The sequence below is a fragment of the Corella eumyota genome, chromosome 4 (genome assembly GCF_963082875.1).
Source record: "Corella eumyota chromosome 4, kaCorEumy4.1, whole genome shotgun sequence".
Classification (NCBI taxonomy): domain Eukaryota; kingdom Metazoa; phylum Chordata; class Ascidiacea; order Phlebobranchia; family Corellidae; genus Corella; species Corella eumyota.
Window position 1 is genome coordinate 2,546,177 of NC_137493.1, and position 275,199 is coordinate 2,821,375.

The window sequence follows — 275,199 nt, forward strand, 5'->3', positions numbered from 1 at the left end:
ATCTCAAATTTTAAAATTGATGGTCTGATTACAAGCGCATTGGTTAAACTTAAATACGTATAAAAGAAAATTTGCAAAAATATTCAAAAACAAAAAAGTTAGATCGAATTTTTAGTTTCACTAATTCTGACGTCAGTTGAGTCTGTGACGTCATATACGTATATAGTTTTAAAATAAAAATTAAAAAAAAATTTTTCAAATTTTAATTAAACTTTACCAAAATAACTGCAGGGGCCTAATAAACGTATTTTAAAAATATTATTTCAAAATATTAATATCCATAAAAGTTATGAGCATATTTTATAAAAATCGCCAAATCTCAAAATTTAAAATTTATGGTCTAATTACAAGCGCATTGGTTAAACTTAAATACGTATAAAAGAAATTTGCAAAAATATTCAAAAACAAAAAAGTTAGATCGAATTTTTAGTTTCACTAATTCTGACGTCATGTGACCCCGTGTCGTCATATACATATATAGTTTTAAATAAAAATAATTTTTTTTTTTTAATTTTAATTTAAATTTACCAAAATACCTGCAGGGGCCTAATAAACGTATTTTACAAATATTATTTCAAAATATTAATATTCACAAAAGTTATGAGCATATTTCATAAAAATCGCCAAATCTCAAATTTTAAAATTGATGGTCTGATTACAAGCGCATTGGTTAAACTTAAATACGTATAAAAGAAAATTTGCAAAAATATTCAAAAACAAAAAAGTTAGATCGAATTTTTAGTTTCACTAATTCTGACGTCAGTTGAGTCTGTGACGTCATATACGTATATAGTTTTAAAATAAAAATTAAAAAAAAAATTTTCAAATTTTAATTAAACTTTACCAAAATAACTGCAGGGGCCTAATAAACGTATTTTAAAAATATTATTTCAAAATATTAATATCCATAAAAGTTATGAGCATATTTTATAAAAATCGCCAAATCTCAAAATTTAAAATTTATGGTCTAATTACAAGCGCATTGGTTAAACTTAAATACGTATAAAAGAAATTTGCAAAAATATTCAAAAACAAAAAAGTTAGATCGAATTTTTAGTTTCACTAATTCTGACGTCAGGTGAGTCTGTGACGTCATATACGTATATAGTTTTAAAATAAAAATTAAAAAAAAAAATTTCAAATTTTAATTAAACTTTACCAAAATAACTGCAGGGGCCTAATAAACGTATTTTAAAAATATTATTTCAAAATATTAATATCCATAAAAGTTATGAGCATATTTTATAAAAATCGCCAAATCTCAAAATTTAAAATTTATGGTCTAATTACAAGCGCATTGGTTAAACTTAAATATGTATAAAAGAAATTTGCAAAAATATTCAAAAACAAAAAAGTTAGATCGAATTTTTAGTTTCACTAATTCTGACGTCATGTGACCCTGTGTCGTCATATACATATATAGTTTTAAATAAAAATAAAATTTTTTTTTTTTATATTTTAATTTAAATTTACCTAAATACCTGCAGCGGCCTAATAAACGTATTTTAAAAATATTATTTTAAAATATTAATATTCATAAAAGTTATGAGCATATTTCATAAAAATCGCCAAATCTCAAAATTTAAAATTTATGGTCTAATTACAAGCGCATTGGTTAAACTTAAATACGTATAAAAGAACTTTGCAAAAATATTCAAAAACAAAAAAGTTAGATCGAATTTTTAGTTTCACTAATTCTGACGTCATGTGACCCTGTGTCGTCATATATATATATAGTTTTAAATAAAAATAAAATTTTTTTTTTTTAAATTTTAATTTAAATTTACTTTAATACCTGCAGCGGCCTAATAAACGTATTTTAAATATATTATTTTAAAATATTAATATTCATAAAAGTTATGAACATTTTTCATAAAAATCGCCAAATCTCAAAATTTAAAATTTATGGTCTAATTACAAGCGCATTGGTTAAACTTAAATACGTATAAAAGAAATTTGCAAAAATATTCAAAAACAAAAAAGTTAGATCGAATTTTTAGTTTCACTGATTCTGACGTCATGTGACCCCGTGTCGTCATATACATATATAGTTTTAAATAAAAATAATTTTTTTTTTTAAATTTTAATTTAAATATACCAAAATACCTGCAGGGGCCTAATAAACGTATTTTAAATATATTATTTCAAAATATTAATATCCATAAAAGTTATGAACATATTTCATAAAAATCGCCAAATCTTAAAAATCAAAATACATGGTCTGATTAAAAGCTCATTGGTATGAATTTAATACGTATTAAAGAAATTTGCAAAAATATTCAAAAACAAAAAAGTTAGATCGAGTTACTTTTCAATGTTGGGCCTCAACTGCACTTTCACAGTAAAAGTAAGTTGCATTTTAATGTAGGGTTTAAAACCGGCAGCATGGTGTAGTTGTAAGAACACTTACTACACCACACATGAGGTTGTGGGTTCAATCCCCACTGATCTCATGCTGTAGCGCCCTTGAGTAAGGCGCTATAAATGGTATGAACTCCTGCTGAGCCATCACCTAATCATCAGCATAATTTACGGTCAATTATAGTCTCTATAATATCCCAAACTGCACCAGGCAACTCGAGAGATTCGACTTTTCCACATCGAGGATAAAAATATATACAAAAAAAAACTGTACTTATACAGTAAAAGTAAGTAGCTGTTTAATGTGTAGAATTCCCCGTACTTAAACAGTAAAACTAACCGTTTAAAATGAAGCACCAACTGCTTAATTGAAAATGATCAAGCGATTTTGAACCATGTTTTATTTATTACATAAATCTGGTAAAAGGTATTACAATTTTGTAATTCAAAGGGTATTACAATTTTGTATTTAAACAACTGCGCTTCAAATGGTGTATTTAATTCTAAATTTAAAAATACAATTTTTTTGGGTGATTTTGTATCGTGATTTCTATACCACCTTATAGGTTAATAGGTCACGAAATAGGCGAGATATAAAAATTTTATAACTTTTGTTCTATTTCAAAATTTTGCAAAGTGTTTATCTTTAATCTTAGTTCGGACAATACGCTCCTGTTTCCATACAAGATTTTATGTTCAGCGATTTTGCAAAAAAATAATAAATTTGTTTAGGTCGAGAAATTGACCTTCCCACATCAAGGGTTAACAAATATCAAAAGTAGCATTACTGTTTAAAAACAAGTTTAATGCAATGTTGATTTATTAAGAAATTAAAACAAATAAAACAACTCACTAGCTCGAAAAATAAACTAATCAAGAAAAGAAATTGCATAAATACATAACTAATAATAAACGGAATATTATGCTTGTTTATAAAATAATTTAACAAAACTAACAAAACATAAATCCTTTCTTTAAATAGAAAATAAAAGGAAATATAATATATCAGCACCAAAATGCATGTAAAGCACAGTGCTTATCAAGTTAACCTTAAAATTACATAAATAAGTAAAATAGCCAGCTTATTAGGCATTATTTATGCACATGCAAAAGTCCATGTACACATACCCACTAAAAATTAAATCCTATGCTTTAGTTATTAAATAAACATGGCTTTGTTCCCGTTAATTTGCATAAAATTTACAACTTTTGCAAAGATTCAAATAAACATAATATTGATTTGCATAAGTGGATGACGTCACTATAGAATGTGATGTCATTTTTTTTAAATGACGTCATTTCACATTTTTAACTTCACTAACATCAACTACCTAGTAAATTAAACCTGACTTATGACGTCACAATTACACATCGAAATCAAACGCCTTATCTTCGGCTTCTTCTTCGTCTGGGTCGCAATCCAAAGTTTCAGTCTGCTCCGAGGCTAAACTCATCGCGTAGTTGATTTGCTGGCACGCTTTCTCGGCCACATCACGTGAGTGGCACGTGACCCGAGGTTTGGTGTATTTGTAACGAATTGCCGACGTTCCAGAGGTTTCAGGTTGATAAGCGAACTGGCCCGAATTTAAAGGCTGTAAAATATTCACAAATTTTGTGTTTCAGTTTTTAAAAAGTTTTTTTAATTTTAACTAATAATTTTTTAACTAATTTAAGCCCCGAAAAAACGGTTTACGTTAACTGTCCGTAACTCAACAAAAAAAAGTTACGTTCTCAAAACCAGTAAATTTAGGAGTTACGTAATATTTACGAGATAGCTCTCTCGCAATGTAACCTATGCGAATAAATAATAAACATTAGCTATAAATTAACGTCCGCACATCGCAAAGGTACAATGTTTTTCAACAACAAACTTAGATAAGGTTGGGGTAAGGGTATACATATTTGAAAACTCAGATGATAAACACAACAACTTTAGATAGACAACAAACTTAGACACAAAACGAAAAAGGGGTTGCGTAGGAGAGTTACGTACAAGCTACGAGTAAATTTGGGAGGTACGTAGTGTTTATCAGTTTTGTCTGAATACGGACAGTTAACGTGATCCAAAAAAAACTAATACCAAAAAAACTTTTATTTTTTTATAAAACTTTTCCATTTTTCTTCCTATATATTTTACATACCAACTTGATGACCAGTTCTAATTGCGGTTTTTCGTTAATTGCTTGTGACGTCATACCGCTTTCAGTGACGTCACTACGCATAATGACGTTTACACTCATAAGGTGAGCGTAATCGGCAAATAGTTGCACGTGATCGATTTCGGGCGAACTCTCCTTCACGAAATAAACTTTTTTGTTCGTGATTAAAACCTGATAAATTAAAGTCATATATTAGCGATATTTTTATACTCAAAAATTAATAAAGTTGGTGTCACTGAACACAAAAATGGTTTTAACTTTAAATAATTTTACTTACTTTTTAAGTTATACAAGTTTTAAAAAAAAATTAAAATTAATTAAAAAAAAAGAAAAGGGCAGCCCGGTTTGTGATGACGTAGAAAGTACTAGCGTGTATACATTCACTACGCTACTTAGTACTTTCTACGGCACACAAAAAATATGGTAACCTGGTTTTTTATGTTAATCATTTTCCAGTATTTTTGAAAATTAAATTGTAAGTACCACAGATATTTTTTAAAAGTTCTAAAGCCATTTTGTGATTCAGTGTTAACCATACTAACATGTTATATACATAACTTACAAAATTGCAAAACTATGTAACATTTAAGTTAAAAAAAGCTAAGACTTATTAATTGCAAACTTTAAATATCTTATTGCAACAATATGCACCATCATGCTATCTTGTTGGTGGTAACTTAGTTTATGTAAAGCATAAAAATGTTCAGTATAATCATTCCTGTTGAATGTGTAAAGAAATTGTTGGCCATTTGCCTGTGAAGCTGAATAACATTGAAGACAACCCTGTAAGCATTTAAATTTGTTGTTAGTAATAAGTATTTACTTCATATTTAAAATTAAAATTACAGTTATTTAAAAAACAAAAAATCCAGAACTACAAATACAAAATTTTTAAGTTTGCTAATAAAATACGATTTTGTTATAAAAAAAAAATAAAAAAATAATTTTACTTCATAAAAATAAAATTATTAATAAAAATTTCATAACTTTATATTCAAGCAACACTCACCTGAAAGCTATGGCAACATCTTATAGGTCTTACTCTCGAAAGTTGTCGATCTTTGGACAAACTAATTTCTCTTACTGCAGAAGCTGACTGGGAAGCCAAATCCAATATTCCTTTTAATAGAAAAAATCAAGATTTGAATTAAAGCATTTTTACATTAAAATTTAAATGTGCATATCTTTAAAAACAATATTAATTAATACCATTTAAATCATTAGAAATATTTTAAAAAAAATAATTTTAAAATGTTTTTTTTTTTTTTTTTTACCGGACACAGGTTTGGTAACTGTTCCAACGACCCCCTTTCCAATTCCAGTAATAAATCCCTTAGCCCCATCATCTTGGACCCCTTTAACAGTCTGGGTAACAACACTGGTGAAACCCCCTATAACCCCAGTCATTAAACCCTGTAAAATTACAAAAATAAATAAAGTTTTAAATTGATGATGTAACAAAATTTCGCCAATGACAAATCAAAAAATGGCAATGCTTACATTACAACAAATAGCTGAAAATAAATATTACAAAACTCAAAAAAAAAATTTAAAAAAATTTTTTTTTTTATAAAATAAATGAGAAACTAAAACTCACTTTTAATATTGAACATATTCAAACCATGATGAAAAATAAAAGTATCACTACCATATCCATACAATTAAAATAATACAACCTGAACAACAATCTACCTGTAACCCAGCTAACACGTGACTTCCGGCGTCTCTAGAATGAGCTTGGATTGCTTTTCTCTTCTCATCATGTTCTTGATCCATTGCTATTGCTCCTAATCGATCTGAAAGCGTTCCTGCCACCTAGTGGAAGGTTAAAATAATGTTGTTTAAACTTTTAATATAATTAAACAAAATTTTGGCAATAAAAAAAAATTATTTTTCGTTTGAGAAAAAAAATTTCCTTTTGATATTTTTTATTTTACCTTGGCTGTTGAATCAGAGAGACCATGAGTAAGGTGTTTGACCATGTTGTGTACATTCCCACGAGCCAGGCCACTAACCCCAGCTTTCACATCACTCAAGAGGCCAATTGGATTCCCTAAAAAGTCGACAGATCCAAGGATTCTGGCAGCCTGGCTTTTTAATTGATCTTTGATGTGCTAAAATACAGAGAATGGCAATGATATAAAGCTTGGTAGATGTTATTTAAATCCATTTAAATTATCTGGTTTTATTTATAACTTTAATAAAATTAAATTTTTTTTATATATATTTTTATTTTCAATATCGGAAGGCTAACCTTATAACTTAAACATAGCAAAATCTGTTAGCTTGACATAGTCTCTAATTGCTTTTGGCAGTTTGAGATATTATTGATTTTAATTTTTTAATAATTAAGTAACTGATTATTTTTTGGCTCAGCTGGAGTTTATACCATTTATAGTGCCTTACTTAAGGGCGCTACAGCATAAAAAACTATGTAAAAAATTACAAAGAACAAAGCAATATTATTCTGTTACCTTAGTGAAATCGGCAATAATAAATGCGAATGTCTCGAACAAATGTCTTTTCAAGTAGGCTTGCAAGTTAATGGGAGCTCTTTCAAACTGTATCAACATTATACCAAGTGCTCTCTTCACAGCGTTTAGCTCAGGCAATAACCTTGATGCGGTGATAACACTTAGTCTAAGTGGAGCTGCTGCTAGTTTTAAAGTATCGAAATAATATCTCCTTGTACTGGAAAAGTCTTTGGTGGTCATTGCCACTGTTCTGTTCAACTCAACCTAAATGTAAGTAGTGTAAGATATTGTTAATAAATATCAAAATTCTACTCATGTTAATTTATCTTTATTTAAATTGTAGTTTGAATAACTTAATTTATATATACAATAAATATGAATAAATTTCAAAATACGCCGAAGCCTATTTTAACTAGCAGTTTCGTTATAAAAAATGGAATTTTTTGGAAATTTTTTTTAATGTAATAAATCTACCTTAGTTTCATCCAATAATTCGCTATCACCCTGTGAAGAACTTGGCCCAACTCCAGCAAAATGAAGAAGTTTTAGCAACAACCTTTCCTCAATTTCAAGAGATAATTTACCTACATCCACTACCAGGGATTTGTAAATCTGATACCTGGAAATAATAAAATTTAAGTTTTAGTTAAGTTTTGTATTACAAAAAAGCTAATTTAATTTAAACATATCTAAGGGCTTGCAATCAATAAATAGTATAAAACAGTGTTTAGTAAAACATTTAAAGGTATATTGGCTCAAGTGGTTAGTATAAACACAAAAAATATGATATGTAAACATTAGAATGTAGGCACAGGCTTGTTATAAGGCTGTGGAAAATGTCTGTATAGTGTTTTTTAACTCTAAAAGGCAAGTACAATGTTTTTTTAAAGCAGATATAATAGATTATTTGAAATTTAAAGCAATATGAAACTGAAAGATAATTTAAATCTTAAAAAAGTTATATATTATTCACATTTTACTGTTGGTAGGTTGTCGAACAGCATGAACAGACAAAAGTGGATCGGTTGATGAAGAAAGATGATCAATAAGCATCGGATTAGGGGTTTTTGCAGAGTAAATTGGACTTAACATTACTTGTGGATAGCCATCCAACAACTGGTTGTCAATCTTTAAATAAAAAAAAAAAATTTTATGTAAAGACTCCATTTTTTAAAGTTTATTCGATTTAATATATGTTAAATATATTTTTAAAATTTGCCCGATTTAATTCAGAACACTTCCTATATTACACAAGGTCCAATGTTCAATCCCCAATGCTCTTATGCTGTAGCATCCTTGAGTAAGGCGCTGTTAACAGTATTAACTCCTGCTGAGCCAGCTCTTTATCAGCGGCTTAACTATCGAAATTTCATTTTATATAATATCCGAAACTGCTAAAAGCAACTCAAGACTGGGTCGGGGAAACGGTTTGTTATGTTAAAGTCGTGAAGTTGACCTTTTCACATTGGTTTTAAAGATAAATACAAAAAAGTTAGGCTAAAGAAAACAAAACTTAAATTAAAATAAATTGTATTCTTACTTGTATTTTTTGAACTCTCAACAGAAAAGTTTCTTCGCCCGGCATTACACTAATTTCCATATGAACTCCATTCATTGTTAAATAAATCAACTCTTCAGGTGTATTACTAACTAACGATACACCTAACCCTTTCACCATGCTTACTGTTAGGTTAAATCTTAAACTTGAATGCTGATTGCTTGAATTTGTTCCAGAAGAATCTTTTGCGAAGTGTTTTTCTGGCTTGCTTTCAACCATTGACCAATCAGAATGCTTCATGTCTATTCCAGCCCTTTTTTGCCTAAAGTTAAGTAAATAATTTTAGAAAATTTAAGATAAGACTATGTAAAAATGATTAAACACAAAGTAGTACAGTGCAAATGTAAATCTTAACTTATAAAGTAATACTAATGTCAAAAATACTGAGTAAAAGGTTACCTTATATCCACAATTCTTAACACTCTTGTAGGTCCATCCCTCACAACTTTAAGCGATAACATTCCACTACCAGGAATAAGTTTGTGTCGTGAACAACTTTCGTGAGGCAATATTACCCTGTGTTCTTCAAATGAAGCCAACTTTACTATTCCTCCTACTTCTAAGTAGTTGGTCTGTTAAATTAAATGTTGAAATAACAAGTCTTTAATTTAAAATTATTATAAAGAAAAATGAACAACTTAAATAGATCGCTAACCAACTTAGACCAACTTAAGGCAGTAACCACCTTAAACAAATTTACCCCTCCAGGCTAGGCAAACCCTATGTCCAAACTCATAAGACCTCACAAAAAAAAACTACCCCCAATTCTTGCCGAAGTTCTACTTGAGATAACCTAAACTAATTTTGTTTACCTGAACACACAAATTCTTGTGCCTGCACTTCAACCTTCCCTCGCTAAACGACCAAGTTTGCGTCGATCTTCTTCGTTCGTCTTCAGCTCTCAGTGCAAGGGGAATACCCTCTATCGATCCCATGTTGAAAGCCATCTCTGAAATGTCGAGGACCATTCTGGGGGCTCTTCTGCGACGATGTGCTGCTCCATCACTGTCATTTTAAAGTAAAGTTCATTAAATTTCTGTTCTTAAATTTAAAGAACAGTATATTCCAGCCTTTAAGAGTTATTCAAACAATTTTTACAAATAAACCAATTTTGTATTTAAAAAACACAGCCCCACCTTGTGGACATTTCTTTCTCGGGAGGAGATGATCCTTCATGGAATATCTTCCCATCCGCAGTCATCCTCCACAACTGGCTTCTCTTGCTTGATCTTAGAGGTTGAAGAGAGATGATGTTGGAACGATGATCACCCTGGACTTCTAGGACGAGCACAACAGCTGTGTGATTGCTGTGACCTGAAGATTTTAAATAAAATAACAAAATATTACTAAAAAGTATATTTAGTAATAATAAATGCTTTAGAAAATTTTGTTAAAATATCACTTTAAATACTGTTTTTATATTTTAAAGTTATAACCCATAATTCAAAACTAGTTTATTATGTTTCAGTTAAGTTAGAAATTTTTTTATTTTTTGGCTTCATTTGTTTGTGTGACATTTGTACATCAAGTTTATGATTCCTAAACTAGTAATTTAGTAAATAAGGTAACTTACCAAATACTGATTTCTGTAGTACAGGAGTTCCAATGGTGATGTAAATATAATTTTCATAAAATAATTCCTTCTCTGTTCCAATATTACTCATATCTAATCTTGCACTTGATGACCCACCTATCAATTAAATAAAAAATTAATACATCATGTTTTTTTACAAAAATACAATTATACATGAGTTTATACATAAAACAGAATAAGCAAATTTTATTGCTAACACTTCACCTCTAACATTGCATTGAATATGATGTGGTAAACAAGGTTCATCGCAAGCATAAGCAAGCCTGGATTCAGCAGGAACTTCAGTGTTATATCCTTCCTCTGTACCAACCTTTATGTCAAATTTTATTGTTTGTTAGAGTTATCCTATTTTTAAATAAGTTTAAAATGAAAAAAATTATAAACCCCCCAAAATACAACAAGTGTCAAGTATGCATAAGATAAGCTACTTTTACTCTTACTAATAAATAGCCCGCCTGACATTTAGATTTTAATTGTTAAAATATGGTTACAACTACAAAGTTATTCTTGCTTCCCTGGTAATTTACCGCAGACCACAAATGGCAGTTTTATTTTTATTAGTAGGCCAAAGAATGGGACAAATATATGTATATCGAGTTTTATTACATGTGAATTGAATGTTATACATTAATCATTTTATGTTAAAATAGTACTTCTTACTTGTTTAAATATAATAGGAGCGGATGACATGTTATCCACCCTTAAAGGAGGAGGAACAATGTTAGGATCAGCATCACTGACACAAATGCAATATGTAGCATCCACTAATGTTACTTCTATGCTGAGGAATACACAGTGAGGGGAAAGTGGATGAAGTTCACCAACTAAAATATTTAAAAAAAAATTAAACTAATTTCGGATTTTTTTTGCAACAGTTCTAAAAATACATTGTTCATTAATACATTATAAGCACACTTAAATATTTATTTTCAACAATACTTTCAACAATTTTAAACTGTTTCTAATAAAAAATGACAAGACATTATATATAAAATAAGTTAACATTACATTTTTTTACACCTTTACCTTAAAAAAAACAAATTTGAAACTTTTAACCACATTTTTTTACCTGTTAACCTGTGTGATCCAGCAGCAATTCTAAGTTGAACGTGGAAAGCATCTGTTCTATCAATAAAGAAGCCACCAGACCAGTGACAAGTTGATTCATCTGCTAACTTAACACACAATAAAGTGTCAAGATCTACTCTTGGCCAGTGGAATACTGCACTGGATCCTAAATAAAAAGCAAAATTAGTTTAGCTATATATTAATAAAATTAAATTACAAATAGGGGTTAAAGGGGTATAAACCAAAATATTTAATAGTTCAAAATCTATATTTAGTGATAGAAAAATACTATTTGAAATTAATTAAAAAATTAAAAATCTATTGAAAAAATAATAATAAACAAAAAAATATAAATATAAAAAAAAATAAAGGTTTTTAAGTAAAACAATAGAGTTATAAAACCAATTTTAACTCACCTGGCATAGTTGTTAAGTGACAATTAGTCCCATAAGCATCAGAAGTATAAGAAATTGTATGACGCTGAGCAAAACTAAGTTTACGGGCTTTAGTTTTATTAATAAGCAGAAAGCGAGGAGCGATGGTGACGATATGAGTGTGCAAATATCTGCCCCAACCCCTCCTCACACTTATACCGATGTAAAACTCTCGTGCTGGAGTGTTGTCATTTGTAATCTGTAAAATTTATAATAATATGGTAAATATCATCGCTCTATGACTAAAAATAAGAAATATTGGGTTAAAATTGTACCCAATTTTCATATTATGCAACTAAAAGTGCAATATTTTTATGTTTTTAAAAAAAACTAATTCAACAACTTAAATTTTTAAAGGCCTTTAGAAACACAAGTCCAAAGCCACTATTGTCATTTTTCGTAATATTGTTGCACTTTAAAATTAAAAGCTGTTCAAGATAATTCACCCATGCACCACAAACAGCAGTTTCGTTTATTTTACAGCGCTATACAATAGACATACATATACTTTGTCCAGCAAGCCTTATTATACTAAGATACATTTTATATTCCACTTACTACTTTTAAATTCCTTGTACATGATCCTCCATCAGTTGAAAAATTCTCACAAAAAATCGCTTTGCCAGCGGTGTTTCTTTCTTTAAACAAATCATCCATCCTAACTTCTCTGCCTAACCTCATAGTACACAAATAAGGTTCATTGCGATCAGTATAAGAAAACATTAGTGGTTGTAAACTACGTGCTTGCTCATGTGCTCTATGCTGGCCTGCTGCTAACTTTTGGCAACCTTCTTGCTTAACTATTATTGGAAGGCCTAAAATATAACAAAAAATTTAAAGGAAAAAAAAACAAACTTTAAAGTAGAAATTTTATGTTATGATTAAGGAAAATTGGTGACAATAAAATCCTTACTTACAATGTTAAATTTCAGCAAAAGTTAAGTATAAAACACACTGTATTCATTGTAATAATACTAAACCAAATAAAAGAGAACTACCCTTATTATAACTAAAAAAGACATACTTAAAAAACCTAAGTCACCACAAGAAAACATACAATTTACAAATTAAAATAACACAAAATATATAGGAACAATTAAATTATATTTTACTTATATAATAAAAGGTATTTTCTAACCTGTTTTATTTACAATCCAGTATCCAGCCATGATTGAGACTTTAACTGAACAATCTAACCTCCATAATATTCTTACGTTTAAGATTAAAGTTCGATTTTCATAATCACCCAACATCATTCGCATCTAAATCAAATTAAAAATTTATTCATCGACTAATGAAAGCAAAAAATAACCAAATTTTACCACAGCTGGTTTTAATAACAGTAAAATATTAAAAAGGGAAGTTTTTGAGGGTAATGTAAAATAAGTAAATAAATAAAAATTTGGATTTTAACAAAATTGAATCATAACAAAAATAAAAACTTTCCTAATTTTAACAATTAAACAAAAAATCCTAAATCTTACCTGTGAGTTTTGAACAACTGAAGGTATAACCACCTCCTTACAGGAAATAAATCCATCGACCAAACAACCCAAGGTCAAGGGTGAAAGGTCATCTGAAGGGGATACATAGACATGGTGGGGAGTGGCATCAACACCAGGTTTTAAAGTCCCATTAACCAGAGTATCCTGTTCAGAAAATATAATTTATAAATAATTTTCGAAAAAAAAATTTGTTTAAAACCAAATAAATAATCATTACTCTGATGTAATACTGAAGATCAGATGGAAGAAGGTTGGAGATGACAAGAGGAGGAAGAATGATAATTGTGTGTCCAGGAAGTTGCTCCGAGGAGCTTGTATCTGCTTGCTCCTGGATCTCTCCCAAGGTTGGGTAAGGTTTTCGGTGAATGCTTACAGCAAAACTGAAAATAAAATCAATTTAAAACCAAATTAATTTAAAAAAAGGTAAAATTGTCATTTGTGGTGCACAGTAAATTTTCTCAAGCAATTTTTTTAAGCTAGCATATTCAGCTAAATAAATTTAAAATTCAATTCCCAAACTTACTAAAAAGGAGGTCTCTCCAGTTGATTAGTAGAAGGAATACAATCAATCTAAATATAAAATTGATTAATTAAGAATTAAAATATAATAGTAAAATATAAAAATCTAACTTAACATAACCAACATATACAAAATCAATTTTACAAATAAACTTACAATTTCAGATTGCACGGTTTTGTGTTTCGGCATGTCCTTCCAAATAATTGAAGTCGTACTATAATGATACGGTCCAGTGATTTTACATCGAGGACAAATACGAATCGAACATGATGTCATCTCAATGGGAACATATTGAGTCTCACCAGGCAACAATCTGAACAAGAAGTACACGGTAGGTTAAGTCTCAAAGTACATTTATTTTATGTAAAAAGAATTTAGCACATATTATCGCAAGTTGGAAAAGTTTATTTAACGACAAGTCAATCTAATGACATTTAATGAAATGAGAGTTTAACACGAAGACAACCCAACCTCGAAAAGTTTATTTGACCAAAACAATTCAAAGGGTCGACCCTACATTTAATTCAACCTAATGTGGTCGCAACTCTTAACTAATAATTGCCTGAAATATTTTACTCGAGCACCACAAATGTGAGTTTTATTTGTTTTGCAAGTCTTTAAATTGAATACATAAATTGTTTACTAAGCTTCATTATATATTATTTAGCCTCCAACTACGGGCCTAAAGGTTTCTGGTTCGAGCCGCACCAACGTCACACTATTCGCCCTTGAGCCCGGCGTTTACGGATTGCTCATAACACGTTATAACAGCACACCCTTCCCCAATAAAAAATATAAAATCTATCACCTTAAGGTTATATGGGGAAAAAAAAGGACAAGCAGTTATTATATTAAGATGTCAAAAGCTGCATTGCCTCTAAGTTAAATTGACTTTAAACCAAATAAAGCTTGACAAGATGTTGCCACGAAATATAAGTTATTCAAAAAAAAACCTTTTTTAATTTTTAATTAAAGCACTTACATTGGCATGGTTTGTGAGCCTACATTTTCGCCACAATCCAACCTTAACTGAACAGGAATTTTTACTCTACTTCTCACAGCAAGTGCTGATCTGATTGTCACAACCTTTTGTGCACTGCCCTCCAATGTTACACTGAATACAACTCGAACTGGAACAGAAGATCTAAAAATATTTAAGTAATATTTATTTATACCTTAAACATAGAGAAACATCTGTTACCCCAATCCAGTCTTAAGTTGCATTTAGTCAATTTATGGACCATTTTGCCTGGGAAATAAACTGTTAATTTTTTTCATTTGGCAAAATTTAGAACAGTATAATTCAATTCGTCCTACTTTAAGGATGCTACAACATAAAAGTATTGTGAAACCCAAGGCTTCATGTGGTGAAGTGTACAAAATAAAATCACTTGAAAAGTAGTACTTACTCATAAATGTTGGAACTTGTGTTAATTTGCTTGTAAGTATGTCTGAAGTAAACTCCAACTTTACTAATTGTAACTGGTTGCAAGGTTTTCCATTTGCCAAGTTGAACTTTTATCTAAAAATTCAAAAAAAAAAATTTAAAAAAAATTAATATCACAAAGCGAACCAGAAACTAGCGGTAAACCGTAAACCACGATCTGCAGTTAACTCTTTTGGGAATACCGAAACGAGCAACCCATTGTGAAATAAAAGCGCGGGCCACCATTACAGTTTCTAATAGGAATGACTTCTGGCCATCTAGTGATTGTCCGCGCGAATTGCCATCTGCCGCATGTCCATAAACTCTACGTTGCTGAGAGCTACTCGAATATCTTTCGGCATGTGCTGAAGAAATATATGTTTGAATAAAAAGTCGGATTTGTGGCCGCCATTAAAGCCAACAACATATCAACCATCAAACACGACGGTCTACGGTCACCCAAATCAGGCATTTTCAGTATCAACACTGCGCGTTCTTTTGAAGAAAGCGTAAAAGTGGAAATCAAAGGTTTTTAAGGGCGATGTACTTTTCTTCTGCCGGCCGATTTTCCATGAAGTCAAGGACCCGTTGTGCAGTGGTTTGATCCAGAGCAGAAATAACGTGGCAATATTTTTTCATGTCTGTTGTGATGCCCCTAATTGTAAATTGTGCCTCGGCCTTTTGAAACCATAGTAGTGGTTGAGCAGTCCAAAACGTCGGCAATTTTGTTGTCATCGCATTTTGTTGTTGTGGTTCTTTATTTACTGAATTTCACATACTAGTTATTTACTACTCACTTTAAAATTTAGTTTTAAAGCGTCGGGGTCACCAATAAAACGAACCAGAAACTACAGTATGTGTCACTTTTTAGAAAGAGAATTAATGTGATTAAAACAACAGTTAAATAGCGAGAAGAAGATACAAACAGTAATTAACGTGTGTCTGGACCCTAGCAATTTACTTGATTAAAATAGGTACGTAAGTGTTATTATAATCGCTTGTCTACATAGTAGTCACCGCTACAATCATTTAACACTGACCTGGGAAAATATAATGCACTAAAATTTTTTTTTAAATTGATGAAAACTTGACCCAACCTGATGTAGTTTAAGTGAAGCTGTTCTGTCGTGTCTTCTCTTTTCATGGATTGTAGCAAAGTGGAAAGTTTGTTGATCTCCTGGGTAAACTTCAACCCATTTACCTTGCTCTGAGTTATCTGAAGTAGCTTTTTTAGACCCTGAATCAAAAATATATTAAAAAAAAACATTAAATTTGGAGAGGTAATATTTTATAGTCACTAAAACGTTAAAAAGTTACAAAAATTAGGATACATTTACTACTTCATATAATATATTTTAGCAGTCTTTTAATGCTATTTTATTTGCGTTTGTCATAACCATTAAGGCGTAGTATAATTTATATTTAATTTTTGCATCTTTATTATTAAAACCATAAAATTGACAAAACTACACAATTTAGAATTGACAAAACTACACAATAATTTTAATGTGGATTAATTTAGCATAATCCAAAAACATTCACACTTTACCTGTAGAAAATTGATCAACTTGTGCAGAAGTTTGTGTTGCAAATTGTAATAAACAACCGGTCAAGTTCCTTAATATATAAGGTACAAAAGGTTGTCTTTTTTTCTGCTTCACACTGATTGGATCATTTACTTTGGCATAATGATGTCTCCAAGTATTACCAGTCATCTTGACTGTTTCAATCAGTGTGGAGGTAACACTTACATCAAACCTAAATTTAAAAAAAAAACTATTTTAAAAATTTATTTTACTAAAAAAAGTGTAAACAAAATTATTAATAATCAATAAATCGACAGCTTGGTGTAGTGGTCAGAACACATGGATTCACTACACAATATCTTGAGTTCGATCTCTACTGCTCTCTTGTAACACTCAACAGCAACTTATAATTATAGAGAAAATTAAATTTAAACACTTTAAAAACCAAACCTGTCAAAGGCTTTGAGCTGTAGATTCCAATTTCCATTATTACTTGCATCAAAATTGGAACCATTCCTGGTTCTTAACTCATGGTTCCAATTTAAACCACATTTCCATGGTTCTAAAAATGGTTCCCACAGGGACCTCATTCTAGTAAAAAATAATAGAATTTCAAGTTTGAATTATTAAAATTTTTCTTAAGTTTTTCAATTTTTAAAAAATTCAGAGAAAAAATTCTGGTAACATTTTACCTGTTATAATAATCTCCTGTTAATTTAAAGCTGGCATAACCATATTGCCCATGCAGTAGTTCAACCATTGAAGTGATCGTATGTTTGGCTAAATTCTGATTCACATTCAATCTGTGAACAGCTATCTCAGTTAGAGGAACATCGCAGTCTTCTGCACAATCATCAATTAAACAAATACGAGCATGATCCACCATTAAACTTAACTTGGCTATGTTTAAGGGAACAGGTTTTTTGAGCGTTGGTTGATTTTTAATTTCCTACAAGAAAAATAACGCCTTAAATAATAAATTTTTGAATACCTCTGTTTATAAAATGATGAATTTGAAAGCAAAACTGTATTAGCCATTAAAATTTGATTAGTAATTAGATTTATAAATCAATTTATCCTCAATGCCTTTTTATAAAATTTAGACTAAAAAATTTACACATATTTTAAATTGGTTACAAAATTACTCGAAAAGTACAAGCTAGCCAAGATCTAAATAATATCTAAACAATCTTAAAATTAGTAATGAAATGTCACAAAAAAAACAAACAAAAAAGTCACCTTAACAAAAGGCTGTAAAGTTGCATTCGCAACCAACCATGATCCAGAATTTGAAACATTTCCTGAGTTGATGGTGAGTGCATGAACCACGTCACTTCGGGAATATCCTAACTCGACTAATCGCTCTATAGCCTCCTCTGGTGGTTGATGTATAGCACGATGATTAGAAGATGACGATCCATGGAGACTGTTGATCGATGATGTGGAACTGGAGGTTGACACTTTAAACAGATTAATGTTTAGTAAACACTTTATAATAACTTAAATTTTTTTTAAATTTATTAGTTTTAATATAACATTAAGTACATAAAACTAAACAAATTCTTACTAGGCTTCTGTCCTCTGGCTTGTGATGGTAAAGATTTAAGAATAGACAAGAACAACATAACATCGTTGTAAGAAACTCTCATGTTCAACTCTGTCATGTGAACATCCAACAAATTTCTGTAAAGTTAAAAAAATATTTCTAAGTTCTAAATAAAGTTTAATTTAAATTTTAAACTCTAGCAGAATATTAAATAAAAATTGCACAGCAATAAAAAACCATAAATATATAGTTAGTTATAAAAGGCTACATTGTCAATTATAGCTATTGCTTTACATGTCCTTACTATATATATATAAACTTAACATAAAAATTGCTTGCCCTAACTCTTAATAATAAGCAGTAATAGTACAAATTGCTTAATATGTGCAGATTGTCCTATATGGGTTTATACCATTATTTAAATACTGATTAAAGAAAAATAATATCAACCTGTCCAGTAAAGTAAGATCTTGATCGATTTGATCTTGTGTTAAATCTTTTTGTTTTAAAGGTCGAACTTCAAGGTTAATTGTGAGTGGATCTATTATAGAGAGAGCCGTCTCATTTTCCTTGTCCAGTTGACATGAAAACACCTAAACAAACATTTTACTTTTTTTGTCAAATAAAAAGTATTTTACAAATTAATTTTAAAATGCCAAAAGTTTAAAATAATAAAGTTTTTTTTATCCTAAAATCAGATACCAATTGTTAAAAAGTTAACAAAATTCATTTATGCAAACATAAAATAAAAACATGATTTATTTTTGTTAAATGTTTATTAATTAAAAAACTTTAAAAAATCGTTTCACCTCCAAACTCTGTAAACTGCATCTGAGTGGCAAGTCACTCAAGTCATTACCACCTGCTCCGTCGGGTGCAAAGTTGAGCAGGGCTGTTGACCGCAATATGACTCCGTCAGTGTCATAACTTGTACAATCTTCAACCATCACAAACTCTGTGTCCGTGAAACTCATTTTAAAAATATTCTTACGAACTTCGGGCTCCAGTTGACCACTCTGAACAAAAAAAATTATACAAAATCAAATAAAAAATTAAATTGGCACTTTAAAAAAAATCTAAATTGTAAAACTCCAAAAAAGTCTTACAACGCTTTTTTTTAATAGAAAACTTGTTAAAAACAGTATGCCAAGTTTTTAAATTTTTTTAAATACAATTTTTGTGATCAGTGGAAAAAATGGCTAAACCCAAAGTAGATTATATCATAAACTCAAGGGCTAATTTTTTTAATATTGTTAAAGTTTTAACTAACCTTATCCAAACCTCTTTGATTTCCAGAATCTTGTTGCCCATATTTTGCCATAAGTTGAGCTGTTTTAGCCCTCAAAGAATCACATCTTTTCTGGTTTGGGTTCTCAATCAAGTATTTGTTGGTGTCTAACAACCAGTTTACTATAACGTATACTCTCATGTTGTTAAGCAAAGCTGTCATCTCCATTAAACCTGGGCCAGATCTGTTAAAAATATTGATTAAAAGAAATTATAAAAACAATAAAAATAATCGCAAAAATTCTGAAAAAAAAGTTTAGGTCCTCTAGTAGACTTCTTCAAAAATGCCTGTGCCTAATTTCTTTGCATGTCTTAGAGAATCATTGCTAAAAAGCTTTTTGTAATAACATTTTTACAAACAAAATAAATTTTTTAAGATTTTCTGGTACAAATTTAGAATAAAATTCAATTACCTTTGAAATATCTCAAACTGCAGCAACGACTTTTCACCTCCACTAGTGTTCATATTTTTATTTGGATCCCCCTTTTTCTTGACCGGTCCGAGCACTGTGGTAAACACACTAGGTGGCGTATTATAATCATATTCTGACTCCTCGCTCCACCTAGTGTTATGTGCACGAAACGACTCACAACTTAGGTTTGTGGTTTTTATGTTGTTTGAGAAAGCTCGGTAACTTAGAATCGACTTAACGAAATCAATTCTAAAAATAAATAAAATTAGTTAAATGTTTGTACTTGTTAGACATGAAACATTAACCAAAATACATCCAATAGTTTTAACATCATGAAAATATTTTGGTCACTAATTTAAAAAGTTTCATAAATTTTTGTTGCAAGAAAATGTTTAACAAAATTGTAAAGTTTTAACGAAAAAATGTATTATCAGCATACTCAAATAGTAGCATACTTAATTCCACATGATTTAAATAAAGCAACAGTCTTAGATAACATTATATATTAACACATTATAAATGTAACTAAGTTTATTTTTATACCTTCCTAACGATTTAGCAGGTTGGCTAATAGTTTCATGTTGTTCAAGAAGTTCAATACTAACATTAGTGAGATCAAAATCAACACTTAAACCAGTATATACTGACCCTGTTAGTACAGTCTGTACAACAAAAATAACTGGTTAATTAACAAAATACAAATATAAGTTGGTTTTATACTTAAGTGCAAAGCATGTATATGCAAATAAAATGTGTGTGTAATTTCTAAATATTAAACACAATCAAAAGTGATATTTAAAAAAAAATTTATCCTGAATGTTGGAAGGTCGACTTCATGACCTAAACATAGAGTACCGACAGTTCCCCTGACCTAGTCTTAAGTTGCTTTTGGCAGTTTGGGGTATTATAGATTATAACCAAAAATTAAACTGCTGATTAAGACTTGGCTTAGCAGGGGTTTATTTATTTATAAAACCTAACTCAAGGGAGCTACAGCATAAAAGCAGCGGGGCTTAAACCTAAGACTTCATGTAGTGAAAACAAGTGTTCTGACCACTGCAGCATGCTGAGAATAAATATTAAAAAATATATATATATAGACAAAATGCCAAAACTTGTTTAAGACATACAATTCACGAAGTTTAAGTCCTAAAATCATCCATTTAATAATGCTATATCAACCATTTAAGTTTCGTACAAATACCTGTAATTTGGAGGGCTGTAATGATGCTGTAGGTTGGGGAAAATCCGGGATAGCTTCCCCAGTATTATGATCCAACACTCCTCTTATAAGCCAGTATTGGGTGTGGTCTATAGCACAATATACTGTGGACAATCTTGCACTTAATGAGGTATCTGGTACACCTTGATGAGTGATCTCTTTCTCAAGATTTCTTTCCATCTAAGTAAACATATTAATAATATTTTAACATAAAAAAAACATAATTTATTATAATAAAAAAAGGAAAAATTTTTAAGCTGTGTATTATAAAGAAAGGCACTATAGAGTTTGTATATAACAGGTATTTTACAATAACAGTTTGGTTGAAATTATGTCCATACAAATAATTTACCAATTATTAAAGTTACAGTATAAATTTTAAGGTTACTTACTATTAATTTTAATTTAGATAATATCATAACAAATACTTAAAACTTGCCTGTAGTTTTAACATAGCTTTTTCTTTCAACAAAGGCTTAGCATGACATGTGACGGTATATGAAGGAAAAACTAGACTTGTTAAACAAGTGTCACTGAAAACAAAATAAAACTGTTCAAACAATTTGTAATTTAGCAAAAAAATGTAAAAATTGTGCTAAAAATAATAGCATTTTAAAAAAATTACAAGAAACACAAAATTTAGTGTTATGTACACAAGGTATATTATTATTATTAGTCTATAAATCGCCCTTTTAAATAGTCAAAATATGGCAACTAAAATTTAATTTACTTGCGCCAAAAATAAAAGTCTTATTTATTTTGTAGGCCTATAACTTGGACATACATATCATCCACTAAACTCCATTATATAAAGATAAATTATTGCTACTAAATGAACTCAAAAATTTTTAGTTTTTACAAACCTTTCTTTAAGAACATTATTGCTTGCATAAGTAGCAGTAAATAAATCCATATCATCTAATGTTACTTGTATTACATCTAATATGCATCTACTTTCTGGTTGGGGAGAGATCTAAAGTCAAACAATTTAATTTTATTATTTAAATATATGAAACATTTTAATAACAATCTATATATGTATAAACAAATGAAATAAAATAAAAATAGTTAAAAGTATTCTTAAAATAGAATAAATCAGACAAAAAATTTTAAGACAAAAAATAGAATAAATCATTTTTATTAAAAAAGATATTTAAAAAAATTTCTTACATCAATTAATTCTTCAGAGACATAAATACTTTTAATTTCAACACTTCTTTTCGGACTCAACTCTGGTTCAACAATTCTCTTTGTTCCATAAGACAATGTTTCTTTGTCTCCATCACGCTTGAACGAGTTTTTGACTCTGATATGACCTTGATATAAAAATTAAAAAATATTTTGACTTAAAAAATAAAAAAATATTAATTTAAAAGTATTTAGAAATTAAAAGACGTAAATGCGAAATGTACATAAAATATTATTAATTGTAACACAACTCTTTTTTCATATCCCCTTAAGAGGATAGGTTTTTGATATTTTAATCGGCTAAAAGACTTTTTTTTTAACATTCACATATATAATGTAGCTTAGCGGATGATATTTTCGTACATCCCATTTATATGCCTACAAAATAAACTACCTTTTGTGGTGACCCAGTAAATTATCGCTTGCAAATATTAATTGAAAGTTGCAACCCTATTACAACAACCTTATTACAACGAGTTAGCATATAGTACCAATCAATGTATTTAAACCTACCTAAATTAGCCACAATAAGCCTTTCAGCATGAGAACACTCGGGTATAAGAATAATTGGAGCATCGGTCTCAATATCCAACAACACACGAGCTTGTCGACATGATGAAGTTCGAACACTTTGTCCAACTGAAGCAGCTCTCATTCTGCCCAATACCTTAAAGTAGAAGAATGTTTAAAAAATGACATTTTAAATAAAAGTTATTGAAAAAAAGTTAAGGTTTAAAATTAAGAAAAAAATTTAATCAGTTGCCCTCAGAAAAGCAACCCCATGAATAGAACACTCTATCAGTACTTGAAATATGTTAGTCAATTTTAGTTACATTATGTCTAATTTAAGTTTATTTAACATACTTCTTGTAGTTGTTGAAAATGTTGAAAGAAGGCAACAGTTTCATTCTGAAACCTCTGCGTATGAACATATCTGATTGATGACATTCTTAATCTGATGCTTATGTCAAAATCTCTTTGTAGTAAATGGTCATATTCATCATACCTGCATAAACAAATTTATATTTAAAAAAAACATGGACAAAATGTAAATGGTCAATAATGTTTATATCTTGTTAAGCAACCATTTTAAATTGTTTACTTAACAAATCCAAAGTATATATATATACACAAGTGAATTTGCTCATACAAATTTTAAAACATTAAAAAAATTCTGGTTTAACTATTAGTTTTCTATGCAGGAAATTTTTATTTTAAATTAAAATAAACATTTTTTTTTCTATACCAAAAATGCATTTTAAGAAACATTTTGATCTAAAAATATTGATGGGTTAACTTAGTTTAACTACTCAAATGCATTGCATGAACTGTAATTAAAAAAAAACTTTAAAAAACTTACTTTTTAATATCAAAATCCAGAGCCTTATCACCAGTAAAAATAAAGCGTTCTTTATATAAATTTCCATTTGGACTTAAATCTGAAACTGAAACATTTCCTAACTGGCCAGCAACTTGTAATGTTCCATCTATAATTTACAAGTTAGAAAAAAGTTTTAAAAGCAAAAATTTTTAAAAAATATTGCACAAAATGAATTAAACCAATATTAAATATTACTAGTAACAAAAAAATTAATATTAATACCTTTATAACAACAAAAAATATACCAAATAAAATTTATTAACTCTAACCTCTTAATGTAACATGTGATTTTAACCCAGTTACATTAGCTTTAAGTAATTCATATTCCTGCTTGTTGCAAATTATATTAAAACATCGAACTTTAAAATCGATCTCTGAGTTGATATGTTCTTGGGGTTGATTCTCATAAAAAGATCTAAATAAACGTAAAAAAAAGATAAATTTTTAATGATAGAAATTTTGTAAAATTCTGAAAATATATTCATAGTTGTTTTAAATGTTAAATAAATTAGCAAATTTATAAACCAAAAGTTTGTGGCTATTACTTTAAAGCTCTGTCTATAAAGCCTAACTTGCTATAGTCTATCTAAATGACCAATCGTAAGTTAATTGCAAACCTGATGTCCAATCTTTGATCCCAAGAAAAAGTTTCCTCAGTTTCGCGATCCAGTTGAAAAGTTTTCTTTGGGGAAGTCCCTATGCCGAAAAAATCAAGCAACACAACCCAAGTTTGTAGGTTAATCTAAAAAGTTAAATAATTGAATTTTAAGACAATGGTAACATGCACAATTTTAACCCAAATTTATTTCTTTTAACTTATTTCCGCAAAAAATTAATAATTTCATTAACATAAATTTATTTTTTTAATTTTGTTACATCTTAATTTAGGGTAATTTTACTTAAATGTTTAGTAAAAATTTTTTTTGAGACATACCTTACAATCTAAAGAGTTAAAATCAATTGCAATTCTTCTATTAACTCTGTCATAAACTTTTTTGTAAGCCTGACTCTTTCCATCAACCAAAAAGACCTTAATATGAACCAGGGTCCTCTCTTTCTGCTCCTTGGGAGGAGTAGTTGGAGAAAATTGCTCCTCCTGGGAGGAGTTAAGAGCAGATGATGATTGGTTGGGTTTGGTTGGTGGTTGATTTTGTGTAGAAGCTACAAAAAACAAAGTTTTAAAAATTAACTAAAAGTTAAAATATCATAGCAAAAACTACACATTCTTAGCAGTTTTTTAGAAAAACGATCAAGTGACAAATGTATACAATTATCTTAATTGTGTTAAAATAACTTACACATTAAATTTTCCATGCCAGAAGTATAAGGTACATTAGCATAAGGTCTAAACACCCCTCCACCATTATTCCCCAATCTTTGTCCACCATTTATTAAATTATTAACACCAGTACATGACTGTGAGGGTAGAGATGTACTCATGTTAATATTAGAAGGTTGGGAAGTAGGAAAGGCAGGGCAAGATGTGGATAAATAATCAGTTTTTTGAGTTGGTTTTGGGGCTTGGGTTTGACCAGGAAAAGATGAAACTACGATGTGTCTGAAATGACATAAAAATATATCAAAGCTATAAAAACAATGAACATTCTATTTATTACAAAAATCAAATATCTTAAGTATTTAAAAAAATTATTAAATAAATAGAAATAGTAGTTTTTTAATAAAAATAAAACATATCAACACACAAGTGATATTTTTTTTAAAAAGGCACAAAATTATTTTTGCAACTTTTCCACTTCTTGTTACTCTTAATGAACTTGTTAGAAATATGTTTTAACTTTTTATTTTTACCTGTGTGGTGAGTTTATATCTTGCAATAAATCTTCAATATCAATAGAACCCAATGATAAATCAAATGATGTTCCAAACCTATTTTCCTTCTCATAAGCTCCCGAAAACTCTTGTAGAGTCACTTTCACTATTCCCTAGTAAACAATAAAGTACACTTACTTCAAGGGCATGTTGTAGTGGTTTAAACATATGACTTTACAACAGTATGTCTTGGATTTGATACCTTCTTCTTTCATGCCATAGATTTTCTAAGTAAGGCTTTATGAACAGTAAGGAATAATTAATTGAAGCTCAAACTGCCAATTTAAATTCAGGATTGGGTCAATGCAACAAATGTTAAAATGAAAATAAATTTTGACTTTGTTTTAAAATAATTTTACCTGCTCCCCTTCACTGAGATCTTCACTAAGTTGAAATATTAGAGATTGAACATTAAAGTTTGCACTCATTGGGGTGTACTTGCGTAGTTGAGGGGGTAATTGGAGTTTTGTGGGGGTTGGCTAAAAAAGATAAAAAATAAGTAAAAAATTACTTGTAAAAAAAATAAAAAAAATAAGGCTATATGTCTTTGTTATGCTTATAACACTAGTTTAAAAAAATAACGCAAATATCTTGGAATACTGATAATAAATAAAAAGGGATCAAAATATTTACTGAATTAGGAGGAATACAGGTGAGACCAGGTGCCTCAAATATTCCAAATTCTCGATTAGATCTTGGGGTGGAATGATGTGATGAAACTAAAAAAAATATGTAATATATTACATTTTTATCAAGTTAAACTATGAACAAAATAATTCTTATCAAGCAAAAGACTATCTAAATTATAATAGTAAGCAAACAAATAATACATCTAGATTAAATACATAAATTAATTTAATTTTTACAATTTTTTAAAGTAAAAAATTCGATATCATATTAAAAAACTAACCACTTGAGATGTTAGACAATCGATCATTTCTCTTCTTCTTGCTGCTTCCTGCAACATCCAAGAGCACAGGAGCAGATGCAGAATGGGCTGGTCTCAGTTTTACCTCAGTATTAAGAAAGCTTCCAGATCCTCCAAGAATCTCGTCTTCTTCATCTTGATCCTGGATGTCATCAATATCTCCTCCATAAGCTAAGTTGTCCAAAGTCTAAATATTTGAAACAAAAGCAAAAAAACAAATTTTCAAAAATTTTCAAAAAAATGTATAATAAAAGAAATTAAAGATTAATATAAATTTATATATAATGGATCTTTGTGAATGATTATATATGGTCAGTCTTAAGGCCTACAAACTAAATTAAATTGTCTTTTATGGTGCGAGGGTAAAGTATCAGAGACAAATATAATTCGGGACAATATAATCACTAAAATTCTGACAGTAGGGTGAGGTATCGACTAGTTTAAATAAAATTAATCAATAAAAATAAGTTTTCAAAAATCTAAAATTAAAAAAAATCTTGGAAATTATAAAAAATATCAACACAAAATTTACATAACAAGTCCAACACAAACTTTACCTTGAGTACTTGCTCATAAGCATGTTTAGATAGAGTGACAGTGATAGATGATGAAGCATGGATGGTAACACACATCCTCTTATCATTAATAGCACCCAGACATGAGTTAAACTCTTCACAACAACTTGAATCACTTAGACAATAAAACATTAAAGTTTGAACAATTTTTATAACCTAATTCAACTAAACATATGATCGAAAATATGGCAAAAAGTATGAAAATAAAATAAAAAAAGTAAGTTTTAAAAACAATGACAGTTATTTCTTTTTGCTAATTGAACTGTTTTTTGTTTTCTATTATTAGACAAAATTTTTTATTTTTTTTTAGTAGAAAAAAATTTGTTAAATTACTTTAGAAGTTTTGATTTATCGCAGCATTTTCTTCCATCTAATTCCTTAATTTTATTTGGAATATAATCAATTTTGTTAATTGAAAGTTGTAAAGTTGTTTTATGCAATATTTCTATGTCAGTATGTTCTTCCTTATTATTATCTTTTGGCATTGAGTTTGTCATAAAATGTAAACTAAAAAAATTAAAGAATAAAATACACAATTAATAAACTTTACTTTTTTAATGCAAATATATAACAAAATAATATTTAAATAAAAGTTTTACAGACAAAATCTTAGTTAAAAATCCTTAACTAACCTTGTTCTTTTAAGTTCTGTAATACTGGGTCCACAAGATAGTAGAGCATCACTATCAGCTTGTTTTGCTGCTAATTCAACTTGTTTCTGTCGATGACTTCTTAGGTTCATGTTTACTATATCAATACTTAGTTTATCAAATGGTCCTCCACAACTAAAAAAAAATCAATCATAAAAAATAGGAAAAATTGAGTTTTTACAAAGAATAACATTACCATTTTAATTGCATTTTTTTAAAATTATTGTCTTATACATATACTTGGTGATTATTTAACTTAATATTTTTAATAGTAGACTAGGTATGTTAGTGAAAGAGCATTTTTATATAAGATCCTGGGTTCGATCCCCAATGCTGTCTTGCTGTAAAGCCTTTGAAAGGTGCTATAACCAGTATGGCTCCTGCTAAGCCAACACCTAATCAGCAGCTTAATTATTGGCAAATATAATCTATATTATCTCAAGTTGCCAATGGCAACTTTATACTGGGTTGGGGTAACGAATGTTACTCTAAGTTTAGGTCATGAAGTCGACCTTCCCACATCGAGGATAAATAAATACAAAATAAAAAATATGTATAAAAACCTTTTATCAGGATAATTTTTCACAATAATTTGCCCCAGATTGGCCACCAATAACTCAAAACTACCAGGAAACTTAGGGATGGCAACAATTGGTGTTTCCATCTCAAGTTGAAAGTAAAATGGTTGAAAATTGGTTTTGTTATTTTGTTCCAAAGTGGTTTCAAGTTCACCTATAAATTAAGTTTAATAATTAATAAATAAAAATACATGGCAAAAAAACTCTGATCTAACAAAAAAGTTTAATAATTTAAGTTTTGAAAGCAAGGTGTTGTACCTTCTTCAACAGATTCATCAAGGTTAACCATTGATTTTCCTAGCATGACCATACTGTTGGACACTTTGTCTAATATACTTCGTGCCATATCTTTGTAAGCCTGTATAAAAAACAGATTTAAATAACGTTTCGCATTATTTTATGTGTAAATGACAATTCTATGCTTGGTGGTCAGGCAGCATGGTGTGGTGGTCAGAACACTTGCTTCACTACATGAAATCCAGGGTTTGATCCCCACTGCTCTTGTGCTATAGCACCCTTAAGTAAAATCTATAAATAGTATAAACTTCTGCTGCTTACACTGAATCAGCAGCTTAATTATCAAGCAAATATAACCTATAACATCCCAAACTACCAGTAGATACACATCAGGTAACTTTTTAGCCTCTACACAACATATTAGTTATACTTCTAATATTGACCTTTTTTATTAAATAAACTTGTAACCTGTTTAGTTGCTGTTGTCATCTGAGCATTTGTGAAATCACCAACTTCATCGATTAAAGCCAACATCTCAGCAATTAACCTGGGCGAATGAATATAACAAGCTGATGCTAGATTTATTTGTAATTTCATCTCATTTGTGCTAGCTAAAAATGTTGTCATAACAATTTGGTTTTTAATTAAAAGTGCGTTTTAAAAAAAAAGTACTATCACATTAATAATGATTTACAATAATTAAATATTTTATTTAAAATTTTTTAAACCAATCGCTAAAGTTTTTTGACTTTTAAAAAGAACTGTATGAATAAAAATTAATCAAAACTTAAACATTTTAATATAGAGTTTAGGTAATTTAATTTTAACATTTAAAAAAATTAAACAGTTGAAATAGTAAACTAACCTTGTTTTTCTGATGATTTGTCAATATTATCCATGTCAAACACCAAGTCATTTTCATCTTTAAATGATTTGCTTGTTAATAAATCTTGTTTTTTCATCTTTGTGACCAAAGGTTCAGATTCTGATGTGAAAACATATTTGACATCAGGTTTAGCATTTAAACTTGTAGAAAGTCGTTGAAACAAAAAAGAAAAAGCTTTTGTTTGTTTGGTGTTTTCTATAGGACTTGCATGCGCAGAAAAAATTGAATTATCTTCAGAATATGACCCAACGTTGAGTATTTCAAGCCCCATACATTTCCCACTTAAATCTCTTACATCAGAAGTTAAATTCTGCATTCTTAAACTAGCAACCGAACCAACTACATTAACATCAGGAATTAAACCATTCTCAACAACATTTTTAGAGTTAAGATCTGCCACCACATGAGCCCCAAGCATGGTTAAAGTTGCAACCTTTCTACCAACAGTATTTTCGTTATGTTGAATATGACGCAACAATAATATGTTAAGTTTTTTTAAATCAATTTCAATATGAGTCTCTACTTTTTTGTCATCTTCATTTTTAACATTTTTTTGAGATTGGATCGCTTTTAAATGACTGTCATTATTTTTATTAATGCTGTCTTGATCATTCGTATTAGTTGGTTTTAGTTTATGTAGAAAATTAAGTATTGTAATCCAGCTTTGAGCGTTAAAGACGACGTCCAAAACATTAAAGTTCCCGCTGATAATATTACATGGTGACTTGTGTGATTTGTTTTCTGATGATCCACAACTAAAAAATGCAAAAAATATATTTTAACTAAAAATATAATATATCTAAAATGTAGAATTTTAAATTTTTTAAAGTAATTTTTAGAATAAAATTTTTTTTTAAGTATCGGGTTATTAAACACTCTTACTTTTCATCCTGAGTTAAATCTGGAGATCCTTCTTTTAAACTTTTAATTTCCAAACAAATTAAGTGTTTGCTGGCTTCATTTAACACATCCTCAAACTTTGAATTCTTGTTTTCAGTTGGAGACCCAGGGATATTACTCAAGTTGTCAGCTACAGTTTTAAGTACATTTGAAGTTTGTGAGTTGGGTACGGGTAAGGTTGTTTTACTTGTTGTTTGAATTATTTCTGATGCTGATCTAAGTAATTGTGGACTGCTAGCACCTGTAATATGGTTATTAGATATTTAAAATACCCTATTTAAGATTTTCAAACACTAGATCTTAGCATTAGGAAACTTAGAGAGCTTTAATTATTGAATTAGATAAAAATATTTAAAGAAATGTGTTAAAAAAACTGTGTAGAACAAAAAACATCACAGAAATGACAACTTAAATCGTATTTAAAAAAAAGCCTTTTAAAAGTTAATGTTTTTGCAATTTTAAAAATTTTTAATAAACTCTTTAAAATACAATTTAAAAAATTTATGTAAGGGTTATAACATTACACCATTTTTGACGAACAAAGTTAATGAAATCTAACCTTTATTAAAATGTTTGTTAGGATCTGGAGAAGTGGTCCCAGAATCGAGCATGTGTCCACTTCCAACATCCATAAAAACTCCTCTGTGAGATGCAAGGAGGAGCTCGTAATCTTGTCCAAGTTGTTGCATTACATCAATTAATAACAAACTAAAATAAAATAAGTTCAAAGTTAAAGTAAGAATTATTTACAAATATTACAAAAGTTAAATTAAAGTCTGTAAAAAATAAAAAAATATAGAAAGATTTTTTATTAAAAAATATACATAATAAAAATTGAACAAAACTTTATAAACTATTCAAAATAATTTATTTATACCAAAAAAAATAAATACAGTTATCCAAGTGTACCTATAAATAATTGACAAATTATATAAATTAAAATAGATAAACCCTACTACATTTTATTTTAATATTAAATAAATATCATAATATTAGTCAATATCTTACTTGTAAATTGATAACGAAGTTGTTGAATCAAATCTTCTTTGAACAAAAGAGGATTGAATTCCTGATATTTCAAACACCGACAATATTGTTCCCAAATCATCAAACTCCAAAACTATTGATATTTTATTGATAGAAAAATCGCAAGCTAGTTGCTTAGATTGCGCACGTTCTTTATTATAATTAGGGTTGTATTGAGTGGTGGGGGATAGTAAGTTCTTTACGCTAAGTTTTGTTTGACTTGGCTGGTTTGTTTTCTTTTCAGAGTTTGGTTTGGAGCTAAATTGGTGCAAGCATTTCATTGCAGTTTCAATCTTAAAACATATAAAGTAAATACTACAAAAAACTAATATATTTTACAGCATTATGATTACATACAAATTTTTAAATCCATTAGACATAAAGCAAAAATAAACTTAAAAATTTATTACCTTTTATTTTAAAACATTTTAAACTGCATATAATTTTTTTTATTATTTTATTTGGGTTTTTTGAACATTGATAAAAGTAAATAAAATGATAAACAAAAAAATATATTACAATAATGCAACGGAAAAAAATAATAAAATCAATTTCATGATTAAAACATACCATAAGTTATAAATTAAGTATGTTATGGCATGGTCACCAAACCCAGAATATATTCCCTTTAATAAAAAACCTCCAAAAATAATAAATACCTACATTTAAAATAGTAAGTATTCACCTTATTATGACTAATCCGAAGTGTCAGATCGGGTAGATTTCCATTCACAACAAGAGATGGATATTCAGGATCAACAGTCGACACAACTCGTCGCTCAACAGTTAGATCAACACTGAATTGTTTGACTAAATGATATTTTTCCCTGTCCCCTGTTTTGAGTATTTCTGATACACTGTAATCTGGTGCAATAAGAACCTGTATAAAAAAAATTTCAAATTTAAAAAAAATGAATATTTAGACAAAAATAATAAAGATTAATTTGTTAGCTACAGACTAAAGCACAGTAGAAGTTTAAAAATAAAAATGCTTTTAAAATCTTTTCATAAACTTTTTATAAACTAAAATTTTAACAAAGAAAATAAATTTTAATATTAAAAACCTGTAAATCAGCAAAATGAAGATGATATCGATCGTACATCTTTTCCCTTAACATTCTCTTACTTAATTGTTGGTGATCAAACTCCTCCTCTTTGGAGGAATTAGGAGAAGAGTGGGAAGAAAGAGAAGGAGAAGATTTCTCCTTTGTTGTTGCCAATGTTGGGGTAGTCTATAAAAACCAAAATTTATATTTTTACATTTTTTCCACCTCTCTTTTTTTATAAAATTCAATTCCCACCTCTTCCTTAACCAAGATAGGGGTTCCTGGAGGAGTCATAAAATCATCATCATCAGAGTTATAATCCTCTTCTTCTTCTCCCTCCTCAGATGATGATCGATCCGGAAGAAGACTAACTCCACTGCTCTTCAGTTTATTAAAAACTCCTGAGTAGGATTTACAAAATTACGAGGAAAATACTAACAATTATTATAACTGTATAAAGCTAGCCTTAGGCCATAAATTAAATGTTTAAAATTTGTTATCATTCTATATCATTCTACAATTGTTGTTTGTAAAAAATATATTTAAAAAAAATTGTAAAATTTAAGAAACACTTAGGGAGGCTTTTAAAAGGATAAAGAGAATGGGCTAGGACTGGAAAGTATGGAAGTACGTTCAAAGATCGTAAAGTACAAGAGAACTCAAAAATACTTACCCTGAGTATGGTTCTCAAATGTCATGTGACCAAGGTTGACAATAGCAACTGGTGTGTTAGGAGAAGACCAATCCTGTGGAATGGTTATTTCTGGTGCAAATATATCCAATGACACTGCCCATCTATCTTTGTTAACCTGCAGACGGTCAGGTAAAACTCAAATTAATTTTTTATAAACATTGAAAACTTAATTTTAAACTTATAATATACAAAAAGTTTGGCCTTCTCATTTTTACAAAAAACAAAGAATTTAAGTTTTAAAATTTTCATATTAAAATAGAACTTTTCTTAAAATTTTTTGTTACTTTTGTTTTAGCCAACCTTTTACCTTGGTTGTTTGTTTTCCTTCTATCAACCTTCTTACAGTATTTGTAACCTCAGCTCGTGTCTGAATCAACCACGCCTCATATTTTTCTCTGGCTACTGAGATCAACAGTTCACTATCCACTGCTTGGAGGTCGCGACCTTTAGAATATAATTAATCATTTAGGGTAATAAAATGTTGATTTTGTTGATTTTTTGCAACATTAACAAAAATAAATAAGAATATTGCTTAAAATTTTTTTCCAAATGCCTATCAATAATAAGGTTATTTTAAAAAGAGTGCTTTTTAACTACCTACAAAACAATTTAACAATAAAATTATATAAAGAAAAACTTTAGTTTTTCATATAAGTTTTTAAAACAACAAATAATAATTACTTCTTTGGTTATAAGATTTAAAAAATGATTTCAGCCGATCTAGTAATCCAGGTAGAAAAGTAAGAGCCAGGGGAGCGGTTACAATTTGTAGAACATTCGAAAACATAGTGTTATCGTTCTCAGGTAACTTTTCATAAGTTAAACTAAAAACTGGAACTTCGTTATTCTCATTAATCACATTTTCATTGTTCTAAAATATAAAAAAAGTTATTTTAAATATAGACACTTTAGAAAGAATGATTTTTAAAATACAGTTGTTATAGATTTCTCATAATTGTGATTTTTTTTTAGTTTTATTTAATTTTTATTTAATTTTAATAAAAAAAAATAGTTTAAACATTAAAATTGTTTACTAGTTAAAAAAACCATCAACAAAATTTAGTGAAATTTAATCCCAGCTAATTTGATACAGTTTCCTGTAGTTGACAACAAATAATAACAAATAATTAGTTAATAAATAATTCAAATAAATGCTGTATTATGTGACTGGTTTTAAAATTAACTGAAATTGTAATAAAAACATTAAATAAAATATACAAGAATTAAACATTTTAAGCATTATATCAATGAATATCTTTTAGAAACTTTATGTTTTATTATTTATTAAATTTTAAGCAAATTTAGATGCAATAAAACATAAAACTTTTACCTTTCCATATTGAAACAAGGTGTTAAACACATCTGTGAAATTCCTGTTATAAGAACCAGGTAAGTTAATAGTTGGTGATGTCGGTTTTTGTTTTTTCATCGATAAAGGTCGAACCAAATGTGAAAAATGTTTATTATTTGAATCTAAATCCTTCAATATTATTCCACCTAATTTCATTTGAATTTCATGGGTACCATATCTAAATAAAAATGATTTTCCTAGCATTGGTTTTATTTTAAATTTATATATATATTTATATAATTTAATGAAAATTAAATTCAATAAGAAGACAAATACAAATTTAAAAAGTCCTAAATTGAATTTGTAAACAATCTTAAGAATTACTAAAAAAAAAATTAAAAATCCTAAAAAAAATGTATTTACCTTGGTCTCCACTCACTATCAACTTTAACATTATTAAACTCGAGCATCACAATCCCACTCGTACTTGACTCACTACTCATCAGAGTAAAACTCCCAGTATTGAGTGTGAAGTTGAGTTTGAGTAATAACGCATCACGTTTAAGGAAGGTATCGGTTGTATGTTGATCAGCTAAATCTTCACCAAACATTTCATATATTTCATCATCATCTTAAAAAAAAAAAATTTTACATTTATTGTAAAAACTTTTTAAAAAAAAAAATCATCTTTAAATAAAATGATTAGAATTATAAGTAGTTGAAAAGTTGTATTAGAGTTCATAAAAAGGACAAATTTTAGTTTGTTAGAATGGAGGTATATTGGTCATGGCCTCAAACTATGAGTTAAAATGTTTTAGATTTGAACCTTAGCAATGCCACGCAATTTGCCCTTTACATTACAATAGCACACCCTTTTCCAATAAAATACAAAACACTAAATATGAAAAAAAAATTATACTAATAAAAACCAAAAAACAAGAAATAATTTATGAATAATATATTAAAGCAGGAAAAAAATTAACATCATTATCAGGTTTAAAATGATTTCTTATTTTAATTCAAACATTTACCCAGATCTTTGAAAACACTTTCATGTAAAGTTGAATCCTCATTGTTAGGCAACAAGTCCGACATCTCCTTCTCTAAACTCTCTAAATTCTCAACTTCTTCGCGATTTTCCTCAATATTTTGATTATTTTCTATTTCATCCTTGTTTGAACCAGAAGAATTATTACCCCATTTTCTGATACAAAATAAAAGTAATTTAAAAAAAAAATAAAATCTAGCAGATATTTACCAAGAAAATCTTTAAGAAACAAAATCTTTTCAAAATATTTTAGGAATTCTTAAAAAAAAAATGGTTATTGTTAATCATTTTAAATTTAACCAAATTTAAAATTAGTTGAAAATTAATCTTAAAATATAATCTTACCCAATCCATCCCACCCATCTCCAAGCTAAACCAGGATTAGTTTTCTTTCTTGTACTAGTTCCCTTGAGAAACCTTCTCTAAAAATTTGTCGAGTCACAATTTTAAAGCACAATGTAGTATTTTTATATTTTTTTTTATATATATTGATCGCCAAAAGTCTCCAAAAAAACTTACAATTTTTGATTTTGTAGCTTGCTCTGCTTTTCTTTTTATTTCATTTTCCTCGTTAATTTGTGAGTAAACAATTTCTCTTAAAATTCGAAGTTCGGAAAAATTTAAATCCTCTTCTAATTCTTTGACTTGTGAAACTAAATCATTTGCCTTCGAAACAATAAAATAAATAACAAGTTTAAAATTTTAGTTATTTGACTTAGAAAACAGTCGTAGTAATAAAACCTAAATATAATAAATTAAAAAAATTGTTTTAAAAACAGAACTGAAACATTAGGTACCTTAACTTTTTTTTTACAAAATAATTACAAAATTTACAATTACCTGGGACTTCAACACATATTTTTGATGAAGATATTTTCTGTAGGTTTTTACGTATTGAACGACCACTTTAACCCGATTGCATAAAAATTTTAAAGTTTTTCGAAGTCTTTGAGTTTGAATCTTTTTCAGTTCAATGTCCATTGCCCATTTCCACCATAACTTTGGACTAAACAAAATTTATAATCAGACCCCCAAAAAAATTTTAATTTGCAAAAGAAATTGATAAAATAGAATTTTAATTGAAAAGGAAAATACAAAATAAAAACAAAACGTAACCTATTAAAAATGAATAATCCATTTAGATTTTTTAATTATTTTTAAATAACAAAATTACATGTAAAAAAAAATTTGTAAAAATTTTTAGGTTTTTTTGATATTGCAACTATTTTATAAATAAATAATTTACTTTTCTGTTATAGTTTCCACTGGTCTTCCACTTTTATGCTTAGCTCTTGTGCCCCACCTTGCTATCTCATTAAGCAAAACCGAAACCTGTTGATACTGAGTTTTATTTAAACAAAGAGGGATAGTTGGTAATTCCACATCGAGGGATAACCTGGGTTTGTGTTTTGATCGAATTGGAAAAGAAGAACAATTTCGTGTCAGATGGACTTCCCCGCTGACAGGGCAGACAATAAAGTTGTGACCGTTAGAGTTGGCTGATTGCTTTTTTTCAGATGCATTTGATGCATTTTCCATTGCAATCTAAATTTTATTTTTTAAACATTTTTATATTTAACACAAAATTTAGTATTTCTGCAAATATTGTTTCTAATTACAACCTTAGTTAGAAAAACAATATTTACCATTAGATCTGAATGATCCAAGTCACCAAGTATTTTTGACTTTGTGTCCCAATAAAATGACATATCTTGCAACTTCATTTTCTTCCATTTTTTATCAACTCCAGGCAATTGACTTGGCTTGGCCTCCTAAAAGAAATAGTTAAAGTTAATTCTTTAGTTATACAAGTCGATTGCCCACTCAGTGGTCACATATTTACATATTTTTTAGTTATATAAAAAAGACTTTGGTTTTTTAATATTTATACAAAAATATAAATGGCAAAATTACTAAATCCACAATATTGCAACAATTTAACAAATTCTGTGGTCAAAAAAAGTACAAACACCCACATAGAAAGTTGTTTAAAATATTTTTTATTTTTAAAAATAAAAATTTGTTTACCCAGTTTTCATTAGTAGTTTGTGTTGATAAAACATCCACATGAATCCCACAAGAGAAGGTGTCAGGTAGCGTGACATCATCCTCATATCTTATATGTAAGTCATGAAGGTGAACCTTGAATAATAAAACAATTTAAATTAAATTCATCCAAAGTCATGTAACATCATCTGTTTGTGTTTTAAACCAAAAACGTTGTCATTGTCTGTTGTTATTTAATAGCCTTAGTAAAGACAATATAGTTGACGTTAGAGTAGGGTAAAAATGTTAGTTTAATAAGTTGATCGTTTACATCAAGTATGAATAAATACAAAAACATTCTGAAGTTAATTTTACATATGTCAACACTGTTTACTGATTATAGAATATAATAAGGCCTGCATTACATTAAAAGTTATTTCTTTAATTTGCAAAAAAACTTCTTAAGTAACTACCTGCAGATTTTCCACAATATTGGTAATAATACTTGAAGAATAGGAATGCCAAATTGCATACATTGATTTACTTGAACCTTGAGTAGCATTCCATTTTTCCTCTAAGGCTGCAAGCTGTCTTGTTTTACTAAAAATCAAAACCAATATTAGTACACAGAAATATCAATCTATGGTTGTTTATTAAAATGTTTTAATTGGTAATATTATTTAATAAAAATAGAAGTAAGCCTGGCAGGTTTTTATTATAAAAGTTTAATTGTAGGCAAATTAAAACAAAATTGTATCTAAATTATAGCTATCAAAAACATTAAAAAAAATTTAAATTAAGTGGTTTGATAAAAAAATATTTGTATATATGCTACTTTTATTTACTAATTTTTTTTTTTAATAAATTGCAAACCTTTCTTCTTTTCTTTGTTTATCTGTATCATCATCAACCGTTGAGTTGTCATGTTTGATCGGTCGTACAATGAGATACAATTTATTGATTTCTATGATCCAAGGTTCACTACCAAACATGCAATGTCATTAGAAATTATTAAATGTTATGTAAGCACTTTTAAACATTATTTATATATTTCATCTAATACTAAGTCTAGTTGCAATTTTAACTACAATTTTAATTTTTTTCCTAAAAAAACATCATATAACTGATTTTACTGTGTTTAAAAACAGTTAAGTATATTTTTATACTTTTTTAAATTAACTAACCGTACTTAAAATACCATAAAAATTGATTATATAAACAAAATGAAAATAGTGAAAAATTGAAGAAAATATTTTGGCATGTGACCTTGTGACACGCCCCCACCACACCCTTATTTACCCAAAAGTTTATCAACCTAATAAAGAGCATTAACAAATTTTATATTACCAAGTTTATAGGATAAAACTATTTGTATTTAGCAAATGTAAAAATGCAATAGTTCCACATGAATTAATTTTTACATACTTTAAAACTAATAATAACTATCAGTAGTACAATTTGTTAAAAATAAAAATTCTTAAACCCAATAAAAAATTTCGAAATTTACAACTAACTGAATTATAGTTATTACAGTGTATAAAAACATTTAAATTACCTATAACTTCTATAGCTTGGAATTCGAAGTGATATTTTTCCAATCGATCCCCACTTTACTTCAATTCCTGGCAGATCAAATTCCTTTAAGGCATCCTTTCTTAAATGAAGATCCTCTAACTCAACAGCTCCTATTTATATCAAAAAAAAGTTTTAAGACTGAATTCATTATCACAAAAAATATTAAATAGTAAAAAAATTTCAATTTTCTATTTTTTCTTATAATAATTTTAGGCAGTAAATCTAACCGACATTCTTTAATTCTAAGATGTCATTTCCCAAATATCGCAATAATACCGCAAAGAAAAGGGAAGTAAAAGCAAGAAAAAAAATGCATTAACTTTTTTAGGTATATATACATTAGCTTGAAGACTCCATATTTTGCGCCGTTTTTACCTTTTATGGTATATACCCTTTTTCATCTCACACAAAGCTAAAAAAATCTTAAAAACCTTCTATTTTAACATACATCCACATTACCTTGTACAACTCCAATAGACAATTTGCCTGGGTTAAAATTTTCAACATATTGCCCGATGTAGCGATTTAAAACTTGAGCTGCAAATCTTTCAAGCATGGTCAGATCGTTATTAAGTCAAAAAAAATATACAGTAATTTAGGCATTAGATAACATTTTTACACCACATTGTTTCTGTAAAAGGTGCCAGTTTAGCAGTTTTAAAATCACAAAAAATATCCTATTTTTTTAAATACACCATAAGACTGTCTGACTGTGTCGGTCTGTCTGTCTGTCTGTCTGTCAGTCAGCCAGTCTGGAAAGTAGAGCAGTTTAGACGAGATCTCGTGCGTGCAAACGTAAAAAATGGCGTGACTGCCCGTGCACGCTCACCACGATTTTCGGTCTACGCGTGCACGCATGATTTATGTTGGCGTGTTTTACTTTAAATTAATTTGTTTAACAACTATTTTTTCAGTTTGCCTTTTGTAATTATTTAACTTTTTGCAATCATTCAATGTTAAAATGCGGAATAAAAAATAAACGGAATTAAACAGAATAAAACGGAGCTGGAATAAAACAGAACCGGTTGTACTTTAGAGGAATGGCGGAATACGCATCGGAATATTTGAGAATAAATTAAAAATTAAATCAAAAATTTTGCTACGCCTCACCTAACACTTCTTTAAAAAATATCTTTAAATTAAAAAAAATGTTGACCTAAACTTAGGCAAAAGAATATGGGCAAATACCTAATTAAAACACCGCTAATATACACCAATATATATGTTGTATTTACAAGAAAACAATAATACAACTTAAAAGCAAATTAACTTATTTGTTGTTTAATTCTAAAATAGTCATCACTTAACATAAATAAAGCCCACAGAAAATTGTTATAATGGAATTATAACTTCGTCGTCGAAACAGGCATCCCGATCAACGCATATTTCAAATCTGCTGTCAAAATAACGATCAGGAGGACAGAGCAAGTCAAGAGTAAAGTCACATTCACCCTCACAAAAACCAGATCCCGAACCAGATCCGGAATTAGATCCGGAACCAGATCCGGAACCAGATCCGGAACCAGATCCGGAACCAGATCCGGAACCAGATCCGGAACCAGATCCCTCAATGCAATCACAACTTAGAGGGCACATTGCTGGGCAATCCACTGAATAAAAAATATATATTTAACTTTATTTAAAAAAATTACCTAAAACAAATTGAAGTAGGAAGAATTAATTTTTATTATCCCAAAAAATTTCTTTTCTAATAAGATAAACCAAGATACCTGGTCCACAATCACTCTCGGGAACACACTCTCCGTCAAGAAGAAATTGACCTCTCGGGCAGCTGCACCCTGCGAGCGAAAATCTATCACAACGTGGTGGACATTGCCTGCGTTCGCACGTGACGTCACAAGTAGGGGATCGTGTAAAAACTGTTCCATTAACGCAGTCTATAAGAAACAACAACAAATCATAAAATTTTGTGGTAAAATTTTATGACATTTTAAAACAGCTTTAAAAAAGTTGTGATTTTAAAATGAAACTTTTAAAGTTGATTGCCATTTTTACACTTAATTTACGTTTTTGGCAACAAAAAATTGTTTATCAATATCTAAATTTTAAAATTTTGTTATTAATTTTTTGTCGTTTTAACCGGAAGTGACGTAATATTTTACCACTTGTCAAATTACCGAAACACTCCGAGGAATCTTCGTAACATTCATTTGTTTCTGCGTCATAAATCTTATTCTCTTCGCATTGACAAACATCGTTACAATCATCATAACATCTCGTATTGGGTCCTTCCATCATGGGGTTATTATCAGTTGGGTCCGCTAGAGGGGGTATGGGTATAGGATTTCGAAAGCATTCACAAGTCTGTGGGCAAGAGAAAACAGTTGCCGGGACTCTAGGCGATGCGCACTCGTCTAGAATAAAAATTTAAAAAGAATTATGTGTAATTGTATATTAACACATACGTGATATTTAATCGTTATTGATCTAAAAAATGTCGTTTTGCGCTTTTTTAGTATGCTTTTTTATAACTAAAAAACGAGAAAAAAACGTTATCTTTTAACCTTTTTATGACGACGCATATAAAAAAATTATTTTAAAACATTACTAAAGCAAGAAATCACCTGGTGGGGCTCTAGTACAAGCATTGACTTGTTCAACACACTCTCCTGTGTTCTCGTCGTACCAAAAATTTTCTTCACAGCCACAATGTCTTGGTTCCATAGAAGTGTCGCATACTCCGCCACAAGTATCATCCGGGCTGATAAAGCATCGGCAGGATAAAAAACAAGTGTTCCCCCGGATTTCCCGAGGCTCCGGACATTCTAAAGTAAAAGGATTTTTGTACAGCAACATAAATATATAAACATACATCGCAGTTATACTTTATTTAAAAAAAAACAATTCAAATTAAAGTTAGCTTACCATCTACAAGTTGTTGTAATTTGCTTGCTGTAAAATAAAAAAAACTAGTTTATACCATCAGAAATGGCAAATTACGCCGTATTTATTGTCAAATGTATTTTAAATTTAACTTTAAGTTAAAAATTTACAATTTGATTTATAAAATACAAGTGAATCTTTTTATTTTTTGATATTACGTGTTAGTGACTTATATTAATAATCAAATTAAATTCTTACAGTATATAGCCAAAAATGCTACGAACAGGGGTGCCGAAACTAAACCCATTGTATTATCTTAACTTAAATTAGAAAAATCTGAAAACAAACTTTTACAAACTTTAAATACAACTTTATTCTTAAAATTATTAAATCGTTATAAACTGCAATATAGCTTTAAAAAACTTTTAAAAAATGGACAACTTAAAATATTTAAAAAATTTGTTAATTGCTAAAATCTGTAAAAACATTTATTAACGCTCATTTACTAAACGATATGTGGCGTTTTGTTATCCTAATTGATATGTTGTTCTGTGTATTATTCCGTTAAATCTCTATTATTTCCTGATGATTAATATTCGAAGATTTATAAACAATTGTAACCCATTGAATACACTGCAGAAACGGACGTGACGATTATATTTTTTACAATAGATATAAGTGGATGTATATATGTTACACAGACCAAACCTTATGTATTAAATAATATCTGTATATTTTATTGAAAAAGCTTAAGTATATATTATATTCTACCACTTTACCTTAAGTTATAAGGAAGTTTTATAAACGTAAAACTCGATTGCAAAACGTCGCTTTATTACAAAAATAATTCTTGTTTTTAGGTCTTGTGCAAAATTTTTGTTTTAAACTTCTCTGTGTATAAATAATTTGACAAACTTTAGATATAAACTACACAGTCCATTGATGTTTTAATATAATCTTACATGCAAACAGTAGAAGTGTACAATTTTTAAACTAAATTTGTGGCTATTTTTTAATTTTAATTTGATATAATAGAATTAAGCATTTCTTGAAACCTTGTACCATAAACCAACCCAAGATATATTCCAAATTACCAAGAAACTAACTCAGCCGGAGTTAGAAAACATAAAGCAATTTAATTTGTAGGTATATGCCGGTGTTTTGTTACAAATATTTTCGTTTTTTCGCAGTGTTCATAAATGAATGCAACCTCCATTCCACGTCGGCCGAATCCGCCTCGTCCAATGTTCCAAGTTTAATTTCATACACTAAAAATATTTATTTTTATTTACTCATTTTCTAACAAAAAATTTAGGAATTATAAAAAATTGTTTTTGAAGGATTATATTTTGATTTTAACGCTATGACTTTACATTACGTTTTTTTTAAAGGTAATATAATTTTTAATATTTGTATTTAAAAAGCATGTGCTGGTGAAAAGTGTTTAAGCTAAAAGGAAATGCCAAATTTAAGAGCAAACATTGTGGCATTGGTACGGCTCTAACCCGAAACCTTTCGGCTCGTAGTTTGCTGCTACGGCCGGTATACCGGACAACCACTACCAGACTTTATGTTTCGTTAAAATGGCGCCAACAAGCGATTAAATTTTAAATAAAATTAAAAATTTTAGTTAAAAGTACTTTAAATTTTAGAGGAGTCATGTAGTAAAAGTTGGCAATATGTTTTTTTTATTAAGTAAACGTTTGTATTTGAAACGTCATGACTTTTATATATATGTATATGTAGATAAATATATAAAAAAAACTTCACAAGATAAAAACAATAAAAACTTTAAAGGTATTTAAATAGACAAATTATTGACTTACGTCTCATTTGAAACCGTGGGCCTACTTCTTTTAGATCAATTGTTTTATGATCTGGTTTAGAATACATGTGATGCCTGAACGAAATAAAATCATCTTCATTTGCAAAAGTTAAAACTCTTTTTGAATCCTCTTTAGGGACTGGAAATAATGCTTGAAGAATAGTTTTAACCTAAATGTGCAAGTTTTATTAATTTATTTAAATAGTAAAAAAAAGAAAAAATATTTTAAAATGAAGTCCATAAGTTTTATATTTGGAAAGTAATATTAACTACTGGTGTAGTGGTCAGAACACTTTCTACACTACATGAGGTTCTGTGCTCGATTCCCAGTAATCTTAAGTTGTACTCAGTTGAGTAAGTAATTAAAAGACTTACCCTTTACACAAGTAATTATAACAAACACAAGTAATTAAAATACTTACCCTTTCCCCAAGTTTTGAGTTAAAGTTATGAAATATAAGATGGGGATATGCCTCGGACATGGTTCCTACTTTAGGAATATCGTGTCTCATAACACAGCCTGCTAAGTTAAAGTAAGCTGTCGGGCCATAAGGAAGGTGTGATATAATCATTCCATCTGTTAAAATAAATTTGATACTTTTTATTAATTGTTTACAAAAAATTGTTTATCTGAAGCATTTTTTCAAAAATAAACTTGACGCTAACAGACAGTTAATAAATATATATTTTTTTTATTTGTGGGAAAGTGGACTACACGACCCAAACATAGAGTAACATCAGTTACCCTAACCAAGTCTTAAATTGCCTTTGACAGCTTGAAATATTTTTATTATAATTGCCTTATATTTAAACTGCTGTTTAAGAGTTGGCTTTGCAGGAGTTTATATGATTTATAGTGCCTTACTTGGAGGCGCTACAGCATAAGAGCAGTGAGGATCAAACCCAGAACTTTTAATAGTAAGTAAAAAATAACAAAACATATAAAATAAGAAACCTGTTTGCAGTTGTTAAATATCAAGCACAAATAAATTTTATTGTTAAAAGTTTACCTGGATTGCCTCTATGTTCATGTAAAACAACAAAGTCTGTGACATCATTGGCTCGACAAGCTGAGATTAAAGCTTTCATTTCATGGTTTCCTCGATTTAGCCTTTGTGAGTTTGGAAACAATAACTTCACCTCCTATAAACAAAGCAAAGATTTGTGTAAAAACTTGAATAAACATTTAAATAAAAGAAAAAAGATCATAAAAGAAAAACCCAATGTCCAGGTTAAAAATAGGTCGTGAATATTTTTTTCGCAATTTTTTATATTTTTACAGTATTCCTTGACAGAAACCAAACCAAAATTGTTGTTCTTAATTAAAATATTATTAATAACACTTCTTGTAATACAACACCGAAAAAAAATTAACATCTTTTTTTAATAATATATAATTATTTTAGGACTTAAAGTAAAACCTTGGCAAACTGCTTCAACTTTGAGCTTGGGTCTCGAGAGGTAGTGATCATAATTTTAGGGTCCTCCACTCCAACCCATTTATATTCATCATCCATGTGACTTTTAACCCCTTCACCCCCTTTGTCGTCAAATTCAAGATTGGATTGTAGAGAAAGAGCATCCCTGCGAAGCTCAGTGGGAATTGCTTTGTTTTCTGTTAAAATTTGAAAAATAAAAACATTTTTAAATACTTTTCCTAAATATTTTAAATTTATTTTCGACTTCACGACTTACAGACTTAAGCATATGGTAACATTAGTTACCCTAAGTTACCCAGTTTATAAGTGCTTTAGGCAGTTTAGAAAATTGTTAATAGCAAAGTCACAAAAGGCGGTACAGCATAAAAGCAGCGAGGATCAAACCAAGGGCCTTATGTAGTAAAGCCAAGTGTTCTGACCACTACAATGCGCAGTTAGTATATATTTTTATTTTAAAGCAAAGTTATTCAATATTTGGGTATAAAATAGTTATTACCATCTAATGCCACTTTTAATTTATCTTTTCTTTCTTGAACTGTTCTTCTTTTATCCTCAATCGATTTCCGATAAATATACTCTCTTCTTTCCCTTGCTTGTCGCCGCAACTTGAATAAATTTTATATATATTACATATTTAAATATATAAACAAATAGCAAAACATGTTATAGTAAGATTGTACTTAACTTACCATGTTTATACTTCAATCAACTGATCAACAAACTGACAACTGTTACAATTTTTATATTTTGTTTGTTATTAATTGATCTTTCAACCTGTTTTAGTCGCATTAGCTTTTTAAAACAAAATAACCGAAAAATTAGAAGCAAGGTAACCATATAATTTATAAATACATAATTTGTCAATTAAATATAAGGACCAAACTAACCTCTTAATGCAAGAAAAATAGTTGAAAAATATTTTGTTTTTGTGATAAATAAAACGCACGTGTTATTTGTCCCGGAGCTTTTCGGCACGCGTATGGTGACCGGTAGTGACGGTGCCAAGCTAGTAAATATTTTTCAAACCAACAAAATATATTTAAAATACTGTTATATATATAAAAAAATATTAAAAAAATTGTGTATTTTTTATGTAAGTTAAATATAGAGTTTAATTTTTAAACTGTTTAGACCTCTGGCAAAATGCATAAAAAAGGTTTAAAAGTATAGGCCAAACACTTAAAATGCGCTCTACATTTTCTGTCTACGAACTGCCATACCCAAAGTTAATAAGATTAATAGCGTCCACAAGATTGCAAGCAATTTAACTGTAAAAAAATATGAAAAAATATTTTGCAAAAGTACAAAAGAATGATGCGGGAGTAAAAAAATTATGGTCGGAAGCATAAGTTATAATCTACAACAATTTTGTTTAGCAGTTTTTCAACAAAATTATCGATATTTAAGCTTGAGGTTTTCACACTTAATGTAATTTAAACCAAACTTTAAGATAGCAATCTTTCTATCTTAAATTCTCCATAATTTATGCCAAACTTATGCCCCAAGGTTCGCGTTGTAAGTTTTTTCAATACGTAAAAATACCTTTAAACAATTTTTTTAAATTCTCAGAGATTCTCAACCAAAAAAATTTTCATGGTAGATGTTGCGATAAAACTAAACCACCTAACTTAAGAACTAACAGTTGTGGAAAACACACTTAAACCGGTTTTTACATAAAACTAAAATGTTGTTTCCAAACATATTTTCTCAAGTAAATAAAAACATCAAATAATTAATATGTAGTAAATAAAAACATCAAATAATTAATATCCTAGTTTGTGTTTAACTTATATTTTATTTACAACATTAAATTATATCATAAATCACCTAATATTTCTTAACTGCTAACATTTAAATATTTAACCCAATTGTAAAGTATTACTTAATTTAAATAGGTGTTAAAAATTAAATAGTTTACTATTTAATAAATGCAAATAAAAATATTCTGTATTGTTATGAGTAGGCGTATATATCAATGCTTGAAAAAAGTATTTGATCCTACTTTTTTAAACGAAATTCAAAACCAGATAAAATCTTCGTTTGCTGGCAATTTACTTCAATTTGATTGGTTAATAGGCCCTGACATTTAGATATAAAACCGAACGTTAGAACGAACGCACGCAATAGCATAGAGAGATAACTATTGACTTCGTTTAATGAATATTTGTAATGTGATTTTAAGATGTACGTATGATTATTTGAAACTGATTTGTTTATTTTTAGAACTTAAAAATGATGCCAAGATCAATAATTTTAAGTGTTGTAGCTGTTTTCTTTTTTGTAACAATAACAAACGTTCAAGGTATGTTTATGAAAAAAAAATTTTTTTTTTGTTTTAAACGAAATAGTTAAATCTATAATATCAATCTTTGAAAAAAAAGTGTAAAAACAAATGTAGAAGTAATAACTTTGTTTTCATTTTGTAATTTTATTACCTATAGGCTGGTGTTTTGGTTATGATATAGAAAAATTAATAACTTTACACGTTTAAGACATACAAATTTAGTTAGTTGTAAATTTAAAAAGTTAAAATAATTTTATTTTAAGGTTTAACTTGTTGGGAATGTGAAAACGTTTACAGTCAAAATGAATGTCTTGAAAAGGGACAAGCAACTTTATGTGAACCAACCCAGGTTTAACGTCATACCAGTTTTACAAATTTTGTTTTTCATTTAAAACAAAGGTTTAACTTTTCAAATTGCTTTTTGTGAAACGCAACAAGTACGTTAGCACAATAAAAAAGTTTAATCAATCTTTTTTTGAACAAACAAAAATTAAGGCAAATGATATTAAAAAGATCCCTGTCAAAGTTTGGAAATTACCTTTCCGTTTAGTTTTATATAAAATAAATTTTAAAGACGAATTACTTTCACTTTGTGAATTTTTCTAAACCAATATCTTAATTCGATCTGCATAAACCAAACCAGTTATGCAAGTCTTGTTTAAAATGTGGCGGTTTAGTGTATAGCTTAAGATTGGATCTTTTGCGCGGAACAAATTGGTTAACGAGATGAAAAAAGAGAAAATCAACAACCTTTTTATTTCAAACAAAGTAGGCATTATCCAGTAACTTGTGGTAATTTACTTGCGCAGTTTATTCACCAAGCCAAGCCAAGCATTGTTATATACAGATTACACCAAATATTTCTGTATCTACTATCAAAACATTTACCACAACCTCATTTTTTATTTAATTAATATTTTAAGGACACGTGTCAAATTACATTACGTCACGGAGGTTGGGGTGATGACCCCTTGATCGAGAAATCTTGCAAACAACTAGCTGCATGCGGATCAAACCATATTCAGGTTAAAAAAACATAAAAAATATACTATTTCTGTTTATATGTGCTTCTGTTTATATATGTCAACAACAATTCAATGTTAAAAGCAATATTATAATTAGGATTTTTAGCTAATTAAACCCAAATTTAAATAAATGAAGCAAACATGTAAAAATAATTTTATACATTGTAGGACTCCCACCGAGCCTCAGTATTTGAACGAGATTCGCAATGCAATATGAAACCCCCTTCCTCTGTTTGTAGATGCTGCTGTAGCACCGATTTGTGCAACCAAGATGTTTTATTCTGTGAGGGATTCGAGAAAGGAGGTAAACATTTTTATTCAAATTGTTTAATTTAAAAATGGAAACAATATTTAGAATAGTTCTGAAAAAAAAACTTGCGCTTTTACTTAAAAAAACTTACGCTTTTACACCATATGATAGTTTAATTGCAAAACTTGGTTGTTTATAAATTTTGCCCCCTTTGAGGAAATATATTATAATTTGCTGTATATTAAAAATATATAGATATAAATTAAAAAAACAATACCCTAAAAATAAGATAATATTTTAAATATTCTTAAAATAACAAAAAGTCCGATAAACCTAAAGAACATTACCAAGAAATTTTTAATTGTCTTAAAAAGCATATCGAAATTATCGCATGAAACCACAGTTATTTTAAGATTGTATCTTTAAACAGAACTGGTTGTCTGTTCTTTAGCGCAAGACAACATTAATAAACAAAAAAATAACATTTTAGTTGCCCCTAGAAAGGTTAAAAGGTAAATTGTAGATAACCTTTAAGATAAAAATACATGTTTTTAATGACGCACATAACCTATTAAAACGAAACATTTTAAAGTCCTTGACGTAATAATTTTTAGGTCTTAAAATAAATTACATATTATTCTTTCTGTATTTAAAATGAAAACAAACTAACAGAAGCTTAAAGAAACTGTAACTTGGTATAAAGCAGTACCAATCAAGCGTTTCAACCCAACGATTATTCTTTTTAAGATTTAATTTTTATATAAGTAAAACATATATGCTAAATAAAATTTATTTTAAGGTCTGCCATGCCTTGCACTAGAAGCTCCAGCTAACGGTGAAATTTTTGTGGAGTCAAATTTCGAAGTCTTAACAGGAGCGTTATTCTCATGTAATGAAGGATATAGCTTGGTCGGATCTTACAATTTAAAATGCAGTAAGCTATTTTAAGATATATTTAAAATAAACGCTAGTTCAAATAGTTTATAAACACTTACTTAAGATATTTTTTTAGAAAATGCGCAGGGCTATAGCCATCATTTATTTGAAAGTTTTAAATAACAAACTGCTAACCTTTTAAAACACGAGTATTATGCCACCACGAACACAAGTTTGTAATTAAAATTGCTTTAACGCAGTTTTTCAATTACAAAAAACACCACCTATCAAAACCAAATCTTTAAAAGCCTGATTACAATCGCATTTAACAAATATAAAGACATTAAAACAACAAATTAAAACATAATAACAACTTATTTGTTACAAGTTTTTAATTCCTACAAAATATCACGTTTTATGATAACCTTTAATTTACAAACAAGTCAGCTATTTAAAATTTATTAAACCACAATAATAACCATGCAAATTAGGATAATTAAGTTTGACATTCATATATAAAGAAGCTAAATGGGGGATATCTATATGTGTCCACTATAAGGCTTTTTAAAATAATTTTATAATTTCGCTGATAATGTTTGGTTGCGATCACATTACAACAAGCGATTCATAAGTTACTTGCCTACAAGTAAAAAAGAAGTTAAATAGGTTTACGCAATTTTCACTTTTGTATTAAAATATGTATTCACAGGTTTATTTAGCAAATGGGACAAAGAGCCACCGACTTGCGAACCTATCAGATGCCCAATGCTTTTACCCCAACGATTTGGATCAAAAAATTGCACCAACAGAAACAATTTAAGATCATCTTGCTCGTATGTTTACACAATTAGTTACGCAATAATTAACAAGCTAAAAAAAAAACAGTCGTGATCCTTGCCTTTATTTAATAAGGTTAAAAACAAACTAACACAAATTTTGCGCGATGTTCCTAAAATATGCATGAAATTATTTAAACACCCTATGTTCGCTCTTAGAATGTCATGTAATATTAAATTAAAACAATGCACAGGTTTGACTGCGAAGAAGGCTACCGACTCCAGGGCGCCCCTGGTGACAACTACTTTCCCTGGTCTCCAATCGTTTGTCAACATAACATACGAATTCAAGATAGTATTGGTGTATGGAACCACCCTCAACCATTATGCGTTCGTAAGTGCTGTCAATTCTTTAGATAGCTTTGTATGTTTTCGTATTGATAACATCGCAAAATGTAATGTTAAGGCTATTTCGTGATACCTAAACTTACACATATATACTCCACAAGTTAAAATAATATATGTACTATAACTAAATGAAATACGTTTTACACCTACATTTAGCACTTCAATGCGAGGCACAGGTACTTAGAAACGGGAGAATAACTTGCACCGATAGACACTTTGTTGGTTCTAACTGTCGCTTTGCTTGTAACACTGCTGTAGGTTATCAACTTTACCCTGAGTCGTCGACTGACAATGCTTGTCAACGAAACGAAGAATGGACTAGACCAGCACCGTGCTGCACCCGTGAGTTTGTTTACAAAGATTAAATACAACTACAAACCGAACGTGTTTTATATATAAACTTCATTTACAACAACCTGATTTGTGTAATTAAGCACCTTTTACTTATAATCGCACGGGTAACCGTTAAATGTTTATTGTATATATTCTTGGCGCAATTTGAATTTATACAAGGCTGTTGCTACTAGCAAATATTTGTGATGCAAGTCCTTGTAAAACATTAGTACGTGTTTACTTAAATGTAGTTTAAACACATATCTTACCTTGTATTTTCAGTTCCATGTCCACCATTTGCTGTTATGGATTTTGCCGTTATTTTAGATTCATCTTCTTCCGTAGGTCTGGAAAACTGGAATAGAATGACTGCATTCGTTAAAGGATTTTTAGAGTACGCTTTAAACTAATCTTAATACCTCAATTTTAACTTAAGCTTTCCTAGTTTTAACTATTTAAACGCTTAACATAGGCCAAACCTGCCTTTTAATTAATTACTTATGCGTTTGCCCTAAGAACTTTAATGTGCCTTTTTCAATAAAAACACTACGCCTGCTGTGTTTGCCGTAGTGATGTATTAACGTACTAAAGATTATAGAAAAAGTTGTTTTCTCTTTGTAAAATAAAAAGTAAAATGTTTTTGTTTATAATTCTAGTGATTTCGTCGTAAGAAATGATTCGTCCCATTTTGCGGTGATCAGATACAATAGAGTAGTTGATACGGATACCCAGGTAAATGCGTAGATGTTAATTTAAATTACCTTTAAAAAATGGTTTTTACCTTTAAAAAAAATGGTTCAATATTAAATGTGTTGTTTTCAAGATTTTTTTTGATTCGTATCCTAATAGTTTGGAAAATGTTCTTAACGCCTTCGACAGGATTCCCTATGACGGAAGTGGTAAATATATACCTAAAGCTAAAGTATTCCGTGTACATTTATATCTATAAATAACGTTGCCCTATGAAGATTTTTAAAACAAATTATGTACATAAATATGTATACGCCAATTATTTTATAAACTATACAATCCAGCAAGTATATATTCTGATAGTATATGTTACGACATCCGAAAATCTTTTATCTGGTAAAATTTCAATAAATCTATCATTACTTTTATAGGAACGAGAACTGGTAATGCGCTTAGCTATGCCGCTGATGTTCTTTTAAAAAGGGGCAACAGGCCAAATGCCAGAGACATCGTTTTGTTGATTACTGACGGAGCTTCGCAAGATGATGTTATTGAACCTGCCCGACGATTAAGAGCAACTGGGGCACTTGTAAGTAGCTTTTAACCTCACCTCACGATTTAAATTCCAACCTCTCCAACCTCATAACCTACCTACAAGATTCCAACCTCATAACCTCACGATTTAAATTCCAGGTATTAGTTCTTCCTGTTTTGCCACCAGTCGGTGCACTTGACCTTGATGAAATTAGCGCTATTGCTGGTCCAGGTAACGAAGCAAACATTATCGATGATGCTTTAGAAGGTGGCTTTGAAGCCCTTGACGAGGAGCTTACAAGAGATATCAGTCGACTTCTTTGTGGTGAACCGTGTGCTAACATATAGGATTAAAAAGTATTGCCAATGTATAACATGACTTTATTTCACAATATAATCTTGCCCTGTTATAAACATAGAATTGTGGTGACTATAAACTGCTTTAAAAATTGTTTCTTGTAGTTTGTAGATTTTAAATAAATTGGTGTATATCGCATGGAACAAACTCTTTTGATAAAAAAAACATGCAAGATCAGTTGAAGGATTTAAACAAGGTTTATATAGGGCTATTTATTCATTAATAAGAGTTAAATTACGTTTCAATTTTTTTACAAATATCCATGTGATAATTGCATAAATATATGCGTCTACAAAACAAAGTGCAATACGATAATTCTAGTTCAGATATAAATTTAATTATTTATATTTTATAACATTGGAAGTTTGTTGTTATCGTTTATAAGCTACATTAAAGTACAAATTTGTTAAGGCACCCAAAAATTGCTATAGCATTACAACAACTATTTTAATAGTTAGCAAATGAACTCAGAAGCTTTAAATAAATTTATGATTCGTCGTAGCTCATTTTAGCATCATTCCATTAAACTAATTGCAAAACGTTAATTTGTATAAAAAGTTTGCATACAATATAAAAGGCACACTATTTACTTATCATGTATAAAAATGAATGGCATTTGAAGTTAGTATTAAAAAAGGTTAAAAAATGATGTGTATAAAAATTTGGCCAATATAAAAATTTATAATACAAACTTCGCCTCTACAAATGTTTTAAATATTAATCTTGCTAAACAAATATTTTCTTTGTCTCTCTCTTTTTTATACACTAAATGGAAAAAGATTTTATCAAAATCATTTTAAATTAAAATTGACAAGATACCTCAAAAATAGATAAGTTAGTAACCTAAAATTTGTATGGTTTGATATGATTTTGTTTAAGATAAATCCTTAGAAGAAAGTGTCAACTTACCATAATTTGAACCTTTTGGTCTCTATATTTACATTAGTTTAAGGGTCTTTAGCAATAAACATTGTTCCTCTTTTTCTTCTATAACAAATAACTGCAACGACCGAGATCAACACAATCAAAATTACTCCAAGTAAAACTCCCAAAACAATAATAAGAATACGGAACAACGCTGAAATAAATTTTAAATCCTTGGTTAAAATCTTACTTTAAAAACAATATAAAGAATTTTAATACATAAACAGTATTTAACAAATATAACATAAGCGGCACTTAATAGATACATATAGGGTATGTTTATAAAAGATTTACTCCTAAAATTATTCTTGCAGTTTTATTTCCAATATTTAATTAATTAAACTTACAAGTATCTTCACATCGGTCACCCTGATACCCATCAGTACACCTAAAAATAAAACATGTTTTTTAAACATTCTAACTTTATAAATTTCTACAAATATAGCGGGCGGTTTTAATATTATTTATTTTTTTACACATCGTTTAAAATAAATTATTAAAGAATTTTTATTACTTTTTCAAAATAAATAAATTTATATATTAACAAAATTTTAGCATAAGATGTAAAGTATACCTGATAGGTTTACAAAATTTAAATTTATTGGATATATTATATCTGTTAAGATAGTAGTCTTAGTTTATTTTATTTGAAAAGTTATATTGACTAATACGTCTTTTTAATCAAAAAGTAAAACATATATAAACAAATTTACAAGCAAAGGGATCGATTGTCTGTTGTTATTCTACAAGTTCCTCCATTTTGACAAAATCTTTCTGGACATGCTGCAGTAACTATAAGAAAATATATAAAATTAAGCTTAAAAAAACATTTCTTTAATTATATAAAAATTATTTTAATACTACCTTATACAAAAATATATAATTTCAAAGTATTGTAATAAATATCTACTAAAAAAGGAAAATATACATTTTTTTGCTAATCAATAAACACAAAACATTTTAAATAGTAAATGGTTGTTTGGTAAGTGTACGTGCCTTTATTTCTGGTACATTGTGCTTTTATTTTGTATTAAAATTTGTTATTGTTACAAAGTATCACCTATAACCTGGTGACCTAGCTTTTATATTTATAAAATCTACCTGCAGAACAAGTTGTTGCATTGGTGACTTGATCACCTACAAATCCATCATTACAAGTGCAACTAAATGAGGAACCTTCTCTTGAACATAATGAATTGGCAGGACAAGGAGAGGTTGCACATGGTGTTATGTCTACAAAAATGACCATTGATTTTAAATTATAAGAAAATATTTTTACATTTAAATGTAGTTAAATGACATATATATGTTAAATATAGAGATTGATCTTTATTACCTGTTGATGGTGGACCTTCAAAAAAGCGTGGGTCTGTGCCATTTGCATTATTGTCAAATGAATTAGTTACATTATCGATTGGTACTGTAGAGTTATCAACTTGAATATCCATTCTAACAAATACAATAACAATTTGTTAAAGAAATCAGATGAATATAAATCCAATATACAAATATAAAGCAATGTCAAAACTTACATAGCTATTACACTGCCTTCAATAAATGTCACTTCAGTTACTGTAATGTCAACTACAATCGTCAGTTTTGCAATGTACTGATTAATACACTGTTCCCTCAATGATATATATTCCTGGCTTGTTGTTATGGTCAAAGCTTCGGTAAACACAAAACCTTCACCCAAGGTTATTTGAACTGTTGATGTTTGCGTAGCAGCTGTAAAAAATAAACACAGATATAAAAAATAATATTTTAACTTTCTAACTTTGACCACTGAAATCGTATAAATAAACTAAAATAAAATATAATACTGTTTATATAAAATAAACTATATACCAATACAGAAGGTTACTCCATCTCCGTTAAATCCATCATTACATGCACAGGTGAAAGAACCAGGGGTATTAGTACATTGAGCATTACTTGTGCAATTATCTGTGTTATCATCACACTCATTAATATCTGTGCAGTTAAATCCATCACCAAAATATCCAGTATTACAAGCACAAGTAAAAGATCCAATTGTGTTTGTACAAATAGCATTGTCATCGCAATTGTCTGTCATCAATAAGCATTCATTACCATCTGTGCAATTAAACCCGTCTCCGGTGTATCCAGCATTACAAGTACAAGTAAATCCTTCCGTTAAGCTGGTACAAAAAGCATTACCACTACAATTAGCTGTACCTAAGGTACACGGATTTATTGGCATGCATATCATTCCATCACCAGTAAATCCAGTATTACAAGCACAAGTAAATGATCCAATTGTGTTTGTACAAGTAGCATTTCCATTGCAATCATCCGTCATTAAAGTACATTCATTTATATCAGTGCAGTTTACTCCATCGCCAGTGTATCCAGTATTACAAGCACAAGTAAATGATCCAATTGTGTTTGTACAAGTAGCATTTTCATTGCAATCATCCGTCATTAAAGTACATTCATCTATGTCTGTGCAGGTAACTCCATTACCAGAATATCCAGTATTACAAGCACAAGTAAATGATCCAATTGTGTTTGTACAAGTAGCATTACCATCACTACAATTGTCTGTCATTAAAGTACATTCATCTATGTCTGCGCAGGTAACTCCATTACCAGAATATCCAGTATTACAAGCACAAGTAAATGATCCAATTGTGTTTGTACAAGTAGCATTACCATCACTACAATTGTCTGTCATTAAAGTACATTCATCTATGTCTGCGCAGGTAACTCCATTACCAGAATATCCAGTATTACAAGCACAAGTAAATGATCCAATTGTGTTTGTACAAGTAGCATTACCATCACTACAATTGTCTGTCATTAAAGTACATTCATCTATGTCTGCGCAGGTAACTCCATTACCAGAATATCCAGTATTACAAGCACAAGTAAATGATCCAATTGTGTTTGTACAAGTAGCATTACCATCACTACAATTGTCTGTCATTAAAGTACATTCATCTATGTCTGCGCAGGTAACTCCATTACCAGAATATCCAGTATTACAAGCACAAGTAAAAGATCCAATTGTGTTTGTACAAGTAGCATTACCATCACTACAATTGTCTGTCATTAAAGTACATTCATCTATGTCTGCGCAGGTAACTCCATTACCAGAATATCCAGTATTACAAGCACAAGTAAAAGATCCAATTGTGTTTGTACAAGTAGCATTACCATCACTACAATTGTCTGTCATTAAAGTACATTCATCTATGTCTGCGCAGGTAACTCCATTACCAGAATATCCAGTATTACAAGCACAAGTAAAAGATCCAATTGTGTTTGTACAAGTAGCATTACCATCACTACAATTGTCTGTCATTAAAGTACATTCATCTATGTCTGCGCAGGTAACTCCATTACCAGAATATCCAGTATTACAAGCACAAGTAAAAGATCCAATTGTGTTTGTACAAGTAGCATTACCATCACTACAATTGTCTGTCATTAAAGTACATTCATCTATGTCTGCGCAGGTAACTCCATTACCAGAATATCCAGTATTACAAGCACAAGTAAAAGATCCAATTGTGTTTGTACAAGTAGCATTACCATCACTACAATTGTCTGTCATTAAAGTACATTCATCTATGTCTGCGCAGGTAACTCCATTACCAGAATATCCAGTATTACAAGCACAAGTAAAAGATCCAATTGTGTTTGTACAAGTAGCATTACCATCACTACAATTGTCTGTCATTAAAGTACATTCATCTATGTCTGTGCAGTTTACCCCATCACCAGTGTATCCAGCATTGCATTGACATGTTGGTTCGGTTGTATTTATAATACATCTTGCATTTAAGTCACATGGTGGATCAGTGACACAAGCTAAGATTTAAAAAATTAAACAATTCCTTTAATATTAGCTTTGCAAATTTGAACTTTTTATTTAAATTTTTTTAAATTTAATAAATTTATTAAAAATGTTTTTCTAGTACAAAATATTGTTTGCTTACTTATTACTCATATAATGTTGTTGTAATATTTTTAACAATATGGCTACAATTTTATGCCATACTTTTTTGTACCAAAAATTTTTAAACACAAATTAGGTTAATCTGTAACTTACGAACACATGTTGTTCCATTACCAAAGAAATCTCTATTACATTCACATTCAAATGATCCCCCTGTGTTAGTGCAGGTTGCATTAGAATCGCATGGACTACTTAAACATTCGTCAATGTCTGTACAATTTGTTAAACCATCTCCAGTAAAACCGTTATTACATGAACAAGTAAAGTCATTTTGAGTTGCATTTCCATCGGTACAAGTTGCATACATAGCACAAGGAGAAGAAAGACAGCTGTTTAAATCTAAAAAAGTTTCAAACAAATATAAAAATCTTCATAAATAACATAATATTATCTCCTATAAAAAGTAAGTTGTGTTTAAGTGGTAAAAATATTTTGTTTTGTAGTTGTATCATTTAAGATTAATAAAAATCTGATTAAAATACCGAAAGTTGGAAGAGTGCTGAATAAAATCTCATTGGTATTGTTGTATGTTTCTAAAAGAGCACTTGCATTTCCTGGAGCTTCAGTAATTAGTACATACCTTTAAAAAAATTAAAATATTACAACTTAAAAAAGAATTAAAATAACTCAATTTGTAATTAATAAAAAATACATTTTCTAAAATAAATTAGTTATGATAATTTTTAAATAAAAATAAGATAAATAAATACCTAGCCACAACTTGTGTCATATAGTTGAAGAATTCTACTGATCTTAATTCAACTCCACTAAACCTTGACTCAACTTGATTTCTAACCTCTTGGCGAAGTGAAATAAATGCATTCGACGTAACATTTTGAAGTTGAGGACTAAAGGTTGCACGTGATGTCAGAATGGTTTGTTCAAAAGTTACTTCAGTGCCAATAACTGTAAAAAAATAATATTATGTTTTAAAAAAAAGTTTTATTGCTTATATTGTTCATAAAAATGTGCTTATATTTAAAAGATAAAAGTTATAGGTAAGGAATATTAAGAGTTCCTTAATTTAAGTTAAACAAGTTTAAAAAGTGAACAAGAAACTTACAGGCACAATTTATTCCATCACCAGAATACAAGTTTTCACACATACAAGAAAAGTCTCCTGGGTTGTTGATACAGATAGCATTTTCACTGCAATTATCAAGGCTTTCTGTACATTCATTAATATCCATACATATTGTCCCATTTAAAGAATAACCTTCAAAACAAATGCACTCAAAACTTCCTTGTGTATCAGAACAGTTAGACATAGCTGGGCAAGAAAACGTGCTATTTTGACATTCATTTATATTGGTACATTCTATTCCTGTAAAACATAGTTAACAATTACATTATTTAAATTATTTTATACAAATTTATAGTTTGCATTAACCAAACTTATTTAACAAAACAAAAAACTACAACTATATTAAACTACAACTAAAAACATTTTCCAAAAATGTAACTCACACATTATCGATTTAACATGCAATATCTAGAAATACATACCATCGCCTGAATACCCAATATTACAAGCACAAGTAAAAGATCCATTTGTGTTTGTACAAGAAGCATTATCATCACAACTATCTGTCATTAACATACATTCGTTTATGTCCGTGCAGTTTACTCCATTGCCAGTGTATCCAGTATTGCAAGCACAAGTAAAAGATCCATTTGTGTTTGTACAAGAAGCATTATCATCACAACTATCTATCATTAACATACATTCGTTTCTGTCTGTGCAGTTTAGTCCATTGCCAGTGTATCCAGTATTACAAGCACAAGTAAAAGATCCATTTGTGTTTGTACAAGAAGCATTATCATCACAATTATCTGTCCGTAACATACATTCGTTTATGTCTGTGCAGTTTACTCCATTGCCAGTGTATCCAGTATTGCAAGCACAAGTAAAAGATCCATTTGTGTTTGTACAAGAAGCATTATCATCACAACTATCTGTCATTAACATACATTCGTTTATGTCTGTGCAGTTTACTCCATTGCCAGTGTATCCAAGATTACAAGCACAAGTAAAAGATCCATTTGTGTTTGTACAAGAAGCATTATCATCACAACTATCTGTCATTAACATACATTCGTTTATGTCTGTGCAGTTTACTCCATTGCCAGTGTATCCAGTATTGCAGGAACAAGTAAAAGATCCATTTGTGTTTGTACAAGAAGCATTATCATCACAACTATCTGTCATTAACATACATTCGTTTATGTCTGTGCAGTTTACTCCATTGCCAGTGTATCCAGTATTGCAAGCACAAGTAAAAGATCCATTTGTGTTTGTACAAGAAGCATTATCATCACAACTATCTGTCATTAACATACATTCGTTTATGTCTGTGCAGTTTACTTCATTGCCAGTGTAACCAGTATTGCAAGCACAAGTAAAAGATCCATTTGTGTTTGTGCAAGAAGCATTATCATCACAGTTATCTGTCATTAACATACATTCGTTTATGTCCGTGCAGTTTACTCCATTGTCAGTGTATCCAGTATTGCAGGTACAAGTAAAAGATCCATTTGTGTTTGTGCAAGAAGCATTATCATCACAATTATCTGTCATTAACATACATTCGTTTATGTCTGTGCAGTTTACTCCATTGCCAGTGTATCCAGTATTGCAGTTACAAGTAAAGGATCCATTTGTGTTTGTACAAGAAGCATTATCATCACAACTATCTGTCATTAACATACATTCGTTTATGTCTGTGCAGTTTACTCCATTGCCAGTGTATCCAGTATTGCAGGCACAAGTAAAAGATCCATTTGTGTTTGTACAAGAAGCATTATCATCACAACTATCTGTCATTAACATACATTCATTTACGTCTGTGCAGTTTACTCCATTGCCAGTGTATCCAGTATTGCAGGTACAAGTAAAAGATCCATTTGTGTTTGTACAAGAAGCATTATCATCACAACTATCTGTCATTAACATACATTCGTTTACGTCTGTGCAGTTTACTCCATTGCCAGTGTATCCAGTATTGCAGGTACAAGTAAAAGATCCATTTGTGTTTGTACAAGAAGCATTATCATCACAACTATCTGTCATTAACATACATTCGTTTATGTCTGTGCAGTTTACTCCATTGCCAGTGTATCCAGTATTGCAGGTACAAGTAAAAGATCCATTTGTGTTTGTACAAGAAGCATTATCATCACAACTATCTGTCATTAACATACATTCGTTTATGTCTGTGCAGTTTACTCCATTGCCAGTGTATCCAGCATTGCAAGCACAAGTAAAAGATCCATTTGTGTTTGTACAAGAAGCATTATCATCACAACTATCTGTCATTAACATACATTCGTGTACGTCTGTGCAGTTTACTCCATTGCCAGTGTATCCAGTATTGCAGGTACAAGTAAAAGATCCATTTGTGTTTGTACAAGAAGCATTATCATCACAACTATCTGTCATTAACATACATTCGTTTACGTCTGTGCAGTTTACTCCATTGCCAGTGTATCCAGTATTGCAGGTACAAGTAAAAGATCCATTTGTGTTTGTACAAGAAGCATTATCATCACAACTATCTGTCATTAACATACATTCGTTTACGTCTGTGCAGTTTACTCCATTGCCAGTGTATCCAGTATTGCAGTTACAAGTAAAGGATCCATTTGTGTTTGTACAAGAAGCATTATCATCACAACTATCTGTCATTAACATACATTCGTTTACGTCTGTGCAGTTTACTCCATTGCCAGTGTATCCAGTATTGCAGGTACAAGTAAAAGATCCATTTGTGTTTGTACAAGAAGCATTATCATCACAACTATCTGTCATTAACATACATTCGTTTAGGTCTGTGCAGTTTACTCCATCGCCAGTGTATCCAGTATTACAAGCACAAGTAAAAGATCCATTTGTGTTCATACAAGTTGCGTTAATATTGCAATTGTCTGTCATTAAAACACATTCATTTATGTCTGAGCAGTTTACCCCATCCCCAGTGTATCCAAGATTACAACCACACATAAAACTTCCATTATTATCAGAACACATAGCATTAAGGTGACAATTATGGGTTCCAATAGCACATTCGTTTATGTTTGTACAATTTACACCATTGCCTGTGTACCCAGTGTCGCAAGTACAAGTAAAATTTCCAAGAACATTGGTGCAATTAGCATTTGCATCACAATTATTTGTTCCATTAACAGCACATTCGTTTATGTCGATACAGTCTGTGCCTATGGAAAAGAGTTTATACTTTAACTACATGTTCCAAACTTGATTCTATTAATCAAGTTCAACTAATAATTAAGAACCTAATATATAATAAGATAACTAAAACATCTCAATATTTGTACATGCAACATTACAAAAAAATATTTTGTAATAATTTTCTAATTTACAACTAATTTTACCAATAAAATTGATTTACCATTATTTAAATAACCCATTGGACATGTACAAATAAACGAGCCTACTGTATCTTGGCAAGTAGCTAACATTGGACAAGGATTTAGCAAGCAATCATTTAAATCTAAATAAAAAAAAGTTAATTGCATCAAAAAATATTAAGCATAACTTTATTGTATACATGACTTGAGTTTTAATCAGATTGACAGTTTTTTATAAAAAAAATCAAAATCTCAACATGTTTGTTAAGCGTTAACAAATACTACAAATGTATAAAGCAATGGGCCAAAAAATAGGCTGAACTTTCGACTAGGTTTACTTACTATCAGTTAGATTTTGGTAAGTTGCTGGTAAAGCAGTTTGATTAAATGCATTTAGGACATTTGTTATATTGGCATCAGCTCTATTTGAAGTCAAGTTAAACCTATAATGCAGTCATAGAATAAAAATAAAACGTAATTAAAACCTTAAATCAAACAATGTTCAACCCATTTATTAATCAAATAAATATTTATAGAATTATGAGGTTTCTATAACCAACTATGTGCATACATTATAAGTGTTAAAGACCAAATACAACAATTTAAAAATATTACAACAAATAAATTTAGAACCTTACCAAATTATTATGCCAGGATAGAATTCAATAACATTAATTTCTACAAATCCAAATACATTTTCAAAAGCAGTAGATAATTCTGAGACAACCCTGTTGTTTAAGTTTATAAAAGCTTGTGAAGATTGGTTAGCAAAGTCTGCCAGGTATGTCTCATTTAATTCAATCTGAAGTTCAAACATCTTTGGAGGAACTAAATAATAAAATAATTATTTAAAATTAGAAGCCTTAAATGTTAAATTTAAACAAATTTTACTCTTTTTGTTTGTTAAGCTTTTAAAAATTGTTAAGTTTAAAGAAATTTAATAATTTAAAAATTTTCAAGTTAATAAAAATGTTACTCTTTTTGTTTGTTAAGCTTTTACAAAAATTGGTTTAAAGTTAACATATGATGCAGGACACTCATAAAACTCTTTAATAATTTTCTTACCAGTCATAAAACTAACAACGCGAGGCAAACTTCTAAGTCCATTTTGATTAAAAGCAACAAGAGAAACATTGTAAGTGGTTCCCAGTACAACGTTGCTTAAGAGAGTTATGTTAACATCAGATGTGTTAAAAGAAATCTCATCTCCAGTGGCAGGAGTAAGTGTAACTTCAATATCTATTGAGCCAACCGGTCTAACAAGTTCGAAGTTAATTCCAGTGTCTTGGTTACTTAGGAAGTTTTGAATGTTTGGTGGTAACGTTACTATAAAAATAAATAGTGATCAAATTATTAAAGTTAGTTGTTAAAAATATTTAAAATATTGTAGCTTTTGTTACACTATTCAATATTTTGTTAATAACACATAATAAAAAACAGAATCATATTCATAATAATTAAAATTAAAATTCATCTTATTAACTAACATCTTTTTTAAAAGACAACATACAATAAAAAATAAAAACACTTGTCGAAATATTAGCTTACAAGTGTATGTAGATGTAACATTATTTTCCATGCTTCTTCCTGCCTCATAGTTGACCATCATTGTAATGTTATATTGCACACCAGAATCAAGGTTCATTATTGTTGGGTTTGTGGTGGTAAATGTTTCATTTTGAGAACCATTATCTATAAAATAAAAAATTGAATGTTTAATGTTTACACAAAAAACAAGCGCAATTCTACATAATCATTTTATTTAAATATATTAAATAAACCCACACTAATATGTCAATACTAACAACATAATTACCATTTGCATATATTATTGTGTAACTCTGGGCTCCAACAATCGAAGGGTATTGAATCATTATTGTTGTATCAGTCACACTGATAACTGTTATTTCGGGTCCACTAGCAATAACTAAAACAATATTTGCTTTTATTTTGAGCATATAATATTGTAATAATTAAAGTTTAGAAATACTAAAATACAGGTTACAATAAACAAATTAGGAAATAATAATAACAACTAATTACTGCACAAAACATACCTTATTCAATTCTGCTAAAATTAACAAATAATAACCTTTTTAAGGTTTACTGTGACATATTTTACCTGTAGCAGTTGAAAAGGTTGCAGCCGTTCCATTTCCAGCTTGATTGTTTCCAATAATTGTTATTTCGTAACCAACACCAGCATCTAGATTCATGTAAGTGCCATTTGCATATGGTTGAGAAATAAATTCAGAACCAGAAGATATCATTGTGAAGTATGAGGAAGCGCCAACCACATCATCCCAAGCAAAAGCAATTGAAGTTGTTGTTTGGTCAGTTGCTCTAAAGCCCTCTGGGAAAGCAGGTACTAAAAATAAAAAAATGTTTAATCTTTGTTTAAACTCACAGAAATTTTGCAACTACTGTATTAAGTTTTAAAGGCTAATTGCTTAAACTAATAATTTTATAATATTTAACAATTTTTTTGTTTTACAACACTAGTTACAAAATATTAAACATTTGCTTAAATAAAAAAAATTATTTATTGAAAACTAATATCGTTTAGACAAAAAAAAAAAAAACTAAAAACTTGCAAGTTATTTGTGTTGCATTTGCAGGTTCACTTAATTTCATTGATGATAATTCTTCAACTGTAATCACATATTCAGTTCCAGTAGCTAAACTTGATATACGTCCAACTGTTCCATCACGTGGAAAAAATCGTCCATTATTTTCAATTACAGGAGAATCTGGCATACCATCTAATCTAGTTACATCCACTAAGGTAAATAAACTGCCTGTTGAGAATGTCCATGAAATTTGAATAGTCATGTTTGTCACAGCTAGTATACTAATATTAGGAGGCAAAGGATCTGTTAAAATAATAAAATATTAAATTTGTAAAAGTAGAATAATTTTATTCTTTGATTGTTAAATAAAAATACTACAAAATATTCCAAAAAATAAACATTATAATGTACTTTATTAACTTTTAACATATTTTTGCTTAGATCTACTAAATTGTTATTTTTATTTATTAAATAATCTGATAAATATTGTTTTTATACACAAAAGTGTTTATACTTGTCTGTATGTTGCTTCCAGTGATTGTGACACTTTGTCCAAAATTGTTAAAAGCTTGAACAGAAGGAGTATACAAAACACCAGAATCCAGGCCACTAAAATTTGCACTTGCTGTTGTAACGTTTTGAGTGAAAGTAGTTGCTGTGTTATCACTTCTATAAAAAAAAATTATCAAAGAATAGAAAATTTCATTATTTAAACTTAATAATTTTTATAATAAATTATTTTTTTTATATATCTTTTTCCTCGATGTGGAAAGGTCAAATGCGCAACCTAAACATAGAGTAATATTAGTTACTCTACCTAGTAGTTACTCGACCTAGTCTCGAGTTGCCTTTAGCAGATTGGGATATTATATGGATTATAATTGCCCAATAATCATGCTACTGATTAAGTGCTGGCTTAGCAGGATTTCATACCGCTAAGCTTAAAAAAAGTTTGTAGTGTAGCACAACCTTTTGTGCAAGTGTTGTCACAATATTAAATGTTAGAATATTTACTCTGTTAAAGTTGCAAGGTAATAAATAGCTCCAACTGAAGCATTCCAACTTATTCTGGCAGTTGTTGAAGTTGTCATTAATTCCATTATATTACTAGCATTCGAAGGTGCTAAATAATATTTAAATGTAAATAAAAAATCTAAACCTTAAGATTAACAACATATCTTTTTTTATACTACCTAATTGGAATTATTTATTAGTCCTTGTATAGAACTTATTTCTTACAAAAGGTTTTTCTTTAACTGAGTTAATATATGTATCAATTTGGGTTAATTTTATTATTACTTTAAAACTTACCTGTGTATACAGTAAGGCAGGTTTGCATAGTTGTTTGTTGAATTCCTATTAGGATAGTATTATTGCTTGTTCTTCCAATAATACAAACAACATACATTGTTCCAGGAATTATTCCATTATCAGCATTATTGAATGACCGGGTAAGTGCATCTCTAAATAATAAAAAAAAATATTTATAATAATTTGTTTTAAACTTAATATAAATGAAGATATTTTTACCTATTTTTAAATGTCAAATTAATTTTAAAAAATAGGTTAAAAAACCTACATCGGTTCATTGATAACTTCAACTCCACTTTGATTTAATGTAAGAACAAAATCATAAACTCCAGTTGGTCTATCCCAATAAACCATAAAAGTTGTTTGTGTGACGGTAAAGTTGTTGAACACATTTACATTTGCAGGAACTATAAATTAAAAAAGGGTTTACAAAATAGATAAAATTTGTTATATTGCAAATAAGCTCTTATTTAAAATTAAGTTGTTTGTAATTCTGTCTACATTCAACAGATTTTAGTGGATAATATATATATGTATGTCCAATTTATTGCCTATAAAATAAAACAAAAGGCTGTTTGTGGTGAGCTTGTAAAATATTGCGTGCGAATATTAGTTAAAAGTTGCGACCATATTATGACAATTAAAAATTAAATTGTAAAATAAGCAAAATTATATGTACACTAAAAATTAATTAACTTAAGTACAAATAAATGATTTTAAACTGTCTAAGTTCACATTTCCTTTTTTAAAACATTAAAACTTTTAATTTTACCTGTAATTTGATTTATTTGATCTGAAGCTAAACTTTCTAGTAGTCCATTCAACGCTACAATATCAATTTGGTATAAAGTTCCAGACGTTAAATTTTGTAAAGTAGCGTTTTGAATCGTGGTTTCAACTTGCAATAAAGAACCACCAGAAAACATGTAGTTTATTCGATAGAGAGTTGCAGTTGGTACCAAACTCCACATCAGGGAAATTGAATCTTGTTGAACGTCAGTTACAGCCAAGTTCATGGGAGTAGCAGGAGCTATGAACCATAAAAAATTACTGTGTAAATTTAAATAATTCAAAATTTGAAAAGAATTTAATAAAGTTTAATTAATATGATTAAAAAAATGATAATCAATAATTCACAAAACTGTCAAACATTTTCTGCTACAACACCTGTTATTTGAATAATTTGATCACTAAAATCCCCACTTCCACCACTATACACAGCTTGAACAGCCACAGAATAATTGGTTCCAGGCATAAGCATTTCTAATCTAATTTCATTTGTAGGTTGAACTGTATTACTTGTCATATCCAGATTAGGGGTTACTCCGTAATTAATGTTGTACCCAGTTGCACCTGGTATGCTGTCCCATGTAACATTAAAACTTGTGGAGGCCACATTTATTGTATTAAGATTCATTGGCACAGCTCGAACTGTTTAAAATAGTTACAACTCTTGTTAAAAGATATTTGTTGCTTTTCAACCAAAACAAAATTGCCTGAGTTGTTTAAATATTATATAAATTTATGTGAATATTTTTATACTGCCTTAGTCCACAATTCTTGTTTAGTTATCAGGAATATTTTATGTGTTTAATATATATATATTTGTGTATAACTTAACAATTTTATACATATTTTGACATTAAATAAAAATGTTATGATTATTTTTAAACTTACGGGTTGAAGCAGCAATTGTCGTAATCTCACTGTTAAACCCAAATCTTGTAGCAAAAATTAAAATTGTATAGTCAGTGCCTGCCATAAGATTGGTAAATAAAAACATTGGAGATGTAGTATTCGTTTCACTTGAACCATTTATAGAGAAACTGTATGATTGAGCACCTCCCACGGCTGGGAATGAAATATTTATCGCAAAGAAATCTTCAATAATTTGAATGTCAGATGGTGCATTTGGAACTAAAAGTAAACAAAAAAAGCTATAATCCATTTTTTAAAGAATTCAACAAACAATACATAAAATTTTTAGTGCCAAATTCAAAAATAACTAAACTTGATACCATTAAAAACAAGTAACGAAAACATTTCCATACATATATTAAAATTTATTGGTTTTGTATATTACAATTTAATTAGTTAAATAAAAAAATATAAACCTGTGGTAAACATGGAAGTTGGACCATCGTTACTCATGCTGCTTGATTCATAAACTCCCCTAGCAGAAATTGTGTAGTTAAGTCCCGCGTTCAGGTTGAGTAGAGTACAATCTGTTGTTGCGCCATTGCTAGCTGTACTTATTGTACACGTTGTATTTTCTGTATTGAATACATACAAAATTCGATAATTATAACTTACTATTCCAAAAAAAAAATTTGAATACAAAAAAATAATGAAATGAGAATATGCAAACATTTAAAATTATCAATAATTTTAAATTATATAATAGTATTATACCAAAAATCCTACTAAATACAGAAATACATTCAATTTACCCATAGATGTATCTTCGATGCCGGTAACAATGTAGCTTTGTACTCCTGGTGTAGAGTTTGGAATTAATCTAACAGTAATGCTGCTATTTGTGTTTCTTGCAAATTCAACATTTACAGGGAATGGATCATGAACTAAAAACATATTTAAGCAAATTATAGTATTTTATTATCATTAACAGACTAAAGTACAAATACATAACAAATTCGTATCAATTTTATCTATACCATTATAAACTAGTATACAAAATAAGGTTTAACACTAATATGCAAAATTAGGTCTAACATTTTGAACAAATAAAAAGTGAGTACTTGTATAAAATTGATTTGTGCCCGGTGTTTGAGAGGATCCAGTTGGATTTATTGATGTTATTGTAAATGAATATAGGCTTCCTTGAGTTAGGTTAACAGCAGTAAATGTTGCAACATTACCCACAGTAACCTTTAAATTTAATTTTAAGTTATGTTATTATTTTTTTATGTCACGAGTTTCACGTTTTTTTAGTTTAATATTGTTTTAAACTTTTTAATATTTACTGTTGTTGGTGTTGTGTTGTTATAAGTAACTGTGTAGTTTGTAGCACTCTGTACAGCTCCCCAAGTTACAGTTATGCTTGTACTTGTTTGTTCACTTGTTGCAATGTTCAATACTTGACCAGGCACTATACCATATAAACATGTATTACTTTTTTACACATGCCATATTATTTAAATATTAGTTTAGAGTAACCAAACAAGCAACACAAAATTTATAAAAAAATCCTAATTACCAAATGTTTTTATAAAAAAAATTACTTAAAATATGACCAAAACTTAAGGTTGCTTTTACGTCAATATACTGATCAATAGTGTTTATAGAACAGCAAAGTTAAATTCTCTGCAATGACTTACATGTTAAAACCTCAGATGCATTTTGCCTTGCAGCTGTTTGCAAACCATTATCCACATAAGATGATGTAATAAACACATTATACAATGTTCCAGGTAAAAGACCAGTTACAACAATAAATAAATCACTTGTTGGATTCTGTGGTGTAAAAGTTACAGATTCCCCAGTAGTAAGTTCGATGATTGGATTGTAAAATCTATATAAACAAATTAAAATTAGGATTAATTTGTAAGATATTTAATATTTATACTTTACAGATCAGATTTTTAAATATTAAAATCTTTTAAAATTACAAAAAAAGTTAAAAAAATTAGGTTTTAAAAAACTTTTTGTGATATAAAAACTTATTTATCTGTAACTAAATTACAAAATCAGATAAGAAAAAAAAATATTCAAATATATATCTTACTGTGCTCCTAACTCAGCATCCCAAGAAACATTAAAACCTGTTTCAGTAATATCCATAAAATTAAGAATAGAAGGACTAGCAGGAACTAAAAAGGTTAACAAAGTTTAAAATATTTTTTTACTTGAATTTATTATTAAAACATTTGAAGGGTTTTTAATAACTATAGAAAAATGTTTATTACCATCTTTAAAATTTAGGATGTGGAAATTATATTTTTATTAATTTTATGTACTAAAAAAAAGTTTATATTTAAAACACTTACGAGTAGTAAACATCCCTTGGCTTGCGAAACTTTGCCCAAATGCATTAAAAGCTGTAACCTCAACTGTATAAGTTGTACCAGAACTCAATCCCATTAAAGTTGCTCGCGTTTCTGTTACATTATCCATGGTAACCTCAGAGTTGTTAAATATTGCTTGTACAATGTAAAACGTGGCACTCATAGACGAATCAAATGTTATCATTAAGCTTGTAGTGGCGCGAACAGCAGCAATGTTTGTAACATCAGGTGGGACTATAATTCAAGACAAAATCACTTTTATTAAAGATATTTTTTTGTAGAATTAAATTAGTTGACAAAATTAAACTTACAGGTTATGACTGTCAGTGTTTCAGAATTTTCACTTGTTAAATTGTTCATATTTCCAATAGATTGAACAGTAATGTTGTATGTTGTTCCAGGATCTCGCATTTCAAATGATGTTACATTTCCATTAAATCTAGGCATCGGTGCATTATTTATAGTAGCCTGGTACATATCAGCTCCAAAAGATTCCATAAAAGTGATATTAATCATTGTTTGAGAGATTAAAGTAAATGTCACATTTTCAGGTGGACTAGGTACTAAAAAGATAAAATGATCAACTTTTTAATATTTTGTATAAAAATTTATCACATACAAATCAATAATAAAACACACTTTTTTGATATAATTTTATATTTAGGTTAAGCTTACAAAAAAAACATAAACACTTTAGTTTTTTATTAAAAACACAATGCGTGTTAAAAACTATGCTCTCACTTGTTTGTTGTGAAAACATGACCTCCGAACTATTTCCTGCATTGTTTCCAGAATTAAGAGTAATATCATATACTTCACCAGGTGTCAGATTTGTAAAATTTCTTATTAAGTTGGAATTATTTTGAGCATTCAATAAAGTTTGAAAACGAATAAAGTTTTCATTTACAATTCCAAATGAAGTGATATTAATAGAAAATGAGGTTGTTGTTACGTCGAAAAACGAAAACTCTGGAGCACTTGGAACTAAAATACAAATTTTTAAATGTTTTCTAAGGATACATTTATTAGGAGATATTAATGTTGAATACCATTACAAAAATTGCTGACCATCCCTAATTACACAGACAATACAAATACATATATATATATTAATATTGTCAGAAATGTGTAAACCTAATGGCTTTAATTAAAAATTCTTACTTGTAATTTGAGTAATAGATGAAGAGTTCCCAATGCCATTTGGATAAGTTACCCGGTAAAATAAATCATAAGATGTTCCTCCAGTTAAATTGATTATCGTAAAACTAGTATTTGTTGTTGTGTTCTCAGTCTAATAAAAACATTAAAATAACAAACAAGTTATTTTTAAAATAAATAAATTATAGTTATAAATAACAATGTAGAATTCATAATAAAAAATTACAATTTTTAACCAACTTATAGACTGTTTGTTTAGTAAATCTGCAAAATAACACATTTTAAATCGCATTAGTGTTTGTTTAATAAAATAACTGCAAAATATCTTACCATAATTGGTGATGTAACAAATATAGTGTAGCTTAATGCACCAGAGGCACTGGGATAGTTGACTACAAATGAAGTTTCAGCAACATTAGTCACTGTTGGGGTAACAGGCATAGGAATAACTAAAACATGTTAACAATATTTATTACTTTTGTTAGTATTTTAATATAAATATAATAAAAAGTATATTATAAATAGCAACTTTCTGCTTGTAATATTTAACTTAAGCCTATTGAAATGTTGTTAAAGATTAAAATAAGTTAAGCTTGTTATTTAAAATTTTTATAAATCCTATTATGTTTAACTTATACATTTGAAAATATGACATGAAAATATATTTGACATACATCCAGTGATTGAGAAATTTGAAGTGCATTGCCCCATTCCAGCAGAGTTGGCTGAGCATACTTGCAACAAGTAACCAGTGCCAGGAATAAGCCCAATTAGAGAAGTCATTGTTTGATTTGTTTCATCCAAACCCATTACATTCATTGAAAGATTTCCACTTAAACTGTCAAAAAGCATTAATGTATAAGTGTCTGCACCTGTAGCTGCTATCCATGTTATATTTGTTTGCATTTCGTCCTCACCGACCATCATAAGGCCAGTCGGAGCAGGAGGCACTAAAAATATAAAAACAATAAATACAAAACAAATAGAATTAAAAGTGGTTTTGCAATGGGTTTTAAAGAAAAATTTAAGTCTAACTATAAACTGCTGATATAATAGCTTACATTAAAAAGTTTTTTTTTAATAGTTTTTTTAAAAGTTAATTGGTACGTACATGTTATTTGTTCAATTTCAAATAAAAGAGTTGCAACAATTGGGTTGGGGTCAGTATTGGTAGAAATTACTCTTATTCTATATAATGTTCCAGCGACTAAGTTAACAAACTGATTCCTCAGTGGGGTCTACATACATAAATTTATTATTTACAACTATGGTGTGATTATTTAGTTTATTTAAGAAACAAATATATATTTATTTACCGTTAAAGCTGAAATAGAATTCGGGTCCATTGTCACAGTAACATTTGTTGCATCATCAATAACCATAAAGGTATATAAATTGGAATTAGGAAATCTGTCCCATGCAACAGTTATTGTATTTAATAAAACTTCGGTTACTTCCCAAATCACTGCCAAAAACATTGTATTAAGTAGAATTTTAAACTAATGTTTTAAATTTTAATATTTACATTAATAAATGATAAATTTGGTTAACCTATATAAACTGAAATATTTAGTTTTTTATAAAAACCTTTATTCATATTTAATAAAAAAAATCAAATTTTTAAAATTATTACAAAAATAACCTACTCGTAGTATTGGCATCAGAAAATTGACTTGTAACACCATTCATAATAAATGCAACTTGAACGCTATATTCTAAAGTTGTTGGTGTAACACTTGTTGATATTGTTGCTCTAGTTCCATTAACAGTAGTAGATGATATAAGTGTACCATTTTGTGAAACTCTTACTGAATAGCTATCTGCTCCAGCAACAGTATCATAACTTACACTGAAGCTTGTTTCTTGAACTTCAAATATTTGAATATTGGATACCCTTTGATCTCCTGTATAAGTATAAATTATCAATTAAAATATAAGTTTTAATTCTACCAGAATAATATCTATTAATAAAAGTTGCCATGTCAAAATAACAAAACATTTAAGTTAGGTAGTTTTATTATTTAAGTGTTTTTAAAAATATAAAAAGGTTTAATTTTAATTCTAAATTATCGCATTTTAAATACCTAGCGTGGTGCCACTAACTGTAGAAATAGCACTTGTTTGATTTTCACCAACGTGATCAGTTGTTGTAACAGACACCATAAAAGTGTATTCAGTTGAAGCATTTAATCCAGTAAATTCCTGAGTTATAATCTCTCCAACTGTTTGTTGACCAATTTCAATAAATGGCATGGTTGTATTTGAATTTATAGTGTAAACAACAACACGCTCAATGGATGTAAAACTTATTGTTGCCATTCTACCAACTATGTCTAAGTTTAATCCAACAACTTCTGGCACTATAGAAATAAAAAAGATTAATTGAAATTTGTATTTAGAGGTCATTTGAAAAGAAATAAATAGTTTAATTTATGTTTTCAACAGTTTTTTGTATATGTCTTTATCCCGACATGGGAAAGTCGAATGCCACCTAAACATAGAGTAACAACTGTTACCCCGACCCAGTCCCAAAGTTGCCTGTGGCAGTTTGGGATAAAATAAATTATAATTGCCTGATAATTTTTCTTTCAATTAAGTTTTGGCTTAGCAGAAGTACATACTGTTTATTCAAGAGCGCTACAACCTGAAAGCAGTAAGTATTGAATCCACAACCTCTTGTGGTGTAGCAAGTGTTTTTACCACTACACCACACAGGCGGCAGTTATTTATATTTTGTTTAATTACAATATACCTTTTTTTAAATTAAATGATCAGCATTTATTACAAGTTATACATGAAAATTCGTACTTGTGGTAAAAAGTGTCCCATTGCTGCTGTAATTTGTAAATGTGTTTCCTGATGATGCAGGTACAATTGCTCTTACTCTTACAGAGCAGATTGAGTTTGGGGAAAGATTTGTTGCATTTATTGAAGTTGTGTTATCAGCTGTCACAAATGTTGATTCAACTCCATTACAAATCACTAGAATCAAAACAATAAAGTTATGTATTTTCTAGTTTAAGGAGCTCTACAATACAAAAAATCGTTTTATATAAAAAGATTACTTTTAGCTTATTGTGCACAAATTTATAACTTTTTACATAGTGAATTACTATTATAAAAAGTATTCTTATTAATTTATATTAGTGTTTAAAATATAATTTATATTGCATGAATACAATGTCAAATGTTTTTCATTTAATTTAATTCGTGCCTGAGGCTTCATATGTAATTGCATTTTCTGATCCCATGAATGTGAATGTAGCTGATGTTGTTGACACATTTGTAACTTGTACCATACTTGGAGGTGGGGTCATTGATTCTAATAAACATTAATTTTATTAATTCAACAAGTTTTACAAAAACTTAAAATAACATTTAACAAAGAAAAATGAACTATGCCAGTATCTTAATTTAGTTAGCTTTATTTAATGTATTTAAACATATCTGCACAATGCTAAACCTTGAATCACTGTTGCATTAGAGAAATTTCCATTGGCAACATTAGCTCCAGCTAGAGTTGCATTGCTTGATCCATTATTAGCAGCCTCACCACTGGCTAAAGTACTTCCTTGGCTAATTAAAAATGTTAAAATATGTAATTTACCTGCAAGAAACTATTTGTATACAAAATTAAAAAAGCGGGAATATTAGGATTGCCGAGCATTTAGTGTTGGTTAAAGTACAATGTAATCCCAGTACATTTTACAAAAATTTAAAACGATATAATAAGTATTAAGGAAAGAATAAATACCTAAAAGAAAAAATGGATACACCACTAAAACTTCCAGTTCCCAAAACCTGATTAATTTGAGCCAAAAACAAACTTTCAATTTGTGCTTTTAAACTTATAAATGCAGCAGATGTTGGATTCAAAAGTTCAGTATCAAATATAGGTAAACTTGTTACCGTTACAGTAAAAAGTTCAACAAATGGATCTAAAAGGAAAAAAAATGAATTTAAAAAAGTCATAAATTAGAAACACTCCCTCCCTTCACCTACTTTAAAACTACCAATTTTTTAAAATTTTAAACCTGTAGTAGCAGTGGCAGTTTGTCCAAATGTAGAATTGACAGTAAAATTGTTTCCTTCAAAACTTGTAACACGAACAGATAAAGTATATTCAGTGTCTGGACTCAGGTTTTCTACAGTATAAACACTTGTTGTAAATTGCTCAATCCTTGTAGAAGTCGACGACGTTATCATAATCTATAAAAAAACATTTAAAATATTTTTTTAAATATTAAATGCATTTATAAATTGATAGTGTTTTTTTAAAAAAGTTTTGCTCTAACTATATATATTGCATGATATACTTTTAGTATTTAAATATAGTTACCTCATATTCAGCAAATTCCAGTAAAGCATCAACCAGCACTGTCAATGTAGTTGTTGTAAATCCAGTGACACTAAGAGCCTCCAAGATTGGTGTTTCTTAAATAATTACAAAACATTCTGTTTGTTTTACAAAGCACAAACACAAAAACTATATTTACATTTAAATGGCTTTTTGACCAAGTTAAAACTTTATCAATATATAACATTGTTTTAGTTCTCAGGTTAAAAAAAAGTAGTTGTAAGTAGTTTTTAAAATCTTGTGCACAAATAACTATATATTTAATAACTAGTATAAACAAATTTACCTATACATGTTATTCCATCTCCACTAAAGCCAATACTACAATCACATTCAAAGCTTCCAATTGTGTTCGAGCAATCAGCATTCATTCCACAGTTATCAGTCATTAAGATACACTCATCAATGTCTAAATATAAAATTTTTATAATATTTTTTGCGTATAGTTATTTTAACAGTTGTATTAACATAAAGAGGAAATTATTTCAAAAAAAACTTTATAATCAATACATACCATTGCAGGTAACACCATCACCAGTATATCCCATATTACAAGCACAAGTAAATGATCCAATTGTGTTTGTACAAGTAGCATTACCATCACTACAATTGTCTGTCATTAAAGCACATTCATTTATATCAGTGCAGTTTACTCCATCGCCAGTGTATCCAGCATTACAATCACAAGTAAATGATCCAATTGTGTTTGTACAAGTAGCATTATCATCATCACAATTGTCTGTCATTAAAGCACATTCATTTATGTCTGTGCAGTTTACTCCATCGCCAGTGTATCCAGCATTACAAGCACAAGTAAATGATCCAATTGTGTTTGTACAAGCAGCATTTTCATCACTACAATTGTCTATCATTAAAGTACATTCATTTTCATCAGTGCAGTTAACTCCATCGCCAGTATATCCAACATTACAAGCACAAGTAAACAATCCAATTGTGTTTGTACAAGTAGCATTGCCGTTGCAGTTGTCTGTCATTAAAGTACATTCATTTATGTCTGTGCAGTTTACTCCATCGCCAGTGTATCCAGCATTACAAGCACAAGTAAATGATCCAATTGTGTTTGTACAAGCAGCATTTTCATCACTACAATTGTCTGTCATTAAAGTACATTCATTTTCATCAGTGCAGTTAACTCCATCGCCAGTATATCCAACATTACAAGCACAAGTAAACGATCCAATTGTGTTTGTACAAGTAGCATTGCCGTTGCAGTTGTCTGTCATTAAAGTACATTCATTTATGTCTGTGCAGTTTACTCCATCGCCAGTGTACCCAGCATTACAAGCACAAGTAAACGATCCAATTGTGTTTGTACAAGTAGCATTACCATCACTACAATTGTCTGTCATTAAAGTACATTCATTTATATCAGTGCAGTTTACTCCATCGCCAGTGTACCCAGCATTACAAGCACAAGTAAACGATCCAATTGTGTTTGTACAAGTAGCATTGCCGTTGCAGTTGTCTGTCATTAAAGTACATTCATTTATATCAGTGCAGTTTATTCCATCGCCAGTGTACCCAGCATTACAAGCACAAGTAAAAGATCCAATTGTGTTTGTACAAGTAGCATTATTATCACAATTGTCTGTCATTAAAGTACATTCATTTATATCAGTGCAGTTTACTCCATCCCCAGTGTATCCAATATTGCAAGCACAAGTAAACCTTCCAATAATATTTGTACAAAGAGCATTATTATCACAATTATGTGTCCCAGTGGCACATTCGTTTACATCTGTGCAGTTTACTCCATTGCCAGTGTATCCAGTATTACAAGCACATGTAAAAGATCCATTTGTGTTTGAACAAGTAGCATTAAAATTACAATTGTCTGTCATTAAAGTACATTCGTCAAGGTCTGCAATCCAAAAAAATTGAAATTTAAACTTTTAAAATTTTTCCAAAATCTTTTAAAAATGTTTTTAATTATTTTGACATAAACAAAATATAATATTTAAAATAATTAAAAAAACAGAGTATACTTAAATTATTATAGTTAGCTTCATGCAAACAAACCTTCGCATGTAATTCCATTACCAGTATAACCAGCTGAACACTCACAAGTAAAACTTCCTACGGTATCTGTACAGTTTGCGTTTACATCGCAGTTATTCAACGTTGAGTTACTACATTCATCTGATAATTAATTTGTTTATGTTTAATTAATGATAAAGTTGTATAAATTAATTTATATTAACTAATTAAAAATTGTGTTTATTTTTGCGTAAATTAAACTACTTTGCTGCAATGTTCTAAAAGAACACTTGCTACATCGTGGGTTCAATCCCAATTGAGCTCATGCTGTAGGGCCCTTGAGTAAGGCGCTATAAACGGTTTGAACTCCTACTGAGCCAGCACTTAATCAGCAATATAATTTTCAGGCAATTATAATCTATAATATTCCAAACTGCCACAGGCAACTCGAGACTGAGTCGAAGAGGATAAATATATATACAAAAAAAAATTATGAAAAATACTTATGAAAATAAGTGTAAAGTGGCCTAACTGTAAATGGTTTACCTAAGTTTGTACAACTACCAGTATCTTCGAATCCTGCATTGCAAACACATTCAAATCCTCCATTAGTGTTATTACAAACAGAGTTGTTTGAACATTCAGTGGTGTTCAATTCACATTCATTAATATCTTCACATACCTATTATATTCACATATGTTTAAACACTTTAAAACATTTTTAAATAATGTCACATAACTTTGTTTTTTCTGTTGTTTAATAACATTACCCAAATGTTTCACAATTTCATAATAAACTTACAGTTCCATCTCCAGTGTAACCAGCTAGACACACACATTGAAAGGAACCAGAGGTTTCTCTACACTCATGCAAAGAAGTGCACATACTTAGAGAAGCATTTTGGCATTCAAGAATGTCCATACAAGTTCCATTCACAGATTGAAACCCAGTTCTGTTAAATATTAATTAAAAAATTTGTGTAAAATTTGAAGTACCATTCGGTTATATTTAACGGAAATATTATTTTACTATTAATATATATTAAATAGTTAAAAAAAATAGATTTAATTTTTATGCTGTTTAAGTATTATACCTGCAATCACATCTAAAAGAAGGCACCAAGTTGACACACACTTCTGTTGTTGAACTACAACTGGATGTTCCTAAATCACATTCATTATCATCAAAACAGGGTGCAGTTGCAGAAGCATTGGCTGATCTAAATATGTAATAAATCAAAAGAGTTATCAGATTTTAAAATAGTAAAAATGAAAATGACTTTATATTAAACAATATTTATTAAAAAGTTATAATAAGATTGATATGTATTGTTTTTCTATAAATGTAAAGAAGCGTTAAATAAATTTAACAATAACTAAGAAGAAATTTAACATATAAAACACATTTTTACAAAAGACCTACCTGCTAAATCCATCATCACATTCACAAACAAATGTTCCTGCTGTGTCAAGACAAGTTGTATTTGCAGTACATGAATTATTCCCAGTTTCACATTCATTAATATTAAGACAAACACTACCGTTCCTTTCATATCCAACATTACATTCACAACTGAGATTAAAAAAAGGTTTGGGTTAATTACATCTATTTACAAAATAATTTTAACTTTAATTAAAAAATAAAAATAATAATTGAATTATTAAATAACTGGTTTATAGCTGTATTGCAAATAAAAAATGTTACCTGAAGCTTCCTATGTTATTTTGACAAAATGAATTTGTGACGTTAGCACAAGGGTTACTGCCACTACATTCATCAATATCGTCACATAAAGTATTATCAGTGGTATTGACTGAAAATCCAGAAGTGCATGAACAAGTAAAGTTTCCATCATTCAGTGAGCAATTCTGTTGGCAAGGATTAGATGCACAGAAGTCAATAACCGAACAGTTGCGTCCATCACCTTTTACATAAATTTTTTACTTATATTTTTACCAAAATATCATTACAAATGATATTATAATTTTTTAGAGCCTGATAAGTTAAAATGAAATAATTCTGTCTATAAAAAATTTTAAGAATAGGATTGTTACAACAATTTTTTCATGAAGTGGATTTTAATGAGAAAATTTAATAACCTTCATTGCCCGGTGGACATGGCCCACATTCAAATCCAATTGCTGGTGCAACATTATCCATACATGTAACATTTGGAAAGCAACCCATTTCCTCACAATCATCCCTGTCTTGAGAACAGTCCAATCCACTCCAAGCCTCCGTGCAGTTACATGATACAACCTTAAAACAATATTACAATCACTTAAACATTAAAAAAAGTAAATTTTGCAAATAGTTTAAACAATTTAAAAATTTAATAAATGTATTTTAACAAAATTAAGAAATAATTTGTAAAAACACTACATAGATTTAAAAAAAGTATTTTGTTAAGTTGTAAATTAATTTAATTCACCATTAAAGTGTCAGACACCGAAGTCTCCATTGTTTCATCCCAAATACAAACCCCATCATTTTCGCAAACACACAACCTGATAGGAACCAGAAGAGAAGATTCACCAGTCCTACTATCAACCGCTTCAATATATAAAGCGTTATCAACTGTAATGCCCTGAACTGTTTCATTAGTTGGAGTCCAAGAAATAACACCATTTCCTAAAAACATAGTTTTAATAAGTTTTTAAAAGTCAAACTTTAGAATATTACCAAATAAATATTATATTAACATTACAGCTTTGGCCAACTAGATTTTTTAATACAAATACCTTTAGATTTTTAATCAAATTTACAAGGTTTTGCTGCTTATTTAAAAAAAAATTCATTCATTTACCATCAATTGTTATTCCTGCTATCGAATTATTGGTTCGAATAGATAGTGTTACAGTATCATCAGCATCAATGTCTCTTCCTGTTGCATTAATTGTTCTATTTTCATTTACTCGAGCCCGAAAAAAGCCATCAACAAAAAAGCGTCCAGAAATTGTTATATTGGGTGGGTTGTTGTCTAAATAAAAGTCAAAGCAATTAAAATGATATAGCAAAAATGTTTTTTACACCTTACATGATTGTGTATTTACCATTTGTGTAGGCAACATAAAATTACAACTAATTTGTGTCAAAAACAAAAGAAAAACAATTTTTAAACTTGTTCAAAAACAATACAAAAACACAAACCAATATTTGCCATTGCAGAACTTGAAGCCATTGAGTCCATAAGAGATGCCTGACCAATATCACTTCTATTAGTTGTAAGAGTGTCATACAAGCATGTAGTTGACAATGAACCATCCATTGTACAATTTGCTACAATCTGTTCAAACAAAGCTGTCCCATTTTGTGCTGCAACAAGTTCTTCCAAGAAGGGAGGCTCAGATGAATTGGTTGGATTGTAAAAAGCATAACTTTCATTACCATAATCAAATATACTTTCATTTTCTAATACTCTCCCTGTCAATTAAGTTTAAAAAATGTAAAATTAAAATTCTAAAGATATTACAGTGTTTCGAGTTTTATAACTAAGTTGCTAAAGTTATATATTAATATAAATGTACATACAAGATTCTCCAAATGCAAAAAGTGGTCTTTCTAACAGTGTTCCATTAAGAATGTCGAGAAATTCTGTTGGAAGAAGACTGTTATAGTCTAAAATTGTTCCATTTCTAAATTGGAAGTCATCTGTGACGTTACCATTCCAAAATCCTACAATAACATAAAAAAATGATTATTAAGATTAATTAAATGTGTTTATTTATATTTAAAAAAGCAAAAAAACAGGCGTTTTTTTTTAAATAAACTGTAAATCAAACCTAGCAATCCCCTTCCCACATTTCTTAAAGTAGATTCATCGCCAGTAAACTGAGGAGTTAAGATAAAGTTTGAAGAACTTAAACTCATTGAAGTTCCACTAGGAAAGGTTGCAGTGTACGTTCCATTATCAGCAGATAAAGTAATGTTTGCAACAACAGTCTCCAATGCTTAAAACATAAATGTAGTATAATTAGAGAAAAATTATGTTAAACAATCATACATAAAAAGATTTAAATGTATTCTGTTTATTGAAAATAAATGGCCTATAAAAAATAATTAACTTAGCACTTACTTCCTGTTATGTTAGGTGTTTCACCATCTACAGTTACAATAACTCCAGTTCCATCAGCAACACTATCATCAACTAAAACTTGAAGCTAAAAAAGTAGTTGTAAATTTTAAAATAAAAATGCTATAAAATTATAATAAATATTTTTGTTGTTTACCCTTCCAGAAGGATTGCCAATGTCCTGAGCTACAAAACCACTAAATGCAGTAGCATCCGTTAAAGATCCATCTTCGTTTGTTACTCTGCGAGTTCGTGCTTGTAAAGTAAATACACCAGGAGCAAAAATGGTAAAATATTCTCCAAGTCCATTGAATGTGTACAATTGCTGATCTATTGTAGTAATGTGAGGATCTCCCCAACAGAAATCTTAAGAAAATTTTGATGTTGCATTATTTTAGTAATTAAATTTAATAAACTTGTCATAAAACATACTTGGAATTCTTGGTCTATATCCTGAGCATGTTGCTGGCGGTCTTTGTCTTTGATAGAGATTGCAATAACCAGCAAAACCACTTTGAGCACAGCACTGTCTTCTTGGTATCAAATCACCATCTTTAAACACATTTAATTATACAAATATCATATCAAAATTTATTAACATTTAAATTAACATTTTTAAGATTAAAATTACCATTTTTAAGATTAAAATTACCATTTTCAAGATTAAAATTAACATTTTGTTTACATATACTTAAACTAAAAACAAACTTACCTAACGAGCTATTTAATTGATTTTCAAATGTTTGTTGATTAATAAATGCAAAAAAACGTCTGTTATCAACAACCGGTATTTGAAATCGCTCCTGTCTACTGAAAAAGGCACCAGATAATAAAGTACCAAAAAAAGCACCACGTGACCAAGAATTAGAGAAAAATCCTCGCAGACCATAACAGCAACGTGGCCCATTTCCATTAACCAATTGAAAACAGGTTTGTCCTGCAATAACATACCAATGTAATATTATTTCGACACTAAATTTCTTACATAGTTTATTAAAAGTTAATTTATTATACTTACCAAAGTCCAGATCCCATTCAGTTGTTGGAGCAGAGTTGAAACCAAACCCTGAATAAAATCTATTAATAATATCAAACCATCCATCTATAGATAACGTAAACCGGCGATCAAATATAGCTTGAATGGGTGAACAAGGACAAGGTTCTGTGGAAGGCACATAGGTGCTTGCACTATCTTCAACATACCAATTCAAACAACCACAAGCAGCAGATTGGGTTGATGTCTGTGTTGTAGGAGATAGATTGTAATAGTATTGTCCTTGCCGTGGTGATACTACTTGCATGTTCGTCATACCTTATATAAAATAATAATTTTACATCTGCTATTTGCTTATATTGCATTAATATAAACACAAAAAACTAATAAGCTGCATTAAACAACAGTAATCTAATTATATTACTAGTATTCTGTGTTCTTTGATCTGGTCGGTAATTTCCTTGTACTTCTATAAATGTTAAGTCACCGCCATTGGTAAAACCAATCACTCCGTTGTTTGAAGTTCTTAGTTCAGTATTCCACAAAAAGTCACAATCCATGTAAAGAAATATAACATATGTACTACATCCATCACTGGTTAGGATAGCTTGAAAAGTGCTTGGCTGTATAACAATACCACATAAAAATATTATTTCATAAACAAACTTTTTTAAAAATTTCGAAAATGCAACTTGATATTTGTTAAAATTTACTTACAAAATCTGTGTAGCCCGTTAAGAAATATGGATACATTACAACTTCTGACCAAGTTACTTTGTACACAAATATTGGATCAAATGATTGAGCACCATAAGTTGTTCTGATACGGTTTCTAACTTCATTTACTAAAACTTGTTGTGGTTGAGACAGAGTTGGTGTTCTTATTTTATCTATTGCCTGTTTTAAAATTAAGTCATGTAAAAAATTGCCAAGCAATAGTGTTAACCTTTATTTGTATAGCTTAATGAATTAAATTTTATGTTATTTTTTATTTTTGCCTCTAGGTGAACCATTAAAAATACCTGATAATAAACTCGACCATCATTTCGTATATTTGGATTAAAATCATCCCAAAATGGAGCAATGAGTGCTACATTACCAGTTCCTGAAAAACCCTCACTTCGAGGTCTATACAGAAATTGTACTCCTCTTGGTTGACTTCCCAAACTGATCAGTCCATTGGAAGTTGAACGAATTTCGTTAAAAGATCGATCACCAAAAGGAATTTGATATTCCAAACTAAAAAAAATTATTAGTAACACAATAGTTGTATAAATTATCGCATTATTTTTTGTTTCAACAATAACACAATTTCTATTGAAGTAAGCTTTATAAATAACAAGGTTTTACATAGTTGTTGATGAGACTGCATCATCCCGAACTGACATTAAAGTATCTCCTTCATTTACCCCAAATGGAATAAATATAATCTCTGCACATTTAAGTCCATCGCCACTAAAAATAAACATACATAAAAATACTTACAATTTTATATCAGTTTGGCATATAATATTTACACTAAAAAAACAACCACTCATTATTTGAACAATTTTGTAATTTCTTTGAATTTTTATATTCTATTACACAACTCTCAAAAAACAAAATTTTCAACTTACCTAAATCCTTCCATACAAGTACATACAAAAGACCCTTGAGTGTTAGTACAAATTGCATTATCTGCACAAGGATTTCCCGAACATTCATCAACATCAATACTGCAAGTTTCTCCTAAAAACATTAAAACAAAAATAAAAAAAGTAAACAAAAATCGTTTTGGTATAATAATAAGGCTTAAAAAATAGTAAAAAATATACTCTTACCTGTCCAACCCGCTTCACATATACAGGTAAATGAAGTAGATTGTTGATTTGAAAAACAATTTCCTTCGTTTTGACATGGATTTGACAAACAAGGATCCATTTGAAATTCGCAATATTTTCCAGTAAAAGAAGGAGCGCAATTACAAATTGTGTTTAAGCCATCGGGCGATGTACAATTTCCACCATTTATGCATGGACTTTGTGGAACACATGGATTTCTCACTTTTAAATAAAATAAGTTGATTAAAAGTACTTAAAATCTTTTGCATTAAAATAATAAATTATTTTCATATTTGCTAGTTACTTACAAACACATTCTTGGCCATTGCTACTTAAATCATATCCACTATCACATGTACAAATTGGAGAAACACCATTTGATGTGCACTGAGAATTTTCCATGCACGGGTTGGAATCACAGACATCTCCCAATCTACATATAAGTGCAGACACCCTTTCAGCATTTTCAAAACAGAAACAGGATCTTTCAAAGTTTCTTGATGGATCCAAAACACAGTACGAATTGGTGCATGATAAACTGCATTGTTCAACTGCAATAAAAAGAAAAAATTTTAGTCTCAATGCTTAGAGCCTATAAAAGTAGTTATATTTTACTATACAAACCTGTTAGTAGTTGTAATGTTTGAGACAGCATACATGCATCATTAGTTCGAACAGTTACAACATATCCAGTTCTAGCTACTAAATCTCTGATTGCAAATTCACCAGCAGTTCTTGCCATTGTAGAACTTTGATCATTATTTTGATTTGAATATTCAACAACCAAGTTAAGACTTTCACCAGGCAAAGGTGTGTAAGTTATGTTAACTACAATAATGTTAACACCTCTAAATAGTTCAGTAAATCCCAGAGTAGAACATGCTGTTATAAAAAAACATATGTTAACAAAAACTACTACAAAAACACAATTTAGTTTTAAATCAGCTTAAGTAAATCAACTTGAAACAAATCTATTTTTTATCAAAAATATTTACCGAAAAAATAATTTAGAAAACAAACCTAAAGTTGTGCTAGTTGTTTGCATAGTAGTTGTGTTTGCCATAGTAGTTTGCATTGCCATGGTTGTTGGTGCTATTGTTTCTGTAGGTCCCATCGTAATTGTGGTTGCCATTGTACTTGTAGTCACCATTGTTGTGTTTACCATTGTTTGGGTTGTAGCCATTGTACTTGCAGTTGCCATCGTTTGAGTAGTAGCTGATGTACTTGCAGTGGTCATTGTTTCTGTAGGTCCCATTGTACTTGCAGATGCCATTGTTCCTGTAGATTCCATTGTGCTTGTAGTTACCATTGTAGTGTTTGCCATTGTTGGGGTTGCAGCAATAGTACTTGTAGTTGCCATTGTTCTTGTAGTGCCCATTGTACTTGCAGTTGTCATTGTTCCTGTAGTGCCCATTGTACTTGCAGTTGCCATTGTTGCTGTAGTAGCTAGAGTACTTGCATTTGTCATTGTTACATTGTTGGCTAGGGTATTTGCATCTACCGTTGTATTTGCCATTGTTGCAGTTGCCATTGTTGCATTTGGGGCCATAGTGCTTGCAGTTGCCATTGTTCCTGTAGTGCCCATTGTACTTGCAGTTGTCATTGTTCCTGTAGTGCCCATTGTACTTGCAGTTGCCATTGTTGCTGTAGTAGCTAGAGTACTTGCATTTGTCATTGTTACGTTGTTGGCTAGGGTATTTGCATCTACCGTTGTATTTGCCATTGTTGCAGTTGCCATTGTTGCATTTGGGGCCATAGTGCTTGCAGTTGCCATTGTTCCTGTAGTGCCCATTGTACTTGCAGTTGTCATTGTTCCTGTAGTGCCCATTGTACTTGCAGTTGCCATTGTTGCTGTAGTAGCTAGAGTACTTGCATTTGTCATTGTTACGTTGTTGGCTAGGGTATTTGCATCTACCGTTGTATTTGCCATTGTTGCAGTTGCCATTGTTGCATTTGGGGCCATAGTGCTTGCAGTTGCCATTGTTCCTGTAGTGCCCATTGTACTTGCAGTTGTCATTGTTCCTGTAGTGCCCATTGTACTTGCAGTTGCCATTGTTGCTGTAGTAGCTAGAGTACTTGCATTTGTCATTGTTACGTTGTTGGCTAGGGTATTTGCATCTACCGTTGTATTTGCCATTGTTGCAGTTGCCATTGTTGCATTTGGGGCCATAGTGCTTGCAGTTGCCATTGTTCCTGTAGTGCCCATTGTACTAGCAATTGTCATTGTTGTAGTTGCCATTGTTCCTGTAGTAGCTAGGGTACTTGCATTTGTCATTGTTACATTGTTGGCTAGGGTATTTGCATCTACCGTTGTATTTGCCATTGTTGCAGTTGCCATTGTTGCATTTGGGGCTATGGTACTTGTAGCCATTGTTTCAGTTGCCATTGTTGCGTTTGTGACCATGGTACTTGTAATTGCCATTGCTTCAGTTGACATTGTTGCATTTGAGGCCATGGTACTTGTAGCCATTGTTGCATTTAAAGCCATAGTACTTGTAGCCATTGTTGCAGCTGTTGAAGTATTGTTTATGGCTTCAGTTGTATTCATTGTAAATGTAGTAGCCATAGTTGTGTTTTCATCAACTGGTGCTGGAGTAGTTGCTGCTGAATCTACAGGTGAACCAATATTATTTACTTATCTTTTTATTTGACATTTTTATTTCGGCATATATTATAAAAGTATTTAGTTCATTGCTATGTAGAAAAAACAAAAAATTATAATTTTTCTAAAAATGTTATCGTCAATAATTTTTTACCTAAAACTGTGCCATCAATTGTAGAAACAGCACTGGTTTGATTTGCACCCATGTGGTCAACTATAGTAACAGTCACCATAAAAGTATATGTTGTTGAAGTATTTAGTCCGGTAAATTCCTGAGTTATGTTCTCTCCTATTGGTTGTGGACTAATTTCAATTGAAGGCGAAGAAGTATTTGAACTTATAGTGTAAACAAGAGCTCGTCCAATTGATAAAAAACTTAAAGTTGCAGTAGTTCCAGATATTGCTATGTTTAATCCAACAATTCTAGGACCTGTAAAAGTAATTTGATTGATTTATAAATTTTTAGTAAAATTGATTATAAACTTGTATATAAAATATACTCAAAGGTTTTAAAATAAGATGTTTTTTTGACAAGTCAATTTTACATTTACTATATAATAGGTTTTGTTTAAAATAAAAATACAAAAGTTAAACTCTACTTGTTGTAAAAAGTGTTGCGCTGCTGTAATTTGTTAAAGTTTCTCCAAAAGATGCAGGCACCACGGCTCTAATTTTTACAGAGCAGATTGAGTTTGAAGTGAGATTTGATGCATTGATAGAAGTTGTATTATCAGCTGTCACAAATGCAGTTGCTGCTCCATTGCAAATAACTAAATTTGAAACAAAGCAAAACAATATGAAAATCAAAGTTGGTTTTAAATTAAAAAAAATAAAAATGCCAAATTAATATGTTTTGAAATTTAACATCAACTGTTTTGTTATTAAATGATTGGATTAAATATTTAATGAATTTCAAACTTGCCTAATGCCTGATATGTAATTGCATTCTCTGTTCCAGTAAATGTAAATGTAGCTGAGGTTGTTGTTAAACTAGTAACCTGTACCATACTTGGAGGTGGTGATGTAGATACTAAAAAATAAAAAATATAATGAAAATCAGGTACAAATAAAGCCAACTTTAATTTTTTTGAATAAATTATTTATTTATATTTAAATAAAAATTTATTTAAAAAAATGACTTGTCAAAAGAGAAAAAAAAAATTTGGGCCAACCTTCATTTACAGTCGCATTGGAAAAATTTCCATTAGCAAGATTGGCTCCAGCAAGAGTTACCACGATATTTCTATTAATAGCAGCTTCACCACTGGCTAAACTTCCTTGGCTTATAAACAAAATGCATATTTAGAAGTAAGCTACATTGTTATAGCTTTATTGTAACAAAAATTCTAATATATTTCGCTAATTAAAAAGTGGATAAGATAGCAAAATAAACTCTTGCCCAGCTTTTAGTAATTAGTAACTTATTCTGTTAAACCCAAAAATAAATGAATACCTATATAGTTGTAATACAGAAAAAATTTGCAATTTAGAACTAGGTAATCTAAAAAAAATAAAGATGAATACCTAAAAGAAAAAATGGTTACACTGCCAAAACTTCCAGTTCCCAAAACCTGATTAATTTGAATTAAAAATAAACTTTCAATTTGTGCTTTCAAACTGATAAATGCATCAGATGTTGGATTCAAAAGTTCAGTATCAAATACAGGTAAACTTGTTAACTCTACAGTAAAAGATTCCACAACCGGATCTAAAATAAATTAAGAAACAAACAAATTAAATTTATTTTATTTCCTTTAAAACCATTGAATTATTAAATAATATCAAACCTGTAGTAGCAGTGGCATTTGGTCCAAATGTAGAATTAACAGTAAAATTGTTTCCTTCAAAACTTGTAACACGAGCAGATAACGTATATTCAATGTCTGGATCGAGATTTTCTACAGTATAAACTCTTGATGTAAATCTTTCAGTCCTTGTAGATGTAGATGATGTTATCATAATCTAACAACAACCATAACAGTTAAAATTGGATTAAAATAATGTTTGACTGCATCAAAACCAAAGCAATCGGAATTTACATGAATTAAAGATATTATTTATTAGTATATTAAGTTTCAACAGATTTAAACACAAAAATAAAACACACTTCATATTCAGCATATGCCAATAAAGCATCAACCAGCACTGTTATTGTGTTTGCTGTAAAATCCGTAACAATAGGAGCTCTCAACATTGGTGTTTCTAAAAAAATTAAAAAAAAACTTTATGTTAAAATTTACATGTAAAAAAAAACCTTATTTAATTTTTTAAACTAATATATGCCGAATAATATTCATGTTACAAACATATTAGTTTTCTAGCTGAGTTTTATATAGTGTTTCTTTTAAAGAATTTTTGTTTTAAAGTTTTTCATTTCAAATTTTAAAAGAGCTAAAGTTTAACAGAATTTTAAAAATGTAATATAATTTACCTATACATGTTATTCCATCTCCACTGAAACCAATACCACAATCACATTCAAAGCTTCCAATTGTGTTTGTGCAATCAGCATTCATTCCACAGTTAGTAGTATTTAGCATACATTCATTAACGTCTGAATACAGCAAATGGTTATTTTTAATATTATTTAATTTGAGTTTATATTAAAAATTCAATAAAAGTGTAATAAGTATAGCAAGTATTAAAATGCACATTTAAAAAATGTGTTTTTTGTTTGTTTTATTTTACCGCTGCAGTTTAATCCATCTCCAGAGTATCCAACATTGCAAGTACAAGTAAATGATCCATTTGTGTTTGCGCAATTTGCATTAGCATCACAATTATGAGTATCAAGAACGCATTCATTTATATCTTAAAATGTTTAAAAAAAATTATATTAAATTTTGTTAAACCACTTCCAAATTAAAAAGTAGAGAATTGAAACCAACCTTCACACGTTGTTCCATTACCAGTATAACCAGGTAAACACTCACAAGTAAAACTTCCTTCTGTGTCTGTACAGTTTGCATTCACATCGCAGTTATTCAACGTTGAGTTACTACACTCATCTGTTGATTTAAAATTAAATTAAAGAAGTTTTAAAAAATAAAATAAAATTGTGTCTCACATATAGCTTTTTAATAAAACATAAAACAATTACGATTCCAAATGCTTTAGAAAATAACAATGAAGGTACAACTGTCATTAGTCATATTCAAATCAATTTCCTTGAATTGATTTTGTTTTATTTACACTGGCACCAACAACCAATGGCTTACCTATATTGGTGCAGCCGCCAGTGTCTTCATAACCAACATCGCAAATACACTCAAAGCCACCAATTGTGTTATTACAAACTGAGTTAGCAGCACATCCAGTGTTATTTCCTTCACACTCATTCAGATCTTCACATACCTTTGATTAAAACATTTTGTTATTTAGGTTTAAAACACTTGAAGAAATTAATGATAAACTTACAGTTCCATTTCCAGTGTAACCAGCTAGACACACACATTGAAAGGAACCAGAGGCTTCTCTACACTCATGTAAAGAAGTGCACATACTTAAAGAAGCATTTTGGCATTCAAGAATGTCCATACAAGTTCCATTTACAGATTGAAACCCAGGTCTAAAACAAACAAAATATTTTAACTATATTTCTTTATTTTAAAAATATTAATATAAACAACTAGTGTCTTTTCTTCGAATTTTTACCTGCAATCACATCTAAAAAAAGGCACCAAGTTGACACAAACTTCTGTTGTTGAACTACAATTGGCGGTTTCTAAAGCACATTCATTTTCATCAAAACAAGGCGCTGTTGCAGAAGCATTTACTGATCTAAGCAATAATCAATAAACATCAATTATTATCACATTTTTTTAGTTGACTAAAACATATAGTAAAAAATTTGCACTTATAATAAGATATTTGTAACAATATTTACCTGCTAAATCCATCATTACATTCACAAACAAATGTTCCTGCTGTGTTAAGACAGGTTGTATTTGCAGTACATGAATTATTCCCAGTTTCACATTCATTTATATCAAGACAAACACTACCATTTCTTTCGTATCCAGCATTACATTCACAACTAAAATAATTTGTTTTAAATAATTTTTTTTTCAAATCATTGAAGTTATATAATAAAAAATAATTCAATATTTGGTAAAAAGGGCAATTAAAAGGTTACCTGAAACTTCCGATATTGTTTTGACAAAATGAATTTGTAACATTAGCACAAGGGTCACTGCCACTACATTCGTCAATATCGTCACATAAAGTATTATCAGCAGTATTGACTGAAAATCCAGAAGTGCATGAACAAGTAAAGTTTCCATCATTCAGTGAGCAATTCTGTTGGCAAGGATTAGATGCACAGAAATCAATAACCGAACAATTCCGACCGTCACCTAAAAATTTTGTACATGAATATTAATATCGCTGACATTGTTTGGTAGTATTTGAACACTACTACTTTAAGTTATAAGTTTGACCATATCTTAGCATACTTAAATAGAATTAACTTTCGCCAAGCTAAAAACTGATCACCAAGTTAATAAATAGTCAGAATAATTCACAAACCCGAGACCACAATAAAATAGCATATATTTTTATAAAATCTCAAACAAAAAATATATGAATGCTTACCTTCCGTTCCTGGGGGACATGGCCCACATTCAAATCCAGTTGCTGGTGCAACAATATCAGTACAGGTAACATTAGGAAAACAGCCCATTTCCTCACAGTCATTTCTGTCTTGAGAACAGTCTAATCCACTCCAGGCCTCTGTGCAGTCACATGATACAATCTAAATTGTTATAGACATTTAAGTTTTTAAATTAAATTTTACAAAGCATTATCAATAATATTCTGCTTAAGTTCGTTATTGCAAAAGGAAAATAATAAATACAAAAACTGTTAAAAAAGTAATTTAAATATGTCATCTAAAGCAAAAAACTTACCATAACAGTTTCGGACTCTGAATTCTCCATTGTTTCATTCCAAAGACAAGTTCCATTATTTTGACACACACACAGCCTGATGTTAACTAGAACAGAACTTTCACCTGTTCTACTATCAACCGCTTCAATGTACAAAGCCTCATCAATTGTAATGTTATTCGCTTCTTCAGCAGTTGGAGTCCAAGAAATTAAACCAGTACCTTAAGATTTAAATAAAATAAAAACATACATAGTTTTGCACACTATAAAAACACAATTTATTGTTAGTTTTTTTAACTGTTTTCTTTAAGCTATTCATTATTAAACTAATGAATAAACACTTGCCATCTATTGTTATTCCTGCTATGGAGTTATTGGTTCGAATAGAGAGTGTTACAGTATCACCATCATCTATGTCAGTTCCATCTGCCTGAATTGTTCTAGATTCATTTACTCGAGCTTGGAAAAAGCCATCAACAAAAAATTCTCCAGAAATTGTTATATTAGGTGGGTTGTTAGCTACACAGTAATATTTTTTTATTTTTTATTATTTACAAAATAAAATATGTAATATTTTTTGAACATGGAGTTTTAAGAAAAATTACCAATGTTGTCCATTGCAGCAGATGAAGCCATTGAGTCGCCAAGAGATGCCTGGCCAATATCACTTCTATTAGTTGTAAGAGTGTCATACAAGCATGTAGTTGACAATGAACCATCCATTGTACAATTTGCTACAATCTGTTCAAACAAAGCTGTCCCATTTTGCGCGGCAACAAGTTCTTCCAAGAAGGGAGGCTCAGATGAATTGGTTGGATTGTAAAAAGCATAACTTTCATTACCATAATCAAATATACTTTCACTTTCTGATACTCTCCCTGAATTAAAATGTAATAGCTAATTTACAAAAAATTAACATAATACAATGTACACACAAGCCTTTCAATTTTTTTTTTACACAAAAAGAAAACTGATAAATACTTACATGATTCTCCAAATGCAAATAAAGGTCTTTCTAATAATGTTCCGTTCAAAATATCTAAAAACTCTGTCGGAATAAGACTATCATAGTCCAAAGTTGTTCCATTTCTAAATTGGAAATCATCTGTGAAGTTACCATTCCAAAATCCTTTATGAATAATTGAAACCAATTAATACATTACTGTAAGTCTAACAGCGTTAAACAAATTTAAAGTTTTTTATCTATTTTAAAACTATAAAAATCAAACCTAGCAACCCCCTTGCCACATTTCTTAAAGTAGATTCATCGCCAGTAAACTGAGGAGTTAAGATAAAGTTTGAAGAACTTAAACTCATAGAGGTTCCACTAGGAAAAGTTGCAGTGTAAGTTCCATTATCAGCAGATAAAGTAATGTTTGCAACAACAGTCTCCAGTGCTAAAATATATATATTATAAACATAAAAAAAATTATTTAAAACAAACTTACATATGTTTTATTGTATTCTACTTAATAAAAAAAACATGCTTAAAAAAAACTAATCAACATAGCACTTACTTCCTGTTATGTTGGGTGTTTCACCATCTACAGTAACAATTACTCCAGTTCCATCAGCATCATTATCATCCACAACAATTTGAAGCTATAAAAATTTTTTTTTAATTTTTATTGCTATCAATGTGATGTTAGTTTTTGTATTATTCAAACATAAATTTTAAAATTAGACTCCTATAAACTCAATTTTTTCATGTAATTATTTTATTTTTACCCTTCCAGAAGGATTGCCAATGTCTTGAGCTACAAAACCACTAAATGCAGTAGCATCCGTTAAAGATCCATCTTCATTTGTTACTCTGCGAGTTCGTGATTGTAAAGTAAATACACCAGGAGCAAAAATAGTAAAATATTCTCCAAGTCCATTGAATGTGTACAATTGCTGATCTATTGTAGTAATGTGAGGATCTCCCCAACAGAAGTCTTAAAAAAATTATATTTCATAAATAAAAGTTATCTATTTAAATTAAATAATTGTTAAAAATATTAAAAATTTTATTCGAAATCATACTTGGAATTCTTGGTCTATATCCCGAACATGAAGCAGAAGGTCTTCTTCTTTGATAAAGATTGCAGAAACCAGCAAAACCACTCTGAGCACAGCACTGTCTTCGTGGAATTAAATCACCATCTTTAAATATGGAGTACAGTTTAGAAAGTTAAATAATTGTATCTTAATACATTTTTAACTTATAACTCATTGTTACTTTAGTTTATATTTAAATTAAAAAAACTTACTTAGGGCACTATCCAATTGATTTTCAAAAGTTTGTCGATTAATAAATGCAAAAAAACGTCTGTTATCGATAACTGGTATTTGAAATCTTTCCTGTCTACTGAAAAAAGCACCAGATAATAAAGTACCAAAAAAAGCTCGTCGAGACCAAGAACTGGAAAAAGTTCCACTTAAACCATAACAACATCGTGGCCCATTTCCATTAACCAATTGAAAACAGTTTTGTCCTAATACAACATTAAATAACATAAGAAATTAAATCTTTTTAAATACAAATTCTGATCACACAGATTTATTATATTTACCCAAGTCCAGATCCCATTCAGTTGTTGGAGCAGAGTTGAAACCAAAATTTGAATAAAATCTATTAACAATATCAAACCAACCATCAATGGATAATGTAAACCGGCGATCAAATATAGCTTGAATGGGTGAACAAGGACAAGGTTCTGTGGAAGGCACATAGGTGCTTGCACTATCTTCAACATACCAATTCAAACAACCACAAGCAGCAGATTGGGTAGATGTCTGAGTTGTAGGAGATAGATTGTAATAGTATTGTCCTTGCCGTGGTGATACTACTTGCATGTTCGTCATATCTTATATAAAAGAATAATTTTACATCTGTTATTTGCTTATATTGCATTAATATAAACACATAAAACTAATAAGCTGCATTAAACAACAGCAATCTAATTAAATTACTAGTATCCTGTGTTCTTTGATCTGGTCGGTAATTTCCTTGTACTTCTATAAATGTTAAGTCACCGCCATTGGTAAAACCAATCACTCCGTTGTTTGAAGTTCTTAGTTCAGTATTCCACAAAAAGTCACAATCCATGTAAAGAAATATAATATATGTACTACATCCATCACTGGTTAGGATAGCTTGAAAAGTGCTTGGCTGTAAAACAATACCACATAAAAATAATATTTCATAAACAAACTTTGTTTAAAAATTTCGAAAATGCAACTTGATGTTTGTTAAAATTTACTTACAAAATCTGTGTAACCCGTTAAGAAATATGGATACATTACAACTTCTGACCAAGTTACTTTGTACACAAATATTGGATCAAATGATTGAGCGCCATAAGTTGTTCTGATACGGTTTCTAACTTCATCTACTAATACTTGTTGTGGTTGAGACAGAGTTGGTGTTCTTATTTTATCTATTGCCTGTTTTAAAATTAAGTCATGTAAAAAATTGCCAAGCAATAGTGTTAACCTTTATTTGTATAGCTTAATGAATTAAATTTTATGTTATTTTTTATTTTTGCCTCTAGGTGAACCAATAAAAATACCTGATAATAAACTCGACCATCATTTCGTATATTTGGATTAAAATCATCCCAAAATGGAGCAATGAGTGCTACATTACCAGTTCCTAAAAAACCCTCACTTCGAGGTCTATACAGAAATTGTACTCCTCTTGGTTGACTTCCCAAACTGATCAGTCCATTGGAAGTTGAACGAATTTCGTTAAAAGATCGATCTCCAAAGGGAATTTGATATTCCAAACTAAAAAAAATTATTAATAACACAATAGTTGTATAAATTATATCATTATTTTTTAATTCAACATTAATACGATTTCTATTCAAGTAAGCTTTATAAATAACAAGGTTTTACATAGTTGTTGATGAGACTGCATCATCCCGAACTGACATTAAAGTATCTCCTTCATTTTCCCCAAATGGAATAAATATAATCTCCGCACATTTAAATCCATTACCACTGCAAAAAAACACGTAATAATATTTAATATCTTTTATTAACAGTATTATTTGTAGTAATTAAAATAAATTTAAACAGCCAATAATTGGTAAATAAACTTACCTAAATCCTTCCATGCAAGTACATTGAAAAGACCCTTGAGTGTTAGTACAAATTGCATTATCTGCACAAGGATTTCCCAAACATTCATTTAGATCATCACTGCAAGTTAGCCCTGATAGTAATAATGTTTAAATGACAAACATTATATTTTTAAGTTTGTTACAACTGGTATATAAACTAATTATTTGAAACAATAGTTCCAATTTTAACCCAAAGTCTATTGCTTAAAACAAAAAGTATAAACAGTTGTCAATATATTACATTTAAAACAAATATATGTAATCGAACCTGTGTAACCCGCTGCACACAAACAAGTAAATGAAGTAAATTGTTGATTTGAAAAACAATTTCCTTCGTTTTGACAAGGATTTGACAAACAAGGATCCATTTGAAATTCGCAATATTTTCCAGTATAAGAAGGAGCGCAATTACAAATTATGTTCAAGCCATCGGGCGATGTACAATTTCCACCATTTATACAAGGACTTTGTGGAACACATGGATTTCTCACTTTTAAATAAAATAAGTTGATTAAAAGTACTTAAAATCTTTTGCATTAAAATAATAAATTAATTTCATATTTGCTGGTTACTTACAAACACATTCTTGGCCATTGCTACTTAAATCATATCCACTATCACATGTACAAATTGGAGAAACACCATTTGATGTGCACTGAGAATTTTCCATGCATGGATTAGGATCACATAAATCTCCTAAACCACAAAAAGTTGGAGAGATTCTTTCAGCATTCTCAAAACAAAAACATGATCTTTCAAAGTTTCTTGATGGATTGACGACACAGTATGAGTTAGTGCATGATAAACTGCATTGACTTGCTAAAATACAAATAGCGAATTAAAATTACTAAAAATAAATAGTTTTAGCTAAACTTATGAAACAACTTGTTTTTAATGAATATAATTTCATTTACATTTAAAACAATATTTTGACAAAGGATTATCTTATTAAAGATTTTTTTTAAATTATTACAAGAAAAACATGTTATGGTATTTTAAATGTTCCAACATTTAAATCTACCTATAACTGAATTCAACATTTAACGATTTTAAAGTTATTGTAAGGTAAAAATATATTTGTTAGTCATACCAGTTTGCACTTGCTCGACCTGATTCCTTGCGCATTCATCGTCAGTTCGAACAGTAATTACGTACGTTGTTTGAGGTTCAAGATCACCAATCAAAAATTCTCCACTCCTGTCAGTTCTCCTAGAGACTGGCGAACCATTAGCCTCGTATTCAACAAGATAGTTAAAAGAATCACCATCGAAGGGTACGTAATTTAAATCTAGGACCAATATTTCAAGACCGCGAAATTCAACCACAACCTCCAGTTGGTTACAATCTAAATGTAAAACCTATATTAAAAAAAATAAAAATGCAATTGCTAAGTACAAAATGTTATAATTTTTTCTATAGAAATAGCGTAATGGCATTCAAAAAAGTGTCGAAAAACAACTTAACAAAACAGAGATTCGGCGCATAGACGTAGGCGTGTTTCATGTTACAAAAGGTTAGAAAGTGGCAGTTACCTAACTGGTAATATCCGTTTACGTCAATTTTTTTATTGCGTTGACGTTTAACAGAACAGGTAAAATGAAAAACACTTACATTTTTATAAATAGATTTAATTTCCGTACCTTCTCGTGAATTAAATCGCGGGAAAGGTTAAGGTCGACTGACAGTATGTTTAATTATCTCAGGCGCAACTATGTTATTAATTAGGTTTTACAGTATGACGTGTTTTAGTAATACAAATTATTTTAATACTGTTACAAACTAAAATAATGGAGAATTTAAACAAAGGTTTAATTCGGTGCCGTTGCTACGCTTTATACATTTCTATTTGTACAATATTATTTATAACATATTATAACACAGAAACACTGCTTGTAATTAAATCATAACCGTTAGGGCGTAATTATATTTTCGTTTATGATAGTTTTACAAACCTAATTCACAGGAGAATCCATCCCCAGTGTATCTAACATTGCAAGTACAAGTAAATGATCCCGGAGTATTCGCACACATTGCATTATCGTCGCAACCTCCTCTATTTATTGAACATTCGTCTATATCAGCGCAGTTTACTCCATTGCCAGTGTATCCAGTATTACAAGCACAGGTAAAAGATCCATCTGTATTTGTACAAGCAGCATTTTCATTACAATTGTCTGTCATTAAAGTACACTCATCTATGTCTGCGCAGTTTACTCCATTGCCAGTGTATCCAGCATTACAAGCACAAGTAAATGAGCCATCTGTATTTGTACAAGCAGCATTTTCATTACAATTGTCCATCATTAAAGTACACTCATTTATGTCTGCGCAGTTTACTCCATCGCCAGTGTATCCAGCATTACAAGCACAAGTAAATGCGCCATCTGTATTTGTACAAGCAGCATTTTCATTACAATTGTCTGTCATTAAAGTACACTCATCTATGTCTGCGCAGTTTACTCCATTGCCAGTGTATCCAGCATTACAAGCACAAGTAAATGCGCCATCTGTATTTGTACAAGTAGCATTAGCATCGCAATTGTCTGTCATTAAAGTACATTCATTTTCATCAGTGCAGTTTACTCCATTGCCAATGTATCCAGCATTACAAGCACAAGTAAATGATCCATCTGTGTTAATGCAGTTGGCATTAGTGTCACAATTGTCTGTCATCAGTCCGCACTCATCAATATCTGTAAAATTTGTTTACAGTTTTAAACGTTATCATTACCTAGAAATTAATTAAGAAATAAAATTTATTGTTTATTTATGTATTGATTTGATATAAAAAAGCTTTGTTTAATTTATACAGTATTTAGTATTTTGTTGTTTGTATAATTTATATGCATTAAGCCGATTTAAAAATAAATTACAAGCCCTTTAAAAGTAATTTAGTTCAGATTAATCATAACATTTATATATCATGTTGCAAAATATATCAGTACGAATTTCTGCATAAAACCTGGCAAGAATTTCTGCATCGTCGCAACTATGCTATTATTAGACCAGGAGATATTTTGTTTCACTTTAACTTAAAGAAGCACTTGTTAAATTTGAGAGATTTTGCAACGGCAAGCTACTTTACTTTAAAGGTCATTGCAAAAAATACTAACTTAAAAAAAATTTTGAATGGTAATTAAAAAGAGTTTAAAATAAAGGATTCAGGGTTTGTTACGTTTTAGAAGTTTTAGTTGAAAAAATCCAATTCCGTGAGGCTTTTATTTATAACCAATTTTTTTAAACAAATATAATTAAATAAAATGGAATAACTATTTGAACAAATGCTAACATTTTGTATTTTTTTAATTAAATTGAAAATGCGTTTACAAGTCGCATTTTGATCACAACTGTTGTTTACGCGACAATCAGAAGCTCCTATTATAATTAGAAAATAAAAAAAAATATTTGTAAAATAAATGTTGTCTATACGTTAGAATTTTAATTATTTTTTTATTATAAAATGTATAAAAATCAAAAGTAATTGCCATTTTGTTAAACTTTTAGTTTAAATTTCTTACAATATAAAATTAAAGTCAAAAATAATCACATTTTTGTTATGGGATTAGACGCAATTTTGCAAGTAACAATTTCTATTTTAAAAGCGAAGTCACGCACGCAAGTCTTATACGTCATAAAAATTCTGACGTCATGTCGCTCATGTGAAACGTAATCGAAAATAGGACGGACTATTTTTCAGGGTGACCAGGTTTTAAGCATAGGCAAAAAGCACGTGACGTCGTTTTGTTATCTACCGTTCCGTAACGGTGATTCTATATTACATACCTAGGTATAATTTTGCAATAAAAACTTATTTAAAATTGTAACAAAAATTATTTAAAATTGTAACAAACTTCAAAAAATGTTATACTTTTATAAACCTATAGAAATGCTTTATTATCGGTGTTATAAACGTTGGAATTGCAAGTTTTTTAAAAGTTGTTTTTTTACCCGTATATGTATAAACCCCTTTTTTATCAAAACTGACCTTTATAGCATGGTGATAAACGTAAGGCTTAGTTAAAGTTCATTTGCGCACCATACGCGTTTAACCTTTACAAAAATGCCGCTGTACAAATTGTACGTAAAAAAAGTGTAAAGGTTATTGTTCTTAAATGATCAGACCCCACCCAAACCCTATTTACAGGAGCTTCGAAAAAAAATGATGGCAGTGTTTTAAAATGTCATAGCTAAGCAAGCGTGTAAGAATGACATCGTGAATTTTATATGTTCGCAGTACTTTGGTTCCAGGTAAAGGAAAACCATAACTTTTTTTACGATTTTTTGTGCCACGCTATTTACTTGTTAGATTTTCTAAAAATTAATTTAATTTTTTTAATGATTTTTGCGTTAACAAAACGTAAAAAAATTGCTTTTTGTTAATTAAGTAATTTAAAACAAGCGTGTTTGATTATAAAAAAATAAATTTTAAGATGTATATTTTTACTCCGATGAATCAATGTTTTGTGTTATTTTTAAAAAAAGGGTAAGGGTATTTTCAAAATGGCTAAAAAGCGAAAAAAACAAAACCTATACGTCATAAAATTTTTGTAACATGCCCACTTTTCTTCACCTCTCTCACGCTTTACTACTCTTGAAAAATCTTGCTTTACTGTTTTAAAAAGCCATCTAAGCTGAATTAAAACCTATAGGCCTACTGCTCCACCTAAACTGCTTTAATATTTGCATTTAAACTTTACTTTTTGTTTAGTAGTTGTATTATCTAGTTATACTGGTATATAATAGTTGGTAAATTTTGCACCTTAAAAACACATTTTATTGTTAGAATTGATACTAGATCACCTGTAGTAGGTGGATTTGGTTCAATACTGGTCACTGTGGTTTGGGTATTAATAATGGTTGTCGATTTGATCGTTGTCATCAAATTTGTTGTTGGTGTATCTGGTCCTGGTGGAGTATTTGTGGTCGTAGTAGGCACACTGGTTCCAATGGTTTGGTTGCCACTTGTTGTTGACGATGTAAAAGGTGCTGTGGTTTGGTTAGAAGGCATTGTGGTTGTTGGAACAGGAGGTGTGGTGATTACTGGAGGAGGGAGAGGAGGCAATATCGGAGGGGGGGTCGTAGTAGAAGGTATAAAAGTTGGAGGGGGTAAAGGGGGAAGAATCGGTGGTGGAGTAAAACTGGTAGTTTGGTTCGTTACTGTGGTTGTTGTGGTTAATGGTGGTTGGGTAGTATTAGCAGTAGTTTGATTGGGATCAAAAGTTGTTTGTGGAGTTGTGGAAATACTGGTTCTAGTGGTTTGATTACCACTTGCTGTTGTGGTTGTAAAAGGTAAACTAGTTACTGTCGGCATTGTGGTTGTTAATACTGGAGGTGTACTGATTTGTGGAGGAGGGAAAGGAGGCAATATTGGAGGAGGAGTCGTAGTAAAAGGTGTAAAAGTTGGAGGGGGTAAAGGGGGAAGAATGGGTGGTGGAGTAGGGCTGGTGGTTTGATTCGTAACTGTGGTTGTTGTGGTTAGTGGCGGTTGAGTAGTTTGATTGGGATCGAGAGTTGTTGGTGCACTGGTTTCACCAGTGGTTTGGTTACCACTTGCTGTTGTGGAGGTGAAAGGTGGACTGGTTACTGTGGTTTGGTTAGAAGGCATTGTGGTTGTTGATACGGGAGGTGTAGTAATTTCTGGAGGGGGGAGAGGAGGCAGTATCGGAGGGGGAGTCGTAGTAAAAGGTGTAAAAGTTGGAGGGGGTAGAGGGGGAAGAATTGGGGCTGGGGTAGGTCCGGTGGTTTGGTTCGTAAGTGTGATTGTTGTGGTTAATGGTGATTGAGTAGTAGCAGCAGTAGTGTAGTTGAGATCGACGGTTGTTGGTGAAGTTGAAGAAATACTGGTTTCAGTGGTTTGGTTACCACTTGCTGTTGTGGTGATAAAAGGTGAACTGGTTACTGTCGGCATTGTAGTTGTTAATACGGGAAGTGTAGTGATTTGTGGAGGGGGAAGAGGAGGCAATATCGGCGGAGCGTTAGTAGAAGAAGTTGTAAAAGTTGGTAGAGGTAAAGGGGGCAAAATTGGAGGGGGAGAGATTGTGGAAAGTGTAAAAGTTGGAGGAGGTAAAGAAGGCAAAATTGGTGGAGGGGGAGAGTTACTTGTTTGGTTTGAGTTTGGGCTGGTTGTGATTAGTGGTGGTTCGAAAGTAGTAGAAGTAGTTTGGTTAGGATTGTCAGTTGTTGGTGCACTGGTTCCAGTGGTTTGGTTAGAAGGCATCGTGGCTGTTGTTGGTACGGGTGGTGCGGTTATTTCTGGAAGAGGGAGAGGAGGCAATATTGGAGGGGAAGTCGTAGTGGAAGGTGTAAGAGTTGGAGGGGGTAAAGGGGGAAGGATTGGAGGCGCGGTAGAGTTGGTTGTTTGGTTTGTATTTGGGATGGTTGTAGTTAATGGTGGTTGGAAAGTAGTGGCAGAAGTTTGGTTGAGTATAACAGTTAATGATGGATTAGTAGAAAAACTTGTCGCAGATGTAAATTCTGAAGTTTGTGTAAAACCTGTCGTTTTCTTTTGGCCTGAAGAAGAATGCATATCTCCTGTAGTAGTTGTTGGTGCATCGGTGGGTACTGTACCCGGTATTGTCGTGTAACCAATCGATGTCCCGGGCGTCGTTGTTAACGTGCTATTTCCAATGCTATTTGTTGTTTTAACTGATGCGTTATGGGTTGCTGTAGCTTGGGTAGAAAAAGTTGTTGCCGTGTTTGGTTGTATAGTTTGTGGACTTGTTCCAGCCTTAACATTTTCCTCAGAAAAAGTAGCAGTAGTTAAATTTTCTGATGAAGTATGGGTTGCATATCCTGTTACTTCTAGACAAAAAAATTTCGAAAATTTATCTTTTGATTTTTTCGTCAATAGTTTACATTTTCAAGTAGAAAAAATGTAAACTAAAAACTTTTTTGCTCCGGCTTTTTATTAATCCACCTTATTGTTTAGGCCAACGATTCTTTTTATTGCATTACACAAACCAATACTAAAATAAAATTCCAAAGTACCTGTTGCCCAAAGTAACGTTAACATCCATAGAAGAAATATTTCAGATATTCGGAGATTCATTTTAAACTTCAATAACCTTAAATTGGTTAAAAACTAATTCTATTTTACTTAAACCTACTTCAAAAAGACGTTTAGAATTTATAAGTGCTACTCAAGTTATATAAAACTAAGACTGTCAACTGCACATTTTTGTAAGCTATACATTTTAAACTAAAATAATAAAACTGCTTTTTAAAGTTTTTACTGCTGGTTGGAAAAACCCAAATATTTTTTATCCAATAGACCGTTCTATTCTCGGCAAGTGCGAACACAGAAAGGTAGTGATGCATAAAAACCGAGTAAATTGATTGCAAAACTACCACTTTACCCGTAATGGCGAAAATTTCTTTTGTTAAATGATTGTGTTTTAAATTTAGAATCGCGTTATTATCATCGCTTGAATAATTTATTCTTTATCCTACATTGTAAAAAAACACAGAAATAAAAACACAGAAATAAAAGTAAAATGTTTTAAGTCATACCTGTTGTAGACATTATCGTTGTTGGTTCAGGGGTGGACATTGTTGTTGGATCAGGGGTCGACATTGTTGTTGGCTCAGGGGTCGTCATTGTTGTTGGTTCAAGGGTCGACATTGTTGTTGGTTCCGGGGTGGACATTGTTGTTGGTTCAGGGGTCGTCATTGTTGTTGGTTCAGGGGTCGTCATTGTTGTTGGTTCAGGGGTGGACATTGTTGTTGGTTCAGGGGTGGACATTGTTGTTGGATCAGGGGTCGTCATTGTTGTTGGTTCAGGGGTCGACATTGTTGTTGGTTCAGGGGTCGACATTGTTGTTGGTTCAGGGGTGGACATTGTTGTTGGTTCAGGGGTGGACATTGTTGTCGGATCAGGGGTCGTCATTGTTGTTGGTTCAGGGGTCGTCATTGTTGTTGGTTCAGGGGTCGTCATTGTTGTTGGTTCAGGGGTCGACATTGTTGTTGGTTCAGGGGTCGTCATTGTTGTTGGTTCAGGGGTCGACATTGTTGTTGGTTCAGGGGTCGTCATTGTTGTTGGTTCATCGGTCGACATTGAGGTTGCCATGGTGGCTGTTGTGCTACCTTCCACTTGGTTTGCGTTGGTCATAGTGGTACCAGTTGTTTCAGGATCAACAACCATCGTTACCACTCCTTGAGTGGTTTGTGTTGTTTCCTCTGTGGTTGCCATAGTAGTTAGCTCCGCACTGGTTGCCATGGTAGTTGGTTCCGCGCTGGTTGCTATAGTCGTTGAGCCAGAGGTTGCCATGGTGGCTGTTGTGCTACCTTCCACTTGGTTTGCGTTGGTCATAGTAGTACCAGTCGTTTCAGGATCAACAACCATCGTTACCACTCCTTGAGTGGTTTGTGTTGTTTCCTCTGTGGTTGCCATAGTAGTTGATTCTAAACTGGTTGCCATGGTAGTTGGTTCTGAACTGGTTGCCATGGTGGCTGTTGTGCTACCTTCCACTTGATTAGCGTTGGTCATAGTGGTACCAGTTGTTTCAGGATCAACAACCATTGTAACTACTCCTTGGGTGGTTTGTGTTGTTTCCTCTGTGGTTGCCATAGTAGTTGATTCTAAACTGTTTGCCATGGTAGTTGGTTCTGAACTGGTTGCCATGGTGGCTGTTGTGCTACCTTCCACTTGATTAGCGTTGGTCATAGTGGTACCAGTTGTTTCAGGATCAACAACCATTGTAACTACTTCTTGGGTGGTTTGTGTTGTTTCCTCTGTGGTTGCCATAGTAGTTGATTCTAAACTGGTTGCCATGGTAGTTGGTTCTGAACTGGTTGCCATGGTAGTTGGTTCTGCACTGGTTGCCATGGTAGTTGGTTCCACACTGGTTGCAATGGTAGGTGTAGTGTTACCTTCTACTTGATTAGCGTTGGTCGTAGTACCAGTCGTTTCAGGATCAACAACCATTGTAACCACTCCTTGGGTGGTTTGTGTTGTTTCCTCCGTGGTTGGCATGGTAGTTCCATCTTTTAAATATATAAACTTATTAAGGCTTACATTAATTGTTAATAAAAGACATTTTTAAAGTAGCTTACTAAAAATGGTAAAGCTTTTATGTTTTTTTTTACAAATCGTCAATTTAATTTTTGTAATAAACATTTAATTTAGTTAACTTACCTGTTTGGGTTGCAGGGTCCACAGTAGAAGACGCTTCTGCAAAAATACAAAATGTAATTTATTAATAAAAGTTAAAAATGTAGTAAAAATGAAGCACAAAGTAAGCAAACCAAGAAATAAATAAAAATAACGCAAATAAATATATATTTGGAATTATTCTTATATATCAATTGTAAAATAAAACCAAAATATTTTTGCTAACATGCATAACCAATTTTTTACACAATAAAAAAGCATTAAAGCAAAATTAACAATCAAATTCTCAAGCTACACCAAAAGTTTCGTATATGTAAGATTTTCTGGTTTAATAAATACTGTGGGACTACAAGTACTAACAAACAGGAAACTGGCTTAAATTACCCATTGGAGAGTAACACAAACTTGCGGTAAATCATAAACCGTGAACTAGAAACGAAATTATAATTTGTTTACGAAAACCTTGAATACAAAAACAAGACACTTACATTAATTTAAGCATAAAAATTAATATCGTAAAATTTATAAAAAATATTATTAAATTATATCAAAATAAATTTTCAGTCAATCTACGATTATCACTCTTTGATTGTTTTTAATATTAAAATTCCGCGCTACTAATTGAAACAAATAATACCAACAAAATCTGCAATATTTTATATAATTCTTATATCAATTTGAAAATCGAAATTCACATTTAAAAGTTAAACAATAAAGTGAACTAAGTAAGCCACAAGTTCTTGGGTTTTTATTGTATTTTGTAATGCCTTTGTAATACTCACGTAAAATGCAAATTTAAGCGTGTATTTTACTTTTGGGTATTAGTTATAAAATCTTTATTCTAAAAAGATTTATAAATAAATATTTTTTTGGCATTGATCTTTTCAATATTCTTGACACGTAGCTTTACGCTTCATAAGAAAATAAAAGAGAAATTTTTGGCACTTATTTAAACGATCAAAATACAAAAAGTTCAAAAATTTCGCCTTTTCATTATGGTGCAATTGGATATTCCAGTTACTAAATTTCAAGCCAATTCAAATGCCAAGATTTTTAAATAGTATTTCTATAGGGTCTGGTAATCTATACATTCCATCAAGATTTATAAAAAGCGTACTGAAAGGTTTTGCTTGTTTACATTAGAGTTATACGCCAATCCTATACATCTATAAACAACGAACTACTTTGAACAAAAAGGTATCTGTGAAAAGTAGTCTCACATTTAATTAACGAATATTTTAGCAGTTAATGTACGATATAAAAAGGATATAAAAAATTAATGCGATTTTTATGACTAATATTTGACTAAAACAGCATAGTAAAAATATCGTAACATCCCAGCAGAATGTTTTAACAATAAAATTAAAAAAAAACAAAGACGATATTTGAGGTAAAGTGCTCTTTTTAAGCTTGTTTATCCACCGAATAAGGAGCGCCAAAATAAAAATCAAACCCAGGTATTTTAAATCCCCTAAAAATTTTAAAAGTCATACTAAGCCCCAATGCCGATGGAATCCTATAGGAATATGACGTCATAATTACAAACTATGTGGTCCATTGTGCATAGATCGACGACAGGGCGAATAGGGTTAAAAAGATATACCCAGAACTAAATACAACAATACACCAGCAGACTAAATTTACTTGAATGCAAAAACAAATCCTCCATTTTAAAACTTAGAAATATAGTATTAAACATTTTTATAGGATTTCCAATAATATTGAGGTTGTTTTTTACGCAAGAAATGCGCTTTACCTAGAATAAAACCGAATACGCTTTAAAAAGATATTTATAGTTATAAAATCACACAACAACCTATAAACAAGCATTCAACCAGAAAAAACTTTTTCAGACGTTTATCGAATTATTTAATGACGTCATAAATAATGAAGCTGTGCTCACGTGTTCATCTGGAAAGCGATATTATATATCTGGCGTCGCTAAAATTACAGCGTGATTTCGATTTTTAAAGGATACAAAGAAATCGTTTAAGTTTGACATTTAACCTAATATTAGGCGAACCTTGCCTGAAAAACAGCATTCTAAAAAAAGTTACCCACCTAATATTACCTCAAGTTCGAAGTATGAGTCAAAATGCAATACGCATTTAATTTTAAGTATTACTTACATCACAAGCGAACCATTATATTTCCAAGAATAAAAAAACAAAACCTTTTAATACCTTGAATTATATTTTCAACATCGCTGTCTGTTTAAAATAATTACTTTGTTTACAGTTATTGGCTATAGGAAACCGTTTCAACTACATCAAGTCAACCGTTGTTAAATACCAAAAAAGCTTTGTTAGTACTTTTAAAACATTTTCAAGAAATGTTATTTTTTTTATAGCGAGAAATATTCAATAATATGGTCCTTAATACACAACATTTTATGTGATATTTCGACAATAAAATGTTAAATCCATAACATACCCTAAAAATTTTACCTAAACTACGTTCCGTTTTAAACATTAAAAACATACGCTAGTATAAAAAATAATGTACGCCCATTAGTATAAAAAATTAAAAAAAACGTATATTAGTATAAAAATATATAAAATAAATGTTAATTTAAAATACTAAAAAATAAAATAAAAAACATTGTGATTTCATTTTATGTGAAAATTTTCCAAAATAAATACTTTATTCCATTAATATTATTTCAATAATATTAATGCTTTTATGTGGTTAAAAGCGTTAGTAAGTTATAGCATAAATAATAATCAATATTATTATTAGTGATTAGAACTAAAGCGTGACGTCATTAGTATGAAATTTAAAAATGAATTGTGATTGTAACTATACAGAAAATCATTAAAGCGTTAACTTGTTTTTTCTATTCTAAGAGATATCTGACGGCGAAGAGTTTATTTATTATATATGCAACCCCCTTAAAAACGAACTTAACAAAAATTGGACCACTTTTGTGTTCATAAAAACTATTTAAGTGTTTTAAGTGTTTAAGTGTTTTAAGTGTTAATACACATGTGCTAAAGCTGGTGAATGCATTTTGCAGCATAAGCTTGAACTCAAAATGAAAAGTAAGCGGCAGCAGAAAAGCAAAGCAGTTGCAATGAAGCAATAATAAAATTTTTCTACCTGTCGTGGTTGCGACCGTTGTTGCCGTAGTTTGAACTAATGTAGTTGCTGTTGCTACCGTAGTTTCAACAATATTGTTGTCAATTTCTTCAGTTGTGCCAGTTGTTTGTTCAGGTGTGGCTGTTGTAGTAATTGCATTTTCAGTGGTTGTTGCTACTGTAGTTTCAACAATATTGTTGTCAACATCTTCAGTTGTGCCAGTTGTTTGTTCAGTTGTGGCTGTTGTAGTAATTACATTTTCAGTGGTTGTTGTTACTGTAGTTTCAACAATATTGTTGTCAACATCTTCAGTTGTGCCAGTTGTTTGTTCAGTTGTGGCTGTTGTAGTAATTGCATTTTCAGTGGTTGTTGTTACTGTAGTTTCAACAATATTGTTGTCAATTTCTTCAGTTGTGCCAGTTGTTTGTTCAGTTGTGGCTGTTGTAGTAATTGCATTTCCAGTGGTTGTTGCTACTGTAGTTTCAACAATATTGTTGTCAACATCTTCAGTTGTGCCAGTTGTTTGTTCAGTTGTGGCTGTTGTAGTAATTGCATTTTCAGTGGTTGTTGTTACTGTAGTTTCAACAATATTGTTGTCAACATCTTCAGTTGTGCCAGTTGTTTGTTCAGTTGTGGCTGTTGTAGCAATTACATTTTCAGTGGTTGTTGCTACTGTAGTTTCAACAATATTGTTGTCAACATCTTCAGTTGTGCCAGTTGTTTGTTCAGTTGTGGCTGTTGTAGCAATTGCATTTCCAGTGGTTGTTGCTACTGTAGTTTCAACAATATTGTTGTCAACATCTTCAGTTGTGCCAGTTGTTTGATCAGTTGTGGCTGTTGTAGCAATTGCATTTCCAGTGGTTGTTGCTACTGTAGTTTCAACAATATTGTTATCAATTTCTTCAGTTGTGCCAGTTGTTTGTTCAGTTGTGGCTGTTGTAGTAATTGCATTTCCAGTGGTTGTTGTTACCGTAGTTTCAACAATATTGTTGTCAACATTTTCTGTTGTGCCTGTGGTTTCGTCTGTTGTTGCAGTTGTAACAATTACATTTCCATTGGTTGTTGTTACCGTAGTTTCAACAATATTGTTGTCAATTTCTTCAGTTGTGCCAGTTGTTTGTTCAGTTGTGGCTGTTGTAGCAATTGCATTTCCAGTGGTTGTTGTTACCGTAGTTTCAACAATATTGTTGTCAACATTTTCTGTTGTGCCTGTGGTTTCGTCTGTTGTTGCAGTTGTAACAATTACATTTCGATTGGTTGTTGTTACCGTAGTTTCAACAATATTGTTATCAATTTCTTCAGTTGTGCCAGTTGTTTGTTCAGTTGTGGCTGTTGTAGTAATTGCATTTCCAGTGGTTGTTGTTACCGTAGTTTCAACAATATTGTTGTCAACATTTTCTGTTGTGCCTGTGGTTTCGTCTGTTGTTGCAGTTGTAACAATTACATTTCCATTGGTTGTTGTTACCGTAGTTTCAACAATATTGTTGTCAATTTCTTCAGTTGTAGCTGTTGTTTGATCTGTTGTTGTAGAGTTGGTTGGAGGCATTGTTGCCGGTGAATTTGTTGTTTCTGTATTAATTATAGCCATGGTTGTTTCTTGTCCTGAAATAAGTTAAGTTCGAACTACAATGAGGAATTAAGATTTAAAAAAAACAAGATTTTAATAAATTTCTGGGCCCAACAGATCAATAAAATTACAATAACATATCCTTTTGCTAATTATAAACACCAAGTTGTGTATACACAAATAAACAAAAAACAATGTTCATTAAAAAAATGTTATTCCTTATGTTTTTACAACTTAACACCAGTTAAAATTAGATTACACATAGTTATTTAGTTTACTGATTTTTTGCTTAAACGTCTTCCTGGTTGCATGCAAATGTTGTAGAGTTATGATTAAAAAAATGCAAAATGCGTACATAATTATTAAAAAGTTACTTTTAAATATTTAACAATAACTGACATAACTATTTTTTAAATCTCTATTTTAAAATATATACCTGATGTAACCATATTCCACTCCGCAAGGAAAATAACCCATATTAGGAATATATGAAACTTCATGTCGAAAAATTCGACAGAAGAAAACTCAAAGAATATTTTAAGAAAACTCAAAAATATTTAAACTTTATCTAAACAGCAGAACAAAAATAAATTTTATTAACTTTTTCGCCCAACTTAATTGTAACAGAAATACTTGTTTTCTTAAAAATATTTCGTAAAAGATTGTTAAAAATTTTGTAAGGGTCGTTTCGCATTATTTCGCAATAGTTTACTTCTAGCTATTAGTTATCGCAGTAACTAACTCCGTAACGTAGCTAGTAATCAGTTACCAACAAAACTAAGGCCCAATTGTTAAAATCGTTACCCCGTTCTTACCTTAAATGATAATTTAATTTATTTTTCACTGTGATTAAATATTCGCCGGAGCGTGTAACAACGCTAGGATTATTTCAGGCCATTTTCTTTATATATAAATATACCGCTGTATATAAATAAAAATATTTTTACACACTTAAATTAAGTTAGACGCGTATTTACAACACCTGGGCAATAATTAAAATTTTCCGAACTTCTACAAATGGCGACTTAAAATCTTTCACAAATTAATAGTTTAAAATCAAATCTTTAACAAATTACGAAAACCATATTTAAAAGTCGTTTAATTTGCTTCAAACACAACTACCTACTACCACCAAATCGTGGATAACAGTTTGCTTTTAAATTTTAGCAAAGTAGCGATGCATGCAAGCATAAACCTATCAAGTTTACGAAACACTACGTAGTTAAGGTTAAATAGGTATCTCGTTGGTTAACAAACAGAAGGTTAACAAACAGAAAATAATATTTTGACAAATTCCCTTTTTTGTTATAAAAATTATGTTAATACTCAATGCGCTTCAAATAAACAAAAATCGTATTTTTCGTACTAAACGCAAATATTTTCTTTATAAATTAAGTAAACAATAACAAGTGATAATATTTAAAATCTTCAAATAATTCATTAAAAAGTTATTCTAAGACTTGCAAATTATTAACATAACAAAACTAAAACTCATAAATTCGAAACCCAATATAATTTCATAATAACTTGCAGACGTTTACATAGAAAACAACTCTCAAACAAGAACGGATTTATTTCAGTCGTGCTTTTATATATACTGGGGCTTCTCGTCAGCCGCATACAACGGTCTTTTAGTTATATTTAAATTTCGGGTTCTCTGACGCGCGATGGTAAGGAGCGAGAAAATTACAAAAGATATATCACGGTCTATAACCACGTGGGTGACGTCACTTGTTCGGATACAAAAGTTTATATAAAAACATGAAAAGTAAGAGGTAAGATTACCACAAAACACTCAATTAACAAAAAGTTCCGTTTGATGTAATTTAAATACAAAAAACTTTGAAAACGAAATTCAAATGTAATCACAAACTTAGCCTATAACTTAATCTATATAGAAATCAACCAAATAACCAATAATGAGGTCACTTACCCTGAAATGACGTAGATGTACAGAGACTCGGCAAAGTCTCGGATGATCCAGTGACGCATACCTCAACCGTGATGTTGTTGTTGCGTCTGTACGAGATCGTAAGTTCGCTTCCCGTGAACGTCAACCTTTTTTCGCATTCGATGAGGTCAGTTATTTCCTTAGTGGCATCTGTGCACTGCGTTCTCTGCGCATCTCGACAATAAGTTGTGTTAAACAAGACATTGCTTTCGTAATTTAACAGGACTTGAAAATCGTCAAAGTTAAGCTCAAAGTTTTGGAATGAGCTCCGAATTGAAATGTCGATCGTAGCGTTGCAACAGACAGTTTCCACGCCAGATGACGCGCCAGAGTTGCTTTCAGTCGTCTGCGACAAAACACCTACGAAAAAATATTTTGTACGTTAATAATGCTAGAACAATTTAACGCAATACATTTTTAATTTAATTAATCTAAATCTGTACGTATTAAATTACTTATAGCTAGTTTTTTTTTATAAATATAGGTGTGTGTACAACAAACACCACAAGCTTTGTTTAAATTTAAATAGGAACAGGGTTATATTACACTTGAACATAACCGACGCTATTTATAACATACTTCAGGAAATATCTTATTCGCAAAGTGCTTGTACAAAAATTGAAAAAATGGAACTTATTTTACGCAAGTATTATTTGCGGTTTACGTTAAAATTGTTTAACTAAAACATCGTTCAAGTTAAAATATTTAACAAGCAAAATTTAAATGCTTCTTTTACAACTAAAACGAATAAAACGAAAAATAAATATTCAAAATTGTTTTAGTATTTTCTTATACGACAAATATTAGTTAATCTAAATTAAAATGTTTTCATATAACACAAATTTAATATAAATTTGCGGTAAAATATGTTTATCAATTTTATGTAAATTGCGTTTTAAAAGGGCTAAAAGCTATGTTATATATACCACACTTTAAAACTTTGAATACAAAAAAGCTTTTAAATGTAATACCATGCTCTAACGGTAAAGATTTTGTAAGAACATTTTTCTATTAATGTCAATTACCTATATCCGTACAAATAAAACAAAAAATTCCCAAGCACGAAATAAGTTTTTTGAAAAACATTTTATACCGTGTTTACATATATTTATTACGTCATTATCCTGTTTAAATAAAGCTTTTATTATATTTTTTTAAAGCATTTTTTTAGTTCCTTATTTGCTTTAACTTTTTTGGTATTTGCTTTAAAAATTTTTTTGACTTTATAAAAAAAAATTTACATAAATTTTTTTTACGTAAAATGTTAATATTTATTTAAGAAAAAAAAAACATTATTTTAATCTACATATTTTAAAACATCAAAATCTAATTACACTACAATACTTTGCCGAAAACATATAATTTAAACATTATGTTTTATTTACAGAACAAAATATATATTTTTTTCATAATAGTAAACAATACAAAAAGTTATTTTGTAACAATTTTTTTTAAATAATTGTAAAATACTAAAATTTAAAGTACCTTGGGTTGCCATCATAACAAGCAAAACAATAATCTTCATTTTAAAACGCATTTTTGCGTTCAAACACAAATTCCAAAATAAAAATTCGTATTTTTAAAATTCTATTTTTTTTTTAATTGAAATTTCTTTTTTTTTAAACAAAGTAAAAGCTAAATATTAAAGTCCGCATTCTGTTAAGTTTTTTTTAATATCAGAAAAATATATAAAATTTTCAATATAAACAACCAAAATATTATTAAAAATGTTCGCCGAAAATAAATAATCGTTCGCAATAAAATCTAATTTTAAAAATCGTCCGGTTTTTAATGTTGTTTTCCTGACCACTTTTAAAAACTAAACCCAATTTTTTAAATACGAAATTTTTTATCAATATTTGGTACAAAAATTTGGACCCCCTTTTTTGCATACTTTAGTTAAATCCTTCCATTTCTTTTTATAGATAAGCAGTGAAGCCGTAAGCTTGCTAAATCACCCGTACATATGTATATACTACAACGTTGAAATTTTACATAAAAAGTACGCAGTTAACCTGTTAAATTGGGGATTATTTCAGCCAAGCTAAATACAGAGTTTATATTAAACATAGCAATTGTAAATTTTTTTAAAACTTGACATTGCTTTCACCGTTAAAATACTTTTTAAACGCATAATTTTTAAACAATGACAGCACAAAATTTGTTATTTTGAAATAAATTCTTTCCAAACCGTAAACCTATAACATTGATAATAGTTGTAATGGGCATCTTAAGCAACTGAAATACGATTAATAATTTAGTCCTAAATATAACAATTTTTGAGTTAGATTAGTATATATAGGGGTTAAATATATCATAGAATTCCCCGCTATCAATTACAAAGGGTCTGTTAAACACATGGTATTGGTCATCATTTAACACGTATAAAAAAATTAAAAAACAAAAATAAATTAGGTCATTAACTTTTAATTTTTTGGAATTTTAATGAAAAACATTTTGAATTTTTCACTGACCTTTTAAACGTAAGTTACAAAACCGCTAATAGAAAGTAAACGCATTGTTTATGAAGCGTAGTATACGTGAGGTTTCGCAATTTGAAGCAAAAAAATTGGGTCCGGATACCACTAAGAACCATGCAAAAAATGCAACAAAAAAACGCTAAAAAATTTTAAAAATTAGGCATGGAAAATACCTCTTGTATTGGTTAATATTAAGTGGTTGATATTTTAATAGAACTGTTTATTATATAAGGCTTTGACTCGGAATTACCCTTACATAACATTACGAAATGTTGAAACCGCTTATCTGTAACTTCTGTTACGAATCAAACAGGTAATTTCCATTTTTTTAAATGTTTAAACAATAAGTAATAACATAACATAAGGGTTTTGTCTTACAATTTAAAAAAAAAATTATTTTTTCTTACAAAACAAATTAGTGTATACAAAAAAGAGTTTTTTTGTCAGTACTTGAACAGTTTTCCATAAATATCTAATATACAACACAACATTAAATATGTTGTTTAACATATGTGTTATTATAAGTTCCCCCAAAAGAGTTAAATTTTTGCCAATTAACCACATTCCAATCGATTCATGTTTATTAATGTAGGTTATGACTCTTACTAGTTTAGAGAAAGAATAAACAGAAAAAAATTCTATAAACATTTAAATCCTTAAATTATAATGTTGTTTTTAATGCTCCGTTTAACAAACTGATTATTAATTTTAAATATTTACTTTAAGAGATTTAAGCACCATTTAAAAAAATGTTTTTTAATTATAAAAGGCCTAACGGGATTGGACGATATATGTAACTATTTAAATAATAAGTTTTGTTAAACATTCGACAAAATATCAAAATATATTTTGAAAGTTATGTTTTTTTTACTAGTTTTGGTCGTTAGAAAATATATTTTGATTTAATTCAAGTAATTTAAATAAAGCAACGGTTTATAATTTATACTAAAAAATTGACAACAAAAGAACGTTTTAAAATCTAATATTTAAATATCAATTCAAGTGACATTAACTAGAAAATAAAAAAGTTTCTGCTTCGCTGCAAAGTCAAATATTTATAAACTCAATTGAATTGTTTGATTTGTTCGATAAATGTAAGGAGTGGGGGTTAAAATTAAATCAATATCCGCAACGTTTTTTTATAAAAAATAATATATTTCGAATAAAAGTTGTCTTTTGATAAAAATTAAACTTTTTTGGATCTATGTTAATAAATTTATAATAACTAATTAAAAATGACATATCTTATATAAAAATTATAAATTGTTATTAACAACCAAAATTGAATTTTAATAATATTGGTTGGGTAAATGAAATAAAATATTGCAAACAATTATTTTTTAAATGTTAAAATCGCACAAACATTTAACAACATTTAGTTGAATTAGGCCAAAAAAATTTAGTTTTAAACTTAACCGTAAATTTTGAAACAGTTCACCTTGTTTAATTTAACCAATCCCCTAATAATGTAATTTAAGAACCAAATAATCCTTTAAAATCATGATACAAAAATTTTAAATGACGTCACGACGTGATATGACGTAGTACGTATTGCGTGCGTCCGTTGTTGCGTAACAAATAGCAAAGTTGTAAAAGGGCATGCAAAAAAACTAAATTTAAAATATTTTAGAGTTTACTAAACTGTTTAAGAAGAAACTTGATACATTTAAAAATAATTATTTTTGTATCAAACTTCCATATTTGCAATCTAGCAAAAGGCAACTGAAATCCATGGTTTTATTTAAAAATACCACATTTAAAAACTTTAAACATAATTTAACAGATAATTTATATTTTTTGATGTTTTTTGTAGGCCATAGCAACGTTAAGTAGGCCATAGTAACGTTTGCAACAAAACACAAAAAATTATAAAAATAAATAAAAACAGTTCTTCCTTTATTTTTTTATTTTTTTACCAAAAAATTAACCCCATATTAAAATATTTATCGCAATTTACTTGATACTAATAGCTTCAATTTGTTTTGGCATAAGCAAAGTTTTGAGCAAATTTCTATGAAGCGTTGCCTTGTTTTGTTTTGTTTGAATAAGTTTTAAAAACAACAGTTGCTATATACAGTTATAACTTGGATGTATGTATACCACACACAAAAATGACATTCAAAAAGTGTCATATTTTTTTCTAAATTTATATTTTTTTAAAAATTGAAAAAAAAAATTTCTAATTTTTGAAAAGATATTAAAAATTAAAAAAAATTTAAGGAACTAAAATTTAAAAACTTTGTTAAAAACAAATTTATAATATGCCCTAATATAATACAACAATTATAAAGATAAAAATATATAAAAATAATTTTATTAACCCACTAGTTGTATTTATTTTTTTAATTTAAATAATATTAAATTAAATTTGAATGTTACTACCGGTCACGTGATTAAAAGCAAAGTTGTATAAATTATTTCAAGCGTAGAAAATTAAACGAACGATCAAGAGCCATTTTTAGATTCTAAACTTGATTTTAAACGCTTCACCGAACTCTTTAACACATTTACTTCGTTCACGTGGAAATAGTTTAATTAAATGCCAAAGTCACAACCGTTAATTTGTTGATTTAAATTTAATTGTTTTTACTATAACTTTTTCACACAATTTTTTTGTTGTCAATTCTTTGCTGTTAGATTTTGTACATATAATATAGTTAAACGAATAATAGGTAACAATACCAAAATTTAAAATATTTATTAGTTATCTTATAAAATCGTTTTAAAATCTCGAAAAATTACACAAAAAACAGCGAAAATGGTTAAACTTTAAAAGAAAAAAATGCTTTTGCGTAAGTGGGTAGTGCTATCAAGACGTTTATGTAAGTACCTATGTTTAAAAAACATGCCAAAATGCTGACATTTACCAAGCACACCCTAATCTAAAGGGTAAATTCTTATTCAAACATAAGAAGTGAGTAAGTACACACCGGTCAAGTTAACAGTGCACTACATCGAGCACGTTGGCTATAGCTAACTATAGAGTCATATTTTTAACTTAAATGCGTAAGGAACTTGCGCAACCCTGTTGTCTGACTTTATCATCCCCATGATAAATCATGCGGTTTATTTACTTTCTCCCCTTTTAAGAATGTGGAAAATACCAACCTAGGTAAAAATGGAGATAAAAGTAGAAAATAAGAATTTAAGATTACCATAATTATAGGCAAAGTTTAAATCTCCTAACTATATAAATTGTGGTGTCTATATTATTTATACTTATTATCTTATTTTGGTTGGTGCTAAAAAAGGGTTAAATTTCTAACAATTTATATATTGTTTTTTTTTAACTAAAATAAATTGGATTGTACATTTTTATAAGTTTTACATAAAGCTAAAATAACACAAGTTATAAGGTACCCCATATTTTTTCCCTTTAGTTAAAGAGACAAAAATGAAATATATAAATAACAATATATTAATGCGGAGAAAAAATGCCAATTTAGGATTTAAAACATGCCAAAATTAATAAATATTTATATAATACACGATTTTACAGTATAACATGACATGGTCACTAAACCTAGGCACTATATTTTGAAACACTATATGTATAGTTCCGAATACCATGTTTAGCTTTTTACCGTTTTTTTATAGGATTACAACAGGTTAAGTAAGTGGTTAACTGTAAACTTGGAAGTTAAATAGACCATATAAATACAACTGTTGTTTATTACTGTATTAACTAAACCAAGCAAAGTGTATTTAGCCAATATGTAAAGTAAAGTGCTAAATGTTTAAAATAAAACCGAATGTGTAAAGTTTATTTTGACTCCGCGTTTAAGGCAAATAGTCATAACTAAATTTTACTCAAATATTTTATCTACGTTGTTCTCTAGCGGCACAGTGATAGTTATTATTTTACTTGGTTGGTGAGGGATGTTATTTTTATCGTGTAGCTCAATAGCGACACCTGGGCGAAGGATTAAAAATATTTTTTGTCCACTTAAAATGTATAACTATGCGTGATAATTTAATCAACCCTAGATTTTTAACATAATATATTTAACTCTTTTAGTAACACTACAACTAAATATTTATAATTAGTTAGTTACAATTTTTAAAGCACGTCTTCTTACTTTTTCTTTTTTTTGCATTTTCCCGTTAATCCACTTGTTATATAAAGATTTGAAAATAATTTTTTCTCAGTAACTTTTTTATATTTAGTAACAGTCAGATCATCTAAGAAATAAAAAAAAATTGGTAAGCACATTTTTTTAATTACTTAATGTAGTTTACGGTATTTTATAATCAAAGCATATTTATTAAAAAGATTAATTTTTTTAAATAAAACAAAATAAATGTTTTCTTTTTTTTATTTTAAAACATGATATCTTCATGTTTTTGTGTCGCTAAATAATTTGATTTTTTTAGTTTGTGACGTAAACAATCACCCACAAACCCCATTATTAGATTACAACCTGGGTTAAAAACTCACTGACCGTGGCGACACGAAACCCCACCGCACACCTGCCTTATGACGTCACAATTTAACGCTCCCTTTTTCTTTTTTTCGCGCGTGAAAATTGAAAAAGATTTGACTTCTCTTTTTGTTGTTTTTTAAGCGCTTTAATCTTTAGGGTTCTACTTTTTATTTCTTTTATCTTTATCTTAACCGAAATGGTGAAAAGATTAAAAAAAATTTGGGTATTGAAATAAGATTTGAGATCAAAGCCAATTAGGTTGCCTTTGTTGATTAAAGATTTTAAGAATCAAAACATTTGTTAAAAAAACTCGTTCTTAACAAAAAGTGATTAGCCTTTAAAATCCTAACACCTTTGAAAAGTGTAAATTTATTAAAAAAATGTTTACAAAAAAGTCATACAATCATTAAACTAGCAAATCTACCAACCCATCTATTAAAATACGGCCAAATGCGTAAAGCCTTTCCTAAATTTAAAAGACTTCGAATAAAAACTTAAAGCCCAAAAGTAATTTAAGTTTCCCGGTTTAAAATAAGCTTTAAGCTGTTACGGATATACCAGAAGGAAATTAATTTGATTTTCACGTTTATTTTATTTCCCGTTTAACTTAAAAAACTTTTAACATCTGTTTGAAAAGCGCCAACATTTTGGTAGACTATTAAAGTAAAATTATTTTTTCGCTGTAAAATAAACGAACGACGTTTAGGGATTTTACATACATATACATATACGTTTAAATTGCTATAAAAAAATTCTAAATACATCACTTAAATACGATCCCTTAAAAAACGCAAAATCCAATATCGCTTGCACCATTATCGGTAAAGTAATCGTAATAGGAAATCCGCAAGTCCAGCTAGTTTATGAACATATTAAACTTTATTTAATCTATATTCCAAGTTAATATGCGCACATTCAAATATGTATACCAATACAACTTATTTCTAAAACCAATAACCATTATAATTAGTATACCTTATACTGTCTTATATCTCAAGTAATATAACATATTCTAGTGACTAGGGCAATATTTAAAACTTTTTTTATACAAATATGGTAGATTCTCCATTATAAGATTAGGGTGTGTATGTTTTGTTATTTATTCAATGCCTTTGACTTTTATATAATATGCTTCTGTATAACATATTCAATAAACACATTATTTTTGATCACTGCCCATCCTTAAAAAAGTTAAATAAATTCTAAAAGTTGTCTTTATAAAAAGGATATTAAACTTAACTTGCTTTTATTTATACATCAAGCGTTTCTACTTCTTTTATAACTTGAATAACGATATATAATATCCACATTTTTTAATCTAAAATTAATCCAAATCTTCGGTTTAAATAAAATGTTCTATTAAGCTTAAAATGTGAATTGTTTTTTTTTATTATTCTAGGTAGAACTTAAACAAGCACAAAACAAGAAACGCGTTTCTCAAAAAAGCAAATTTTGCTTTTTAATTAAGGCACGAATCATCTTTTTTTGGAATTCTTGCCTCGCTTAACGACGTGCCTAAAACGAAGTTTAATATTCCTTAAATTTTTATATGTAAATAGTATGCCTGTGCATTTTGCTATACAGCCATGAATATTAGTTAACTAATACAATTTAAACAATGTAGGTTCACGACACAAAATTAATATATTCTTGGTAAAAGACTAAATTTACGGTCAGTAACTTTTGTGGTTTTGAAATATTTTGTAACTTAATATATTTTTAATTAATCTTAACAAGTTGACATGTACAGAAAATGTCTTTAATTAAGTATTACGAATAAAATGCAAATATTCAATTTTAATTAACAAACCATTTAACCGTCCTGCAAAATCGCATTATCTAAAAAATTCACATGAACGTTTTTAAATTTAATTCTTTTGTTTAGTTTTAATCCAGGTATTCTGGTATGGAAAACATAGATAATTATTCTCACGACCAAACCACGTTTGTCACAATAAGATTATTTTTGTAAATTTAAAGAAAATTAATGCATTTAAAAACGTTGCGTTAAAATTCAATATAAAAAATTATTTTATTGAAGCCAAAGAAGTATGATAATTAAAATCCAACTTTTTTTTTTATATCACCTTAAGATGATAGGATTTTTATTTTTTGGGGGGGTAAGGATGTGCTATTATGACGTGTTTTGAGCTATCCGTAAACGCCAGGCTCAAGGGCGAATAGTGTGACGTTGGTGCGGCTCGAACCCCAAACCTTTCGGCTCGTAGTCCGACGCCATGACCGGTTCGCCACACTACCGGACTAAATCCAACTTTTTTTACTTTATGACTATTTTCAATTTTATGATCTTTAAATAGCGTTCTAATAAATAATTATATACAATTAATCGATATTTTATTAGGCAATAAATATGTTATTATGAATTTATTTTTAGTAAACGCTTTTATTATTATTCCGCACAAAAAAAGGCACACGAAAAGTAAAATAAAATTGTTATTAAATTAGAAACCTTAATTATTAAGTTAATTTAATAAGATTTTATTTAATGACCGTTTACAAAATAAAAATTGTTTAGCTAAATTTTAATTTTTTTAATTATAAAGAAATACATATACCACATATGCTTTATTCATAAAAAGGTGAGATTTAATTAGCGAGCTTGAACTTAATCTCAAAGCCGAGTCTTTATTTGCACACCGCTTCGTTTTGTTTGCTTACAAGTCCTAATTCGTTTGCGCTAATCGACGACTTCCATGCGAGTGAATGAAATTTGTACTTGGCATTGTTTTAGCTCAAATAGGTAAAGAATAAATAGGAAATCCTAACACAGTTTGACATATGTTTAATTAAAAGAAGAACACCTTAATGCAAATAATGCCATGCGGGCGAATACATCCTTTTTATAACGTAAATTTACCTTAAGAAAAAAGATTGAAATTTTAGTATATAAGTCACCATTTAATATTTCTATACCATCAAAATCGCATAGACTAAAAATCCTAACTAAGACATCAAATTCTAGAGCCTTGCAACTTTAGTTTATATTATAAATATTATTACATAGAATTGGGATGTTGTAGTGTACATTATAAACAATAAGATGCAGAGATAAAGTTGCGAACATGGAAATAAATTTGTAAAGGGTTGAGTAAAGTTTTAAAGTTAAATAAATTTCGTGCATAACTTAATATGAAGATAACTCGGGGTTACATGTCCTTACAAATTAAACCAGGTTGTTTATAAATATTTAATTTAATTTTAACGAGAATATTTTTAAGTCGCCAGTTTTATTTTAAACATTTAAAAAAAATAGTATCGCAAAATAATTTTGAATTCAAGAGAATTGAAAATAGACAAAAAAAACGTGTTAAATTTATAAAAATGTAAGACCATTCCTTGAAGCAGTATTGTATTTTAAGATTAATAGATTTAACTTTGTTTGTTTGTTTTATGGTTGATTTATTAACCTTAATTAATAACCCTATATTAAGTGCATTGATTTTCTATAAGTTGTTTAGCTTATTTAGTTAATTGTTATTATCGATATAAAATCTACATATCAGATGTAGTAATGTTAATGAGTGATTTAAAAATACAACTTATTAATCAAATATTAAAAACGTATTTATAAGGATTGTATTGTTTTGAAATTGTTTAAAGACTTTAACAAGCAGCCCTAAATAGATATCCTAAATATAAATTAAAAATTATGCAAATGGAAAAAGACACATAAAAAAAAACAGAAATAAAATTTAAATTTTTAGATTTTTTAAATGCAACAAAAAAGTGCTTTTCGTGAAAGAAAGGGAGAAGATAAATGAAGCGTAGCTTAACTTTTGGGCTGTTTGTAAGCTAATCTGTTAACCCAGAAAGTTAGAATTCTGTCGAAGGCATTAGTTAAAAATTTACAAGCCGAAAAAAGTTGATTTATATGGAGTAGGTATTTTAAGGAATGCTTATAAGGAAAACTAAAGTTATATTGTTTATTTAACTTGCAAGGGAGTTCTAGCAGACCTATTAAAATAACTAAAGATTAGATTTTATCAGGTTTTTAAACGCAGGGTTGAAAGCGCAAATTCCACAACGAAACGCAAAAATAGAAACAAGAAAATTTAAAAAAAATTTTTTGGGGCACAAAATTTTTCTTTTCTAAACTTGGTATTTTAAGTTAGATTAATCGCAGATTACTCGAAAAAATTTCTTGCTGTTTCTTTGTAATTCCCTGTTGGTTTAATTAATAAGCATTTAAAACTTAGCTGGACATTTAGTGGTTAATCTGATTTGTATGACTTAGTTATGGGTCGCATTCTAATTAAGAAACAACAGGAATTAATATTGTTTGCATTTTAAATTCTTTCGTAATTTACGCGCTTAGAAATAGGCGGAGCTTAGCATCCGGTCTTGCACCAATCGCATTATCGCAAACATTTGATTGGCATTTGAAGGCCAAAGCGTGCGAGGAAAGTCGGCAAGATTTTAAAAGTTTAGGTTTTAGTCTTGTACGGTTGGTTTAACTTTGCCATTTCAAATCAAAAAGTTTTAAGACGCTAAAATAATAGGACGCACGCGAATGTGTTTGTTTTCTGATTAGGTTGAAGGTTTTGTTTTTGGTAAGTCTGATTGAGTTTGTTAAACATTGTTCGCGTTTTAAGAACACAACGGTTTTTGAAAAAGTAAAATTCAGTTGGTTTTAAATAGTAAAAAGAATTGTAAAGCATGTCAAGTTTGAAACTTATATAGCAAAAAAAAAAATTCTTCGCATCTAGAGTATATATTCAAAACCGAAAATTAAAATATTCTTTTTATTAATTCGGTGTCAAACCGGCGTTATCATATACCGGTAACGTTTTCTTTGTATTTCGGCGAGGGGTGACACTTTTTATGCTTTTATAAAACGAAAAATTTATAAATAACATTGCGTAAAATACTTGTAAAAATTTTGGTCACACGCCAAATAGAAATAGAGGGTGTGACCGTCTGAGATTTAATATAAACAAAAACTTAATTTATTATTATGTTTATAAAACACTCAGTACAGATTATGTAGCGTTTTGGCGTAGACAAATAACAGTTAGTATATTTGTAAACAACTTCATTTAAACAAAAACTGTTTTTCTCAAAACATGAAAACACGGGATGTTTACTACGTTGAAAACGTTTGAATAGTTTAGTAGCAGTCATTACAGTTTAATGAGTTTTTAGAAACATTGTACAGCGAAATGTAAATGCTCCAGACGCATTGGAACGCTACAATAGTTTCGATTTTGATTCAAAAGTCGTAAAAGTTAAGTATTAGAGAGGTAATTAGGGACCAGACTGGCTATTATTTGTTTCTTTTCGTAAAAAAAGTCCCGGATACCGCTATAAGGTGTACTGTCTGGATCGTCGGTTTAATTTCAATGGATATTGGGTAAAAAGAAGACAGATTTAAAACCGACGTTTATAAGATTTAGTTTCACTTTCACATTATTAAAAAAACACGGAAAATTTTAGTTTTATAAAGTACTAGATCAATTGGCTTAGCACAGTACTGCCTGTTAGACTTAATTGGCTTAGAACGTCGATATATTTTACAGGAGGCTAAGCGTTAACTAGTATATTGATTTTTTTTGGCATTTTTGTAAGATTGATTAAAAACGTAAAGTAATTTGCTGATAAACATGTTTAAAAATTTAAATTCAGCATTTTTTGTTCTGCTTGACGAATTAAAAAAATAAAGATTGCGACATTTTAAAATAAAATTTAATCTGGGATTGATTTCTGTTTAATTGCAAAAATATTAAAAAACATTTTTGTAAAGGATCTTTTAATTTAAGAAGTCTAACAGGTGTTTCTATTTATTAATAAAACTTTATTTTGCAGAAAAAAAGTGATAAAAATAAATTTAAAAAGACTAAAAGTTCAACTTGAACTTAAAGAATATCATCAACGTTTAACAACAAGTAAAAAGGGAAATTTTGTAAATTATTAAGGTGAGTAAATTTAGAATTTTTTCTTTAATTTAATCACTACATTACATCATTTTTTAATTATTTAGAACTCTGATTGTAAAGTTAAAAGGGTCGACTTTGTATTATAAGTTAACAACTTGTTTTGCGTCATTTCTCTTCGTAGAAACTAATTTACGAAGCGCGTAAAATATAAATTATTCAGTTTGCAATTAATATCATGTTTTACTCAATTGATGTAAGTTTAGAAACTTGATCATTTTTTGAGTTAAAAATAAATTTGTTCCGAAGACAATTTGTGGTTTTGGATAAAGTTCAAAAATTAATTAAAAATTAAATTTTGTTGAGATCAAATTTCCAATATCATTTTGGGTAAGAGTTTTAAAAAAATTTAAACAAAATTTTAAAACGAGTTTCTGCTAGGAGTTTAAGATAATATGAACTTTATAACCGCGTTTCATAACCCCTAATACAATTGCGTAAATTCATAAATAATATATAACAATGCAGTACAACTACAACAACCTTGTTTATGCAAATTAGTTTAGGAAGTGCCCCAATTTCGAATCGACCGATGCATTTCGCGATAAGATTTCAATTAGGTTTTCGCGTAATTGAAAATTTCGTTTGTTAAATTAGTCATCTTGCAATGAAGCATATTGTCTAAACCGCTGTGCATATTTATATAGAAGTTATAAGAAATTTAGTGATTCTAAACAAGGTAAGGTTACAACGATTGATGTAAGGTAGACGTGTCGCGTTTTAAATCAACCGTATTGCTCTTAATTTGGGTGGTACGAAATAAGATGCCCTTATACGCGTTACTTCATAGATAACCTAGGTATACTGCCTTGCGTGAGTCACTTGGTATGTTTAACAATACTTAGTGTTTTCGTTTTGCCATAACTGGCCTGTGTGGTCTTATACAGCATCCGGATTTCAAGTCAAGACTGATCCTAAACATACAAATACAAACTTTATGCAGGATTTTTGACCACTTAAAATGCGAACTTCAATTAACCCTTTACGTTGTAAGTGCGCGTGTTATATCTTAAGCTAAATCGCGTCTAATTTTTACCGGCTTAGATTGGATTAGGTTATCTCTAGAGTCTACTTTAAATATACTGGACCCATTTTTGTAAGGGTGGTATAGAGGGTATAAAAGAAAAAAACGATAAGTTTTAATTGAGATTCAGTCTACTTGTAATCTTTTTTTATAGATAGGTTCATTTAAATTCAAAATCTTATTTGGCAAAAACCACGTTTCAGTTTGGCTTTTAATAATTTCACCAAGTTAATATCCAGTGTTAACTGACGACGTACGAGAAATGACGTCATCGTCACGGTTCTGACTTCTGGTTCAAAACACCTTTGGATTGCGTGCTAACGGCCAAGCCCAGATGCCTAATGTTACACAAAGATATCGGCTAAGAATGCGCCAACTCATAACACTTTTACATTTGCAAAATTGTTTCATGTTTGAAAGATAACACCGGGTTCGGAAAGGGTTTTAATAGGTTTCTCTACTACTAGTGTGTTATGATGTTCGTTTTGCTACATTTTACCGTCGTTGTCTGGAATTTGAAGCTGTTGTAACAGGGCGTTATTATTGGGCTGGGCTATTGTTAAATTAAATTGAAAAATGGGTTTGAAGGTTTGACCGGGGTCGCGATACTTTAAAGGTAAAAGTGAGAAGGCACCCCCCTTTAATAATAATTATTGCTCACTTTTTAAACCACATCTGCAAGCCTTGCAACAACATACAACCCGGTTATGTTTTGGTGTTCAACAGAACCTAGTCACTCGAATAAAACCAGACAATTATCGGGTTACCCGTTTGCTGAATCTCGTGTGGGAATTGCCACGGCGAAACGCTCGCCAGGTTATTGTAAATAGTCGCAGTTATTTTAAAGTCTCTTTGCACGCAAAGCGTTGTCTTTCTCCGACCTAATCCTCGCTTATCGAGCCTCTATGTTTTGTTCGATTGGTTGCGCATGGTTAGATGGTGAAGTGTTGCATTCAAACTCAGGGTTCCGATTCGCGTTGTCAACTCTAGAACTTGTAGAACAATACCGGGACAATGGCGCGAACCGAACTTAATAGATTAGCTTTCGTAAGCTAATCCCTTAACTTAGCTGCGTTATTTTGAATATGTTTAACTGAACCAAAACCAAGGCAATCTAATTAAGTGTTAACATTTCATCAACAACGTCATTAATACGGCCACAATTACGTCACAATAATCCTATTGTTACGCTTCTTTTGTTTAGAACCGATCCGACCATGTTGCCAAATCGGGCCTTTTACGCCTCGTTGATTTTGATATCATTGACGTCACGGTTTAAGATTACGTCATCGACGAGTACGGCGACAATCAAGCGAACAGTCCAACTCGAAGAGAACGAACCATCAGGTGAGATAGAAGGGTATGACAGATGGCTTTTGTTAGATAAGAATTAACCCCAATGACGTCACAGAGACTCTTTTATGATTTTCGCGCCACTTTTAATTGACTGAGAAGTCGGCGGTTTAAGCTCTTGGCTGCCAAAGAGTTTTTGTTTTTCCCTGATGTATGTCAACTTTCATTTGCTGATTGATGTTCTTTGATTTAGGATCCATCGTCGCCGATCTCTCTGACGTAGTCGACGTCACTTTGATGACGTCAGATGAAAAGATCTTCCAACTTTTAAACCAGAAGTTAGCCTCCTCCCCACAAGTGCGCCGCAAGTGGATGAAGTTGGACGAATTCTCGGGCGTCGTCACATTACGTCATAAACTCGATCGCGAAACTATTTGTGGGGCTTTGAAGAAATGCTCGATTGAATTGGAGGTAAATAAACGGGGTTAAAAATTTTAATCATTTTTCAAGTTTATTTGTAAATATGGGTTTTTAATTTAGACTAAAATTAAAAAAATTGGCCTTTTAAATGATTTGGATACGCTATTCCAACTATTTTAAAATAAATCCTTGTAAAAGGATAGATTAAATGTCACTTAAATGGTAAAATTTATTGTTTTCAATAATAAAACTATTTTTTATTAGATTTTTATTCGCCCCACGTCGCGCATGGTTAACCTCAACGTCATAATCGTTGACGTCAACGAACACCCGCCTAAATTTCCCGCCAAATATATCGTCGTCAATGTCAGCGAAGAAGCACCAGTTGGTGACGTCATTAGTTTGGACCATTTTTTAGCAAGAGATCAAGATATTGGTAAGAAATTTTGCAACAAAACTTGATTTTATCGAAGAAATATTAATGTAAATATTATTTTTAACCAAGTTTCAAACCTGGATTTTTGTTTTTTCTTTTTTGTTTTTAAATATTACATCTTGTTGCTAAAAATAAATTGCGTGCGTAAAGTTATTTTGCAGCTAAGCATAAACTAAACAACTGGTCTTACAAGCGTTAACACAAGTAGCATTTGTTGGCTTATGTTTGGATTAAACGCATTATTCCAAGTCACCTTTTAACCGTCTAAACGTTGTTTAAATGCCTATTGTTTTACTTCAAAGGGACAAAAAACAGTATAGGTTATGGGAAAACGTTGTTTTTAACACTTCATTTTCCGCTTGATTGAATCCGCATCATTTTCCAGTTATTGATTTTAATATTTTAATTTCTCACGCTAACAGGAAACAATTCGGATATCAGCTACACACTTAGTGCGAGTAATCACTTCAGTTTGGGCCAGTACCGAGACGAAACTGGGAGCCCGCATTTAAACATCGAAGTCAGACGAGCATTAGGTAAGAAGGGTAACTTGATTCGAAATTGATACGCCAGGTTGCACTGTGTTTTAATACAGCAGCGTGGGAACATCGCGTGTTTCTTTTAACTTAAACGTGGTTGCATACACTTGACTTCTATTTAGACCCCCAAAACCACAAACAAGTCATGTTTTTGCCTCGTTTTTTTTAGATTACGAACGAAAGTCGTTGTACAGTTTGACCTTAACAGCCAAAGATGCTGGAGTACCGTCTAAATCGAGTCACGTGACCCTCCAAATTCGAGTGCTGGACGAGAATGATAATGCTCCCGTATTTGAACAGCAGGTAAACACCAGGTGTTAGGCATGGGAAATTGTAAACCGTGATTAGTGGAGCGAATTAGGAAACTTAGGTTTTTTGCTATTGTCCCTAAACAGTAGCTGAGAAAAATTTTATTTAATGTGCACTTGGCATTAGGCTTAAATCACTGTAATCTTTTGTATACGCAACTAAATTAATGATTTAAATATTTTTAAGTTAATATTTTTGACGTAAGAAATATTGGTCACGTGACTTATGACTTTGCATTTTTAACCAATAGGAATACTCGGTCATGCTTCAAGAAAACATGCAGCCTGGTCACGTGATTGCGAGGGTACAAGCTTTTGATGCTGATTCCGGTTCGGACGGGATGGTTCGCTACTTTTTGTCGCCACAGAATAAATTGGCAGCAAAAAGTGCAGTGAGGATAAACGAAAATACCGGAGAAGTGACGTTGATGAAAATGTTAGATCGAGAAACATTTGTAAAGTAAGTATTGTTAAATTTCCTTAACATATCGGTCTAAACAGGTTCTATTTGATTTTAAGCATAACGTTTAAACGAATAAACAAGCAAAATATTTTAAGATTTTACCCAAACGTTTTAGGATTTTGCCTTTGATGATCATATTAACCTATTTTCATAACGTGAAGTTAACCCTTAGAGCCAAATTACAAAGCAAAATACTTCTTTTTTAATTTAATTATCGTTAAAACAAACTTTAAAGTTTAGTAGGTCAGGCGAAAACTTAATTTATTTTTAGCGTTTTGTGTAATACCGAAATAACTTGATTAACTTTCATCATTTTTGGCATTTTTCACACTTCAAGTTTAAAAAATCTTAATTTTTATCTAGGTTGATAGTTTTTATCGAAGCGAAGGATTTGGGGCGGGGCGAAACGAGATCAGCTCGAACCCGATTGGTTATTCACGTTGGTGACGTCAACGACAACGCACCAATCATATCTGTTAGTTTTATAGCAACGTCCCTAGATGATACAGGTTTGAAATAAATAAAAAATTAATATTCTTAAATTAAATAAAACTTTCAGGGGTAATTTAATGCAAAAATATTTTTTTTAAATTCGAATTTTTTTTTAGTTTACATCGAAGAAAATTCACCAAAAAATTCGATTATTGCCTACGTCAGCGCAAAAGACAAAGACCTCGGCCCAAACGGCGAAACATTTATTAGCGTAACCTCATACGTTACTGATGACGTCACTGCAAATGAAGAAAAAGTCTCCTTGACCCCCGATCTTTTAGATACTTTTATTATGACGCAAGACGGATTTTTGGGTTTGAACAGGGCTCTTGACCGAGAAGTAAAAGATCGTTACGTCGTAAAAGTTAAAGCTTGTGACCGTGGCGTCATCGAACAGTAAGTCATAACGCCTATTTAATGACGTCATTTAAACAATACTTGCGAATTTAGATTGGCGATAAAAATATTTAAACTTTTTTAACTTTTAGGTGCTCGTACAAAGATATCAACGTTGTGGTTCTCGATCAAAACGACCACACACCAGTTTTTAAGCAACCAGTTTACAATATCACCATTTCTGAGGACACACCAGTCGGCAGTAAACTTACAACGGTTCAGGCTGTAGATGGTGACGTCATCAACTCAGCAGGGTATATGGAAACACAGGTAAAAACCAAACATATTCTTTAAATAGATCAAAGCTGTGTAACGAACCATACATGGAGTTATATTAATCCCATCTTAACATATTTTAAACCTAACTTTTACTCTTAGGATAACGAGATTGTGTCGTCGAAATACGGGGAAATTAAATACAGTATAAATGGAGGTGATGGCTCGTTTTCTGTTAATCCCAAAACCGGGAAAATTACCCTGGTGCGTCCCCTTGACCGAGAACAAGCTGAGACACGAACGGTAAGCACACAAGATTTAAAAAAAGGCTAAAGTAAAAAAGGAATTTAAATTTAATTAAAATTTCTTTGATTTTTAGTTTTTTGTCACCGCCACTGATAGTGGTCGCAAAGTGGGGCGAAAGAGCACATGCGAGGTACACGTCACAATTAGTGACGTCAACGACAATACACCTTTGTTTACCAACCCAATTAAAGACGAGTCCACGATGTATGCAACAATCTTACGGGATGACGTCATAACTCGAATTCAGGCTGTTGATTATGACGTAGGATTAAACGCAAAACTTCGCTACTCGATCTTACTCGAGGATGGCATACGTCATCAACCTGGTCACGTGAACTCGACTATTTTCATGCTTGGGTCAACTTCAGGTGACCTCAGGTTGAACAAGAGTAACCCCAATCTTGCTAATTCACTCGGAGAACACGTCATAGTAGTCCAGGTATGACGTCACGATAAAAATTTACGTTTTACTGCCTTGTTAATTTTTTCTAATTGTATTCGTGACGTCATAATTAAAATTCGATTCTTTTCTTAGGTTAAAGATTCCGGGAATCCCCCAAAGAAAACCAAGCGCACAATCAACATCATAGTGAGTGATGACGTCAACGTACCCTCGCCAAAGTCCCCCGGAACTTTAATGACGTCATCTTTTCCATTAGTGATCGTGATTGTAGCTCTTGGATCAGGAATTTTTTTGTTGATAATCGTCGTTATCCTTGTGATTGTAAAATGCAAGAAAGAAAATAAGGTATTTTCCAAGTTTATGAAGTGTTTGGTAAAAATAAATGTTCAGTTTAAAATTTTCATGCAAAAATGGTGTAGTCCTAGTTGAGTTTCTAATTTTTTGTTTGTTTTCTTTACAGAAAGTTCGAACTTATACTTGTACCAAGAGACCTGACGAACTACGACTTAAAAACTCGTTAAATAACATCCGCGAGATGGAAACACAGAGAAGAGAGTCGAAAGATGGGAGCGTGGTTTGGAGTCAAACCTCATCAAAAAGGTAAATTTTAAGAAAGAGTTTTATTTAAATAAAAAGGGGTTAAAGTATATGGCTTAAATTACTAAATAAATGAACAAAAGTTTTAATTTAATGTGTTTTTAGATTAAATTCAATGACTTATGAATCGACAACTGATATGACAAACTTGTCGCGAAACGACACTGTGATGTCACACCAGTTTCAAGTCGATTCCAACTATGACGTCACTATCGAAGACAGCGAAAAAAGAAACGGAAATTCAAACATCAACAAATCGGTAACTTTTATTTATTATTTTAATTAACGTAATCACATTTTAAAAATATATTAAATTAGAAAATTAAAATTAAATATTTTTTTGTTAATTTAGAACACAACTGCTAATCGAAATGTCCCCTCAATACGAAATTTAAGCCACGATGGAGATAGTGGGCGAGGCGATAGCGATCCTGACGTCATTAGCGGTGACGTCACTTTTGACCAAGGTTAATTTTTCAACTTTCACATTTTTACGTAAAAATATATTTCGTAAATATAACATGTTTTTATGTTTTAGTTTTTCATTAGTAAGAATAGTTTTATATTTCTGTGTTTATTGTTTAGGTTACGCACGAGTTAAGCCCGAGTGGATGGGACGAAACAGATTGGGACCACATTGTAGTGGTCAGTGTTTAAAACTTGGACATAGCGACGATTGCTGGCCTATAAGTGAAACCGGTAAGTTGACGTTTAAAACCTTTTTTAAACTATTTTACTTCGTTATTTTGCATGTAAAATTGTCTACTATTGTCTACTATTTTTTAAAGTCATTGTCCTAAAAAAATTTAGGCTATTTAAAGCATTGTTAATTTTTTACAAGCAAAACGTTAAATTTAAAACACATTATAAGAAATATAAATTAGATAAATGTTAAACTTATGACATTGACACCATTTTGATTCAAAAAAACATCTTTTGAAATAAAATATTTTTCTTTCAGGCACAAACTATACAATAACATCAACTGATTCTAACCAACTAAGAAGTTTTAATGACAACATTTCACCGTTACGCTCTGACTATTCCGAACACTCTGGAACGTTGGAACCAATTCCAGAGCAACACGTCACACAAAATTACTGGCACAATCAAGCGCCACAATTGAGTCACAACCTCACCTCAATATACTCTAACGTGTTACCTGTGCCCTACATGACTTCAGCATGCAACGATTACTTAGAATCGACGCGGGGAGTAAGGGACGTTAACTTATTACCCAAGGACACCACCTCGCGGCGGATAAATTCAACCACCGACAGTACGACGACTGGTTACGTTACCGAACCCGAGTTGATTTAAATTTTTTACATTTTTTATTATATATAAAACAAATTGTTTTAAATTTGTAAAGATATTTTGACATCATAACATTGTTATTTACCTATTTGCCAACATGTTGCCAATGAAGTTTCCAGCATTCCATTTTCAAATTATTTTCCATTCCTTCTTATCAATATATTACAACCTTTTATGACAATTTTAGTAGCATTAAATTAAACTTCACAAAACACTTCTAAAGAAATATATCATGTATTAAATTTTTATTTAATTAAAGAATTTATGTTTTTGCTTTCCACTTCATTGTGAATTTTCCTACTATGGGCTTCTGTATTTTTCTGCAGTTTATGTTGTTTCTAGTGCACTGTGTCTTATCATTGCCGCAATATATTTCACTTTTGTTCAAAGAAGTGGTTGAGTTTATAAAATACTCTACAGTTTGTATTCAAAACTGTCAGTCAAAAAGTAACTGGTTTATGTAAAAGTTTAGAATCATTTAGAAATCATGAGCAAACGGTAAACGTTAACTAAAGTTGAATTATTAAAAAATAACAGGTTGTAATGGGAAATATTTCGTGTATTGCGATCCTAATATAACCAGTAAGTTTTGTTATGCTAGCCTGCCAAATACGTTAGCATACAATACAAAAACAGCATTAGATTTTTGAAGTTAACCTGCCAAGTAGCTGGTTAAATCGCTAACAACAATCAATAAAGACAGGTTATAACGTTTACCTTACTTGGTTACCAATATCACAAGGTAGAAATATCAAGATTGACAAAAATCACCAGTTGTGCTGCGCAATATTTTGAGTATTTCGACCTTACTACAATCAGTCAATCTTTAAATGCAAACATGCCAAATGGTTAAGATCACCAATAGTATTTTTGAATAAATACTTCAATAAATCATATTAATAAAGTCTACATTTGTTTTTAAAAACGCTTTATATTATAACAAAATCACTAGTGTGTTGCAATTCGCAATGTGGGCGGGGTCTAACCTGTCAATCATACAAAATCATCCAATAAAAATAAGTGTTTATTACTAATACTAGAACAAATTTTAACCAATCCTTTACTTGGGATTACACATTTCCAGCCAATTAGAAATTGTTGTTTACCTACTGTTATATGACATCACAAGTGCGCTAACCTGGGCTGTGAAAACAAATTCAAAAATTGCTCATTTTCAGTGGTGAATTCGCATCGTAAAGTTGTGCAATTTCTGCGTTAATATTTCAAGCGATTTATTTTCTCGTTTTTAATTGAAAGCAAAGACAAACGAAATCATGGTAAGTTAGTAACAAGCTAAGGTCAAAGCGAGTATATACGATAGCTACCGTAATGTTTGCGTTAATATTTTAAGCGATTTATTTCCTCGTTTTAATTAAAAGTAAAGACAAACGAAATCATGGTAAGTTAGTAACAAGCTAAGGCCTAAGCAAATATGTAGGATAGCTAACTGTAATTTCTACGTTAATATTTCCAGCGATTTTAATTAAAAGCAAAGACCAACGAAATCATGGTAAGTTAGTAACAAGCTAAGGCCTAAGCGAGTATGTAGGATAGCTAACTGTAATTTCAAGCGATTTATTTCCTCGTTTTTAATTAAAAGCAAAGACCAACGAAATCATGGTAAGTTAGTAACCAGCTAAGTCCTAAGCTAGGGGTCCCTCTAAATAGGCTGCGTGCAATGTGTGTAATTAGTGTAATGGAGGTAAAAATGTAAATTTATTATTAGTTTATTAGTAAACAAGACTAGATGGGTGAATGGCCAGTGTGTACAATTACACACTGTCTGACAGTGTCCGTTGACAAAATACTGAATATACAAAAAGAAAATTACTTTTATTTAAGCTGACTTGATTTAAATTACTGAAAACCATTAAAATAAGCTTATAACCAATGCAAGACTGTGCAATTCGGAAATGTTTAAATATTCAAATTTAAAGTTTGGGGAGACAAAGTTATTTTTGTTCTGGTTTTGTTAAACTGGCAGGGGGTAACAACAGTTACCCCACCTAGGTCTCAAGTTGCCTGTGAAAGTTAAGATATTATAGATTTTTATTTGCCTAGTAATTGCGCTGCTGATTAAGTGTTGGCATTTAAAGAAGTCAGGTTGGACAAAATTAACTTTTTATTTTTTTGTTTGACTTTGTGCACAACTCTGCAAACAGACTATTTGTTGTATGTTTTTGACTCTGTCAGTATGTGCCCAACCAAAAACGTGTGCAGACACATACTGTGTATTTTGTTAGTTTGTCACTCAACTGACAATGTGTGTAATTGTCAGATTGTGCATACAGATTATTTACCCATCAAGTAAAGTTTAAGTGCCTTATAACATTGTTCTGCTAATTATTCAGTAAAAAAATTGATAATATGACGATTAATTTTCTTTATATAATGTTAGAAAGACGACGAGTTTTGTCACAATGCGTCATATTTTAACAACGCATTTGCTTCTGATGCCTAAAACCGCACGCTTTTAAATTAACTTTTTATAAGTTTTAGTTGATAAACAACCTCTTCTTGCACATTAATTATTTAAAAAAATCCATTTATTGTTTATTATTCTTTTAAATACTATCCGGAATACTGATCATAAATAACGGGATAAAATTTAACGCGGTAATTAAAATTCCAATGCCCCGCTGTTTTAGAGGAAAATCTTCGTGTTGAGGTGTCCATTGGCCGAAATGTCTGGTTACCGTTTTAATACATTTATTTTTACCGTTATTACACTGATTGCACACATTGCACACAGCCTATTTAGAGGCACCCCTAAGCGAGTATGTAGGATAGCTAACTGTAATTTCAAGCGATTTATTTCCTCGTTTTTAATTAAAAGCAAAGACAAACGAAATCATGGTAAGTTAGTAACAAGCTAAGGCCTAAGCGAGTATGTAGGATAGCTAACTGTAATTGCAAGCGATTTATTTCCTCGTTTTTAATTAAAAGCAAAGACAAACGAAATCATGGTATGTTAGTAACAAGCTAAGGTCTAAGCGAGTATGTAGGATAGCTAACTGTCACTTCTGCGTTAATATTTCAAACGATTTATTTTTTGTTTTTATTAAAAGCCACAAGCTCAAGCCTAAGCAAGCATGTACTATAGCTGAGCAATGCGTATGTAAGATTGAAAAATGCGGCTAAGTTTTAAAATGCGGCTAAGGACTGTCGGTGTGTAAGTTACCTACTAAAACACATCTGAGTCTAACGATAGCTAACTTAAGCAACACATAGTTTAGTTAAGCAAATTTGGTTAACGTTTTTAAATATTCGCCCGGCCTGTGGACTGGCTTCAACAAAACTTTAAATGTCTAGCGCGTCTGAGTCAAACCTTTATAGTTTTGAAAGTCTGGCCTGGTAAAATACGCCAACTTTGTCTGTTTTAGAAACTGAATGATATTTAATAAGTTTTTCAGCTGAAAACAACCAAGCCAGACCTACTTGACTGAGAATTGTTGATGTCTGTCGAAGTCTACGCCTAAGAAACGCCTTAACTTATATGATTATATACTTAGGGCTGCATATAACAGGCAAACTCTTTTTTTTGAAGTTTTTAAGCGCTCACGCTTCTACTTTTTTTGCGCAACAAGGTGTCTTGCCTTTTTTTAATTGCGCAATTTTTTCGTTATACACAAATTCCAGAGGCCTTTAGACTTAAATAGTTTTATAGTTATGTTTTATAGTAGGTAAACGGAAAAATTAAAAAATAATTTTTGACATTATTTTATTTTAGCGTGAATGTATCTCAATCCATGTCGGCCAAGCTGGTGTCCAGATCGGAAATGCTTGCTGGGAGTTGTACTGTCTCGAGCATGGCATCCAACCTGACGGCCAGATGCCAAGTGACAAGACTATCGGAGGAGGAGACGACTCTTTCAACACCTTCTTTAGCGAAACTGGAGCGGGAAAACACGTCCCAAGAGCCGTTTTCGTCGATCTTGAGCCAACTGTTGTTGGTAAGAATTTATAACTTCGGTTTTTGTAACTTTAAAAACTTGACATTAACCTGAATTTTCGTTTTTAGATGAGGTTCGAACCGGTACCTACCGACAATTGTTCCACCCCGAACAATTGATCACAGGAAAGGAGGATGCAGCCAACAACTACGCTCGTGGTCACTACACCATCGGGAAAGAAATTGTTGACCTTGTCTTGGACAGAATCCGAAAGCTTGCTGACCAGTGCACCGGGCTTCAGGGATTCCTGATCTTCCACTCCTTCGGAGGAGGAACCGGATCTGGGTTTGCATCCCTTCTCATGGAACGTCTGTCTGTCGATTACGGAAAGAAATCGAAGTTGGAATTTGCGATCTACCCATCACCACAAGTATGTTTATATACCTTTTCTTTGCGATATTTTGTGCCTTATTAATTTAAATTAATTGATCTTCAGATTTCCACTGCAGTTGTCGAGCCATACAACTCGATTTTGACCACCCATACTACCCTTGAGCACTCTGACTGTGCTTTCATGGTCGACAACGAGGCTATCTACGATATTTGCCGCCGAAACCTCGACATCGAGCGACCAACCTACACCAATTTGAATCGTCTTATTGGTCAGATCGTTTCGTCCATCACCGCTTCATTGAGATTCGATGGTGCTCTTAACGTTGATTTGACCGAGTTCCAGACTAACTTGGTGCCATACCCGCGTATTCACTTTCCATTGGTCACCTACGCACCAGTTATTTCAGCTGAGAAGGCTTACCACGAGCAACTTTCCGTGGCTGAGATTACCAACGCTTGCTTCGAGCCAGCCAACCAGATGGTTAAGTGCGATCCTCGTCACGGCAAGTACATGGCTTGCTGCATGTTGTACCGTGGTGACGTAGTCCCCAAAGATGTTAACGCTGCCATTGCAACCATCAAGACCAAACGAACCATTCAGGTAAATATACTGAATATTTAAACAAAATTTTGGTACTTTTTTGTTTTTAGCCATGTTATGTTATTTAAATCATATTTTTTCTTGTAGTTCGTCGATTGGTGCCCAACTGGATTCAAGGTCGGAATTAACTACCAGCCACCAACTGTTGTTCCAGGAGGCGATCTTGCCAAGGTCCAACGAGCTGTGTGCATGTTGAGTAACACCACCGCCATTGCTGAGGCTTGGGCTCGTTTAGATCATAAGTTCGATCTCATGTACGCCAAACGTGCCTTCGTCCATTGGTGAGTATTCAAACCTAATCGAGAACATAATTTAATGACGTCATAACTTTTTCAACAACATATTTTATTGACAGGTATGTCGGCGAAGGAATGGAAGAAGGCGAATTTTCCGAAGCTCGTGAGGATCTTGCTGCTCTGGAGAAGGATTACGAGGAAGTTGGAGTCGATTCCATCGAGGGCGAGGCAGAGGAAGCCGAAGATGAATATTAAATATGAAAATAAAAGCGTTCTTTCATAAAACTGTCTAATAAAAAATAATTCGAAACAAAATTGTTATTCTACATTTCTATTGGCGTATTTATTTAATAATATGATACTTTACTGTCTTAACCGAGAAAAATTGTGACGTAATTGTCCAAAATAGGGTTGGTGACGTCATATCACGTTTTGGTTATGACCCAACCTAATTTCCTAAAACTCTTCTTGAGCTTATGAAAAGAAGTACGTCAAATGTATTTTTGTATAGTAATACATATTTAATTGAGAATATTTTAAGTTAAACACGTACGTGCATATTAAGCCAAGTTCATATATAAAAAGGTAAACAATACAAAACCTTTACGAAGTTATGTGTTATCATCCAGTTTTACAACAACAAACATAATAAGACGTTTCAATATTCGTCTTTTTCCGTTTCTTCTACGGTATCGCATCCAACTTCCTCGTAATCTTTCTCCAGAGCAGCAAGATCCTCACGAGCTTCGGAGAATTCGCCTTCTTCCATTCCTTCGCCAACATACCTGTCAATCAAAAAGGTTTATAATTCTGACGTCATTACAGTACATCGAAAATTTGATTTTAATACTTACCAGTGGACAAAAGCACGCTTAGAGTACATAAGATCAAACTTATGATCCAAACGAGCCCAAGCCTCAGCTATGGCGGTGGTGTTGCTCAACATGCACACAGCTCGCTGGACTTTGGCAAGGTCACCTCCTGGAACAACAGTTGGTGGCTGGTAGTTGATTCCGACCTTGAATCCAGTTGGGCACCAATCGACAAACTACATAAAATGATTTAATTAAATCAAAAGTTGTATTTCAATTAAAAGGTATATATACTTGAATGGTACGTTTTGTCTTGATTTTTGCAATAGCATCGTTGACATCCTTGGGAACTACGTCACCACGGTACAGCATGCAACAAGCCATGTACTTGCCGTGACGAGGATCGCACTTGACCATCTGCTTAGTTGGCTCGAAACAAGCGTTGGTGATCTCCGCAACGGAAATTTGCTCATGGTAAGCCTTTTCCGCTGAAATAACTGGTGCATAGGTGACCAATGGGAAATGAATACGCGGGTATGGCACCAAGTTAGTCTGGAACTCGGCCAAATCAACGTTAAGTGACCCATCGAATCTCAACGAAGCGGTAATAGACGAAACAATCTGACCAATCAAACGGTTCAAATTCTTGTAAGTAGGTTGATATACATCCAAACTTTTGTGGCAAATATCGTAGATAGCCTCATTGTCAACCATGAAAGCACAGTCAGAGTGCTCAAGGGTAGTATGGGTGGTCAATATCGCGTTGTATGGCTCGACAACAGCAGTTGAGATCTCAAGAAAAATAATCAGTAAAAAATATTTATTTAATTGTTAAAAATACGATCCTTAATATTTAAAATAAATGATAAGTTTACCTGCGGTGCTGGATAGATAGCAAACTCAAGTTTAGATTTCTTTCCGTATTGAATAGAAAGGCGTTCCATGAGAAGTGAAGCAAACCCGGAACCGGTTCCTCCCCCGAATGAGTGGAAGATCAGGAATCCCTGTAGCCCAGTGCATTGTTCAGTAAGCTTTCGCGTCCGGTCAATTACACGTTCAAGGTGCTCCCTGCCTTTAAAAAGCAGCATAATATGATTATACAGGATAACATTTGTATGTTTAGTATAAAAAACATATTACCTGTGGTTTGTTTTTGTATGCAACTTGCTTACCGATAGTGTAGTGACCACGGGCGTAATTGTTAGCTGAATCTTCTTTACCTGTAATCAATTGTTCGGGGTGGAACAGTTTTCGATAGGGACCGGTTCTTATTTCGTCTAAAAATAAAAAAGATATTAATTGATTGCAATACCGTAACGTAGGCTACATTTTGTAAGATCATACCAACAACGGTTGGCTCGAAATCGATAAAAACGGCTCTCGGGACGTGTTTTCCCGATCCAGTTTCGCTGAAAAAGGTGTTGAAAGAGTCGTCTCCTCCTCCGATAGTCTTGTCACTTGGCATCTGGCCGTCAGGTTGGATGCCATGCTCGAGACAGTACAACTCCCAGCAAGAATTACCCATTTGAACTCCGGCTTGGCCGACATGGATTGAGATACATTCACGCTAAAAATACAACAATTTATTAAGTTTAAATATTTTTATGCTATAGCTATAGGCTGCAAACAAACAGTCTAAAATCACTTCAAACGGAAATGATTTAATGCTCATATGTGTCAGTTTCTGCGTTAACGTTGAATCAAAGTTGCCCGAGCAAATTTAATAAATGCACAAGCCTCGGTTTCTATGGTAAGCGCTCGATTTTTGTTATTACAATTTTTGTTTTGACAGTTTTGAAATAACTGTTTTAGACATTTGAAAATAATGCAAACAACCAATTTATCTAAATTATTTAACTAAGATTATCACAAAAAAGTTTTTTAATTTAGTTGCAATTACCAGTTATTATAACAGAACTCAATGACATTTTATTTAATACCTAAAACAAGTTATCTACAGAAAAATTTTTAAATTTTTTATATTTACCAAATATTATCACGCATACATATATTTTATTAAACACTTTTTACCATAATTTTAATTTAGTTACAGTTTAGTCCTGAAGAACAATCCGCGATAACTGCAAGTCTACAACAACTTTACGAAGAGTTAAACTACTGACTAAAAAAAACTGACTCCAGTAGTTGGCTTATATAGCACCAGGTTAAATTGCAGTACATACCTATTGTGTGATTAGTCACCACCATATTTTTACGTTAAAAATAGAACGACACTGGCGCAGGTTGTCGGTCACATGGCCTGCAGTTAAACAAATTTGCTTTTCGATGTTGTCAGGAATCGAAGAATATGATTTTTGACAAAATTATGGTATTATATGACTTTTTGTTGTTGTTAGGTTTGGGGCTAATAAATACTATGAAAACAAACTCCAATATAGTCAAACAAAAATGTTTTATTTAAAATTTCCACACGTGCTTGGAAAACAAATTTGTGTTATTTTAATTGTGTTAAAATTCTGAGGTGGTTTTAATTATTTTTATTAACAAGTGAAAAACGTTTAAACACCAGCAAAAACAAAATGTTACAATTTACGGTGTTTTATTTGTTTTCTGTTTCAAACAACAAACATGCATATTTACAACAACGAGGTTGATAAGAAGATTTAATATTCTTCTTCCTCTTCCGCATCATCGTCTACGGAATCGACTCCAACTTCTTCGTAATCTTTTTCAAGAGCAGCAAGATCTTCACGAGCTTCGGAAAACTCGCCTTCTTCCATTCCCTCGCCAACATACCTGTCAATCAAATATGTTGTTAAAAGTTATGACGTCACTAAAATATGTTGCAAATTAGGTTTAAATAGTTACCAATGGACGAAAGCACGCTTGGCATACATGAGATCAAACTTATGATCCAAACGAGCCCAAGCCTCAGCAATGGCGGTTGTGTTGCTTAACATGCACACAGCTCGTTGGACTTTGGCAAGATCGCCTCCCGGAACAACAGTTGGTGGCTGGTAGTTGATTCCTACCTTGAATCCAGTTGGGCACCAATCGACAAACTACAAAAAAACATGATTTAAATAACATTGCTGAATATTAATATATACCAAAAAATAAATTAAAATATTCAGTATATTTACCTGAATGGTTCGTTTGGTCTTGATGGTTGCAATGGCAGCGTTGACGTCCTTGGGAACTACGTCACCACGGTACAACATGCAACAAGCCATGTACTTGCCGTGACGAGGATCGCACTTGACCATCTGGTTAGCTGGCTCGAAGCAAGCATTGGTGATCTCAGCCACGGAAAGTTGCTCATGGTAAGCCTTCTCAGCTGAAATAACTGGTGCATAGGTGACCAATGGAAAATGAATACGCGGGTATGGCACCAAATTGGTTTGAAACTCGGTCAAATCAACGTTAAGAGCACCATCGAATCTTAATGAAGCGGTGATGGATGAAACGATTTGACCAATAAGACGATTCAAATTGGTGTACGACGGTCGTTCAACATCCAAATTACGGCGGCAAATATCGTAGATAGCCTCGTTGTCAACCATGAAAGCACAGTCAGAGTGCTCAAGGGTAGTATGAGTAGTCAAGATTGAATTGTAAGGCTCAACAACAGCAGTGGAGATCTGAATATCAGAATATATAAGTAAAAATATGTTTTAACAAACAATGCAAAAATGGGCAAAAATTTTACCTGCGGAGCTGGGTAAATAGCAAACTCAAGCTTAGATTTTTTTCCGTAATCAACGGAGAGTCTCTCCATAAGAAGAGAGGTAAACCCAGATCCGGTTCCTCCTCCGAAAGAGTGGAAGATCAGGAATCCCTGAAGCCCCGTACACTGGTCGGATAACTTTCGGATTCGGTCTAATACAGAGTCAACATGCTCTTTGCCTGTTACATAAAACAACGTAAGAAGTGTTAAAAAAATCGTTAGTAGTTAAATATATGTCATGGCGCTGTGTTGGTGGTTAAGTGTTTGTAACTACTTTGCTTACCAACTGTGTAGTGACCACGGGCGTAGTTGTTAGCTGCATCTTCTTTTCCTGTAATCATTTGTTCGGGATGGAACAGTTGTCGGTAGGTACCGGTTCTTATTTCGTCTGTCCATAAAAATTAAATTATTTTTAAACAAAGTAAACTTATATCGTGAAAAATATTTAACTAAACATTTTAACTTACCAACAACCGATGGCTCTAAATCGACAAAAACGGCTCTTGGGACGTGCTTTCCAGCTCCAGTTTCGCTAAAGAAGGTGTTGAAAGAGTCGTCTCCTCCTCCGATGGTCTTGTCACTTGGCATCTGGCCGTCAGGTTGGATGCCATGCTCGAGGCAGTACAACTCCCAACAAGCATTTCCCATTTGAACTCCGGCTTGGCCGACATGGATCGAGATACATTCACGCTGTATTACAAAAATTTACAAGGTTTATATTTTTAAATGATTAAAGATCTATTTGTATACGTATATTCAACTAACAGTTTAAAACACACTTTAAATAATGATTAAACATTCATATGTCAAATGTTTATCTGGTCTACGTCAAATTTAAGCCACGTTTAAGCGATTGCACAACCCTGTTAGAACCATCAGACTTTCGACTTCCTGAATAATGAATTGAGAATAACGTAATAGTTATACCTAATTCTAATATAATTTGTTTTCGTTATTCGTACAGTACGTATGTCGCACAAATAATTATTACAACTCATGTGACTACCTAAACCAAGTTAAACAACAGTTGTTCACTGTTTAACTCTATCATAACAACTGTTTTGTAGCACATTTTAACTAATAACCAACACACCAAAGATATATTACAACAATTAAAACACTCTAGAAAACATCAAACAGTCAAAGGTAAAATGTATTATTTCTTAACATTTATTATTATCATTATTATGTATTAATTATTATGTTAAACACTGACTTACCATAATTTTGTAGTTAAAATTCAGTATTGAAAATGAATTCGCGAAGACTGCAGGTCTATAACAACTTTACGTGAAGTTAAACCGCTGACTGATATTATAAAACTTCACTACAGCAGTCAGCTTATATAGCACCACGTCAAATGACGTCACAGAACTGTGGCCTGATTGGCTGACAGGGAATTTTTGAGTTGAAAAAGGCGCGCTAGCCTCGGGGAAGGCAGACGCGATGCGGTTGGTCACGTGACCTGCAGTAGGCGCACGTGTTATTTGATGCCTTTCCGAATTGCTGTTCATGAATAATTGAAATATCCGGTATTGGGGAAAATTACAATACTGTGCTTAACGAAAAACAAGTCCAAAATATAGTCAGTCTTGTTTTTAGACATTGAACTTGTGATTTAATTTTTTTTTATTTGGGTATAGCATTTTTTGTTTTCATATTAGTTTGGAAATTTTTATTTATAATAATTCCCAAATGATCCAAATATTTCGGAAACCGATATTTTAAAATTTATTACAAACTCTCCAGGGGAAATTATTAAGCTAATATTTCGTTACGGGATATTTTTCACACACCTATAAAATTAACAGAAATATATTTAGTATCACCAATAGCGCAATAAAAGAGGTTAAAACAAATTTCATAGTTTAAAACATTGTAAATTTTGAATATTTTAAAATTTATATTCTCTTACTAATTTTAAACCAATTTTATTTAGCGTGTTGGTGTTATATTTTCAATTAAGTATAGCTTTTAAATTTGCCTTTCAGCCAAATTCAACTTTATTAAGCTAAAGGTACACCTCATATTCGTGGCTTTTTATTCGACAAACCTAGCAATTATTTAAACAACATATACATGTTTAAAAGGGCCGAATAAGATTAATGTCTTAGATGCATATTGTTTGGATGACTATTAAAAATTGGTGATAACGCTATAACATGAACTACAAATTAAATTTTATATCGATTCTAAAATAAAACCCGCATTAATTATTTAGTCAAATTGTGCCATCTGGGTTTAAATTATTGATCATGTTTAAATTAAAGTGTTCGTTCGTCACACTTTTAAGATAATCTCACGTTCGAAGTACACCGAAAACAAACGGTTTAATATTTAAATAAAGTATTAAAAAAACTGATACAAGGAAAATTCGGTAAAACTTAAATCCGTTTAAAATAAAAAAACTGCTGTTTGTAGTGCGGGGGTAAATTTTCGCAGACATTTTTTAGTTGCATTCATATTACGACAATTTAAAATACAGCCTGTCAGGTGGGAAATCAACTTGTAGTTATAATTAACTTATTTCTCATAATAACAATTAGATATTAGCACCTACATTTAAACTTCTATATTTTGTTCCCTACACGAGAACAGTTACGTGTTAAAAAAAGGAACGCTAGCACAGTCGAATATAAAACAAACAAGAACGTAACAAAATATATTTATATGTAAAGCATTGTGAAAATGTAGAAACCTTGATAAGTTAAACAGCGAATTTTTGTGGACCAGTAATACGACGTTCGACTTCAGCACAATATTTTGCTGGTACACCAGCCTTGCGAAGTTGCTCTAACTTCTTCTTTTTAACCTGGTACACAAAATTTTTATTAAGTTTATTTACTATTTAACTACAATATAGTGCTTAGTCATTTTTTACATTTGTTTATCCTTGATGTCGGAAGGTAGACTTCACAACATAGAGTAACTTCAGTTACCTCGACCCAGTCTCAAGTTGCCTATGGCAGTTTGGGATATTTTTGAATATATGAGCCCGATAATTAAGCTGCTAATTAAGTGTTATCTAAGCAGGGGTTCGTAACATTTATAACGTCTTACTCAGGAGCGCTACACCATAAAAGCAGTGGGGATCGAACCTAGAAACTTACGAAGTGATTCCAAGTGTTCTGGCCATTACACCACGATACCAGGTTTAGGTTAAAAACCAAAAACATTGTGAAAATTGTTAAAAATTTGTTCATTTATTTACCTGATCAAGTCGAAGTCTCCTCTGCCTTGCCTCCTCTTCCATTCTGATCCCCTCTTCGAAGAACGCGTTCCTCTCAGCAATCTTCAAGCTCTCCTTGTCAACAATTTGCTTTCTGACGTCATCAGCATGTAACAATCGTTCTTTTAAAGCTTCGTCTTCCTTTGTTTTGTCCTTTTCTAAAAGACGTTGTTGTTCCCTTAAAAAATAGAAAAAAATAATTAAGAATATGTTTTAATTAACTTTAGTGGTTAAATGCTTATTTTCAGCAAGAATTCAAAAAGAAAGTGATTTATATCGTAGGTTTTTTATACTAAAAGCATAAAGGCAACTTTAAACTTGGTTAATAACAGTTAAAATAATAAAAAATTATAACTGTTTTTACACTCAGACAAAATGAATAAAAACTTACTTGAGAACTCTCTCGAATTCGAGTCTCTCTCTTTGTGCTTGAACAGCCATGAAATGTTCCTTGGATTGAATTTGCTCGGTTCTAGCAACCTTCATTACAGCATCAGCTTGTGATTTTTTCTGTGCCTCCATTTGCTCTTTACGACGCCATTCCCTTTCAGCTTGTTCCTATTTTGATAGATTTTATTTAAAACGTTAAATTGGTTTTGGACCGATAGCCAAAAAAAGTTTTTAAAGAAAAAAAATGTTAAATGGGATAAAGTTATATTGAGCCGTTACCCTAAATTATAATACTTTAAATTGTTTAAATTTTATCACTTTTTGGGCCAATAGCCGATTTATAAAAACTTTTATCTATTTAGCATATATTATCATATTGTCTTTATAACTAATAATAGTTATATTATTGTATCAGGGTAATGTAGCAAACATTATTTTACCTGATTTCTCTTAGCTCTGAGAGCATCTTGTTCAGCTTGGTGATCTCTTGCTCTCTCTTGAAGAGCACGAAGTCTTCCAACCTCTCTCTCCTTCTCCTTTCTCACTCTTTCCTGCTCTTCTTCATACTCTGCCTCTCTCTCCTATAGAAATTAGCAACAAATATAATTTAAAATCCAACAAAAAATATAACATTAAATTAATTAAAAATATATACTTAACACTTTGAAATTTTACAGCCATGACTGGAGTTATTAAATTTAAGCTACAACAATGGGCCAAAAATTTTGTTTTAAAGATATTTACAGTTGACATACCGCTTTTTGTTTCATGTATTCAATAACTTTCTTTTCAGCCAATTTTTCCTGTGCAGTTCTCAGTTCTTTTTGTCTTTGATGTTCCGTGTTAATTAAATCAATTTCTTCCTGCATTTTAATTTGCTCTTGATGCTTCCTACCTAACTCCCTAAGGAACACAAATATTTAAATACATTACAATGTAACCTTTATATAAACTATAAAAATATAATAAGGTATGGTTTAAATCTTGTTAGAATAAATCCATATAACAGTAGCTAAAATTAAACCACAGTACTTTTAATTTCTTTCTGAAGTATGTTAACCACTAGGAGTTTACTATAATTTTATTAAATAAATAGACACTTACTCAAGATCTTCCATTTGAAGTTTCTCGAGATATTTAAGCATTTGATGTGACTCCTGATCCTTCTTTTCTTGCTCCAACATCCGATCTTGTGCATTTTGTTCGATCTGCTTCATTATCTGCACTGCTCCACTGAAATATAAAGTAAAAAATTAAAAAAAAAAGATTAATAAGACAACATCAAAACCAATTTATAAATATATACACAAATATTTTTTGTTGTTGTTTAAAGTAACATCTAATCAATGAAATTTAAATATCGATTTTTATATCAAAATACAAATAGAAGCCTAAATAAATAACCACACACTTTCCAGATGGTTTTAAGATAAAAAAAATATTCTTATCCAAACACATAAACAAATTAAATACCAGTACAAAAACAATGGCTTTCTACTAATTTGACTATCACAATTTTAATTTTTAAGAAATATTTTAAACTAAAGTCTTCTAGTTAATGCCAGATATTTTTCCAAATACTATGAAATAAAAGAAAATACCATTCTACTACAGTATGTTTAAAGCCTACTTATATTTCATGGCATTAATTTCGAAATCTATTCCAACATAGTTTCAAATTCCAGTCTTATTTTTATATATATTTGCTCATGTAAAAATCTATTAAAACAATCAAGTAACTTACGCATATCTTTGATGTTTTCTGAGCTCTTCAATTTGTTCCTGAGTAGAGATTGCGTTGACTCGATCAATCTCCATCATTGTGTCCAATCTCTTCTCCTCCGTTTCAGTTTCAGTTCGAACCTCTTTCTTTTCCAAGATCTGAGCATCCCGGATGGCATGACATTTCGCATTCAAGATCAACTAAAAATTAAATTTAAATTTGTTAATTTATTTTTAAAAACTTGTTGATTGTATATACTGTCTATTTTGATATATTTTTTAAATCTCAATGTGGGAAGGTCAACTTAACTTAACGACCTAATCATAGAGTAACAACACCGAAACCCAGTCTTGAGTTGACTTTGGCAGTTTGAGATATTGTAGAATATATTTGCCTAATAAGTAATCTGCTAATTAAGTATAGGCTCAGCAGGGGTTTATACTGTTTATATTACCCTACGCTACAGCAGGAAAGCAGTGGGGATTAAACGAAGGACATCTTTAACAATAAGATAAATATAATTGACTTTTTGTTAACAAATTTACAAACCTCATTGATATGTTTCACTTCATCTTCCTGCTCCATTCTTTGAGCGTTTGCTTTCTCGAGTAAATATTCCGCCTTTTCTTTCGCTTCTTCTTCCAGCTCACTCAACTTCTCATTCTGTTTTCGCTTCAACTCTCTTTGTTTCATATCATCCTTGCGCTTCTGTGCTGCTTCCTACAATAAAGTCATAAATTGTTATTGTTTTTAAATTTTCAATAATGGCAATTACTTTTAAAGTGGAAAAAACTTATAAAGATTATAATAAACACATACAGTTTAAATTGTATTTAAAGCAGGCATAAGTACTTTATCTAGGCATTGTCTAAAAAACTCTAAATAACTTTACCATTGCTGAATCTTTTTCTAGTTTGGTCATCTCATAATCCCTCTGTATTTCCTCTTTAGTTCTAACATGTGAGGCACGAGCGATTCTGCCAAATTTTTGGGGTTGTAAAACAACAGTGAGGCCAGATGGGTCAGTCCCTGGAACACTTAAAAAAATAAATTTAATTTTTACATTTTCTAAATAAATATTTTTGCATTGTTGACATCTCAAAAATCCAAAAGATGGGCACCAAATCGTTAATATAAAAAGGTAAATTTTGCATTAAAATTTAACTTTTTCAATAACTTCATTATCAGACCTGCAATTTTTTTTAAATTGTGCTTCTGTTAATGTGCGTCTGTTAATTCAATTTTTTTACAAGAAACCATGCTAAGATAGAGACATATATCATGGTTTACTGGGGACAAAGGTATTTTTTAATTAACTGTGCCCACCTATACAAAAAGCTCTAGTAATTCTGACTTCTACCAAAATCATTAAATTATTACCACATAAAAAAAGTTTAAGTATTAACCCTTGAAACTTACACAACATTTCTGATCAGATCTTTTGTGATAACTTGAATAGTTTCAGGTTTTCTTGCTTTTCCTCTTAAACCACTTCTTCTTGGGGCAATCGCGACCCTTTCTTCAGGTTCAGGAGCCACTTGTTTAGTCTATTAAAGTTTTACAGGTTATAATGTGTATAAATATAAAATAAAAGCTATATATAGTTAAGTAACATCTGACCATGATAACTGTCAGACTGCATAAAAAATTTAACTTTAAAATTTGTGGACCAAAAAGTATCTAATAAAGTTATGATAAAAATTTGTTAACTCAGATTTTTTAAAGTTAAAAACCCTAAAATCTGTCTCACCTTAGCAGGACTTGCAAACAAAGATTCATCGACGTTTGATTGTTTTGATTTGGTTCGATATCGTTTTGAATATTTCGAATTTACACTTCCAGAAGAAGATACAGATGCTACACGACTTCCAGGCTGAAGATAAAATCAGATTATGTTAGTTTCTTGAACAAATTAGCCCCAAAACCCAACAGCGTAACTAAGACAAACTGGCAGAAAACGGCCGATTTAAAAATAAATATTTGTTAAACTTACGACTCACCATCTTAGCAATTTAAAGATGTTGGAACTAATGTAAGTATAATTAACTAAAGCCTAAACGCTCTATCCAATAAAAAAAACAATAAAATTTACTAATTTAAGCAACTTAATTTAATCCCAACAACAAACAAAACGTTCGCTGTCGTAAATAAAACATTCGAGTTTTCGTTGCTGGGCAACATAAATAAAGAAAAATCTGCGCCACCCTGCGCTCTATATTAATCATGTCATTTATCCTCAATATCAAATAAACGTTTTCCATTCGAATTCGGCAATTTAAACACTTTGTTTTTTCTAGGAATTTTTTAGATTTTAATATAATTAACATTTTAAAATACGTGAACACGTTTCTAACACCTGCTACAACGTAATATGACCTTTTATAACTTCCCCAGTTTTATTGCTTAAGTAACTTTGAAACAATAACCTTTTTAGCAACAAAACGTAAATCAAAATAACAAAAACACGTTATTTGATGACTTACATTAATCATTTTATTAATGAGGCAAAAATTAAATATTTAATCATATTAAACGAATATAAATTAAACTGCATCTAGGCTACAGTACTAAGAAAAATACAAAAAGTTACGTTAGATTAATAATTGTTAAAATAATAGGCAATATTGGTATAATACGCAAACGATAATGCAATAAAAATCATTTTCACAATGCACAAATTGTTTAAACAAAAGATTTGAAGCTGAATAAATATTCGAATTTAAGAGAAAATTTTAAATATGCGTAAGCTATTAATGTAGCACCCGTTCTTTAACATAAAACTTAATTAAATTCGCATTGGCACGAATTTAACGGCAAGTCAACAACGACCCTTCTACTTGGCTTGTTTTTACTGATATATCTTGCATGCGAATACTCTTAAACCGAAAATATCGTTCTACAGTTTCTTGTATTGCACAATACAACAATACATATGTAGTATTAAAACCAAGTCTTTTTAGATTTTGCATCGATAGAATAGTTACAACGATAAATAGCTGAAATGTCACGGATTGCTTCCAAAGCGTCGTTGATTTGCTCCTCTGTCAGTGCTGCCGACATGCAGTATCGAACTCGGGACTCTACGATCGGCGTAGCTGGAAATCCGACTGCAACGACCGCGAAACCTCTGGCTAACATCTCCCTGCTAAATCCTGACACTTTACTGGGTTGATACATCATCGCTGGTACAACGGGCGAATCATCATTCCCGTATACAATATTTCCTATTTTCTTTAGTCCTTGTCTGAACATTTTACAATTTCTTGCCAACTGCTGGATCCTCTGTTTGCCTTCATCAGTTGTGGCAATAATATTAAGACTTGTGATGATTTGTTCACATACAGGAGGGGACATTGAAGTCGCGTAACACGCAGAATGAGAATTACTTCTTAGGTGTTCAACCAAGTCGCGCTTACCAGCGATATAACCACCAGCAGCGCCAAAACTTTTGGTAAACGTACCCATCATGACGTCAACTTCTCGCGGATGAATACCAAAGTATTCGGTAACCCCGCGACCTCTATGACCCAGCGCGCCAATGCTGTGTGCTTCGTCCAGGAACAAGTAAGCCTTGTATTTCTTTTTAAGTGCTACGACATCTGGCAGGTTAATAATAGAACCTTCCATGCTGTAAACTCCTTCTACAATAATCAGGATTTTCTTGAAAGGTCGTCGAGTTTTAGGCTGTCCATACAAAACAGCATCTTTGAGCTTTTTCTCTAAGTCCACCATGTTGTTGTGCTTAAAAATTCTTACTTTTGCACCGGATAGTCGGCAACCTAATACTAATGAAGCGTGGTTTAGTTCGTCACTCAATATCAAACAACCCTTTTGCACAAGACATGGTATGTTCATTGAGTTAGTGGCAAAACCCATTCCAAACGTTAAACAAGCGTCTACGTCTAGATATTCCGCCATAGTTTTCTCTAATTTTTGGTGTATATCCAGCGTACCAACTTCTTTTCTGGAGCTGCACACACCGACTCCATATTCATGCACTTTATCTATAGCAGCATTCGCACAGGTGCCGTTGTTTTCAGCAAACCCTAAGTAGTTGTAAGAACCCAAGTTAACAACATCTTTCAGTGTTTTGCCAGTGTAATCAAATTCCCAACCGGATTTTCGAAACTTTCGTTCCATAATGTCAATTTTGGGACCGGGTACACTGCATATAGGTCGGTTAAACACATCTTGAACCCTGTTGAACATATTTCTTGTGAAAAAACTTTCGAAACTTGCATAAAGTGGAACAAAATCTTTCATATCGCTCGACTCAGTTGCCGAGTTCGTTTTTTCGATTCCACATTTGCGTAGAAAGTCCCTTAAAAAGCCAAACAAGGTGAGTAATCCATAATTCATGTAAGTTATAACGGCAATGAGAATCGGTGTAGGCTCAAAGCGTTCGATTATTTTCTTCACTTTAGTTTGATACGAATTACCATTGTTGGAATGTCCATTGCTAGTTATGGAATGATTTCCATTTTGCTTAGATGTTCTATTCCTTAAACAATTTCCATTAACATGAGCCATTGTTAAAATATAATTAGATTAATAATAACCTGTTTTAAAACAAAATAATTGCTTATAGTTATTGCTGCAAACATTGGCCTACTTATAAGTACGTCTAAAAATAGTTTAAATTATAAGTCTCGCATACTCTATACTGACCAGGTCTGCCTATATTGCCAGGGGCTTATACACATTCCAATGATTTTATAAATGATGTAACGTATTGACCAAGCAGTATAAACATTTACTATTTTATCGGAACATAGCTTAATGATTACCTAAATGGCAACCTGTTTTCGTCTAGGTATGGATTATATTAACTAGCCAACTGTAAAAGCCTGCCATGCATATATGTCTTGTTTATTAATACTATAAATCAAAACAGTCTAGACCAAAAATATTAACAAATTGGTCTTAAATTACAATACGATTTTAACAGTTCTACTTTCTACAGTTTCCTACCAAATTTTATCATCACAACGTCTGTTTGAAATTTTTAAATTTCTTTTTTACAGCGTTTGGAAAATTGAAACCACCACGCCCTGAGGCTTATAGTAATATAAAAGTGTAAGGAAACATTGCTTACTTAGTTTTATAACTATCACAACAAAAGGTTACCGGTAGCTGCTAGTTAAAACCATTGAACCATTCGCCCTCATTTACTTAATACTGTAACCAAACTATTTATTAGCATCGTATGCTAAGGTTTTAAGGCCTGCATATGCTTCTAGCAAACATCTTTAAGTATGTTTAGTTTCCTGGTTAAGGTAATACGAGTAACAGTATGTTACGGCTATTTTACTGCTACTAAGGAAACAATTACGTAATCACTCATATCAAATAAACGCCCACTAAATGCTGACTTATATTATCAACTAAATATTTCTTGCCCATTTAAATTACCTTAACCTTTAACTGATTAAAATAGTTCTGTTAGAAAGCCTAGCGGCGCGTGACTTCGCTAACTTTAAACTGTGTAAATTCCACACAATTTTAAATCTAAAACTGTAAATGTTAATTAAGCAGTTTACGTATTCTACATATTATATTAATCTGATTTTACTAAAAACTCAGCTGATTTTACTAAAAACTCTATTTAAACGAAAACGCATTTATTAATTTTCTAAGCGTGAAAACTCGACATGTAATATTTTCAAACGAACTGATCACGCCATTGTTGCGTGGTTGCCCTGATACAATAGAATTCAAACAGATTAGGTTTGCTCTACAACGCTAGCTAGCTTAGAAATTAATCTTGTTGTGAAACAACTGTATTCATCGTATAATCTTTCATTATTCTTTAAAAACTAAAGTTTAGCGTAGCAACCCTTTGTACAGTAGCATCATATAAGTAAAAACACTCTACAATCCGAAATACAGTCTAGAAAATAAGTGCCACACTACATAACAGTCTGCCTTACATTTTTGTACACATGACTATTAGATTATAGCCCGGAGACTAGCTAACAGTCGCCAATACATCATACAATATAACGTCATTCTGTACACATTTGCAAACTACGTATTTAAACATGCTCATCGTCTAACAAATTGGTTTACAGTTATTTTGACAAGTCGCATTAAATACCGATTAGAACTGTTTACCTAAACACGATTCAAAAAACAAAACACTATTCGAGCAAGCCATGATTTCCTGCATAATAGGCACACCACATGACTGTGACGTCATAAGCGAAACGGAAACACTTAGCCTGAGCGTATTACGTAGCTTACTGAATTATTTACAACGAAAAATGTTGTGGTGCAATTTCGCAGAAAGGAATTCGATTAAAACTGGGTTTATTACAACGCCAAGTCTAGTATTTTAACACAAAGCGATAATTGGGCAATTATTTAACATAAAACCCCATTCAAAACAAACATTACGCGCTTTGTACAACAACTTATTTTCTCTTTTTTACCATATGACCTTTTTGCTATCTTTACTGATAATTTATGTGTTTACCAACTTATACTGAGCCTAGGTCCACATAACCTAGTTAAGTAAATTAAAAAATCATGTCATAACTTATAAATTCAATCTCATGGTGGTTATTATTACGTTAGAATAACTGTGTGTAACATTATAACGACCTTTAGACCTCACCTTACCTGAAACTTTATTTTCACATTAAAGAAAAACAAACTAGCCCGATATCAACTTGCATTTCTATTTCTGAAATAATTTTTGATATTTAAAAATATAAATTGAGAATCAAACCTTTACTGTCAAATGTTGATTATAAAAAACAATTAAATATTTATATAATTATCCATCTAGACACAAGAAAAAAAGTTGCGCATGTTTTTATGTAAAAAAACAATATTTAAACAATAAGCTCTTTGAACAGTTTGTTAAGAGCTGATATAAAGTCTAAAAATAGCCCAAATTTTTTTATTATCAAAGCTGTATATTTACTGGAATTTCAAACGTTTTAAATCGTTAAATTTATTGCTCAAAATATTTAAGGGCTTTTGTGATTGTTAAATGATGTAATGTTTAATGACACAGCTTTAACAAATAACATTAAATTTAAAGTATTAATACACTAGGTGTCCTACTTTCTAAAATTTGGCGCCAAGTTACAAAGTTTACCCAAATGCGCAAATAAAAAAAACTTGAAAACATTTGTGTTATTTTTAAATATAAATTCAAAAATATAATCATGCCAATAGTTTAATATTTTAAAACTCTATGTACAAAAATATAAACAACACTAAAAGAAGTCTCTATCAAATTATACTACATGAAATGGATCAAATAAAAAACCGTAACCCCACTCATTTAGAATTCACATAATACTTTGACAGCAATTTAATTTAATTTTTACTCAAATACTGGGATTCAACTTTACCAAACAACGTTAAAAAGGGAAAAATGAAAAAAAAAAAAATAATAAATTATTGGCCCAAAACGAGTGAGCAACCCCCTCTAAAAATTCGAGATAATCTTACTGAAAAAAGTTTATAACATTTATATTCAAAAATAATTAAATGAAGTGCTTAAAGGGTTAATTTAAATAAAATTAAAAGGCCAGTCTTTGGACTGAAAATTTTAAGTTTAATTTTTAATTACTTAATTACAAGTAACTCGACCTTTTTTACTTTTTTTAATGCTAATAGCTATCGATATAATTAGTTTATATCCATAAAAAAACATTAATAATAGTACATTTTTAAGAATTTGAAATAAAGAATACCTTAAATAAAATATCACGAGTTGCTTGAACAGTAGAACTTTTTTTCCACTATTGTGTATGGACAAATAATAATGTAGAAATTAATTAGAACAAACAGAAGTAGTTTTGTGATCACAAAGAAACATTTTTTTAAAAACCCAAAATCGGAATATTTAATTTATCCCCACTACTCTACGATACTTATCTACTTTGAAAGCAGTAATGTTACAACCCCATTGTGTCACTAAATAAGTATTTATGTCAATAAAAAACAGCATATGAAATTTTGTAAAACCAAATTTAATGAAAACGATTAATAATAAATATCAAAATGGTGCAAAAAAAATATTGGTAAAAACATAAATAATATCAACAACTGAAAGAAATACGAAAAAAATATTGGTAAAAACATAAATATTATCAACAACAAAAAAGAATGCATTAAAATATAGATAAAAACATAAAAAATATCAACAACTAAAAAAATATTGGTATAAAAGTTAAATGATATCAACAGAAAAGAAAACGAAAAAATAAGGCTAAAAAAATTAAATAATATAAATAACAGAAAAAAATACGAAAAAAATAAGGCTAAAACATAAATAATATCGACAACAGAAAAGAATACGAAAAAAATAAGGCTAAAAAAATTAAATAATGGTGACGACAAAAAAGTATACGAAAAAATATTGGTAAAATCATAAATAGTATTGACAACAGAAAAGAATTTGAAAAAATATTGGTAAAATCACAAATAATATCAACAACAGAAAAGAATATAAAAAAAATAAGGCTAAAAACATTAATGATATCGACAACGGAAAAAAATACGAAAAAAATAAGGCTAAAACATAAATAATATCGACAACAGAAAAAGAATACATAAAAATTAGGCTAAAAAACATAAATAATATCGACAACAGAAAAGAATACAAAAAAATATTGGTAAAAACATAAATAGTATTGACAACAGAAAAGAATTTGAAAAAATATTGGTAAAATCATAAATAATATCAACAACAGAAAAGAATATGAAAAAATAAGGCTAAAAACATTAATGATATTGACAACAGAAAAGTATACAAAAAAATATTGGTAAAAAAATAAATGATATCGACAACAAAAAAGAATATGAAAAAATATTGGTAAAATCATAAATAATATCAACAACAGAAAAGAATATGAAAAAATAAGACTAAAAACATTAATGATATCGACAACAGAAAAGAATACGAAAAAATATTGGTAAAAACATAAATAATATCAACAACAGAAAAAAATATGAAAAAATAAGGCTAAAAAAAATAAATGATATTGACAACAGAAAAGAATACAAAAAATATTGGTAAAAAAATAAATGATATCGACAACAAAAAAGAATATGAAAAAATAAGGGTAAAAACATTAATGATATCGACAACAGAAAAGAAAACGAAAAAATAAGGCTGAAAACATAAATAATATCGACAACAGAAAAGAATACGAAAAAATATTGGTAAAATCATAAATAATATCAACAACAGAAAAAAAAACGAAAAAAATAAGGCTAAAAACATAAATAATAGTGAGGACAAAAAAAAAGTCGTATTATCGTAATGTGTTAGCTGTATCATCGTCAAAAAGTAGAAGTAACATTGTTGAAAAGTGGTAGCAACATCATCAAAAAGTGGTAGTAACATTGTCAAAAAGTGGTAGTGACATTGTCGGAAAGTAGTAGTAACATCGTCGAAAAGTGGAAGTAACATCATTAAAAAGTGGTAGTAACATTGTCGATAAGTAGTAGTAACATCGTTGAAAAGTGGTAGCAACATCATCAAAAAGTGGTAGTAACATTGTCAAAAAGTGGTAGTGACATTGTCGGAAAGTAGTAGTAACATCGTCGAAAAGTGGAAGTAACATCATTAAAAAGTGGTAGTAACATTGTCGATAAGTAGTAGTAACATCGTTGAAAAGTGGTAGTCACATCGTTGAAAGGTGGTGGTAACATCGTTGAAAGGTGGTAGTAACATCGAGGAAACTCGTAGTAACATCGTCAAAAAGTGGGAGTAACAACATCTGGGGGGTAGCAACATCATCAGGTGGCAACAAAATCATCGGTAGGCAACAACATCATCATGGGTAGCAACATCATCGGGTGGCAACAAAATCATCGGGAGGCAACAACATCATCATGGGTAGCAACATCAACGGAAAGTGGTAGCAACATCAACGGAAAGTGGTAGCAACATCATCGTCAAGTGGTAGCAAAATTGTCGTAAAGTGGTAGCAACATCGTCGTAAAGTGATAGCAAAATCGTCGTAAAGTTGTAGCAACATCATTGGATAGTGGTAGCAACATCGTCGTAAAGTGGTAGCAACATCATTGGATAGTCGTAGCAAAATCATCGGATAGTGGTAGCAACATCGTCATAAAGTAGTAGCAACATCGTCGTAGAGTGGTACCAACATCATCGAATAGTGGTAGCAACAACATCGGATAATCGTAGCAACATCGTCGTAAAGTGGTAACAACATCATCGGATAGTGGTAGCAACATCATCGGGGGTAGCAATATTATCGGGAGGTAGTGACATCATAGGGGGTAACATCATATTAGGGGGGGGTAGCAACATCATCGGGGCGGGTTAGCACATCATTGAGGGTAGCAACATCATGTGGGGGTATTAACAACATCTGGGGGTAGCAACATCATCGTAAAGTGGTATCAAAATCGTCATAAAGTGGTAGCAACATCATCGGATAGTGGTAGTGCATTATCGGGTAGTAGTGACATTATCAGAAGGTGGTAGTGGCATCATCAGAAGGTGGTAGCAACATCATCGAAATATAGTAGCAACACCATTAGAGGTACCAACAACAACGTGGGGTAGCAAAAAAAATAATTGCGGGATAGCAACATTATTGGGGGGTAGCGACATCATAAGAGAGGGGTAGGAACATCATCGGGAAGGGGTTCGGGAAGGGGTAGCAACATCATCGAGGGGGTTAGCAACATCATCAGGGACGAGTAGCAACATCTTCGAGGAAGGGTAGCAACATCATCGGGGGGAGAGTAGCACATCATTAAGGGTAGGTAGCAACATCATCTGGGGGGGTAATAACAACATCTGGGGGGTAGCAACATCATCGGGTGGCAACAAAATCATCGGGAGGCAACAATATCATCATGGGTAGCAACATCAACGGAAAGTGGTAGCAACATCATCTTAAAGTGGTAGCAAAATTGTCGTGAAGTGGTAGCAACATCGGCGTAAAGTGATAGCAACATCGTCGTAAAGTGGTAGCAACATCATCGTAAAGTGGTAGCAACATTGTCGTAAAGTAGTAGCAACATCATCGAATAGTGGTAGCAACAACATTAGAGTGGTAGAAAAATTATTGAGGGTTAGCGACATCAATGGTGGTAACAATATCATCAGGGAGGGTCAGCAACATCATCGGGGGTAGCAATATTATCGAGAGGTAGCGACATCATAGGGGGTAACAATATCATTAGGAAGGGGTAGCAATATCATCAGGGAGGGGTAGCGACATCATCGAAATATAGTAGCAACACCATTAGAGGTACCAACAATAACGTGGGGTAGCAACTTCACCATAAAGTGGAAAGTGGAAGAAAAATAATTGCGGGATAGCAACATTATTGGGGGTAGCGACATCATAAGGGAGGGGTAGGAACATCATCGGGAAGGGGTAGCAACATCGAGGGGGTTAGCAACATCATCAGGGACGGGTAGCAACATCTTTGAGGAAGGGTAGCAACATCATCGGGGAGAGAGTAGGACATCATTAAGGGTAGGTAGCAACATCATCTGGGGGGGAAGGGGGGGTAGTAACAAGATATGGGGGGTAGCAACATCATCGGGTGGCAACAAAATCATCGGGAGGCAACAACATCATCATGGGTAGCAACATCATCGTAAAGTGGTAGCAAAATTGTCGTAAAGTGGTAGCAAAATTGTCGTAAAGTGGTAGCAACATCGGCGTAAACTGATAGCAACATCATCGTAAAGTGGTAGCAACATCATCGTAAAGTGGTAGCAACATTGTCGTAAAGTAGTAGCAACATCATCGAATAGTGGTAGTAACATCGTCGAATGTAGTAGCAACATCATTAGAGTGGTAGAAAAATTATTGAGGGTTAGCGACATCAATGGGGGTAACAATATCATCAGGGAGGGTCAGCAACAACATCGGGGGTAGCAATATTATCGGGAGGTAGCGACATCATAAGGGGTAACAATATTATCAGGGAGAGGTGGCAACATTATCAGGGAGGGGTAGCAACATCATAAGGGGTAACAATATTATAAGGGAGAGGTAGCAACATTATCAGGGAGGGGTAGCAACATCATCGAGGAGGGGTAGCAACATCATCAGGAAGGGCTATAACATCATCGGGGGTAGCAACATCATCGAAATGTAGTAGCAACATCATTGGAGGTAGCAACCATATTGTGGGGTAGCAACAATATGGTGGGGTAGCAACATAACCATAAGGTGGTAACAATATTTTCAGGGGGTAGCAACATCATGAGGGGGCAACAACATCATTAGAAAGTGGAAGAAAAACTATCGAGAGGTAGCAACATTATTTGGGAGGGGTAGCACATCATCGGGGTAGCAATATTATTTGGGAGGGGTAGCACATCATCAGGGTAGCAATATTATCAGGAGGTAGCGACATCATAAGCGGGGGAGGGCTAGCGTCATCATCGGGGAGGGCTAGCGACATCATCGGGGAGGGCTAGCGACATCATCGGGGAGGGCTAGCGACATCATCGGGGAGGGCTAGCGACATCATCGGGGAGGGCTAGCGACATCATCGGGGAGGGCTAGCGACATCATCGGGGAGGGCTAGCGACATCATCGGGGAGGGCTAGCGACATCATCGGGGAGGACTAGCGACATCATCGGGAAGGGCTAGCGACATCATCAGGAAGGACTAGCGACATCATCGGGAAGGGCTAGCGACATCATCAGGGAGGGCTAGCAACATCATCAGGGAGGGCTAGCAACATCATCAGGGAGGGCTAGCAACATCATCAGGGAGGGCTAGCGACATCATCAGGGAGGGCTAGCAACATCATCGGGGGTAGCAACATCATCGAAATGTAGTAGCAACATCATTAGAGGTAGCAACAATATCGTGGGGTAGCAACATCACTATAATGTGGTAAAAATATTTTCAGGGGGTAGCGACATCATAAGGGGGCAACAACATTATTAAAAAGTGGAAGAAAAATTATCGGGGGTTAGCAACATTATTTGGGACAGGTAGCACATCATCAGATGTAGCAATATTATCGAGGGGGTAGCGACATCATAGGGGGTAACAATATTATCAGAGAGGGGTAACAACATCATCGAGAAGGGGTAGCGACATCATCGAGGAAGGGTGGCGACATCATCGAGGAGGGGTGGCGACAGCATCAGGAAGGGGTAGCAACATCTTCCAGAGGGGGTAGCAACATCATCGGGGGTAGCAACATCGTCATGAACAGGTGCAATATCATCAGAAAGAAATCACGAAATCAACAGGGATTGTTAAGATGGTAGTAGTTTAAGGTTTACTACCAAATGTAATGTTGTTGTTGTTGTTGATAAAACAACAAACGATATTGGGTTTGCTATATTAAAACATCAAGTCAATAGTAAGCGACATTATCAAATACTAACTTTATCAGAGAGTGACATCATCAAAGTGTAACCTAATCCACAACACTGAATTGCATTAAGCACAATGTAGACAAAATGACCTCGGAAAAAATTGAAACAAATTTAATGTTATTTGGTACAATTGTTTAATTTAAAAATATAAAAAATTAATTATTTAGTTAGTTAGTTAGTTAGTTATACCTATTTATTGCATGAATACCAAACTTACATTAAAAAAGGGATAATATTAGGAAGTAATTAAGAAAAATTATTAAAATAAACAAACTAAATCAATATTAATTAAATATTTAATCAAACAAACAAATTATCAGGTAATAAAAATAAATTAAAACACTAACCAACAAGTTATTAAACAAATACAAAACACAAAATAGTAGCCTACTAATTATTAGTAGGTAACAGATAATTAGTGGTTTAATAGTTATTAGCCAACAAACAAATAGCTAACAAATCAAAAAGTAGGAGTTCCAGCTACTCGCACTCTAGCACGCCAACTAGCGGTCGACTTTGACGTCTACAGAGCCCCATCTAGCGGATGGTAATGTGGCTACTGACGAGTAAAGCGACGCGAACTGACGCAAACTGACGCGTTAAAACTGAAGTGACGCAAACTGACGTTACAGCTGAAGCGAGCCGACGATAGCGACGAACGACGATAGCGACGGACGACGAAAGCGACAGACGAAAGCGACGCAAACCAAAGCGACGAACGGAGCGATGTGTTGCAACACGCGCACTAGCCCAAGGCAACGTATAACTGACGACTCTCCTTACTCAGCTAGGCTGATCCTAGTATTAGGTCAATTGAGTATAATAAATGTAATAAACAATATCCTAAACCTGAGAAGTTTGGCCATTGACTTAAGGGTTGGAGCTTATGCCTTTCATTAGAGGGAAACTTATAAATTTAGTTAGTAGATGTTCTACCACACAAACATTAATGAAAAAGCAGTCACCAAATGAATTGTTAACATTAAAATAAAAAGCAAAATTAAAATATAATTAAAATTATTAAAAAAATATAAAAAAATCACAATAAAAATATTTCACCTTGTCTTTTGGAAGACTATATGTTACCTATCTTTCTCGATTCCTCATCAGATCCTCTATTTTTCGTCAGATCATCATCAGATCCTTCAGATGTTCTTTTATTGATCACCAGATTCTCCAGGCTCACGAGATCGTCATCTGAAACCTTAAAAAAAAGCTGAAAAGCAGTTATCTATGTCAAATTTAAAAAAAAATTAGTTAACTATTTACCTTGTCGTTCAGAAGACTATATGTTACCTATCCTTCTCGATTTCTCATCAGATCCATCATTATTCGTCAGATCATCATTAAATACTCCAGATGTTCTTCTATTGATCACCAGATTCTCCAGGTTCACAAGATCGTCATCTAAAACCTTAAAAAGAAAGCTGAAAAGCAGTTATCTATTTCTAATTAAAAAAAAAATTTTGATAACACATTTACCTTGTCGTTTAGAAGACTATATGTTACCTATCTTTATCGATTCCTCATCAGATTCATCATTATTCGTCAGATCATTATAAGATCCTCCAGATGTTCTTCTATTGATCACCAGATCCTCCAGGTTCATGAGATCGTCATCTAAAACCTTAAAAAAAAAGCTGAAAAGCAGTTATCTATGTCTAATTAAAAAAAAATTTAGTTAACTATTTACCTGGTCGTTCAGAAGACTATATGTTACCTATCTTTATCGATTCCTTATCAGAAGCATCATTATTCATCAGATCCTCCAGATGTTCTTCTATTGATCACCAGATCCTCCAGGTTCACGAGATCATCATCTGAAACCTTAAAAAAAGCTGAAAAGCAGTTATCTAAATCTAAGTAAAAAAAAATTTAGTTAACTATTTACCTTGTCGTTCAGAAGATTATATGTTACCTATCTTCATCGATTCCTCATCAGATCCATCATTATTTGTCAGATCATCATCAAATCCTCCAAATGTTCTTCTATTGATCACCAGATTCTCCAGGTTCACGAGATCGTCATCTGAAACCTTAAAAAAAAGCTGAAAAGCAGTTATCTATGTCAAATTTAAAAAAAAATTAGTTAACTATTTACCTTGTCGTTTAGAAGACTATATGTTACCTATCCTTCTCGATTTCTCATCAGATCCATCATTATTTGTCAGATCATCATCAAATCCTCCAGATGTTTCTCCATTCTTCGTCAGATCATCATCAGATCCTCCAGATGTTCTTCTATTGATCACCAGATCCTCCAGGTTCACGAGAATGTCAACTGAAACCTTAAAAAGAAAGCTGAAAAGCAGTTAACTATTCCTATTTAAAAAAAATTTTAATAACACATTTACCTCGTTGTTCAGAAGACTATATGTTACCTAACTTTATCGATTCCTCATCAGATTCATCATTATTCGTCAGATCATCATCAGATCCTCCAGATGTTCTTCTATTGATCACCAGATCCTCCAGGTTCACGCGAACGTCATCTGAAACCTTAAAAAAAGCTGAAAAGCAGTTATCTAAATCTAATTAAAAAAAAATTTAGTTAACTATTTACCTTGTCGTTCAGAAGATTATATGTTACCTATCTTTATCGATTCCTCATCAGATCCATCGTTATTCGTCAGATCATCATCAGATCCTCCAGATGTTCTTCTATTGATCACCAGATCCTCCAGGTTCACGAGATCGTCATCTGAAACCTTAAAAAGAAAGCTGAAAAGCAGTTATTTATTTTAAATTAAAAAAAAAATTAGTAAACTATTTACCTTGTTGTTCAGAAGACTACATGTTACCTATCCTTCTCGGTTCCTCATCAGATCCATCATTATTCGTCTATTCGTCAGATCATCATCAAATCCTCCAGCTGTTCTTCTATTGATCACCAGATCCTTCAGGTTCACGAGATCGTCATCTGAAACCTTAAAAAAAAGCTGAAAAGCAGTTATCTATGTCAAATTTAAAAAAAAATTAGTTAACTATTTACCTTGTCGTTTAGAAAACTATATGTTACCTATCCTTCTCGATTTCTCATCAGATCCATCATTATTTGTCAGATCATCATCAAATCCTCCAGATGTTTCTCCATTCTTCGTCAGATCATCATCAGATCCTTCAGATGTTCTTCTATTGATCACCAGATCCTCCAGGTTCACGAGAACGTCAACTGAAACCTTAAAAAGAAAGCTGAAAAGCAGTTATTTATGTTAAATTAAAAAAAAAATTAGTTAACTATTTACCTTGTTGTTCAGAAGACTACATGTTACCTATCCTTTTCGGTTCCTCATCAGATCCATCATTATTCGTCAGATCATCATCAAATCCTCCAGCTGTTCTTCTATTGATCACCAGATCCTCCAGGTTCACGAGATCGTCATCTGAAACCTTAAAAAGAAAGCTGAAAAGCAGTTATTTATGTTAAATTTAAAAAAAAATTAGTTAACTATTTACCTTGTAGTTCAGAAGACTACATGTTACCTATCCCTCTCGGTTCCTCATCAGATCCATCATTATTCGTCAGATCATCATCAAATCCTCCAGCTGTTCTTCTATTGATCACCAGATCCTCCAGGTTCACGAGATCGTCATCTGAAACCTTAAAAAAAAGCTGAAAAGCAGTTATCTATGTCAAATTTAAAAAAAAATTAGTTCACTATTTACCTTGTCGTTTAGAAGACTATATGTTACCTATCCTTCTAGATTTCTCATCAGATCCATCATTATTTGTCAGATCATCATCAAATCCTCCAGATGTTTCTCCATTCTTCGTCAGATCATCATCAGATCCTCCAGGTTCATGAGAACGTCAACTGAAACCTTAAAAAGAAAGCTGAAAAGCAGTTATCTATTCCTACTTAAAAAAATATTTTAATAACACATTTACCTTGTTGTTCAGAAGACTATATGTTACCTAACTTTATTGATTCCTTATCAGATTCATCATTATTCTTCATATCATCATCAGATCCTCCAGATGTTCTTCTATTGATCACCAGATCCTCCAGGTTCACGAGATCGTCATCTGAAACCTTAAAAAGAAAGCTGAAAAGCAGTTATCTATGTCAAATTAAAAAAAATTTAGTTAAATATTTACCTTGTCGTTCAGAAGACTATATGTTACCTATCTTTATCGATTCCTCATCAGATCCATCATTAATCATCAGATCCTCCAGATGTTCTTCTATTGATCACCAGATCCTCCAGGTTCACGAGATCGTCATCTGAAACCTTAAAAAAAGCTGAAAAGCAGTTATCTAAATCTAATTAAAAAAAATTTAGTTAACTATTTACCTTGTCGTTCAGAAGATTATATGTTACCTATCTTTATCGATTCCTCATCAGATCCTCCAGATGTTCTTCTATTGATTACCAGATCCTCCAGGTTCACGAGATCGTCATCTAAAACCTTAAAAAAAGCTGAAAAGCAGTTATCTATGTCTAATTAGAAAAAAAATTTAGTTAACTATTTACCTTTTCGTTCAGAAGACTATATGTTACCCTATGTTTATCGATTCCTCATCAGATCCATCATAAATCATCATTAATATGTTATTTGGTACAATTGTTTAATATAATTTAAAATATATAAAATTAATTATTTAGTTTGTTAGTTATACCTATTCATTGCATAAATACCAAACTTACATTAAAAAAGGGATAATATTAGGAAGTAATTAAGAAAAATTATTAAAATAAACAAACTAAATCAATATTAATTAAATATTTAATCAAACAAACAAATTGTAAGGTAATAAAAATAAATTAAAACACTAACCAACAAGTTATTAAACAAATACAAAACACAAAATAGTAGCCTACTAATTATTAGTAGGTAACAGATAATTAGTGGTTTAATAGTTATTAGCCAACAAACAAATAGCTAACAAATCAAAAAGTAGGAGTGTAGATTCCAGCTACTCGCACTCTAGCACGCCAACTAGCGGTCGACTTTGACGTCTACAGAGCCCCATCTAGCGGATGGTAATGTGGCTACGGCAGCTAAAGCGACATAATTGACGTAACAACGAAAGCGACGCAAACTGACGTGTAAAACTGAAGCGACGCAAACTGACGAGTAAAGCGACGCGAACTGACGCGAACTGACGCGTTAAAACTGAAGTGACGCAAACTGACGTTACAGCTGAAGCGAGCTGTCGAAAGCGACGAACGACGATAGCGACGGACGACGATAGCGACGGACGACGATAGCGACGGACGACGAAACCGACAGACGACGAAAGCGATGCAAACCAAAGCGACGAACGGAGCGATGTGTTGCAACACGCGCACGAGCCTAAGGCAACGTAACACTGACGAATCTCCTTACTCAGCTAGGCTGATCCTAGTATTAGGTCAATTGAGTATAATAAATGTAATAAACAATATCCTAAACCTGAGAAGTTTGGCTATTGACTTAAGGGTTGGAGCTTAGGCCTTTCATTAGGGGGAAACTTATAAATTTAGTTAGTAGATGTTCTACCACACAAACATTAATGAAAAAGCAGTCATCAAAATAAATTGTTAACATTAAAATAAAAAGCAAAATTAAAATATAATTAAAATTATTAAAAAAATATAAAAAAATCACAATAAAAATATTTCACCTTGTCTTTTGGAAGACTACATGTTACCTATCTTTATCAATTCCTCATCAAATCCATCATTATTCGTCAGATCATCATCAGATCCTCCAGCTGTTCTTCTATTGATCACCAGATCCTCCAGGTTCACGAGATCGTCTTCTGAAACCTTAAAAAAAAGCTGAAAAGCAGTTATCTATGTCAAATTAAAAAAAATAATTAGTTAACTATTTACCTTGTCGTTCAGAAAACTATATGTTACCTATCCTTCTTAATTTCTCATCAGATCCATCATTTTTCGTCAGATCATCATCAAATCCTCCAGATGTTTCTCGATTCTTCTTCAGATCATCATCAGATTCTCCAGATGTTCTTCTATTGATCACCAGATCCTCCAGGTTCACGAGATCGTCTTCTGAAACCTTAAAAAAAAGCTGAAAAGCAGTTATCTATGTCAAATTAAAAAAAATAATTAGTTAACTATTTACCTTGTTGTTCAGAAGACTATATGTTACCTATCCTTCTCAGTTCCTTATCAGATCCATCATTATTCGTCAGATCATCATCAAATCCTCCAACTGTTCTTCTTTTGATCACCAGATCCTCCAGGTTCGCGAGATCGTCATCTAAAACCTTAAAAAGAAAGCTGAAAAGCAGTTATCTATTCCTATTTAAAAAAAAACTTTGATTACACATTTACCTCGTCGTTCAGAAGACTATATGTTACCTATCTTTATCGACTCCTCATCAGATTCATCATTATTCGTCAGATTATCATCAGATCCTCCAGATGTTCTTCTATTGATCACCAGATCCTCCAGGTTCACGAGATCGTCATTTGAAACCTTAAAAAAAAAGCTGAAAAGCAGTTATCTATGTCAAATTAAAAAAAAAAATATTTAACTATTTACCTTGTTGTTCAGAAGACTGTATGTTACCTATCCTTCTCGGTTCCTCATCAGATCCATCATTATTCGTCAGATCATCATCAGATCCTCCAGATGTTCTTCTATTGATCACCAGATCCTCCAGGTTCACGAGATGGTCATCTGAAACCTTAAAAAAAGCTGAAAAGCAGTTATCTAAATCTACTTAAAAAAAAATTTAGTTAACTATTTACCTTGTCGTTCAGAAGACTATATGTTACGTATCTTTATCGATTCCTTATCAGATCCATCATTAATCATCAGATCCTCCAGATGTTCTTCTATTGATCACCAGATCCTCCAGGTTCACGAGATCATCATCTGAAACCTTAAAAAAAGCTGAAAAGCAGTTATCTAAATCTAATTAAAAAAAAATTATTTTTTTAAAAATTAACTATTTACCTTGTCGTTCAGAAGATTATATGTTACCTATCTTTATCGATTCCTCATCAGATCTATCATTATTCGTCAGATCATCATCAAATCCTCCAGATGTTCTTCTATTGATCACCAGATCCTCCAGGTTAACGAGATCGTCATATGAAACCTTAAAAAAAAGCTGAAAAGCAGTTATCTATGTCAAATTAAAAAAAATTTAGTTAACTATTTACCTTGTCGTTCAGAAGACTATATGTTACCTATCTTTATCGATTCCTCATCAGATCCATCATTAATCATCAGATCCTCCAGATGTTCTTCTATTGATCACCAGATCCTCCAGGTTCACGAGATCATCAACTGAAACCTTAAAAAAAGCTGAAAAGCAGTTATCTAAATCTAATTAAAAAAAAAATTAGTTAACTATTTACCTTGTTGTTCAGAAGACTATATGTTACCTATCCTTCTCGGTTCCTTATCAGATCCATCATTATTCGTCAGATCATCATCAAATCCTCCAACTGTTCTTCTATTGATCACCAGATCCTCCAGGTTCGCGAGATCGTCATCTGAAACCTTAAAAAGAAAGCTGAAAACCAGTTATCTACGTCAAATTAAAAAAAAAAATTAGTTAACTATTTACCTTGTTGTTCAGAAGACTATATGTTACCTATCCTTCTCAGTTCCTTATCAGATCCATCATTATTCGTCAGATCATCATCAAATCCTCCAACTGTTCTTCTTTTGATCACCAGATCCTCCAGGTTCGCGAGATCGTCATCTAAAACCTTAAAAAGAAAGCTGAAAAGCAGTTATCTATTCCTATTTAAAAAAAAACTTTGATTACACATTTACCTCGTCGTTTAGAAGACTATATGTTACCTATCTTTATTGACTCCTCATCAGATTCATCATTATTCATCAGATCCTCCAGATGTTCTTCTATTGATCACCAGATCCTCCAGGTTCACGAGATCGTCATCTGAAACCTTAAAAAGAAAGCTGAAAAGCAGTTATCTATGTCTAACTAGAAAAAAAATTTAGTTAACAACTATTTACCTTGTCGTTCAGAAGACTATATGTTACCTATCTTTATCGATTCCTCATCAGATCCATCATTAATCATCAGATCCTCCAGATGTTCTTCTATTGATCACCAGATCCTCCAGGTTCACGAGATCGTCATCTGAAACCTTAAAAAAAAAGCTGAAAAGCAGTTATCTATGTCAAATTTAAAAAAAATTTAGTTAACTATTTACCTTGTCGTTCAGAAGACTATATGTTACCTATCTTTATCGATTCCTCATCAGATCCATCATTAATCATCAGATCCTCCAGATGTTCTTCTATTGATCACCAGATCCTCCAGGTTCACGAGATCGTCATCTGAAACCTTAAAAAAAAAGCTGAAAAGCAGTTATCTATGTCAAATTTAAAAAAAATTTAGTTAACTATTTACCTTGTCGTTCAGAAGACTATATGTTACCTATCTTTATCGATTCCTCATCAGATCCATCATTAATCATCAGATCATCATCAGATCCTCCAGATGTTCTTCTATTGATCACCAGATCCTCCAGGTTCACGAGATCGTCATCTGAAACCTTAAAAAAAGCTGAAAAGCAGTTATCTAAATCTAATTAAAAAAAAATTTAGTTAACTATTTACCTTGTCGTTCAAAAGACTATATGTTACCTATCTTTATCGATTCCTCATCAGGTCCATCATTAATCATCAGATCCTCCAGATGTTCTTCTATTGATCACCAGATCCTCCAGGTTCACGAGATCATCATCTGAAACCTTAAAAAGAAAGCTGAAAAGCAGTTAACTATGTCTAATTAGAAAAAAAATTTAGTTAACTATTTACCTTGTTGTTAAGAAGACTATTGTTACCTATCTTTCTCGAATCCTCATCAGATTCGTCATTCTTTGTCAGATCATCATCAGATTCTCCAGATGTTCTTCTATTGATCACCAGATCCTCCAGGTTCACGAGATCGTCATCTAAAACCTTAAAAAAAGCTAGAAAGCAGTTATCTATGTCTAATAAGAAAAAAATTTAGCTAACTATTTACCTTGTCGTTCAGAAGACTATATGTTACTTATCTTTATCGATTCCTCATCAGATCCATCATTATTCGTCAGATCCTCCAGATGTTCTTCTAGCAATCACCAGATCCTCCAGGTTCACGAGATCATCATCTGAAACCTTAAAAAAAAGCTGAAAAGGAGTTATCTATGTCAAATTTAAAAAAAATTTAGTTAACACATTTAACTTGCCTGCAAACTGACAATGTTACAATTAAAGCCACCGACAAAATCATACAACTGGCGAAACAACTAAAGCGACCGCCGAAATCGACGCAAATTGACGTAACAACTAGAGCGATCTACGATAGCGACGAACAACAAAAAATGAGGAATAACGAAAGCGACGAATACTGAAATCGACAAACAGCAAAATCATCGAACAACGAAAGCAACAAACAACCAAAGCGATGAACAACGACAGCGACAAACAGCGAAAGCGACGAACAGCGAAAGCGACGAACAGCGAAAGCGACCCAGACTATAGCGACGAACAGAGCGATATGTTGCAACACGCGCACAAATTTAGTTTAAAGCAAGACTTATGACCCAGTTAATCCAACTAGGCTGATCCTAGTATAAAGTCATTTTTAGTTTAATATCTGTGATCAACAATATCTTAAAGTTCACAAGTTGGGTTATTGCCTCCAGAGCTGGGCTGTAGGCCTTTTATTAGAAGGGAAACATGTAAAAGTTGTACAATGATAAATAAACTTATTATCTCTTTAATATATATATATTTTTATGGAAAACAAGTATCTTACCGGTATGCTAAAGAAATCACCTTTTTTGTATATTTCTCATAGCTCATCAAAGCCTTAGTTTACAACTACCTGAGGGCCACATCCAACTTTTCAGTTTCTCCTTAAATCATCGTAGAATCGCCTAATTTGTTTCTATTCTTCATCAGATCATCATCAGACACTCTTTATCTGCGAGAACGTCATCTAAAACTGCAAATAACAACTGGGGGCAGTTAATATGTCTAGTTAGGAATTATCTTTTTATACGCTTTTAAAAAGTGTTGTTTACTAAATACGCAGACTGTTAAACGCAATTCGCCAGACATTAAAACCACGAATGTGTCGACACGCGCACGATCCTACCCCTAACGCATTGCATAATTAGATCAACAACACCATATACACTATAACAATTTTAAATACTAAAAATAAAAAAATAGTTTACTTAACTCGATTTGTTGAAAAAAATGGCTTCGTTCTAAGGACGCTTTCAACCTGGTTTAATCTCTATACTTAAACTTAAAACAAATACCCTGAACACCGGCTGACTTAATGGCGGACAAGTCCATCCAAGAATAAAGTCAAGTTGTGACGTCAGTTGTATTCATCCGCCACGCATTATGCTAAAGGCGTATAAAGAAATAGTTCCTTAACTAATCAAATTTATAAAAAAAAGCAACAGCGTCGTTATCTTACGAAACAATTAAAATTAGAAACCTTTATTTATTTTTAATATTTAATTAAATATTAGCTCTATAAACTTACAACTTAACTATATACCACATGTTTTAACACAAACACAAAAGCGTTTCGTTTCTCTTAAATTCTGCGCTTCGCTTAAATTCGGCGCTGATTGCCCGAAACGAATTACGCTTTTCTTCAGTAACATTTTAAAATCTCTTTACCACAACCTTACTAGTCGGGATTATTTTTGTGGTAATAACTATTTTTCTTATTATTTAATTACTTTAAGTTTACGTGACTTACTTGTTTAAAAATAAATATTGTTAGCACTGACCTAATATATTTTTGCGTTACGTCATTTTATTTCACCGCGCACGTGGTTTGTTCACTTAACAATAATCAAGTGATTTTATTTTTAAAGCAAGTCTTTCAAATTTTTTCATATTTTAATACTTGAATAAAAGCTATTTTATAGTATGTCATAAGGGTCGGCATTGCAATCGTCGTAATACGGTCGCAACTTTAAACTAATATTTGTCCGTGATTATGACCAGCGCGACACATAAAGATTTCTTTTTTTAATATAAAGTTCTAGAAATCGAATATACATAATAAAAAATGACAAGGCTGGATTACGTTTGAATTTAATATACAGTAAATATTATTTTAACCTTGTCGATAGCCCGCCATCTGGTTCTTATTTCAATTGCCATATTATGGTTGCAATTCTTAACTAATATTTGCCAGTGATAATTAACCCGACAACCACAAACAACAGTTTTTTTTTGGGGGGGGGCCTAAAAATTGGACTTACATATATATTTAGACATCGTCCATCAAGCTACATTATATATACATTTAATTGTAGTAGAAAATTAAAGTAAATTTCGTATAAAAACTTAAAACCATAAATTGTAAATCTGACTCCCCATATGAAATAAAAACTGCCGATGTCAGCAAAACTCGAGGTAGAATTGAGGTGAAATACCTAAAATACATTGAGACTGGTTATTTTAATTATCTGTGTTATGGGATTTACTATTTGTTGTTAGGCTAGTCATAAGCACAGCTACTGCTTAGCGTAACACCTACATTCTTAAGATGTCAACACTTGAATTCAAACCCAGATCTTAGGACCTTAAGTCTTCGTTAAATAAACTAAAGTGAGAATAAAACCCAGGACCTTTGCTACAACAAGTCAGCAATGAGAATTAAACACATAATCTTAATAAATAGGAGCACAATGCTCGTTAAACTTCTGCAATGCAAAATGATATAAAACAATTAAACATGTTTTTTACGTTCCTCTTAATTACCACAGGACAACATAGGCAATACAGGACAATGCATTTACTACACAGGAAAAAAATAAAATACGGAAATCGTATAGACTGTTTTTTTTAATTTAGGGCAACTAGGGTCATTTTCTAAAAAAGGGGTTAGGGCTGGGGTTAATAAAAAGTGTCCCTTTTTCGGTATTTGGTTTTTATCAAATGACAGTAAAACAGTCAACGCGTCCTGTGCAGTTCTGTGTGGTAAATAGTAACTTTCTGTGTGGTCCTATGTAGAGTAATGCGGTCATGTGTGGTAATTAGTAGGACCCTGTTTTTTAAAATCTTTAAGTTTGAAACTAAGCAAAGGTTATACTATACGCTTATACTCTTCCACGTGGTTTGTTGTTTTTATAATATGGTAAGCATTATAATTCGTTTCGCTTTAACAAGCAATGGTGTAAATAAAAGCGGCATATAAAAATTTATCCCCACCACTCTATAGTACTTTGTTTTACAACCGAATATTTGCAGGGTATATCTACTTTAAAAGCACTTTAAAAACAGCATTAGAGCTAACCCAGTATGGTTGTAGTATAATATAACCGGTATCTAAGCTTTATTACATAAAGATTTTCATAAAAAATCTTCCCGTAGTATCGTAAATAATCTAAACACTATCCTGTTAATGGTTAGCCTCATAAACAGCCAAAATATAAATTAAAAAACTTTATTTCATTAATCACAACAAAAGTTATCTTCTTTTAAAAAAATTGTTTTAATTTTTACATTTTATTTGAAACTTGTTAAAGTAGCAATAATTTAATTTTGTGTTACATGCTGATGCTGTATTTTAAGTCATTAGATTGACGTCAAATGATGTCATTCCATGTAAATAACCCTTTTTTTAAAGGGGAAACATTTGTTAATAATACAGATTGTAAAGTAAGACCCAAATAGATTTATTAAAATTCTAAAAAAATTTAAATCTCATGTTTTTCAGCTGCAATGTTTACCTATGGGCACATTGCATAATAACTTAAGCAATAACTTTGTTAGTTAGGCGAAGAAAACTTAGAACAGATTAGTAAATTGTGTAATCTCCGCAATATACAGTGGCAAAAGAAACAAGGATCTTAAATTTTTTCGGCATGTTAGTTTGTATATACTGTAAATATGTTAAGAAACATTTAAAAAAACGACAACCATGCTTCTTCAATTATGTTGGATTAAAATAAAAATTACACAAAATCAATAGAAAATTTAAGAAAAACAACACTTTTCATTATATTCAATGTATCATTACTGCCTTGAACGGCCTAAAAAAGTAACTCAAGCCAAGTTATTAGTTAAGCACATTTTAACGTTTAAATGCTGGTTTAAGTGCTAAGCAGAAATAAAATAAAAGAACCATTTGAACAATAGCAAAATAAACAAAATATAAACAAAATACCATCCTGGCATTTCCTTATTTATATGCGTTTAGGAAGTTGGAAATATTTAAAATTTAGTAAATAATTTTTTAATAACAGACTTAATATGAAAATCCCCGTCGTGAAAGCTAACTTCGTGAATTTTTTTTAAATAGTCTTTTTAAAAATTCTACAAGGACCAAAACAAATGCATTAACTATGTCGCCCTCATGAGAAATGGTCTAAAATCGAAAAAAACGCCACCAGCGGTCAAAACAATTATTAACCGCAATAGTCGATGTAAAAGACAAAAGCAATTATGTATCAAAAGTGCTGCAAAGATCAGTATTTAACCGTTGTTAACAAAACAATTAACAAAAAAAAAATGGCCAGTTAAGAAAACAGATCACTCTAAAATCCAACTGCTTGTTAAAATCTAAAAAAGCGGAATTTAAACGACGGATGCATCGGAAACGGAACCAGCAACATTCCGCTTCGGAGTGACAGAGGTTCCGCTTATTTGACTGAACACGTGCTCGGCTTCGAACCCAGTTGAAACACTAATAGTATCTTCATCGTCATGGAGTAACTAAAATATAAAAAGTTAAATTAAACTTTTCCACAATATACAATCAGTACTAAAATACGGTAAGTTGCGGGGTGCAGAAATAGGGGGGCCGTTTGTGTAAATCCGCATTCTTTCCTTCCCGTATCTCGCAGCAAAGTACAAGAATTCCGTCCAGTCCGGAATTACGCGAATTTTCGTTAACGTTTACAAATGGTCCCGTATACTGCATCCTGTACTTTAGTATTGTTCTTATCATGAGCATAAAAAATACTGTATTAATTATAATACTGTAAGTAAAATTGTATTTAAAAATAAATTGTTACGAAAGAATTGTAGTGTTTTAGAAAATAGACGGGAAATTCAACCTTTACTTTAAATAGCTTTCAAAAAAAAATTCGTTGGCCAATATTACGAAAAACTAAAACTTGAATTGTAAGTTCTATTTTTAACGTATTAAGTATTACATAAAGGCTTTAAAACCATTTTTTCTATAAGTTAAATTTAATCTGAATTTAATCAAAAAATGACATGTTTAAAACTTGTGTGTTTGTATAAAATAAAAGCAGATTGTGATTGATGCTTTATCATACGTATAAGTACCCCTGATATAACTGTATGCAAATCAGATAATCTACCAAACCTTAATTTTAAACATACAATACTTTTTATAAAAAAAATTATTTTTTAAATATTTATTTTTTTACCTGCTCGTCTAGTATAACAGATAACTCATCGGTCATAGTAATATAACATTGATGTAATGTTTGATGATAAACTTCTTGGTTGGCTGTAATAAGTTGTGAATTGATTTCCAAAGCTTTTCCGCATAACTCAACAAACCGCCTATAAACAACAGAAATATAAAAAATTAAAGATAAATTTTAAAATGTGTGATTTATACTTTTTTTTAATAAAAAATGTTTATGCTTTATAGCTCATATTATAAAATATTTCTTATCTGCTATTTCTCTGTTAAAAAAAATAAAAATTTCAGCTACAGATATTTTATTTTAATCACAGTATGATTTACAGATCAGTTTCCGATTTGTAATTACCAGGACAAAAATAATTAGGAGAATCAAGAGCGAGTGTACATGCAAAAGCACTTTCCCCTACTAAGGTTTTATAAAAAAAACGCAAAAAATGCAAATTAAGCATAAAATGCAAGTTAACATCACTTTAAAACGTTGAACCAAATATGCCTTAGGCCTCGCAATCAACAAACCTAAAACAAGACCAAATGCGAAATACGATGGCGATAAGAAAACCCTCAGTTTACATGTTTGTAGAATAAAGTGGACTTAGCTTATGCAACGTTAAACGATGACGTCACACTGACGATTTTTAAAATTTTATTTTATCTAGATATTATTTAAATATTTTGGCATAAATTTTGAAAAATTTTGACCGACTCGCCAAACTTTAAATATTGCACATTATTTTTAGATTGAATTAAATGGGCTTTCTGTTTTAAAAATATTCAATTTTACCATAACGGTTCTGTAAGACAAGTTTTTGCAGCCAAAAATTGCTTTTAAGTAATTTAAGTTTTGGAATTTTAAAGTTGAATACATCACATAGTTAAGCCTTGATTCTGGCTCCGCAATTGTAAACTTATACGCTCTTAAAGTTAAATGCTTATCTGGTATCGTGAGAATATTGTCACAATAAACTTTACAGCAACAAACCCAACGATAATAACAGGTTTAAGTGGTTTCATGCCAAAGAATTCGTTGTTCATCAATGCAAGAATCAAAATCAGATTGAAAAATGATATTAAAGCCAAAATATTAAAATACAACGTTTAGGTCATAAGTGTATAAGCCGCAGGGTGTTCGCATAAACACTACAAATATTGTTTTTCATATCTCGGTTCCCGTTCGGCCCGTTCATGGTTCACAAATAAGATTTTTTTTGTATTTTTCCACAACTTTCCAAATAATATCAAAATTTTTAGAAATGCTAAAAAAATTTACTTTTTTCCTTCTTATAAACACAAAAAGTATTTCATTTTTTATAGTTCATTAAAAATTGCATTTTAATAATAAATATTAAATAGCCTACTCTATTTGTTATTAACCAAGTCATCGTAAAATTAATTTTAAAACTGGATAAAAAAAATAAAAAATAGGTGAAAAAACCGTTGAAACAAATTTTTATAAGAAAAAAACAAAAACAATATTATTTTTTCCAACAAAACAAAAATTTATTTTAAAATATCATCGATAGCACATTTTAAAATATCATCGATAGCTTGCAGGCATTTAAAGAAACTTCGCAAACGAAGTAAACTGCCTCCATGTAGATATAAAAGCTCTCACATACCAATACACCAGCGCACTACAAATTTAATTCCGCTAAGTATCAAAAAAGTTTAAAAATGGTGAAGTTCGTATTAATGTTGGTGCTGTGTTTTGTTGTATGTTGTGCACAGGAGCAATGTGAAAACGAGAAAACTAAGTTAAACGCCGTGGTCGGAGCTGTTAATCTTTTATTGGAAGGATCAAAATTAACAACATTTACAGGTAAATAGTTTAAATTTTAACTGTTTTGTTGTAAAAATAGATTTGTATTCATCTATTTAAAAAAACATATAAAAAATAATTTTAAGTGGATAGTGTCTGTAAAACTTGGTAAACATTTTTACTTAAAGATAGCATTACAAAAAAATTTTAATAAATAAATTGCCTTTTTTAGCAAAAACTAAAAATTTCAAGAAAAATTTAATCATATTAAAAAAAAAATGTTTTGTATGTCGAATAATATTAAAAAAAATGGTAAAATTTTTAGTTTAAGTTAATATTAAAACCTTTGTTAAAAAGTTTTCCAAAACAAGTTATAAATAAAAATTATTTCTGCAAAAAATAAAGCCACAAACCAAAAAATGACATATCCCTTCAAACAAAAAAATGACCAAAAAATCTATTCTAGAATGTCCCGGAACATATTTCGCGGGAAAATGTTACTTTCTATTGGACGGACGATATAACGCAAAAGATGCCAGACAACAATGTATTGCCAACCAAGCGACTTTAGCCTATCCTAACAACCTTCAAGAATATGGGACCCTGGTTAATATTGTGAGGACATTAACTCCTGTTTTTTTAAACAATGTGCAGGCTAGAACTCATATTTTTGTCGGAGCAACCTACGTGGTTAGATTCCATTTTGTATTTTCATTTTTTTAACTTTTAATTTTTTTTTTAATCATTAATTTTTATTTTTAATTTTAATGTAGAAAATTTTTATTTTTAATGTAGAAAAAAACTCTCACACTTTAATATTAACTTATTAATTTTATAAAAAAAAAATCATTTAAAAAAATTTGAAATGTTAAACCAACCACCAACCAACAAAAAAATGTTTAAATCATTTACCTTATCATGTTTTTAATTATTAAACAGTTTTGAAAAAAAAATAAACTTTAATTTTTTTTCGGATAAACAACATTTTCAATGAATGTCGCACAATAAACTTTCTAATAACATTAACACTAACATTTTATTTTTTATTTTAATTTAGAACGGGCAAGTTATATTAGAAAACGGCGATCCGGCAGCATTTTGGGATTTTTATCAAACTAGCGCATGGCCCAGTCTAGATCCGGTCAATATCTACATGGCAATCGAAGTTCACAGAGTCTTAACAAATCTTTATAACCAGGGAATGTTCAATGAAAATGGTTTAAGCAATTTCTTTGTTATTTGCCAAAGATCGTAAATTTAAAGTGCAAAATTTCGAAGCTTAAGTATAAGATTCTTATTTTGCTAATTGGTGTCCATTTTGTAAAATTTATTTGTAAATATGCGTCTAAAGTTCATGTATATTTAATTGGTGATGTGTATACAGCTAAAGTATGTCTAATTGCGTAGTTGTTTTTTATTCTTAAAACACATCAATGTTTATTGTAATTTTTACACAACTTAAGCAATTGTATTTTCCAGCTTTCAAATTCTTGCTACGTTTTATAACCAAGTTTTAAAACCAAAATTTTAAATTCTATATTTTGTATATAGCTTCTTAAAAAGTTAAGATTAAAAATGCGTTTATATATATATATATATATATATTAGGGATGGGCCAAAATTAAAATTACTCGGATTCGTCGAATCCGAGTAATTAAAAATAAGATTCGATCGAGTCCGAGTACTCGGCTATGACGTCATCGATGTAAATGCCAATAACGTAAGCCGAAGTAAACTGCGCAATTCAAGTATAAAGAGCTATTTTACTAATCATTTTTATTACAACTCAACACGAAATCAAATTATTTGCAATTAATTTAATTAATAGAAAGGAATTAATTTAATAGCAATAACCAACTTTTTCCAAATTTACGTGTAAAAATGTTAACATTTCCACATGCTTCGACTTCAAACGATTTCGCAATTGCGAAACTACAACACCAGACGAACTAAATAGGCGCTCAGATGACACACTTGTTGGAGGGCAAGAAAAAAACGAAATGGCTAAATTAAACAACGCAGGGCGCTCATTGTGATGCTTCGCCCAAAATTCCAATGGACATTTGGTAGGATTTAATACGCGGAGATGCCATATATTGAGCAACGTGACTTTTTATGCGCTGCTCGTATGATGTATCTATCATTGCTTGTGATTGTGACAACTGTTCATCTTCACACGTACAGTCAAAGACGATGCTATCAATATTTTCATCGCAAGATGATGATGGCTCGCTTGAATCATCGATGCCGTCACTAGTAGTATGATGTTTAATGGCGGCCTGTTCAATCAGGTTTTTTATACGCAGTATTTCTTTATCATCTGCACACCACGATGTTTTTATTCGTGGATCTAATACTGAAGCCATCGCACAAGTGTCGTAAATAATGTCGTTGTAAAAATATGCTTCACGGGGTTGCTTTTGGCCTTGTGAGGCATCTCGTTTGCTAATTGGTATTCTTTGTTATACCGAGGTTGAATCTCAATGTTATACCGAGGTTGAATCTCATTCATTAATCGCTGAAATCCTTTGTTTTCTAAGATAGAAAGTGGTAAAAAATCGATGGCGATCATCTCACAAATACGTTTGGTAATGGCTTGCGTCAGTGGATGGTTGGGCAAAAAACTTTGCTTTTTGGTTAAAACATCATCGATTGTAAGCTGAGATTTTCTTTTTTTTGCAAATATTTCCGTACTGGTCGATGCCTGTTCTTGTTCGCTAGTCCTGTTTTTTACATCAATATTATGGCGCGATAAAAGATGTTTTATTAACTAACTTGTTGTAAAATTAGCATTGCTTTTACCGCGGCTAATATGGGAATTGCACAAACTGCAAATAGCCTTACAATTATCTTTTAAACAAATATCGAAATAATTCCATACGTATGATGTTTTTGATGTCATTTTTAAATGAATATAAAAGCAGCACACTGTTACTCCTGTATTATAAGCTTCGCATTGTTGCGCAATTATTGCACAATTACGATAAACGTTGCTACGGCAACAAAAGCAGACATGTCCAGACAAGTTTAATATCTCAAAAAAAAATGAAATACCGTCTCTCTTATAATTGTTACAATTGATTAAAAACACATGCGTGAGATTCGGCAGCCGAGTCCAAAAAAAATATTCGACCAGCCCGAATCCTAAAAAACTCAATACTCGGGTCGAGTACTCGGACTCGGATTCGACTCGGCCCATCCCTAATATATATTATCTGTACAAATTAGCAAGTCCCTCTTTTTTGTTGATTTTTTGAATAAAAATTAACATATTTCTGCAGCGATAATAAGGGATTGTGTTAACACGAGATGTTACTGCCCTCCATACTGTACAGTTATCAATGTTGGTGTTTTCGTGTTATTGTGTTGTTGTCCAATAAAAAAATCATGATGTAGCAAAGTTATGTTTTTATCAGGCTTGTTAAATCCAGAATTTATGAAAGAATAAAACAGAATAGACTGTTAGTAAAAATAGACTAAATATTATTTAAAATTTAAAATTAGGTTTTATAAAAATTTAGAATCAAATAAACAAATAAAATTAATTTGATTAAATTTAACTTAAAATTATTTTTTAAATAAAACTTGAACATTAAAAACAGCAAAAAGCAGCCATTTTACTTCAGCCTTCATTTAAATTTTTAAAACACGACGAACAAGCGCATTAGATATGTTGTTAAATACATACAAACCACAACTTAAATGACCAACATTCTAACTGTATTTTGTTAAGCAAAATAAAAAAAAATATATTTAAAAAAAATATTCCAAAAAAAATTTACATAAAAAAATGTGATTTAAAAAGTTTTAACTTACCTATATACTTGTCTAAGTAGTTCGGTTGTATTTGCAGCGTGATTGTTGATTTTTGTTTTATCAAGAAAAGTTCTTGCATATGCAAGTGGGCCTGCATTAACCTAAATATATTTAAACCTTGTTACACTACAATTATAATTATGACGTCATAGTAGAAACTGGTATTATATCTTACTGTGTTATGTGAAACTCTAAAAATAAAAAATGTTTAAAAAATTAAATAAAATATATGCGTAAAATAATTTGCAATAATTAAACTTTAATAAAAAAACGCTTTTAATAATTTTCAAAAAATATTTCAATAACTAAAAAAAAAATTAAAACTTGTTTAACATTTAATAAAAAAAAAAAAATTTACACAAATAAAAAATTTCTAGTGTAACTATAAGATTTAGTAATAAATTAAATCTATTTTACCATTTTTACAAGAAAAACAATTTACCGTTAACACAAAATTTAATTACTAATTATTTATGAAATTGCTAATTGTTAAGAAAATTTAAAAGCTTTTTGTTAATTCAGTTTTATACAAAAATTTATTTTACAATAATATAAAAAAAATACAAAATGGTGACGGTACTAAAATAAAGCGCGCTATTTATATATAAGTTATATTTTAAAAGCTTATTTTACAACAACTTTTAAAATAAATAACAGTCAAACAAAAAAAATATCCCTTTTTCTCTTTAAGAAACAATCGCTACGAAATTAAAAATTATTTTAATTTTAAAAATAAAAAAAATAAAAAATTTACCTGAACACTGACAGAGCCTTGGAGGCGGAGTTGTAACTTCTTAAGATCCACCCTTTCTGCCTGAACAAGTTGTTCCAGTTCATTGCACTTTTGTGTCATCTCATCAAGGGCGACTTCGATTGGCTTAAGTTCGAAACTTCGAGTATTTCGAACCAGAATTCGCTTCTTGATGTAAGGAAAACTATGCTCAGCTAAAACAACATTTAATTTTAAATTTTTTTTTTCATTAATATAAATATAATAAATTAAAACCTAAAGTAACTTTTGAAAACTAATATGTATTTAATTTGGTATGTCTTCATAAGTTACAAATTTTTAATATTAAAATATCTACATTACTGTTTAAATATTATGTAATTTTTTTTTTGTAATTTTTTTGTAAATATTATGTAATTTTTTGTTGTAATTTTTCAAGTTATTTATTTAAAGAAAATTAAGTAATTTTTTTTGAAGTCATTTATTTATGTTTGATAATTTTTCATTACTAATTGTTCTTAAAAATATTATATAAATATTTTAAAAATATTTAAAAAAATAAAATATTTTACAAATAATAAAAAAAATTTCGAATATTTTTTTTTAAAAATACTTCAAAAAAATAATTTTACTTGTTAAAATTGTTTTTCTTCTCCATTGTTCCTCGATATCCCCCCTAGCTTTTCCACCTAGGGTAAACGGGGTTTCGAAAACAAAGGTTCGAACATTCTGTTGTTGTTCAAAATAAGTTTTTCGTTGAATTCTTTCTTGTTCATCAAAGTAGGGAAGAACGTAAGTGACTTGAATGTAAGCAAACTTGGAATCTAATTGGCTGCATACAACCTAAGTAAAATATTTTCTTAGAAATAACAAAACATAAATAAAAAAACATTTAAACTATCACCAAACTAACTTGGCAAGCAAAATTTAAGGAGCCATTTTTTTAGATTTTTAAAAATAAACTACTGCTCAGAACATTTGAACTATACTTATAAAACTGTGCTTATAAAGCTAAAAGCCATTTTATTAAACCTTGTTTAAAAAAAATTTAAATTAAAACCATCTGAACTATAACCTATATAAGTTATGGGGGCCATTTTTTATATTATTTTTGAAAAAAAAAAAAAAATAATAATATTTTGCTAAACTATAACTAACATAACTAACTACAATCCATTTTTAATTCTTTTTCAATGAACCTGAATTATTTTCCAAATAAATAATGATGCAAATTATTTTGAAACTATTAAAATAATGTTCCTATTTAAATTATAAATTATCCAAATAAATAATGATGCAATTGTCTTTTACTTCTACTAAAATATTTATACAATATTACAGTTTTTTTCTTAAAATATTTGTAAAACTGAATTATTATTTTAACCTGAATAAAAATGAGAGATTTTTAAATATCATTTCTCAATACTAACATATTTTTTTAAGGGTAAATATGTTAGACCTGACAACTATATAACTATATACTAGTTTCTAAATATTTAATGTTAATAAACAAAATTATACAGAATTTTTATTAACTTTTAACAAGCCTATCTTAAAAGGCTACATTTAAGCCATGGTTGTAACAACTATTATTTCTTGAGTAATTCGCGCGCACACCACAAACGGCAGTTCTGACTATTTTAAACTTTTCATAAACATCTCCTTTTTTATCTAAATACTATCTCTCTAAACTTGATTAATAAACTTGTACTTTTAACCTACTAACAATGTGCTAAAGTTGCAAACCTATACATTTTCTTAAAAACAAGTAACTGTGGTTGGCTTAATAATAATAATAAATAACTTAAACATTGTCAATAGCAAAGTGTTTTAAAATAAAAATTCTGAACCATAAAAACTAACATTAAAAAATCTAATAAAAGCGCAGACCAAGCTAAAAGTCATTCTTGAAACCTAGTTCTAAAACAAACTAGAGTTTAAAACTTCTGAACTGTAACCCACATAATAGTACAAACGTAAAATTCTCATTCAATTGGTTTGAAATAATACTACACGAACTATCACCTACTTAATTGCGTCGCCCAAAGCGTTTCTACAATTGTTTTTTTAAAATAAACGTTGTAAGAAAATTTACTACGAAAAATACGACAAAAAATATTGATCTTTGTTAAGAGCCCTCGTGTGAAAGAAAAATTCAATTATAAATATTTGTAAATACCTACGTGTAAATTGAAAGTATTTCGAAACCTTTCTATAAAAATCTTAATGTTAATTAGTTCAACAACTGTTGTATTAAAATTATTTTTAAAAAATTAGACCGAACAGATAAGCAATTATAAATAATAAAGTAAATTATTTTTATTAGCGAGATTTATTTTATTTATTTTTCTCAATCCGAGTCGTAAAAAAATAAATAATAAAAGTAAATATATGGAGAAATTAAGCTTAATTTATAAATAAAATAAATATGTAATTACCAACTTTTATTTTTTATTAAAACATTTACCTTTCCAGATTCTTGAATAAGTTTCACGTTTTCGTGCCCGAATTTTTTGCCGTACATATGCTGAAGTCTTTGAGATATTTCCGATAATTGGGTTAATTTGGGTTCCTAAAAAATATTTGATTTCTGTAAATTTCAAAACTATTTAAAAATTGTTTATCTTTAATAAAAAATACATAAACACATTTAGTTGTATATATATTCAAGCACGCGCTATGCTAAACGGATTTATCGAAACAAATACGTGGCTCGCGCACCTCAAACGGGAGTTTTTTATTGCGAAGGCTTATAAATAAAGACATATTTAATTGCCACTTAAAATCAATGAATTTAAATGTAAATAAAAACTTTAGTAAATCATATATTCTATAGCTTTAGTTAATTGTGAATTGTTAAGATTTAGTAAATCTCAAACACATATTTAACTTAAACACGTAAAAATTTAAAAAAACACCTTATAAATATATTCTTGTGTATGCTCATCTTCAAAGTAGGTTTGTCCGTACAAAGCAACTCTGAAGTAAGTCCCCAGTAACCTTTTTCCATTCCTGTTTACCTCGTTTACCTTAAGATATCCATCTTTCAATGTACCGTATATAGTGACCAAGGTCTGTTGAGTAAAGAATTTTAGAAAATTTAAAACTTTTAAATAGTTATTCAAGTAAAAAAATAATGCCTTTTAGTTTAAATCAATTAACATCAAAAACCTTTTTTTAAAAAATTTAAAAAAAAATTAGCAAACGAAAATAAAATGATTATGACATATTTATATTTAATGACCTCATAATCCCTTCGTTTTTCGTAGTAAGGAATAATTAAGTTGTAAATTGGAGCCATCAGTTCATATCTCTCTGCTTTTAATAAAGCATCCACACAGGTTAACAACATCTTGGTCAACACATCCTTAATAAATAGAGAAAAAACATTAAAATCTATGCGTTTATACTTTGTAATAATAAAATTAAATATTTAAAGAATAAACTAACATTTAATTTCAATGTAGACAAAGTTAAAAGTTTCAAATTTAATTAAATAAAATTCAAACCTCGTTATATTGGACATCTTGCATTCCTATATCTTCTTTTAAAGCTGATTCCTCCTTCTCAACATTTGGTGAAACGGCCCTGAAAGCTGAACATCCCTTCGATATCACACCTAAAAGAATTAGGGAGTGTTCAGTATATTTAAATAAAGGAGGATGTTTGATATTTATTGTCAAGATTTAAAAAATTAATATAATTTAAGTGATCATGAATTCAGCAAATTTTTAAAAAAGCAAAATGTTTAAAAATTAAATAAATTTGAAAACCAATTTATCACCTAATTAATAATTAATATTAAAGTAATTTTAAAATTATTAATTTAATAATAAAACCAAAGCAATCTTCAAGCCAATCAATGTATCTTAATCGTGTCATATTTTAAAATAACGCATGCTTAATATTGTGATTAACTTTTTGTAATGATTTTTTATTTTTATTTTTTTTTTAATAAAAATCACCTTTTAATAATGAAAAAAAGTGGTTGGTGTCACAATTTCGCAAACTTTTAACAATTAATTAGAACCAAAAATAAATCATTTTAAAAATCATAAAAAAATTCAGAAATTGTGATCAGAATAATGGTGAATTTTTGATTGTGGCCCCCATGCTACATACAGCCCTCAAATAAGCCATGCGTTATAACATGCACTTACTATCCGAGTCAGGTATACTAGAGGTAACTTGTTCGTTCGTACGAACCCCGAAAATTTTTTCCACAAATGCGCTTGACAAACCAGAATATAAAGAAGTTTGTTCTTCAGGTTCGGTTTTTCCTGATATATATATATTTGTTTGTTTTAAAGGTAATGAAATTTATCGTTTTCATTTTTAGCCTTTTATCACTAGAATAAATGAATTTTTGTAATAGGTAATAGTATGTTTTGTATAAATTGATGCTAATGTATGGGTTAAGGGAAAAAGTTTAATATTTTGGTGAAGGTGTGCTGTTGTGACCTGTTATGTCCAGTATATCACATAACTGTAAACGCATTTTTTTAAAGTCTAGTTAGCTCAACAGCAGCATCTTGCGGCAACAAAAATCCCAACAAAATGCGATTTAACAATGCTAAATATTTTTTTTATCGTGTGCAACCATTGAGTTAAGGGCACAAAAAATGTTAAGCTTTACATTTATTTTTAAGGTTTAAATAGGTTTGTAAAACTTTAAATGAACGACTTCCCGCTGACTTCTTATATTATAATGCGCGACGGGTGACGATTTTAATATTATATGACGTCAAATATGGTTCTATGACGTTTAAATGGTACTTGAAAGTAAATGTGCGTTATACGATTTGGTGTGAAGAGGCGGTTTTTATAAAATCTGTTTTGAAGTTATTTAAAACAAGATATAATGATAAAATATTTTGTATTTTATAGCAGCACTACTATGTGTATAGAAAATAGGTTTGTGCATAATCAAATAGCAGAATAGTGTTATTAAGTAAAACAATTTGTTGGTGCATTCTATTATATGCTTGCAGTGCTTTTAAAATGCTAAGTTGCATTTTTAAAAACTATAGTAAACAATTAGTTTTATTATTTGACGCTTTGACGGAAAATTTTTTTTAACTTGATAGTCAGTGGGCTATTTATTATCTACACAGTCTGACAGTCCATACAGTCTGACAGTCCATATAGTCTGACAGTATGTACAGTCTGACAGTATATATATTCCGACAGTCTATACAGTCTGACAGCCTATACAGTCTGACAGTCTGACAGTCTATACAGTCTGACAGTCTATACAGTCTGACAGTCTATACAGTCTGACAGTCTATACAGTCTGACAGTCTATACAGTCTGACAGTCTGACAGTCTATACCTTCTGACAGTCTATACAGTCTGGCAGTCCATACAGTCTGACATTCTATATATTCTGACATTTTAAACAGCCTGACAGTATATACAGTTTGACAGTCTATATAGTTTGACAGTCTATATATACAGTCTGATGTCTATACAGTTTGTTTATTAGCTATTCCAAACTTTCAATTTGTGTTCAAAGTATAAAAAATCAGTTAAACTTGGGATATATTATCCAGTTTAAAGCTTTACAACGTCCATATACAAACGTAGGTACATGGTGTTCATGCATAATAATAATAATTAATTGTTTAACTTACGTTTTCGTTTAAGATATTCGGCCACTAGTGCAGCTATATGTACATAACACATCGCAGCCTAAAAGATAAATAATAGATAGTTATTGTTTAGTTAATATAAACAATTATAAAATATATTAAATTACTGGTATCAATGTATATTAACTAAAATGAAATTAAACTTTATTTTTTTAACTAGTTTTATACTATTTGAATGTTAAGCAATGGGACAAAAAATCAGCAATTCGATAATTAATTTTAAAATAGTATTTAAAAATATATAATATTGTGTTAATTATAGCGGTAAAGAATTATTTAGTGCCCAAAGGAAGTTATCTTTTTTTTAATTGACAATTTTAAACATTTTTATATTTACTTTACAATTGACTGTTTTATTATTTGATTTATTACACCAAATATTTAAGGTTTATCTAAATATAAATAACTTAAATATTGGGGTATTATATAATCCTTATAAATATATATATTTATTTTTGTAATTGTAACAATGACCAAATTATTGACGTATTACTTCTAGTTCTAATTTCTTACAACAGTTATTGACGTTTACTAATTACATTTTAAATTTAATTATACGGTACGAAATATTACAAAAATTTATTTTGCAATTCGTTTAAAATATTGTTTAAGATATCATTAAAAGATTTTTGTGTTTTGGCGAAAGAAATTATTATTGGCAAACTTTTAACTCTGAAAATATGATTTTTCGACACGATCAGGATTTTCCCGCGGTAATTTGTATTTTTAATGATGCGATTACGTCATTTGGAAACAGTATTAATTTAGTAATATATAAGTTCTAAGAAAATATAATTGTCGTAAATTTCGCACTGTCAGGACGTCATAAATTATATTTTAAAATCTCTATAAAAATAAAAGTTTCTTGAAAATATGACCAAGCATTTACCAGAATACTTAAACAATGATAAAAAAAAATTAATTAAAAAATCCATTTAAAATTTCATAAAAGTTGGCGTGCTTTCTATTAACAAACAAACAAAAATCTTAAAACTGATGGGGTGCTTTTTATCCAATAAATAAATACAAACCTCGGAGTAGTTGGCGTGCCTCTCGTGCACGCGGGCCATCGACTCCAACCAAGTCTTGCGTAACTCTGGGGTGGCAGCGTACGATTTAGCAAGGGAACTTTGTAGGTCGACCAGTTTCTCTGGGTCGTCTTTGTGCTCCTTCATCGCTGCTGTTGCCATTAAAACTGTGCGAATTTTCTTGGTTAGATCCTTTACCTCCTCGGGAAAAGTGTAGCGCTGTAAAAAAAACACAAAATTTAATTTACTTTATGTTTAACCTTTTTTTTAATTTCTTATTCTTGATGCGGAAAGGTCGACTTCACGACCTTAACATAAAGCAACACCAGGTACCCCGACCCAATCTTAAGTTGTCTTTGGCAGTTTGGGATTTTATAGGTTATAATTGACCAATAACTAAGGATTGGCTCAGCAAGAGTTTATACCGTTAATAGCGTCTTACTCAAAAGCGCTGAATATTTTATGCCTTACCAAATATATACTGTAGCGCTCTTTAAACATATATTCATAAAAACAAAAATTAATCTAAGTAAAAATGTCATTTAAGCTTTAGGTATTAGAATTTACATCTTAACTTTTTTTAACCAGAAAAATAAGCTTTTCATGGTCGAAACCATATATTTCAAGCTTTGTATAAGTATTTGTATATATAATTATTGAATATGTATAAGTTAGATATACACAATCCACCAAATGTAGATAAAAATAACTTTATACAATAACAAAGCAATTGAAAACTTTAATTTAAAGCTGATTGACGATAAATATTAAAGACGAATCGAAGGTTGAAAGTATAATTCTGACAAATATAAGTGTTAGTTTGAATTTGTTTTTCCGCGAAATAAAATTTGCTGAAGCAAGCACAAATTAAAAGCTTAAGATTTGTAAACACACTCATTAGATATCTTATGGTACTAGTGTACAGAACTTATACTTATGCAAACGATAGATAGAGTTGATTCATGGCAGCTATCAGAATTAGAATAATATGTGTATGAAGCATTATTATTAATTTATAGACTATTATAAAATGCTACATTATAATAATTTTTATGTCAAATTAATGATGACGGTTATATATTATAAGATATACAAAACACATAAATTTTATTTATACCTTTAAAAATTGAGCCTTTAATCTTGATATAAACGTTATTAGTATGTTAGGTGTAAGAAATGTGTTTTAAATAGGGGTGGATATTAACATACGCCATTTAAAATACATGCTAGAACAAGAAAATGTACTTAATTTGATGCCATACTTTGACTTAAACTTAAATATAGCATCACACGTACGGTAGTGAACAACATTATAACGTCAAGTGAAATTATGAGATTATTATCGGGTATGACAATTTAATTACCAGCAAGAAAAATAATATTTAGATAAAGTTACAAAATTTAAAACTAATTCCTTCAGCGTAAGGGGTTTAAATGGAATTAGAATTAAGTGGTTACCTTTTAAAATGCAAAATTTTGACACTAAATTCAGATTTAAATTAGATATAGAATTTTCAGATACTTTAAGTATAGAGATACTAAGACATAAACGCAATTTTTAGTAAACAATTTGTTATATTGAAGGTATTAAATTTTGCTTAATACACAGAAATGGTGGGAAAATTTGCAAATTGTTGTTAAATGTGTGAAATCTGTCAATTTAAAACATAAAATCATGAAAAATTTAAAGAACTCGTTTCCTTAATATCCAACAAATTGTCATGTTTTTAAAACGAATTGAAAATTTTCGCTGAAATTAAAAAACGCATGATGTTCATTTCTCCTTACACGATTAAAGCTAAAAACTTTCTCTTCAAAAAAAATCTGTTTTTTAATCTATTAGTGCAAAGATGTGCTGTAGTCAATCATAATACGAGGTTTAAAGTGTAATTACTCTTAGGTGGTCAAAATATGGGCAAATTAGAAAGAAAGAACGCCGAAAAAACTTGAAATTGACGACATAACTCACTTTAACGTTCTCGTAATTCAAAATACTTGAGTAATATGCGGTTAAACCAGTTCGGGACTCTTTAACCACGAAGGTCATAAACATACGTTTAAGTTAACTGTAAAATATACGGACTGGGTATTGAAAGGGTTAATTGCCATAGGTACAGCAGAAGTAAGTGCTTTGCAAAGGCGAGGCTACGAAATAGTCGAATGATCATAGGAATTAGATTGGGCATTATAAACACAGGTGAAGTACGTAAAAACTTAAAAAAATCAAAAGTTTAAGACCCAGCTTAGATATACTTAAAAGTTTAAAAGTATTAAAATTTTAATCAAAACAGTAAGGCAGTAAATTTAAGTTAATTAGGTAATATATTACGTATTAACCTATTGTTGACGTAACAATGTTTAAAATATTTTAAATTGACATTTCCTAGTTGGGAAAATGCAAATTCACAAATTTAATTAAATTACAAATTCAGATATTTTTAGTTTCAAAATTCTAATAAGATGATTTTAAAAGGCTAAAACTCTAATTAAAAAGGAATTACTTTTACGTAAATAACAAATAGGTAAAAATTTAAAATGTAGAGGTGGTTATAAATTTATTAAATATCATAAAGTTTTATTTTTTTGCAAGTTTTTAACAAAAATCGTTATAGATCGATAACTGTCAGATAATTCTAAATTTTACCATTCTCCCAACCTTACCAACAAATTAAAGTGTTATTGCGCGTTCGTACACCTAATATTCATCCGCCCTCTTAATTTCCCCAATTACTTTAATACACAAGCATCAAATTTCAAGACAAATCACGTGATAATGTCACGTGACCACCTAACAAACGATGTAACTTGACCCCAAATGTAGCGAGGATAAGAGACGACAAAGGCATATGTGTATAACACGTACTTATAACACGTTTTCAGACTTGTATATACCAACAAAACCTTGTAAAATAGACAAAGAAAATATATAGATACGTCACTCAAATTGAGAAGTAACAAATATTCACTTCAAGCTTAAAAAGGAGTTTGTTAAAGTTACAGTTTTGAAGTTTGGTTAAAAGATGAACTAAAAATTAACCAAATTTGGTAAGTCTGGTTTAAAAAGTCTGATAATTAATTAATAACTAAGGAAATTTACTTCAAAAAGTCGACAAAATTTAAGGTTAGACGCAATGTTTTATTTTAAGCGCTTAAACGTGTTATAACGTTGTTTATATTCAGTCTAGCATTTAAAATACATCGACACGAAGCTATGTACGTTATATATCATAAGTATGCAAATGCATTATTCATTTGATTGTATATATTAAAAGCCAACTTAATGAATTGGTTTAGAATATAATAGAAAACCATATGGCAAATGGGACAAATGTATAGAGAGTATGGTATAGGCAAAATGTCTACTATTTTGTTTAAAATTATGTACATTATATTTAGTTATATAACATATGTAAAACAGAATAGTTTAGATTTATTAGTGTTGTGTTATATTTACATTAACACGGGATGTTAATTCGATTAATTATTACAAATTATGTAAAACTGAAAATAATTAAATACATTTTTTTGTGTTTTGTTTAATCTAATAATATTAAAAGGTTTACAATAATCCTATTTAAAAAAAGGGTGTTTTTGTTATCTTAATTAAACGGAATTTAAAATTAATTGTTTTTTAATGTTAAGGTAATTACCTACGTCACATAAGAGTTATAATTAATAATTATGACATCTAAGTAAACAGTTAAGTACCAAAGTCAAACTTGAAAATTGTTTCTCCTTACCTTTATTTACTATTAAGAAATATCCCGAGGTTAGCGATATTACAAAATCAAGTGTGATTATAAGAGGACTTAAGCGTTTAGTTTAACATGTTTTAGGGCTAGTTAGTAGTAGGAATTTATAGAAAGAATTGGGTAGATTAGAATTTCCTAATATTGGATTAAACATATTGGTTACTTATATACATATATATATATTTATTTTTACCTAAAATAGAAAAATGCGTTAAAGCCATTGTCAAACCCACATGGACATATTAAAACACCATTATAATTTATTCTATTGGTTTTATACTCTTTGCAAATCTGCTTCGCGTGCAAAAACCAATAAAATAATTGCGGTTCGATGCGTCATTTACCATTTCGAATTTTTTCTTTGTTTCGTCACAATAAAAACAATAAATTCGTCTTGGAGACAGCGCGATGTGGCATTATATTGGCAGGATATGATTGTTTGATTTATAGGCTTGCAAGTAATACTGTTTCGGAGTAGGAGAAAAAATTTGTAGCTAATTTTTTGTGACATTTTTTTACGAGCATATCGAATCAGTTTAATTGCCGCGGATCTTGACTTTTAAATTTATGGTAAAAGGGGTAAATACTTGGTAAATACAAAGATATATTCTTTTTTACTCATTTTAAAAGCAGGACATTAGCTAGTTTCACATGTTTTAGAACCGTATTTGAAGCAAAATTAGTGTTTTTTTTAATATTAGTTTCATAGTAATTTATAAAATTTAAACCATTGGTTAATTTAGTTAGTCAGATACTTAAAAATACAATGAAGTTTTTGTATGAATATATCGAAAACAAGTAACAATCTATTTCTACATAAAGCATTCATGTTTAAAATATGTAAATTAGAAAAGTTTCATAAGTGACGTAAAATGTGATACAACGTGATATGAATTCAATATTTTGTCCTATATAGGGATGCATATAACGCACATTTAAATTTCGTTACTAAAAGTAATTAGTTGGTAAATTGGACTTTAAATGGTTGTTTATTTCGCTAAGTTATTAGATTACGACAAGATCTTTTCAAAACAGGTTTTTTAAGCGATAAATATTTTGTTTTTGACCGAATTTTACCTCAATTAGAAAACAACAAACCCAAATTTAGACTTGGTATTTTTTAGAATGACTAATACCGCATTAACAAATTTAATTTTCGTGAATAAAACACGTAATTTATACGTAACGAAGAGCAAGTGAAAAAAGTTAAATCCCCAAAATAGAATTTATATTAAACCCGTTTAGATGATTGTGACGTCATAGACCCATTGTTTACTACGCTTTGTTAACAAAAAGAATGCACAAGCACAACGTAGGCGTTTTCTAAATTTAACAACACACAATCGAAAAAAGTCAAAAAAAAAATGCGTAACACTATTACTATAAGTTAACCCGGCATATTCTATAATAGTGAAAAATGAAATAATACAATTATACACTTGGATTGAGTTATATTATGCGGTCGCTTATAGTAAATACTTCAGATTTACTAAGTCAAAAATAATGATCGATGGTAATAAGGTTTTGGTAATGAGTGTTTAGATTAATTAAGTTGTAAATGTTAATTATGATAAACATTATACGTGTATTTTATGTAATAGATTATTAAGTTAATTACAAAGTTAGAAATATTAGTGATTTTATTTTTCAAGGAAAATTATTAAGATAAATTGACATTAACATTTTTAGGGTGGTCAAAATTTTTTTGAATTTTTGAACAAACTAATTTTTGCCATTACTTAAAAAAAAGACAAAAAGTTTATGATAATTTGAATCTATTGTTACGCTGTTTTATTGGCTAAACAATTTGAAAACCGTTAAAAGAAACCGCATGGGAATATATTGTTATGAGAATCGTAAACCTAATTTGTCAGCTTTTTCGTTTGAAATTTTGCACTAATGATTTATATCACGAAAAGTGTAAAATTTAAATGGAAAATTTACAAATTTATTTATAATACTAATTAGTCATTTGAAATCACGAATTAATTAATCAGAATTGTTAAAAAATTAAGCTTAAAAAAAAACAGCAACAAAAATCCGAATTTCGAAAAAATTAGAAAAAATTTATAAAAAAATAAAAATATAATATTCTCAGGACTGTCAACTTATAATTTACGTTTCAAAAACTATCGCCTAAGTGTGTATTAAGGTTCACTTATAATCGGAGAGTTCAAAAAAAAAGAAAAAAGAGAAAAAAGTTCAAAAACCTAGGAAACCATGTTATAAGTCAAACTATAGTACAGACGAAACTTAAGATGAAGTTAAAAGTTTGAGGTTAGATGATCATATATGGAACTGGTTTGCATGTCGAGCTTGCCAAACGAGATGTTAAAGTGTGAGAATGTTTTGATAAGTCGATAAAAAAAAGCTGTGCAAAAATAATTTTTTTTTTTAAAAAAATTGCAAATTTTTAGAAAAATGTTTTTTAGAAAAAATTGCAATTTTAGAAAAAAATTGCAAAAAAATTGAAATATTTAGAAAAACGATTTCATAAATTCACGCAAACGTGTAAATAACTTATTACAATTGCAACTTAAAATAGAATATTTATATATTTAGATGTCTTAAACAGAAAACCTATAATGTCACTAAAACTGTATTAATATTTCAATAATAAGCTGTGTGTGATAATTTCAACAAAAAATAAACTTACAAAAAAACAAACAATTTAGCTTTTAAAAATTTATGGGAATCTTAGGTTTAAAGATCACAAGCAAAAGTTGTTAAATAATTTAACAGTGTTACCTCATGCCAGCACAATATTATCGATGACTTAACTTTAAAAGAAAAAACTAGTTTAAGAACCTTATTACTAATCTAACTGTTAAACCACGACGATTTTGTATATCAAAAGTAATATTATGTGAAAAGGCGCAATGAGTCGTTTAAATTTGTTTAAGGGTTAATTCAATGAAGGTATAATAAACAAACAGGATTTTAACCAGTCATAGTACACGTAACAAAAAATAAATAAATGATTAAGATTTTTACATTTTTAAGGTGTTAAGTCAATTTTTAAGTTAGGTATTTTAAGTTCAAGTTAAGTTTTAAGCTGAGTTTTTATTTTTAAGTTTAAGTTAAGTTGAGGTTTTTAATTTTAAATTTTTTTTTTGATTACATCATCTACAAAGGGGATTTTTATATTTAAAACAATCAGATTTTGTCATGCGACAATTACACCTGTTTTATATCACATCACGTGACCCCAATCATATTTAAAATCAAAAAACCCTAATTCAAAGTCTAGACAACATTTGTAATACTATAAGACGACCAGCAGATCAAAAAACTGATGTCTCAATTTTATTATTATTACAAACAGTGAAAGCGAGTTAAATTAAAGCAGTTGTCAGTAAAGAATAATGTAATTTAAAATGATTAAATGCATAATATGTAAGCTTAACCCTTTACCAGCAAATGACTGTTACAAACAAACTGAATCCGCAGTGAAAGGGTTTTGGATAGTTAATTAACAGCGGAACCTAAGAAAGAAAGCGCTGTAAACCCTTTCAGTACCGTGGGATTTAATTTTTAATGCATTTTGGGCGCATATTTGCACCAGCATAAACCCACACATTTGGTGACAAGTAATTTCCGGAACAAAGCGAAATATTACACGAAAAGCAGTTGTTGTAATGTTGTGTTAAGAAATGCAGTGAAATGTGTATTAAATATGCAAGCAATACTGAATGTAGCTATATAATACGGGTGTTAAAATTTAGAGAATATAGTTGTTTAATCAAAATTAAATTAAATTTGAAATAATTTGATTTATTTTTTAATTAAAATAATAATTAGATTTTAATTTTATTTACAGAATTTTATTTAATTTAAATTTTTGAGTTGATTTTAATTTGTTAAAAAAAACGAGAGAATGGAGGAAAAAAGAAAAAACGAAGAGAAGAGAAAAAGTGGGAGGTTTGGGGGTTGGTTGGAGTTTGGTGACGTAGGTCAAAGTTTGGTTGAACTTGAGATGGAATATGACGACATGATGGTCAACTTCGAGGACCAGGTACGTCATAAATCATGCGGTGACGTCATATAACACGCGACTTTTTAAAATTGATATTTTAGGAGTGTATATCAGTTTGGTAAAGGCAAACCTTTTAAATTTTGCACAAATTTGTTTAATTGCAAAAAAAATGATTTTTTATTTAATTTTTTCTAGAAATCTCGTCTTCATAATTACACGCCTGCTGAAAACACGATTGCCGAGGAAGGGGGAGATCACCTTTCGGTGAAACCCCCAGCACGAGCCGCCAGCCCAACGCCAAGTAATTCGAGTAACAATTCGTCGAGCAAGCGAAATTATGGCCAATTAAAACGTGGCAGTTCCAGCTCTGGACTACACAACCCTTTTGCCTCAATCAAACGGAAATGGTCGTTAAAAGGAAGCGCGTCGTCTAGCGGCCGTAAAAAATCGGGCGATTTAAAGAAATCCCCACATTTGAGAGTGGACTTACGGTCGGAAACGAGTAGTATTGATATGGAAAGTGAAGTATTTGATTCGCAGAGTAGCATCCAAGACACAAACTCTAACAACTCGGTCGGACAAGCTGCTGAATTCGCTGTATTTTGCTCTTCGCGACATGGTAGTAGCACATCAGGGTTTGATGACACTTTACACGGGACCTGCGTGATCGAATCCCCGCGTTCTATGAGAAAAGCCCCAATCCCTATCGAACACAAACTAGCTCTTAATGATAAAGACAATACGCTTCTCAGTCCCCCTGTTTTAGTAGATGGAGAACTACGCAAAGACTTTCAATACCTCTCGCCTGTAAGGCAATGCCCAAAAGACGACGATAAGAAAAAGTTTAATCATATTTTCCACTCGGCAAGTATCGCTAAACTCCTTGGAAAAGGAGAGTGCGTGTCCCCCGCGAGAAAGGGAAGAAAAAAGGAAGAGTCGCCACTTAAGGCGCTATATCGCGCCACTGTTTTAGGACAAGACGGTGGATTCGGGAAAGAAAATAATTTACAGATGACGATTGGAAACTGTTGATGATTTTTAAGTCGAATTTCTTATTTTAAAGTTTCGGGTTCGAATCTTGCTGGCCAAGAGATTAAAAAAGAGAAACACAAAGATACTGAAACATCACGTGACTATACGAACTAACCACGTGACCCAATGAACCGATATTACCTGACTAAAAGGCAGCGTTGCACAATTGTGATTCGGTGACGTCACAAACACAATGTAGCATGGTGACGTCATAAATATTTTCCAAAACAAACTAGCATGATTAAATCATAAGTTTTTGTTAATTTTTAATCAAGTTTTATTTTATTTTACTCAATGACAAATTGCAGTATGACGTAATAAAGTGGTGATTTTTACGCAGGTTGGCCTTATTTTTGTTTGTTATTATTTTATGTTCTTCAATATATTGTTTGTTATTTAGAATGCGTTTTATTTAAAGAATAAAAATTAAAAAAAATATAAATTTTCAATTTTTTTAAAGTTGTATTTGAAATACTATTCTTAGTCCTTGATTTAAACTTTAAAGTTAGTTACGAAATATTTCAATAATTCTAAGAAATTGATATCAAAAAAACAATCTTTAAAATACAATAAAATTCCAGCGTAACCCACCCCAAGAATTCAAAAAAAAATCCAAAGAATTGAACGAATACAGGACATTTAAGTTTACTTAACACAAAGAATTCGAATTCCTGATAATAAATCAAAAATTTGAGAAAAGAATCCATTACCCCGTAAAACCAATTCGTTTTTTTTGTCTTTCAATTTAAAAAAATTTGCCCCAAATAATCTTAAACAATTTCCTTAACGAGTGCAAATTAAAAAACAATAAAAACATCACGTGACTTTTGAATCAAAATATTTGATTTCAATAAATTATTGGAATTCGAACCACAATTTGGCCTTAAGTCAAACCGCAGACAATAATTGATTAAAATAAAGATTTTATATTCATTGATTATCCTTTTTATGACCCCGTTAATATTAAAATTAAAAAATATTCATTTAACAATACAAAAGTTATGGAATAACACTCTTGTTTGTTCAAGTCCACTTTTTGAACAAGATTTTTTTAAATAAGAAAAAAAAAAATTTTTAATATTTTTAAATAGGAAAAAAAAAGAAAGTCAGATTACGAAACTGAGTGACGATAGTATTAGTTCTAATATTGTTCATCAACCGACAAATAGTCTTCGAAATTCAATGTGAAATTAAAAGCTTAACCTTTTAAATCGACCGACAACATTTTTACTAATTTAAAATTTAATTAACATAAACTAACTGCCTTTCAGATTCGACTTACATAATAAAGCCTTTATATTTTAAATATACCAATCTTACACTCTCGATATAGGTTTTGTACATACCAAAGTCCTCTAAACCTTAACTTGAATATGTTTAATATAATAACCAGCCTACCTGCATATCCTTATCGTTGGTTGCATAACTTTTAATAACAGAAAGTGAATGTTGAAATCTTGAACTTCCAATTCCAATCTCTTTACTTATAAGCTGTGATACTGCTTTAATCATCTGTTAGAATAAAAAATAAGTTATTTAACAACAAACAATTTTGTTTTAATTAAAAATTCCCATTTCTGCTAGACTACAAAAGTTAGTTTAACTTAAATGGAGTGTAAGTAACATAACATTTAAATTAAAAACTGTATCAATTATAAATAATAATCATTTATATCAGTTTTTAAATACAATCAACTGTACATAAAAAAAACACACAATTATTATTTTACCTGTAAATTAGATCGGACAAAGTTCCTTCCAGATTCGGTGTAATTTGTTCTCATGAGTAAATACAAGAAAGCACAAGCTTCCAACCTGGTTGATTGCAGCCGCGAGTTGGCGCACTTAAGCGAGTGGTAAATCAACGACGCGCACAGATCAGCTGAACCACGAAACAAAACTTGTGGAAACTAAACAAAAAAAGGTAACATTAAAAAAATCAACATATTAAAAATTAACAAAAATATTTACCATAACGAGGAAAAGTCTTAACGAAGCAAACGCGTGTTTGAGAACGACTTCTGATTGGCTAATTTGTAAGAAAAGAAGATAAGTGTTGAATATTTTGTGCATTAGAGGATTGTCCCCATCTTTATTTAACAACTGTTTCTGTAAAAATAATTTTCTTTTTGTTAGATTTATTAAAAACCAACGTAACGTACCAAAGTAAAAGGTGCTAAGCACTAGGCCTAAATTAGTTTAATAATCATAAGTTGGACATATTAAGAAACCGAGGTTATTTAAAATGGTAAGGGCTGGGCATTGAATATATATAATAGTCATAGGTTCGAGTCCCACTGACGGTATGTAAAACTTATCTTTATTTAGCCACAGTTTACCACAGGTAATACCATGGTTCATTTGCTGGTAATTAAACAAACAATTACACCATTTAATAACACATCAAACTTTTAAATATAGTTTTTTCGATCAGGTAGAAGTAATATGTACATACTGTATTACTTTTATTAGGATTAAGATATTAACAACTTACCTTATGTTGTTTAGTAAACTCGGCTAACATATCTAATACAATCATTCCAACCTCTGTGCTTAAATTAGCTTCCAATAGAGTTAATTTGTTTAATTCCTCTTCATTTACCATGTGGGAGGCTTCTAAAAGAAAAAAGAGTAAGTTCAAGAAACGTTTGTAAGTAAAGTTTAACAGAAAAAAAATTTGGGTTATATTTATATTTTTGCCTCTACACATTTATTAAACTTTCTTTGTACACACATTTAAAAAAGTATAAATCATAAAAAATATGCCACAAAAGGTTTTTCTTAACTAGCATAACCAAGTAATTGTATTTATTTAAAAAAAATTATCTAGAACCTTTATTATAGAATACAAACAAGAAACTTACGAGTAATCATTGGTTCAGCGAGTCCACTTAATTGTTTATTATGGTGGTGAGGAACCGGTGTTCGGATTCGAACCGGCAACGTCTTGGACTTGCTGCTAAATTGAGATAAAGAACCAAATCTAAAAAAAAATCTTTGTTTAAATTAAATTTGATGAAAAATATTATAACAAGCAAGCGAAAACAAAATTAAAAATTAAAGTATGATAGCTAAATACAAGTAAATGTAAAATAAATAACAGCATCTGAAAAATGTAGAAAATAAACCACCAAAAACATAATATACAAAAAATGTTAAAAAATGAACTATAATATACTAAAATATTTATTGTTTTTATTATTAGACAGAAATTAATATTTTAAAAGGCTACAAAAAACTTAATTAAAAAATTAGTCAAATTCTTTTCTATCAATAAATTTAATATTTTAGTAATGATCTCATGCTATCAAATAATAAAATAGCCAAGCAAACATAACTCATGCTTACAAGGCTTACCAATAAATATTAAACTTCTTAAATTTATAATTTCATGTTTCCATTTCCAAAGCTCAGAGCAATCGCAAAAGTATAAAATAAAAAAAGTTGCAAAAATTAACTGACAACACTGGAAATTTGATTGCAAATAATAAATAATTTTAAAATTGATTGCCATAATCAATTTTAGCTGACTTAAATTAAAATACTACACTTATAAATAATAACCAATGCATATTTACACCAACATTATTATAATATATATATTTAATACACATTTTATTAAATTATTTTAGCAATGTGAGTTAATGACAATTAATAGTTAATTAGGTTAAAACAGCCATATTTTATTACCAATATATTACTAATGACAACTACAAAAAGCTGCCTATTAGAATAAATAAAGCTGCATAGACGAATAAAAAAGATATTACCTGATTCCTTGAAATTGTTGTTTTTTTCCTGTATACTTGAAATGATGCATACAAACCCTGACAAGAAAAAAAATTGAATGCATTATAGGTATTAACAAATATCAACAAAAAATAAAAGTAACATTAGTTACCCCAACTCAAATTCAAGTTGTCTTTGGCAGTTTGGGGTACTATTGAATATTGATTATAAATGTATATTTATTTTTTTTGTATATATCTTTATTCTCGATGTGGGAAAGTCTAATGTGCGACTTTAACATAGAGTAACATAAGTTACTCCAACCCAGTCTTGAGTTGCCTGTGGCAAAATGGGATATTATAGAATAAAATTACCCGATAATTATGCTGCTGATTAAGCGCTGGCTCAGCAGTTTATACCGTTTAACTGTCTCACTTAAGGGCACTATAGCATAAATGTAGTTGAAAACTAATTTACCTTATATGGTGAAGCAAAGTGTTCTTACCACTACACCAAGACACCGACAAATTATTTTTTCTAAATTTATACGAACAACTTACTCTAAAACATCAAAAAAATCAATTTGCTCTAATGTTGTTGAATCCTTCCAGAATCCAATAAGCCCATCCGGAGGTAAATTGTTGACAATGTGAAGAAAGCAGAGGAGCAAACTCCGACTTTCGTTAGGATCAAGTTTTTCAGATGGTGAAAATCTAGTGGCACTCGCAATACTTGGTGTTGGACCCTAAAAAATAATAAAAGTCAAAGTTTGGCAGGTTTTGTTTTTATATCAAAAGCATAAAGTGCAACTATTAAATGTTAATTCTAATTAACCGGCAGCTTGGTGTAGTGGTAAGAACACTTGTTTCACCACACATCCCCACTGAGCTCATGCTGTACCGCCCTTGAGTAAGGCGCTATAAACGGTATAAACTCCTGCTGAGTCAGCACTAAATCAGCAGCATAATTATTGGGCAATTATAATCTATAATATCCCAAACTGCCACAGGCAACTCGAGACTGGGTCGGAGTAACTGTTATTATTCTATGTTTAAGTCGCGCATTCGACTTTCCCACATTGAGGATAAAGATATACACAAAAAAAAATTAATGTTTAATTTTCGTCTTTAAATTTAAATCTAACATTATAATATTAGGTTTTATGTTTTAATTTCTAATGCATAAAAAGCATTTTTTGTATATAAAAGCTGTACAATAAACTAAATGTAAGCACTTAATTAAAGTTAAATACTAAAAAATGAACTGTTTATCTGATTTAAATTAAAAGTTTTGTTTTTAATGAGGGATAAAAATATTAAGTTTATATTTACTAAGTTCATTTTTCCATCAGTTTTATCTTGACCGACTGAAAGTGAATTTTGAGCCTCATTAACTGCAATTGAGTTTCTGGATCCTCCTCTATTTAACAAACTACTGCCTGGGTTTGCTACAAATTTAATAAAAAGTTAATATAACAAAGAAAAATAACTAAATGAGCCATTAAAAATTGTATGTAGAAATATTAAAAAGTTGTCTTATTAATTTAAAAAAATAAATACAAAAATAATATTTAAATTAAGTTTTGATTGGTTTAGAAAAACATAAATTAACTTAAAACTATATAAAAAGTCTGTCTAAAATTACCTAAACTAAACCTAAGTTTTTTTTGTCAATGTTTATTTAATAGAGTTTAGTGGACAACTTATATAAATATGTAGTTTTATGTCAAATATAATTATCACAAGCAAATATTAGTTGCTTTTATATAATGACAATTAAAATTAAGCTCACAAAACAGGTAATAAAACAGATAAAAATTATAAACAAGAATTACCAATGGCACTCATAACATTAGCATCTGATGCTCGAGCTCTTAAACTGCCAGCTCTGTCCCCACTAACTTGAACATTAAAAGCATTAGCAAATGCTGGGGCTGTGTCTTGTCGTTGTAGTGGGGTTTGGGGCTCAGTTAGATCATCTCTTGATGACTGAAATATGGGTTAAAATAGATTTTTAAAAAAATTGGTTAAAAAAACTAGTTAAAATAATTAGTTAAAAAATGTATAATATAAATTGGTTAAAAAAATGTTAAAAATACATTGGTTAAAACAATGTTTCAAAAAAATTAGTTAAAAAATTTGCTCCCCAGAATTAAATATTAAAAAAAATAATATTTAAAAGCTTCATAATTGGTTTCATAGAATCTCTTCAAGACTTATTACCCACAATAAAAAAAATTATAAGTAAGCTTATAAAAAACGCTCCCAAAAAATTTTAAAATTAAAAATATATTTACATTTGAATTTTCATTTGCCTCTGATGTTGCCGTCAACCTTCCAACATTATCGAGTAATATTCTAAGAAAAGGAAGATACAAGCCCGCTATACGTGATTGGTGGGCCCTTGACTGATACCTAGTGACAAAAAAAACATAGAAATTAAACTTTAAAATTTATTTAAAAAACAAAAAAATTTTCCTAATAAGATTTAAATTTGCTGGTAAAAATTAGAAAATATTTTAAATTTATGTAAAAAAGTTATTAAATGAATTATATTATGTGGCTGGTTGATTGATGGTGGAATACATAAATTCTAGCTAATTCCGACAGAAAAAAACGAATTTACGTAATGACTAAATCCATGTTTATTGAGTGGCGTTCGTTAAGTACACCAAAATTGCCTTTTCTGTTTTTAAAAACCAACATTTGCACTCAATATAATCAGTGGAAATGAATCGTTAAAAAATATGAATATTAAATCACCGGTCATCAAAGACATGTTTAGCAAGAAGATTCCTAAAAGTGTCAATAGCGATTGATCTGATGTCTGGAGCTTCAAACATTGCTGAACACAAACTCTTGAGGAGCAAGCCTGTGATGAAGTGGATGCGACAATACTCATCATCCAAGCAGTAACTATAATCTAAAAAAATTATTTTGGTATCAGATTTTTTTTCAAAACAAATTTTTTACGAGTTATTTTTTATTATGCATTTGTCTATAATTACAGGAATATATAAGACACTTTTTAAAAAGACGAAAAAAATTGTTTTTTAATTGTTATTTTTTTGATAAAAATATTTAAAAACTTACATAAACATTAGAAAAAAAACTTAAAACTAATGTGTTGCCAAAAAATTTCTAGTGGAAAGTGCAAATATATTAAAACAATAAATTAAATGTTTTAAACATTTAATTTATTTATTAGTTTTAAAAAAAGCAAGTTACATTTAAATCATTAAAATTTTTTATTAAAGCGTGAGTTATTTAAATAAATCCTGTAAAAAAGTTAAGTAATTAATATTTTAATTTAGTATTTCAGCCAAAAAATAGCACAAGTTAATCTGCAAATCAAAAAACCAGCTTACTAAAAATAATTAATTTATTAAGAATTTTTTTTTCAATTCCATAGCATGTGATTGTAATGTAAACGTTAGCTTGCATGTTTATTCTTAATATTTTATAAATTACCAAAACTACAATGCCAATCATATTATTAAAAATAGCTTTCAAATTAATGTATGTATATACACGTGGTACAGTTTTACACAAAAACAAATGGAAATGAAGTGAAAACAAATTGACCTTAAAACTTAACAAATGGCAAAACCTTATGATTTTATGAACAATTTGACACCAAATTAACTCCAAATTAATATTAACTTAAACCCAGAACTCTATTCACAAATAACTTTTTTTTAAAGACAATTTTATCCTAAAAAATCAGACTAAACAATTATTGTAATTAATGAAAAAATTTTATCTTTAATAGCAAAAATTTGTTCAGAAACCAAATAAATTTCAAACAAATATTTCTCAAAACAAACCCAAAATTTAATTCAATTAAAGAGTTCATTTAACAAGTTATTATATTTTTTCACAACTCAATTTAGACAACTGTAGGTTATGAATATGACCAAGCCAAACCAAATATTTTGAGAATTATGATTAACAACATTTAGTGATTTAGTGCAAGACTGAGTACCTCTCGTGGAACGATTTACTTTCATTTTACGTTCGCCCTTGGTAATCCACCATGTGTCATCTATTTATTTCAACCAAATAAAACTTATATAAAAGTTGACCTAATATTACTTCTATATATATACTGGGTTGTACATTGAGTACAGATATTAAAGAATTTAGGTTTTATTATTCTTATTGATACACTAATGAAAAATAAATAATTTAATTTGCTTTTTAAAGCAAAATAAGCAATTTAGTAGCATGGCATGTTATCCATATATAATTTTTAATTAACAAAACTGCCATTGAATAAATAAATTTATTATTTTAAAAAAATTTTAAAACGAATTTTAATGTTAAATACTAATTACTAAATTAAAAAATCAAAATAAAAAGAAACTAAAAACTGATATTAGTCAATTTAAACCTAAATATAAATAATATTAAACAGAAATTAATAAAATTACCATTTTTAGCACTTTTAGAATTACATGGAAAAGGAAGATTGAGGGGAATATAATGTTCATGATAACAAACTATCCTTAAAAACTCAAACTTCATTTCAAACAAAACCTGAAAACAAAAATAATTTTTAAATTATGAAAACTAAAAATTACTGTTTTATAGTACAGTAAACTTATTTAACAATCCAGTAAGAGTGATATTTGCACAAGTGTGGCCATTGCACAAAATTTCTACATTTTTAACTTTTCAGTTTTCACTTTATAGTGTATATTAACCGGCAGCGTGTTGTTGTAGTCAGAAAACTCGTATTTACCACATGATGTCCTGGGTTTAATCCCTATTGCTCCCATGCTATAAAGCCCTTGAGTAAGGCACTATAAACGATATGACCTTCTGATAAGCCAGTCATTAATTACCAGCTTAATAATAGGGCAATTACAATCTTTTATATCCAAAACTGCCAAAAGCAGCTGGGTTGGGGTAACACTTCCAAGACTGGGTTGGGGCAACCATTGTTACTCTATGTTTAGGTTGTAAAGTTGACTCTTTCGCATTGAGGATAAAAATATATAAAAAAGGTAAACCGTAACTTTTGGTGAATTACCATTTACAACCATTATAGAAGACCAACATTTTACCTTATGATCACCAGGATTAAAGTTTTCAAGATAATGGTTAATGAGTTTGAACACAAAACCTCGGTCAACGTAGGTGAAACATTCCTTTACAAATGTTGCAAGACTTACGTTGGCACTATGGACATCTGCATAGTTGACCTGAAAATATAATTGTATATATATTGGTAAGTCAAATTAACTATGTATATTATCAAACTAGTTTAAATTTACCAATTTCATTTTTTTGTGCAAAATTAAAGACTAGGTCTATTGAAATTTACTATTAAATGTTTTTTTTAAATAGACTTCTATCATTTATATATAATAAAGCTAAGTAGACATTCTATATGTATGTATAGCTTAGCAATTTTTTAAAAATGCCATTTGTGGTGCGTGTGTAAATTATCGCAAAAAATATTATAGTTGCCACCATACTATGACAATTAAATGCCTAACTTAGGGTGGGCTATAAACTAGTATGTATAACACTTAATATAAATTATTGGGTTACCTTCCATTTTTTAATAATATGAGGAACAGCAGTTGTCAACAAACTTTGGATGGAATGCTGGAACGAAAGTGGAAATCTTTCATTTCTCTTCAACTTTAACCTTTAAATAGTTTGAATAATGAAATTATTTTTTATGTTATCAACTCAATGAGTTTTATTTAATATTAATTAGTGGCTGATATTGTTACACAGCTTAAAAAGTTTCATATTTAAACTGTTATAAATCAGTAGCCTCCTTAAGTAAGGTGGTATAAATGGTATAAATTCCTGTTGAGCCAAAAACTAATCAGCAGCTTAATTAATATAATCCATATAATTCCAAATTGTTAAAGTCAACTTCAGACTGGGCCAAAGTAAAGTATAGGCTATAAAGTTGACCTTCCCACATCAAGAATAAGTTAATACAAAAATATATAAATTAAAGCAACTTTAACTATATCTCATTATAATGCTTTACAATAATGCTGGCAGCGTGGTGTAGTAGACTTGCTACACCACTCTGAGATCGTGGGTTCAATCCCCACTGGGGTCATGCTGTAGCACCCTTGAGTAAGGCGCTATAAACGATGTGAACTCCTGCTGAGCAAGCAGTTAATCAGAAGCATAATTACTAGGCAATTATAATCTATATAATATCCCAAACTGCTAAAGGCAACTCGAGACTGGGTCGAAGTAACTAATGTTACTCTATGTTTAGGTGGCACATTCAACCTTCCCACATCGAGGATAAAGATATATACCCAAAATATGCTATTTTAAAAAAGGTAGACCTACTTAGTTGATTAAATCATGTAACAATGCTTATTTAAAAACCATTAACTTACTTTTGTGTTGATATAAGATGTTGAGCCATGCTCTTCACAACAATTTGTAGAAAAAATGAAGAATGAAGCAACAAAGTATTTACTGTAAGAAAGTCAGCAGTAGAAGGTCTTAAAAATGCGGTCATTGCAGTCGTTAATTCCTCATGGATTGTTTTACTTTTGTAATCTTGGTATGGAGCTGTCACGAATGAATACTGAAAAACAAAATGGTAAAATTTTTTGATTTTATTAGGTGGTTTTAACAATGATAAATTAAATAATTTTATTCATCATAAAATTTAGACAACTTTTATTATTTTTTTAAATTTTTAGTTATTAATTTTGTTTACATTAGTAACTTAAAACATGTTTACATTAGTAACTTAAAACATGTGTCAAAATTATGATTTAAAAAAATACATACACAATAAAAAAAATATTTTTAATTTCATTAGTCATTCTCAAATGCACAAATTAAAAATTTAGCCAAATAAAAGGTATTGAAAAAAGCTTATTTTAAATGCAGCAACACTTACCTTAATATACTGCTGCAACAGTTTCTCATGACCTTTAGAATGACAGTTAGCAACGATATAAATCAATGTTTTAATACAATTGGATTGTGTGTCAGTGGTAAAACCATCCGCAGTAAATAGATAAAGTAGTTGGGTAAGAATAGTGGGCAGATATCTTACTATAGCACTTATATCTGCAGCCAATAAGCTCTGTAGAACAAAATTTAATCATTTTTTTAATTTGTGCATGGTGTTGAGATTTTAGGTAAAAACTTCAACATTTTTGTGAATTTTTGTTATAAAAAATTTCTGATTAAAATTTAAACAGTATATCCACTAGGTTGTGGTATTGAGTAATTGAACAAATTCTGTTAAAAAAAGCTTTTTGGTAAAGCTAAAGGTAATTTTTTACATTGAATTAAAAGCTCGTATTGTATTTATAACAAAAGCTATTCATTCTGATATTAATATATTAGAATATCAAACACACATAATCTTAATTAAAAGTCATTATAATTTAAAAGTAAATAACAAAAGTTCTAATCACATATATAAAAGTTCCTTTTTAATTTTTCCAACAGAAGTTGTATTTTTTTCAAAACCAATTTTAAATTTATCATACTAAAATATATTTTGCAAAGGGTAAAATTTTGAAATAAAATAAAAAGTAAAATATACAAACCTTTAAATATTTTACAATATCATGATCAGAATCTGAAGTTTTGTGGAAGAATTTCTGACAAGCTTCGAACAGGTTATGAATATGACAATCTTCAGTATATATAGATGACATGGTTGCTAGTTTAACATTGAAAATTGACTTCCCTCCATCTACCCATTTTACTTCAGATCCATGCTGAAAAAAAATTAAAATTTTATTTTTGTTTAAATAAAGTGTAATATTTTTGTGTACTATTTTTTGAGTTTTTAAATTAATTAATATAAAAATGATTATTGAATAAAAATTTTATTGTTTTTTATATTGTTCAAATATTTAAAAAATTGTTTAACAATTTCAATTTTAATTAGTCTATAATTAGCAACAGATTTACTACTTTACAACTTATTAAACTAGACGTAAGGTCTAGATTAAATCAAAATCAAACGGAGAAAATGAATATATTTATTAATAAACTTATGACGTTCACAGTGTTTTAAGTCAAATGCCAAAATTATATTTCAAGGAAACGATAGGAATTGAAGTTGTTTTAAAAATTGACATTTTTGTGAAATTTAGGCGGAATTTTGGCCCTAATAAGGATTTAAATTGCAGCCAAATCCAGGTAATAAATGATTTATTGCTTCCTTATTAAAGCAAAGCCAGCTGACGAATTTTACCAAAACCAAGATTAAACAAATAAGTTTATAATTAACACAACTTAAAAAAACTTCAACAAATTTTTTAAACAAAAAAAAACAACAAAATGGGCAAGCAAAAATTAAGCAAAATCAAATTCACACGCTTTATGACGTCAGAAACGCCGAACGCTCTTTCGTAATTATTGCGTAACAATTAAATCCAAATCGTTAAAATTGAAATTACAATACGGAAACAATACCGAGTTAATTTTTGTTTAATTAAACACATTGCCAAAAAAGGTAAGTGGGTTAAAAGTTAGGAAATTTAAGATTTAAGTTAGTTTAACACGAATATATGAACATTATTCTTTCTAATCTGGAAGTTGTGTAGTTTTAAAAATCGTTTATTTTTCTATAAACCAGAATAATTTTGAACTTAGATTCACTTTCAACACCTGAAAAACAGTTTTTACTTATGTTAAAATGTGGCTAACTGCCAGCCAATGGAACCACGTGATTTAAACACCCGATAAATACGTCATAACCTATTACGTAATCCCGATAGTACAACATAAAAGTTATTAAAACCTTTAAATTTGGGCGGGTTGTGGTTACCCGCAAATGCTACGTGAAAATGTGGTTAAAAGTAACCCTTTCACAACCTTAATCGTAAAAACAAACTAAATCCCATATTCAAAATCCATGTTTATATATTAAAAGGGTTGCACGTAACATTCAGGCTAGATTTTTTAAACGTGTTACAAGGAAACAATAAGATGTCGTCAGAATTGTTTTTTGATTATGACCTCATTTGCTTTATTTAAAATATTGTGAAATATTAATGCGGTTTGTTGAGTTTGTTTGTTATATTTAAACAGCTTATTCTATATTTCTCTTGTAATAAATCATAAACATTTTCTTGGATGTATTTTAATAATTTATAACATAAGCCTTAGTGATAAAACATGTTCAATCAAAGTCGAATATAATTGATTAAATTTATGTTTAAGCCGTGAGGTTGTCTATTTGGAGACGCGGAATTGAGGGAATGGAAAATGAAGAAAGCCAAAAAAGGCGAGGCGGAATCTTGAAAAAATAGAACGCGGAAAATGCGTTGACTGTTTATTTGTATTTGGGTCAAAATTATTTTAGAAATTTAACTAAATTACCCAAAAAAGGGTTAGGGTAAGCTGGGGGTTTATAAACAATGCCTAATTATTAGTATTTGGTTTTTCAATCAAATAAATATTCTTAAATATACCAACGAAATTTCCGCGTTTTCAAATTTAGGATTCCGCCTCTCCGTTTTACGCTTTCCTTTAATTTCCGTTCCTCAATTTACACGACCCGTTTTTTTTACATTAAAAGAAAAAAAATTAAAAAAACTTGAAATATTTTGGGTCACGTGACATTAAAATCAAAGACCTCATTTGGTCGCGTGCCTTTAGTAACAATGCCCATTGTTACGCAGCATTAACACTTTAACCTTACAGTTAACAGCCCCACACACAGACGAAACAGCGACCGATAAACAAACATAGTTGTGACGTCACAAACGATTTTGTGGTATGGAAAGAATTAGATAGAGTTTCAAAGTTAAAATCCCGTCGACTTATCGGAACCAAAAAAGGAATAAAAGCAATTGTAAGACTAACCCTTACACAAACAAAATTCAATTTTATCGTGTTATTCATACAAAGTATGCGCCCCATTTGTGTAAAGGGTTGAATACTAGTATTAGGCATTACAGGCTTATGTTAGTTAAGACGTAAATACAAATAATGGAAGCGTTTAAATTGCAAACATAAAAAAAAAAAAAAACTCTATGACGTCATAGAGAGCAGACAATTTGGAAGCCGGTCACGTGACCGATACTTGTCGTCAGTTCTCTCCAAAGACAACAATTCCGGGAATTTATTTCATTCTGAGACGGCGCGAAAAGTCACGTGACATCACAGTCTGGGGAATGTGACGTCATAATCATTAAAACCAACGAGCATGTGTTACAACAATTAAAGATTGATTAATAACCGAATACCCCCAAAATGTAAGAAAAAACTTGTTTTTTTCCAATTTAAAATCAAAATAACAAACCGAGCGATCAAAAACAAAAAATTAATTCGTTCTGTGCGCAAAATTCCAGCTCCACATGAATCATAAGCAACCCTTTACCATCTCCACACATACAAACAACATACAACTTAGTCGGTTAAAAGTTAAGAGCCCTGATAAGCGTGTGGAAGTGTGTGGGTGACGTCATCACACGGGGTCAGTAAATTAAGTGACCTGTGATGTCTGGGCAGTTGAACCAGACGAGCGTCTAACGAAATTGTAAACAAATATCTGATTCTCCCAACTATTTAAACACTTAAGAAAGTAGATAATCTTCTGAAGATGGATTTGTTGTTTTAGGGTAAGAAAAAGTGATAAAAAAATTTAAAAAAGTTATTTATTAGTTACTTAACACATAATAGGTAAGCCCTACAACAACAACAACATATAACATGAATACTTATAAAAATTTAAATTAATTTAAAAATATGATTTAGGAATTCAAAAAACATATTTTACACTCTGCACGAATTTATTATACAACACTATTTTAAAACAAAAAAGTGAATAAGAAATTAATGTTTTAAAATAATTTCAACTTAATTTAATTTCCAAATTTTGTTATTTCCACAAATATTTAAAGTAATTGCCAAAAAAGATAACAAAAACCAAGCCCCGTTTCGTTCGGTACTTACCCTCTTTTAACCCTTAGTTTGTATTTCGGGGAAGAATATTTGACAGAAACCTTACACAAAAAAGTTAACCATCCTTATCGTTAATGTGTCTATTGAAAACTAAGTTCAAAAAACAATTAAATCAAATTAGCAAACCATAAACGGTAATTGAAAAGAAACTGTAATTTTTTTCTATTTTGATGAAAAAAAAAATAATGAAGTTATTGTAAATTTAAAGTTTGGTGTTTCAGTTTTACTGTAATTATGAACTTTTAGCTTAATTTTGCAATCGAAAATGAGCACGTAATATTGAAGAAATACAACAATAAGCATGTCATCCTTATACCTAGTATATTAAGGTTATAAACTTTTTAAAACAATAACCTGTACGTCAATTATTGCTATAGTCTAGATCTAATAACAGCTGGGAAATTTTTGAAAATACTTGACAGAAATCTTAATTCCACTATAATTCCTTATTTAGTAATGCCATCAATTTGCCAAGTCAAACAAAAAAAACAATTCACTAAAAATGTAAAATCTCAAAAACAAAAAAAGACACTTTATAAATGTCAAACAACAAATTTTATTACTGTTAGTTATATATGTGACGTCACCAGTCTATTGTTATGACGTCACAAGTTTAATTTTGTTGATTTTTTGGGTTTTAGTGTTTTTCGCGGTAGGTGTTTATTGCGTATGATAAAACGCCATTGTTTGCCTAATGTGACGTCACAAATCGATTTCATTTATGCATAAAGTTGATTTTGCGTAAGGTTAAATGGTAGAACAAATATTGAAGTTTTCACTATTCTGCAAATACTTGATAAGGGGGCCCGGAATTCTATGAAAAATCTCATAAAAAATGAGAGAACGAAAAAGCAAGAGCGCAAGAGAAAAAAGCAAATAATTTTAATCCAACATATAAATATGAGTAAGGTGGAAAAATCAAAGGTAATATTTTACAAGATAGATGTAAAAATATGGAATTAAAATAGTTAGAAAGATTGATAGACAGTAGTTAAACAAATATAGCTTTTAAAGATACTATTTTTTTTGAATTAAGTTATTTCTACTAAAAATATGCTTAAAATTTTATTCTTAAAAAAACGTTCTAAATAAATTTAATTTTTTAGTCTTAATATTTTTAAAGAGTTAAAAGTTATTAAATTAGTTTTTTTAACGTAGATACTGGCATAATATTGCCCTAGCAACAAGCAATATATTAAATACAAGTTGCTATGTAAACAAGGTTAGAACATTAGGTGTTTATTTTAATTACATTTTTGCAAAAAACTTTAATATTTTGTCGACCATTCTCACTATTTAGTCAACAATAAAAGTTAAGTTTGCGCGATAGTTGCCTGTTTGTGACGTCATAGACCCAAGCACGCCCAGCGTGTAAATGTCAACGTGAATGCGAAAAACTTGGAAAGTCGTAAAATAAAAAGTAAAAAGTTTATGGAGTTAAATATTTTAGATCAAAAGTTAGCGAAATTCTGGGAGATTAAACAGTGTGATATATGTACAGAGCAATGTGTTAGTGATAAAATTTTACAACTTTTAAGTATTTTACTAAATTCTAGGATTTTTTCTATTAAAAAACATATATTAGATGTCAAAATTGCTGATTTTCACCCTATCTTAAGTATGCTGGTGGTAACTGTAAGTTAGGAATGTGATATAAAGTATAAGTTTATCCAGGGGAAATTTAACGAGTTATTATACCAGGTTTATATACACATTCCACACCCTAGTTTAGTGCTTTTAAATGCAAGAAGGAGAGGCTTAATATGATTACTAAATTATACGAGCGTTTTTTTTTATGTATACGTAAAATTATTGGGTTTTAATTGGATTTGAGAAGTAGAGCTTAATATGTTAAATATATGTATTCAAAAATAATTTTTTAAATTTTTTGATATTTTTGGTTGAAAAATGAATGTTACAACAGCAATAGCTTGCCTTAAAAAAAATGTTTTTTCTTGACTTAGTAGTAAAATTAACCGATTAAAATAAACCTCAAGCTTAAACAAATTTACAAATCAATAAATGTTGACTCTCTTAAATATACGGAAATGTTTATTTTGTAATAAAAGGAAAAGATTAAAGTTCAAGTTGTATAAAACCGGAATCTAATAAAAGGAATTTGTATTCATTTATATTTGTAATATCCTACCACTACCTTAACATGTAAAATACTTGAAGTTTGTTAATTTGGGAAGTTATAGTTTTTGGTGTTTAGCGGTCAAAAAATGTTAAGGATGTATATTAAATCACTCATTGGCAAATGTTAAAAAAATTGGCAACATTTGGATTTTAATTTTTTTGGACGCTTACATAGGTTTCCTAAAAAATCGCATTTGAAATTCGATTTTGTTAATTTTAATTATGTAATCATTACGTTTCTCATTTCTACCTTAAGTGTGTTAAAATTGAGCTATATAGTTAAATATAGGTAAATATTGTAGTGTATTACTCATGAAACGTGCGTATTGCCGGTGTTTAAAAAAACCTTAAGTCATCTGCCAATAATATTCAAATACAGGTGTTGAATTATCCAAAAAATTAATAACTTTATGGTTTTGAGCCTAAAACTTTAGGGTGTGTTATATATAATATAACATGTTTCTTTTCTAACTTAAATAAAGGAATATTTGTAGATTAAATATATACACAAGTTAAGCAAACATAAAAGTTTAACTTTAAGACCATGGTTAATTAACATAGTGTAAGTAAATACAAAAAACATGGAAAATTAAAATAATAAATTGTAAATTAAACTTTATATATAGTTGAATGTTTAAGATATATATTTTTAAATTATTTTTTCTATGGCGGTTTTAATTTAACTTATTGGTAAAAAGAAATTTCAAAGTTTAAAAATAATTCTTTAAAAATTTAAATTTCACCATGAAATACCTGAGAATGTCAAAGCCGGATTTTTGCGGGATAAAAACTAGCAAGCGTGCAAACGTCTTAAACTACCTTACTACGCCACAATACCATATTTGTGACGTCACACAATGAAACAATTGTATTTTCTTGTAAACAATGATTAAACAGTAAGCAAAAATCAGGAACTTTTTGGTAAATAAGAAGTATTTTTGGTTGTGTGAATACACAAGTTAAAGAGGATTGTTGATTTTAAGGAAATGACTTTGGCTTACTTTAAGGACCCTTGGAACACTCAAGTAACATAAAAATAGTTCGGGGAATATTTACTCAAAATACCATTTCGAAAAACTAGTGTAAAAATTTAAATAATTTTGGCAAGTTTTTAATAAATTTAAATTGGTATGTTCACTTTTATTGTTACTTATTGAATCGTTTAAATTGTTATAGTCAATTGGCCGTAAAAAAATTGGAATAAAAAGCTAGAATTGTTTAGAATTATGCTTTTAAGGTTTGGCGACCTACGCAATAAAATCATTGTGAAATATTTTTACTAAATAAATTCCTTTTTGGCGATCTCTTTGTAACGACAAAAGGGGATATTATACAGAAACTTATGTGCGTAAATTAAGCTAAAAAATTAAAAACTTGACCAATTATATTACAACCGCGATTATATAAATACATAAAGTTCAAGAGAGAAATCCAAACTCCCATGGGTATACCTTTAGGTTAGGTCTTCAAATTTCTATTTTAACTTTTAGCATGTAAGCCTAAGCGGTAAGTTGAAAGTGTCACGTGACCTGTTTATGACGTTTTAAATATTGATATTGTGACGTCAGGGACAAGAAAAGTTCATGTTTCGTAAGAGGTTACTTCAAAGTTAATCAATTTGCAAAATGCTTAAAAATATGTCAACTAAAAATAACTTTGGACGTCCTAGCTTTAGAAAAAAAATCGTTTTTTTTTTTTTTAAATTGCGATAAATTATTCCCTCTTAGCCTAAGAAATGTAAAATATTTTAAAAAAATACGATAATCTTAGTAAAGTCTCCAGTAATCACAACGGCCAGTTAATTTGCGCTAATGCGCTAATGGATTTCAACTTCTGGCAATCAATAACCCTGAGTTTAAACTTGAAAATATTTCAACAACTTGGGAATCGAAAGGAGAAAATGAACCCAACAGATCCTCGTTCCCAAGTGAAATAAAACATCAAAAAAATGGCTTTAAATTCGCAACAAACCAACACAAATGTGTACGTGCAGAAAGGTTACCATTATAGTGAAGTAACAAATCCCAGATTAGGTAAATGATGTCATATTTTAACGCGTTTTAAATGTCAATCAAACCGTTGGCGAGAAGTTTAATTAAGTTACATTAAACAAATATTTTTTCTCGTGTAATTTATTTCACACAGCTGCGAATAAACCCAAATGTCCACTTAACTCTTAACCTCTAACACGGCACATCTTACCCACATAAATCTATACATTTGTCCACCTTTTCGGTCAAAGAGTTAGCCATGTAAATATTTATTTAGGCGAGTCTGACCGTCTAGAAATGTATCAAAGCATAAAAGTGTGATCTTATATGTTTAACCCCATGCCAAGTTAAAACTAAGTTGTTAATGGATATTTTGTATAAATCAAATGCTGGTCACTCTATTAAGATCATAATCCAACTTGAAATTAATGTAACAAAATTGAATTTTTATATAGCGTTTTTTTAAGTTTTTTTTCCCAAAGGAGCGTTTTAAAAAGGAAATATTACCGCAAAGGTTCACCTAATTTACACAAGAATACGTATATAGTAACCACATAACGCATAATTAAATATAATAAATTATTTTTGTACGTAGAAGAAACAACCACATGAACAGTTTTACACAAAATTAAATAACAAATTATTTAAACTAAGGTAATTATTTAAACTTAATTTTGAAACGGTCTACTTAGATGACGTCATAGAGATCCTCTAAAATGACGTCATCGATTGGGAAATATTGAAAAACAAATTTAGATTTAACATACTGTGTAACTATTTTTTTATTAAAAGGTGCGACAAACATTTTAATAAAAAAACTATTTCGAAAAAACAGGCGCCAATTTTACAAAAAAAATATGAGGGGCAATATTTATTTTAATATTTTAAGGAATTTTAACGATTATTTATACAAGTTTTTGAAAACAAATAGAATTAAAATTTTCAAATTGATAAATCATCTTTTAATAATTTTAAAGGTGTATTAAAATCACCAAAATTGGACGGATTTTAGTTTGCCAAAAAAATCGACAAACTCTGTAAAAATAATAAATGTTAAAACTAGGACAACCCAAAACCCCTTCCTATGCTTGTACAAAATAAAATCGGGGAAACTATAAATTACCACCGACTGGGCCCAACACAAAAAACGTTAACAAAAACATGAAATTATTGCTCAAGTTAAGCTATAACCCGCTGTTTAACACAATACTCATGTTGCTATACTCCAAGTAATAAGCAGTTTTAACGCCTTGTGAAATGTCTAGACGCGGAAGGAATTTATTTTAGGTGGAAATCGAATTTTAGGGGGGTACAAAAATATGTTTTTCGGATTTTTAATTTTTTTAAAGACGCAGCTGGGTACACTAGAATGTTAATATAGTCTCTGTGACGTCATAAGTGATCGAGATGGACGTTCGAAGATAGCCATCGCGTTTTTATGAGAGCCATTACGTAATGACGTCACAATAAAAGAGATTTAAAGCTCGCTTAAAATAAGATTTTTTGCAGCTGGACGATTTTCGAGGTTTAAAAACCAAATCCAATATTATGTTCGTGATCTCATTTAACTCTTAAACAACGACGAACGTTTAAAAGCGCACAAACCAAAAGATTTAACCAAAATCTCGATTAAAAATCATTAAAGGGTTGGAATAATTTCCTGTTTTATGACGTGAAAATGATTGGTTATAAACACGAATCCAATCAGCAAATGTGGTGAAAATAATTTGTTAAATCACTTCCATCCCGAACCCTTGCTCAACTTCAAATCACGAGCTTTCAAAGTCACGTGACCTTCGCCATTTTAAAAAGTTAAAAAAAAATTAAATTAATTTTTTGACACTATTTTTTTTAATTTTTATATTTGTGGTTACTACAACAACTATGCGGTCTTTGATTCTGTTTTGCTTGAAAACTTTTCGCTTAAATTATTTATTTTTCTGATAAAATCGACCGCAAATACCGAACCGCGGTTACAACCAAACAACCCAACTTAAACAACTTTTCAGTCCGCATTAAACTAAAACACGAGGTCTATGATAACAATCTTTAAAACCCATTAAATTTAAGTGTATTAGGAAACGCAAGCACGTGCCCAAATCTAGTTCTACTCGATCACAATTTGCTCAATTTTGTTAAAGTGAGAACAAATTTAGGGTTAACAAAATGCGTTAAAATATTTTAACCATTTGGTTGATAGTATAACACCACAACTGTAGACCAAACCTTTGCTATTAAGATAGTATTACACTAATATAGGCAAAGCGCATTGGACATATCGTATTGAAATCAGCAAAGTTTCATATAGATATAAACTTCGACTTAAACAGTTTTCTTGAGCTGTCAATCAAACTAAATTTTCGAGCACTTAAGTCCCGCCTATCAAGTTGTTGATTTAATTGAAATTAACAAATTAATTTGTTTGTATAGAATTAGCAGTTTAACGTGAACACGCGACCGGTTGTATAAGAAAGGAAATGACAGAAGTTTCAATCAGAAATGTGCAGATTAGAAGTTTAATGGACGTCAAGAAAGTTCAATTATATCATTTATAAAAATTACAGAAGCTAGAAATTAAAAAGAAATTAGATTTAAAATTAAATTAAAACTTGAAAAATAATTTCTAGATATTTTTAATTAAATCTCATTTGACTTAAACTTGTTTTATTTATTTTTAGATTTTAAATATTTATAAAAATGACAAATATAAAATTCCTGGTCGTGTTAATAATATCAACAATTACTACTTTTGTGACGTCAGAAGAAAATGTTCTGGGTGTCGTTGACGAACGGTCTGCTCCGAGACTAAGGTTTGCAGAAATGGAAATTCCACAGGAACCGGTGTTCAGGCCCGATCTTCGAAGAATGATCGAACCCGATCCTCCTCTGGACGCAGACGACATAGGGTCAACGTTTAGTGATGTCACTGAATCTGGATTCGTCACAACCACTACACAGCCATCCGATGACGTCACGGTGGAGAATGAAAAGAGCGAAGAAACCGAAGCGGAATGCGTTTCAGAAGATTGTGCCTCCACCGACGAGTGCATTGATACAAAAGTGACGTCATCAGCGCAATGTGTGACGTCAACAGCTCAGTGTGTGACGACCTCGTGTGTCCAAACCGCTTGTTGCTGCGGAAACTGTCAAAGTAACTCTGGGTCAACCGACCTTCAATTATTTCTAAGAACTTTAGATAGAATGACACAGGGCCCGCCCGGTCTCCAAGGTCCAAATGGTCTTCAGGGGCCTGCCGGATTTCCAGGCATGTCTGGGCCCCCTGGAAAGGCGGGTCATCCCGGTATCCAAGGTCCTCCTGGTTCTCAAGGTGTCTCTGGAGTAAGCATCAAGGGTGAACGAGGAGATTGTGGTCCAAGGGGTTATAAAGGTGAACCGGGAGCGCCTGGAGTTGGAATTCCAGGACTACAAGGACCACCTGGTTCTTTTAATTGGGAGGAATTCAGGGGAAATCCCACAAAATCGGTGGGGGACAAAGGCGAAAAGGGCGAGAACGGCATGCAAGGCGAACCTGGTGTTCCTGGTATCGAGGGTGAACGGGGTGAAAAGGGGATGAGCATGAAAGGTGAAAAGGGGATGCAGGGTCCTCCCGGACCGCCAGGACCTTCTGGTTTCGGTCCGGAAAGTAAAGTTGAAACTGTAAAAGTTGTGCGAGAGACTGGTGGACCCCGAGGACCAAAAGGAGAGCAAGGGGAGTCGATTCAAGGACTTCCCGGACCTCCTGGCGTTGACGGAATAGATGGCATAAACGGGGAAACAATAACCGGAGAACCGGGGCCTTCTGGGCCGAAAGGAGCTCCCGGAGTCGGCATATTGGGTCCTCCCGGACCTCAAGGAGCCCCAGGACGAGAAATCCAGGGTCCAAAAGGTGAACGAGGTTTCAGTGGTGCTCAAGGAATTCCAGGTGAGCGGGGACCACCTGGTCCTCCTGGAGGTGAAACAGGTTCGGACACAATCTACTCCGATTCAGCTCCATTAGTTGGAGAAAATCAAACAGTTTCAACCGGACCCGCGGGTCCAAAAGGCATGCGTGGTGAGACCGGACTTAACGGTATGAGAGGCATGAAAGGTCCTCCCGGACCGCATGGGCCCCCCGGTAGACCTGGACCTCCGGGAAGACACGGAATGGGGGTTCAAGGTCGTAAAGGTGACAAGGGCGCCTCAATTAAAGGCGAACCGGGACCACCCGGGCCACCTGGCTCCACAACCGGGCGACATTCGGGTGGAATGGGAGGTGGTGGTATGGTACAGACAACTACACGAACAAGTGCATGTTGTACGCAAGAAACTGTTGCATTTATGGCAGCATTATCACGAAACGCTCAAGGTAGCAACCAAGGAATAGCATTTGATAACGTAATAACAAACCAAGGTGAAGCCTACCGTAAATCAACTGGCTGTTTCGTCGTCCCAGCAGCTGGTGTCTACGTATTCCATCTCCACGTATTGAGGTGTAGAGGTAGCGGGTCGTTGTACGTTAACCTTATGAAAAACAGCGGGGTGATAAGCTCCGGTACGAACCAGGATAACAGATTCGAAACTACATCGACAAGTGCGGTGTTACTGCTAACCCGTGGTGACGTAATATGGATTCGGCTTCGGCAAGGGATTATTTTCGGTCAGAGTCCCACGCATTATTCAACGTTCTCTGGGTTCTCTGTTCAGCTTACCGAGAGTATAGACTTAGCTGCTGGGTTATCACAGGTTAAATACCATGGTAGAACAAGTTATGAATTATATAAACCACCCTCTAATAAGTTAACTCCTGAGGCCGCTGCGAGGGCTCGAATGATGGGCGGTAATGACTAAAACATCGGGGGTTTGGTGATTTTTTTAGCGGGAAATAAAAACGATTTTTCCCGTAAAAGGTAACACAAAGATGTACACTCAACTGATATACAAAAAATTAACTTTTTTTTAAAGAAAATTTAATCAAGGTGTTTTGTACACATTGGTATCATAAGGTTGCTGCTAAATAATAACTTTTCAAGGTTTACATAACAATATCATGCAATCATATATCAATTTGTTTGGTTGAAAATAATTTAAAACATCAAATTAGGAACTTTTAAAATATATTTTTTGTTGAAATTTTAACTATATTTAAATCGCGGGGGCCTATTACCTTTCAACAGTTAATAAACCATTAAAATTTTCATTTTGTATTATGCATTTACAATCAAAAATTTAACAAAAAAAACTCCTAATCTCTACATTAAAATAACTTTCAACGTGATTGGTGGGCTGGTACCGCGTCACAATTAGTAAAATTTACGTCATAATTCAACTTTTTCATTAATTATAAATCACAGACATTTAAATATGTGTAAAAATTACCTGTGTTAATATTATACCTAAATTTGTGTTTTTTATATGAAAATGCTGTTGTTTTTATGTTTTGTTACCAACAGCAACCTATCCTGACATATATTCGCGCATTTTCTATCATTTTTTCTTACATTTTCCTTCAAATTTATGTGTTTATGTTAATGTTGAATTTTTTTCTATTTATAATAAAACAAACCTATAATATATATTTAGACTATTGCCCGCGTGACCATAAGAATGTGACGTCATAAAGGTAGATTGAACGTGAATAAATTAAAATCTAAAACCTTTTAAACCCCAAGATTTTAATTTTGAATTTAATACTAAAATAAGGCCATATTAAAAACACAAAAATGTTAGGCTAATAGGCAAATAATTACAGTAAAAATTTAACTTAAAATACTTAAAAAGTTTACAAATATAATTTTCAAAACTCTATAAAAAAAATATATATATTTGTTATTTCGTTTTAAAGGAGATTTTAAAATACGATCTAGCACATTAGACAGCTTAGTTTAATGCCAAGTGTCAAAATAAACCACATTTTAATTTATGACGCGACATGTCTTTTATAAGATTTAATCGAATAAACTTCGTTACAAATTTGCCGCTGGCGACAGCACTGGGAGATTCGAGGAAAATTGGCCGGAAAATTGGTCCGCAAAAACCGCAGAAACGTGATTTACCTCACGATGTTTTTAACAAATTAAATTACGATAATCGATAAAAAAAGTTTAAATTTCTTTTGTCTAAGACTGCAGAATTTGCAAAAAAAACAAGGTCAAATAAACTGTAAAAACCCTATTATGTAAAAATATTAAATTACATTTAAAAACAGGTACCCAAAGCCAGTCATTTGTTCAATACTAAATAAATTAACCCTTTAATGGCCATTTAACCCAGTTTTATATGTTGAAAGAATCCAAAATATACCAATAAACAAGATAAGAGTTAAATAACAACACCAAGTGTAAACCACATACCACTTAAGATAGATAAATGGTTAAAATTTGTTACTTCATTTTAAGATAAGATAAAAATTCAAATTTCTTGTAAAATTTTGTAAAAAGCAATTTAAAGTGCCATTACCCTTTTCACAAGTTATAAATTACCTTTTTTTTCTACAAATTCTTAAAAATTCGCTTTTTAAATTACAATGTTCAAAAAAACGTGATTTTCTAAAATTACTTGCTACAAGAAAATGAAACGATCCCCAACTTAATACTTTACAATCAAATTAATCGACCACAAGACATTTTAGAAAGATTAGAAAACCTATTTTCACATGAAATTACGAAGACCACCTAACTCGATGACGTCACCAAGGGATTAGGGTTCGAAAACAACAAGTTCAAGTAAGAAAAGTCTCAAGTTATTCTCAAGGGATTTTGTTTGTTGTCGTTAAGGTAAACAACTTAAAGTTATTTCTGTTTTTGTTATTTTGTACTTATCAAGCGCAGATTATTAGTGAGACTTTTAAGTAACAATATAGGATTTTACATTACTGAATAAAACAACTTTTTATAAAATTAGCCTACAAAAAATAAAAACAAAATTAACGCCAGAAAATAATGGCATATTCTAAATAAATCGTATAATAATTCTAAGTAAATCGTATAATAATTCTAAGTAAATCGTGTGTGTTTAAAATTAAAATATTAAACTATTTTTACATTAATTAAACCAACCCAAAAAAATATTTACAAACTCCGTGTTACAACATTACTCAAAACCTTCTTATAAAATAAATTAATTAAAATTAAAAATAAATTCTAAAAATGTTTTCTTAAAATATTAACGAAAAACAAACTAAAAATTACCTTTCCAACTGCAAGTTGATCATGAAATGACAAATATCCAGATTGAAGAGAGCTCGCTACTGGCACCTGGTGGTCACCTGATGCCACTCTTCCGTCCTTTGTTAACAAGGGCACCCAAGCAAATCCAACTAAATCACAAAACAAAATATTTCAGATTAAACAAAATATAATTTTCCAATTGTTTTTCTTAACTTAAAAGTGGCATTGGTGCGCCTCGAACCCATAACCTTTTGACTCGTAATTTAATGCAATAACCGCTATACCACATTAATAGACTATTAACTTTTAACTTTAACTTAAAAATAGCTCAATTGCGCCTGATAGTGTTAAATAAACTCGCCTTCAGTTTGATAAGCGTCCTTCTTCTTAGCGTTGACGTCAACAACCACGTGATAGAATGAGAAGAGAATGTGATGACCATGGTGGAGTTGGGTGGGAAGAGATAATTTAAACTAAAAATAAATTGCAAGAAAATTGAATTGTAAAACAATAAAAATTGAGAATAAAAATTATTTTTCTTTGGTATTTTTGCACCTATAAACGTAATACAAAGATTGCATTGTAGCTAGTATTACAATACAACTTAATATAATAAATTTTTTTTTCTCTAATTAACTACCTTAACCCGATATATCTACACTTATAAAATGTTAATGATTTGTTTTTCAAAAGCTCTCTTTTAAAGTCATAACACCATATTACCTTGTTGAATTTTACCATTTTGGCTTCACAAAAATAACACGTTAATTATATACACATAATCAATACATAACCAATATTATCTCTTAATCTTAAATTACCAAACCTATTCAACAAAAAAACTTAATCTTAAATTACCAAACCTATTCAACAAATATGTACATCTAAATGTTATAGAAATGTTTATAGAAAATGTATACACAATCTAAATTCCTACTTTACATTAACTTATAATACTAACCTCTTCATAGAAGTCTGGTCTCTCATGATGATGTAGAATAGCTGCTGACACTCTGCTTGTAAAAGGACCACTTCCTGGTGGACCCGGCTTCCGATAAAAAGACTTTAACGGAGTTGAACCTTGAGCATCAGAATCACGGAATTCAGCAACAACACAAATATTACGCGCCTGTAAAAAAAAAAAATTTTAAAACGATTTTTATAACCCAAATTATTTAACACAATAAATAAAACAAAGTATACATTTTTAGCTATGTTTTTATTACCAAAACCCATTTTTAAAAACACAAAATCCATATACTTTTGCAACATTTATGTTACATAAGCCTATATAAATTCTAAAAAGTTAAAAAAAAAAATTAAAACAACGTCCGCTAGATGCTGCAGTGGAGCTTACCTTAGGAAATGTCTTCTGGTTATCATAGTTCAACAGTTTGGGATAAACGTAACAATGATTAATATACTCGGCATGAGGGTACTGCACTTTGGGGTCATTCGACATAAACTCGTCTACCTCTAAAACGGGGTCTGATGATGTAGCTGGGGACCGGGTAGATGAGGCTTTGGGAGAGTAGGGGATGATGGGTACGAACGATGACGTCAGTGTGTCTGGAAAATGAGAATTTTTAAAATTTTAACTTTTTAAATATAACAAAAAATTAAATAACAAAGTAATCTATCAATTATGATTTAAAATTTATATAAAATTTAAAACGACGAAACCATATAAAGTTAAATAACGTTAATTAAATTTTTAAATTATGTTTACTAAAAAATATGTTGACAGTTATACAAAATTTAACTGACAGCCTTTCAAAACTAATTAATAAAAAAACTAAAGAATCTATAGAATGATTGACAATGTTTAAAATGTTGTTTAAAATAATTAAATTTTTAAATTACGACACACAAAAAAAAACATTTGACGCCCTTAAAAAATAAATTGATTTACTAAACAATTTATAGAGATGTTAATAATGTTTAAAATCAACCCACTTGGTAAGTCGGTGGGAACCGAATCGATTCCAATTTGTAAATCACATTCAACATATTCTAACTTGGCCATTTTATCTGGTCTAAAAAATAATAAAAAGCAACTTTAGACTAGGTCGGGGTAACAAATGTTACTATATGTTTAGGTCCTAAGGTAAACCTTTCCACATTAAGAATAAATAAATAAAAACAAAAAAAGTAAATATATACAAAACCATTACTTAAATAAACTCTAATAAACCTAAAACACACAGAAATTAATGCTTATAGGCCTTATCGTGTACAAAACACCTAAAACTTACTTTTTGAAATCAGACAAATATTTGAGAAGATCTTCTTCAGCGAGTTTTGAGGATTCTTGTTTAAAAACATAATCAAACCCGTTCTGGTTGATTAGACCATACTCATTTTGAAATAAAGGTCTAAAAAAATAACATTTAATTATTACAACGTAAGAAAAAAAAACAATTTTTAAGTTGAATATTCAGTTTATGTTATCGTCATATGCCAGATAATTTTTTTGTTGTACTTTTTCCAATTTTCGAGATTTTACTAATTTCTTTGAATCCTAGAATTATTTTAATTAACTTTTAACCTGGCATAAAATAAATAAACAAATATCTACACGTGACGTCATACCACGAAATCGAATACTTCCGTTAAGATTATGACGTCATTTAGCGAAACGTAAAACGGGGTTCTCTTTTAAATATTTAAAAACTTACATGGTATTTATTTTTTTAAATTAATAAACAAGTATATTTTACACTGCTAATTTTTTGAATTAATGAAAATTATAGTATTACAATTTCCTTTTTCTTTTAGTTACTGATAAGAACTTCGGGCATTTAACCTCTTTTACTGATAACAACATCTCTTTAGTATCTTAGTTGCCAAGTAAGTTAGTAGTTTTACACAAAGTTTAAATAATAAATATAAACAATCAAATAATAATAAACATACTTAGCTGTCCAAGCAAAAGGCATTCTATATTGACCAAGTCGATTACATGCTACTTTGGCATGCTTTAAAACCTGAAATATTAAATTAAAAATAGCAAATTTAAAATAAGATAAATAAGTAAAGAAAAACCCGCTTTAGATAATACAGCTTTTAACTAGTCTGTTATATGCTTTTAAATTAAACATTGTATTAGTAACCAAATTGTAATGTGTTTAACCGGCAGTGTGGTGTAGTGGTCAGAATCAGAACAATTCCTACACTACATGAGGTCCTGGGTTCAATGCCCAGTGATCCCATGCTGTAGCGCCTTTGAGTAAGGCACTATAAATGATATGAACTCTTGCCAAGCCAGCACTTAATCAGCAGCATAATTATCAGGCAACTATAATCTATAATATTCCAAACTATTACAGACAATTTAAAACTGGGTTACTGTGGTTACTCCATGTTTAGGTCACGCTTTCAACCTTCCCACACCGAGGATAAAGATATAGATATACAAAAAAAATTACTTAATTATATAACATGTTTTTATTTATAGATGTATTGTAAATAAGATTTAAATTCTTAGGTTTTAATTTAACATTTTGCAGAAGTTTTACCTTCATTGCAGTCTTATGGTTGTCACTGTCTGATTTCATGTAAGGAGTTATACAAGATTTAATATTTCCTTGCAGGACTTTCTCTATACGAGCTACCATGTAAATATCCATGTGAGGTTTGGTAACTGTAAATATACCCTAAAATATAAAAGTTTTATAATAATTTTTTTAAATCTAAGATAAGGTAGAATTTTTGTTAATTAATTATTGTTATAAAGAGTATTTTAAAATATTTTTTTGGTTAAATTAAATTTATGAATCTTTAAATTGTATTTTTAAATCTAAAAATTAAGTTAAATTGTTAATAATTAGTTACTGTTATAAAAAATCTAAAATCATTTTTTGTTAATTTAAATTTATTAATTTTAAAAATTCTTATAACAGTTTTTAAAAATATGCTAATTAAGTGTACCCTATATTTAACCAAGACAATTGTCAAACTTATTTTAACAAAATCATTTTAACATAAAATAAATAAAGATGTTTTTTTAACATTATAACATTTTACTTGAAATTTACAAAATGGCCAAGAATTTAATTTCAAAAATTTTATTAAATTTGTATTTTAAATATATTTGAAATTTAGAAAAAACTTTACCTTCTTGGGAAATGCAATCCACTGTTGGTCAACCTTTCTTAGTGTCGGTTCCCCTGTCTTAACTTCATCCCTGAGGTTTGAGGATCGCTTCCCGTGGGTGGGAGCTTTTTCTGGAATCATTCTTCGAACCTAGATTTTTAAAAGAAGTCATTCATTTTTCTTGATTCTGATTTTAATCTCTTTAGCGGTAGTGTTTTTTATTTTATTTTTTTATTATTTCTAAACAAAAATAAATAAAACAACTTGTTCATACAATTGTTTTTAAACTTTGTAGTTGTAACATTTTAGCCTGCTTTATTCTGTGTGCATAAATTTATGTTTATTTTAACATTTTTGGACCACTTTATTTTGCAAGCGTAAGTTTAAGTTTTTTTGCAGATTTTTAGCCCTTTTTTGTATATGTAAATTTATGTTTTTATTTCCATTTTTATTCCTTTTATTTTATATGTGTAAATTAAAGTTTTGTGATTGTCTGTTGTCTTTATAGCTTTTATTTAGTTAGTTATCAAACTAGTTACTTACCAAAGGGTGATTTAAATCAACATGTAAATCAGCCGAAATTTTTTTCATTTGAGAAACATCGTACAAGGCAAGTGTTACAAAGAAAGGTTCAACCTAAAAATAATTAATTCTCCTTTTAAAATTAGACTAAAAATAGGATAAATACAAAACCTGTTCTACCTACATGCCTAAGGTAATAACATGTGCTAAAAATAAGGCTACTTTATTTTTTTTTAAATTAGAATAATTTTGTCTAAAAAATAAAGTTTAAAAAAAAATGTTCTTCCCAGATTGGGGATAAACATAATACTTACATTGGTGACTGGCTCTTCAGCGCCATCATCCACCACCCCCCTCAGGTTGAAGTTGATGCTCTTACAACTGACCATGACTCTGTGGTTGGAGGGTTTCAGAATATTTGGAGGTTTAATTTCGTGCTTTACATTATTCTCAGGCTAAATATATTAAAATAACTTTAAAAATACATTCTTAATAATGATGATTAGTTTAATCTAAATTAAGTTACACTTTGTAGGTGTGTCAGTAGCCTAACCTTTTTAAACTTAATAAACAAATGAAATATATAATTTAGGCCTATGTATGTTGTTGATTATCTATTAGCTAACTGTCTCAACTAAGCAAAAAGTCTGGTTAATATTGAGTATAAAAATATTTATATTTTAACAAAAAATTGTGCCAAAAGAATATTTTATTTTTAAACAATTTACGATAAAAATTTTTTACTTCTAAATATCGGTTTTGAAAATCGGGATATATCCTAAAAACATTTTGTCGTCCTTCTCTTCTGGCAAGAGCGTTCTTTTGTTCCATTTCCCTTTTTCTTGCACTTTTAATAAGATCGGGATGAAGTGAATTTTTCACATTTTCTTGACTGTCGTCATGCTGTCCATTCAGTTTAGCGTCTAACAAAATATGGTTATTATATAAAAACAACAATATATATACAGCACTACATATTTTAATAAAGCGTTTTCTTTATTTAAATTTTTACTAAAATCCTATTAGAAAAGTCATAAAGTCAAAATATTTAACTTCAACAAAAACTTCTTTAATTAAATAAAACAATTATTCGAAAAATCAATTAAAACTTGAATTAAACATTAAATAAAATTACTAATCAAATATAAATCTAAACCAAAAATTTATCTTTTTTCGCCATTCCATAACCATCATATACAACATTACAGACAACATTTTACTTACCTTCTTTTTCTTTCAATGATACTTGTTCTTCAATTGTGTTTTGTAGAGCTAGATTAATCGTTGCTATCCATTCATCTGCTTCAGCCTCCGTGTCTGCTGCCAGCAGGTGGCAGGCTTGGTCCTGCATTCGAATCTCAAAAGCATATTTCCGAGCTTTTGTTGTCTAAATATTTAACATTTCTTTGAAGTTTTTTATGCACCATTGATAGTGTCAAGTTATGCGAAACCAAAAACAATAATTGTCACAATAAGAAAATAATATGACCAATCTTTTGGTCCAATACATGCCATTCAATTTTTATGCATTGTTTTATATTGAATATTACAAAATCTTATAAAAGAAATAATATAATCACATATTAGTATCAGCTAGGGTCAGATAGTGTTTTTTACTTAAACCAATGAACTCAAATTAAATATTAATATTTTAAAGCATTTTAAAATCAATTTGATTGATTGGAATTAAATGACTTGGGTTTAAAATTACTAAAGTTAAATTAGGCTTAAACACATTTACTTTAAAAAAAGTAAAATAATTGGCTCTAATGGTTTTACGGAATTAAATATCTTTAAATAATTTATAACAAACTCTACATACCAATGGCTTAAGGGATATAAAAATATAGAGTTAAATGATTCTATAATAATGTTGCTTATGTCAATATTATACAGAGGTATCATAAATATTTAAATCCATTTGAAATTTAAACAGTTAATAAAGTGCTATGTAAATATGTATTATAAGTTGTTAACTTTTGTGTTAAATCAATATAATAATGAAACAGAATAGGCTATAAACTTTTATAGTTGTCAAGTTTTTTTGCAATGATATATTGTTTAGTGTTTATTCCATATATGTATATCATACATACAATTTAGGCCTTAATTATTATTATTAAAATCCAATTAAATGTAAAGTAGTAATTATAAATTATAATAAAACAATTACAAATATCTCCATATAAAATATATAAAGTATTTGATAAACCTCAGTAATAATAATAGGGTCACGTATGTTGTCCGGTTGTAGACAAAACATAATTACACTACGGCCCTCCTAAATTCTTTCCTACGGTATACGGTCCTTCTAAATTCTCTTCTACGGTAAACGGAACATTGTTTTATTAAGAGCCAGACAACATAAATGATCCAAATAATGTAAATACCACAGTCAGAAACTTTAGTAAATACACTTTTGGTTATAATGTAAAGTAATTAAAATTTCACCCGACTAAAATTGTTAGAAAACAAAAAACAAATAAAACACCAAACCACACTTTGTGTACAACAAAAAACCCACTCATAAACTTTACAAAAATCCCACTCAAAAACTTTACAAAAAACCCACTCACAACAACAATTTGTTAGTAAACTATTTTTAAATACAATTATTTATAACTAATGACAATTACCAGTAAGTGCTTAAAAAAATAATGCAAAAAATATTAGTTCATGAATAAAAAATTGAACTAACCATTCACTATAGAAGTAAAAAAAGGGCATAGGTTTATTAGTAAAGAAGTTAGAAAAAAATTGAGTAAATATTAGTAACAAATTAGTCAATACTAGTAACTAGTTAGTAAATGAGAGTTAAACAATTACAAATATTAGTAACAAATTAGTGGATATTAGTAAAAAATTAGTGAGTATTAGTAACAAATTAGTCAATACTAGTAACTGGTTAGTAAATATTAGTAAAAAAATTAGTGAATATTAGTAACAAATTAGTGAACATGCACTCACCAAACTCACCATATGAGCCCCTATACAACAATCCAAATATATTGCTCCTTTCGGATCTTTGCCGATCTTCTCATCTTTGTAATAATTTAAGATGTAAGAGTTGTCTGGAAGTTGTTTAAGGAAGAAATATCTTCTCTTGAATGACTGAAAAATAATTTAAACTTTTCATTTTTTGGGTAAATGTATTGTTAATTTGGTCTGGTAGTTTTACAAGGCATACATTTTAACCTTTTGTTGAGTCAACTGTGAAAAACATCTATAAAATAGAGCTGTTCAATGTATAGGCCTACAAGGTATATAAAACTGCTGTTTATGGTGCATGGGTAATATATTGTAACTAAATATAAGTTGCAAGTTGTGACCATATTACAACAACTAAAATCCCGACCATTGTGCGGGCTATCGACTAGTATTAATAAACGTTTAAATAGATATTAAAATGGTATAAGTCAATGTTTAGTTCTTCAATTATTCACATGCTATATAAAACAAGAACTAAAAAATGACAAACTTACCCTAATTGAGATCCCACTGACCCCATAATCAGGGGCTTTGTGAAGCCATCCCTGTTTTGTAACCCCTTCTTTCTGATTATTTGTTCCATCATCTTCTAAAGCTCCTTCTTCATCTAACTCAAAAGTCTGAAATAAATAATACAAAAGTTTTAAAGTAATCAAAAACATTAATATTTTATGTAAACATTCACTTAAAATCAAAAAGATACAGTGGCTGTGAATATAAAAATATATTCGAATATTTTTTTATATTAATTTAACCTTATAATAACCTAGCCCTGAACAAACCAACCTGACAATTCCTTTTTTGTATTTGTTCATTTTAATAATTTAAATTAATAAAAAGTTGATTTGTCACTGGGTTAAGTTGACTTTAAATAATTTTGACAGGTCAACAAATGTACCCATATTTGTATAGATCAAAAAAAATGAATTGTGTTTTAAATACAACAATGACAAAATTTTAGATATGAAGTTAAACCCAAAACATACTTGTTCGGGTAGTTCAGGTGCAGCTCTGTTATCCGAGGGTAACTTCATGTAATCCCCTGAATATTTGCTGTACTTTTTCAACAACAAATTCCAGTTGTTCTTGTAGGTTTTGATACACTGTAACATATAATAACATGGTTAAAATAATATCAACCAGAAAAAACATAAAAAAAGGTTTTAAAAGCTATACAAAGGTAATAATACAACTTTATAATATATGAAATTAAAATTATAGTTATATTTATACAACATTAATGTTAAGGTAATATAGAATTTCGATTAGTTTTACAAGTATATTAAAGTTTTAAAACAAATGACATAAAACAGAATGATAGTTTATTTTAAATCATGACAAGTTAATCTAAGTAACATATTATAAGTATACGGAACATATCACAGAGAAGTGACACACCTATATTTACACTTCACTTTAAAACTACATAGAACTTAACCAATATTGGTATAAGATCTTGTAATTAGGTCTTAGTGTTTTATGATGTAGATTACATTGCTTAAAATAACTTTTGGATAATCTTAATATGCTTATTTAAACTGATAATGGTATATCTTATAATAATGAAAGTATAAACATAATTTAACTACACAAAAAATTAAATTTTTGTAAATAAAATTATGTATATATATAATATAGTCAGTCTGTGTATATAGTAATTTATAAAAAGCTGTTTCTATTGACCAATATAATGTTTTAATTGGTTTACAAAATCAATAGAGTGTAGTGAGTATATTTCCTTTATTCACTATAATCTATTTTTATATTGTTCATAAATAAAAACATGGTAGAGTTAAGGAATGTTAAGATAAGATAATATAAACTTTGTAAAGATTTTAAATACTTAAACTACAAAGTTTTAGATGGTAGAAATAAGGTAATTAAAGTACAACAAAAAATAGTTTAAAAAAAATAATTTTTTTAAAATTTTATAATTTAAAAAAAATAAAAATAATTTTATTACCTCTTTAACCATGAGACTGGATGCTTCTTTTTCTGCTCCATCGGGCACGGTGTCGTGGATCGTTCGATTCTCTCGTGCTTGAGTGAACTCCTAAAAAAATGATGTTTACAATTTAATTTAACATACTTATGTGGCCACAAACAATCTCTAACAATACAATATTTATAAAATGCTTTCAAATGCAAACAGGCCATCCAAAAGTATAATAGTTACACTGTGGGGTAAAAATAGAGCAATAGTGTAAACCTGGTATATATATACATAAAATATAATAGAGCTTTGTGGATATAAAATAGAGCTTTTAGATCTATAAATGTAAGTTCAATTTATAAACCAACAAAATAAATAAAACTGCCATTCTTGGTGTGGAAGTAAAACATTACAGGCAACTATAAGTTAGGAGTTGCGATCATATTACAACAATTAAAATGTAGAAAACTTTAACAAAATGAACATAAAAAAGGGTTTAAACCCCCATGCATGAACTCTATCGCCTTGTAGAAACATAACATAATTTTGATTGTTATAAAATAATTTAATTCAATAACTTACAGCCACATCATCATCAGGAAAAGTGAGTAAATTCTTGAGTGGGTCATGTTGAATCTCAGAACATCTTTTCAACACATAAGCCTCGTAATCCACTGGTTCTGCTATGTTCGGTTTGATCTGTAATATAATAAATATTCATTATTATTTTTTTACTCTAGTTATAATTGACATATTGTTGCACAATTTGTAATTACTGCTACTAATGCCAAAGCTAAATTTAGAATCATATTTTTAATAGGTATATGTCATTAAACTATATTTAGCATATTGCATAGTTTAAGTAGTATGTTTTAAATTTTACAATCAAACAAAAAAAGTCCAGAATTGTGTGTAGAAGGGCAAATATTTTAAAATTAAAAAAATATCTGTATATATTTGAAACATTTCTATAAATTAAAAAAATCTTAACTAGAACCTTTTTACAAATAAAACAAATAAAAATATTGGGTTTGTTATATTTATTAACAAACTACGAAAAATTCCCCAAATACTCAGTAAAGTTTAAATTTAATTAAGTTTACCTTATCTGGTTCTTCAACTGTTTCTTGAATTGTAATCATTTTTATTTTATTTTAATTAAAACATTTAAACCTAACAAAAAATCTCAAAACATTTTACTGTCTTTAAAATACAAAAATAAATAAATCTAAAACTGAAGCTCTGTTTTTAAAATTAAAATAACTAAATAAAATAAATAAACCTAACACAGTCTGCACACTTACTCAAAAATAATTATTTAAATACAAACAAAATAATATTGTTACAGATAAAAAACAGGATATCAAGTTTCACTAAGTCCCACTTCTAGAAAATTAAAACAATTAATTAAACCAACACCACACACTTTAATCAATACAAAAACACAAGAATGCCACACTTTAAATTACAAGGAAGTAAATACTAGAATATTGATTTAAATTTCAGACTATGACATCATAACAACATAAAAAAGTGGCTTAAAACGTGATTTTAATAAATGAGTAGCTATAGGAAATTAAATATAAAATACCAAATATGAGAAGCTATATTTGTGTACACCCAATTGCCCTTTTTAAATAAGCATCCTGTTTCTATAAAAAATCTAGTTAAAGCTAGCTTACAATAAAAACGAAGGATCAAATATTTTTAAAAAGATTAAACAAAAATATTTAAATCTTAAATATTACAAACGAAATTTAAAAGTTTTGTAATATCTTCTAAGAGGTCAGGAATTCGAGTATGTATATCGCCGTTATTATTACGTCATAATACATCATTGTTACGCGCACCTCAGGCACGACAAGTTCCATTACACACCACTTCAATTACCGCAATTACCCAACTTTTAAGTCACGTGAAAGTTCATTGAACGAACAACGAATCGATTTATTTTATTTAAGTAAAACACATAAAAAGTTAAAAGTTTAAAAGCATGGTTTTAATTCAATTATTTCAACGTTAGTTCGTTATGTATTTAAAACATTGAAAAACGCGAAATTTAGGCAACTAAAAGCCTGTAAAAGTAACGTTAATTTAAACGTAAAACAATTTGATACAAGATGTCAAATATAAATCACCATTAATTAAAGCATATTATTTATTATAAAGCGATTTTATAAGACCACAAAAATGTGAACTAAAATATTTAAAACTTACTTAAACATAAGGAATACGATATTAGGTTACGAAATTTTGCAACATGTTTAGAAATTTGTGGTTTGGAATTTATGCAGAAACCGCTGCATTTTTAAACCTTAACCTAAAATTTCCCGTGCTATTTATATTCCAAAAAAAGGTTGGGTTTTAAGTAAAATATTCGTGTGAAATATGTATATTGTTTTAACACAAAAATCTAAAACTATTTCTGGGAAATTCTGACCATTATTTCGTAATTTTAAAAGTAAATTTACCAAATTTTAAATTATATCTATTCTGTGTAATAAACTTTATCAAATTAAGGCTCAAGTTTACGGAATAGTCTTGGTGCTATAAAAACCAAAATTAAAAATTGATTTTGAAAACAAATATTTCACTTAAACTAACACAACCAACGCAATCGTAAAAGAAGGACGTCAATACACATGGGAGACAACTGCATTAACTTAAACATAAAGGTTCGACCTTTATGCATTTAAATAGGAAATCTCCGGGCGCATATAAGATAATGTCGGCGTTAAAAGACTCGAGGTCTTTAGGTTCGATACCCGCCCCAGACACAAAAAAATTTTACAAATAGTTTTAAAATTACGCAATTTAATTATAATTAAACAATTACATATTTGTTTGAGCTATAAACCAATAAAAGTTCGCGAATTTTTAAAACCAAATTTCACTTCTCTATTCGGTTTAAATGGGAGTTAAATCTAAACTGTTGACTGATATAAACTGATAGCTTATTATTTGAAAGTGTTAATGATTTAAAATTTTGTAAATAAATGCCATTGTCATGTTTTTTTAAATATCTTGCAACACTTGAAAATTTGAATTAGAATTGAACTACTCAAAACAAATAAATTAGCAAAATTACGCAAGATATTTATACGCAGCGTATTACGCAACGTATATATGTAACTTAAATCTAAATTTTCTTATTCTGTTATTTCTAGTAGTTTATTACTTTTTTAAGTATATAGAAAGTATTTAATAAAACATATATTAATAAAACATATACTGCAATACAGTTAAAGAATATTTAAAATCTTAAATTTTAATCTACTTTAAAAAGTTGCAAATCTAGATAACGTTATTTTAAATTTATTGCTAAACTGCTAATTTCTTACAACACCCTACAGTACACACCTTAGCTTAATAGAAGTTAACTTATAGAACAGTTTAGACAAACGCTTCCGTTTAGGTCTCGTCATAGCAAATTTATGCGGGGTGAAATGCCCACTTAGGTTTTGCTTGATTGATTTTCCTGGCAATTGATAACAGCAGAAACGGGGGATTACCCTGTTGCGAAATAACCAACGTCACATCGTGGTATTGTTTATGTTTTTAATGTAAGAGTATCAGATAATTGTTCTTTGAAATGTTAAACAAAGAGATTGTTATGGTAACAAAGGCTATTTATTATTAGATCCATTTATAAACGTATAATACAATAGTAATTGTGTACCATATGTAATAGGGTTAATTAAATAAAATAATATTTTTAAGAACTTAATAATAAACTTATTTGTTAAATTATAAGCAGATATTTTGTGCATGAACTAGATAGGTTTGCACTATTTATTGCACCACTGAAGATGCATACAAGCAAGAAAAAAATTTCTAAAATTTTATTGCAACATAAGATAACCCAACCAAAACTACAACCACAAAAAAATTCCCTAAAAAAGTTTTAAATGTTAAAAATAACAAAAAATACATTTTAACAAATAAAATTTAACTATAAATTAAATAAAATTGGTAAAAATATCGCACTTTAGTTTAGACCTATACAATTTCAATTTTTTTTTTAATTTTTGTTCAGTTTATGCTGATCCGAATAAAAAATTCAAAATTCTATTTTACTTCATGACCATAAACTGGTTACAACATCATAAAACATGTAGTTTAAGTAGTTAACTAAACCAACAAAAAGAACATAAATCAGTTATCTAAAAAAATACTTAAATTAGGTCAGCTAGTCAATAAACTCTATATAAAATTATATTTTTAAATTTTGTATTTTAAATAATATTCTTTAGTTTTTATTTTACAAATTTAATCTGACTATGTTAAAATTGCTTAAACTTCTTAAAATAAATAAATAAATTTCAAAACTTAATAATAAATAACTGTCTTAACACATCAATGGGCTGTTACCATATTAACTTATTGAGTAATAAATATTTACTTAAAACAGCATTAAACTTAATTAAACAATATTTAATTCATAAATGTAATAATAATTTTTACTAATCTTTAACAAATCTTGTTTAATTAAAATTTAATCTGATACCCAATCAGAATATGTTATAATAACTTTATAATAGTTTTTGCTCTAATTAACACACTTAAAACTCTAAAATACTTAAAATAGTTGTATTCATCTCACTGATATTAATAAAATTATAAGTTAAAATAAAAGCTTTAATATTTTCATAGCCTGCCACATATTTTTATACAGGCCTCAGGCTGAATTACCTAATCTTCAGAATGATAGGAATTTCATTCTAACTCTGAATTTTTCAGTATATACATTTTTTACCTAATTAATATAAGATACGACAACTATTTAAACAAAAGATAATTATTAGTTAAACATAAATGTTTTAAAAACAAATTTTATACTAAAGTAAAATTATGTTGTTAAGCAAAACTTACAAAATGTTTTAAAATTGTCGCTATTAAAATTACAAAAAATTAAAAAAATGTTTTTAATAAAGGACTTTTAATATAATACAAAAACTAATCTTTGCCACAGGCAACTAAGAGAAACCAACAAAATACTTCCTGCAGATTAAACAACTTATCAGTCAAACCATAACAAGCATATTGTAATCTGAAAAAGTTCGCAAATCTTAAGACAATAGCTGCAATTTACATCTTAACAATAAAAATAAGGTACTATCTACTTTTTTATTTTTAGATATCTAAAAATTTTTACTAAAACTATTTACTTATATATGTTTGAATGCTCAAAAAAATGGAGGTTGTAAAAAAGGATTTTTATATTTTCAACGGGAAATTTGGTTTACAAGTAAAACCTTCATTATGTTTAAAAAAATATCATTAACTATGCTTGCTAATTTTTATATATAGCTCACTAATTTTATCTATCAACAAAAATTATATATAATCTATCAACAAAAATTATATATAAAAAATTTAGATATAGGCCACTTAATAACATATTCTTAAATTTGACATTAATATATGTATATAAAAGCTAGTATAAATATGGTTCAAATTTTCTCACCAGATCACCACCAGAATAAACGCTGGATCGAAACACATTACAGGCACTCTCTCGTCTTTGCCCGACTGTTCCTTTTCTTTTTAGTCCCTGAGCAAATCTTCTGGTCTCCGGCATATTCCTTGAATTGTTTATATTTTGTTTCCATTAATTCAAGTGCCTCTGTAGTACTCCTTCTTTATTCATTGACATTTATTAAAACTTTCTATATATATCTACTATGCTGAATTAAAAAAATAAACAAGAATCAATCGGTAGTTAAAAAAAAAAATTTCACATGTGTGTAAAACTAATAACAATAAATTTAATTGACTTAACATTATATATAATTTATTTTTGTTTTTTACTTTTTTAAAAAGTAATAAGTTAATTAAATTATATAAAACCCTAGAACAGTAAGTTAAGCTTGAATAGTTTTCAATAAACAGTAAAGTTTAAAGGAAATGGAAAATAATCTTATTGTTTATATTATTTATGAGAATTTTCATCAAAAAATGTGGTTTTATTATTAATAAATATATAGAAAATTTACTAAATAACCCTTCTATACAAAATATTTACACTTACAAACTTACTAGTTATCTGAAAGTTTTTTATAGAATCATTATTTTAAATATAGTTCACATCTTTTTGATTTTTTTTTAAACCTCAGTTTTACTTTAGTATTAAATTACTTTAAAATATAAATGTGAGTCAGTTAGTGTAGCAACTATTAAAGCACATACATTTAACATTTCCATCAAATTTCTAAGTATTTACAAGCTTTTATTTACAAACAAAAATAACATAAAATAACTTTACTGACTAATATACTGACTCATTGAAATGCCTACACAAATTACACGTTTATCTAACTCTAAATCTGCCCAAACTTTCAAAAACAGTTTACGTTAGTGTTTAATAAAGTATAAATACTGGTCACCTAGTAAATACACTTTTATAAATTCTAGTACTCCTTTTATACTTACACCATGACTTTCTATAAACAAAATAATCACATAGCTCAGATGTAAACAAACGTTACGTTTGAAAGCATGCTGCTTCAAATCTCTACCGCTCGCCGCCGGATAAAATATTTTTTATTTTCATCGCTAAAAGTGCGTTCGACACATCAAAAAAATCAAACGCGCTTTTTATTAAATCGTTTTTTGTTTGTTTTTTGCAACAATTTTTTTATTTACATTTAACAATAAAGTATAATACATTATGACTTCGAAATTTTAAAGCATTTTGCAAACAACCAAGCAAAAATGATATAAAAGCAGAATATACAAATTTGCCATATTTGTTTAAAACTACTTTCCTTCATTATTTTCATTCATTAAAAAAGGGGTTTTCTATAACTCAAAAAAATATTTATTCAATTATTTTGTTTACTAAAAAAACGTTGTTTTTTACATTAATATAGTGTTAAAAACTTTATAAAGAAATGGGTTCAAACAGTCTCAATTTTACATCGGCAGTTCGAAATATTATTAATTTAAATTGCCTTATTATTTGACTTAAAATGGGTTTTAGGTCAGCAAAAGTTTAAAACGTTTATAATGCAATACTCAAGAACGCTAAAAAATAAAAGCAGTTGGGATCAATTCTAACACTTTATGTTGTGCAGTGTTCTAAACACTACACCACACAGCCGATCTGTTTTCCGTCTAACGTAGGAAAACATGAAATAAGCATCAGTTAAAAATTTTACAAGACTTGCACGTATTTTAAATTTTATACAACCATGCATATTTATAATTACTTAGGGGCCCGCATGGTGGTACTGGGTCTGGTGGAAGCCATTGTCCTCTAAAACAAACTCTCGTATATTTGAAAGTAAACCAGCAAACTTTACATTCGTAAGTGATAATTTCAAAGTCCCTGAATTCAGGTTTTGGTGGAGTGAAAAATGGATTTGGGATAACCAGAGGTTGGCAGGTTTGCTGTGTAGAAGCTAAAAATATTTCATGGGTTTAAGGGTACTTCAATATCGCAGCTATTTAAATACAAATAAATTGTTTTTTTTTAGGCTTACCTTTCTCTATGAAAAATGTCACGACAATCAGCAAAGCCAGGGTTGAATGTAGCTTTATTTTTATTAGCGCTTTAACAACACTTCTTTAAAAAAAAAACGCATCTCTTTTATACCGTTTCTTTAAGGTCAAAATATTTTGCGTATGGCGCATAAGTTAATGGGCGAAGCCACATTTTTTAAAGATTTTGAAAAAACACAAAAAAGGAATTTGCCCTTGGCATATGAACAAAATTTCCAGCGGTTCAATATTTGCAATATATTTTAATTTTTAAGATCACAAACTTTGATAGTATAGGCACGAACAAAAATTCCTGCTTCGACGAAATTTTTTACCAAGAAATCTGCGAGCTGAACTGAAAACAAACTAACTAATATTTGTTTTTAAAAACACCTGTATGCACATTTTCGAAATCCCCCCAAAATGTTCAAGCCTTCAAGCATAAATAAACAGCAAATTTGTTGTGACATGTATTTAACGAAAAGCAAAACTTGGGAACATAATACAAAAAACACTTTTATTTTATTTGCATTAGAAGTTTATTAAGAATTGCAAAAAAAACAAAAAACAAATAATTATTTCAAATTTTTCTTGAAATGTTGGAGGATCTCAAGCAACTGCTTTCTTTTAAATCGGTTTGCCTCTGCAGTAACATCCTTCAAAATCGAAAGTTTAACCTCCTTAGTACCTAGCAGTTTATTAAGCAACATTTTAAATGCATATCTGCCAGGTTTCCTTATTTTTTTGAACATTTTAGTTTTAACCTCTTCATTGTTAAGGTTAACAGATAACAAAGACTCCCCTTTAAGATTAGTGTCCATCTCCTTAGCACCAGCACCAGATTGCAAGCTTTTTTCCTTAGGTATTTGTCTTGTGTGGTCATTAACTTCAGAAGTGTTAGCTTTAAGTGTGGAAATATCAGATTTTAAATCATTTGGGTTGGTTCTTAGATCTGTGACTTTAATAAAGCTACTATCATCATGATTTTTTTCGGGGCTAGAGATGGTATCAGAAGTTTCAATTTGAATAGGTTTTTCTGGTTGAGAAATAGGTTTGATTTCCGTTAAATCCCCTTCACTCAAGGTCTTTTTACGTTTATAGAAGTTGTATTTACCCTTGGTGAATGACAAGGATCGTTTACGTTTATGAGGGGGTCCTCCTTGTTGATTTTGTTTTCTTTTACCCCCTAACCCAGAATTAACAGAAGGCCCATCATAGTCTTCTGTCTCATCAATCATAATTCCTTTCTCCTTTGCCATTTTAAATGGATTCCCAAATGTGTGCAGTCGTTTAGGGACATCAGGATCCGCTTCCCTTAATGGAATAGGAAGTAACTTCATATATTCCTGGTAGTTACCCATCTGTGACATTGGTTGGTTGTGTGCCTCCATGCGGTCTTGCAATTTTATTCTCAGAGCATGATTTGGTTTGTAATCAGTAAAGCCCTCGTACTGTGAAAGCGATGACTTTACAACTTGCTTAAAATTCAGTCGCATTTGCTTAAGCTGGGTAAGTATTTTAGATCTTGGTATATCAAATGGATTGTGAAAACTACGTGGCAGTAAATGATTTTTATACCCATGTTCCCCTACAAAAAATCCTGGAAAGTCATTAAGTTCAATTTCCTTTAATGACACACCTTCATCATTTGATAATATTGATTGTAGATTAGGAAACTGTGTCACAGAAAGCACTTTGTTATGGGTAACAACTTGTACACCTTTACTGCTGTTGTTAGTTGTTGCAACAATAGAATTAAAACGTTCTGCTACCATCTTAGTTTGCTCTTTTAACTTCTTAAAATAAGTTGTAACTGAGTAGCTTAACCCAGCTCCTAGAACATCAGATATGAGATGGTTTGGAGCACCAATTTGTTTAAGAGATTTCCTTAATGGGTTGATATAATATGGTGGCACCATGTTAACATATTCATCAAAAGAACGTTTCCAATCTACAGTCGGTTTCATTTTAAGTTTTTGTAACTGCTCTATCAAAGGCAACAACACAGGGTAGTTGTATGGCATCACAAATATATTTACACATGATAGGTTAGAACTTGCTTTTAAATATCCACAAGGGTGACAAACATTACTTTGCTTTCCACTGTTCTCTACATAAACTTGCCAGCATATACTCGGATTTTTCTTCTCCAAAAGAACCTGTGTCAAAGGAGAAGGTTCCAATTCATATTTATCATATGGAAATGTTGCCAACAGCATCGGTTCAACATCATCACTTGTAAATAGTAACTTAGGGTGAGCATTTCGAGGTGGTAAACTAGGTGCTTGGGGATCTGGACAATATGACTCCGGTAATGGCCAATGTCCAATTGGCATTCCACTTTTAGGACTGTTTCGAACATATATCATTCGGTGTAGAGAATGCCATGGTTGTGTTGGTACAGTAGGTGGTTTATGTTTGTTAGTTTCACCCATTACAACATCCCACAAATTAGTTTTCATCGAGTTTTTGTTTCCCTTTTGACTTTCGGTCTTTTCGAAATGAAGTACAACACCACTCTGCACCTTTTGAACAAGTGAGTCCAAGCACTGCATTAATGTTTTCTGTGTTTTTATGGAGTAGGACCTACCACCTGTTACTTCACACATTAAACTTATAGGTGATTGGTCACTCGGCACACTTCCCAATTGTTCTGGCTCTAAAGTTGCATTTGCAGGGAGGCGTAAGACCAATGAGAATAATCTTTGATCCCACCTAAAAGGTTCTTTTGTTAGTTCACTTCCAGGAAGAACATTGGACATTGGAAGATGAATTTCTTCCGATACCGATGATCTGCTACTTAATTTACCACCATCTGTGATAGCAATAATCATCGAAGGATCAAGATAAAAGGGACTTCTCCCTTGCCCATAAGTATCAATACACGAAAGATGTCGATTTACACCTAAGATATCAAATGCAAGTTTTAAGGATTGTCCAACAGTAGTAAGACCATCAGCAACAATGCTTTTAAGTCTATTTAAAACCAATCCATGGTTTTGTGAGTCCTTCCAGCCAGCTTTAATGGCCTTTGCAGATTCCTCTAATGTTATAAGCATGTATTTATCAGTCCTGTTGCTTCGTTGTTTAATAAATGTTTCAACAGCCCCCTTTGCAACATCTAACAAAGTGGTTCCCAAATAACATCTTTGGTTCATTGACGCAGAATTATCAATAACAAACACAATAGTTTGCATGCTGTTCTATCGTATTAAACCAGCATACACGAAAAAATCTAAAAATAACAAAAAACAATTTTGTTCCTAACTATGTCTGTATGTGCAGTTTATTAAAAATGTAAATAGATAACAAAATTACTTTTGGATTTTAAATATTGTTTTTAACGTTACAAAACGTTGTAAAAACTGTTTTAATTAACGAACTTGTTTTAGCATTTGATGCTGCATTTTAAAACGAGAATCGAAGTCTTAACATCATGTGTTGCATTTTCATTAAAGTGGTATCTGATTTGTAAAAACGTCGCCGCCACAAAATTCGATATAAAAACAGTCTACTCAGTAAATTGTCCAACAAAATTTAAATAAAAATTATTTGTTTTTTGGCAATTTTATTAATTTACAATGTAAAACACTTTACCATTTTGTTCTGATTTTTTTCTAAGTAAACAACAACGTCACGTGTTTTTAGGGGGTTTCCCCTAAAAACATTTCAAAAATTGTTGATTATGCAATAAACTTAAAAAGAACAATACTAAAATCATTTTATTTAAGGAAATATAATTTTAAATTTAAGCTGGTCTGTCTTTTTATTTAGGATATGGCAAATTTATGATACATTTATACAATGAATTTGAAATATGTTTAGGTCTAAATAAGCAGTTTGTAGAAATTTTAATCTTTTTCAGTAATTTTACAAACAAATAAGTTTTTGTGTTTATTTTAAAATGGCTGAACAAGGATGGATTATATCAAGTAGTGATGATGATGAAACAAGTTTGCTTCCTCCTTCAACTAGATTTGAAAGCCCAAAAAATATTAAAAGAAAACTTTTGGACAATAAACCATCACCATTAATCACCAAGAAGTCAAATGTTAAGTTGGATTTTGTTAAAGATTGTGAAGTTATTGATTTAAAACCGGAATGTCCGTATGGAGAAAAATGTTACCGGAAAAATCCAATTCATTTTAACGAATTTGCTCATTCAAAAAAGCGAAAAAATACTGAAAATGTTGATATTAGTGAAGGTCAATCCACACTCAAGAAATCTAAACTTTCCACCTCACAAAATTTAACTAAATCTACGTCAAATTCTCCTGTTGAGGTTTGGAAATCTGCTGCCCCATATTATTTTTTTCTAACAACTGTTACTGGCATTCCAAAACAATTTAACTATTTATCAAAATCTGTAAATAATGATAATATACAGCCCCCTCCTTCAATGGGCATCAAGGATATTTTGTCTACAACATTTGGCAATCTTAAAGAATGTGCTTTGTTCAACTATTGCTTTGACATTGAATGGTTGATGAACCAGTTTCCAGGGAAAATAAAAAGCAAACCAATTCTGTTAATTCATGGTGATCAAGGTGGAAGCAATATGAAATTGCAAGCAGAGGCAAATCCATATCCTAATATTGAGTTGTGTAGATGTGATTTACCACCATATGGTACCCACCATACTAAAATGATGTTTTTACTTTATGAGGAAGGATTAAGGGTTGTGATATTAACTGCAAATTTCGTGGAACGTGATTGGGCACAAAAAACGCAAAGCTTTTGGATGAGCCCTATTTTTGCTCCTAAAAATAAAGCTTATAATAACAATCAAAGTCAATTTGAAACTGATCTTGTGTCATACGTTTCATCTTATAAACGAAAGCCCTTGGACAGATGGGTTGATGTAATTAAAAATCATGATATGTCATCTGCTAATGTTTCTCTTATAGCTTCTGTGCCAGGTCGCCATGTTTTCTCCAACCTTTCAAAGTGGGGACATATGAAACTAAGAAAAGTTCTAACTAATAATGTCAGAAGAATCGATTCAAGTTGGCCTGTTATCGGCCAATTCTCAAGTATTGGATCTCTAGGTCCATCTAAAGATAAGTGGTTGTGTAACGAATGGTTAACTAGTCTATCTGCTTGTGATATGGGCAATAACAAACTTAAAACAAGCAGTCCACCTTTGAAGTTAATCTTTCCATCAATAAATAACATTCGATGCAGTTTAGAAGGTTATCCGGCAGGTGCCGCAGTTCCTTACAGTTCAGCAAATGCTGCCAAGCAACAATGGTTAAACCCATTTTTTCATCAATGGAATTCTGATCACTCCCATCGTAGCGAAGCATCGCCGCATATTAAATCATACACTAGGATATCACCTTATGAAACTAACATAAGAGCTGCCTGGTTTTTACTTACAAGTGCCAACTTATCAAAGGCAGCATGGGGGGCTTTAGAAAAAAATGGCACCCAGCTAGCGATAAAGTCATTTGAAATTGGTGTTTTATTTCTACCATCATCTACCAATGAAACATTTTTGAATATCAAGACTGCAGGTTCTGGGTCTAAGTTTCCAATGCCATTTAGTTACCCACTTACTAACTATAGACCAGGTGATAAGCCTTGGACTTGGGATGCAAAACATGATACCGCTCCTGACAGATATGGAAATGTTTGGGATCCATCCTAACTTAAAAAATAGTAAATTTTACCCTTGTGTTAAGCATTTAAAAACAAAAAGTTGTTAACATTTCGAAAATTAAGACTAAATTAGATGTAGCATTATATTGTTTACATATATATAACATACAAGTTTAATAAGTGTTGTAATGTTAACATTTAAGGAATGCAACTGCTTGTACAGCAAAATTCTTTATTTGCTGAATATACATTAATTGACCCATTGTATTATGTAGGTCCTGCTTTAGTATGACTGTACTGGTATTTATATATAAGTTAAACTGTCTACAGTTTACATTTTATATATTTTTGCTTTGCAGATGTAGTATAGATTTTATTTGTTATATTTTTAAAATGCAAGTTATAAAATGGTTTGGTTTTATCCTTATAATGTCCGGGGCATTTTGCTATCAGAATAAAAGTGGGCTTATATATGTAAGTATGGTGCCTCTTAGTTTTATGTGTGTAAACGAGTAAAATAACTGTATTACCTTATTGCTTTACCAATTTTCTGCAATTTTTTATATTATAAGGGGAATTATGGTACTAACTGTCGTATGAAACCTAAAAATATCAATTAAATTTATGTCGATTATGATACTCATACACTATATATTTTTAACTTACCTTTTCTGTAGGATGACTTAGATTTATGTGCCTTACAATCCTGTTCAACCCCAACACCCACCAATAGTTCAATGGAGAAGGAATGTATTGTTGAAAAGGGTTTGATGATGAAGGGAAGATGTTGTATAAATCTCACAGATGATCAGAATATTTTTGGGTATTTTCAGTTTTGTTTTTGACTGTTTTTTTTATCGTAACCTTACTAAAATTTTGATAGCTAGATAACTATTTCTTAAATTACAAGAGCTAGTAATAAAACTGTGGCTAAAAAACGCTGACTATTTTGAATTCACATATTTAGTTCGCCCTTGTTCTTTTAATTTAAGCTACTAGTGACTAAATATATACTTCCAAAAACCATTATATAAGTTTTAGTTTATCACTATATTGTGTTATGCTTATTTGCATGCTATTGAGACTCTGTTAAAAATAGTTTTTATATTTTGTTAAAGAGTTGATCTATCACATTGTAATGTCACCTCACTGGGCAACCTTCTTACAACTAAAGCTCCATATATTGTTAAACTGTAAGTCTACTTCTAGCATAATAAAATACGACTTACATTTTATGGTTGCTTAATACCTGTAAACTTCCTGCATTTAATTACTTGAGTGCAGATTTCGTAAAACAGAATTCTTTGTTTTTCATCCTGCAAATTATATTTTTTTATGTAATAATTGATGTTTTAAATTTGTACAGTTATAATTAGCTTTATACTTTTTCTAAGCTATTTTGATTTTATTTAGAAATGTGACATTTAATCCACATATCCAATTTGAAGAAGATACTTTTAAAGGGCTTCACAAGTTAAAAGTTTTGTAAGTCCATTCGTATTTTTATATTGATTTTGGGCTTGTACCTATTTGACTTAGCAGTAACTTAACTTTAATTAACAAAAAAAAACTTATACTCGAAAATCGTAACTATCTAGCTCAATTTTCATAAATTGTTATCTAAAATCTGTTAAAAAGCTAATATTCTAGAAATAAAATTTACTAAATTTAACCTGTATAAAAAAATGCATAACCTAAGTATAATTCTATGTCTGATCTTAGCAATACAAAACTTTTTAAATTTACTTTTCTAGGAGCATTCCAAACACTGTTGGTTGTCCTGGCAACTGGAGCTGGTTTAACTCAACTTGGAAAACTTGGAACAAAACTGAAGTTCATAAAAACTTTACAATTTGCTTCAACCAAACTGATACTTGCTCATTGCTTTCAAACTACAACTGTAAGTACATAAATAAACTGTTAATAAAGTTAGATTAGAGATAAATATATAAAAGTTAAGCTTTTGTCAATTAACTGCAATGTTATTAGTAAGCAACCTATTATAAAAAACACAAAATAATTCAAAACAGTTTTTTTAAATTTTGCAACGATTTTTTTTTTAGATACTTGTCCAGAATATTCCCAATGTAATAACGACGGCCCAGGTATGTTTAACTGTACATGTAAACCTATTTGGGGAGGGTATAAATGTATGAGAACACAAGTACATCGACCTACTGTATATATAATTGCTGGAACTCTAGGCTCTGCTGTTTTCTTTTCAGGCCTATTGTGGTTTACTGAAAGAAGATTTGTGATAAACCGATAAATTTTATTGTTTTTTTTGTATTTTAACTGAGTGCAATATCTTGTTTTTATGTTTCTTGTTTTTTTAATGCAAAATAAAAATACTTTTTGTTTTTATTTGAGCGTTTGTCATTTGTTTTTTCAATAAAAGTAGGAAAATTGCGAAAATAAACAACATAAAATATAGGTAAAACAATTTTTACCATTCAAGAGTAACCCTTACGTCAAAAAATGGCGAAAATTGGATAAAAGCAAAATAAAAAGTGACAAATAAATACACACTTGGAGTGCACTCACCCTTTAAGCACCGTAGAGCAGCGAAAAGACGATATCATTTATGCTGAATAACGATAATAAAAAAAGCAAAAAAAGGGAGATGAAAATATTTTATCTAGGGGGAGGGCCTTTAAAGTTAGTGGCGGGTTGTGGAATCATATTTAAAGCTGCGCGTTCAGCCGCCTGATAACACTGGGACAAATCACAAGTGCCCTTTGACCCACCATGACCTGGTGGACCCGCAGGACCGTTTGAACCGGTAGGTCCTAGGGGACCAACTGGGCCTGGTGGACCGGGTCGACCTACCCCAGCAGGTCCTTGGCTCCCTAAAATCCAAATTAAAAAAAAAATTATTTTGGACTCTTTGTCATCATCTTGTGGATTAAAAATATTTAGAATTCTAGATTACCTTGTATGCCTTGTTTTCCTCTAGCGCCTCTACTGCCGACCCCGGTTTGACCTCGGCTTCCCTTGGCACCATTAACTCCGGGTCTTCCGGGTTCGCCAGGTGGGCCACCGGGTCCTGTGAGTCCCGAAGCACCATTCGAGCCAGGATTGCCATCGCGTCCAGGTCGACCAGCGGCGCCGGAATAACCACGAGCTCCGGGCGGACCGGGAGTACCAGTAATTGCTTTCTGTTTGTGGAATTACAAAGATTTTTAATAAATATTACAATAAAGGTTTAAAATATGGGCAATATTGCAGTTATGTATTGTATTGATATTACTAAGCACAATTAATAAAATTTTATTGAATTTTAATCCATCTTAAAAGGTTCAAACTATATTTTGGTGCCACTAATGTTACCCTTTGATTAGGCCATTGGGTCTAGATTTCGACATTTAAGATAGTAGATAATAATTTGTGTTTCAATTAAGATAAATTTACATTTTGATTTCAACTTACCGGCATTTCGATCGTTCCCATAACTTCATCTCTTAACTGATCAATAATCTGAGGAATTCTTTTCGCTAAAACATTGTCCACAATTTTCTCCGTGATCCTCTTTATATCATCCTCCGATACTGAATCTCCAGGAAGACCCCGCTCCCCTCGTTTCCCGCTTTTTCCCGGCTTCCCATTCGAACCCGGTCTTCCGTCTCGGCCTTTCATTCCGGTCACACCCGGAATCCCCTGGTACCCGCGTCCGCCACGACTTCCCTTGGGTCCTGGTTCTCCTTCGGGACCAATGGGACCGGGCGATCCAGATTCGCCACGGGCGCCTTTGGCTCCGTTTTTCCCGGCGTCGCCTTTGTCCCCAGGTTCTCCAATTAACCCTCTTATTCCCTCATCTCCCTTAAATAAAAATATATGTAAATACGTTTTTATTCATTTTTTATTCCAGAAGTTTCTTACCCGTTCTCCAGGAGGTCCGGGTCTTCCAGGAGTCCCATCACTACCAGGATTTCCGCTTTCCCCTTTTGCTCCGCTTCCTCCTGGTGACCCATCTTCTCCAGAGGGTCCGGGAGGTCCTCTGCCACCCTAAGATAAAAGTTAAAAACAATCAAAAAAAAAATTTCGTCAAATTTTCAAGTTAAGTTTCAAAGCTTACCGGTACTCCGGGTCGCCCGTCCAATCCTTTAGATCCAGATTGGCCCCTTAATCCTGGGAATCCCCTCTCACCTGCTAGACCAGGAAATCCTGGTAGTCCAAGGCCTCCCTGTGTAACAGTTATTATTATGACGTCATAATTATTTAAAGGAATTTCATTTTAGGAAAGTTTTAAAAATGACTCATTATTTTTTTAAATTATAAACTAAAATGTTTTTACCCGAGGTCCTATATCTCCATCTCTACCGTTTACACCAGGGGTGCCCTGTAATTTCAAATAATTTAATAAAAATTAATAGATTTTATCAAAAAGGTGAATAAAATAAAATTTTGTAACAACAAAGCCTTACCCCTTGACCTTTTTCACCGGGCGGTCCAGGCGCTCCAGGTTGACCCCGAGCCCCATCATTTCCGTCTAAACCTTCAGCTCCTTGGGGTCCTTCTCTACCCGACAAACCCTGTAAGTGGGGTTAAAATATTATATTTAATTCAAAGATAAATGTTTAGAGTTATGGATTATAAATATTAAAATAAAGCAACAAACCGGGATGCCTCTCTCTCCTTTTATTCCCCTTTCTCCTTTCCCTCCATCTTTCCCACCTTTCCCATCTTCACCTTTTGACCCAGGTATCCCATCATCACCTGGTGTACCCTAAATTAAATATAAACAATTATAAACATATATATTTTACTGTGTTAATATTTTGGTGATATCTAAAAGGTTGTACTGTATACTTATTTCTAGTATTTATTTTAAAGTCTTTTTTTTTGATAATTTATGCTTGGCAAAAAAACCATCCTAATATAATGAAAAACATACCTTGCTTCCAGTAGGTCCCATTGGTCCAGTTAAACCAGGCAATCCACGACCCCCCTGTTTAAATATACAAATTTAAATCATAATTTAAAACACAATGACAAAATCTTTAAACCATAATGAATACAATAGTTATGGTAACACTTAATTATTTACAAAAAAAACTTTAATTAATAATTCTAAGCGAACTGAGCAAATAAAAAAAAAAGCCAATAAAAAATATTTTACCGTATCACCGGGCTGTCCCTTTCTTCCAGTAACCCCGGTAAACCCAATATCCCCCTTCTTTCCATCATTTCCATCTAGTCCACGTTCACCCTGACTCCCTGTCTCACCCTACATAAATTCCAACGTAAAATTTTTTAACCCTTTTTAATTTTTTTAGAGGGTATAAAAGGTAAACTTTGATTTACATTAAATATAAAATTAAACTATTTTGCATTGTGGAATGCGATTTTATTCTAAATATGTTAATTTATTTCACCCATTACTTTTACTTACAAAACATTAAAAATTAAATTAATTTTACCTTTTCACCAGCAGAACCCTGACGACCAGGAGGCCCAGGTCTACCATCATCACCCTAGAAACATTGAAAAAAAAATTTATTGGTCACAAAACACAACTTAGAATATTTTTTTGTAATCATCTTGAAGTAAAAGATTTTTTATATTTTTAATAAAAAGTTTGAGCTTTGAAACGTGTTTAAAGTTACCCTAAGCGCCAGGCTTTAAGGACGAACAGCGTAGTAATACGGCTCTAACCCGAAACCATTGGGTCGTAGCTTTCTGTCATGACCAGTATACAAAATTACCGAAAAATTTTTAAAAATAATGATTTAACTTACAGGAGTTCCCGGAACACCACGTTGACCTTCTGGACCTGGCGGACATTCCTGACAAGGTTCCTAAAACAACATTCGAACAATTTAAGTTTAAGAATTAACCTTATAATTCAGTTAAAACTTTAACAGAACATAAATAATATAAAATAATTAAATTAGTACTTACTGCTTCCAGTGGTTCAGCATGTACTACTCTTCCCTATAATATAGTAACTTATATTTAATCATTAGAAATCTCTGTTATTATATGTTAAAAGTATATGTATTTTGCTATAGTTTGTCCTATACAACCATGTTTTATATACAGTATTTTATGTAATAGTATACTTACTGGTTCTCCTGGCTTTCCAGGCGCACCAGGTTTGCCATCTCTACCAGATAAACCCTGTAACAACAAACAAGTTCATTCATTTAATTCAAAATACAAAAACAAAACTTAAAATTTCAAAAACTTACCAAAAATTTTTAAAAAATGCAAGCGCCCAAAAATTTTCGAGTTTTACAATTTTAAAAAAACAAAATTTTTCTATACACTTACCCTCGGCCCCGTGTCACCTTGGAGACCCATAGGACCCCGGGATCCGGTAATACTTTGCCCGTCCCTTCCTGGGGTTCCGGAGAGGCCGTCGGAGCCCTGTAGCCCACGAATTCCCTACAAACAAAGGGTCTTTAAAACTGATAATACACAATAGTGAATCTATTTTTTAAAGATTAAAACAAAAAGGTTTTTGTAGGAAAATTTACCGACTAATTTTTTTTATTATATTACCTCTATACCCTGAGGTCCGGGCGGTCCACTATCACCTCTTGTTCCCGGAGCTCCTATGGGCCCGTCACTACCAGGTGTACCCGGAGTTCCAGGAAGTCCCTATGTATATAAAAACACGTGGTGAAAAAACTTGACAAACGGTTTGTGTTTAATTTAGACATTAGTTAGGATTTATTTGAAAATAAAAATAGGAAATTTTAAAGACCAAAAAATTTAAGTTTTTACCTGGGCACCAGGACTTCCGGTCGGTCCTTGGTTCCCGGTTACACCCTGGTCTCCTTGGTCACCTTTTTCTCCTGAATCTCCGATCTCCCCTTTGTCCCCAGAGTCACCTTTGGCACCCTCTTCTCCCCGCGGACCTAGTTGGCCCCGCAACCCGCGTTCACCCTTAAAAGTCAAACCAAAAATTAAAAAAAAACAACGAAGTAAATGGAAAAACTAAGGTTAAATGCACGTAAGTTTTTTTACCTCCAATCCCCGTTCTCCGGGCGGGCCAATAATTCCACGCTCACCAATTTCACCCTAAAAAAACATTAAAAAAAGGAATAAAAATTTATTGTTGTTCAAATCGCTTTTATATACATTAAACATGTTTATCTAAAAACTTAAATTAATATAAATGAAATTGAAGACTGGCCGGGTTTAAACCAAATAATCTAGACTTAATTAGGCGCTGAAAGTTATGCTGGTGAAACTACTTGTTAATCTTATATACACAACCGTCTTAGATACATTTATTTCAATTTGTTGTAATTTTACCTTTTCTCCTTCGCTCCCTTTTAAACCAATCAAACCCTCTTCTCCTTTTTGCCCTTTAGCGCCCTCTACCCCTTGTTTTCCCGCGTCTCCAGTTTCACCCTTGCCACCTTCTTTGCCCAGCAGGGGGGCGGGGGATTCTTCATATTCATGCTATAAAAAAAATAAAGTAATATCAAGTTGATTTAAATAAAAAAAATTAAATATCGTTCCCATATACCTTTAGTACATAACTAAGTTACCGTGTGCTTACTAGGCTAGTCATTAAGTTTCTTTAAAGAATTCGTTTACTAAAAAGCATACGCTTTAAAATAAGTTGTTATAAATATTAAAATATAGTTCTTACTTTGATGATTGTTTCTGTTACCCCAGGTTTGCCTGGCGATCCACTTTCTCCCTGCAAATTAAAACATAAACTTATATTTTTTAAATTTCGGTTAGATCGATCATTAAAAACAAGTATAAAGTGAATAAAAACCTAAGAAAAATGATTAAGAAACATACATTACCTTTTCTCCAGTTTTTCCGGTTTCTCCTCTTAAACCAACTTGTCCAGGTTCACCCTTGATGTAAAAAAAGTTTTAATTTTTACAACTTTATGATTATGATAACTTTCTTAGGTCAAAATATTAGTATTTTTTAAAAAAATGACCAGTTGTGGTGCATAATAGTTCACGTTAAATTTTTGTTTTCTACATGTAACGGTACTAACCTTTGAGCCTGGATCTCCAGGTATTCCCCTTTCACCCCTATCTCCAGGTGTACCTTGGTTCCCATCCCTACCATCAAGCCCAGGGCCTCCTTGTAAACCCTTGGATCAAATGATTAACGTTATTAGGTCGTGTAAAATTATTCTTTTAATATATTTAAATAAAATAGAATTTTCGTACACTTACCCAAACTAAATTTAAAAAATAAAATTGTTACCGTTGCCCCCCTGTCGCCGTCTTCCCCTCTCGGTCCCCTTGGTCCTAGAGGTCCCGGAGCTCCGGTCAAGCCTCGTGGACCTGGTCCGCCATTACTACCCGGAACTCCCTGAAACAAAAGTAAATTTACAATTTTGTTTTAAATTTGTAAATCAAATTATTTGAACTTAATTTTTTAAATATTAATAAGCTTTTTTTCCTATGTTAAAATGTGTATTGATTGCTCGCGTATTGGATCTATGAAGGCTTAAGTAAATTAACTAATTATACACTTACATCAATTCCATCTGTCCCGTCTTTTCCATCCTCCCCATCTAAACCATCTTCACCCTAAACAAAATTTAATATTTAATAAATTTCCATACACTAAATATTATTGGATTCTACTTTTTAATGCACATCATACCATGGGAGCCATAAAAGATAACCTAAAACTCATATAAGAATACTATAACGCGTAGTTACTTAAACATATTTCTTTAACCTTACCCAATATAAAAAAACAAATAACATTTTTGTACGCAAGTTTAAAGTGTTTTGTACAGTTTATAGTTCATAGCTGTATTATTTACTACAATCAAACAAAAATAATAACTGAAAATAAATTGTTAAAATAAATTACCGTGCTGCCGGTATCACCCGGAACTCCCGGTTCGCCAGGGATCCCATCTGCTCCATCAAGCCCTGACTTTCCGGTATCACCTTTCGCCCCCGCCTCACCTTTTGCCCCGTCCTCCCCGGATTTACCCTTTAATCCTTGCTCCCCTATCTCACCCTTGCTCCCATCTCCGCCCTTTTCACCGTCGGTACCCGGGGTACCGTCCGTGCCCGGAAGACCCTGAAATCAAATTTATATTTTTCTTAATTTTAAAATTTTAAAGTAAAACAATAATGAATTTATTTTTAAACCTCATTTGGTTGTTAAAATAAATTTTATTTAAATAGGTGCCATTAATAACATAGACATTAAAATGTTAGAACTTACCAAACTTTAAAATCAACGCCATTTTTTTAAAGGTCGAACAAAAGTAACTTTTTTTTGGTTAGGGTTAAAAGGTAGAAAGCGACATATAAATATAAAAAGAAACCTAACGCTATTTTTCTTACGAATTTTTTTTAAATTTTACAAAGTAACCAAAACCAAAAAACTTACGATGGGACCTTGTGGACCTTGTACATCAGACACCGGACCCACTTCTCCAGGGGGACCAATTGGACCCCGATCACCCTTAAATTTTCAAGTTAAGTTAATTTTTAATACTTATTTGTTATTTTTATTAAAAAAAACAAGAATTTTTTTACTATGAAATTATTTTAAATTACCGTGAACCCGATCGGTCCCCTTCTTCCGTCATCCCCAGGTTCGCCCCTGGGTCCTGGAGCTCCATTTAGTCCGGGGGGACCTTGGGTACCTAATTCACCCCGTTCACCCTTAAGATAATAACAACATTTTATAAAATAGTCTCACTAAACAACAAAATTAATAATTAAACATGAAATAAAAGGCAAATGAAATATGTGAACAAAAAATGCAAAACCATTAAAAATCCATTTTTTATTGAATTAAAATAAATTTACCTTTTCACCAGATTCTCCTCTTTGTCCAACATCACCAGGAACTCCCTGATACAAAAATAATATTTATATTTATACCCTAATTAACCAAACATCCTATGCCCATATTTACAAAGAGCTTTTATAATATCTCTACAACTCTTAATACCGACAGTGTGATGTAGTGGTCAGTACACTTGGCTTCACTACAGGACGTCCTGGGTTTGATCCCATCTGCTTTTATTGCTGTAGTACCCTGGAGTAAGGCGCTATAAACAATATAAACCTCTACAAAGCTAAAAATCGATCGGCAGAGTAATTACCGGGCAATTAAAATTCCTTGATAAAATGTTAATTTTAAAATATTATAAACGTAAACTTACAGGCTCCCCGTCGCTACCGTCGACTCCAGGTATTCCGTCACTCCCCGGTGCACCCGGTTCCCCTCGGGCTCCCACAAGACCGGGGAGTCCTGACTGTCCTTGGTCACCCTGAAAATATAATTACAAAATTATACTATAACTTAGTGGGACTGTGTTAAAAGCTTTACGTTAACAATATTTTTGTTGTGTAATTTGACTATTTACAGTTTACAGTAATATAACGTTTGCCAATAACATAGATGTTGGTAAACCATAATGTAATAACAATTTGTTTTTTGATCAGGTATTAAGATTAAGTTGTTTTTTTTTATCAGTCAATTGTCAATTGTGTAAACAAATTCTATGGCAAACAACTTTTACTTATAAATAACACTTTGTAAACTCAGTTTAAGGTTAAAATAAAAATCAATGTTAAAATTTAATTTGTGTACAATCGAGTTCGTCTATTTATTTGTATATTATAAAGGAAACCTCATACCGACGACGTAAAATGAAACACCATATAAACAATATCCAGACAAGATTAAATGACGTGAAAGGGTTAAGTCTTTCGCACGACTTAAGTTTATAAAAATAGTTCGATGATTAGTGGATAAAAAATGTTGAAAATTTAGCGAAAACATGTTTATTAGAAAACATCTCTCGGTATTTTATTTTTGAATTTAATTTGTCCATACCTGAAACAACAACTTGACAAAAAAAACAAACAACAAAAATATTTCAAATCAAAAATAAAATAATTAAATTTTTTTGTGTTTTTTTAGGGACCTAATTCCATATAAGTATAGTACACTAAACGTGCATTAGTTTAAACTCCCAAATATAAATATTTAAGGTTAGAAAGGTGTACCACTAACAACAAACACGAAAAACATCGCATTAACCGTTGATAAACTAAAACCAAAAACTTTCATCTATTTCAGTTGTTTATAGTAACGCCATAATTTCTATTAGCGCTAACTCTTTCACGTTTCACCACTAGTTAAGCATATGGGAAAGGTAAACAAAGGGTTGGTATTATTTTGAAAGCGTGTTCGTGGGTTAAAAAAGGGTTTAACACTTTTCTGGGTCAACTGTAACCATCTATTTGTTAATGTCAACTAAATTAAGGAGCAAGTAATCGTTTAAGCCTGCACGGACTTTTATCATATATAAAAAAACGATAAATTCGTTGCCATACGTAATATAAACAGCAGGTTGATATAACGAATTGTTTTCGACATTTAAAAAAAACTAAAGTGACAAATTCGTTTAAAATTTAAATATTTTACCTTTTTCCCTCTTTTTCCTTCTATTCCAATCTCTCCTTTCTCTCCCTATAAATTAATTAGTCATGATTAACAAGAATGTTATTTACCTTTAATTTCGTAAACCAATAATTAGTTAAGTGAGTATAGGTTACATAAAACTACCAACAAATTAAACCCAAATTTAAAAAACATATTTACTTGCTCTCCTGGTGCTCCATTAGCGCCTGGTACACCCTGTAAAATAAAAACGACAATTTTAATTTATTACATTTAAATAAAATTAGTTTGTTGAAAAAATTATTTATTTATTTATATATTTATATACTACTTTAAATCTAAAAGCGATTTTTAATGCAGAAACATTATTCAGAAATTATAAATTTTACTTAACACATAAAATAGTAAGCAAATATCTTATTTATCCTATAGAATCAACAACTAGAACATTTTTACTATTTAAAAAAAGCCAAATTAACAAATAGTTTAAACTTAAAACATAAATTTTGCATTAAAAAAATCTTACGTCATTTCCGGATTCTCCTTTCCCACCAGGGGGTCCTCCAGGTGATCCTGTATCCCCCTTGTCACCTTTACCTCCCACTTGGCCTGCAGGTCCGATTATTCCATCTATTCCATCCCTCCCATGAGTTCCATTAAATCCCATTTCACCACGATCTCCCTGAAAAAAAAGTTTAGAGATATAAAATCATTCTTAATTTTATAATGCAACATTTTTTTCGTACCACATTAAGGTAATGAGTTTTACATATTTTATCGGGAAGAGTGTAGAGCTGGGACGTGGTTAAACCATCCGTAAACGCCGGGGTCAAGGGCAAATAGTGTGACTTTGGTGCGGCTCAAACCCAAAACTTTTCGACTCGTAATTTGATGACATGACCGCTTAGCTACCGGTCATATTTTTTTATTTATTGATATTCAACTTTTAAGCTATTTAAAACACTTAAATGTTGAATAATAAGTAATAAAAAAATATGACAAAATAATTAATACAGTTATTTAAAACACTAATTAACTTCCTCATCAATGTATAATTTTAAAACAACAGAATTTAAGACAACTAAGATTCCTTAAAAAAAAATAACCAAAATACCTTTTCACCAGGTGGGCCTGCAGGACATTCACACGATATATCTGGTCCTTCTTCTACTACAGCAATCACCTCAGGTCTATGTATATCTGGTACTTCAGGTCGGGTATACTCTTTATTTTTCCAGAACGGAGTCGTGGTCTCTTCGCCGCCCTTTAACTCATCAGGTTCGTCCTTAAAAAATATTAATAAAAAATTAAAATCTTAAAGACCTAGTAAAAATTATAATATAAAATGGAAAAATGAATAATAAACTATTACACTTATAAATTAATAAAATCTATGTAACTAGTTTAAATAAGTCATACGAATTAATAACAACTTACGTCATCAGGTACTTCACCCCATGGTGGTGTAGTTACCCTTAAAACAAAAACAAGATTTGATTGATAAATATAGGTTTTTTTTATTAGGATAGTGTTTTAAACTTGTCGTTACATCGGGTTTATAGCCTGAGTACTATTTACCCTTAAACAAACAATAAAAACTTAAGCTTTTAAAATTAAAAAGATTTTCTAGTTTTTTTAAAAGGGTTATTTGAAGTAATGACCAATAACGTAAAAATTATATTTACTCTTCTGTTGTGGTTAATTCTGTAGTGGTGGTTGGTGGTTCTGTTGTTGTAGTGGTTGTAGTCGTGGGCTCTGGTGTTGTTGTAGTGGTTGTAGTCGTGGGCTCTGGTGTTGTTGTTGGTTCTGGTGTTGTTGTAGGTTCTGGTGTTGTTGGTTCAACATATTCGTTATGTCCATAAACAGGTGGACACTAAATATTAATTATATAGTTTTAACAGATGCAATTTAAAATTTTTTTAAATATAGCGTATACATTTAAATAAGTCTTAAATTGCAAGTTAAAGACAAAAACAAAGACAATTTGATAAATTTAATATAGCCAAAATTACAAGTCGATCTTTAACTCCCAACTTACAGAACTATAATTTTTATGTAATAAATTCAAAAATAAATCCACCTCTAAAGCTTGTTTTCCAGGCAATTCACAACATCCCATTTCTGCTTCATCAGCAGATTCAATCTCACAATAAACCTTAATCGACTGAATCTCAAACTAGAAAACATAATATTTTTGGTATTGTAATATAGTTTAAATGGTAAATATTTACGTAAATTATACAAATTAGTGTTAGTAACATAATTAACTCAGAGCTAACCTCCGACGGGGCATTCCGTTTTGTTCTTCCCAGAAAAGTATGGCCACCAATATCTATATCTGAAGCTTTTTGTCTCATTCTACGAGTTCCCACTTTGTCACAGTCAATAAACAACGTCACTGAACCTCTACAAATATAAATATGACGTCATAAGAATTGGATATTACGTCTTTCAATTTAAAAATGACCACATAGATGTTGTACAAAAAATGTATCAAAAATAGTTAAACTGCTGATTAGGTAATATTGGCTCGGCAGATTTGTTTATAAAGTGCAAATTAGACATATACATTACACTATTATAACTTTAAAAAGGATTTTATAACTTAATTATTTAAACCTGTTTATATGTAGAATAACTTTGTGAAATTTTTGGTCAAATAAGGTTCGAATTTGTGGATATTTTCTAGTTCGAAATCTTGTTGTCGTAGGTTTCCCATCTAATCCTAAAGCCAGAAACTCAAATATTCCCTGAAACAAAAATTTTAAATAATAAAAACTTAAATTTATACTAAAAATATATTTACCTATATTAACTTATATATCATGACTTAGTCAGAATAACAAATTTTAAGTTTAGGCCGTTCAGTGACCGGCAGTGCGGTGTAGTAGTCAGAACACTTGGCTTCACAAGTTGGGGTCCTAGGTTTGATTCCTACTGCTTGCATGCTGTAGTGTCATTAAATAACGCGCAATAAACAAAATAAACTCCTGCTGAGCTAGTACTTAATCAGCAGAATAATTACCGGGCATTAATAAACTATAGTATCCCAAACTGCTAAAGTCAACTTAAGACTGAGTCAGAGTAACTAATGTTACTCTATGTTTAAATCGTTAAGTCGACCTTCCCACATCGAGAATAAATAAATATACATGTAATAAAAATCAAAACGATTAAAATATGTAATAAAAATCATAAATAAAATCAAAAATATGTAATAAAAATCAAAACGATTAAACTAACAAAAACACTTAAAAAAGTACCACTTTGTGCCACAGTAAAATATAGAGTTTTTCCTAAATAAAAAAGTGCTAAAAACGCCAGTTTCCGTTACCTTTCTTTGGTTAAGTCTGACATCAAGTTGATCCTTATTAGCAGAGCTAACAATTCTTATTAAACTCCAAGGTTTTTTCGATGATTTTTCGTTCAACCTAAACGTTGCCACCAACCCATATTGACCTGGCAAACCCTTGCTGAATAAATCACTGGAACAAAAAATATTATTGATAATGTTAGTAAGCGATAGAACACATATATAGTTAGTAATCTTTTTATCACTAATGTTAGATTATTTACTGTATTTTATAACAGATTAGGTGTAAAATACTGATTTTAAGATTAAAAAAAATTTAAGTTTAACAATAAAAAAAAACTATTAAATAATATTTTAAAACTTGTTAAAATATCTTTTACTCAAAATTCTAAAGCATTTTAAATACCTGGTAGCCACAGAAGGACTGTCAGTCAATCTATATGCTTTCTTTCCATACGCCGAACCCAACACAGTCTCTACTGTATTAGGGGGTGCTGTGTCCAGCTTAAACGCTGATATTAGATCAAAACCTAAAAAACACACACAAAATGTTAATTTTTTGTCGATTTTTTTAATGCTAGAATTCTATGAAATGATTAGTGCATGCATGCTGGCAGGCTGATTTCATTTGTTATGGATAGATTTTAAAGATTGGAGAAAGTTAGTGCTTGGTACGATTTGGGTTAAAATAAATCAATTATCACAACGATTTTGAAAATAATTTTTTCATTTTAATTTTTCTTATTTTTTGTCGTGAAAATATATTTAAAAAAATTAATAAAATTAATAAATTTATCTTAAAGTTATCAATAATAGTAAACGATTTACAGTAATAAAAATGCAGTTTTTAAATTAAAATTCAATTTTCGATAAAAAAAAAATTATTTTAAATAATTTGTAAAAAATTATTTTAAATAATCAGTTTCTTAAATCGTTGTGAATTAAAATAAACCACTTACCCTTCTCTAACGTACTCACTCTTAAATCCAACTTTCACTGATTGTGACGTCATCACATACGTCATCTAACATGCTTAAATCAATTTGGAAGCAAAATCTACTAAAGTTTTGCCATGCATTCTACTTAACTACAATCAATTCCACTAATTTCCGAGATTTAAAAATTGACGAAATTGATATTAAATAAAATTAGGTTTAAATTAGGAATTAAATTAAAGGAAACATTAAAATATTTAAAAAATTAATTTAAATTAAAAAAAACATTAAAAAAACTTATTTAAATTTTAATTATGAAATATTTAAAAATTAATTTTGGTGATTTTCCAAACCAGTTTTGTTTTATGACTAATATGGTTAACTGGTTGGCAATAAAATGGTTTTTAAACTGAATAAATGGTGTTTTGACCACACAAACCATTTTTAGTCAAACCAAATGAAATGGTTTTACATGATTGGTGACGTCAATACTATCACAATCAAAAATTGCAACGTCACCTTTAAATATATGACGTCACATGACTCTAAACCAGCCACGTGACTTTATTTCCATTATGACTTCACATCACCCCGTAAAAGGACTGTGACGTCATTAACAACGCGATAAAACATGAATTAATGAGCGAAAAATTAGTGCACGTGCATTAAGCTTGCCTGGTACATTAGCGCCACCTTTTGGTCCATTTTCATCCGGGCCGATTACCGGACAAATCGCGTCTGTAAAAAAATAAATATTTTTAATTAAATCTAAATCTAACAGTGTGGTTAAGCGGTCATGCTGTCTATCTACTACCGAAAGGTTTCGGGTTCAAGCCGAACCAATGCCCCCTTATTTGCCCTTAAGCCCGGGAGGGTTTAAAGATAGCTCAAACACGTCATAACTGAACACCCTTTCCCTAATAAGAGTACAAAACCCATCACTTTAGGTTAATATGGAAAGAAAGTTGAAAGTTTGGCTCAAAGCTTTGTTTTAAAATCAAATATTTATTTTTAATTATAAATATTTACAAAACACGGTATATTAATACATTAACTTGAAATTTTTTATACAAAATATTTTTAAATAAACGGTTTCTATTTAGATGTTTTAAAAACGTTGTTGATATTTTAAAATTACGTTTTTAGCGCCAAAAATAATAAAATTTTCAATTTGTTGTCGGTTGTATTCTAAACAACGTACGCCAAATATCCAACATAATAAGATGAAAGGGTTAATAACCGATTTAAGCCGTTTTAATAATCTGTGGGATTACTATTTTACTTTCCTTGATCTATAGAATAAATCTTAATACCTGAAACTAATAAACAGCCAATGTTTACAGAGATATTATATAAAGCTAAAGAGTAACCTACGCAATAATAACAACCAATTTAATAGGTTCAACATTTTTCAATAAATTCAGTTATTAAAATAATATTATTCGGCTAAATTTAGAGCTTTTGCTTATTTATATTAAAATCTAACTATAAAGCTCTTTTTCTATTGTGACGTCGTTATTACGTAACAGTAGCTTACCGACGCAAATGATCTCTCGGAGCGACTCTCTGATCCTCTCGATGGCTTCGAAGTCGTCTACCTGGAATACGTGACGTGAGTCCGGGTTGGATGCAATTTCTTTTAGTTCCTCCACCACAGCTGCATCTGAGACCTAGAAAAAAATATTTTTTTATTTATCCTCGATGTAGGAAAAACGACTTCAAATTTTATTACTCCAACCTAGTCTTAGGCTGGATTTGGCAATTTAATATTTTTATTGACTACATTGCCAATATTTAAGGAGTCGATTGGTTTTTAAGTTGGCCAAATTAAGCACTAGTTATATATTAAGTTTAACATAAAAATATAAAATTTCGGTAACAAATTTAACACAAAAATATATAATAAATTTTTAAACAGCCAGTTGTTTTTGGCTCACACAAGTTAAAAACCACCAGCGCCTTATTCAATTATATAATAGGTTTGACATAAAAATTCAACATTGTAAGTATTAGATTTTTAATATTTTATTAAAAAAGGCAATATGTTATATAAAGGCTTATTTATTTTCAGTGATAAAAAATTAACCAACAGACAGTTATCAACTTTATATCATATACATTTACTGTTAAAAATCAAAACACTCGTAGACATTATGACGTCATTATAACCCCTGGATAAGTGTAATAACCACAATGTGGTAGACCCTGTGACGCTCTGGTACCACAATTGATGCGGTTCTTTTATTAATATGACGTCAATATATGGTTTATTATAGGTCGTGATGTAATGGTGTATTACGTTAATGCTTGAAGGTAGCTATTATGACCTTGACGTTAAGTCCTAATAGTTAGGTTTCTGCCGTTATATCATCCAGTTACTTAAATAGTTAAATTTAACATAAAAAAGTTCACCACATTAAAAGTTAACAAATTTGAAAATACGAGATATCCTGGGAAAAGTTGAAACGAAATTAAAGTTTTAAATGGCAACAAATAATGCCTTTACTAATAAATATTGCGTTATTTTAATATAGAATTCACTATGGCAAAAGGACCTAAAATTTTGGGGCACCTTAAAACTGTACTGAATCGAATGAATAAAATAAATGAAACCCTAACCCATTACAAACTCTAACCATTTAAAATTTGTGCAATTCATATAATATTAATTTGATAAGTACCAAATATTTTGTATAACTTTTCCATACAGCACAAAAAAAACAGTTTAACTTAAATTATAAAAAACTTAAGCTTACCCCGACTGCATATAATTGTATTCCATCATCTTGTGCCGCCATTGAGGGCAGGAAAACATTATCCTGAGCTCTCCCGTCAGTTAAGATGATAGCTAACCTTGTATATCCTAACTCTATATCCCTTGCACCATACATTGGGTTAAAGGAATGGGTGTCCATGAAACGAATGGCCTTGCCAGTACGAGTGTTACCTTTAAAAACAAAGTATTTTAAATAACGAAATATTAAGTAAATTTAATAGAAATTAGTATCAAAATCGTATTTTTAAGATAGCAATTGTAATTTTGTGCAAGTAATATACATTTTAAATATAAAACATAGACTATTTTAAATTTATAAACTACAATTTAATGTTAACCAAACAGTATTAAAAAGGAATAAATTTAAAAATTAAAAACCATAATTAAAATTAAAAAAGGGATTTATTCAATTTTATCACGAAAAAAAAGAAAACAAAATTCATATTGATCAGTATGTCATATTAGATGTTGTTACACCAATAATCCTATATCATATTACTCGGTTTGTCAAGTTAAGCATGAATTTAAATCGGTATACAAAATATAACCACAGCCTAAGGACTTTTAGGCCCAAAATTTAACCTTGTTACAAGCTTTGCAAGTGTTTATGTTTTAAACATTAACGTGTGTGTGAAAATTAAAAACACTAATCGCATAGTTTAAGCATAAACAAATACAGTTAAAATATGCAGTGTTGCACAGCTGGGAAATATTTATAAAACTTAAAGAAATATGGGTTACATTGAATAGTGATCTTTCTAATTGGTTATCACTTCAATTTTTGACATAATCTTAAATCTACAATTTAAGGAACGATTCAAATATTTATATTCTGTTGATTAATTTACACTTTTTTTATCAACTTTTAATTCCACCAGTTTAATTTCGTGTGCCAAAAGTAATAATAACATGTTAAAATTTTGACTTTATGAAAATTTAATATTTTAGGGTCATTTTTATTTTTTTATCTTTTTTGACAAAAATACAAAATATTAAAAAAAAACTTTAAAACTTAAACAAGTACATTCATTAAAAAAATACTTTCGTGACAGTAAGACTTAATTTTAGTCGGATATCAAAAGTATACAATAAATAGAATTTCACGGTGCCTTGCTATCTTAAAAATATTACAAGATACCGTTATAACAACAACAAATTAACTTTTTGAAATCAGATCAAATATCAGAACGAAACAAAGGCCATTTTATATTAAAGAAAGTGCATGATTGAGCTATATACTTTTTGCCCACATAAAGCAATTTTATTCAGTCAATCTGGTAATAAGGTATACCGGTCAGGGCATTGGACTACAAGCCGAAAGGTTTCTAGTTCGAGCCGCACTAATGACATACCATTTGACCTTGAGTCCATCGTATATGGATAACTTAAACCTTCCTAATAGCAGACCCTTCCCCAATAAAACAAAAACCAATCGAAAATGAAAACAATTTCACGAACGGAATATTTGTTTGAAATTTTACCTGTTAAATATGTAATATTCATGACAGCTTTAACCAAGTCATCTTTGTTCGTGTGATCATTTAACGCAATCTCTAGCTTTGGTTCGTCTGAATAGATCACGACCCCAACATGGGTTTGATGTAGTCCAATGTCGAATGACGTCACAAGATCAGCAACCCATCTAGAAATTTGATAATTTTGTTTATAAATTGACTATTATACTTTAGAAAGTATTTGAATATAATAGATTTTTTAAACAACTTTTAAACCTTATTGGTATACAATCAAGTATTATTTTATATCTGAGTATAATTATCAAATATTTATTTACTAATTTAAAACAACAAGTTATCCAAAATCATACAAAAAAACGCTTGCTTCTCTAATATTTAAATACTATAAAAAACCTATCAGGCATTGTTTTTTGACATAAAATATAGTTTTTGGAATAAAGTTAAAGACCAAAGCTTGTTTGTCTTTTATATTTTAAAAATATTTAAAATATTTGGTTATATTTTTAAGCAAAATTTCGTACAAGTTAAGCTTGTTGTTGATTCGTTTAACACATATCGTTAACGTTTTAATTGAAGTCTCGAAAACTGTGTACTAAGCAAACAACCACCAACCTCATCACACCAATATACAATGTATAGAGATAAACACAAGTATTTCGTGACCCAAGAAAACCAAGCATTTATTTTGTAATCAAATATTTAACCTTTTAAGACCCTGGTAAAAGCTATGGCATATTTTAGTCATGTAACAAAAGAGTCAAACTATTTTTATGCAAAATCACTAATATTCTTGTGCTAGAATACTATAACCAAAATAAATGTATTGGTATAAATCATAGGAATATCAATTAGATTGTCCAATTATAAATGAATAAAATCTAAACACTTGTAGTTACAGTCCTTTTAACAAATTAATGTTTAATAATAAATCAATTTAATATTGAGTATATCAAGGTGGCGCCGTTCTAATGCGTTATAGATACAAATGACTTAAAATGTTAATAAACAGACATTAATAAATGATATGAGTTAAAACTATGTATAAGAAACAGCAGTGTTTATTTTGGAATTGACCGGTATTTTATACCAAAATAAATATCCATATTTATATATACAATGTAACTATGACCCTTTTGTATTGAATTTTACATATTTGTCCTTTATAAGACCCCGTATCAAAAACGTTAGGAATTTGTCATGTTTGATTGGCAATGTATAAATATAAAGGTGTTAGTGTTAAAAACATGTGTTGGTAAACTGTTAAAATATTAGATTGAATTTAACCACATAAACCTTTTAATATGGTTGAAAAATTTATTTTTATTAATATGTCTTCTGATATATTTTGTATAATTGTTCTTACGTTGAATGTATTTAAAAATTAAACCATCTTTTAAAACTTGACCAGATCAAATTAATTATATTCCTATTTTTTTAAGACAATGTCACAACCTCCCCTTTTAAGCGAATAAATGCAAGTAACTTTTTGTTTAAATTTTCTAATTCTAACTTAACGCAAAAAATCAGGTTTCACAATAAAAACGTTTTTGCCGTAACTTTATCACTCGAGTTTACATCGTGAGAAATATCACGTGAACTTGTGGTAATGACCTGTGACCCTAACCGAAAATGTTAAGTCTGCGAGGTGTAATTGGAGCTTATAAGATCACTTCAAAATCGTTGAAATTGGTTAAGTTATAGGTTTAAAACCCTGTTAACCTTAAAGTAAGGGCGCTTCAATGCCATAAGGGCAAAACCTTCGTTAAAGCGGTTTTATGTTTTGACTACATGTAAAATATAAAAATTAAGTTAAAATATAAAGAAAAAACTAATACAATCTAATATAATCTTTACTAAAAACTGTATGTATTATTATTATTTTATTATCCTTTTGAATTTAAACATGTATATATTTCAATGGTGTAAGGTTTTAGATAAATAAAATCAATATTATTAACTTGATATTTATGTCAAAAATTGTCAAATATTTAGCCCTAAACATCATCATTTCCTTTAAGTTTTGACGAGCTGACAGTTTGTTATAACCTGTAGTTATCACATTACAAAAACACCAAAAACAAGCAAAGTCTCTTTCCTAAAATGGATTTTCTTTAACACACTCGATGTATTTTTAAACATGATTCACTCAAGAATATATTTTAGGAATTCGGGCACAACAAATAAAGCACGTGCCGATGACGTCACATAATTAAAAATTTGTTTAAAAAAAATAAATAAAACAATTGTAATTTTGTAATTTTTTATGTAAGCCACCAATCAGATTTTTTTAAATATTTAATAGCAATCATAAAAACTAAAGAAAAGAAACTTATGCCCATTCGCATAATAATATAAAGTTTTTATTAAATTTCTTCTTATACCCTCTCAAAAAGGCTAAAAAAATTACGAACCCCCTAAAAATTAAGAAAATATAAATTATATACCCCACCTTAAAAACTATTTACTTACTTTCGCACCGTCGCGAAGCCATCGTTTCCGACGCTACTTGATCCATCCAACACAAACACAAGATCGTAGTTCACCGTTCTACAACCTGCACGGTAAGACAATTAGTTAATTGTGACGTCATACTACAATTAAAATTTTTAAGGAGAAGTGGCCACTTAGGGTACAGGAAATGGCATTGTTTATGTAACAAACATGCCCCTTTGTTTGGTATTGTTTGTAGAATAAACGCTTGCTTGAATATGTGTGCAAAACCTTACCAAAAAGTCTTTTACATAAAATCGTTTTTTTGGGTGATTTTTTTGTGTTTTATATTGAGCTCAAGTTATCACAGAATTTCTGCAGTTTAGGTTTAAAATAAACCCTTTTTATATTAAAAATTTAAATAAAACATGAAATCTTCGCCTAAAGTTAAAAACCAAACAAAAAACTCTAAAGTTTTCGTATAAAAAACAATCAGTTGTTTGTTGTGCGTTGGCGACCCATTGATGAAGTGCGTGGTGCTGGTTAGCCACAGAAATCTGATGGTTAGATTCTAAGTCTGTGACGTCACATTAGCTGTCTACGAACTTAAGGGATTTGTGGAGAAACAATTTATGTAAGAGTTATATTAAATATCTTTGTGCAAAAAAATTTCGTTTTTTTTTCAAAAATTTTCAGAAAACGTGTAATCTTTTATAACGTGACATTTGTAAATTATTCTTACATTCCTGGTAAGCATAAAACACGATCTAACCAGACCGCAATTGCCAAGTTCCCCTTATAAAGGCATGAGCCTCTCGTGTATTATACCTTATGTTAATCCCTCTAAAACTGTGATTTTAGAGATAAAATTAGAGGTATTCAAAGCAACGTCCCATCAAAATAATAACATAGAATTTTATAGGGTATGTACCTAAATAATTTCTAAACCGCTAATTTATCATTTTTCAGATTTTTTTAACTTTAGTATACCTAGTAGACAAAGACAAAAAAAAATAAAATTTAAAAAAAAGCATTTCCAAAATATAACAAAAAGTGTGACAGGGTTATATGTAGTAATACATTTAACCGATACTTTAGCATTTAGATAAAGTACAAGAAAATCTAAATCAAAAATACAACAATCTGATCCTTTCTAAAAAAGTCTACTCAACTACAAAATCATTCAAAAATCACTAAAAATGTGATTTTAAAAGTTAAATAAATGATTGGATTTAGAAATACACACATCACACCATGTTTCGATTCGATTAAAGAGAAAAGAATATTACTAGTCGATGAACTAATTAACTCAATAAAAACTCCAAATCTTGTCAAGAAAAACTTGAATTTTCGAATTTATGACAAGATTTAAGTTTTTCTTTGTCACCATGCCAACAAGAATGTTAAAATGAAAATACTTCGGATTATTTAAATTACCCAAAAATTTGGAGATGCAAAAAACTATTAAATTCCAAAAATTCACGAAATTAACTTCACACTACAATCGTTTTGTTGTCTAACGAGCAACTCTTTGTTACGTAATAATCAAATGATGACGTCATGCTGCGACGCACCCCACATGCAACCATGTACGTCACGAAATCAATTTTTTTGTTTAAAAAGAGGAAAAATCAAAATAATTACGTCATCACGCGCATGCCGTGATTTGTGTCACGTGACCACTCACAAAAGTGATATTATGACGTCATACACGTCACCTTCGTCGCCTTTTTGTTTCCGCCTGTGATCTTCTGAGGGGGTGAAGCGGGGTCAAATTAATTAAGCTTTTTATTTATTTAATATTAAAAAAAAATTTAAACTATTCTACCATTTTTAATTAATTAACAAATTAATTTTGATTGGTTGGTAATATTACCTTTTCTGTTGTCCGAAGATGTTTGCGATGCAACCAGTGACGTCATAATGGCCGCGAGAAGCGCGAGGTCAAACCTAATCTTCATCACGATGTGTTGATGACCTCCGCAGTTCAAAAAATTATCTAAAAAATTTAAAATTTATAAATTACAAAATGTAAGAGTAGAATTATTTGTCAAACCCTTTTTATTGATTGTTAAAATATTTTTAAAATGTGATATTTTTAAAGTCTTATTTTTATGCAAAATTTTAAATGACTAACATTTCGTACTCCCTAAATATCAAGTGGGTTAAACAAAATTTAAGTTTAGTTGTTACAAAAGTTCAACGAAAGCAGGTACGTTATACTTGTGCACGATTTACATAAAGTAAAGTTCAAAAAGCAAGTGATAATTTACAAAAACACTGTTCTGGGGTTTTGCGTGTAGTTCTTATTACTTGTGGGCTGGTGGGTTAAACGCTCCAAAAAGTTGCATATAAAATAAACCCTAAAAACCACCACGTAAATGCCATATCTAAGTTTTTGCTAGCTTCAAAAATGACAAAATTACGTAAAATTGGCTAAATTTGACCTTGAAATGATTTTAAACCAGAATTAGAGCGCAAGCCCGTTTATTACAGGTTATCATAAAAGCCACAAATCCCGATTGTATTTCATTCATTTGAAATCGTTTTGTGGTCTCTTTTCTACATTATGTCCGCCCACATTACATACATTAGGCACGCTTGGGAATACATTTACCTTCATCTTCGTTTAAGCTAATCAGCTGTGTTATTAGAGGTGCAGTCAATGTCGTAAAATACATGTAATATATTGCGTAGAGCCAACTACGTCAAAAATTTATTTTTGAAGAATTTTTTTATATAAATGCAATTTTCTTGTTTAATTTAGTAACATTTTTAAATTCTGACCGTTTTGGGGGTCAGATCTTGCCCATATTCCTAAGCCAACCACACAAAAATAATTTTCAGAGTTTTGATTTCGCATAAAATTAATTTTCTTGTTCTATTTTGTAACTTGTTTAAATTTTGATCAGTTTTGAAGCCAGACTTGAGCCACATTGCAATAAATTGTTTATAACCAAATCCAAGACGTACCTTAAAATTCCGATACTGGGTTTTTTCGTCAAGTTACAACAGTGTCATTATTGTTTAACATAACCTAAATCACCTGTGAATAAAAAATTCGTTTAAAACGGGGGTGTCTATTTGATTGCCAGCCGCCTGTTTTAGTCTGTGTTCTTTTCAGGCGTGAATTAGTAAAGGAAACCAGCAAGGTCTTCCACACAACGCTATCAACACAAAGTTCTAATCAAAATGTCCCCGAACTTAAAATTTAAACAACAGACGACTGTCATTATCAAATTAGGGGTTGGGTTAACTCCTCAATACAGCGCTATACATATTTAAACAACTACCGCTATATCAATTTAAAAGGTAATTTATAATATATAGGCGAATACATTAACGTTATGCCGTCTAATAAAGATCGACGTTAAGAAATCTTGGCCTTGATATTTCATTATCAAAACTGTCGACTATCGTTAAGGTAGACAAAGTACGCTAATGGTTTCGGCTAATTAATTATACAGATTTAAATGCGCAATCTAGACACAAAATAAACACAAGTCTTGAGCAGCTCGTACATCAGTACGTTAGCGTGTCTAGTTAGTAGACTCGTGCTTTATTAGCAATTTAAAGTATGCGGAATGCATGCCGCTTTTCTCATTAACCAAACACAGATAATGCTTAACCAAATCGGCGACGTTAATCTTATGTTGCGAGATGATCCACTACGCTAGTTTGAGGGCCTAAGTTAATAGGATTTCGATCCAACTCAACAAAATTCAAGACCCGAATAAGGTAGCATCAATTACTCAAAGAATTTTTAAGAATTAAGATTAAACGAAAACAATTTTTAACTATGAACGATTGGAAAAAAATTTCTTTTGTAGACTATATATTAAGTTACTAATTTCAGCGTATTTTTTCCCGGTAAAAAAACCCGTCTAAGTACACATAAATACTCTCACACAATTAAAGCGAAGTTCGAAACCGGTTACTTTGTTTCAAATGAGGGGAAGCGCTTGGCAGGGTCTTCAATCAATCACTCGTTACAACTCTACAACTCTTAGAACGACAACTTAGTGCTTTATTTAGTAGACACCTGACGAGGGTCAGTTGACAACAAAACGACTTAAAGCGACCACCCTTAAAAGAGCATAACTATCAAAGCAACAAATCTTTAAAGAGGCCGTTACATCAATAGTTTACTGTAAAAATAGAGCACTAAATTGTCCCTTTTTCAACCTATCAACCCTTCCGCTTCAAAAATTCACCGTTATTCTTACATTTCTTACATAACAATCAATAAAATAGACAGCTATCTGTCTTCACGAAAAAAATACGCGTTGAAAATTCCCTGAAAGTCTTTGCGAAAATATAAAAAGGCTAAGTTCACACAGCTTGTGCCAATATATCAAATATCACAAAACCCAAAGCTCACTCGTTACAATCTCATTATAGATTTGATCGATAATCACGTGGAAAATGAAGTTTAAACTCGAACAAGCTGTCTAGTTATTTTGACTGTTTTAACTTAATTAAATATCACCTAACTAATATTGGTGTTGATATTAAATTTCAAGTACGATGCTAACTTGAAGCTGAAATCACCTAATTTGGGATTTTTTCTTCGCTTTTGCGCTCGGTTTATTTCTTGAGTGTACTTCTTTCGATATTGATATTCTTGTCAAAAATTCTCAAGGTTATTTTAGGCGTGACGACTGGCCCAACGCAACAATTGCACCTATTGATGATGTCACAAACATAGCCTTGTTACCCGCGCAACGTCATAATCAAAATATTTAAAACTCATATAAAGAAGTTTTTGTTTTCGATAGAAAAATCGTTGCTAGACTAAACGCATATATTTCAACAAATGGTTAAAGCGTAAAAACCTGGTTTGTTTAATTAGCTTACGGCTATGTATAATCCCAGACAAAACACAGATGCGCAAAACTTGGCTTGGATTAAATATTGCTTGAAAACTCAGCTTAGCTTGTCAAAAAATCGCGAAAAATGCGCGGAAAAAATTTAGCGTCGGCGCCAACCGTAATTAAAGCGTGTAATAAGCAACCCAGCAATGCCAGGTTTTTAAGTCTTTAAAGAAAACGGAAGTTAGGTCGAAATAGGCGCGACAATTGCAATTACCAAACCTCTTATAAGTCTCAATTAACTCTTCTTTCTTAATCACTTGAAATTTTTTATAAACTTTTCGTCATACGCGACTAAATAAATAAGTGAGTTTTCAGTGCGTTTCTGGTTAGTGTTAAAATCACTAAAATCGCGCAGCTTTTACTATAAAGACGTTCCCCAAATCGCAGTCAATGAAGTTTGAACGATTTTTAACAATACCTGGATTTAAAGGGATTTATTTAAATGACTTTTCATGTGTATTTTAGTCTACAAACCAGTGGTTGAAAACTTGAAATATTTGTATGTTTAAATTAACATTATTGAACAAAACTTACAATTTATAACAATATCAAATTGTCGTTTCCATAAAGACGGTATTATAGTTAATAAAAACATTGTTTTTCATTGTTGTAGCATTGTTATAGAAGATAATGCTTACACAATGCTCTTACTGTTCTTACAAATTTTACATCAATTTATCAATAACTCTTTACAAAGAATAAATTTCAATTGTTTGCGGAACTATATTTAAGTAAGCGCACGTAAAGCACACTAAAGTTATATTTACATAACACCCCAAAACATATTTATTATCATATAATCTTTATAAATTACCTTATATCGCTTACGTAATTAATCACTGAAATTCTACTTTGTTGATTCTTTTAAAATTAGATTTGCGAACGGCTCGAATAAACAAAGTAATTATTCACGTATTTTATGCACATGTAAAGGGGAATTTGAAAACCGTTAATAGCACCTTTACAGGTTAAAAACAGGTACTACGAAATGTGTATTTACTGGCCTCAAAAATATTTGTTTAGTCGTTTAAAAATCACGACTTAAATACAGTTATTTGATGTAGTTTTACGGGATAATAAAGTACACCTATTTGATGTATAACTCAGTAATAAAAAACGCCTTTTCGCATGTCAACTAATAATAATACTCATAGGTTTATGAGGGGCTTGGTATTAAAGAATACAAATGGCATTTTTTATGTGTATGACTAAATAAAAAACTTTGATTTTATAGTATGTCGGATAGACGCACAAACACTCACGATAATACTTGTTTAAACATTCCGTACTCGCAACAAGAATATCAATGTCAGTCAGCAAATATTATTACGATATTTGGGTTTAATTCTGCGACCAGACACCGTTCAAATAAAGCATTTCCTCTCGGGTAAGCCTAGAACTTACGGTAAGATTTGCCGACACGCAAATGTAACAAAGGTTTTAAAATGTGCAATTTCAGGAATCTTTGGATATAATAAACCAATCCTCGGCTATACTTAGCCTAAATTTGGTCTAATCTCCACCCTACCGCAATAAGCTTTGTCGCATTACAGCCTCAAGTATAACAACCTCTATTTACACACTTACCCTTGATTTCTCTAATATTTGTCTTAGACTTACAATCAAACTTAGTATTTGTTTTTAAGCTGTTTACAAGGCTAGTTTTTCTATTAATCTAATCCTTTTAACATTATTTATCCTAAAACACATAAACCCCACTGTTTAAATTGTAAATATTTTAAATAGAAGTACTTCGAAATATTCCGACCAGATACAATCGTCTTGTCAGCCGAACCGCAAGCCTAGATATGGAGATCGACTCGTTGATTAGACAAGTGTAAAGTTCATGGACGTTAACGGCTATAATTAGAATTTTAAACGGGTGTCTGAATTGAAATTTAAAGCTAGCCTACTCATTTATCTTAAAAACTAGGCTAATATGCATTTTTACAAACTGCCGAATTATGAAACTGACTGGAAAACTAAGATTCGAGACTAATACTTACGTCAATTAGTCATCAGAGAAAAACACGGCGGGAAAAAATTAATCTCTAACAATTAACAATATTGTTTAATAATCTCATTCCAAAAGTGGCAATTTAGCCTTAAAGACCACAATTCTTAACTTTAAATTTGAAAATTGCGCAAGTTTAAATTGATTTTGTATGTTAGCAAATAGTCTCAATTGCTCAGGCTTAAATTAATTTGACTCTAAATGCCTTAGCCTGTCAAGCAAGCATTCAGCTAAAACTAAACTCTTGTAGTGCTCTCCATAGCTAACTATTAACACAATTGTTTATTAGCGAACTGTAAAACCACAAACTTAGTCGCTTATTCTACCCTGAAGGCTAATTTATTATAAAAAGCAGTGCGCCCTGTTTTTATTAAGCTAAATATTAAGCGAACGACAGTTGTCAATTGTTACTCAACACTGACATCGCGCAACGATACATTTCGATAAATTATTTTTTAAAGCAGATCATATTTTATATTTTGCACAAATAAATATTTGACCAACTAAACGTTTTTAAATTAG

The 275,199-nt window shown here is 30.5% G+C and overlaps 18 protein-coding genes and 1 pseudogene across 34 annotated transcripts; 8 read left to right on the forward strand and 11 right to left on the reverse strand.

The window, feature by feature from the left end:
- Positions 1-2,862: 2,862 nt before the first annotated feature.
- Positions 2,863-39,523, reverse strand: LOC145751487 (intermembrane lipid transfer protein VPS13D-like). The gene is made up of 82 exons (XM_082567658.1): positions 39,372-39,523; positions 38,893-39,022; positions 38,211-38,318; positions 37,811-37,937; positions 37,380-37,493; positions 36,974-37,123; positions 36,598-36,896; positions 36,192-36,357; positions 35,871-36,017; positions 35,697-35,773; positions 35,335-35,507; positions 34,727-34,934; positions 34,343-34,541; positions 33,694-33,883; positions 33,320-33,456; positions 32,992-33,127; positions 32,574-32,719; positions 32,337-32,504; positions 31,958-32,152; positions 31,255-31,565; positions 30,806-30,954; positions 30,229-30,487; positions 29,326-30,101; positions 28,929-29,071; positions 28,482-28,581; positions 28,209-28,377; positions 27,628-27,780; positions 27,329-27,502; positions 26,978-27,110; positions 26,403-26,607; positions 26,126-26,211; positions 25,852-25,971; positions 25,472-25,605; positions 24,961-25,220; positions 24,597-24,823; positions 24,280-24,404; positions 23,932-24,077; positions 23,642-23,768; positions 23,146-23,287; positions 22,795-22,948; positions 22,264-22,409; positions 21,957-22,066; positions 21,533-21,626; positions 21,076-21,273; positions 20,415-20,533; positions 19,872-20,120; positions 19,442-19,643; positions 18,981-19,187; positions 18,622-18,764; positions 18,193-18,308; positions 17,865-18,085; positions 17,318-17,574; positions 17,076-17,216; positions 16,649-16,857; positions 16,197-16,336; positions 15,083-15,195; positions 14,656-14,817; positions 13,830-13,986; positions 13,677-13,723; positions 13,371-13,533; positions 13,133-13,297; positions 12,787-12,910; positions 12,207-12,463; positions 11,631-11,847; positions 11,216-11,380; positions 10,807-10,970; positions 10,351-10,456; positions 10,126-10,242; positions 9,689-9,866; positions 9,365-9,557; positions 8,952-9,124; positions 8,535-8,814; positions 7,968-8,122; positions 7,469-7,613; positions 6,995-7,258; positions 6,458-6,634; positions 6,213-6,335; positions 5,795-5,933; positions 5,530-5,639; positions 5,172-5,303; positions 4,503-4,691; positions 2,863-3,953 (listed from the first exon to the last, which is right to left on the reverse strand). Exons 1-82 carry the CDS (start codon positions 39,466-39,468, stop codon positions 3,726-3,728), a joined length of 14,055 nt encoding a protein of 4,684 aa, XP_082423784.1. The 5' UTR covers positions 39,469-39,523; the 3' UTR covers positions 2,863-3,725.
- A 715-nt stretch (positions 39,524-40,238) lies between these two features.
- LOC145751214 (uncharacterized) lies at positions 40,239-42,104 on the reverse strand. Its single transcript, XM_082567316.1, has 6 exons — positions 42,015-42,104; positions 41,799-41,825; positions 41,498-41,698; positions 41,051-41,287; positions 40,643-40,810; positions 40,239-40,522 (listed from the first exon to the last, which is right to left on the reverse strand). The coding sequence occupies exons 1-6, from the start codon at positions 42,061-42,063 to the stop codon at positions 40,245-40,247; spliced, it is 960 nt and encodes a 319-aa protein (XP_082423442.1). The 5' UTR covers positions 42,064-42,104; the 3' UTR covers positions 40,239-40,244.
- A 455-nt stretch (positions 42,105-42,559) lies between these two features.
- On the reverse strand, positions 42,560-45,896 carry LOC145750689 (U3 small nucleolar ribonucleoprotein IMP4-like). Its single transcript, XM_082566777.1, has 7 exons — positions 45,710-45,896; positions 45,517-45,625; positions 45,003-45,196; positions 44,592-44,724; positions 44,004-44,158; positions 43,583-43,751; positions 42,560-43,024 (listed from the first exon to the last, which is right to left on the reverse strand). Exons 1-7 carry the CDS (start codon positions 45,710-45,712, stop codon positions 42,921-42,923), a joined length of 867 nt encoding a protein of 288 aa, XP_082422903.1. The 5' UTR covers positions 45,713-45,896; the 3' UTR covers positions 42,560-42,920.
- Positions 45,897-47,247: 1,351 nt separating this feature from the next.
- Positions 47,248-52,695, forward strand: LOC145750688 (uncharacterized). The gene is made up of 13 exons (XM_082566776.1): positions 47,248-47,322; positions 47,568-47,653; positions 48,228-48,329; positions 48,498-48,633; positions 49,379-49,513; positions 50,165-50,288; positions 50,486-50,625; positions 50,796-50,981; positions 51,255-51,366; positions 51,629-51,704; positions 51,796-51,871; positions 52,094-52,251; positions 52,356-52,695. Exons 1-13 carry the CDS (start codon positions 47,253-47,255, stop codon positions 52,542-52,544), a joined length of 1,590 nt encoding a protein of 529 aa, XP_082422902.1. The 5' UTR covers positions 47,248-47,252; the 3' UTR covers positions 52,545-52,695.
- On the reverse strand, positions 52,561-113,061 carry LOC145750684 (uncharacterized). Of its 8 annotated transcripts, none has more exons than XM_082566766.1 (118): positions 112,925-113,061; positions 111,422-111,799; positions 107,943-109,490; positions 104,868-104,903; positions 103,244-104,716; positions 97,687-98,427; positions 96,825-97,079; positions 96,311-96,553; positions 96,003-96,224; positions 95,715-95,826; positions 95,508-95,612; positions 95,180-95,396; positions 94,875-95,054; positions 94,581-94,779; positions 94,181-94,474; positions 93,878-94,102; positions 93,651-93,770; positions 93,354-93,562; positions 93,143-93,227; positions 92,855-93,022; positions 92,611-92,754; positions 92,231-92,503; positions 91,971-92,144; positions 91,647-91,846; positions 91,333-91,492; positions 90,875-91,094; positions 90,626-90,775; positions 90,394-90,519; positions 90,157-90,307; positions 89,958-90,093; positions 89,628-89,747; positions 89,428-89,550; positions 89,171-89,293; positions 88,847-88,941; positions 88,527-88,701; positions 88,264-88,447; positions 87,912-88,021; positions 87,662-87,769; positions 87,339-87,509; positions 86,894-87,169; positions 85,158-86,747; positions 84,762-85,019; positions 84,446-84,688; positions 84,138-84,359; positions 83,934-84,045; positions 83,668-83,772; positions 83,340-83,556; positions 83,035-83,214; positions 82,742-82,940; positions 82,342-82,635; positions 82,036-82,260; positions 81,756-81,875; positions 81,481-81,689; positions 81,327-81,411; positions 81,034-81,201; positions 80,783-80,926; positions 80,402-80,674; positions 80,058-80,231; positions 79,683-79,882; positions 79,351-79,510; positions 78,956-79,175; positions 78,674-78,823; positions 78,345-78,470; positions 78,053-78,203; positions 77,797-77,932; positions 77,293-77,412; positions 75,767-77,134; positions 75,539-75,661; positions 75,235-75,329; positions 74,930-75,104; positions 74,650-74,833; positions 74,359-74,471; positions 74,110-74,217; positions 73,704-73,877; positions 72,980-73,255; positions 72,542-72,799; positions 72,212-72,360; positions 72,007-72,133; positions 71,570-71,845; positions 71,226-71,344; positions 70,899-71,028; positions 70,479-70,721; positions 70,049-70,300; positions 69,720-69,971; positions 69,458-69,542; positions 69,051-69,244; positions 68,697-68,821; positions 68,472-68,601; positions 68,163-68,294; positions 67,827-67,985; positions 67,390-67,629; positions 66,880-67,143; positions 66,485-66,742; positions 65,981-66,119; positions 65,713-65,864; positions 65,416-65,524; positions 64,916-65,070; positions 64,426-64,704; positions 63,954-64,199; positions 63,648-63,758; positions 63,380-63,523; positions 62,897-63,157; positions 62,470-62,659; positions 62,174-62,274; positions 61,873-61,974; positions 58,970-61,678; positions 58,527-58,787; positions 58,174-58,369; positions 57,946-58,043; positions 57,557-57,802; positions 55,327-57,315; positions 55,011-55,206; positions 54,815-54,927; positions 54,580-54,711; positions 54,192-54,270; positions 53,826-53,866; positions 53,464-53,632; positions 52,561-53,319 (listed from the first exon to the last, which is right to left on the reverse strand). In XM_082566766.1, the coding sequence occupies exons 1-117, from the start codon at positions 112,974-112,976 to the stop codon at positions 53,502-53,504; spliced, it is 30,351 nt and encodes a 10,116-aa protein (XP_082422892.1). In that variant the 5' UTR covers positions 112,977-113,061; the 3' UTR covers positions 52,561-53,319; positions 53,464-53,501. The 8 variants fall into 8 exon arrangements, with proteins under 8 accessions (XP_082422892.1, XP_082422891.1, XP_082422898.1 ...); XM_082566765.1 differs by having other exon boundaries at positions 107,943-109,523; XM_082566772.1 differs by lacking the exon at positions 58,970-61,678 and having other exon boundaries at positions 107,943-109,523.
- An 11,104-nt stretch (positions 113,062-124,165) lies between these two features.
- On the forward strand, positions 124,166-132,864 carry LOC145750687 (protocadherin beta-14-like). The gene is made up of 18 exons (XM_082566775.1): positions 124,166-124,276; positions 126,523-126,665; positions 126,865-127,082; positions 127,296-127,467; positions 127,890-128,003; positions 128,176-128,309; positions 128,566-128,774; positions 129,141-129,286; positions 129,386-129,665; positions 129,758-129,935; positions 130,044-130,184; positions 130,261-130,626; positions 130,723-130,935; positions 131,051-131,190; positions 131,293-131,446; positions 131,540-131,654; positions 131,773-131,886; positions 132,149-132,864. Exons 2-18 carry the CDS (start codon positions 126,536-126,538, stop codon positions 132,505-132,507), a joined length of 3,183 nt encoding a protein of 1,060 aa, XP_082422901.1. The 5' UTR covers positions 124,166-124,276; positions 126,523-126,535; the 3' UTR covers positions 132,508-132,864.
- Positions 132,865-135,466: 2,602 nt separating this feature from the next.
- Positions 135,467-137,882, forward strand: LOC145750548 (tubulin alpha chain, testis-specific). The gene is made up of 6 exons (XM_082566608.1): positions 135,467-135,470; positions 136,235-136,457; positions 136,526-136,827; positions 136,894-137,391; positions 137,479-137,672; positions 137,747-137,882. The coding sequence occupies exons 1-6, from the start codon at positions 135,468-135,470 to the stop codon at positions 137,880-137,882; spliced, it is 1,356 nt and encodes a 451-aa protein (XP_082422734.1). The 5' UTR covers position 135,467.
- A 268-nt stretch (positions 137,883-138,150) lies between these two features.
- On the reverse strand, positions 138,151-140,024 carry LOC145751443 (tubulin alpha chain, testis-specific-like). The gene is made up of 6 exons (XM_082567584.1): positions 139,784-140,024; positions 139,612-139,716; positions 139,315-139,511; positions 138,734-139,231; positions 138,482-138,675; positions 138,151-138,412 (listed from the first exon to the last, which is right to left on the reverse strand). Exons 1-6 carry the CDS (start codon positions 139,962-139,964, stop codon positions 138,286-138,288), a joined length of 1,302 nt encoding a protein of 433 aa, XP_082423710.1. The 5' UTR covers positions 139,965-140,024; the 3' UTR covers positions 138,151-138,285.
- An 811-nt stretch (positions 140,025-140,835) lies between these two features.
- Positions 140,836-143,493, reverse strand: LOC145751441 (tubulin alpha chain, testis-specific-like). Its single transcript, XM_082567583.1, has 7 exons — positions 143,348-143,493; positions 142,595-142,817; positions 142,411-142,515; positions 142,110-142,306; positions 141,544-142,041; positions 141,269-141,462; positions 140,836-141,196 (listed from the first exon to the last, which is right to left on the reverse strand). Exons 1-7 carry the CDS (start codon positions 143,348-143,350, stop codon positions 141,064-141,066), a joined length of 1,353 nt encoding a protein of 450 aa, XP_082423709.1. The 5' UTR covers positions 143,351-143,493; the 3' UTR covers positions 140,836-141,063.
- A 1,191-nt stretch (positions 143,494-144,684) lies between these two features.
- On the reverse strand, positions 144,685-149,606 carry LOC145749859 (cilia- and flagella-associated protein 45-like). The gene is made up of 12 exons (XM_082565739.1): positions 149,470-149,606; positions 149,220-149,342; positions 148,889-149,016; positions 148,362-148,506; positions 148,019-148,189; positions 147,491-147,669; positions 146,851-146,979; positions 146,502-146,649; positions 146,187-146,327; positions 145,748-145,914; positions 145,339-145,534; positions 144,685-144,939 (listed from the first exon to the last, which is right to left on the reverse strand). The coding sequence occupies exons 1-12, from the start codon at positions 149,470-149,472 to the stop codon at positions 144,835-144,837; spliced, it is 1,635 nt and encodes a 544-aa protein (XP_082421865.1). The 5' UTR covers positions 149,473-149,606; the 3' UTR covers positions 144,685-144,834.
- Positions 149,607-149,916: 310 nt separating this feature from the next.
- LOC145749847 (serine palmitoyltransferase 2 pseudogene) lies at positions 149,917-152,046 on the reverse strand (annotated as a pseudogene).
- Positions 152,047-173,251: 21,205 nt separating this feature from the next.
- On the reverse strand, positions 173,252-238,088 carry LOC145749724 (dedicator of cytokinesis protein 9-like). 7 transcript variants are annotated; one of them, XM_082565565.1, is made up of 49 exons: positions 237,875-238,088; positions 232,990-233,106; positions 232,438-232,527; positions 231,461-231,577; positions 230,969-231,094; positions 230,463-230,597; positions 228,711-228,873; positions 228,231-228,409; positions 227,801-227,941; positions 227,508-227,600; positions 226,986-227,114; positions 226,388-226,525; positions 225,786-225,856; positions 225,125-225,244; positions 224,826-224,905; positions 224,227-224,438; positions 223,831-223,998; positions 223,231-223,342; positions 222,891-223,018; positions 208,222-208,395; positions 207,561-207,749; positions 207,046-207,239; positions 206,222-206,321; positions 205,732-205,869; positions 205,096-205,201; positions 204,648-204,707; positions 203,426-203,585; positions 202,960-203,077; positions 202,498-202,651; positions 201,995-202,110; positions 201,224-201,408; positions 200,705-200,761; positions 199,799-199,890; positions 199,429-199,550; positions 198,906-199,043; positions 198,665-198,844; positions 198,333-198,446; positions 188,178-188,393; positions 187,129-187,186; positions 185,656-185,775; positions 185,005-185,114; positions 184,740-184,862; positions 184,414-184,569; positions 183,963-184,067; positions 182,128-182,338; positions 181,520-181,710; positions 180,766-180,866; positions 175,189-175,327; positions 173,252-174,505 (listed from the first exon to the last, which is right to left on the reverse strand). In XM_082565565.1, the coding sequence occupies exons 1-49, from the start codon at positions 237,986-237,988 to the stop codon at positions 174,368-174,370; spliced, it is 6,498 nt and encodes a 2,165-aa protein (XP_082421691.1). In that variant the 5' UTR covers positions 237,989-238,088; the 3' UTR covers positions 173,252-174,367. The 7 variants fall into 7 exon arrangements, with proteins under 7 accessions (XP_082421691.1, XP_082421690.1, XP_082421688.1 ...); XM_082565564.1 differs by having other exon boundaries at positions 199,799-199,893; XM_082565562.1 differs by having other exon boundaries at positions 199,799-199,917.
- On the forward strand, positions 176,795-179,578 carry LOC145749726 (uncharacterized). The gene is made up of 3 exons (XM_082565571.1): positions 176,795-177,009; positions 177,416-177,639; positions 178,007-179,578. The coding sequence occupies exons 1-3, from the start codon at positions 176,865-176,867 to the stop codon at positions 178,202-178,204; spliced, it is 567 nt and encodes a 188-aa protein (XP_082421697.1). The 5' UTR covers positions 176,795-176,864; the 3' UTR covers positions 178,205-179,578.
- On the forward strand, positions 195,754-197,354 carry LOC145750491 (uncharacterized). Its single transcript, XM_082566537.1, has 2 exons — positions 195,754-195,941; positions 196,098-197,354. Exons 1-2 carry the CDS (start codon positions 195,804-195,806, stop codon positions 196,932-196,934), a joined length of 975 nt encoding a protein of 324 aa, XP_082422663.1. The 5' UTR covers positions 195,754-195,803; the 3' UTR covers positions 196,935-197,354.
- LOC145749725 (uncharacterized) lies at positions 212,401-221,265 on the forward strand. Its single transcript, XM_082565570.1, has 2 exons — positions 212,401-212,518; positions 218,403-221,265. The coding sequence occupies exon 2, from the start codon at positions 218,422-218,424 to the stop codon at positions 220,549-220,551; it is 2,130 nt and encodes a 709-aa protein (XP_082421696.1). The 5' UTR covers positions 212,401-212,518; positions 218,403-218,421; the 3' UTR covers positions 220,552-221,265.
- Positions 238,089-240,447: 2,359 nt separating the features above from the next.
- LOC145750012 (integrator complex subunit 6-like) lies at positions 240,448-243,115 on the reverse strand. Its single transcript, XM_082565919.1, has one exon. The coding sequence runs from the start codon at positions 243,084-243,086 to the stop codon at positions 240,465-240,467; it is 2,622 nt and encodes an 873-aa protein (XP_082422045.1). The 5' UTR covers positions 243,087-243,115; the 3' UTR covers positions 240,448-240,464.
- Positions 243,116-243,740: 625 nt separating this feature from the next.
- On the forward strand, positions 243,741-245,549 carry LOC145750494 (tyrosyl-DNA phosphodiesterase 1-like). The gene has a single exon (XM_082566545.1). The coding sequence runs from the start codon at positions 243,794-243,796 to the stop codon at positions 245,537-245,539; it is 1,746 nt and encodes a 581-aa protein (XP_082422671.1). The 5' UTR covers positions 243,741-243,793; the 3' UTR covers positions 245,540-245,549.
- A 229-nt stretch (positions 245,550-245,778) lies between these two features.
- LOC145750498 (all-trans retinoic acid-induced differentiation factor-like) lies at positions 245,779-247,848 on the forward strand. Its single transcript, XM_082566548.1, has 6 exons — positions 245,779-245,964; positions 246,168-246,313; positions 246,609-246,683; positions 246,904-246,975; positions 247,245-247,390; positions 247,554-247,848. Exons 1-6 carry the CDS (start codon positions 245,779-245,781, stop codon positions 247,757-247,759), a joined length of 831 nt encoding a protein of 276 aa, XP_082422674.1. The 3' UTR covers positions 247,760-247,848.
- LOC145750493 (uncharacterized) lies at positions 247,834-270,837 on the reverse strand. 4 transcript variants are annotated; one of them, XM_082566542.1, is made up of 48 exons: positions 270,763-270,837; positions 269,666-269,788; positions 269,508-269,540; positions 267,829-267,913; positions 265,366-265,526; positions 263,865-264,055; positions 262,646-262,778; positions 261,802-261,846; positions 260,580-260,703; positions 260,195-260,345; positions 259,480-259,610; positions 259,140-259,266; positions 258,941-259,036; positions 258,546-258,733; positions 258,298-258,334; positions 257,975-258,145; positions 257,387-257,542; positions 257,062-257,097; positions 256,885-256,929; positions 255,614-255,721; positions 255,255-255,299; positions 255,000-255,107; positions 254,830-254,904; positions 254,299-254,514; positions 253,953-254,006; positions 253,678-253,785; positions 253,463-253,561; positions 253,260-253,313; positions 253,097-253,147; positions 252,754-252,903; positions 252,463-252,516; positions 252,220-252,381; positions 251,995-252,093; positions 251,764-251,877; positions 251,557-251,610; positions 251,392-251,424; positions 251,229-251,288; positions 250,911-250,964; positions 250,610-250,717; positions 250,385-250,438; positions 250,109-250,216; positions 249,915-250,022; positions 249,785-249,829; positions 249,566-249,673; positions 249,370-249,495; positions 248,920-249,309; positions 248,423-248,648; positions 247,834-248,339 (listed from the first exon to the last, which is right to left on the reverse strand). In XM_082566542.1, exons 2-48 carry the CDS (start codon positions 269,748-269,750, stop codon positions 248,125-248,127), a joined length of 5,181 nt encoding a protein of 1,726 aa, XP_082422668.1. In that variant the 5' UTR covers positions 269,751-269,788; positions 270,763-270,837; the 3' UTR covers positions 247,834-248,124. The 4 variants fall into 4 exon arrangements, with proteins under 4 accessions (XP_082422668.1, XP_082422667.1, XP_082422669.1 ...); XM_082566541.1 differs by having other exon boundaries at positions 261,784-261,846; XM_082566543.1 differs by having other exon boundaries at positions 261,784-261,846; positions 262,646-262,765; positions 263,855-264,055.
- Positions 270,838-275,199: the final 4,362 nt, after the last annotated feature.

Bases quoted from the DNA above. Each gene is read 5' to 3' on its own strand.
- LOC145751441 (XM_082567583.1), bottom strand. The intron at 142,307-142,410 runs GTAAGCAAAGTA...TTTATGTAACAG, and splicing joins CCGTGGTCACTACACAGTTG to GCAAAGAGCATGTTGACTCT. The intron at 142,042-142,109 runs GTAAAATTTTTG...TCTGATATTCAG, and splicing joins CTATTTACCCAGCTCCGCAG to ATCTCCACTGCTGTTGTTGA.
- LOC145750684 (XM_082566765.1), bottom strand. From the start codon at position 112,976: ATGCGTTTTAAAATGAAGATTATTGTTTTGCTTGTTATGATGGCAACC. The intron at 84,046-84,137 runs GTAAGAGTATAT...TAATGTTTTTAG, and splicing joins ATGTGAAGCGGGTTGGACAG to GAGAAACTTGCAGTATTGAT. The intron at 61,679-61,872 runs GTAAATCAATTT...TCTTTTCCATAG, and splicing joins AATGGGTTATTTAAATAATG to GCACAGACTGTATCGACATA.
- LOC145749859 (XM_082565739.1), bottom strand. The intron at 149,017-149,219 runs GTGAGACAGATT...AAACTTTAATAG, and splicing joins TGTTTGCAAGTCCTGCTAAG to ACTAAACAAGTGGCTCCTGA. The intron at 145,535-145,747 runs GTAAGTTTTTAT...CTATTTTTTAAG, and splicing joins GAATTCGAGAGAGTTCTCAA to GGAACAACAACGTCTTTTAG.
- LOC145751214 (XM_082567316.1), bottom strand. From the start codon at position 42,063: ATGGGTTTAGTTTCGGCACCCCTGTTCGTAGCATTTTTGGCTATATAC. The intron at 41,826-42,014 runs GTAAGAATTTAA...TTTATTTTACAG, and splicing joins AGCATTTTTGGCTATATACT to CAAGCAAATTACAACAACTT. The intron at 41,288-41,497 runs GTGATTTCTTGC...TTTTTATTCTAG, and splicing joins TTGTACTAGAGCCCCACCAG to ACGAGTGCGCATCGCCTAGA.
- LOC145750491 (XM_082566537.1), top strand. From the start codon at position 195,804: ATGGAGGAAAAAAGAAAAAACGAAGAGAAGAGAAAAAGTGGGAGGTTT. The intron at 195,942-196,097 runs GTACGTCATAAA...AATTTTTTCTAG, and splicing joins TGGTCAACTTCGAGGACCAG to AAATCTCGTCTTCATAATTA.
- LOC145751487 (XM_082567658.1), bottom strand. From the start codon at position 39,468: ATGCTTGAAAGATTTGCAGCTCAAGTTTTAAATCGCTACATCGGGCAA. The intron at 35,508-35,696 runs GTAAGATTATAT...ATTTTGTATCAG, and splicing joins AGATGGGTGGGATGGATTGG to AAAATGGGGTAATAATTCTT. The intron at 10,457-10,806 runs GTAAGAAGTACT...TTTGACATAAAG, and splicing joins CTCCTATTATATTTAAACAA to GTTGGTACAGAGGAAGGATA.
- LOC145750548 (XM_082566608.1), top strand. The intron at 136,828-136,893 runs GTATGTTTATAT...ATTGATCTTCAG, and splicing joins CGATCTACCCATCACCACAA to ATTTCCACTGCAGTTGTCGA. The intron at 137,673-137,746 runs GTGAGTATTCAA...TTTTATTGACAG, and splicing joins AAACGTGCCTTCGTCCATTG to GTATGTCGGCGAAGGAATGG.
- LOC145750494 (XM_082566545.1), top strand. From the start codon at position 243,794: ATGGCTGAACAAGGATGGATTATATCAAGTAGTGATGATGATGAAACA.
- LOC145751443 (XM_082567584.1), bottom strand. From the start codon at position 139,964: ATGGGTAATTCTTGCTGGGAGTTGTACTGTCTCGAGCATGGCATCCAA. The intron at 139,232-139,314 runs GTAAACTTATCA...ATTTTTCTTGAG, and splicing joins CTATCTATCCAGCACCGCAG to ATCTCAACTGCTGTTGTCGA. The intron at 138,676-138,733 runs GTATATATACCT...CATTTTATGTAG, and splicing joins AGACAAAACGTACCATTCAA to TTTGTCGATTGGTGCCCAAC.
- LOC145750688 (XM_082566776.1), top strand. From the start codon at position 47,253: ATGATGCCAAGATCAATAATTTTAAGTGTTGTAGCTGTTTTCTTTTTT. The intron at 48,330-48,497 runs GTTAAAAAAACA...TATACATTGTAG, and splicing joins GCGGATCAAACCATATTCAG to GACTCCCACCGAGCCTCAGT. The intron at 52,252-52,355 runs GTAAGTAGCTTT...TTTAAATTCCAG, and splicing joins TAAGAGCAACTGGGGCACTT to GTATTAGTTCTTCCTGTTTT.
- LOC145749726 (XM_082565571.1), top strand. From the start codon at position 176,865: ATGGTGAAGTTCGTATTAATGTTGGTGCTGTGTTTTGTTGTATGTTGT. The intron at 177,010-177,415 runs GTAAATAGTTTA...AATCTATTCTAG, and splicing joins AAAATTAACAACATTTACAG to AATGTCCCGGAACATATTTC. The intron at 177,640-178,006 runs GTTAGATTCCAT...ATTTTAATTTAG, and splicing joins TTGTCGGAGCAACCTACGTG to AACGGGCAAGTTATATTAGA.
- LOC145750689 (XM_082566777.1), bottom strand. The intron at 44,159-44,591 runs GTAAACTTTTAA...TTATTTTAACAG, and splicing joins TGAACATAGAGGCAATCCAG to ATGGAATGATTATATCACAC. The intron at 43,752-44,003 runs GTAAGTATTTTA...TTGCACATTTAG, and splicing joins ACTCAAAACTTGGGGAAAGG to GTTAAAACTATTCTTCAAGC.
- LOC145750493 (XM_082566541.1), bottom strand. From the start codon at position 269,750: ATGAAGATTAGGTTTGACCTCGCGCTTCTCGCGGCCATTATGACGTCA. The intron at 254,007-254,298 runs GTAATTTATTTT...AATTTTGTTTAG, and splicing joins CGGGTGATACCGGCAGCACG to GGTGAAGATGGTTTAGATGG. The intron at 253,786-253,952 runs GTAAGTGTATAA...CTTTTGTTTCAG, and splicing joins ACGGGACAGATGGAATTGAT to GGAGTTCCGGGTAGTAATGG.
- LOC145750687 (XM_082566775.1), top strand. From the start codon at position 126,536: ATGTTGCCAAATCGGGCCTTTTACGCCTCGTTGATTTTGATATCATTG. The intron at 130,627-130,722 runs GTATGACGTCAC...TTCTTTTCTTAG, and splicing joins AACACGTCATAGTAGTCCAG to GTTAAAGATTCCGGGAATCC. The intron at 131,191-131,292 runs GTAAATTTTAAG...ATGTGTTTTTAG, and splicing joins AGTCAAACCTCATCAAAAAG to ATTAAATTCAATGACTTATG.
- LOC145749725 (XM_082565570.1), top strand. From the start codon at position 218,422: ATGACAAATATAAAATTCCTGGTCGTGTTAATAATATCAACAATTACT.
- LOC145749724 (XM_082565562.1), bottom strand. From the start codon at position 237,988: ATGCCGGAGACCAGAAGATTTGCTCAGGGACTAAAAAGAAAAGGAACA. The intron at 224,439-224,825 runs GTGGGTTGATTT...CTCATTTTCCAG, and splicing joins GGTTCCCACCGACTTACCAA to ACACACTGACGTCATCGTTC. The intron at 180,867-181,519 runs GTAAATTTTTTA...AAATATATTTAG, and splicing joins AAGGCTCTGTCAGTGTTCAG to GTTAATGCAGGCCCACTTGC.
- LOC145750498 (XM_082566548.1), top strand. From the start codon at position 245,779: ATGACTGTACTGGTATTTATATATAAGTTAAACTGTCTACAGTTTACA. The intron at 245,965-246,167 runs GTAAGTATGGTG...CCTTTTCTGTAG, and splicing joins ATAAAAGTGGGCTTATATAT to GATGACTTAGATTTATGTGC. The intron at 246,684-246,903 runs GTAAGTCTACTT...GATTTTATTTAG, and splicing joins GCTCCATATATTGTTAAACT to AAATGTGACATTTAATCCAC.
- LOC145750012 (XM_082565919.1), bottom strand. From the start codon at position 243,086: ATGCAAACTATTGTGTTTGTTATTGATAATTCTGCGTCAATGAACCAA.